The sequence below is a fragment of the Ranitomeya variabilis genome, chromosome 5 (genome assembly GCF_051348905.1).
Source record: "Ranitomeya variabilis isolate aRanVar5 chromosome 5, aRanVar5.hap1, whole genome shotgun sequence".
Classification (NCBI taxonomy): domain Eukaryota; kingdom Metazoa; phylum Chordata; class Amphibia; order Anura; family Dendrobatidae; genus Ranitomeya; species Ranitomeya variabilis.
The window spans coordinates 468,100,334-468,388,691 of NC_135236.1; the positions used below are offsets into that span (position 1 = coordinate 468,100,334).

The following is a 288,358-nucleotide window of genomic DNA, read 5'->3' on the forward strand; positions in this document are numbered from 1 at the left end:
GCAGACGTGCTTGGTTAAGGTGGCATCCGAGCATTTTCTGGTGCTAACCGAGTGACTTCGGCGTGCTCGAATAATATAATCCAGTCCCAGCAGCTGCATGTCTTGCGGTTGTTGGACAGCCACATCACATGCATGGATTCCCTGTTTGTTAGGCAATCCCTGCTGTGTTGTGGCTGTCGAACAGCCGGGAGACATGCAGGTGCGGGGACCCCACCGTATTATTCGAGCATGCCAAAAACACTCGGCTAGCACCCGAGCATGATTGGACAACCCCTTTCCCGAGTACGTTCGCTCCTCACTAATACTCACCCTTGCCAAGTCCAGCATCGGCTCACTACCTCGGCTCCAGTTTCAGTGCTTTGGCTGCAGTAGTGACAACACTTTGACAACTCATATCACTGCTATAGCCAACACACAAAAACCTTGCGATTGTGGCTCTGCAGCTCTGTCTTAAATGGGATGGAGGGGAGCATACTTCATCTCCACTCTATGGGGCTTCTGGAGAAAACAGACCACTGTACTGACCTTTCTCCAGCAGTCCCATAAACAATAAACGAAGAATAGATCGATCATGCCCACCTTTTTTCCACTGAAAAATTGGGATGCTTAGGGTTTCAGAGCCCCAATCTCGGGATTGAATTGTATAATCTACGGTGACAGTCAAACATTTTTTGTGCAAATTTTTAGGTCTCACCCCTGGGAATAATTTTCTTTGGTTTGATTGTACCATACGTACAATTTCTTAACTTTAATATTGTTTACTGGTGGCTCAATCATCACAAAACTAACAATTATTTGTAATAAATGTCTTGCAGCAAAGTAAAGTACAATTTACAGTAATTACAGTTTCACTTTTATTTTAATGAAACAGTCTTTATTTGGTTCTGGCGATGTTTCTCCACACACTAGAGAATAAACAGTTTCTGGTCTTCTTGAGTGTTCAGTGATGAATTGAATGTACTCGTGATGAGTGCAATGGAGCGTTCGGCGGCATCATTCACGATTTTCCATCTGGAGACTTTTGAGGATGTATTGGTGTGCCACAGACAAGGATCTTCATGAAGATAATTTTGGTTCATTTCCAGTGCAACAGTTTTTTTGTGTTGGACAACATGAAGTGATGAAGCTTCTTGTGCGACACAAGGTCTTCGGCAACCTGCAAATGAGTGGAGCAGACATTGTTGCCTTCCTTCTGCAGAGCTAGTACCATCTCAACCTTTCCTGTGGTCAGAAACTCACTGTAAAAAAAGCCAGACCCACTATAATCTCACTGAGGTACCACGGGTGTCTGTTTAAGGTTTTTATTTCTGCCTCAGCAACAAGTAAGTTGATTCCTTTCTATGCTACGAGTTCTTTCAGTAACGTAATTTCAAGACGATGTGGCTGAGATCTGACAGAGGTACCAAGCCTTCAAATATAAGCGGGCAGTAAAAGTGCAAAATTGACGGAGATTTTTTAATTCTGTCAAAGTTAAACAAAATTGGTGAACGAAACATGCAGAGCTTTAGAGTGTATATCACTTTGGCCATCCATTGGGCCCGATGGTAGGCAGCTGGAGTATTGATGTATTGATGTGTATGTCTGGGTTTGCCGGCATGACCTTGTAATTATCTCTTGGATGGCATTGTACAAGCTGTTGGTGCAAAATTCAACTGGATACTCCTTAAGTGGATCTAGCTCAGTTGAAACTATGTCATCTTCCATTCCGCACGAAAACTTGGTTTTATCCAGTTGATTCCAAGCAGCTGAAAATCTCTTGAAAAACGATACATTTAGACCTGTTGATGCGGGCCACAATTTATCAAACGCACTTGCAATAATTAGCTTGTGAACGTGGTGACTACATTTCAAACTCATTAGTTTTTTCAGTAGCTTCAGTCGCAAGAGGACGTATGCACCAGCCTTTGACTGAAATGCCCTTCGTTCTTGTCATTATCGCTGTCGGAAATGCTGCTGTCCCTGCGACTGCTACTTCTGCAAAGTTCAGCCGATGCTGTTGACTGTTGAACTCGCTCAGTTTCCTTTTTTCTTTGTTTCTCTGCCTGTAATTCTCTCATACTGGTACTTCTCACAAAATTAGAATATAAAAAAGTTAATTTATTTCAGTTCTTCAATACAAAAAGTGAGTCATAGAGTCATTACAAACAGAATGATCTATTTCAAGTGTTTATTTCTGTTAATGTTGATGATTATGGCTTACAGCCAATGAAAACCCCAAAGTCATCTTCTCAGTAAATTAGAATAGTTTATAACACCAGCTTGAAAAATGATTTTAAAATCGGAAATGTTGGCCTACTGAAATATGTTTAGTAAATCAAATCAATACTTGGTCGAGGCTCCTTTTGCATCAATTACTGCATCAATGCGACGTGGCATGCAGGCAATCAGCCTGTGGCACTGCTGAGGTGTAATGGAAGCCCAGGTTGCTTTGATAGCAGCTTTCAGCTCATCTGCATTGTTGGGTCTGGTGCCTCTCATCTTCCTCTCGACATGATGGCCAGCAAACTCGCTTGACCTTAACCCCATTAACCCCATAGAGAATCTATGGGGTTAATGGGGTTAAGGTCAAGAGAGTTTGCTGGCCAAACAAGCACAGTGATACTGGTGTTTTCAAACTAGGTATTGATACTTTTGGCAATGAGGACAGGTGCCAAGTCCTGCTGGAGAATTAAATTTTCATCTCCAAAAAGCTTGTCAGCAGAGGGAAGCATGAATTGCTCTAAAATTTCCTGGTAGATGGCTGTGCCGATTTAGGTCTTTATATAACACAGTGGACCAACACCAGCAGATGACATGTCTCCCCAAGCCATCACCGATTGTGGAAACTTCACACCTCAAGCAACTTAGATTGTGTGCCTCTCCACTCTTCCTCCAGACTCTGGGACCTTGATTTCCACATGAAATGCAAAATTTACTTACATCTGAAAACAACACCTTCGACCACTGAGCAAAAGTCCAGTTCTCTTTCTCCTTGACCAAGGTAAGACGCTTCTGGCGTTGTCTATTGGTCATGAGTGGCTTGACACAATGAATGCAACACTTGTAACCCATGTCTTGGATACGTCTGTGTGTGGTGGCTCTTGAAGCAACGACTCCAGCAGCAGTCCACTCCTTGTGAATCTCCCCAAAGTTTTTGAATGGCCTTTTCTTAACATTCCTTTCAAGGCTGCGGTCATCCCGGTTGCTTGTGCTCCTTTTTCTGCCACACTTTTTCCTTCCACTCAACTTTCCATTAATATGCTTGGATACAGCACTCTATGAACAGCCAGCTTCTTTAGCCAATTACCTTTTGTGGCTTACCCTCCTTGTGGAGTGTGTCAATGGCTGCCTTCTGGACATCTGTCAAGTCAGCAGTATTCCCCATGATTTTGGAGCCTTCTGAAACAGACTAAGGGATTTTTTTTAAAAGCTTAGGAAGCCTTTGCAGGTGTTTTTTTGCTAATTATTCTAATTAACTGAGATAATGACTTTTGTAATGACTCTATATGATATGAGTTTCACTTTTTGCATTGAAGAACAGAATTAAATTAACTTTTTGATGATATTCTAATTTTGTGAGAAGCACCTGTAAATCTTTTTTCCTCAACCTTTGCCAGCTTTCTGTCTAATAGTCATAGGTTTCCATGACGATGTTTTTCTCTTTGAGCAAGCAAAACATCATAGCTTTCCTGAAGTTTTATACATTTCATGGCATCAGCATGAGCGACATCAAACAAATCATCAAGTTTATTAACAAATTCCTTCTCCTTAGATTCTTGTGTTTTGGTTTGCCGTTTCACATTCTTCCTGAGATTCTTCCATTGACCAAACAGATTTGTTACCTTACTGATCATGTGAAATTGTTGACTTGTTGGGATTCTCACTTTTTCCCAGAACCGAAGTACTTTTTTGGCTATAGGTAGCACTGGTGCATGTTGGTTGCAATTCTATACCGTGCAGGAATTAAAACCTGGCCAACACCTGCCTATTCGACGGCAGCTTAGAACCGGTAATACTGCTGGTTGTTGCACCTTCTCATTGCAACCTATCCTAATGAATGAGGGAAGGGATACAGCTGCAAAATTTGTTAATTAGCTGCCCTGCACTTAGCCTTTCACCAAACTTTATTGTCCAAAATGGAAGACAGGACAGTGAATGGAGCGCGAGGGTGTGCTAATGCGCATGCAGGAAGAAAAAGATTTTTTCTACTACCAAAACAGTAACAAATGCAGTGACATGACCTGAATCTGCATAGCTAATCATATGCTAAATAGCGGCAAGTCAAATTTTTGTATGAGATAGCCAAGATGATTGTCTATACAGTGGCATGTAAAAGGTTGAGCACCCCTGGTCAAAATTACTGTTATTGTGAACAGATAAGCGAGTTGAAAATGAAATGATCTCTAAAAGACCTAAAAGTTAAAGATGACACATTTCCTTTCTCTTTTAGGCTATATATATATATAGCAAAGAGAAAGGGAACAGCACAGGTATACTTATCTTCGGGTGCAAGGCCCCCAGATAACCAGTCCACCGATCATCCAAGTTCATACAAATTCAAAAAAAGAGGCAGCACTCTATTGTTTAAAGTGGAAAAAATGTGCAGGATTTAATCACATCTTAGGGCGACGTTTCAGCTCGCAATGAGCTTTTCTCAAGCCTCAAGGCTTGAGAAAAGCTCATTGCGAGCTGAAACGTCGCCCTAAGATGTGATTAAATCCTGCACATTTTTTCCACTTTAAACAATGGAGTGCTGCCTCTTTTTTTTGAATTTTTATATATATATATATATATATATATATATATATATATATATATATACACTCACCGGCCACTTTATTAGGTACACCATGCTAGTAACGGGTTGGACCCCCTTTTGCCTTCAGAACTGCCTCAATTCTTCGTGGCATAGATTCAACAAGGTGCTGGAAGCATTCCTCAGAGATTTTGGTCCATATTGACATGATGGCATCACACAGTTGCCGCAGATTTGTCGGCTGCACATCCCAAAGATGCTCCATACAAGGCAGGATGGATCCATGCTTTCATGTTGTTTACGCCAAATTCTGACCCTACCATCCGAATGTCGCAGCAGAAATCGAGACTCATCAGACCAAGCAACGTTTTTCCAATCTTCTACTGTCCAATTTCGATGAGCTTGTACAAATTGTAGCCTCAGTTTCCTGTTCTTAGCTGAAAGGAGTGGTACCCGGTGTGGTCTTCTGCTGCTGTAGCCCATCTGCCTCAAAGTTCGACGCACTGTGCGTTCAGAGATGCTCTTAGGCCTACCTTGGTTGTAACGGGTGGCGATTTGAGTCACTGTTGCCTTTCTATCAGCTCGAACCAGTCTGCCCATTCTCCTCTGACCTCTGGCATCAACAAGGCATTTCCGCCCACAGAACTGCCGCTCACTGGATTTTTTTTCTTTTTCGGACCATTCTCTGTAAACCCTAGAGATGGTTGTGCGTGAAAATCCCAGTAGATCAGCAGTTTCTGAAATACTCAGACCAGCCCTTCTGGCACCAACAACCATGCCACGTTCAAAGGCACTCAAATCACCTTTCTTCCCCATACTGATGCTCGGTTTGAACTGCAGGAGATTGTCTTGACCATGTCTACATGCCTAAATGCACTGAGTTGCCGCCATGTGATTGGCTGATTAGAAATTAAGTGTTAACAAGAAGTTGGACAGGTGTACCTAATAAAGTGGCCGGTGAGTGTATATATATATATATATATACACACACACAGTACAGACCAAAAGTTTGGACACACCTCACTTAAAGATTTTTACGTATTTTCATGACTATGAAAATTGTGCATTCACACTGAAGGCACCAAAACTATGAATTAACACATGTGGAATTATATACTTAACATAAAAGTGTGAAACAACTGAAAATATGTCTTATATTCTAGGTTCTTCAAAGTAGCCACCTTTTGCTTTGATGACTGCTTTGCACATTCTTGGCATTCTCTTGATGAAATTCAAGAGGTAGTCACTGGAAATGGTCTTTCAACAATCTTGAAGGAGTTCCAGAAATCTTGAAGGAGTTCCCAGAGATGCTTAGCACTTGTTGGCCCTTTTGACTTCACTCTGCGGTCCAGCTCACCCCAAACCATCTCGATTGGATTCAGGTCTGGTGACTCTAGAGGCCAGGTCATCTGGCGTAGCACCCCATCATTCTCCTTCTTGGTCAAATAGCCTTTACACAGCCTAGAGGTGTGTTTGGGGTCATTGTCCTGTTGAAAAATAAACGATGGTCCAAGTAAACGCAAACCGGATGGAATAGCACGCCGCTGCAAGATGCTGTGGTAGCTATGCTGGTTCAGTATGCCTTCAATTTTGAATAAATCCCCAACAGTGTCACCAGCAAAGCACCCCCACACCATCACACCTCCTCCATGCTTCATGGTGGGAACCAGGCATGTAGAGTCCATCCGCTCACCTTTTCTGCGTCACACAAAGACACGGTGGTTGGAACCAAAGATCTCAAATTTGGGCTCATCAAACCAAAGCACAAATTTCCACTGGTCTAATGTCCATTCCTTCTGTTCTTTAGCCCAAACAAGTCTCTTCTGCTTGTTGCCTGTCCTTAGCAGTGGTTTCCTAGCAGCTATTTTACCATGAAGGCCTGCTGCACAGTCTCCTCTTAACAGTTGTTTGTAGAGATGTGTCTGCTGCTAGAACTGTGTGGCATTGACTTGGTCTCTAATCTGAGCTGCTGTTAACCTGCGATTTCTGAGGCTGGTGACTAGGATAAACTTATCCTCAGAAGCAGAGGTGACTCTTGGTCTTCCTTTCCTGGCTGTGAGCCAGTTTCTTTGTAGCGCTTGATGGTTTTTGCCACTGCACTTGGGGACACTTTCAAAGTTTTCCCAATTTTTCAGACTGCCTGACCTTCATTTCTTAAAGTAATGATGGCCACTCGTTTTTCTTTACTTAGAATTTGTATTATGGCAAGAAAAAAGCAGCTAACAGTCTATTCAGTAGGACTATCAGCTGTGTATCCATCAGACTTCTGCACAACACAACTGATGGTTCCAACCCCATTTATAAGGAAAGAAATCCCACTTATTAAACCTGACAGGGCACACCTGTGAAGTGAAAACCATTCCCGGTGACTACCTCTTGAAGCTCATCAAGAGAATGCCAAGAGTGTGCAAAGCAGTCATCAAAGCAAAAGGTGGCTACTTTGAAGAACCTAGAATATAAGACATAATTTCAGTTGTTTCACACTTTTTGTTAAGTATATAATTCCACATGTGTTAATTCATAGCTTTGATGCCTTCAGTGTGAATGTACAACTTTCATAGTCATGAAAATACAGAAAAATCTTTAAATGAGAAGGTGTGTCCAAACTTTTGGTCTGTACTGTATATACAGTAAATATATATATATATATATATATATATATATATATATACATACACACATGCACACACACACATCAATTCTATGTGTATATATCTATTTTAACTTGTCACTCAAAAATTAAGAGACCACCACGTCAAAACCCTGTCATGAGCAGCCCAATCTCCAGACCTGAACCCCATTGAAAACCTCTGGAATGTAATAAAGAGGATGATTGATAGTCACAAGCCATCAAACAAAGAAGAACTGCTTAAAATTTTTGTGCCAGAAGCAGTGTGAAAGACTGGTGGAAAGCATGCCAAGACGCATGAAAGCTGTGATTAAAAATCATGGTTATTCCACAAAATATTGATTTCTGAACTCTTCCATTAGTATTGTTGTTTCTAAATGATTATGAACTTGTTTTCCTTGCATTATTTGTGGTCTGAAAACACTTTTTTTTTTAAATTTTGACAATTTCTCCTATTCAGAAAAAAATAAAAAATGTATTGCTTGGAAATTCAGAGACAATGTTGTCAGAAGTTTATAGAGTAAATGAACAATTTACATTTTACTCAAAAATATACCTATAGAGAGAAAAATCAGACAAACTGAACATTTTGCAGTGGTCTCTTAATTTTTGCCAGAGCGATATATATATATATTTGTGTGTGTGTGTTTTGACTAATATTTCCTTTGAAAACGACGTGTAAATGACAGAGAATTGCTGTATGTAAAAGCTCATGCTAAAATCGCATTGCAATCGGATAGCAATCACACTGCATACGGATGTCATACGGATACATAGGTGCGAAAAAAATTACTTCATTGCATTGCAAATGGATTACACACGGATGACCATAAGGAGAACACTCTTGTGACTCTCGGCAGGGGGACTCGGACCGATTTTCATACGGTAAGTGTGACCCCGGCTTAAGTCTTTACATTTTCTGTATTATCTGATGTATTGATGCATTGTCTTTTTTCTTGCTTAGTTGAGTTGCTTAGCCATTTTGTGAACAATGAAGGAAAGAAACATCAAAATATGTTTATCTGACATAAAACTTTTCTTGCTGACACAGATGATGAGGTCTTAAGAAAGAATGAGGAAAGACATTGAAGAAACTGACTGTAATGTTAAGTGGGTTGTCCACCACTTGGCAAGCCCCTATTAAATGCTTTTACTCTGCGTAAAATAAAACAAAACCCTTAGGCTGGAATCACAGTAGCATATGGCACCCGATGTGAGGGCATCGGATGCAATATGCTAATTACCGTCGACCACTGCTCTGCTCCGAGCTTGAGCCGAGTGTCAGTGCTCTGTGCTCCAGTATTCTCTCATGACACTCTTGCAGCACAGGTGCGGAGGAGACAGAGAAAGTAATTTCTCCATCTCCTCTATGGCCTGACTCAGCATATATATCGGACTGTAATGGTATGACATCCGAGTGTAGTGCGATGTATCACAAGCACCCATAGACTTGTATGGGTGGGGTGTGCAGAGTCTCGCTGCTGAGTCTGTTGCAACATGCTGCAATTTGCGATTGCTCTTTCATGCCAAATCTGCACTGCCCCATAGTATAACATTGGGCTGAGTGCTATCCGAAAAAACATTGGCTATCTCTCGGCCGTGTTATACAGTATGCTCTTGTGACCCCCGCCTTATACTCACTTCACATTGCAGTGATGTCGCCACTGGGTCTCTTGGCACTCACAGGACATTGTTATGCGAACTCTGCAGCCAATCAGCAGCTGCTATTGGGCTCCAGTGCTCACACTTTCACTGGACATCTACATTTTGTTAGGGACCCAGTAACCCAGTGCCAGTTGACAGGCTGCAGTGCTTATGTGGTATAAAAACGTCATGCAAGTGCAAAGAGACCTGGGGCCAACATTGCCAACTAGTGCAAAGTGCGGGAGGTATATTTTTTTTATTTCAGTAGGGAACTACAGAATTTCAGATGGATGGCTGTGGGAAATCTCTATCTCATTATGTGTGTTTTAAAAAGACTAATAACTTGACATTTAAATGGTAACTAAACTTTTTGATTTAACTATCATCCAGGCATTTCAAAGTTTAGATTTTTTTTTACCTTATTTTTGTTTTTTCTCCCTAAAACATTATTCTGCAGCACTATTTTAATGCAGAGTTCATGCTTTAGAAGCTCCTTTCTACTGCTGCTGAGCACTTTCTGTACACTATATTCAAACTATATTTAACAGTTTGAGTCATCTTGCTCACCAGAGGAAATTCTTTTCAAGCAGAGGAATACACTTACTGTTTGAATATAAACGGAGCTTACTGAGCAGCAGTTAAAAGAAGCTTCTAAAAGAGCATGAAATTGGCATAGTAAGGACAATGCAGCATAATAGTTGGGGGAGAATGAAGCAAAATAAGGTAATGAAGTTTATTACAAAATTCATAACTTTAAATGCCTGAAGGATAATTAAATAAAAACAATTTAGTGGTAAGTCTTTAGTTATCACTCTTCAACGTTTTTCACATCTAAGTATCACTGAAGCTTAACAAGTGCATCTAAAAAAAAAAGCATATATTTTCTTAATAAAACTTAGTATTGATTCAAACATCAGCTAAAATATTTTTATGAAAAATCATATGCAAGCATTTGTGTGCTAGTCTTTAGATTAAAAAAAAAGGAATCTAAAGAATGCCACGTTCAGTTATTGTGTTCAAATTCTTTACTGGTACGATATATCATACAAAGTAAGGCACAATATTTATCACAACAATGTCATATATGCTATATTTTTATATTAAATAATATAGTTAATTGAAAAATCATTTAAAACAAGAGCTAAAAAAAATATGAATTTTACCATGTATATCACAATAGAAGAAAGAACTACTGGAAAATATCAGATAGTTTCCCAATTTTTTTTCTATTGAAAATATGGATCTATAGAAGGATAGTGTATATTTTGAATAATATTAAATATACTAAACAATTCATCTGTATATCTTTAAATAAAACTATATATTGGCTTTTCCTTTCTTTTTTCCTCCTCCCCAGCCACCACTGAATTGAACTGGATTGTCTCGAAATGATATGCGTTCTTTCCGCTGAGGTCCCGAATAAGTTTTCGCTGGTGCAAATAAATTTCTGTCTAAAGAACAAAAAAAATACAGCTTTATTAACATATTCAAATAAAAAGAGACCGATCTAACACATGGCACTTGATGAATTGTTGTTCATGATACCAATGTTGATCACTTCCAGATGATCCTAATCCAGATAACAGTTTCAGGCATTATAGCTAAAACATGTTCGCTAAATTGAATGTAGGTATCTACTAACAGGAAAGCAGAAGATATACTGTATGTTATATGTTGCCCCCTGTAATTGCTGGCCATGCCTCATAAATAAATGATCCAACAATCTAATACAGGGGACCAGTCCTGTAAAATAATGCTATTATCCTGCAGATATGGGGTTAACCTGGGGCACTCAGAGCCCCCCAGTCGGGAGGAAATGAACTTTATTCTCCCCAGCGGCATCTGACTTCCAGTCATAAGGGTGGCCCGGTTTCAGTCACTGCTTAGTGTATACAGACTGGCAGCTGTAACTGTGTCCCCGGCACTAACTGGCAGATGGCCCCCCCACACTGACTGACAGCAGCAACTCTGTTGGAGTGGAAAAAAGTTAATTTCCTCCCGGCAGCGGGGCTCGCAGTGCTGGCGCCGAACGGTGTCAGAATGCTATTAACCTGCAGATTAATCCCATATTGGCAGGTTAATAGTGTTATTTTACATGACATCATCATTAATCAAGTAAGTGACATATAAGCTCAAGTGCTACATGACTGAATTGATTGATGATGAGCTCAGAGTGCTGGAAATGCAGCAGAAACACTCGCTCCTGTGTTACCTCAGGCAGAGAAATGTGCTACCTCAGAAAGCAACAGCTACAAGCCTCTGCTGTTTCATCCGTATACTCACTTATCATAAGTGACTTATGTTTCTCCCTCCGGCCAAGAGCTGTGGTATGTTCAGGCCATGAACTGAAGCAGCTCTGTTTGGTCGGATACAGCCATTACAGAGTACATAGCAGGGGCACATTTATAAGGCTATCTCTGTACAGAAACATTTTTTTGTAGAACATATTTCAAGTTCTATAAATTAACATATACTTTGTTATTGGGAAAACCCTTTTAAAGCAGAAGAAAACAGTAGTTGGAAACTTCTGAATGAACAACATATAACTGACATACTCTAATGAGATTACATCAGAAGTTACTGTGAACACCCCCCACCCCACCCCACCCCTGAGCTGTTTTTTAAACATTTTTTTCTATAGATTGGACTTAAAATTTTTGAAAATCACCAGTTACAACAAATTTTTGTAGAGAAATTAGAAAATGCAGTTGTGATAAGAAATCTGATGAAAGAGCTGCAGAATGGCTCATTGCTCAGAATTCAGTCATAAACCAGCATCGCTTATAACCAAACTTTCTCCAAGTCTCTGGTCTAGAAGTCACTTAAACCCAAATAAAACAGTTTATCTACATGTATAAATCTGCATGACAGCTATAAGGGATATGAAATTGCCATTGTTAAAGAGAAATAACCTGTTAATAAGAGTTGGTGCAAACTGATTCACAGGACTGAGTCAAGCAGTCAGTCACCATAGCCATTATCACTGAGAACCTCCTCCTACCACCCGGCAGCTGCAGCTCTTCTTTTGATTAGCAGGATTAGCACAACAGCACATGTGCATCACACTGCAATGATGACGTTGCCCCAGGATGGCTAATCAAAAGAGCTGCAAACGCTGCGAGGGAGGAGTCTGTTCTCAGTGCTACTGTCCAGCGGTCACAGATTACTGACCTGACTGCTGGCCTGGGTCCTGTGAATTTGATTTGCATTTATTGCTCATAATATATCAAATAATTTAATTTAAGCAATTACCTAAAAGCTCCACAGTGGAACGTCCCTTTAAAGAAATGTGCAACCAAAATGATATGTTACTAAGAGTTCAGAATGTGCTCCACTTACAGTGGGTATGGAAAGCATTCAGACCCTTTAAATTTGCCACTCTTTGTTTCATTGCAGCCATTTGGTAAATTCAAAAAAGTTCATTTTTTTTCTCATTAATGTACACTTCGCACCCCATCTTGATTGAAAAAAACCCCACAAATGGAGAAATTATTGCCAATTTAATGAAAAAGAAAAACTGAAATATCACATGGTCATAAGTGTTCAGACCCTTTGCTCAGACAGTCATATTTAAGTCACATACTGTACATTTTCTTTTGATCCTCCTTGAGATGGTTATACTCCTTCATTGGAGGCCAGCTGTGTTTAATTAAACTGATAGGACTTGATTTGGAAAGGCACACACCTGTCTATAGCAGACCTTACAGCTCACAGTGCTTGTCAGACCAAATGAGAATCATGAGGTCAAAGGAACTGGCCAAGGAGCTCAGACGGAATTGTGGCAAGGCACAAATCTAGCCAAGGTTACAAAAGAATTTCTGCAGTACTCAAGGTTCCTAAGAGCACAGTGGCTTCAATAATCCTTAAATGGAAGAAGTTTAGGACCACCAGAAGTCTTCCTAGACTTGGCCTTCCAGCCAAACTGAGCAATCGCAGGAGAAGAGCCTTGGTGGGAGAGGTAAAGAAGTACCCCAAGATAACTGTGGCTGAGCTCCCGAGATGCAGTAGGAAGACTGGAGAAAGTTCCACAAATTCAACTATCATTTCAGCCCTCCACCAGTCGGGCCTTATGGCAGAGTGGCCCGATAGAAGCCTCCACCCAGGGCAAGACATGTGAAAGCCCGCGTAAAGTTTGCTAAAACACACAAAGGACTCCCAGACAATGAGAAATAAGATTCTCTGGTCTGATGAGATGAAGATAGACCTTTTTGGTGATAATTCTAGGTGGTATGTGTGGAGAAATCCAGGCACTGCTCATCACCTGCCCAATACAATTCCAACAGTGAAACATGGTGGCGGTAGCATCATGCTATTGGTTTTTTTTCAGCGGCAGGGACAAAATGACTGTTCCATTGAAGGAAACATGAATGAGGCCAAGTACAGAAATATACTGGATGAAAACCTCTTCCAGAGTGCTCTGGACCTCAGACTTGGCCAAAGGTTCACCTTCCAACAAGACAATGACCCTAAGCACACAGTTAAAATAACAAAGGAGTGGCTTAAGAACAACTCTGTGACCATTCTTGACTGGCCCAGCCAGAACCCTGAACTAAACCCAACTGAGCTTCTCTGGAGAGACCTGAAAATGGCTGTCCACCAATGTTCACCATCCAAAAAGAAGGAACTGGGGAGGATCTGCATGAAAGAATAGCAGAGGATCCCCAAATCCAGATGTGAAAAACTTGTTGCTTCATTCCTAAGAAGACTCATGGCTGTACTAGCTCAAAAGGGTGCTTCTACTCAATACTGAGCAAAGGGTCTGAATACTTATGACCATGTGATATTTCAGTTTTTCTTTTTTAATTAATTTGCAAAAATTACTTTACTAAATTTCTGTATTTTTTTAGTCAAGATGGGGTGCAGAGTGTACATTAATGAGAAAAAAATAACTTTTTTGAATTTACCAAATGGTTGCAATGAAACAAAGCGTGAAAAATTTAAAGGGGTCTGAAAACTTTCCATACCCACTGTACAAGCAAGGATACTTTAGCATGGTTTTTACGTCCTTTTGATAAGGTAGATAATTTTTAGCCTGTTTGCATCAACGGTAGAAACTTTTACTGTAATCTACAGCCTGCATCTGTAGTGCAGATCTTCTGACACGTTGGTTTTAGGTAATTCACCATAAAGTAATAATTCTTAAGCATCCTTTCATAAAATGATGCATTATGGCGTTCCTCCGTCATCTCTCGTGGAACAGTATTAATTAGTTGACAAATGAAAATTGGCATCCCCATATACACAGGGTGTGTCTTTACACAGTCTAACATTGGTCAGCACTGATTGGAAAGAGTGTAGGGACTCGCCCCCAAATGGTAACACCCAGGTGTCAATATATTCAGAAATTTCTAGGAAGAATAACCTAGGAATAGACAATACATCTTGACAAGATACTGAGTCATTCTTCCTTATGTCAAGAGAACCAACAGTTTCATAGTTTTTAAGGTTGAAGGTAGGCTTAAGTCCAAAGAGTTCAACCTATAGCCTGTTCGGTCCTTCTTAATATAAGGTCATTAGATTTCCAAATGCTTGCCAATTAAATATATACGGTAACTTACTAGAAGATGTCCCAGAACTTCTTTGAGTTTTCACTTTTTCTTCTCTGTTTTGAGATACTGAACTGCCAGATTTCACAGACAACAGATCTAAGTCATCAGCTTCTTTGCTTAGAGGAGCATTACTCTGAAAATTGTGACAAAACATGCATATCTTACTATCCCAAGAGCACAAAACATACCGGTGCCCAAAGTATATGAACGGTTATTGCTGGTCTCAAACTCTTCCTCATCTTCCAGAACGAACAGGCTTGATAATTAGAGAAGTCATCTGTCCGGTTGCACTGACTATTCTGTCTGCAATACTTTGCAATGGGTGAAATCTACGGTTGTCATTCATTATTATTATTTCTTTTTGGACAAGCAAAGCTAAGCATCACTGCTGCGGACCAGCGGTTAACCCCTTCCTATGGACATGCGAGAAGTCAATAGATTTTCACTTTTCCAGTGTATGGACAATATTTCACTTTCTCTTACGAGTTTTCAATGAAACATTTTTTACATTATTGGAAACGTAGAAAATAATAATATAACCTTGAGCCAAAACAGAATGTAATCTCTAACAATAATAAGGGAGGGATGAATAATCAGCATGCAAATTGTACCTCAGCGTTCTGGTTCTTGATGTAAACCATGCCAGCAACACCAGTAATGTACGCAGTGTATTAACCAACACCTTGATACAATTACACATCTATTATTTATGGTTTGCATCTAAAATCAGTACTATCAGTCACTTCTGTGGTATGCTTAGCACATGGCCATTTATTGTATGTAAATTCATGCAGAGTATTTATTCAGAATATTTAGCGGTTAAGATAGAATCAGATAATAATCCCTAAGGGAAATATACTGGATAATATCTTACCACAAGCTGGACACGTCTTCCATTCAGAACGTCATGGTTTAATTCAGGCAATAAACGCTTACTGAAATAAAAGGACATAGAATGATACAAACTATAGACCTAATTCTTTACCATGGGGCAGAAATCGGATGGTATTTTCTATATCTCCATATTCATCAATCACAGTAGTATCATATTTGGGGAAAAATATAGAATTGTGGTCTACACGTGACTTATGGAAACTAGGATCAACCATCCAAACTGTGCACATGCAGCAAATGACTAGATGGGGTAATGCATAAAATAAACCAATATGTATTTTTATTACCTAATTAAACCATTGTATTAATTTAACGTTGCATTTCTAGCAGCTGTAATGAGAAGAAATGAGCAAAGTGGTTGGAAAAGACTTCAACGGGAACCTGGCAGCTGCGCATGGGCAGGGAGGCAGTGGTGACGCAGGGAACGAGATTTGTAGAGCCGGCAGTAATGGCTAGCGGAGTACTAGATCACCACTGCCTCCCTGAGCATGTGCACTGATGAAGTTGGGGAGTATACACCTTGCATCACTATGAATTGGCAGGGATAACCATCTATTGGTAAACTGAAAAGTATAAGTGCAGATGTTAAATGCAGAAACACTGTGGATTCCAGATTACATATCCAACGTGTGAATTGACTGTACCTTAGATACTTTTATTTGGAACGCTTGAATTTTATAAGTGTATATGTGTCATGTACAGAAATTCCATGCACAGTTCTTTATTAAAAAACAAATAATATACGTGGCTGATAGTAAATGGCGACCTCCATCCTGTTTCAGTATGATAACTACATTCACTTTATTATGTCTACAACAGAGGCAGTCTATAATGGGCCACATATACAGGTGCATCTCATAAAATTAGAATATCAGCAAAAAGTAAATTTATTTCAGTTCTTCAATACAAAATGTGAAATTCATATATTAGATAGAGTCATAACAAACAGAGTGATCTATATCAAGTGTTTATTTCTGTTAATGTTGATGATTATGGCTTACACCCAATGAAAACCCAAAAGTCATTATCTCAGTAAATTAGAATATTTTATAACACCAGCTTGAAAAAATGATTTTAACATCCGAAATATTGGCCTACTCAAATGTATGTTCAGTAAATGCACTCAATACTTGGTCAGGACCCCTTTTGCATCAATTACTGCATCAATGGCACAGAGATGATCAGTCTGTGGCACTGCTGAGGTGTTATGGAAGCCCAAATTGCTTTGATAGCAGCCTTCAGCTTGTCTGTATTGTTGGGTCTGGCGACTCGCATCATCCTCTTGACAATACCCCATAGATTCTCTATGTGGTTAAGGTCAGGCAAGTTTGCTGGCCAATCAAGACCAGTGATACTATTGTTTTTCAACCGGGTATTGGTACTTTTGGCAGTGTGGACAGGTGCCAAGTCCTGCTGGGGAATGAAATTTCCATCTCCAAAAAGCTTGTCGGCAGAGGGAAGCATGAAGTACTCTAACATTTCCTGGTAGACTGGCTGTGCTGACTTTGTTCTTGATAAAACACAGTGTACCTACACCAGCAGATGACATGGCTGCCGAAAGTGGAGAGAAAAACAATCCAAGCTGCTTGAGGCCTAGTGTGAAGTTTCCACAATCAGTGATGGTTTGGAGAGGTATGTTATCTGCTGGTATAAGTACACTGTTTTATCAAGACCAAAGTCAGCACAGCTGTCTACCAGGAAATTTTAGAGCACTTCATGCTTCCCTCTGCCGACAAGCTTTCTGGAGATGGAAGTTTAATTCTCCAGCAGAACTTGGCACCTGTCCACACTGCCAAAAGTACCAATACCCGGTTGAAAAACAATAGTATCACTGGTCTTGATTGGCCAGCAAACTTGCCTGACCTTAACCACATAGAGAATCTATAGGGTATTGTCAAGAGGATGATGCGAGTCGCCAGACCCAACAATGCAGATGAGCTGAAGGCTGCTATCAAAGCAACCTGGGCTTCCATAACACCTCAGCAGTGCCACAGGCTGATCGCCTCCATGCCATGCTGCATTGATGCAGTAATTGATGCAATAGGAGCCCCGACCAAGTATTGAGTGCATTTACTGAACACACATTTCAGTAGGCCAACATTTTGGATGTTAAAATCATTTTTTCAAGCTGATGTTATAAAGTATTCTAATTTACTGAGATAATGACTTTTGGGATTTCATTGGCTGTAAATCATAATCATCAACATTAACAGAAATAAACGCTTGAAATACATCACTCTATTTGTTATGCCTAATATATGAGTTTCACTTTTTGTATTGAAGAACTGAAATAAATTAACTTTTGGCTGATATTCTAATTTTGTGAGATGCACCTTTATGCTAGAGGAGATGGTGTGCACATGACCTTATCTCTTTCTCACCCTATATGTATTGCATGAGGCACTATATTCTGTATTAGCAAATCATTTGTACAATAAGACCATTATACCACCTGGATGATGCAGAACGATTTGTATTTATGTCTCCACATTGTGTATGAAGCCATTGATAAGTAAGTTCTCTACTTCTTGCTAATGCTTCTAGAGGGAGTTCCGTTAACTGGCATGATTCTTCTTCTTTACCTAGGAAAAAGTTATAAAATCATTATATAAATGTATAAAAAAAAAACACAGGAAGGAACAAAAATAAGTATACCCACTTGGTCCACTTCCACAAAGTTGAAGAATGCAGAATGAAAAAAAAACTACATAACCAAACTTCAAAATCATGGTTTACTTGAGCGTGGGCTACGTCCATCAGCCATTTACTAATAATACAAGTGAAATCGCTACTGAAGGTCTTAAGCGCTTAAATATCTGGCTGTGCCACCCATTCCCTGCTATACAATCACAGCTTGGCAAAAGGGGCTCCCTAATAAAAATACCATTGGAAACTATTTTTAATTGAACTTTTATAAATACATAATTTTTCAAATTTTTTTTTTTTTTTGTTTTAGACCAATGAAAAGAAGAACCTTCGCTAAACACTCACAGAGTGAAAGTGTCCTTCATGCCACTTTACTTTCTGGTGCAATGCATTGGAAATACAGAATAAGGCCATGTTTACACGTTCAGTATTCGGTCAGTTTTTAACCTCAGTATGTGTAAGCCAAAACCAGGAGTGGAACAATCAGAGGAAAGTATAATAGAAACACGTCACCACTTCTGGATTTATCACCCACTCCTGGCTTTGGCTTACAAATACTGATGTAAAAAACTCACCAAATACTGAACGTGCGCACGTGGCTTAATCAGGAGTAAATCACTGAGCTTGAGGAAAGGGGTTTTTTTTAGGCTAAGCTCCCAAGTTGCGTATTTGGTGCACACAATATCCACAGCATTTTACAATATTATCAAAGTGCATGAGTTTTACGATAATTCCATCACATGCTTCCCTAGAGGAATTGGAAATTATGTTTTTTACATTTTTTACATTGGCAGCATTCAGCTTCTGTTGCAAAGACACAAGTTTATTTTACCCAATTCATTTCAACGGGGAACCCAAATCTGCAGGTGAAACTGCTGATCTAGAAAGAAATACAGGTAGAAACATAAATAAGTGCATAAAATACATGTGGATATTAAATGCTGAAATACTGTGGATTTTGAGTTTAGAAATCCGCACTAGTGAATCCATTGTACCATAGATACTTTTATTTGGAACAAATTCAGTATATATTTGTAGTGTACTGAAACCCCAAGCATACTTCTTTATTACAAAAAATAAATAATTTATGCTGCAGGTAAATGTTGATAATAAATGGCGCACTCCAGACTTAAATTTGGTTTAGATGTTTAAAATTGAAGGGCATGGTTCATGTTAGTGAACGGTCTCGTATTTCTGAACCGGAAATTTGCAGAAAACCTTTCTAAAGCACTGCTGAATTCCATTTTTTGACACTTTTGGCCTTCATATATAGAAACCGCCAATATTAGCGGCATCATAGTTACATAGTTACATAGTTATTAAGGTTGAAGGAAGACTGTAAGTCCATCTAGTTCAACCCATAGCCTAACCTAACATGCCCTAACATGTTGATCCAGGGGAAGGCAAAAAAAACCCATGTGGCAAAGAGTAACTCCACCATGGGGAAAAAAATTCCTTCCCGACTCCACATACGGCAATCAGACTAGTTCCCTGGATCAACGCCTTATCAAGGAATCTAGTGTATATACCCTGTAACATTATACTTTTCCAGAAAGGTATCCAGTCCCCTCTTAAATTTAATTAATGAATCACTCATTACAACATCATACGGCAGAGAGTTCCATAGTCTCACTGCTCTTACAGTAAAGAATCCGCGTCTGTTATTATGCTTAAACCTTCTTTCCTCCAGACGTAGAGGATGCCCCCTTGTCCCTGTCACCGGTCTATGATTAAAAAGATCATCAGAAAGGTCTTTGTACTGTCCCCTCATATATTTATACATTAACATAAGATCACCCCTTAGTCTTCGTTTTTCCAAACTAAATAGCCCCAAGTGTAATAACCTATCTTGGTATTGCAGACCCCCCAGTCCTCTAATAACCTTGGTCGCTCTTCTCTGCACCCGCTCCAGTTCAGCTATGTCTTTCTTATACACCGGAGACCAGAACTGTGCACAGTATTCTAAGTGTGGTCGAACTAGTGACAGTCTAAAGTGTATGGGGAAAATAAAGTCTGGCATTTTTTTCTTTCATAGCCCAGCCAAGCATTCCTGAGTAAGGGGAAGTTAGGAGACAGATGTTGGACAAAAAATATTTAGAATTGAGAGTCCTCAGTGGTTGATACCTTTTAATGGCTAACTGAAAAGATGGTAACAAATTGCAAGCTTTCGAGACTACTCAGGTCTCTTCATCAGGCACAGACGTTGGACAAACATTCTAATGTGTAATGGGACTTTCAGAGAGATTATAAACTTATGAAATATTGTGTCCATACTGTTATTTTTCTTAATGTAATCAGATCTAAAAAAAATGGACATCCTGCAAAAATAATTTTCTTGCATACAATGCATACGCCGTGGTGACTCCAAACCTATAGAAGTTTTTCAGAACTTCCCTTCTAAAATATAGTAACTGATTCTTTTACTTTTAAGTCATGGATGCTCATTGCTTTTCATTTCTATATATTAGGGGGGTCCCAGAGGTCAGACTCCCATTGATATTAAAGAAATGAGATATCCTAGCAATGCTCCAACAGTTTCTATGATGGGAATACCCTTTTAATGTATATTTATTAATCAAATCCATGAATGACGAACAATGATCGAGAATTATTCCAAAATGGTCTTTAAACCTTTATTCATTTAGAATTACTTACGGTTTCAAACCACGAAAAAATATATATTATTTTTACCATTTGGCCTCTATGTTTTTGAGCTGCCTTGGGAAAAACAATTTAACAACCATTGCCTCAGAAGCATTACCAATTGAGGAGCAACTAAGAAGCTGAACACTGAAATTTCAGAAATAGAAACCCACGTAGGAAAAAGCAAGTATTTGAGTAGCAATTACAGTAAACAAACGGTAAGATCCAAATCAAGTTATTTGAAAGGCCTAGTCGGAAAAACAAACTCCAGTAAGATGGAGAAACCGCTTCCCAAGATTTGTAAATGCATTTGTCCTGTGGGCAAGTAGCTACTCAAAACCAGCTGCCATGGCAAAATGTTTTATCCAGCGCAAAAAATAAGCTATTGTTTATTGATCAATCGGCAGATAAAGCAAAACAGAGAGATGGATATCTTGTGTGTGTTATAACCCAATGCCAATTGCTCCCAGAAATGTTGGTGAGCTTGAAAGTATATGCTAAAAACATACAAGTAGCCAGCAATTCGGTATGGTGGAACTCTCTAATAGCCAGTTCTTAGTAAACAAAATTATGTGCAAATATTAGAAACAAAGGCCTCAGCACCAATGTCCCAGGAAAAAAAACATGTCAGAGTACTCCTAAGCTATAACTCAATAATATATTTTACAATATATATATATTCTAGACAATGTTGTAAACTAAATTCTATTTTCTAATATATATTGTTGTATGTTGACTCGCTCGATTTCTCAAAGAGGTACACACAGATGGTTTATTGCAGTCCTCATAAACCACATCACCAGAAAAAGTAATTACAGTCTTTGTTCACCACAAGGCAAAACAAAAAAGTAACAAGTCCATACAATAGTGCTGGTTAGCCAACCTGGCAAATAGTCCAGCATCTTAGTCCTTTTAGCAAAGGCATTCAATCCAGCAAATTTGAAACCTCCACACACACAGTCCTGCGTGAGAGAAACCGCTCTCAATTTACCAAAGTGAACCACACTCAAGGGTGGAGATATGGCGAGTAGCAGTCTCTCCCAAATCATCAGCTGCTCACAATAAAACTGCCATGACCGGGCAACCCCTCTCAGCACTTAGTGTGCTGAAGCACTTTCCTATATGTACTGAAACATTACTTCAAGTTTATCTCCCAACCACTAGATGTCCGACAGCCACCTTACATACCCTCCTCTCTGCCTAAAGACGTGGGCTTGGCACCTTCTATCACTAGACATGGAATTCTCGGGAGGGCATTGGTATTATTACCCTGTAATTCCTGGCTCTATGTTCTACGTGGAAGCTGAAATTCTGCATAGCTGAATCCAGTGGGTAACACAAGCACTTCCTCCTTTTTTTCTGATCCACTTGAGTGGAGCATGGTCTGATACAAATTTACATTTTCACTCTAAGAGATAGTATCACAATGTGTCCACTGCCCACTTCAAGGCTAAACATTCCTTTTCTACCATGGAATAAATTTTTCTCACATGTCGACAGTGTCCTACTCAGGTAGAGAACATGTCGCTCCTCTCCATGTATCTCCTGAGAAAGGAAGGACTGCTCCTAATCTGACTTCTGAGCAGTTTGTACAAATTCCTTCTTAAAGGGCCACTGTCACCCCCCTCCAGCCGTTATAAACTAAAAGAGCCACCTTGTGCAGCAGTAATGCTGCATTCTAACAAGGTAGCTCTTTTAGTTTTTGGTTCAAGTATTCCGAAAATAAAGCGTTTTGTAACTTAGTCAAAATACCTGTCTTTAGACAGGTAGGCGGGTCCTCACTCCCCAGCTGCAACCGCTACTCTGCCGTCACTCCAATCTTCAGTCGCTTTCTGCGCCGCCCCCTCAGGGCTGTTTACGCTTCAAAACCGGCGCCTGTGCTGTGTACTACTGTGCTGCGCAGGCGCAGTAAGCTCTGGCCGTCTGACGTCCCAGCCAGGCTTGCAGACTGCGCCTGCGCGGGCAGTGCGGCCACCCACCTTTGGAATCCCAGCCCCGCACTGTGTGTTATGCATTATGCACAGTGCGGGGCTGGGATTCCAAAGGCAGAGTAGCGGTTGCAGCTGGGGAGTGAGGACTCGCCTACCTGTCTAAGGACAGGTTTTTTGACTAAGTTACAAAACGCTTTATTTTCGGAATACTTGAACCAAAAACTAAAAGAGCCACCTTGTTAGAATGCAGCATTACTGCTGCACAAGGTGGCTCTTTTAGTTTATAATGGCTGGAGGGGGGTGACAGTGGCCCTTTAAAGTCAGGGGCAATCAGGAGTGGCTGATTAAACAGAGCTACTTTTAGTTCTTGAAATGCCGTCTCCGCTACCGACGTCCATTTGGCCATAACCAATTTTGTCCTCTTAAGGAGGTCGGTCAGGGGGGTGGCAACCATGACAAAGTTTGTAATGAACATCCTGTAGTACTATAGTGCCAACATATTCCCAGTGCTTTACAGCATGACCCAGTTTTGTCCACCCCCAGATGGCCATAAAAAGGCTTGTGAATGGGCCATGACCAATACCCTCCATCTATAGGGTCCTGGTACCAACATTTGTTCCACTATCTCCTTCCTCACCTTAATAACCTGGTGCAGTAAGTCCCCACTCAACATGAATTTGGGAAATCTGGCGTTATCCCCCGATTCATGTGCTATGCCGTTTACATTGGTTACCTTATTAAAAAAAATGTTTTCAGTAAGGTCGCTATGTTGGGTGAATCCAAAATTTTCTCTGGTCACCCCAACCTCAGGAATGTCTGCCTCATGGAATACTAACTCCTCATCTTCCTCCCATTACACAGAAGCAAAACCTGTCAGACTCTTAGGTTGGTGATACTTTTTACTTTTTTTTTTTTTTTTTTTTAAGGGACGACTCGTTTCTTAGCTGTGCAATCGAGGTTCCGAGAGCAGTATGATGTAAGCAACGAGACCCTGAATCCAATGGTATACAACTTAGTTTACTGGGTGCAGCTGTTACAACACAATTAGAGTTCTCAAATTTAGCAATATAGCAGAGCTTAGAAAGCTAGCCCCACCCACATCAGGCTCTCAGTGTACATAGCTATAAGCAGTGAGCTGCTTATCACAGAAGCAGACTAAATTTGACTACACTCCAATAATGGATAATAAATACCATCAGGATATTTGGATAAATGGTGATTTTAATATTCCAGCTATATAAAAAACAGACTTTTTTTTTATTTTGTATAGTCATGTACACATTTATGTCAACAGCTACTCAGTCTTGAGACACTGATTTGGTGTACTCTGGTTTGCACTGTGAAGTCTTTGCTAGTGTACATTGACATGCAGTGGTAGTGGTACAGAAAAAAAGACCACATGGAAAGGAGAAAGCAATAGCTTCATCTATGGAATCTAATCCCAATTGCCTTAAAAAAAAACAAAAAAAAAACAAGAAGCATACCAACAAGTCACAAACCAGTTGCTGAGTTCTTCACACAAGTCCACATTGGTCTCTTATTGGATGACATCATGCTTCATCAAGAATGGTCACTAATCGGAAGTTATGCTGCTGATAGGTGAATGCTACTATTGATTGTACCTAAGGGTGTTACGTGCAGGTTGCTCCATGGCTAGAGGAAAAGGTTCTTCCAGAAATATAATTGCAAAAATGGCAGGTGGCACATTTATGCAAGCTGCACAGTGGTAAAGAAGAGCCTTGGGCTTCCAAAATGGTTTTTATTACCGTATTTTTCAGACTATAAGACGTACTCTTTTCCTCCCAAAATGTGGAGGAAAATGGGGGGTGCGTCTTATAGTCCGGATATATGGGCTCTGGCTGTGGTGTGGAGGTGGGGGAGCAGTTTCGGCAGAGCATCAGGTCACAGGAGGCTGGAGCCGGAAGCTTTGGCTAACTCCTTTGCCCGCTACTAAAGAGAAATGAATATGCACTGCATTACACGGCCATGGGCATGGAGTGCAATGAATATTCATTTCTTTCTGGCATCCTGGTATGATTGGCCCCAGCCTGTTGCTGGTATGATTGGTCCCATCAGAAAAGATTAAAAAAAGACAAAACATTACACTTACCTTCCTCCGCTCCCTCGCAGTGTCCTGCTCCGGTGCCAGCAGCTGCCGGAATACTCACCGGGACAGTTCATCGCAGACAGCGGTGAGTATCCATTCCTCATTCCTCAGTAGCGTGCAGTGTCAGCCGGAGCCTTCCTGCTGCTGCCGGTGGTCACATGTGCCAATACTAAGAGAAATTAATATTCTGAATATTCATTTCTCTTAAGTATCGGCACACGTGACCGCCGCAGCAACAGGAGGCCGCTGGCTGACACTGCGAGCTACTGAAGAGGAATGGATACTCACCGCTTTCTGCAATGAACGGTCCGGATACTCACCGCTCTCTGTGATGAACGGTCCTGGTGAGAATTCTGGCAGCTGTGCTCTGCTTGTGAGCAGCACATGGCATCCCTGCCATGTGCTGCTTGCAAGCATTAAGCAACCGCTAGCACCGGAGCAGGACGCTGCGACTGCGAGGAAGTGGAGGAAGGTACTGTAAGTGTAATGTTTTTATTAAATCTTTCCTGTTGGGGCCATGCATACCAGGAATGGGATGGCCAATTATAAAAGAAAAAGGATGGGACTAATTATACCAGAAACAGGATGGGGCCAATTATAAAAGAAAAAGGATGGGACCAATCATACCAGGAATGGGATGGGGCCAATTATAAAAGAAAAAGGATGGGACCAATCATAACAGGAACAGGATGGGGCCATTTATACCAGAAAAAGGATGGGACCAATCATACCAGGACCTTGATGGGGACAATCATACCAGAATAAGGATGGGGCCATGCATACCAGGAACAGGATGGGGCCAATTATACCAGAAAAAGGATGGGACCAATCATACCAGGAAATTGATGGGGTCAACCATACCAGAATAAGGATGGGGTCAATCATACCAGGACTGGGATGGTGCCAATCATACCAGGATAAGGATGGGGCCATGCATACCAGGATAGGGATGAGGGGGTCATGCATACCAGGATAGGGATGAGGGGGGCATGCATACCAGGATAGGGATGAGGGAGCCATGCATACCAGGATAGGGACGAGGGGCCATGTGTATCAGAATGGGGATGAGGGGACCATATATACTAGAATAGGGGATATTAAGCACAGAATTGACCATTTTGTTTGCTTCAATTTTTTCCCTAATTTCCTGCTCTAAAACCTAGGTGCGTCTTACAGTCTGAAAAATACGGTACTACCGACGCATTTCTGCATCGGTCGGCGCCTTTCTCAAGCTATAAAAACCAAGTGACTTCCTCCATTAATCATTGCCATGACACAGCAGAACAATTTTTAATGACTGTGACTTGCAGCTTGCCAACTTTCAAGACGGCTGGGAAAACCAATACTGTCAATGGGACATAAAGGGAATCAGTGGCCACACACAGATTATAATAGCTCTGATAGCATGTTGGGCAACTTGCAGACATCAACAGAGGAATGATTCCAAGTGAGCGAGCCAGAGTATTTAGAAAAATGCAAGATGACGATCTGAGCCAATAATAAATAGGAAAACGTAACTTTGAGGTGAGATCACATCTGCTTCATCCAGACGGGCATCAAAGTAAAACGTATGTTCATCTATTGTAAATACCGATATCTGATTGGCTGTGGAATGGTAAACCAAACTAAATATCCCTTCGACCTGTTGTTTCCCATCACATGTGTTCATTATTTAAGCATATAAACATACTTGTCAGAAGAAACCATCAAATGAATGTGTTAGTGTCCAAAATCATTACAGCGGAATATGTTCATCTTTACACCACAAACTGCAACTGACACGATACAAAACTTCTACATATACACCAGAAGCCTGCTGCTTAGAGCAGATCTCAGTTTCAGATAAAGAACAACACTAAAGGGGAAACTTTCATTAAAAGGAGCCTTCCCGTTTCAGAAAACCCAACTCCTGAGATGTAGTTTGCTTAAAAAAATAAAAAATAAATATTATAATATATCTAATTAACAGTGGGTTACTCACCCTCTCTAGTTTGACAAATAGTATGTTATTGTCTGCAGTACTGACATTATGTCAACAATAAGGCAGCCAATCAGTGAGCTCAGCGGCTCATGCCGTCTATTTTGAACCCCGGGATGGAGAGTAAAGAAACAATTTTGTTTGAAAAAAAAAACAAAAACGGCACCTGGGTATAGGGGCTTTCTGAAACTAGAAAATACTTTTGTGCTGACATTTTCTAAATGATATGCAATTATCAAGTGTTACTTGGCTATAGTGAAGATAACTGCTCACATAACTGGTATGCGAAAGGGGTAAAGGGGTTCTAGTCTTGGTGACAAAAAGAGGATAAGTAACTGGACAAAAGGTCATTAAACATGCATCTGGCCCTTCTAGGACGGGTAGCACAACCTATAGATATAAAGTGGGGCCCCTCTTCAGATTTCACAGTCTGTGCTACACATCAAACATTTTCCATTTTCGGTAACATAATTTATGCTATGTAGAAACACAGTGTAACATGCCTTCAATGTTGTTCAGGTACAGGTTAAATAATCCTATAGGACTAGGGTAAAAATATGATAAATGGTAGAAAACTCAAAGTGGCAATATAAAAATATAAAGGCTCAGGTATTAACGATCCTAGACCGGTAATAAGAAATGATCTAAAACCGATGGTATAAGAATTGTGACAACACTATGGGAACTTAACTAGTACAAATCTAGAGTGCAATTAGAAATAGCTCAGCCGGTTGACTGCGGTAGATAACACTACTACCCCAAGTGCTAAAGGCTGGTGTTCTTTTTCAACCATTGTCCCATTTCATTGAGTGTTGCTATGCAGGATACTATTCAGGATCCACCAGGACATTATATGAAGGGAATATCCTTTTCACGATAAAGGCAAACTAGATTTGTACAGTCTCAACCAAATTCCATCCATCATACACAACAGCATCAATAAGCACTGGCCTCAGTATTCCCATGGCTGCTGATAAAAGGAAAGTGGTTTATTACACAGTAAGTAGATCCCTACTTGCCAGTGTTTTCCTGCAGTAATTTAACATGCACTTTCACCCTCTAGACATGTTTCAACAACACTTTAATTGATGACTAAGTGTGTGGCTACCCAATATGTCTTGTTCTCTTACATAAGACCATCAATGAGATACGGTACAGAGCCTTCGAAAGGACAAGCTAAGGACCGATAGTAGTCACTCAAGCACACAATGCACTAAACATAGGGGTTGAAGAGCGCCTGTCAGGGGGAAGATAGAGGAAGCAATTTAATTACAAAAAGTCAATCGCTTGTCAATGACTTTTTCTAATGTACAAATAACCCATTACACGTCATTAATGTCGACCTGTGTGTACAACACCAACGACAATGTTCTATGGATATGCCGTGTTCTATAAACAGTAGATAGCACATAGATCCCCAGGATAATCTAGTCTGATGAGCCCAACCAACTCAGAAAAACTAACAGGTCTTTTTTCTTGCCGATACCAAAGCATAAAATATGACAAAATAAAGCTTTATGTAAAGCCTTATTTTATATTACAAAGAAAAGGTAGAAATTAGAAATAGTGCAGAAGGAAGTGCGGATCCACAGAAACTTCCATCCTCGGATGTGTTAACCGATATATGGTAAATTGGATTTTCCGATTGTGTTATGTGTTTTATTATCTAAAAATATTTTAATGAGAAAATGTCTAATAAAATAAATGCATTACTTCTAAGTTTATTTTTTTTCAATGAATGTTAACATCCCAATTAGTGATGAGAAAGTGTGCTTGGAGAAGGTGTTATCCGAGCACGCTCGTATCCTAATCGAGTATTTTCGGCGTGCTCGAAAAAAATGCTCGAGTCGTCGCGGCTGCATATCTAACGGCTGTTTGAGAGCCACAATACATGCTGGGATACATTTTTTTTGAGCATGATAAAAATACTCGATTAGGACACGAGCATACTTGCTCATCATTAATCCCAATATGTATTTAAAAAAAATAAAAAACTGTAGTGAGGTAGCTAAAGAGAGTGCAGAAGTAACCATCTCATCTAACCCCTTATGACTGAGGGGGCCAAGATGTCCCTTCTCTACATAAAAGTCACCTGTATTAAAAATTCTGCATTAAAGAGAGTTTGTCACCATAAAATGACTGGTCAAACCAAGCACACTTGGCATGACAAGACAATTCCGTGCACCTTGCCAGTTACTTATTTCGCATCTATCCCAACCCTCTTCCTTGATTGACAGCTCAGGCTTTATAGCATCGCAAAATGTACAGAGTAGTGAGAAATTTGCATAAAATCTGACATTTTTAAACATACTTTATTTTATGGCACTTTTCTTTGGCGCCATCAGCAAGATGCAAACCATTTCCAAAATCTAATTTTTCTCCTCATTGTCACATTATGCCATAAAACGTGCAAGTGTTTAAAGGTAGCAGGTGTGGAAAAAATTAATTTAGCTGCCGAAAAGATCCAATTTTTTGACACTCAAAATCAAGTAATTTGGAGAACAGGAGTCTATTAGTTTGGAGTATTAGTATATGAAGGGTCATTAAAAGTGACAATTTGCTTAAACAAAATATTTTGTGCAATAAATAGAACTTTTTATTTAAAAAAGGTAGAAAACCATGTAAGATTTTATTTAGCATAATATAAAAATAATAAGACTTTTCTATTATTTGGAACACCTACATGCATATTCAGAAGAGTTTAGTTTAAATGTTTAATGCTCCTTCCAATACCTTTGGAGGTAGAAAAGGAAACTTGGCTAAAAAGCAGGAGTCATGCCTATTATCTACAGCTCTCAGGGGTATCCTGTAATCGGAGGTCACAATCGAGGCAACAGAAGCAATGTCACAATATCAGAGAATAGGCCAATTCAGGCCTCCCCTGGACAGACTGAAAGGTCAGGTCCTATGGCACATAATTGTATTAAAAAACAGCTCGGTGCACACTTTTAGAAATGTCATCTGAACAAACAAGAGAGGGTCATTTCTAGGTTAAATTAGATCAAGCTATTGCATTGTAAAGGTTTCTAGCAATCCACTAAATGAAATAATAAAAATGTTAGGATCAGTTACTTTTACCAAAACATTGCAGAATCCCATTTGTTACTAGCTCAAATACTATATATATGGGGGTAAAATGGCTGAAAACAAGAACGACAGAAAAACAAATAGGAGATGATATTATTCTTGCATTTTTTTTTTATTTCCAAAATATATTTTATATTATACGTCCTAACATTTCTATAAAAACTGTTTCTAAAAACTATTTACCTATTTATTTGATTTTCCAGTTCATACAACTTGTTTGTTGAAACACTCTAAAATTCTAAGTCCCTTTAGGACTATTGATTCAGCATTGTTATCCTGCAGTGTACTCTTGTAGTGAAAAGTTTTAGGACTTTCACAAATATAGATTTTCACAAAAGTTTGTTGTTTCAGTTTTTTTTTTAGTGGAAAAACTCTAGATTGTTATGAAGAGTAATCGAATGAATGCAAAAAGTAGGAATTAGTCCTACCGGTAATGTTGTTTCCAGGAGTCCATCATGACAGCACCACCAGGAGGTGGTCCTTCGTATCCTTGATAGGGACAGGAACACAGAGGAGGTTAAATAGCCCCTTCCCACCACCACCCTTCAGTGTTTTCTCCAAGTACCACACCAGGATGGATGCAACGCTATTTTATTGAATTTCCCCTCTACACATTTACATCACATATCAGACAGGAAATCCAAGGGAAGGTATATAAGGGGTGCTGTCATGATGGACTCCTGGAAACAACATTACCGGTAGGACTAATTCCTACTTTCCAGGACGTCCCTCCTGCAGCACCACCACGAGAAAAACCAGATAACTTCTACTAGGGCGGGATTACTGCTTGGAGGACTTTCCTCCCAAAGGCCGTCTGTTGGTTTGACAGAACGTCCAATTTGTACTGCTTGCAAAAGGTATTTACTCTAGACCAGGTTGTGGCCCTGCAGATTTGGCCCATGGAAGCCCCTGCACTCTGTGCCCAAGAAGCCAAGATTGCTTTCAGCGAGTGAGCCCTGAAGCTTTCCGGGAGTCTTTCCTGCCGAAATATATGCTGCGCTAATAGTTGACTTTATCCTTTTGGCTAAGGTGGCTTTTGATGCTATCTTCCCCCTGTTCTTTCCTGCCATCTGGACGAAGAGATTTGAGTCCACTCTCCAGCTCTCCGTGAGCTTTAAATACTGTAGGACTGTCCTTTTAACATCCAAGGAGTGGAGAGAGCATTGTTTTTCATTGCTATGGTTCTGGCAGAAAGTGTGCAACACGATCTCCTGATTCCTATGGAAGTCAGTCAACACCTTGGGAAAAAAGCAGAATCCAATTTTAAGATGATACAGTCCTCCTGGATCTTTAAGTATGTGTCTCTTGTGGAAAGAGCCTGGATCTCACCTACACGCGTAGCTGAGGTTATTGCTACAAGAAAAAACGCTTTGAATGTTACTGACCTTAGGTCGGCTTGGTGTAGAGGTTCATAAAGGTCCTTTCGGAGATCATTTAGAACTAATTTGAGATCCCAGGGGGGCACAAAGCTATGTATTGTGGGCCTAATACGTTGAAGTCTAGAACCTGAGGAATATTAGGATCCTGACTGAGGGATACTGGACCTGCAGTGTGAACAGAGTATTTTCCAGACTTTAAGGTATATAGCTGAGGTAACAGGCTTTCTACTTTTTTGCAGGGTAGAGATGACTGACTGACAAGCCCCTCAGTCAGAGGATCTCCTTCACAGGATCCAAGCTGATAGTTGCAAGAACTCTAAATTCTGATGAACAAGAGGGCCCTGTGTCAGAAGATCCCATTGTGATGGTAGGAGAATTGGCTCTTCTAACGCCATCTGTTTCAATAGCGGGAACGAGCTCCTTTTGGGCCAGTAGAGAACTATTAGAATTACCGAAGTCTGACTTTCCTGGATCTTCCTTAGAACTCTTGGTATTAGAGCCAAGGGAGAGAAAGCGTAAGCTAGCTCCATATCCCAGTTCTGTGCTAAGGTGCCTACTGCAGTCGGATTGTCTCCCGGATTTAACGAGAAGAAATCTTTTGTCTTTGTATTTTTCTTTGAGAAGAACAAGTGTATTTCCGGGGAAGCCCAGAGCCTGGTTAGTTGAACAAACAATTCTTCGTTTAAGGACAACTCAGAGGGTTGTATTTTCTCCCTGCTAAGAAAATCTGCTACCTGGTTCTTTTCACCTTTCAGGTTTACTGCCGTAATGGACTTTAGACTGAGTTCTGCCCAGGAAAATATTGTCTCTGCTCAATTCTGCAAGTGACTGTCTTGGACCTCCCTGATGTAGTAGGTAGGATACTGAGGTTGAGTTGTCCAAGAACACTCTGACATGATGATTGTGTAGCAGTCTCTGGCATCTCCTATTCAAGCAGTGATACAGGAAAATGTTTGCGTCTTTCAAGAAATCCAAGATTTTTATGCAGCACAATGCTCCATTGCGTACATCAAAGTATTCCAACTACTTAGCTATACAGTAAAGGCCTTAAAGATGAAAGAATAATGACATGGCCCCTTCCTCACCTGCCCTAAACCCTATTGTGAACTTGTGGGCTCTTCTTAACCTCTTTCCATCATCGGGCATAATAGTATGCCGATGTCTGACTCCCTCCCTTTGATGTGGGCTCCGATGCTGAGCCCACATCTTTCCTAGCACATGTCAGCTGTTTTGAACAGCTTACATCTGCCTCTAACATCCATGGGTGGAATTGTGAACCACCTGCGGCTGTTAACCAGTTAAATGCCACTGTTAATCGCTGACAGCGGCATTTAACTCGCGCTTCAGGCAAGCACACCGGAAATCCGTCCCCTTGGTGACTCCGTCACGTGATTGTGAGTCACCGATTGGTTGGCATGGCAACCAGAGGACTTCAGCAGAAATCTATGGTTGTAATAGCCAGATTGCTATGAGCACTGCCCGGTGGTTGGCGCTTATAGCAAGTGAGCATTTCTGCTACATACAGGTGATCTGATCATTGCCTGTATGTAGCACAGCCGATCGGACAAGGGCAGCTTCTAGTTTCCCATGGAGACTATTGAAGCATGCAAAAAGTTAAAAAACGTTTATAAAAATATTAAAAAATAAAAAAATATAAAAGTTCAAGTAACCCCCCCTTTCGCTCCATTCAAAATAAAACAATTAAAAAAACAAACAAACATACACATATTTGGTATCGCCGTGTTCATAATCGCCTGATCTATCAATATAAAAAAAGAATTAACCAGATCGTTAAACAGTGTAGGGATAAAAAAAGTAAAAACGCCAGAATTACCTTTTTTTGGTCGCCGCAATACTGCATTAAAATGCAGTAACGGGAGATCTGCATCGCATCTGTGTCAAAATGGTATCATTAAAAACGTCAGCTCAGCTCGCAAAAAATTAGCCCTCAATCAACCCGAGATCGCAAAAACTGGAGACGCTATAGGTATCGGAAAATGGCACAATTTTTTTTTTTTAAACAAACTTTGGAATTTTTTTTCACCACTTAAATAAAAAAGAAACTAGACATGTTTGGTGTCTGTGAACTTGAAATGACCTGGAGAATAATAATGGCAGCCCAGTTTTAGCATTTAGTTAACATGGTAAAAAAATAAATAAATAAATAAATAACTGTGGGATTGCACTTTTTTTGCAATTTCACAGCACTTGGAATTTAATTCCCATTTTCTAGTACAAGATATGTTAAAACCAATGGAGTCATTAAAAAGTACAACTTGTCCAGCTAAGAACAAGCCCTCACATGGCCATTTTGACAAAAAAATAAAGTTATGGCACCGGGCAGAAGGGGAGCAAGAAATGAAAAATTTAAAATTACCTCTGGTTGTTAAGGGTTTAAATGTGAGATTTATGGTGAAAGAAAATAGTACACCTCTCTGAACAGTGTCTGGGATGCTCTCGTTGGTGATGCCCAAGAAGTTGATTGTCAATGGATTAAAAAACTAACAGACTCCATGAATGGAAGGCTTACTATTGCTATTAAAAAGAAAGGTGGCTATATTGGTTTCTGGTTTATTTTTATATCAGAAACGTATTTTTGTACATTTTAAGTTGTTTGGTTATTATTCTCACAATAACAGATTAAAATAAAAAAATAACATGGGGAAAATAAAGTTTTTTTATTTAGTTGCAAAATAATTCTGCATACTAAAAGCTGCTCAATAATTATGCACACATAGATATTCTCCTAAGAAAGACAAACTTCACTTTTACTTTCTTACAGGGGATATCTGGGACTTTGTGAAAACAAAAATGTGCCTAAACCCTAAGAGGCAGGTGGTTGCTACCTGCACTACCTGTTGGGCCCGGCGCTATTCTTTGCCGGCACAGAGGGGTCACAGACCGCTCATGCCGCCGATTCAGCAGCCTCTGCTGACCTCACATCGACAGAGCAACGGAGATTCAGCTGTCAATTAGAATGACAATAGCAGTCCGGCCCTGTAAACAGAGCAGAGCGGAAAAGAATCTGCCGCTGTCGACATGGTGTGAGCAGAGGCAACTGGATCGCCGCCAGGAGCGGTGTATGGCCACTCTGTGCCGGCAAAGGATGGCACCAGACAGATAGGTAGGTAGCAACTACATGCCTGTTAGTGCTTAGGCACCTTTTTTGAAGTCTACAAAGTGACAGATATCCCCTTTAAATATTCAGGATTGAGGTTTAACAACTGTTTGGATTGACCGACAACACTGTAGTTATTAAATAATAAAATAAATCATCATACATACAAATTGCCTAATAATTCTGCACACACTGTAAAGGGATGATATGGTGAGGAAATTACAAACTAACTTATCTCATGCAACATCTGTGCATGACTTCACAAATGGTATTTTAGATGAATGTACAAAACACCAAAATCTTCTAGAAAGCGGTCTCAGAACAGTGGGGATTTTTTTAGCTGCACAAGTGGACTAATTCCATATTAATATCTATGAATTTAAAATGGGAGGTCAAAAACTCCTGTTGGTGTCCCAATACTTTTGTACATATAATATAGATGCAAAAACAGTCTAATGAATAGTATTGAAAAATTGAAGGCAACTTAGCTGGTTTTTAGACCTAAAAATAACAATTTATGTGAAGGATCTGAAATGTTGGTTGAACGTCAATACTTTTGTGTTATAAGTCTATGCCTCCCTTTTATATTAATACATTGGCAAATGTTTATGGAAATGAGCTTGCAAGTGCAGGGGGCTCTTTCTGCACTTAAAGCTCCTCAGCTGCTATTCCACTTTCTCCTGCTGCCACTGGCCTTCTGTCTGTTACTGATAGACGTCACTGTTCTCTGTGACCTGCTCTCCCACCCAATGTCTCATGTAGGTGTCATAATTTCCAAAGGCAAAGCAAACTGGGAGAATATAGTCCGGTAAGATGAGACCAAAATTGAACTCTTTGGATGTCATAATTAGTGTTGAGCATTCCGATACTGCAAATATCGTGTATCGGCCGATATTCGCTGTATCGGAATTCTGATACCGAGTGCCGATACTTTTGCGATATCGGATACCGGAATCGGAAGTTCCCATAGTGCAATGATGCACTATAATGGAGTGTGGGCGGTGCGTAGGCTGAGACCGCGTGTGTGTGTGTGCGGGGTCTGTGGGTGACCGTGGGGGGTCTGTGCGGGCCTGCCGGGGGTCTGGATGGGCCTCTCGGGGGTCTGTGCGTGCCTGCCGGGGGTCTGTGCGGGCTGCCGGGGGTCTGTGCAGGCCTGCCAGGGGTCTGTGCGGGCCTGCCGGGGGTCTGTGTGGGCTGCCGGGGGTGGGTCTGTGCTGGCTGATGGGGGACTGTGCGTCTGTGCAGGCATCGTCTGATGGGACTACAAGTCCCATCGGACGATGCCTGCTACGGTGACAGTGATTGACACATTAGCCAATGATGGGACAGTGATAGTCCCATCATCCGACTAATGTATTTAATGTAAAAAAAAAACAAACAAACAAAAAAATACTACATACATACTACATACATACTGCATACATACTACATACATACAAAATACATACATACTACATACAATACATACATATAGACATACAGTACATTAAACATAGAGTACATACTCACCATTACTTGTCATTTTGATCCCCAAAGCCAGTTTCATCTGTAAAAAATATTAAAATAACAAACAACCAATATACTTCCTGATCCACAGAAATCCACGAGTGTCCCACGATGATCTCCCGTGGAGAACGAAAGCATCAGCTGATGCGACCGCTCTCTAGGGGCACCAGGAACACAATGACGGGAGGATGATATCCTTCCGCACTGTATTCCTCCGCCACTGTAAAAAAAATAGTCCCTAGTCTCACTTATGGCATTGCTGTGTGAGAAATTTTCCCACGCAGCAATTGCCATAAAGTGAGACTTTGAACTATAGTAACCTCAGTGATGCACTGCAGGAGCCATTGTCTCCTGTCAGTGTGTCACTGAAGGTCCTATAAAGCAGTGACATCACCCGATGTCACTGTTCTATAGGGGAGATCGTCGTGGGACACTCGTTATTAATTGGACTACGGCGGACAGGTAGTATACGGTTTATTTTACGTTTTTTGCAGGTGCTGAAGTATGGTAAGTATGGTTAAATGAAGAATATTAAAATACTTTTTTCCTAATGTGTGTGTGTTTTTTTTAACCCTTTACTAGTATTAGATTAATAATGGATAGGCGTCTTATTGACGCCTCTCTGTTATTAACCTGACTTAATGTCACCTTACAATAGCAAGGTGACATTAACCCCTTATTACCCCATATACCACCGCTACACGGGAGTGGGAAGAGAGGGGCTAAGTGACGGAATTGGCGCATCTAATAGATGCGCATTTTTGGGGCAGCTGCGGACTGGTATTTGTAGTTGGGGGGGCAATATCCATGGCCCCTCTCTAGGCTATGAATATCAGCCCGCTGCCTGCGTAGCCTTTCTGGCTATAAAATATAGGGGGACCCAATGTCATTTTTTTGGGGGGTCCCCCTATTTTAATAGCCAGTAAAGGCTACGCAAAAAGCTGCGGGCTGATATTCATAGCAGGCTACAAATATTGGCCCCCGGCCATCGGCTTTCCCCCTCTGGCGCAGAAAATTGTGCGGAAGCCCACACCGTTTTTTGTTTTTTTAAAAAAATTCAACGCTCATTAAGGCTTCTTTCACACTTGCATCGGTACGGGTCTGTCTCTATGCGTGGGGCCGACGTACCGACGCACGTTGTGAAATTTGTGCACGACGTAGGCAGCGGATGCAGTTTTTCAACGCATCCGCTGCCCATTCTGAAGTCCGGGGAGGAGGGGGCGGAGTTTCGGCAGTGCATGTGTGGTAGAAAATGGCGGATGCGACGGACAAAAAAACGTTCACTTTAACATTTTTTCGTGCCGACGGTCCGCCAAAACACCACGGATCCGTTGCACGACGGACGCGATGTGTGGCCATCCGTCGTGATCCGTCGCTAATACAAGTCTATGGGTAAGAAACGCATCCTGCAAGCTAATTTGCAGCATCCGTTTTTTCCGCCGGATCCATTTTTTTCAAAACTCGCCGGATTGTGCCTGATGGCAAAAACCTGATGTGTGAAAGCAGTCAGATATATGGATAGATACATCTATGTATCTATAGATATATCTATCTATAAATATATCTATAGATAGATATATCCATAGATATATAATAGAAAGGCCGATGTTCCTAAGGCTACTTTCACACTTGCGTTTTTAGCAATCCGTCGCAATCCGTCGTTTTGGGAAAAAAACGGATCCTGCAAATGTGCTCGCAGGATGCGTTTTTTACCCATAGACTTGTATTAGCGACAGATCACCACGCATCCTGTCTGTCATGCAATGGATCCGTCGTGTTTTGGCGGACCGTCAGCACGAAAAAACGTTCAAGTGAACGTTTTTTTTGGCCGTCGCGTCCACCATTTTCTACCGCGCATGTGCGGCCGAAACTCTGCCCCCTCCTCCCCGGACTTCAGAATAGGCAGCGGATGCGTTGAAAAACTGCATCCGCTGCCCACGTTGGGGCACAAATTTCATAACGTACGTCGGCCCGATGCATAGCGATGGACCCGTACCGACGCAAGTGTGAAAGAGGCCTTAATGAGCGTTGAATTAAAAAAAAAAAAAAATTCTGCGCCAGAGGGGGAAAGCCAATGGTCATGGGCCAATATTTGTAGCCTGCTATGAATATCTGCCAGCAGCTGTCTGCGTAGCCTTTACTGGCTATTAAAATAGGGGGACCCCCCCAAAAAATGACGTGGGGTCCCCTTATATTTTATAGCCAGAAAGGCTACGCAGACAGCTGTGGGCTGATATTCATAGCCTAGAGAGGGGCCATGGATATTGGCCCCCCTCGGCTACAAATACCAGTCTGCAGCAGCCCCAGAAATGGCGCATCTGTAAGATGCGCCAATTCTGGCACTTAGCCCCTCTCTTCCCACTCCCGTGTAGCGGTGGGATATGGGGTAATAAGGGGCTAATGTCACCTTGCTATTGTAAGGTGACATTAAGCCGGGTTAATAACGGAGAGGCGTCAATAAGACGCCTATCCATTATTAATCCAATACTAGTAAAGGGTTAATAAAACACACACATTAGGAAAAAAGTATTTTAATATTCTTCATTTAACCATACTTACGAGCCTGCAAAAAACGTTAAATAATAAACCGTATACTACATGTCCGCCGTAGTCCAATTAATAACGAGTGTCCCACGACGATCTCCCCTATAGAACAGTGACATCGGGTGATGTCACTGCTCTATAGGACCCTCAGTGACACACTGACAGGAGACAATGGCTCCTGCAGTGCATCACTGAGGTTACTATAGTTCAAAGTCTCACTTTATGGCAATTGCTGTGTGGGAAAATTTCTCACACAGCAATGCCATAAGTGAGACTAGGGACTATTTTTTTTACAGCAGCAGAGGAATACAGTGCGGAAGGATATCTTCCTCCCGTCATTGTGTTTCTCGTGCCCCTAGAGAGCGGTCGCATCAGCTGATGCTGCCATTCTCCACGGGAGATCATCGTGGGACACTCGTGGATTTCTGTGGATCAGGGAGTATATTGGTTGTTTGTTATTTTAATATTTTTTACAGATGACACTGGCTTCAGGGATCAAAATGACAAGTAATGGTGAGTATGTACTCTATGTTTAATGTACTGTATGTCTATATGTAGGAATTGTATGTAATGTATGAATGTACTGTATATAGTATGTATGTTGTATGTATGTATGTTTTTGGTTTTTTTTACATTTAACACATTAGCCGGATGATGGGATTACTACTGTCCCATCATTGGCTAATGTGTCAATCACTGTCACTGTAGCAGGCATCGTCCGATGGGACTTGTAGTCCCATCGGACGATGCCTGCACACCCGCAGACACCCGGCAGCCCGCACAGACCCCCGGCAGCCTGCACAGCACCCCAGCAGCCCGCACAGAGCCCTGGCAGGCCTTCAAAGGCACCCATAGGCCCACACAGACCCCCGGCAGGCCCGCACGGACCCCAGGCAGGCACGTATGGACCTCCGGCAGGCACACACAGACCCTCGGCAGCCCGCACAGACCCACGGCAGGCCCATACAGACCCCCGGCAGCCCGCACAGACCCCCGGCAGGCACGCAGACCCCCGAGAGGCCCGTACAGATCCCCGGCAGGCCCGCACAGACCCCGCCCGCACACACACATACGCACAGTGTCCGCCCACGCACCCCCCACACTCTTCCCCCCTCCGGAACAGGATGTAGAAGGACAGAAAGGGCTTATTTACATTCCAATATTTGTGTCCCATTGACTTGCATTGGTATCGGGTATCGGTATCGGCAATATCCGATATTGTTTGGATATCGGCCGATCCAATCCGATACCGATACTTCTGGATATCGGAAGGTATCGCTCAACATTAGTCATAAAACATACCATGTTTGGAGGCCAAAAGGCACAACATATGACCCCAAAAACACCATACCAACAGTAAAGTTTTGAGGTGGAAACATCATGGTGTGGGACAGTTTTTCAACACACAGCACTGGCGAACTTCATATAATTGAAGGATGAATGGACGAATGTACTGAAACATTCTTAATAAATATCTGCTGCCATCTGCCAGGATACTAAAGATGAAACGAGAGTTGTCATTTCAGCAAGACAATGATCCCAAGCACACAGCCATGGAAACACTCAATTGATTTCAGAGAAAGAAAATAAAGCTGCTAGAATGGCCCATCCAATCACCTTACCTGAGTCCAACAGAAAACTTATAAATAGGAACTAAAGCTCAGAGTTCATAGAAGGAGCCTACACAACCTTACTGATTTGAAGAGCATTTGTGAGGAAGAATGAGACAAAATCACACCTGAGCAATGCATGCGACTAGTTTCTCCATACAGGAGGCATCTTGAAGCAGTCATGACCAACAAAAGCTTTTGAGCGAAGTATTAAATAAACTTCAGTAACCATGTTCAATACTTTTTCCCCATACTATTTAACTTAATTTTTTGGCATCTATTGTTGGATTTCTTTGCCTGTATGGATTGGATGGGTTGTTACCGACATCTGGTGAGAATTTCATGTCAATAGCACCTTTACAAATATATTTTCTTAGAAAATTGGCGACGTGTTCAATACTTATTTCACCCACTCGTATGTCAATATTTTTATTGATTATTGCAGTGATATGTAAAAATTGGAAAGATCTACTAGATGTATTAGTTTTACACACTTCATGTCAAACGTATAGTAAAATTAAGTACCGTAAATAAATATGAAAATTTTCCTAGAAATGTATTTTAAAGGGTTTGGCTAAACTGGAGTAACAAGAGAAAGTGGCCAACCCTTTTAATGCATTGCATCTCTTTATATTTTTATTTTCAAACTGCTATGAAAGGTTGTGTTATGTTATAAAGTGTACAGATCTCTAATTGTGAAGACATTTTAACACTATCATATTCACAAAATTTCAAATTTAAGATTTCGCAATGGTAAAAAAAAATCATGAGAAATGACTGTCAGAGAGCCTGATTACACCATTTACCTTCAAGTTCAATTGTCTTATAATTTGTCATATGTGAAAGTGGCTGCTCATTCCCTCTGTGTTTATTATTACTGCATACAAGTGAAGCTGCCACCCTCAGTCAGAACAAAGATAAATTGCTGATTTTGCAAGTGTTTACATAATTAGAAAGCAAATGCTGTCAGATTTGTACCCCAAAAGCCAAGGAAGAAGGCTGATCTGATAGCCATCTGAAGGACAGTGTATTTTATTTCTTAGTCTGGCGGCCTTCCAAAAGACAAGCTTTCCCTATCAGATTAAAGGTAAATCTATTGCAATCGTGTATGACTGGATATTTATACAAAAAATAATTAAACTTCAGTAACAAAAATGTCACACATTTGGCTATCTTTATTTTCAGTATCATACGAAAACACTGTAAAGGTTAATACATCTACAGAAGATTATTCAAGTAATCCAAATGCTTATACACCAAAATGATAAGAGGAAGCCAAACAAACAACATAAATTAATACAAGTGTCGAGTACGGTTATACATCACACAACCACCTTGTATGGACCTTTTATGGTATCGCAGTCTCCAAGATTCAGTATTATGGACTACGTCATATAGTACCTGCTTCAAGGCACAATTTTATTTGCATCGATCAACCATATTAGAAAACCAAACCAAAAACCTACAACTGTTGGGTAGGTCTACCTTGTGCTACCAAAGCCCTAATCTATGGAGGCATGTGTTCTTCTAGAGTTATCATTCGCAAACGATGCCAACATGTTAGGACCTGATCCCTTATGTTCCATATAGCTGGCCAAACACATGAGATTGTTGTCAGCTGAACAAACACCCCCACGCACAACGCGCAGCCATGTCTTCATGTGTACTTCAGAAAGCCACTCCCATAAATTGGCCTGTCTCCCTTCAAAGTTAATGGATCAGTCATTAAAATTCCCATTGTGTGATTCTTCTATTCCCTAACAGATGATGCGAGAGCTGGAAGAAACTCATACATATTAGATGGTCGGTAAATTTCACCACAATCGGCGAGTGTGGCAAACATTCATCGAATGCGTATGGCAGCTTTTAATACAGTGGGGGAAATAAGTATTTGATCCCTTGCTGATTTTGTAAGTTTGCCCACTGACAAAAACATGAACAGTCTATAATTTTATGGGTAGGTTAATTTTAACATTGAGAGATAGAATATCAAAAAAAAAATCCAGAAAATCACATTATATAAATTATATAAAATGTATTTGCATTTTGCAGTGAGAAATAAATATTTGATTCCTATGGCAAACAAGACTTAATACTTGGTGGCAAAACTTTGGTTGGCAAGCCCAGCAGTCAGACATTTTTTGTAGTTGATGATGAGGTTTGCGCACATGTCAGGAAGAATTTTGTTCCACTCCTCTTTGCAGATCATCTCTAAATCATTAAGATTTTGAGGCTGTCGCATGGCAACTCGGAGCCTCAACTCCCTCCATAAGTTTTCTATGGGAATAAGGGCTGGAGACTGGCTAGGCCACTCCACGACCTTAATGTGCTTCTTTTTGAGCCACTCCTTTGTTGCCTTGGCTGTATGTTTTGGGTCATTGTCTTGCTGGAAGACCCAGCCACGACCCATTTTTAATGTCCTGGTGGAGGGAAAGAAGTTGTTACTCAGGATTTTATGGTACATGGCTCCATTCATTCTCCCATTGAAGTGAAGTAGTACTGTACCCTTAGCAGAAAAAACACCCTAAAAACATGTTTTCACCTCCATGCTTGACAGTGGGGATGGTGTTCTTTGGGTCATAGGCAGCATTTCTCTTCCTCCAAACACGGCGAGTTGAGTTAATGCCAAAGACCTCAATTTTTGTCTCATTTGACCACAGCACCTTCTCCCAATCACTCACAGAATCATCCAGGTGTTCATTGGCAAACTTCAGACAGGCCTGCACATGTGCCTTCTTGAACAAGGGGACCTTGCAGGCACTGCAGGATTTTAAACCTTTACGAAGTAATGTGTTACCAATAGTTTTCTTGGTTACTGTGGTCCCAGCTGCCTTGAAATCATTAACAAGTTCCCCCATGTAGTTTTAGGCTGATCTCTCACCTTCCTCATGATCAAGGATATCCCATGAGGTGAGATTTTGCATGGTGCCCCAGATCAAGGTCGATTCACAGTCATTTTGTATTTCTTTCAATTTCTTACTATTGAACCAACAGTTGTCTCCTTCTCACCCAGCGTCTTACTTATGGTTCTGTAGCCCATTCTAGCTTTGTGCAGGTCTATGATCATGTCGCTGACATCTTTATAAAGCTGTTTGGTCTTGCCCATGTTGTAGAGGTTAGAGTTTGACTAATTAATTGAGTCTGTGGACAGGAGTCTTTTATAAAAGTGATATGTAACACAGCTGCCTTTAATGCAGGTAACAAGTTGACTAGGAACGTCTAACTGGTCTGTAGGAGCCAGAACTCTTAATGGTTGGTAGGGGATCAAATACTTATATCACACTGTAAACTGCAAAAAAAATTATATAATTTATACAATGTGATTTTCAGAATTTTATTTTTTATATTCTATCTCTCAATGTTAAAATTAACCTACCCTTAAAATTATAGACATGTCTTTGCCAGTGGGCAAACTTACAAAATCAGCAAGGGATCAAATACTTCCCCCACTGTAGATACTCAACTGAATTTCGATCTTAAGAATTTGGAGTCCAAGCCAAGTCCTTGTCATGTACCTCAAACAACTACTGAACAATTTTTGCAGTGTGCCAAGACACATTATTTTGCTTACAGGGACCATTACCATTTAGGAATATAGGTATAATGTTACCATAAAGAGGTGTACTTGTCAGCAACATTTCAAGGTAGGTGGCACATGTCAAAGTAACATTCACATAAATGGCAAGACCCAAGGCTTCCCATCAGGATAACAGTGCGTCTGATACCTTGCTTTTGTATGGTACATTCTAGTGCCATTTCTTTTAGGTAAGCAATGTACATGCAGCCAGTTGTCCACAGGATGTAAAAAAGAACTACATTCATCAGATCAGTCTACTTTCTTTCATTGCTCTACAGTAAAATTCTTATGCTCATGTGCCTTCATTTGTGGAAATGGGTCAGCAAAGGTGATATAACTGCAGTCCCATACAGCATTGAGAGATGTCGTACCATGAATAACGTTTATCAGCTGTGTACAGGACAGATGACACATGAATGATTGCTGAGGTTTCAGCTGTTCAGTCCTCTACTGATCACTATGTAAATAAAAAAAATTGTCAGAATGTTCGACCATTAATGGTTTATACTATTTTCATGACTGGAAGGTGTCTCAGTGGTCATGCCCCCAGCAATCATACATTTATCACCGATCCCTAGGACAGGTGATACTGAGTACCATGTTTATGTGAAAACTTGTTAAACATTTTCAGCAATTTGCAGTACAGTAGGTCTTAACCGACTAAAATGTAGTTCCTACACAGCAGAAATTCTGCTATTGAGATTGTCCAAAGTTGCAGTAAAATGCACTTGTTATATGAGGACTTTGGAGTCAGATACAGATTCTTCTAAAGATGTCATCCTCTTATGTATGGCAAATCGGCGAGACATCGCCAACAGATATTACATTTTATGGATTCGAAAATCCAAAGAATGACCATGAAAAGGACCTGACACCAGGTCATCAGTGGCCATTTTTTGCTCTTATTTTATTCCCACTGCTCCCGAACATGCTTTTTTTTAATCCACCATAAAGTTCCAGAGATATGGGCCTTAATATTTAGTGCAATTTCTCTATGGCCTATACCAAGGGTACATTACTTACCGGGTAATTATGCAGAGCAGCCTAAAGACATGGCCCCAGAGAATCTTGTGAGTAAGGACTCTTGGGAAAGATCATAGAATGTTCAGAGGAGCAGCTGGAATAAAATAGGAGCACAAACTGGCCATGTTTGACCTGACGACAGGTCATTTTTAAATCTGCTAAATATATGCGGTGTGTGCCTGCAGATAAAAAGTTTATTAGCTTCTCAGTCACGCAACAATTTTTCTTTCAACTGCTTTTCATTGTGCCATTTTTTAGCTAATTTTTGCTTTACCGTATGTTTGGCATTTATGTTTATTTTTATAACTACATCTTGATGATGCATGCGAAAAATAAAAATTACCTACATTTTTGAAGATTGCCGTTTAAATGACCTACAAACTCATCTTTTCCGGACAAATAGGTTCCTCATCAGGATGTTTGAGCAGGAAAAGTCTCAACAAGCTGAATTAAACACATCTTTAAATCTGGCATTAATGGCATGGAGGGAAACACGGCTCTTCCATTTTTTGTTATTTTATTTAAAAAACAATGTCAACCTTATGAACTTCTGCACATGGCAACAGACACTGTGTTTATTTTTAACCGTTCCGATTAAATCCAAGTGTTGAAAACACTTGGTTCAATACGGAATTAATCCAGACTTTGTCTTCCCCCAATTTAAAAGAAAAAAAAATCATTTAGGTTTAAATGGATTCTAAAATTATCCGTATCTTGCTCTCCCAGACCCAGGTCATAACCTTGTTTAGGCTCAGGAAATAGTTATCAGGTCATACAATGGTCAGATGAAAAAGAATGTGAATAGACCTAACCTTGTCTTAGTGGGAGTATGTTCAAAAGAAGCTTTCTTAAGACGAATCAAATCAACAATAAAAAAAGAAAAAACTGTCAGAAGAGCTCAACAATTACTCACGTGGATTTTATTCATCTGGCCATTTTTCATTACATAGGCTTGTGTCAAGGCCTGTATGTAAGATTAATGGAATGTTTGGGTTGTAAGACAGTGAGCTTTAAAACGAATTTCAGGTTTCATCTCGCAATTTATTCCAAATTGCAAAACTGTGGCTATCACAACTAATGTCCATGTAGCCCAAGTGCACGCTGTAGAAGGTCAAAGTAGTATTTCTCATATAGCTGCTCTAGTGAACTGGGTTTGCACTCTGCCAGCAGAGCAAATCTGACCCATGGAGAGCACTCCTTCAGATCAACACTGCCTCGGGCCTTACTACTTTCTCCAAGAAGTCTAACGTTTCAGGCATCAAGTTGAAATTCTTCTGGAGATGATTAACCCAAACCCATGACAGATTTTTTCCAAGATATCCAACTCCTCATGTTTATTTTATCCTGGCTCTTTTTGGATGTATTGGACATAACTAACCTACTCATTTTACATGTTAAGGGGCTGGTAGAGAGCCATTTATGTCTTCAAATGAGAAAATATTTCAATGTGCAAGCCTCTATTGTTGTGTGAGCTCACACTAGATAATAAGAAACAAAGCTATACTTTGCTCTGATTCTCAAACGTCCTCTGTTTCATCACATCTTAAGATAAAGATCTTACATGTTTTTGGAAATGTATATGTTTAACTTTTATTCGCTACATAGAGAGTCAGAGCTGAACTGCTTTAATTAAAAGTTGATTGATCAAAACAAAAATTTCAGCCAAACCCACCCCCCCTCCTGCTGATTCTATTTTTAACCAGATACGTATGCTTCTTCACCCAGTGACATTCATTAGTAACCTAGACAAATAAGAGCTTCACTTTACAAAAAAGTAGTGGGATTTACAGTGATAAAGAGCAATCCGTGAATATTAGTTATGGTTCTACTGAAGTTAAACAGCCGTGACAAATGTACTTACACTAGAAAATGACATAACGGCAAACATTTAATTTGACAAAAATGTGTAGATCTAAAATTATGTTCTTATTTAAATGAACTAAGTTAGTAACTATATACCATTTTCATATTTTAAAACTCACAAGAAAAAAAATCATGCAAAAAAAAAGGCCCGCTGTCTTAAATTACAAAGACCGTGGGGGGAGGAACAGCACAAGATTCCTCAACCCAATAGATGACACAGATGTGTAAGGACAATATGTGGGCCCCTCTTTGAGTTTGCGACAAAAGCAGATTGTTACTGTGGAGGTGGAAGTGGCCCCCATTCCTCTTGGCCCCTGTCTCATTCACTTCCTAAATGCTTGGGCTAAGCATTCATACTCCGCTCTACCTTATCAATGGGTAAAATGTGTAGCCGTCTGTAGTCACACGGATTTCAATGGTCTGTATAGCCCATATCAGTTGTGTCTTCCATTTTCCCCGGCCTAGCAGTGCATGAAGTTCAGGTGTGGAGAGGTCCATAAGGGGCACTACTCCGCTAAGATGTAGAGTTGACATATCACAGCTTTGTCCTAGATTCAGTGACGGCATCACCTACACGCCAAGCCTTTCTTATCACCCACCCTCAGCCGAGATCACTGACTGCTATCTACATAGTAACCATTGCTGCATGGTCACCTTTACATTTACTAAAGCTTCTCTACATGAGACAGTATTACATTTGTGCAAATGATTTGCTTACTTTGGAGCTTTAATTTACTTTGCAAGTGCTGTATAATCAAAACTAAAACTTACATATATACAATTATTTTATTTGTAGGATTTTATTAGGTTGGCACCTACTCACACTAGCTTAGGTGTGCAGGTCGTTCTTTTCTATTTTTATTTCAATTATTTTATCAGTTTGATGCAAGGTTCTAAAGATCGGGTGTTTTTTAACAATTGTTTTCTTATATATTTCTATATATGGGACATTTTCCTTTGAATGCGTCTCTATGTACCTAAGGGAAACCATGTAGTTTACCTTTACTGTTGTGTAATATACCTATAAAGGAAAACTATCATCAGAAAATTACCCATCAGATTTTTGTATTATGACTCATGCACACGACCGATTATATTGAACGAGTGCTATCCATGGTTTTTACACGTAGCATTCATCTCAATGATTTTATATGGGGCCGTGCACCACTCGGGCTGAGGAAAAAGTTGACATGAGCGATTTTGATCCAAGAGTCAGATCAGAATTGACAATGCAAGTCTATGGGTCTGTGAAAAACATTGGACCACACTCAGATGACATCCGAGTGTGGTCTGACTAACAGAATGGAGAGGTACAGAAACTTTTTTCTTCTCCCCACCTCCGAGAGACACTGATGACAGTCTGATCAAACCCTTGATCAGAATATCTAGACTGTTTTTCGTGGATAGAGTGCCATTTTCACAGCGAAGAGTTTTCAGCGGGCTACTTATCATCAATGACAGGGTTACAATGACAGGTAACACTTCTACACACCTCTGATAACACAGGATCCACTAATTACAATAGGTAAGGTCAGATCTCTCGCTCACTTCACTAAGATCTTTCCATAGAAATTACTGGAAAAATTAGGAAGATAGTCTAAAAAACCCTAGGGGCCAGTGTGATCATTGCAAGATTTTTATTGTTAATACAGATTTTAATATGAGTTAAAAATTACCGGTACAGGTTTTGACTTAAAACAAAAAACTAATTTAAACTATTGGTCATTTTCTGATAATAGCTTTCTTTTAAAGTTTACACAAATGGACTTAAAATAGGAGGACGTGAACATCCTATTCTATCCTAAAACACCAAGGAGGCAGTACCCTAGAATGAAAAAAATAATGTCATTCACTCCCCCACTACTTTAGAACAGAGAGGAAGTTTTAATCACTATGTAACACTGTTTCTCCTAATTTTTCTTGTCTAAATTCAGGTCTATCCTATAGTCATCATCAATATAAGAATGGTAAAAAAAATATCTTGGTAAATGCATTAGTATATAGGAAGTAACGGTCCAGTCATCAACACTATCTACATTACTATGTGGTGGGGTATATAAACTTTTCATTTTATTTTAAAAATATGAAAAAAAATATCCTTAACAAGGGGCATAAAGGGGTATAGATTCATATTTTCACCCCCTGCATAAGTCAGTGAAAGAAGATTAAAAACAGATTACCAACAATTAAGTAGTTCAAGTCCCCTAGGGAAACAAATAAATAAATAAAGATAGCTCAAAAATACGATTGAAGAAAACCTCAAATACATGAGATATTTAAATCTCCCACCTTTTTCCATTCTGCAAATCAAAATATAAACACATTTGCTATCCCCACCGCATTAAAGGTCTGCACTTTCAAAAGGTTACATTATTTGTCCCAGACAGTGAACGACATCTATAAAATAAAAACAGAATTTCTCACCAAAAACAACACGATCAAAAAGTTGTAGGCATGTTAAAATGGAACCAATAGAAACGACAGCTTGTAACGCAAAAAATAAAGTATCAAAGAGAAAGCATAAAAAAAACAATAAAAAAACTATCATTTCAGTTTTCCGATTAATGACAATGAAGAATGGAAAGGCAGATCCACAGAAGATCCCCTTCTCCCCCCCACCCCGTAAAGCCAACAAAAGAAGATTAAAAACAGATTGTGAAATAGAATTTTGGGCATTGGTCGCCCAATCAATCTTTCTGCTGACCTCGATTCTCATAAAAAGAAAAGAAAAATGGATAAGTGAACATATTAATTGTTTTACTCAACTGAATAATGTAGCACTTTGGTTTCCTCATATCATTTGAAAGAGAAGTCTTGAAAAGACCAACGCAAACTGAAGCCAAAATGAATATACTGACATTAGTCTAAATTCCATAGAAATAAATGCAATCCTTCACCACATCGTTTATGTGTTTTAACAAAAGCTAGTGTGAACATAGTTGTCAAAGGGATTGTATCAGCTCTATTTTTAATAATTAAAACCAGAAAGTAAAATCTTGTCTCCTAATCTCTCAGTGGCAGCCCCATTGCCCCAGCTTCTGGTAGCAGCAGCCACATGGACCATAGGAATCTGTCTGGAGAGGACTCGCTGACTTCTATGAAAGATTGTCTTACGCATGTTCTGTGACCTGATGACCTGTGCAGGAGGGGAGAGGAGGTGAGCTGTGGCCATTACTTTTCGGAATCGTGTGTCATCTTATATATGTGTTATCCGTCATTGTAATCCTGCCTGTGTTGATAATGCGATGAGTACTGAAAAATGATCTCTACAGAACATGAATTATGAGCATATTATTAGGAAGGGTAGACAAAGGAAAAATTTCAGGATTTTTTTTCCCACTACACACTATATGGACAAAAGTATCCTAATCGCTAAATTCAGGGTTTTCCTTCAGCTCCATACCTGCATAATTAGCATATAACCCCTAACCATGCGTATGAAGAATGTACACACGCTTTTAAAAAAGAAAAATGGGTCACAGAAGTGGTGAATATTTTATAGTCAACTGTGAGTTGTATCATGGAAAAGTGGAAGCTTTTAGGAACCATAACAAAGTGGCAGATCATGTAAAGCTACTGTGTGAGGTTGCCAAGTGCTGAGGCATGTGCATAAAAGTCACCAAACTATGCTAAACTCAGTAACTGCACAGTTCTCAGCCTCCTCTAGCATTAAAATCAGCACATGAGCTATATTGGGAGCTTTATGGCTGGGTTTCATGGCCAAGCTGCTGTATACAAGTCTTAAATCCCCAAGCACAATACCAAACATCAGGTGGTGTGGTGTAACCCAAACTAACATGGGACTGAAAACATATTTTGTGGGGTAGCAAATTCTCTATCTGACTTCTCATGGATGAGTTTGGGTCTGGTACATGTCAGAAGAATGTTATCTGACTGACAGCATTATGCCACCTGTAAAGTATGGTGGAGGATGGATAATACAATAGGGCTGCTTTTCAGGGGTTCGTCTAGGCACCTAGCCACCAGTGAAGTGATTTTTCATGCTTCAGCATATCTAGACACATTGGGAAATTGTATGTTTCCAACTTTGTTTGAACAGTCTGTGGAAGGCCCTTTTCTACTGGTGTCCCAGTGCACAATGCATAATTCATAGAGGCATAGTTAGGGGTGTATGGTGTAAAAGAACTGAACTGGGCCCGTACAGATCCCTGACCTAATCCACATCGATCACTATGGAAACCAACTAGAATGTAGATTGTGAGCCAGATCCTTTTGTCAAACATCGGTGTCTAAAATCACAAATGTTCTTCTAGATATATGGCAACAATTCTCATACACACATTACAAAGGTGCAATGTCTAGGTGTCCTAATACCTTTGTCCATACAACATAAATAATTGTCTAAGGGTCACTTCCGTCTGTCCATCTGTCTGTCACAGATATTCATTGGTCACGGCCTCTGTCTGTAACGGAAATCCAAGTCGCTGATTGGTCACGGCAAAACAGCCATGACCAATTAGCGACGGGCACAGTCCGGCGGCAAATGGCCGCTCCTTCCTCCCCGCAGTCAGTGCCCGCTTCATAATCCCCTCCAGTCAGCCCTCACACAGGGTTAATGGCAGAGTTAACGGACCGTGTTATGTCGCGGTGTAACACACTCCGTTAACGCAGCTATTAACCCTGTGTGACCAACTTTTTACTATTGATGCTGCCTATGCCTGTCCTGCGCTCATACCAATCCTGGGACCAGAAGCTGCCGCATGCACCGCACACAGGCGCCAGGACTTCAAGGGGCCTTCGGAAGGTGAGTATGTGTTTATTTTTTATTTTAAGTCTTTTTTAACCACGCATATAGTGGCCACATTGCTATATACTATGTGGGCTGTGTTACAGACTGCGTGGGCTCTGTTATATACTACATCTCTGTGCTATACACTATGTAGCTGGGCAATATACAACGTGACTGTGCAATATACAACGTGACTGTCCAATATACTACGTGGCTGTGCAATATACTACGTGCTCTGTGTTATATACTACGTAGCTGTGTAATATACTATGTGGCTGTGTCGGTTCTGTTATATACTACGTCGACTGTGCAATATACTGCGTAGCTATGCAATATACTACGTGGCTCTACAATATACTACGTGGCTATGTTATATACTACGTGGCTCTGCTATATACTACGTGGCTGAACAATATACTACATACCTGTGCAATACACTATGTGGCTGTGTTATATACTACGTAACTCTGCTATATACTACGTACACTTTGTTACATACTACTCAGCTCTGTTATATACTACGTAGCTATGTTATATACTACGTTGGTTGTGTTATATACTAAGTCACTGTGCAATATAGTACGTAGCCTGTGCTATATACTACCTACATATTCTTGAATACCCGATACGTTAGAATCGGGCCACCATCTAGTACAACATAAATAGTTAGAACAGATCATTTTTCAATCACACATTCTGTTTAAAAGGAATCTGTTGGCAGGTTTTTGCTATGTAAACTGAGGACAGCTGATGTAGGGGTTAAAACACTAAACGAAGGATGTGACATGTCAGAGTGTGTGATGTTGCTTACTTAGGCTGAAGCATTAAACACCTTGTGATTAACATTGCTGTGAGAGCCAGCCATGTGCTTGCAAGTCAGACTCCACCCACTTTGGTTATAAGCAGCTCAATTTCTATAGACTGTGTACACTGTGGGCATGGTGTGGGCGGGGCTAGCTTTTTCAGCTCTGCTGCATTGCTTAATATAAAAACTCTAATTGTGTCACAACGGCTGCATCCAGTAAACTAAGTGATACAAAGCTGGATTCAGGGTCTCTTTGCCTACATCTGGCTGATCTCAGATGAAATTGCAAAAACCTGTTGACAGATTCCCTTCAAGTATGCAAAATTTGGCAAGATAACCATAGTATTAAAACGTCAGATAGAATGTACTAAAATACTGATTATTATAACATGATCTGACATTATACCATGCCATAATTCCACTAGCAGTTTTGTTACAGCTTATATACAGGTTACAGATTGCTGTAAGTCATGTACAGTATGTAGCCCATTCTCCATTAATAAGCAAAGCGCAAGTATAATTCTATAGCTATAGTGTTATGTTACTTCATTTTGTAGTTTTGAATTGATAAAAGGAGCAAGTATGTTAAGTGTGCAGATATCAGCGTGCCTGACTCAGAGATTTATTATAAAGAAAATATGACGCTTTATTAGGCATTTATAGATAACAGAAATTGTATTATAAATATTGCCTTTTACCTCTACTTAATTATGTGTTTTACTTTTTAACCATAAACTATTTCCTTTGTAGAATACATCAAGGGCAGAAACTGGTAAATTATACTATGTTTATAATGCACATGCATAAAAATTTTTCATTGACAAAAATATGTTCCTAAAAAACACATTCTGGTAGCAATTGCACTCTTACGGCCACTACTTCTCTCTTTAAGCCTAAAATTCCAGAAAAATCCACATTTTTCTTAAAGGGAATCTGACACCTGGTTTTTGCTATTTAATCTGACAGCAGTATAACATAGAGCACAAGAGCCTGATTCCAGGGATGTGTCACTTATTAGGCTTTATGTTGTAGATTCCATACTATCAGTATTTTATTAACAGGAAATTAACACTACAAGACAAGATCTTGTGAGCCCCCCACCCCCATCAGTGATTAACAGCTTACTGACAATTCACAGTGTACACAGGAAGCTGCTAGTGAGGGGTGTGAGCAGGGATAGACAGAGCCCAAAAGTCTTAGCTCTGTTATGTGTACAGTAGAAAAACAAGGACACTATCAAAACTATACCACACCACACAGTCCAGTAAGTGATACATCATCTACATTCATCTACATCTAGATCTAGCTTGTTTTTAATAAAAGGGGGTGTTATCAGTGTGAGACATGTATAGTAGACCTGAACTTTGTCTCATTACAAACACATTTGCAGCAGCAGCTCCCACAGCTCTGCAGTATGGTAACACTGGCTGCCTGTGACATGGAAGTTGAAGCACTGAGAGGCTACCTGCAGATGTGTGTAATGTTGCACTGTGTGAGTTATAATCATCCACAGCACTGCAATGAGGTCAGTCAGTCATTACATGTCTTACACTGGTAACTCCCGCTTTCATTTAAATAAGCTCTGGAGGCAGATTTTCATTCAGATAAGTGTCTGGCCCATAGATTTTATGGCTCATTCACATATAAGGACATATGAATTTCTTTTGAACATCAGATTACAGATAAGGTATCATTTTATTTAACTTTCTATGACCTGCATATTCATATAAATGGCTTAAGAGGGTTAATCCTGCTGATAGATTCTCTTCAGTAACAGTGTGCTTGTTTAAAGGATACCATCAATGAAACGAAGCTTCCCGACACCAGTAGCTCTCATGCAGCCCCACATAAGGACACTGCTACTATCATGTTTCACTGTAGACCCCATGCATTTTCTAAATGCATGATGCCTACAGCGATATATGGAGGTGTCAGTGTACTTATATGGGGCTTAATGAGAGCTACTGGTGTCGGGAAGCTACGTTTCATTGATGGTATCATGAATTCATAGACATTCTGCTCTACATTGAAGGAAGATGCTAAGATCACTTTGTTCCATTGGTAGATGTTCATTTTTCCAACATGAGTATGATAAAAGAAAACATCTGTTGCATTCCTGAACAACAGGGTGAAAGTGATTCATTGGCCAAGTATGTCTACTGATCTGAACCCCCATCGGACATCTATGGAGAATGCTCACCAGACAGGTTGAGAATCACTCTCCATTCAGGCTCTAAAAAAAGGTTGTTCTTGAAGAATGAAAAAAAGAGACATGTAATATATCACCAACTTGTTCATTCCAAGTGTAGAAGACTTGGTGCTGGCCTGAAAGATCACAGAGATCCTATAAAATACTAAATGTGGCACTTCGGATGTGGGGTCTATTCATTTTTACATGATCTAATTTCATGACAAAATGCTCAGTTTTGCTCAAAGTTATATTATTAACCTAGTATCTAGTAGTGTAGTAGTGTAACTAGATAATCAATGTTCTTCACTTCGGCTGTCAATGGTATTATTATAGCTGATTGGTGTGAGCAGCGTACACAGAAACTATGACACCCTATAGCACAAATCCGAACAGGAGTATCCTAAAAAAAAAAAAAGCAGAGTGTCTCTCAACTTTTAAAGATAGAGAGGGACATTTCTCCCCACACACATTATGAGGCCCCCAGTGACTCCCACACAGTATGATGGCTCTCCATAGTCCCAAAACACAATATGATGGCCGCTACAGTTCCACAACACAATATTATGGCCCCCAAATAAACAAAAAAGGATGATGACACCTACAGCAGCACAACAAAGTATGATGGCCCCCACAGACATCCATATAGCATAATGGGTACTACACAAACCTCCGCATGACATAATGGCCCCATACAGCCCTCCACACGGTATAATGGCCCACACACATCGCTCCATAGCACATAATGGCCCCCAAACAGCCCTCTAGAAAGAATAATGGCCCCACACAGCATAATGGCCCCCAAAAAGGCTTCCACACACTATAAGGGCAGATACATAGTCTTCCCCAAATACAGAATGATACGCCCAGAGAATTCTTTATGATGATCCCACAGTGCCCGCAACAGAGTGATAATCCCACTTTCCCCCCCCCACACACATTGTGATCCTCACTGTGATGGCCCCCACAGTTCCACAACATAACAACAAAGGATGATGGCCCAAATAGTCCCATAACATAGGATGATGGTCCCCACTGTCTCACAATACAGAATGATGGTCCCCACAGTCTCACAGAGTATGATGACCCCTGCAGTTCCACATAAGTATAATGGCCCCCACATAGCCATCCACACAGCATAATGGCCCCACAAAGCCCTCCACACAGTATAATGGTATCTGCATAGTGGTTCACACAGTATAAAGGCCCCCAGTCATCCACACAGTATAATGACCTCCGCACAGCAATCTATTCAGTACAATTGCCTTCACACAGCATAATGTCCCCCACACACCTGTCCACACAGCATAATGGACCCAACACAACCGTTCACACATTATAATGGCCTCCACACAGCTGTCCACACAACAAAATAGCCCCCTCACAGTATAATAATCCCCACACAGCCATCCACATAGTATAATGACCTCCACACAGTATAACGGCCCCATACACAGTATAATGGTCAATCACAGTCATCCACACCATATAATGACCCCATACAGCCCTTCACAAAGTATAATGGCCTCCTGACAGTATAATAGCCCGCAAAGCACCCATCAAAAAACAATAATGGTCTCCCAGAGTCTCTCCTCACACACAATTGATGGCCCCTAAAGCTTCCCACATTTTATGATGGCCATCTATTCCCTTACACACAATATGATGGTCCACACAGCATATCCCCCAGACACACAATAAAAGCACGATACAAGTACTCATTGATAAAATAAAAAAATAAAAAACTACTCACCTCAAGCTGTACCCCCAACTGCTCTGGTCTCTGTGTTCTGAAGCTCCACACTGCAAGCAAGATGCAGTGACATCATCAAACCCGCTGCTCAGATGCACAGAGCAAATGATGAAACCAGGGTACAGATTGCTCATTTTTCCATCATTGTATTCAACCCTATCTGCATCCAGAATGCAGATATCATTGAAAGTGGAATGCACAGCGTTCCACTTGGTTTCTTTCTGCCTGTATACTGTGGTGCACAGTGTAGCACCTCTGTGTTTCACTATTATTCCTTGATGAACCCCTGAAATGAAGAAAAAGGGGGGACATGCATTGTTACCTGTCTTCTTGGCATTATGAGATACGGTAAGTTGATAACCTTCCTTTTTCTGCAACATTTAAAAGTTGTTATGATACCCATATCAGGGATGTACTATACAGTTATCACAAAGAGGGGGCATTGAAACCCTTCTAGAGCTGCTACGACTATTATGGTTAAAATTATTTTGGTTATAAGGGGGACCAGAATGAGTCCCTAACTGATCCTTGCTGATATCCTAATTGGGGCCGGGGGGAGTGTATTTGCTCCCCTCGGGTCATGTTATCTTTTTGTTTTGTTAATTTATGTATTTAATAATTGGTTTGTTGACACTGGTGGTGTTTTAAGTGCATTATCCCCTTTCTCCAATACAATTATCTGATATGTATCCTGAGAAACAGGGTTACAAGGGTCTAACAGGGGGAGCCATATACATTAAAGTGTCATCCTCTGCTGACAGGTAGGGGGAGAACTAGGGATGTATGTAGGCCCCATGGAGATACCTCTATATTTTCCTCTACAAGAAGGTTGCCTAGAGGCTTCACCTGTAGCAAATAGATATTGTCCCACATCTTTGCCCATCTGAATCAACACCAGTGATAATTGATATATATTTTTTTGTCTAATTAGGACATAGGGCTGTATTGTTACTTAGAGGGTCAACCTAGGTGGTGTAAGGACGCCAAATTGGCAGCTTATTAGGGTGCCAACCTCCGTTGACAGGCAGGGGTAAGAATAGGGTTCCATTGAGGGACATTATAGAATTTCTAATAGATATTTATATGTTTGTCTGTGTTGGATCATTTCTGATTTTGATAAGTATTTAATAAAGTATATTTTTAAAGGGTTTTTGGTTTACCTATTTAACTATATCTGCATCTAGAGTGCAGATGCCATTGAAAGTGGGATGCCAACCCACAACATGGGATGTCAACAGTGGGAGAACGAGGGAGCAGCACCAGACACCTCCCAACTCATTTTTAAGCAATTGCCCTGTATTAGGGGTGCAGCACTGCATCAATTTTTGGTGTGGGAGACCACATTGTAAGGTTGGATTTATACATCAACATATATGATCCACTGATCTCATGTGATTGGCTTGGTTATTGCAGTCCGAGCACGGATTGCATATTAGGAGATGTCAATGCAGCCTTAGTTTGTACAACCTGAAGAGCATAAATAAAATATAAGAAACAGGCTAGAGTTACACTGTGATTTTGACTGCGACAGGACACCCAATATCTACCATGAACAACCATAACATTGAAAGAAAACCACGTGCCTATGCAAACCACTCGGAGCTGTCAATGCATGGACTCCACAAGACTTCTAAAGTTGTCCTGTAGTATGCGGCCCCAAATGTTAGTAACAGACTCATGACCTATAACCATTTCATCAGTTTACAATGTTGCTTTTCCATACAACAATTGGTAGGAAATTAACCACTGTATACTAAGAACAGTCCACTATTTTGGAAATGCGCCGATGCAGTGCTAAGGGTTTGGCCCTAGCCCAAGTTGCTACTATATCCTATCTGTAAACAATATATGCCATTGTAACAAAAGAACCATTGTACCAAATGTTAATAATAGCAATTATGTTGAATAATATGTTTGAGTCCCCACAGCTGCATGTCTCGTGGCTGTTAGCCCCAACACACGCAGGGATTGCTTAACAAACAATCAATCCATTCATGTGTTGCGGCTGTCAAACAGCCACAAAACATGCAGCGGGGGTAAATAGAGCATTTTTTCCGAGCACGTTGCCTCATCTCTAATAGCGATATTAACAATTCTTGTCAAGGATATGGGTGGTGCTGATCAAACAAAAAGGTTGCTATGCTTTACATGGTTCTGCTGTTTCTTTTGCCTTAGTCCCTGGAAATTCCACATCGAGGCATTAAAGGGAATCTGTAAGCAGGATTTAGGTATATAATCAGAGTAGAACGATGTAGGAACAGAAACCCTGATTTCAGTGTGTGTTTTGCTGTTTCAATAAAATCAGTGTTTTATCAGCAAGAGATTATCACTTGAGGACTAGATGTCTCCTGGTCCAACCATCCAGCTTTCTGTCAATATACATTGTACACAGAAAGCTGCCAATGAGTGATATTTGCAGAGTTCTACAGAGCTCATCATTCCGAGCTCTGCTACCTCAGCAGCAGAGAAAACTGTGATTCTATTAGAACTGCTGCATCCAGCAAACTAAGTGTTGCATCATCAAATCACGGTTTCTCTCCTTTCACCATGCTGCTGTGAGGTTACTTAGCAAAAACCTTCCATCAGATTCACTTTAATGGGGTTTTCCACTGTCAGTAAAGTTCAGGGCCGGCTCCAGGTTTTCGTGGGTCCCGGGCGAAAGAGTCTCAGTGCACCCGTTTAACACATACCACGATTCATAATGCACATACGGCAGAGAAATATAGGTATAGTACAGTATACAATAAATATGACCACCCATGCTGTGCCCTAAATAAGCCCTACACTGTGCTCCAGAATAAATAATTGCCCCTCACTGTGCTCTTTGCACAAAAATGGCCCCACATTGTCTTATATGCTACATCGTCTCCACACTGTCCCCTCCTTTAAAATATTCCCATCATACTGTTCCACTTTTTTTTTTTTTTTTACTATGACTACCACCATACTGTACACCCTGGTGAACTGCCACATTGTCCTCCATTATGAGATATACCCAAAACACCTTCCTTCTTTATGAACTATGACCTCCATGTTGTTTTCTCCCAATACTGACCCCCTCCACTCCATATTGAGCCACCTCTTCACACTGTCTCCCCACTCCTTACCGAGCCTTCTCTTTACACTGTCGTTCCAACACTGCCCTTCTCCATTCTGATCCCCACACTGCCCCTCCTTAGTCAGCCCCTCATACTGCCCCTCTTTCAGTCAGCCCCTCATACTGCCCCACCTACAGTCACAAACTGCCCATATTGATCCATCTGCACACAGAGTTCCCTCTATACTGCCCAATCTTTATAGCAAATAGTCACATACTGTCTCAACTTCACACAGAGCCGCCCCTCCATTCTGCCTAATCTCCATACTGAGCCCTGCATACGGTCTTTTTTCCACACAGTGACCCCCAACACTGCCTCATCTCCATATTCAGCCTCCAATGCTGACCCATCTCCATACAGAGTCCACGTACGCTGCCCCATCTCCAAACAGAGACCCCATCACTGACACATCTCTATATAGAGTCCCCTTATGCTGTCCAATCGCCATACTAAGCCCCCATACTGCCCCATCTCCACACAAAGTCCCCCTATACTTCTCCATCTCTATATAGAGCCCCTATCCTGCCCTACCTTGATACAGAAAGCCCGATATTACTCCATCTCGGTACAGAATCCTCTATACTGCCCCATTTCTATATAGGAGCAGCATGGTGGCTCAGTGGTTAGCACAGCAGCCTTGCAGCGCTGGAGTCCTGGGTTCAAATCCCACCAACGACAACATCTGCAAGGAGTTTGTATGTTCTCCCCATTTTTGCGTGGGTTTCCTCCGGGTACTCTGGTTTCCTCCCACATTCCAAAGACATAATGATAGGGAATTTAGATTGTGAGCCCCAATGGGGACAGCGATGATAATGTGTGCAATACTGTAAAGCGCTGCGGAATATGTTAGTGCTATATATATAAAAATAAATTTTATTATTATTATAGAGCTACCCTATACTGCCCCATCTTCATATTAAACTGCCCTATTCTGTCATATGCCCATATTCAGCCACTTATACGGCAGCATCTCCATAAAGACCCAGCTGTACTACCACATCCCCATACTGGCCCCTCTGCAAATTAAATGCCCATGTCTCCAGCTTTACGAGCACTTACAGTCTCCCGGCTGCTTCGCCCACACCGTCCGATCCTCCGGAGCACATTCTTGATGATTGCAGTGTGATGAGATGACCTCATCACGCTTCAAATCGGGCAGGGAGCAGATCCCGAAAGTGCCAGTGCTGGCATCTTCATTGGCATTCACGTCTGCATAGACGTGAATACAAATGAATGCTTGCAGAAAATGTACTTTCTCCCCCCAGCCCCGGACAGAGAGCGGGCCCCCCCGGTTGCCCAAGGGCCCGGCACTTGCCCGGGCTCGCTGGGTGGTGACGCCGGCCCTGACCACGAACAATCTAAAATAACAAGCAGGTACTCACCCTTCCTGAGTCCAGAACTGGCCATAGCCTCAGTGTTTTGGTTGCAGCGATGAAGTCACGTCGTCAACAACATCATTTCTGCATCAGTGCTGTAGCCAATCACTAACCTCAACAGATTGTGCCGTCTACCTAACAGCGTTGCTTGCGGCCGTGTTGTTATTATTTTGCACCAAAATTTATCACAGCATCACATGATGTTTGATAAATGACGACACCACTGAGAGTTCGTCAATCAAATCATTATAGTGAAAAGAAAATTATCACTTCAATGAACATTCTGCCAAGTCCAAAAGTAATTGGCTGACATTGTGATTTAAGGGTTAATTTTGACTCTGACAAGTGGCTAGCAAACATTTTATTTGCCAGAACTGCAGGCAGGTTTGTAGTGACTATGCAACCAAGGAAAAATAATATTCAGGCAGTTCGGGTCTCAGCATTAAGCGTGTTAGCTTGGCGGCTGACCAGACACTTCTGATTAAAAGTAATAGCACTTAAAGTTGACAGGATAGTTCTATCAAGGCAAATACATGACAAATTGACCAGGAAACGTGTTATTCTAGAACATGTCTACCAAGTCCTTTAGTACAACACATTGTTTAACTTGGCCACCAGGGCATTTTGCTCCATTTAACAAAATTAGTTAAGAAAATCCTCTTGCATTACTAAAAATAACTTTTAGAATTAAGGAGAGAAATCTGCAATATAATCTTTAATGAGGAAACGTTCATTTTACTAGAACATTTTGGTTATACACATTTAAAAGAACATATTGTATAAAGTATATCGTTTTTGAACTGTAACAAATAGCAGCAAAAATGGTCTTTGGAGATGTTGAGACCTTTACATTTTTGGAATAAATTCTAATAATCCCAGGCTTCTAGATAAAGCAGAGTTAAAATGAGTTTTTATGTAAGTAAAGCTAATTTCTGTACAATTTCTAACAATTTCCTAATGTAAATACATGGTTGCCTACTGTCCCAGATATCCTGGGACACCTAAATCAAAAGGAGACAAGGATTATTATAAACTGCACCCAAAATTAGGAATTCTGGAGCAGAACAGCGACGACTATATACCCTTTACTGTGTATTATCTCCTTTGTATATGGCTATTAAAGAGTAACTCATTTTAATTTTATTTTCAGAAATACACATGAAAATTAAAAACTTTGCAAAATATCTTATCAGAAAAGAATCTACTTACTTCTTTGATAAGATAAATAGTGTGTGATATAAGTATTGAACAAGTCACAAATTGTCTAAGTAAATATATCTCTAAAGGTGCTATTGACATGAAATTCTCACTAGATGTTGGTGACAACCCATCCAATCCACACAGGCAAAGAAATCAGACCATAGATGCCCATAAATTAAGTTATGCGTGACAATTTCATGTCAATAGCATTTTTAGAAAAATATTTGCTTAGACGAGAAATTGTTACATCACACAAATGTGCCCAATCATTGTCCTGTGAGAATATGTCCAGCAATTGCACGATCACTGAGAACTGACTTACATGTCATTCATCAAATCTTACATGTCTGCTTAAAAATTAGCCTTTGTCTGTGGTATATCCCTTCATAAACAGGGGAGCGCTAGTCATTACCAGAGGAGACAAGAGGAAAAACAAAATAAATCTCAAAGGGAATGGCATTATGAAAAGAAACTTGTGATTGTTATGCATAAATCCATGTCTTTAGAATGTTAAAAGGTGTCCTATGTAAAGTGAAAAGATTGCCTTGGAGACTGGATGTGTAAAAATTAAAAAAATCTCATTAATACTCGCCTATCAGCACCCACCTAGATCAAATGGATTCAACCCTGACTTCATTGTTTAATCGTCCACTAGACAGCTATGGTCTGTCATTGGCTGCAGTGGTCATGTGACCTTAAACAAAGCGTCATCAGTAAAATATATGCTGATCATAGAATGTAGATTTGGAAGGGACCTCAAGGGTCATAGTGTCAAAACCCCCTCTGCTCAATACAGCACAGGATTCACTAAACCATCTCAGACAAATGTCTGTCCAGCCTCTGTTTGAAGACTTCTATTGAAGGAGAACTCACCACCTCTCGTGGCAGCCTGTTCCACTCATTAATCACCTTCACTGTTCAAATTGTGTCTAATATCTACTGTAATCTGTATCTTCTCCCTTTCAGTTTCATTCCATTACTTCTCATGTATAAATGTGCAAATGAAAATAATGATATCGCTCTATACTCCCTGTCGGACATGCTTTGCAGTCCGCTCACCATCCTGGTAGTTCTTCTCTGAACTTGCTCCAGTTTTTCAATGTTTTTTTTTTTTAAATGTGGTGCCCAGAACTGGACTCAGTATTCCAGATGAGGTCTGACAAAGGAGGAGTAGAGAGGGATAATTACTTTACATGAACTAGATTCTATGCTACTCTTATTACATCCTAGAACTGTTTGCCTTTTTTTGCTGCTGCATCACACTGTTGACTCATGTGCGGTCTGTGAGCTGTTATTATACTCAAGTCTTTTTCACATGTGCTGTTGCTTCATTCTATTTCTTTCATTCTGTAGATGTCATTTTTGTTTTTCTTGCACAGATGTAGAATTTTGCATTTCTTCCTGTTAAATGCCATTCTATTAGTTGTTGCCCATTGTTCAATCTTATCTACACCGTTCTGAATCATTTCTCTGTCTTTTCTAGTGTTAGCTATTCCACCTAGCTTTGCATCGTCTGCAAATTTGATCAGGTTACCTACAGTTCCCTTATCTAGATCATTTATAAAAACGTTGAACAACACTGGGGTACAGCCTTGTGGTACCCCACTTGAAACATTCTTCCAATGGGATGTGCAGCCATTTATTACCAATGTTTGTGTACGATCACTTAGCCAGTTATAAATCCACCTAACCATTGCCTTGTCAATCCCATACTTTGTCATTTTTTTAATTAATTTAAATTAGCTAAGTGTTCCCTCACCATCTCTCTGTTTTTAGTTAGTGTGGATTCCTTTATTCCTTCGATGGCACAGTGATAGGCCCACGACGACCAATCCACTTTCCAGGAAACAGTTCATGTAGGAATGCTCGGACATGACACCCATAATGTGGTGATGCACATCCTGCTGGAAAACTCAGGGAACGTGCCATCTTCAGTGCATAAAGAGGGCAACACATCATCATGATGGTCGTCGTGGGCCAGTTGAATGGCCACCAAGGTCTCCCAATATGACTCCCTTAAACTTTTATCTTTGGGGTCATCTTAAGGCAATTAACTCAGTATGGAATGGACAAGGCAACTGTTAGGGTACTGTCACACAGTCACATTTTGATCGCTACGACGGTACGATTCGTGACGTTCTAGCGATATCGTTACGATATCGCAGTGTCTGACACGCAGCAGCGATCAGGGATCCTGCTGAGAATCGTACGTCGTAGCAGATCGTGTGGAACTTTCTTTCGTCGCTTGATCACCCGCTGACATCGCTGGATCGTTGTGTGTGACAGCGATCCAGCGATGTGTTCGCTTGTAACCAGGGTAAACATCGGGTAACTAAGCGCAGGGCCGCGCTTAGTAACCCGATGTTTACCGTGGTTACCAGCGTAAACGTAAAAAAACAAACAGTACATACTTACATTCCGGTGTCTGTCCTCCAGCGTCTCAGCTTCTCTGCACTGTGAGCGCCTGCCGGCCGGAAAGCGAGCACAGCGGTGACGTCTGACGTCACCGCTGTGCTTGCCGGCTATGGCGCTTACACAGTGGAGAGAAGCAGAACGCCGGGGACAGACACCGGAATGTAAGTATGTACTGTTTGTTTTTTTATTACTTTTACGCTGGTAACCACGGTAAACATCGGGTTACTAAGCGCGGCCCTGCGCTTAGTTACCCGATGTTTACCCTGGTTACCGGGGACTTCGGCATCGCTCCAGCGCCGTGATTGCAACGTGTGACCGCAGTCTACGACGCTGGAGCGATATTCATACGATCGCTGCGACGTCACGGATCGTGCCGTCGTAGCGATCAAAATGGTACTGTGTGACAGTACCCTTAGGTGGATTCATAACTGGCTTAGTGATCGGACCCAAAGAGTGGTTGTAAATGGATGCACATCCGGTTGGAAGAATGTCTCAAGTGGGGTACCACAGGGCTCTGTATTGTTCAACATCTTTATCAATGATTTAGATTTAGGAATTGAGGGTACACTGATTAAATTTGCTGATGACACCAAGCTAGGAGGGATAGCTAATACTAGAGAAGAGAGAGAGAGAGGATTAAAAAAGATATAAATAAGCTGGAGCAGTGTGCAGCAACTAACATAATGGTTTTTAACAGGGAAAAATGCAAAGTACTACATCTGGGTAATAAAAATGAATAATAAAGCATATACAGAATGGGAGGAATAGGGCTAAGTAACAGCACATGTGAAATGGTGACCGGTCTGCAAACTATGTCCTATGAGGAACTGTTACAGGATTTGGGAATGTTTAGCTTGCAAAAAAAAGACGAAGGAGACTTAATAGCTGTCTACAAATATCTCAAGGGCTGTCACATTGTAGAAGGATCATCTTTATTTTCATTTGCACGAGGAAAGACTAGAAGCACTGGGATGAAACTGATTAGGAGGAGACACAGATTAGATATTAGAAAAAACTTTTTGACAGGGTGATCAATGAGTGGAACAAGCTGCCAGGTGGTGAGTTCTCCGTCAATGGAAGTCTTCAAACAGAGGCGGGATAGACATCTGAGATGGTTTAGTGAATCCTTCTTTGAGCAGGGGATTGGACCAGATGACCCAGGAGGTCCCTTCCAACTCTACTGTTCTATGATTCTATAGGTTGTAGCCCTCATTACAACTGAATGACCAACCAGAGTTGACAATAAACCACTCACTGAGCAGGCTGTTCAGCTCATGTGACAACAAGCGAGCCAATTGGATTTTATTGCATCATCTCGACATATGCAGACTCGAGCTCCAGCTAGATTGGATGGGCTGTGAGCTGACATGCCTGCTATATGCTCGCATCTGACTAGTAAGTCTGAGCAATGATGCGCTCACTAGGTGTTATGATCTGGTAACCTTGGAGCCGCATGAAAGACTTTCTCAGGAGTAGGTGGTACCTGTACTGACCGCAACCCCTAAACTAACACCGCAACTAGAAGTAGCAGTGGGATGTACCTAACAAGTCCTAGACACCTCGACACAGCCGGAGAACTAAATACCCCTATAGATAGAAATGGGAATTCTATCTTGCCTCAGAGCAGAACCCCAAAGGATAGGCAGCCCCCCACAAATATTGACTGTGAGTATAAGAGGAAAGACACACGCAGGCAGAAAAACAGGATTTAGCAAAAGAGGCACTTCTAGCTAAATAGAAAAGGATAGGACAGAATTCTAAGCGGTCAGTATTAAAATCCTAAAAATATCCACAGCAGATAATACAAATATTCCACATCTAACTAAAGACATAGAAAGTATATCTGCATCTCCTGAGAATCCAGCATGACTGAAAAATCCAAACAAAGTCTAAGCTGGACAAAAAACACAATAAATTGCACTGAATTGCAAAGCACACTGCATGTGTGCACAGAGACAAAAAACAGACACTTATCTTATCTGAATTGGCAGCATGGCATGAGGAGCCAGAGAGAGATGCAATCCCTCCAAGTACAATGGACAACTGGCACTCACTCATGGAGCCTGCACACCTAAATACCTAATAGAGCTGCAATCAGCAGAAACACCTGCCCGGATTACAACCCCAAGACAACTGCACTACCATCAACAACCACCGGAGGGAGCCCAAGAGCAGAATTCACAACACTAGGATCACAAATGGTGAAGCGCTACGTCAGCATGCCAGAGAGCACCTATTCACCTATTGGAGTATTGAGAAGAGAGCATTCTCCGATTGGTTTGAACATTATTTTGACAATATGGAGATTTGATGTTTTCAGTTGCGATGTATCACTATGAACCTTTCACAAAGATGAATTTTCACCCCATTGGCCGGTTACTCTCATTGGCTATAGCGTAAGTGATACCATCTTTTTGTAAAATGTAAGACTTTGATCTATTGGTCCTCAAATTACACAGAGGCTATCTATAGATGGCTTGTTTGGCCGGCAGCCATTCAAGCCTGTGTCCATCCACTCATGGGGAATCCTTCCTGTATCTCTCCTACTCATTTGTTATTGCCTATATATGAAGTAGTTTGCAGATATCTGTTACAAATATTATCCATATAGTTAATAAAGAGATTAGCTCCATGCTACCATAACGGCGCTCCCAGACGTTAAGCCTCTTTTTCCAAACGCCTTTCTGAGATAACCTATAAAGACTATTAGAAACTTATATAGGATTTCACATTTCCTGGTGTTCGGGCCTGACTGTCTGTGTTCACTTTGATTTTCCCTTTCGTGAGGGCTTTACGTCTGTATTGCTTTCCTAACCCTGACATTGAAGAGTAATGGAATTATGTCTTTTTAACATAGGCCTTCCTGCCACCGGTCATCTGTGCTCAATTAATAATTGTTATTGTTTTGGCCCTTTGGAGCCTCATTGCTCTTAGGTGTAAATGATATTGGTCTTAGCTTCAGCTGTCAATTACAGAATCTCTTGTTTTGTTTTTTTTTAAACTTTTTCACTGTCATATTTATATAGCAATATCGCATTATTAGATTTATCTATGTATAGTTCTAAGCGATAATAATTTCTGTTAGATGATATGCAGCACAAATTATAATAGGCAAATTAATATATCAAAGATAACAACGCATTTATATAGAAGTGATATGGAGATTGCGTTTTATAGGACAAGCAATATCAATAGCATATGGGATTTTTTTTTTAAATCAAACACCACTTTAACTCTTTCCGAACATGTGCTGTATATGTACGTTCCTGCAAACTGCCATACATATACTTCTTCACGATCGCATTGTGCTCATGGTCTCCAAGGTGACCCCGGGCCGAAAGATGGCTGCAGGGTCACCCAGGGACGGTGGCCTCTGAGGTCCTGCATGTGATGCACTGTTCTAATTCCCTACAATGCAAAAACATTGCAGAGTATTAGATCAGCATTCAGGGCAGGAAACATTGATGTCCCAATGTAAAAAGTTAAAAAAGTTATTAACAATTGTAAAAATAAAAAAAAAATAAAAATAAAAAAAATCACAAAATAAAGAACAAAAGGATGAAAAAAAATATTAATCAAATAAATATATCTATTTATGTAAAAAGAAAAATAAACAAAAAAAATAAATATATTTGGTATTCCTGTATCCGGAACGACCCAAACTATAAAACTGTACCTCTAGTTAACCACTTCAGTTAACAAAGTAATGAATAAATAAAAAATGATCCAAAAAACTATGCTTTATCATCATATCGCTAAACAAAAAGTGGAATAAAATGCGATAAAAAAGATGAACGTAAATAAAAATTGTATCACTGAAAACGGAGAAAAAAAAAAAAACAACAGCCATACAGCTGTCAGCAGAAAAATTAAAACGTTATAGTTCTCAGAATAAAGCAATGCAAAATAATTATTTTTTCTATAAATTTGTTTTTATTGTGTAAAAGTACCAAAACATAAAAAAAATTGTAGAAATGTGGTATTGTTGTAATCATACGGACCTGAAGAATAAAGCTGCCTTATCAATTTTACCACACACGGAACGCCATTTAAAAAAAAAAAAAAACATTTCCTGAATTGCTGGTTTTTGTTCATTCTGCCTCCAAAAAATTGCAGTAGAAAGTTATAAAAAAATGTCATGTGCCCGAAAGTGGTACGGATAAAAACATCAACTCATCCTGGAAAAAACCAACCCTCACGTGACTTTGTCGGCAAAAATATGGACAAATCTAATATATAAAGCTGAATGTGTGTATGTGTGTATGTCCGGGATTGGCATCTGAACCGTCGCAGCTACAGCCACAAAATTTTGCACAGTCAAACGTCTGGACCCCGAGAGCGTCATAGGCTATGTTGTGAGGTGAAATTTTAACCCCGCGCTTTCCAATTCACCAAACAATTTTGCCCCTATCTACATAATGGGGAAAAAATGAAAGGAAAAGTGTTGGAGGCAAATTAACAGCTGCCAGATGTGAACAAGGGGGACTTAAAGAATGATAGCGATGGCGCCAAAGAGTATATACTGTACAGTTGCTACATGCATGTCGCCACACACAACTCAACACACACAACTTGACACACGAAACTCGCCCTAAAACACACACAAGTCTGGTATTATCCTTCAAAAATAAAAATCTGATTAATAAGCAGACAAACTACAAGAGCAACAAATGTACCATATAGGAATCCGGCAGCTGTCAGTCACATGACCTGTCTATTATGTGTATGTGTGAGCTAATATATACTGCCAGGGGGTGGGCTTACTGTTGGCTGGGGATTTATCAGGCTGCCAATTTAGCTTACAAATACTGAGGTAAAAATACTGACCAAATAAGGTGTGAACGAGGTCTAATACAGGAAGAGATGACATACAGATATATACTATTTACAGGGGAGATGACACACAGGTATATACTATATACAGGAGGAGATGACACACAGATATATACTATATACAGGAGAGATAACACACAGGTATATACTATATAGAGATGACATACAGGTACATACTACATACAGGAGGAGATGACATACAGGTATATACTATATACAGGAGGAGATGACACACAGGTATATACTATATAGAGGAGCAGATTACCGACAGGTATATAGTATATACAGGAGGAGATGACATACAGGTATATGCTATGTATAGGAGGAGATGACATACAGTTATATACTATATACAGGAGGAGATGACACACAGATATATACTATATATAGGTGAGATGACACACAGGTATATACTATATACAGGAGATTACATACAGGTATATACTATATATAGGAGGAGATGACATACAGGTATATACTATATACAGGGGAGATGACACACAGCAGGTATATACTATATACAGGGGAGATGACATACAGGTATATACTATATACAGGAGATGACATACAGGTGTATACTATATATAAGAGAGATGACAAACATGTATATACTGAGGTGAAAATGAGAGGTGTGAGGTGAAAATGAAAAGGTGTGAGTGCAAAATGAGAGGAGTGAGGGAAAATAGTGGAGTGATCGGAAAATGACAGATGTGAGGTCGAAATGACAAGTGTTAGGGGGAATGAGAGGAGTGAGGGGGAAAATAAGAGGAGTGAGGGGGAAAATGAGAGGTGTGAGGGAGAAAATGAGAGATGTGAGGGGGAAAATGAAAGATGTGATGGGAAAATGAGAGGCGTGATGGGAAAATAAGAGAAGTGAGGTGCTATAACTAACCACAGATATTTACTATGCCCAGGCAATGCCGGGCTCTTCAGCTAGTTATAGCTAAATATAGGGATGCCAAATCTGATATTGCTGTAATGGCACCAACCCAAAGAATAAAGTCGTCTAATCATTCAAATTGCACGAGGAACGGCAACAAAAATAAATAAAACCAATTCTTCACCTGCTGTTTATTTGTTCATTCTGCCTCCCAAAGATTGCAGTAGGAGTTTGTATGTTCTCCCTGTGTTTCTGTGGGTTTCCTCTGGGTACTCCAGTTTCCTCCCACACTCCAAAGACATACTAATAAGGAATTTAGATTGTGAGCCCCATCGGGGACAGAGATGATAATGCGTGCAAACTGTAAAGCGCTGCGGAATATGTTAGCACTATATAAAAATAAAGATTATTATCATCACAGAAAGGCTCAGCTCACATTTATCCTGTGCTCTACACTAAGCGCTTGCACCAGGGTTTCCGTATAAATCTCTGAAATACGTGATTCAGACAGAACCCCTGGCCGAAGATTCCCTATAATGAGGCAAATGGTCACTGTGGATGCCGTCTGACCTGTGATCTGGCGGTGTCCGTGCTTTTATGTATGCCTACAAAGGATTTTTGTGGAATTTGTCCATGCTGCTGAACAAATGAAAATCCGGACGTATTGATGAAAAAGTAATGGTGGTTTTATTCAAAGTGCTTCAAAGTCTATAAATTACTTCTTCCTCAGGAAATACCACACACATATTATGCACGCCTAAAAAGACGGACTACAGTTTTGTGCACTTCGGAAAAAAAGGAAGCCACAGAACAGAGGACAGATGGAGTGCAAAGTAACTCTGTTGCATCATTATAGTGAATGGATCCCTTGGGGGTTTCATCTGAATCACGTTACTCGGAGATGTAGGTGGAAGTGCTCAGCATAGAGCGCAGGATAAATGTGATCCCAAATGTTATGTAAAATGTTCCCAATAAAAGCTTCACCTCATTCCACAAAAAAAGCAAGCCCTCACACTCAGGTCCGTTATCTGTTAACGGGAATATAGGGCACCTCCACCTTACTGGTAACATAGTAACATAGTTTGTAAGGCCGAAAAAAGACATTTGTCCATCCAGTTCAGCCTATATTCCATCATAATAAATCCCCAGATCTACGTCCTTCTACAGAACCTAATAATTGTATGATACAATATTGTTCTGCTCCAGGAAGACATCCAGGCCTCTCTTGAACCCCTCGACTGAGTTCGCCATCACCACCTCCTCAGGCAAGCAATTCCATATTCTCACTGCCCTAACAGTAAAGAATCCTCTTCTATGTTGGTGGAAAAACCTTCTCTCCTCCAGACGCAAAGAATGCCCCCTTGTGCCCGTCACCTTCCTTGGTATAAACAGATCCTCAGCGAGATATTTGTATTGTCCCCTTATATACTTATACATGGTTATTAGATCGCCCCTCAGTCGTCTTTTTTCTAGACTAAATAATCCTAATTTCGCTAATCTATCTGGGTATTGTAGTTCTCCCATCCCCTGTATTAATTTTGTTGCCCTCCTTTGTACTCTAGTTCCATTATATCCTTCCTGAGCAAAGGTGCCCAAAACTGGACACAGTACTCCATGTGCGGTCTAACTAGGGATTTGTACAGAGGCAGTATAATGCTCTCATCATGTGTATCCAGACCTCTTTTAATGCACCCCATGATCCTGTTTGCCTTGGCAGCTGCTGCCTGGCACTGGCTGCTCCAGGTAAGTTTATCATTAACTAGGATCCCCAAGTCCTTCTCCCTGTCAGATTTACCCAGTGGTTTCCCGTTCAGTGTGTAATGGTGATATTGATTCCTTCTTCCCATGAGTATAACCTTACATTTATCATTGTTAAACCTCATCTGCCACCTTTCAGCCCAAGTTTCCAACTTATCCAGATCCATCTGTAGCAGAATACTATCTTCTCTTGTATTAACTGCTTTACATAGTTTTGTATCATCTGCAAATATCAATATTTTACTGTGTAAACCTTCTACCAGATCATTAATGAATATTTTGAAGAGAACAGGTCCCAATACCGACCCCTGCGGTACCCCACTGGTCACAGCGACCCAGTTAGAGACTATACCATTTATAACCACCCTCTGCTTTCTATCACTAAGCCAGTTACTAACCCATTTACACACATTTTCACCCAGACCAAGCATTCTCATTTTGTGTACCAACCTCTTGTGCGGCACGGTATCAAACGCTTTGGAAAAATCGAGATATACCACGTCCAATGACTCACCGTGGTCCAGTCTATAGCTTACCTCTTCATAAAAACTGATTAGATTGGTTTGACATGAGCGATTTCTCATAAACCCATGCTGATATGGAGTTAAACAGTTATTCTCATTGAGATAATCCAGAATAACATCCTTCAGAAACCCTTCAAATATTTTACCAACAGTAGAGGTTAGACTTACTGGCCTATAATTTCCAGGTTCACTTTTAGAGCCCTTTTTGAATATTGGCACCACATTTGCTATGCGCCAGTCCTGCGGAACAGACCCCGTCGCTATAGAGTCCCTAAAAATAAGGAATAATGGTTTATCTATTACATTACTTAGTTCTCTTAGTACTCGTGGGTGTATGCCATCCGGACCCGGAGATTTATCTATTTTAATCTTATTTAGCCGGTTTCGCACCTCTTCTTGGGTTAGATTGGTGACCCTTAATATAGGGTTTTCATTGTTTCTTGGGATTTCACCTAGCATTTCATTTTCCACCGTGAATACCGTGGAGAAGAAGGTGTTTAATATGTAAGCCTTTTCCTCGTCATCTACAACCATTCTTTCCTCACTATTTTTTAAGGGGCCTACATTTTCAGTTTTTGTTCTTTTACTATTGATATAGTTGAAGAACAGTTTGGGATTAGTTTTACTCTCCTTAGCAATGTGCTTCTCTGTTTCCTTTTTGGCAGCTTTAATTAGTTTTTTAGATAAAGTATTTTTCTCCCTATAGTTTTTTAGAGCTTCAATGGTGCCATCCTGCTTTAGTAGTGCAAATGCTTTCTTTTTACAGTTAATTGCCTGTCTTGGTAGTACACAGGCTCTGGAAAAGCGCTATGGCTCCCTGCCACCCAAAGAAATTCAGCAAATTCTGAGCTCCCAAATCCAAATGCCTCCTTCTTGCTGAGTCCCACAGTGTGCCTTAACCACATTTAGCTTCCACATTTTTGGCATTTCTGTAGAAATGACAGCCTGCCTAATTTATGGGTGTGTTTCTCCAGAAATATGAGCTAAGCTCTAAAACGTATTGGTAACTATCTTACTGGGCACTACAATGGCAGTTTGCAATTTTCACTCAACAAAATCTACTACTGCCTGTTTCTGGGAAACACGCATGGAGTCAAGATCCTCACTAAACCTATAGATAAATTTACGAAGGGGTATAATTTCCAAAATAAGGTCACTTGAGGTGGGGTTCTGCTCTTCTAGAACTTAGGGGCGATGTACATGGAATCTGAAAACTATTCTAGGAAATTCTGTGCTCCAGAAGAAAAATAGAGCTCCGTTCCTCCAGAGTCTCGCCATGTGGCTACGCAGTGCTGTACAGCCATATATGGGGTATTTCTAAATTCAGCAAAAATTGTGGGACAAATTTTGGTGTCATGTTTACCAATTTCCCAGTATGAAAAGGTAAAATATGAGGTTAAAACTACATTTTTATGATAAAAATTGACTTATTTTTTCTTCACTGCCCAATGGTATAAAATTCTCAGACTGACACCTGTGGTGTCAACATGATTACTGTACCATTAGAGGAATTCATTGAGAGGTGTAGTTTGTAAAACTGGGTCACTTATGTGTTTTTTTTGCTGTTCTGGCAACTCAGTGGCTTTACCATGTGACATGGCACCTTCAAACCAGTCCAGCAAAATCTGAACTGCAATATGGTGCTTCTTTCATTCTGAGCTTTGCTCTGTGCCTGAAAAGTAGTTTTCGACCACATATGGGGTATTGGTGTCCTCACATTGCACAACAAATTTTGGGGTCCATTTTTTACTGTTATCCTTGAGAAAATGAGAACATTTGGGGCTAAAACAACAATTTTGTTGGAAAAATATATTTTTTCATTTTCACAGATCAACATTGTAAACTTCTGTGAATCACTTGTGGGTTCAAGGTACTCATCAGATATCTAGATAAATTCCTTGAGGGGTCTAGTTTCCAAAATGGGGTCAATTGTGAGGAGTTTCTACTGTTAAGGCACATCAGGGGCTCTCCAAACGAGACATGACACCCGCAGAACATTCCATGAAAATCTGCGTTCCAAAAAGTCACTACATGCTTTCTGAACCCTGAGGTAAGTCAAACAGTAGATTTCACCCACATATGGACATATGGGGTATCTGAATATCCAGGATAAATAGTACAACATATTTTGGGTTCATTTTACCCTTGTGAAAATAACAAATTTGGGGCTAAAAACATTTTTGTGGGAAAAATGAGATTATTTATTTTTACTGTTCAATGTTATAAAAGTCTGTGAAGCACCTGGGGGTTCAATGTGTCACCACACATCAAGATAAGTTCATTGAGGGGTCTAGTTTCCAAAATGGGGTCACTTGTGGGGAGTCTCTACTGTTTCGGCAGATCAGGAACTCTCTAAACACGACATGGCGTCCAGTGATTCCAGCTAATATTGCATTCAAAGAATCAAATGGCGCGCTCCTTCCCTTTCAGGCCTGTCCTCCAAACAGTTCTTTTCCTCCACATATTGGCTATCGGCCTACTCAGGAGAATTACGCAACAAATTGTATGGTGCATTTTCTCCTGTCATCCTTGTAAAAATAACAAAAATTGGGTCTAAAGTTAAATTTTTGTGAAAAAAAGTAAAATGTTAATTTTTCCTTCCAAAGTGCTTCAGTTCCTGTAACGCATCTTAAGGGTGTTAGGGGTCGAGTTCCCACCTCTGCACAGGGGGAACCTCGGGCCATCTCCGCTGCAGTCTCCCATTCTTCTCCTGCTGCAGTGGAGCCTGCTCAGCGGAGACGTCGGTCCCAGCGTCTTACTCAGTCCCACTCTGTACAAAGAGTTACTGCTGCTTTTCCTGCTTCTGCCATTGAAGTCAGTGCTGGGCAGCGGCGAGCAGACGCTTCTGGGACTAAGTCCTGCTTTTCTCATTCTGACCATGCCCTGAGTAAGATCTCTCAGTGGAGATCGAGGGTCACATGGTCAGATACTGCAGCTAAGTCCATTGGTCCTTTCAGGAAGGTCCTGTAGGTGCTAGGACTAAGTCCTGCTTTGCACACACTGAGCATGCCCAGGGCAAGATCTCTCAGTGGAGATCTAGGGTCACATGCTCAGGTATGGCAGTCTCTCATTGGTCCTTCTAGGAAGGTCTTTTACTTGCTGCAGCTATATAAGGCTCGCATGGCCGCATGGCCATGCGCTAATATCAAATCTGTTATGTGCATGCGCCAGTGTGGTCACATTTGTGTGTGTTCAGGGACTCAGCTGAAATAAGCCCCTAGAATGCCGGCACCTCCGGCGAGGAGATTGTGTGCGTGGATTTAGGGCCCCGGCTGAAATAAGCCCCTAGAATACCGGCTCCTCTGGTGAGGAGATTGTATGTTTGCGTGACCACAGACTGCCTTCTGCTCGGCAGTTAGCTGTGAACTCCTGTGGGGTTAACAGGGCACAGCGTCTGGTTTCCGTGCGACTCTGTGAAGTAACAGAGTTCGCTTAAACCACCATATAGGGCCGTCATTTGCTAGCAGCAGGTTCCTCCTGCACGGTGGACCCTGGGCTGCGAACGCACAAATAATAACATCTATATTTAATCGGTGCGTTCCGCTACCCATAACAACGGGTTAACGAACTTCTTCAATGTGGTTTTGAGCACCTTGAGGGGTGCGGTTTTTAGAATGGTTTCACATTTCGATATTTTCTAGCACACAGACTCCTCAAAGTCACTTCACATGTGAGGTGGTCCCTAAAAAATGATTTTGTAAATTTTGTTGTAAAAATGAGAAATAGATGGTCAACTTTTAACCCTTCTAACTTCCTAACAGAGAAAAATTGTGTTTCATAAATTGTGCGGAGATTAAGTAGACATGTGGGAAATGTTTGTTATTAACCGTTTTGTGTTACATAATTCTCTGATTTAAGGGCATAAAAATAAAAAAATTGAAAATTTCAAAATTTTCGCCAAATTTCCAATTGTTTCACAAATAAACGTAAGTCATATCAAAGAAATGTTATCACTATCATGAAGTACAATAGGCCATGAAAAAAACTAATCTAAGAATCAGTGGGAACTGATGACAAGTTCCAGAGTGACACTGGTCAGAAATGCAAAATTTGCTTGGTCGTGAAGGTGAAAATAGGCTCGGGGGTGAAGGGGTTAAACTTTATGCTACATTCTTTCTGGATTTAATTTCAGAATATGACAAATATAAATAAAAAAAAAATTTTGGTTTCCATAAAAACGCTAAAGTGAAACCAGGCAATATAGCAGCTTTATTGGTAAGTGCTGCACATATTTTTATGCATTCATCTGTTCTCTGTACCTCCTAACGCATCATTCTTTAAGTCGCTATTTAACAGCCATTTTAACGCCACTGGGTGATGCCATCAAATCTCATGTTCTGGCAGTACTCACTACAGACAGACTGCTGGTATGTATTCAAAAGTGCACATCCATTGCCCTGCATTTAACAGGGGAGATGAAAGAAAGCCCCCCTTGATGGGGTGTAGATGGTCAGGCAAGTGAATATTTGCTTGTGGCTTTAAAAAGAAAACAAATGCAGACTCTTGTGCACAGTGGCTGAAAGGTGCCAACGGGCAGCGGAGTTGTAAGCTCTCGATGTGTCGGCATCTCAGTACAGCATTGTATTACGCAGGTGTTAAACCACCGAAAAAAAAGTTTGTAATATGGAACATTATATATATATATGAAACAGAAAGAAAATCTCTATAGAAACCTGGCACCAAACAGAGGCATATTAAGGTCCCACAGAGGTGTCGTGTTATGGCTCCACACGACGAGGAACGTGCTGCCAGAATAAGCAATGTATACCAGTCGGAGGGATTTTTTAATTATTACTCAGTGTTTGGGTAACATCTACAAAATGTGCTAACTATGGAGATCAAGCACCCGTCATATTCGGTTACTCACACAAGGGCCCATTTACAGCAATCTGTTTCTTGGTTCTGTATTTTGTCTGAACCTTGGTGTTCTGTTTTCTTTGTTTTAGGCATTTTTCCATATTTAATAACAATAAATACTACTACTAATAACAATAATAATAATAATAATATTAAACACATTTACGCTTAAAAGACGCTTACATTTTACCTATTTGTATATTTGCTAAAAAAAATGCAAATGAGCAAAAGGGTCTGAAATTCATTAAATAATATACGAGTTGTATGTATTGTGTTGCAATTCCTGTATGAAATGAATTAAATGTTAAATATGAATCCCCTTTTAGAGACATATCAGGGGAATGTAAACAGATTTTCCGTGACAGTTAGCAGAAAGCTGGTACTGGTGTTGAGATTTGCTTGGTTAAACAATGGTTTATTTGGCGTACCCAGCACAAATTAAGCAGACATGTTTTAAGCACATTACGGGAGAACAATGAGATCAAACAGAGTTAGCCGGCAAACCTCAATTTTATGAGGAACATCTTGCTGGAAGGGGCCGGTGTCAGGGTCAGGCTGAGAAACATGCAGATGATCTCGTGCTCGCATACAGCGTACTCCCTAACTACAAACCCCGCACTGCTACTACTCTTCACATTCCTGCAGATTGGAGACTAGAGATTGATCGTTAGATGATTACAGAAGATAAATGGCAAAAACAATTACATTTAAATCAGCAAATGTATGTGCCGCAACACACATCAGAAAAAAGAAGGCTTCACACACAAGTAGTGATATATATATATATATAGAGATATATATATATATATATATATATATATATATATATATATATATATATATATACACACACATACATACATACCACACAGCCCAGCTGTCTAATCTGCATATATAAACACAGAAGTATATATACATGTACTGTAAATATATACACGTAATGTGCATACACACACATATATACACATACAAACTAATCTATCTATACATGTATATATATATATATATATATATATATATATATATATATATATATATATATATATATATATGTGTGTTTATACATATGTGTATTTGTTTTTATGTGTGTGTAAATACATGTATGCTCATATTATTCATATATAAATGTATATTTGTAACTGTGTGTGTATGTATATACTATATATACATATATATATATACATACATACATACATACACACACACAGAACTGCAAATATATATTTATATATGAATATACATATATACATATAGAATCATACATATATATATATATACATACACACACATATATACACACGCATAGAAACAAATGTGTCTATACATGTATATATATATATGTGTATACATATATGTATTTATGTTTCAATGTGTAAATATATATATATGTGTGTATATTCATATATAAATATATATATATATATATATATATATATATATATACACACACAGAGCTACAAATATATATTTATATATGAATATACATATATATATATATGTATATATATATATACACACAGAAACAAATACATACATGTACACACACATATATACATACATACATACACATGTATAGATACATTTGTCTCTTTGCATGTGTATATATGTGTGTGTATGTACTGTATGTATGAGAAGCACTCTTTTCTTGCCGTAAATTACAGTGTATAAAATGGCTAACTAAATAAAATTATTTTCCTTATTTATCTTCTGCAATTATCTAACAATTAATTTAGAGTCACAGATTTGCAGGAATTTGGAGTATATATATATTTTATATTGAGGCTCATGATAAGGGATGAGCCAAAAGCTTAGTATAGAAAATATATGTCCATGTCAGCGTTTTTACTACAAATTGGCAAGGAGATAAGTACTGAAGCTTAGGTACTAACCTCGAAAGTACTCTATTTTTGTTGGCTGTGCCTTCTTTGGTGGCATTACAGGGGCATGTTTATTTTCATTATTTTTGAACAACGCCAGGCGCACAGCTGGGTCTAGATGAAAAGGTACATGTTAAAATTAAAAGGGTATGATTTGTTTTGCTCTTTCAAAGGTTAACTTACTCTTTCTAGGTCTAAAAGGCAACAAGGCTTCATGCAGTTCAGAACAAAACATGGTGCTTTCTAAAAAGCAAACCTCTTTGAAAGTAAGAACAAAAAAAAAATCAGGCTTAAATTCTACCACAAATTACATCATATATTATGGTTACGTTATACCAATCTATTTAAAATATGATAAGCAGCGCTCACATTTTCACTTACTGTAAAAATGAAATGACATTTTTTGTTTTATTTTCATGATCAATAAAAAAAGGTAGCGGACAAATATAGATATTAGGAATGATACTAGTTGTTTTAGTACAAATAATGAACTTTACACATAGGAAATATAGGAAGATGTAAAAACAGGAAATTTGACAATGGCTAACAGAAATGTCACCGAGTGAACTACAGCTCTACATCTCTAATCAAGAATTGACGACGTAGATGAAAATGTCTTGGACATAGAGGATTCTGAAACCTTGAATCAATTTTTCTAATACAGTTTCATCTTCAAAGCATGTCTGTGCTATGATGCTTCTCATTTGTTAGGGAAGAGCCTAATTTCTTAAAGACTCCATGTGAAAACCACTGGAATTTGAAGAGGAGACTAGATGCAATATACATAGTATATCCTAATATCAAAGTGCTCGGCAATGTAGCAATCATTCTGTGCTGGTAAATAAGCACAGCAAAAAAGGGAAATAGTCACTATACTTTGCCGTACAAAACTGTAAGCACTCATGCACAACCTAAACAGACAAAAAGAAGCAGAACTAGACGTCTCAGAAACTCGGAAACTCTTGTCTAATCTGCAGAAAAAAAAGAATGAACCTTAGCATTAATGACACTTCAAGATTTTGTACACTTCAATGATTTTTTTATACAATTTAAGATATACCAGTAATAAATAATAAAAAAAAACTGTTAAAAAGGCAAAAAGAAGAATGTAAAAAATTAGTAGCTTCTGGATTACCGTACAATAAAAAAAAAAAAAAGTTATATCTACACGTGTATATATATATATATATATATATATATATATATATATATATATATACACAAACACACACACATATATATATATATATATATATATATATATATATATATATATATATATATATATATATATACACACACACACACACACACGCACACATATATATATACACATACATATATAGAATAAAAGGAGCTGATGTAATAAATTAGGAGCTCACAGTCGAGGCCCTGGGCATCATTTTAGAAGCGACTGATATATATATATATATATATATATATATATATATATATATATATATATATGTATATATATGTATATATAAGTCTGATGCTTCTAAAACTATGCCCTGGGCCTCGACTGTGAGCTCCTACTTTATGACATTTCTGCTGCAATGACTAAGTTATTTGCAACCTACACCTCACTGCTAAATAGCATAAAAAACTAAACATATTTTTTATACATTGTGAGGATAGGGATATCAGCCATCGTGTAGTGCCCGAGTGAACGCGTGTGCCTCGGTGGACAAGGTGAATATATTTGGTTTGCTGGCCATCTGCAGGACAACTCATAGCCACTGCTGTATTTTTTGGTCTTTCATTGCAGAAACTCAATAGAAAGGAGAACTATTAGTTTCATAAAGATGGCATTCTTTTTAGTCAATGCTGTAGTTATTTGCGAAAGAGAAAATCAAATGTCTTTATTCGAGGCTGAAAAGGTGACGGAACCGTGGAGCTCAAGTGAGGTCATTTGTAAACTCTGATGTATTCCATGTGTCCTTAGAAATATTAAATACATCTTGACAGACCAAAGGCGAATATAATCATGATTTTATGCCCATTTTCCACTTTACGACATTTTCCTCCAGGATAAGTAAACCTTGGTGGCTACAAATTAGGCAAAGTTCTGGGGAATGTGATGGTACATCCTTGCATAGTTTTATGCTAATATTAATGCATTTCTGAGTCATAAATTATATCAATTAAGAAGTAAATTAGGCTTATTTACCCATTGATCACTATTACAAATGATTTGAAACCTATCAAGTCAACAGTCTATCAATTTATAGGGAAGCTACCTTTAAATAAAACACCTATTGTTTTAAACAGGTTTTTGTGCTAAATGTATATACTAAACATTTTTGGAAATTTTTTTTCCCCCATATCGCAATCTGTGTTAAAAGAAATAGAAATATTGCAACCTTCTTACTGGCCACATGGGCTTTTTTAGACTCATACTTCCTGTTGTTGCAGGAAACACTACATGTACATCACCTCAGTTAGCAGACGCTGACCCTATGTTTTGTACTGAATCATCTAATGCGTGAGTATGGGCATGGATTTTGTGTTAAATGTATTTTTTTAACCATTTTTGGTAATTTTTACCTATATTACTATGTGTTTTATACAATAAATAAATCTTGCAATTCTCATATTGGCCACCGAGTCATTTTTAGACTCATACATCCTGTTTCAGGAAACAACCCATGTGCATAGTCACAGTGAGCAGACTACTCTGATCCTATCTTTTGTATTGAAGCACCTAATGAGCATATGCAAAAATCATTGTGAGAGGATGAGGAGGGGCAAGGTCAACTGTGACATCATCTATTGAAATTGGTGAACCTTGTGTTATCAGGAGTTCATCTGCTGATAAGGAAGCTGCTGAAAAGTGTTCCTGAAAGCACAGAAAGTCGAAAAAAGTCCCCGTGATTACTTTGAAAATTGCAGAATTACTTATTTTGTTTTTCTTTACTCATAAAAATTGTGATATGAAAAAAAAATATTGCTAGATTTTTCGGTTAGAAATAGATGTAGCACAAAAAACATGATTTTAACAATAAGGCCATTTTCTGATGATGGCTTGTATTAAACATTATAAAAAAACCTTAATATTTCTAGAAGGGCGACAATATAAAACATTGCAATGCTTTAACAAATTTTATGAAACTCTGTGGTTCCCAATTACTTACCCAACATTTTTTTTTGTTTTGCTTGTTTAGACTTCATTTTCTGGGCTCTTTTCAGCATGAGTTGTGCTGTAGATGCCTCTTTAAACCCCCTACAAGAAAAGACATTTACATACTGTACATATACGATGAGCCTCATGATAACACATCAAGTTATAGTAAAAGGAAGTATTTTACATACCACTCCTGGGAAATTTTTTCCTCTTTCTCCGATTTGAAGGAAACGTCAGTATTGGACTTTATGCTATACACATGTGACAGATTTGGTTTCTCCGACCTGACGTTAGATGAAATTGTAGGCCAAATCAGTTAAAATTGTGATGTACTAAGGCTTTGTAGTCTAAAGCTGCTCCGGCTAACTGTTTATGCATTCCTAAATCTAAAATAAAATCTACGTGGAATTCTGGTGGAAAGCTTCATCGTGAAAGGTTCTAAAAGTCTCTTACATTCTGAAGTGTTTACATTTCAATTACTTAAAGAACATTTCAAAAATTACCGTCAGCACACAAATCCTGACCTGCACAGCAAAAACATCCATAGCTAGACACATAGACATGTTCTCCCACGACATACAAACACTGGACGAGCGAACGAACAGTCTACCATTATAATTCGGATACATGGATGACACAGTGATGGTAGTAACACACTTTAAAATAAACACTCCCCCTTAAATACCATTTTGAAATTAAATAGGAAGGTTGTAAATCTGTAAAAAAAATAAATAAAAGGTCAGAGTCGCCATTTCCGGTTTTATTTTTTTCCCCACACTTTTTGTTTTTATTGTGTCCATACAACACTTTGATGTAGTTTTTTGGGGGAATTGATGAGGCTAAATCTGGCGTTATATTTTTTGCCTGCTTCAGTGTCCATTTTATTAGTTGTATGGAATCGTAAAAAATGTATATATTATTACCCACCTAGTTTCCACCATTTACAGTGATCCAGTCCATCTATCACTTGACCGCTGCAGTCAATTACTGTACTCAGCGATGATATTGGCAGCCAGTGATTGGCTGCAGCAGTCAGGTCACCAATTCAATTTATAAATAAATGGGTGGGAATTACAATTTCTTTATTTTCTCATTCCCTACTTTAGGTAAGGTATTTTTTTAATCTTGGAAACTAAGTTAAAGTACAATGTAATGGAAAAGGTAGAAAATAATTTGTAAAAAACATTACAGTATAATAAAAATATTAGGTTTAATTTAGCCCTCACAGATATTTTTATCATTTTTTAGTTCAAGTTTTACCTTGCTTTGGGGTTGACCGGAAAAAGAGATGCTAAATCTGTCATCAAAGTGATTAGGCATATGAATAATGTAATTTCTGCTACGTATATTATTTTTAACATTAATAACAGTCTTAAAGTATAACTCCAGCTATTAAGAAAACGATTATATTACAGCCTCCTGCACAATAAATGTTTTACATTGTAACCGTAGGTTCACCGTCCAAACTTTTTTTCGCCGCTTCAGAAATCACACTTTCAAGCGCAGAGCAAGCCAAAAAGCTTGTCGGGAATGCAATAAAGTTCAATTTCTCTCCCAAAATGGAACTTTCTACTTATTAAATTAGTATTAGCTGTTTATTGGATTTAGTGGTCAGGTAACCTCTTTAAAAACGGAAATATGGAGAAGAGCTGTTGCTTCTCTCTTTGGCTCCCGGCACACATCATTGTGGTTTTGTTACCACTTTGTCAGGGTTTCACAAAAAAAGGCAACTTTTAAGCCTATCTGCAGGGGTTCTGAATCAGGTCCTGAATTTGTTAATCTTCGCATCCTTTGGGTTAAGGGTATGTGCACGCGTAAGAATTCCTGAAGAAAACCGGACATTTTCTGCAAGAAATCCACATGCGTTTTCTTTTTCGCATTTTTACCGCGTTTTTTCACGTTTTTTTCCCGGAGCTTTCCCAATGCGTTATATAGCGGGAAAAATGTGAAAAAAACGCTTAATTAATTAACATGCTGCGTTTTTACCACAATGAGCTTTTTTCGCGGAAAAAAATGCAACATATGCACAAAAAATTGCAGAATGCATTCTAAATGATAGGATGCATATGTATGCATTTTTATCGCGAAAAAAACGCAACGTGTGCACATAGCCTTAGAGTTATTATTTTTTAGTTTATTTTGGATAAAGAGGAGCTGCCACTATTTGACAAGTCTATTTTAGTAAATGGTTCAATATGTAATAGCAAATCAGGTGCCTCTTTTCTATTAAATCTGTGTTGCACCATTCTGCTTGTATTCTTAGAAAGATATATGAATAAACTGACAACAGGGCGTTACAATGTACTAGTCATAGAAGTATGCCCGAACGCAGTCTTGCACTGTTGGACACTGCCTGACTATGTAGTGACACACTCCCAACTAGTAACACCCAATTGTCATTTCATTCATATATTTCTAGTAGGGACTTCAGAGGAACAGCACAATTTAAAATGGCTGCAATATGAAGAGTACAAGTATTTATTTAAATTGATACAGTACAGACCAAAAGTTTAGACACACCTTCTCATTTAAAGATTTTTCTGTATTTTCATGACTATGAAAATTGTACATTCACACTGAAGGCATCAAAACTATGAATTAACACATGTGGAATTATATACTTAACAAAAAAGTGTGAAACAACTGAAATTGTCTTATATTCTAGGTTCTTCAAAGTAGCCACCTTTTGCTTTGATGACTGCTTTGCACACTCTTGGCATTCTCTTGATGAGCTTCAAGAGGTAGTCTCCGGGAATGGTCTTCCAACAATCTTGAAGGAGTTCCCAGAGATGCTTAGCACTTGTTGGCCCTTTTGCCTCCACTCTGCGGTCCAGCTCACCCCAAACCAGTTTTTTGTTAAGTATATAATTCCACATGTGTTAATTCATAGTTTTGATGCCTTCAGTGTGAATGTACAATTTTCATAGTCATGACAATACAGAAAGATCTTTAAATGAGAAGGTGTGTCTAAACTTTTGGTCTGTACTGTACGTCAGGAGAGATGACTGATGTTCTGTAAAACGTTAATATAAAAAATGAACAAACATTAAGGCCCCGATTCATCTAGATCGGCCCATGAAGGGTGTACAGAAGTCAGTCACCTGATTCACTAGGATGCACACACTTCTTAAAAAGAGCCTGACATTTGACACACGCTGCCCAATCTGTGGCTGTATGATCTCAGTCAGTTATGTATTCCTCTAAAATGCTGCTGAATTTCAGAGAACAACATACTTTAATAACCAAAGAGGACCAAGACTGCGCTGAGACTAGTCAGAAAGGCATGTCGCCGGTGGCTTCTTCCCGCCCGCTGCCCTGGAATGGCAGGTCTTGGCCTATTTGTGCACAATCCAGGTCATCGGCTAAGGAGAATCCACCGGAGACATGCCTATCTGACTAGCATCCAGAGCGGCTTGGTCCTTGACAGCTATTAACCGCTTAAAAACCGAGCCACTTTGTATACCAAGTGACCAAGCCTCATTTTTTTTTAAATCTTATCAGTGTCACTTCATCTACTATATAATTGTCTAAGGGTCACTTCCATCTGTCCTTCTGTCTGTCTGCCATGGATATTCATTGGTCGCGGCCTCTGTCTGTCATGGAAATCCAAGTTGCTGATTGGTCGCGGCAAAACAGCCACGACCAATCAGCGACAGGCACAGTCCGGCGGCAAAATTGCCGCTCCTTCCTCCCCACAGTCAGTGCCCGCTCCATAATCCCCTCCAGTCAGCGCTCACACAGGGTTAATGGCAGCGTTAACAGACCGCGTTATGCCGCGGTGTAACGCACTCCATTAACGCAGCTATTAACCCTGTGTGACCAACTTTTTTACTATTGATACTGCCTATGCAGCATCAATAGTAAAAAGATCTAATGTTACAAATAATAATAAAAAAAAAGGTTATTCTCACCTTCCGACGTGGCATGCTGTCCTCGGCAGTGCAAGCGGCAGGTTCTGGTGCTAAGGATGCTATGCGAGAAGGACCTGCCATGACATCACGGTCATGTGACCGCGGTGTCATCACAGGTCCTGCGCTCATACCAACCCTGGGCCCGGAAGCTGCCGCGTGCACCGCACACAGGCGCCAGGACTTCAAGGGGCCTTCGGAAGGTGAGTATATGTTTATTTTTTATTTTAAGTCTTTTTTAGCCACGCATATAGTGGCCACATTGCTATATACTACGTGGGCTGTGTTACATACTGCGTGGGCTCTGTTATATACTACATCTCTGTGCTATATACTATGCAGCTGGGCAATATGCAACGTGACTGAGCAATATACAACGTGACTGTCCAATATACTACGTGGCTGTGCAATATACTACGTGCTCTGTGTTATATACTACGTAGCTGTGCAATATACTATGTGGCTGTGTCGGTTCTGTTATATACGTCGACTGTGCAATATACTGCGTAGCTATGCAATATACTACGTGCCTCTACAATATACTACATGGCTATGTTATATACTACGTGGCTCTGCTATATACTACGTCGCTGACCAATATACTACATAGCTGTGCAATACACTACGTTGCTGTGCAATACGCTACGTGACTGTGTTATATACTACGTGTCTGTGCAATATACTACGTGCCTGTGCAATATACTACGTGGCTCTACAATATACTATGTGGCTATGTTATATACTACGTGGCTCTGCTATATACTACGTGGCTGACAAATATACTACATACCTGTGCAATACACTACGTTGCTATGTTATATACTACGTAACTCTGCTATATACTACGTACGCTGTGTTACATACTACGTAGCTGTTATATACTACGTAGCTATGTTATATACTACGTTGGTTGTGTTATATACTACGTCACTATGCACTATAGTACGTAGCCTGTGCTATATACTACCTACATATTCTAGAATACCCGATACGTTAGAATCGGGCTACCATCTAGTGAGGTAATAATAACTCTGAAACGCTTCAACAAATCCCACTGATTGTGAGATTGTTTTTTGTGACATATTGTACTTCATGATAGTAGTAAAATTTCTTCAATATGACTTGCGTTTATTTGTGATAAAAATTGGAAATTTGATGAAAATTTCACAATTTTCAAACTTTCAATTCATATGCCCTTAAACCAGAGAGTTATGTCACACAACATAGTTAATAAATAGCATTTACCACATTTCTACTTTACATCACCATAGTTTTAGAACAATATTTCTTTTTGTTACGAAGTTAAAAGGGTTAAAAGTTGATCAGCAATTTCATTTTTTCAACAAAATTCACTAAACCATTTTTTATGGACCACGTCACATTTGAAGTCCTCACCATTTAAGGTCCTCAAAACCACATTCAAGTAGTTTATTAACCCTTCAGGTGCTTCACAGGAAATAATGTATTGTGGGAAAAAAATGAACATTTTACTTTTTTTCACAAAAAAATTCAATTTAACCCCAATTTGTTTTTCTTTTTACAAGGGTAACAGGAAAAAATGGACTCCAAAATTTGTTGCTCAATTTCTCCAGAGTACGCTGATACTCCAATATGTGGGTGAAAACTACTTTTGAGGCAGTGCAAAGCTCAGAAGGGAAAAAGCGCCATATTGGGGTTCATATTTTACTGGAATGGTTTTAGGGTGCCATATCACATTGGTAGAGCCCCTGAGGTGCCAAAACAGCAGAAACCCCCCAAAAGTGACTTTTGAGATCTTTTCCTTGGATAGATGATAACTTGCTAATAGTTGACGGTCCAACTGCTGGTATTCTATTTGAAGCAGAGAACATGGTTCTGCAGAATACTGTCTGAATGGAGCAGTAGCCAGACATGCTCATCGCTGCACTATTCAATTTCCATGGGACTGCCAGAAAAAGCTGAGTGCTGTACACACTTATCTTTGGCACTCTCAGTTCCCTTTAAGTGTTGATGTAATATGTAAAATATTACCTGCTACCATCACTGTCTTTTTCATACTGTTGTCTTCTATCTAGTGCAGACACCTCAGAAACAGCCCAGGCTTCTTGTGGGAACCATGTCAAAGAGTATTCCCTGTCTTCTTTACAGACATATTTCTGTGGAAAGTTAAATAAAATTAAACCATTCTGAATACTTATATGATCTGCCCTACACTCTACACTCTTTTCCCGATGTGCTCTACACTCTTTTCCCGATGTGCTCTACACTCTTTTCCCGATGTGCTCTACACTCTTTTCCCGATGTGCTCTACACTCTTTTCCCGATGTGCTCTACACTCTTTTCTCGATGTGCTCTACACCAGAGGTGTCAAACTGCATTCCTCGAGGGCCGCCAACAGGTCATGTTTTCAGGATTTCCTTGTATTGCACAGGTGATAATTTAATCACTTGCACAGAATGATTCCAGCACCTTGCGGAATGTTAAGGAAATCCTGAAAACATGACCTGTTGGCGGCCCTCGAGGAATGCAGTTTGACACCTCTGCTCTACACTCTTTTTCCCAATGAGCTCTACACTCTTTTCCCGACGTGCTCTACACTCTTTTCCCAATGAGCTCTTCACTCTTTTCTCGATGTGCTCTACACTCTTTTCTCGATGTGCTCTACACTCTTTTCCCAATGTGCTCTATACTCCTTTCCCGATGTGCTCTATGCTCCTTTCCCTATGTGCTCTATACTCCTTTCCCTATGTTCTCTATACTCTGTTCCCAATGTTCTCTATACTTTTTTCGGAAGTGCTCTATACTCCTTTCCTGATGTTCTCTATACTCATTCTATATACACTGAAAACCTGCTTTCTACTTTAGAGTTCCCTCGAAGTTTGATCCATTTGTTAAGAGTCAATGGATAAATAAAACTTCAGGCAGTCTACCTGACTCAGTGAAAAAAAAACCATATATGAACATAGTCTGAACAGACCACAGCTACTGGCCAGGGGAGGACACATTACAGCAGGGGATCACGGCTGCTGCTTTCTGTGTGGTAAAATATTTCCCTTCCCATTTTTTAAATATGCTTTAGGGCGCCTTCACCCGAAAATTATGCATGGCAGAGTGCACATTCGCTCTACCGACAACATTATAGTCTATAGTTGCCGAACTCATCTGAATCTGAGTTTTGCAGGGGGAAGGGGTTCGGGCGCATACACCTCCTGGAGGCGGACACTCAGACATAGTACACGGCATCTGCGTGTCCACCTCTAGTAGGTGCATATGCCCGAAAATGATACACAACAGAGAGCACATTCACTCTGCCTGCTGTTGTGAATTCTGCTTTTGGGCTCCCTCCGGTGGTTGTAGGTGGTAATGCAGTTGCCCCTGAGTTGCAGTCCTGGTCAGGTGTATCTGCTGATTGCAGTTCTGACTGGAGTATTTAGGCGTGCAGGATTCATTAGTCTTGCCAGTTGTCCATGGTTGTTGGGAGGTTTTGGTCCTGGTTTGGTTCCTTCTGCCTTCTGCCAAATCAGCAAAGATAAGTGTCTGGTTTTGTTTCTTTGGCACACATGCTGTGTGCTTAATATTTCTGTGCTATTCAGTGTTTTTTTTGTCCAGCTTAGATTGTGTCAGTATTTTCTCAGTCTTGTTGGATTCTCTGGAGTGGCAGATATACATTCCATGTCTTTAGCTAGATTGTGGAACTTTTTGTATTATCTGCTGTGGATATTTTTGGAAGGGTTTTAATACTGACTGCTTAGTATTCTGTCCTATCTTTCCCTATTTAGCTAGAGTGGCCTCTTTTGCTGAATCCTGTTTTCTGCCTGTGTGTGTCTTTCCTCTCCTACTCACAGTCAATATTCGTGGGGGGCTGCCTATCCTTTGGGGTTCTGCTCTGAGGCAAGGTAGTATTCCTATTTCTATCTATAGGGGTATTTAGTCCTCCGGCTGTGTCGAGGTGTCTAGGGTTTGTTAGGCACACCCCACGGCTACATCTAGTTGCGGTGTTAGTTCAGGTTTTGCGGTCAGTACAGTTTCCACCTTCTCCAGAGAAAGTTCATACGGCTCCAAAGTCACCGGATCATAACAGTACAACTGGCCCACTATGAGTTAAATGCATCTCAGAAGAAGGGAAGAAAGGTGTTGAGTCATTTTTTTTTCTGCAGTTTGCTTTGCCTTTTCTTCCCTCTTTTTCTCTGGGTGGCTAAGGAGTCTTGTGTTAGCATGGATGTTCAGGAATTAGCTTCTCGTGTAGACCAGCTTGCTGCTAGGGTACAGGGAATTTCTGATTATATTGTTCAGACTCCTGTTTTAGAGCCGAAGATTCCTACTCCTGATTTGTTTTTTGGTGACAGGTCCAAATTTTTGAGTTTTAAAAACAACTGTAAACTGTTTTTTGCTTTGAGACCTCGATCCTCTGGGGATTCTATTCAGCAGGTTAAAATCGTCATTTCCCTGCTGCGCGGTGATCCACAGGATTGGGCATTTTCCCTGGAATCTGGGAATCCGGCTTTGCTTAATGTAGATTCCATTTTTCAGGCTTTAGGACTATTATATGATGAACCTAATTCTGTGGATCAAGCGGAGAAGACCTTGTTGGCCCTATCTCAGGGTCAAGAGGCGGCAGAATTGTATTGTCAGAAATTTAGAAAATGGTCTGTGTTGACTAAATGGAATGATGATGCTTTGGCTGCAATTTTCAGAAAGGGTCTTTTTGAATCCGTTAAAGATGTTATGGTGGAGTTTCCCACGCCTGTCGGTCAGAGTGATTCTATGTCTTTGGCCATTCAGATTGATCGGCGCTTGCGGGAGCGCAGAACTGTGCGCGCTGTGGCGTTGTCCTCAGAGCAGAGTCCTGAGCCAATGCAGTGTGATAGGATTCTGTCTAGGACAGAACGACAAGGACTCAGACGTCAGAATAGGTTGTGTTATTATTGTGGCGACGCTTCTCATGTTATTTCAGTCTGCCCTAAACGGACAAAGAGGATCGCTAGTTCATTTACCATCAGTACTGTACAACCTAAATTTCTGTTATCGGTGTCCTTGATCTGCTCATTGTCATCATTTTCTGTCTTGGTGTTTGTGGATTCAGGCGCCGCTTTGAACTTAATGGACCTTGAGTTTGCCAGGGGTTGTGGTTTCCCCTTGCAGCCTTTGCAGAACCTTATTCCTTTAAGGGGCATTGATGCTACACCTTTGGCTAAAAATAAGCCCCAGTTTTGGACACAGGTGACCATGCGCATGGCGCCAGCCCATCAGGAAGATTGTCGATTTCTGGTATTGCATAATTTACATGATGCTATCGTGTTGGGTTTTCCGTGGATGCAGGTACATAATCCTGTGTTGGATTGGAAGTCTATGTCTGTGACTAGTTGTGGTTGTCAGGGTGTTCATAATGATGTTCCTTTAATGTCCATCTCCTCTTCTTCCTCTTCCGAAATTCCAGAGTTTTTGTCTGATTTTCAGGATGTATTTGATGAGCCCAAGTCCAGTTCTCTTAAACCGCACAGGGATTGTGATTGTGCTATTGATTTGATTCCAGGCTGTAAGTTTCCTAAGGGCCGACTCTTCAACCTGTCTGTGCCTGAACATACCGCTATGCGGAGTTATGTTAAGGAGTCTTTGGAGAAAGGGCATATTCGGCCATCTTCTTCACCGATGGGAGCAGAATTTTTTTTTGTTGCTAAGAAAGATGGCTCCTTGAGACCCTGTATTGATTATCGCCTCTTGAATAAGATCACGGTCAAGTTTCAATACCCTTTACCTTTGCTTTCCGATCTGTTTGCTAGGATTAAGGGGGCTAGTTGGTTTACAAAGATTGACCTTCGGGGGGCGTATAATCTTGTTCGTATTAAGCAGGGTGATGAATGGAAAACTGCGTTCAATATGCCCGAAGGCCATTTTGAATACCTTGTGATGCCGTTCGGGCTCACTAATGCTCCATCTGTTTTTCAATCTTTCATGCATATCTTCCGGACTTATATTGATAAATTCTTGATTGTATATTTGGACGATATTTTGATTTTTTCTGATGATTGGGAGTCTCATGTGGAACAGGTCAGGATGGTATTTCAGATCCTTCGTGACAATGCTTTGTTTGTGAAGGGGTCTAAGTGTCTCTTTGGGGTGCAGAAGGTTTCTTTTTTGGGTTTTATTTTTTCTCCTTCATCTATTGAGATGGATCCGGTTAAGGTTCAGGCCATTCATGATTGGATTCAACCCACGTCCGTAAAGAGCCTTCAGAAATTTTTGGGTTTTGCAAATTTTTATCGCCGTTTCATTGCTAACTTTTCCAGCGTGGTTAAACCCTTGACCGATTTGACGAAAAAAGGCGCTGATGTGGCGAATTGGTCCTCTGTGGCTGTTTCTGCCTTTCAGGAGCTTAAACGTCGATTTACTTCTGCTGCGGTATTGCGCCAACCGGATGTTTCCCTTCCGTTTCAGGCTGAGATTGACGCTTCTGAGATTGGCGCAGGGGCCATTTTGTCCCAGAGGGATCATGTTGGTTCCTTGATGAAACCGTGTGCATTCTTTTCCCGAAAATTTTCGCCTGCTGAACGCAATTATGATGTTGGCAATCGGGAGTTGTTGGCTATGAAGTGGGCATTTGAGGAGTGGCAACATTGGCTTGAGGGAGCTAAGCACCGTATTGTGGTCTTGACCGATCATAAGAATTTGATTTACCTCGAGTCTGCCAAGCGGCTGAATCTTAGACAGGCTCGATGGTCCTTGTTTTTTTTCTCGTTTTGATTTTGTGGTCTCGTATCTTCCGGGTTCCAAGAATATTAAGGCTGATGCCCTTTCTAGGAGTTTTTTGCCTGATTCTCCTGAGGTCCTTGAACCGGTCGGCATTCTGAAAGAAGGGGTGGTTCTTTCTGCTATTTCCCCTGATTTACGAAAGGTTCTTCAGGAATTTCAGGCTGACAGACCTGATCGTTGTCCAGTGGGGAAACTGTTTGTTCCTGACAGATGGACTAGTAGAGTGATTTCTGAGGTTCACTGTTCTGTGTTGGCTGGTCATCCTGGTATTTTTGGTACCAGAGACTTGGTTGGTAGGTCCTTTTGGTGGCCTTCTTTATCATGTGATGTGCGTTCTTTTGTGCAGTCCTGTGGGACTTGTGCGCGGGCCAAGCCTTGTTGTTCCCGTGCTAGTGGGTTGCTTTTGCCATTGCCGGTCCCTGAGAGGCCCTGGACGCATATTTCTATGGATTTTATTTCTGATCTTCCGGTTTCCCAGAGGATGTCTGTTATCTGGGTTGTTTGTGACCGGTTTTCTAAGATGGTTCATTTGGTGCCTTTTCCTAAATTGCCTTCCTCTTCAGATTTAGTTTCGTTGTTTTTTCAGCATGTGGTTCGTTTGCATGGTATTCCGGAGAATATTGTGTCTGACAGAGGTTCCCAGTTTGTTTCTAGGTTTTGGCGGGCCTTTTGTGCTAGGCTGGGCATTGATTTATCTTTTTCCTCTGCATTTCATCCTCAGACAAATGGCCAAACCGACCGAACTAATCAGACCTTGGAGACTTATTTGAGATGCTTTGTGTCTGCTGATCAGGATGATTGGGTGGCCTTTTTGCCATTGGCCGAGTTTGCCCTTAATAATCGGGCTAGTTCGGCTACTTTGGTTTCACCTTTTTTTTGTAATTTTGGTTTTCATCCTCGTTTTTCTTCTGGGCAGGTTGAGCCTTCTGACTGTCCTGGTGTGGATTCGGTGGTTGACAGGTTGCAGCAGATTTGGGCTCATGTGGTGGACAATTTGGTGTTGTCTCAGGAGGAGGCTCAACGTTTTGCTAACCGTCGTTGGTGTGTTGGTTCCCGGCTTCAGGTTGGGGATCTGGTGTGGTTGTCTTCCCGTCATGTTCCTATGAAGGTTTCTTCTCCTAAGTTTAAGCCTCGGTTTATTGGTCCTTATAGGATTTCTGGGATTATTAATCCTGTGTCTTTTCGATTGGCGCTTCCGGCCTCTTTTGCTATCCATAATGCCTTCCATAGATCTTTATTGCAGAAATATGTGGTACCCGTTGTTCCCTCTGTTGATCCTCCGGCCCCTGTGTTGGTTGATGGGGAGTTGGAGTATGTGGTTGAGAAGATTTTGGATTCTCGTTTTTCGAGGCGGAAACTTCAGTATCTTGTCAAATGGAAGGGTTATGGCCAGGAGGATAATTCTTGGGTTTTTGCCTCTGATGTCCATGCTGCTGATTTGGTTCATGCTTTTCATCTGGCTCGTCCTGATCGGCCTGGGGGCTCTGGTGAGGGTTCGGTGACCCCTCCTCAAGGGGGGGTACTGTTGTGAATTCTGCTTTAGGGCTTCCTCCGGTGGTTGTAGGTGGTAATGCAGTTGCCCCTGAGTTGCAGTCCTGGTCAGGTGTATCTGCTGATTGCAGTTCTGACTGGAGTATTTAGGCGTGCAGGATTCATTAGTCCTTGCCAGTTGTCCATGGTTGTTGGGAGGTTTTGGTCCTGGTTTGGTTCCTTCTGCCTTCTGCCAAATCAGCAAAGATAAGTGTCTGGTTTTGTTTCTTTGGCACACATGCTGTGTGCTTAATATGTCTGTGCTATTCAGTGTTTTTTTTTGTCCAGCTTAGATTGTGTCAGTATTTTCTCAGTCTTGTTGGATTCTCTGGAGTGGCAGATATACATTCCATGTCTTTAGCTAGATTGTGGAACTTTTTGTATTATCTGCTGTGGATATTTTTGGAAGGGTTTTAATACTGACCGCTTAGTATTCTGTCCTATCTTTCCCTATTTAGCTAGAGTGGCCTCTTTTGCTGAATCCTGTTTTCTGCCTGTGTGTGTCTTTCCTCTCCTACTCACAGTCAATATTCGTGGGGGGCTGCCTTTCCTTTGGGGTTCTGCTCTGAGGCAAGGTAGTATTCCTATTTCTATCTATAGGGGTATTTAGTCCTCCGGCTGTGTCGAGGTGTCTAGGGTTTGTTAGGCACACCCCACGGCTACATCTAGTTGCGGTGTTAGTTCAGGTTTTGCGGTCAGTACAGTTTCCACCTTCTCCAGAGAAAGTTCATGCGGCTCCAAAGTCACCGGATCATAACAGCCTGCACCATTATAGTCTATGATCCTGTCAGGGCATATGTCTGAATCCAGTTTTGTGGGGCGGTGCAGACACGAACCCCGACGGGACACAAACATGAAGATAAGCGCAATGTGAAAGCACCTCAAAGAATCAGCTGCAATGCTTGTCTTGACTGTATATTCTTTTACTTCCTACCCTGACCAGAAGATGTGGTATGATCAGACCATGTTCCTGTACAGTCAGACACAGCCATTACACAGTACACAGCAGGGGCACATTTATAATAATAATAATAATTTTATTTATATAGCGCCAACATATTCCGCAGCGCTTTACAAATTATAGAGGGGACTTGTACTTGTATAAGATTATCTCAGCACAGGAACATTTTTTAACACATTCAATTGTGGAAATTATTATTATTCCAAGAGCTATTGATTAAAATGTACTTGGGGGAAAACCCCAATTAAAGGTAAAACAGAACATCGGAGATTACTAGCACTGACAGTGAGCATTTCTGTTTTCATTCTTTTAAGATCTCGGATTCCAAATTGAGCATTTAACATCAGGAGAACATTTGTTAGACGGGTATAAACATTTGTGCGGCAATTACAATTCTGAGAACTTTCAGTTTGAGAATTGGCCATGATCAAGAACAATACACAAAAGGGGAGATTTCTTAAGACGAGTATTTCATATGCCAATGTATACTGAAGCAGGATGTGTCAGATTCATTAAGTAGGTATACAAGTTATAAAATAAGAAATGAAATCTACGTCTGCTAGAAGCAACCTTGCATCATAATTTAAGCCAAATTTTTATTATAATTATTAGTAAAGACTGATGGGAACCCCAATCCTCTTGGATAAGATTGTCCGCTGTTTACACCACTTTTCAAAAGTGTCTGCAGGAGTTGGAGGTCAAGAATTTAATTGCGAATATGTTGTATAGCAAAATGTGCACCTCTTTTAGGCTATAAAGCTGTTAACTAATCTGCCCAATAAAGCATGGCTAAGCTGCCAGAGGTGTCTTATATCAACCTGTTGAGAAACTCAATTTGAAGAGCAATAGATGCAATTCTGCCCAAGAACTGGCACACAAAATATTCGTGAAATATTAAACATTAACATAATTTAGAAAGTTCTAGTAACCATGAAGATACTCATTTCTTAATAGAACATTTTTATATTATTTGTAATACCACATCCACTAGCGATTTCTCACACTGTGCCAGAAATGCAGCTGCCGCATATCAGAAATGTGTTTTTTTTCACATTCTTTCTTTTCTTAACATTAAGCTACTGTGAAAGAGTGTTGAAAAAAATCCAAAATAAAGACAGAGATATAAAATACAAGAGAAATAACAGCTGGGGAGAAACAGAGCCAATGGTGTCTTAAAACAGGCCAATAAATCACTACATTAATCACTCAGGCACAAAAAACCTCAGTGGATGATGAAAGGCTAAGACATCCCAATGACATGTTACCTTTGGTCGTTCGGGTTTACTGAAGATATGGAGCGCTCTAGAATGGGAAAGGGCAGGATCTACTACCCAGTCTTTTTCGAAAACATTCTATAAAAAAAAAAAAAAATTAAGTGAATACTTCTAGATCAAAAAATTTACAGCAATGAGGAAACAATGTTATAGTACAGTATAAAAGCAAATTAACAAGACTATCTATTCTTAGAGATCACAGCAATTTACCCAGTATTCACATAGATTTCTTAAAGGGTAACCACACTTTTAAGGATCTTTCAGGATAATCTATCCCGGATGTGTATATTACAAGTAAAATTATATCTGGCCATTATATGATTTGTGGCCCGTATTTTAACCAGTTTGTAGGATCCACCTCTTAATTTGCAATTGTCTCTGAGCTGGAGGGAGGAGCATAGCTGCTATGATCTCTATTATACATATCACAGCACACAGAGATTCATGCTCTTTATTTCCGTCTTGATAGTGGTTAGGCAAAAATAAGGGATTGCTAGTTGACGCCCAATCCACTGAAGTGATTTGGCTTAAATAACAATCCAAGATTCAAAATTGATGCTATTTTTGGGGCCAAAGATAACAGTAAAGCGGTCACCTAATACAAAACAGTTTATCCTAATAGGATCCTTCACGCGATATCAGCTCAATTTATTTCCTTAAATGTAGGAACTACACTGAGCCAACAGGCACTGCATAAATAATCAAGGTACACCTACATGCAGTCTTTGAAGGAACACAGGAGGGATGCTGTTCCAAACATCTTAGGCCGATTTCACATTTGTGGTTGTGTCCACAGCGTTTGTGCCGCAATTTTCCACATGCTGATAGATATAAAGTAATACACCAGCGCTCCCCACAAAGACACTGAGCCGCAAGAACACTGTACTCACTTATTGACAGCTAATTTTCCACATGCATCGTGTATTCCTATCTTTAACATTAGGGACGCATGTGTCTGCGATCGGTTGTGTTTTGCTGCGTTAGACTACGCATGCGTCGTTTCGTCATCTGCGGTTTGGCGCGGTAAACGCTACATGTAGTAATTTTAGAGGCGTCAATTTGCCGCCTAGAAACGCATGCAGTTATTAGCGGAAGAAATGCGGCAAAAAAAGCATTACGGTCTATGTGAACGTATGCGTTCGCAAGTACATGCATTTGCCTGAGTTTGTGAACGTATGCGTTGCACCACAGGAAAACATGTCTAGACACTGATTAGCCACCCCCCACATACAAACTGATAAAAGGAGGGAGTGGGCATTGGCAGATTACTACCCAGCAGACAGAGAAGCAGAGCAGACGCAGGCAAGAACCTTGGAGGAAACAAGACACTGAACAATGTGAGTATATCCTGGCCAATGTCTTTATTTTCTATTTTCTGTCTCTATATGTCCTAATTTCTGCCATTTTTTTTCTTTCTGCATGCATCAGCATGCCATCTTCTTCTTCTGAGGAGCAACGGCCTGGGCCTGCACAAGCCGAACATGTCAGTGAAGTGAGTACTCACCTCCTCAGATTAGTAAGAATTCACTGTCATATCTACACATATGACAATTTTTTTTTTCCTTTTTTTAGAGCACTTCTTCCACTTCGGCAGAGGCTGAGCAGGAGCAGCGGGTTCACGGTCGGGTGGTAAGGCGGCAGCGTGTACGTATATGTGTCTGACTGTTTATTGTATCCTCACTTTACTATTCTTGAATGTTCATTTCTTTACTTTCCTCTTTCTTTATCTTTTTCTTCTTGACTCCTGTTTTTCTTGACTTTCAATATTCATGTCAGTTTTCTGTCTCTGTTTTCTTTCTTTTCCTTATGTTAAAGGGCCACTGTCACCCCCCTCCAGCCGTTATAAACTAAAAGAGCCACCTTGTGCAGCAGTAATGCTGCATTCTAATAAGGTGGCTCTTTTAGTTTTAGGTTCAAGTATACCCCAAATAAAGTGTTTTTATACTTAGCCACAATTCCTGTCTCTTGCCAGGGAGGCGGGTCCTCACTCCCCAGCTTGACCAGCTCCTCTGCCGTCACTCCAATCTTCCTGCGCTTTCGGCGCCGCCCCCTCAGCGCTGTTATCTTTTCAAAACCGGCGCCTGCGCTGTGCACTGGTGTCCTGCGCAGACGCAGTAAGCTCTGGCCGTCTGACATCCAAGCCAGGCTTGCACACTGCGCCTGCGCGGGCATTGCGGCCACCCACCTTTGGAATCCCAGCCCCGCACTGTGCATAATGCATAACACATAGTGCGGGGCTGGGATTCCAAAGGTGGGTGGCTGCAATGCCCGCGCAGGCGCAGTGTGCAAGCCTGGCTGGGATGTCAGATGGCCAGAGCTTACTGCGTCTGCGCAGGACACCAGTACACAGCGCAGGCGCCGGTTTTGAAAAGATAACAGCGCTGAGGGGGCGGCGCTGAAAGCGCAGGAAGATTGGAGTGACGGCAGAGGAGCTGGTCAAGCTGGGGAGTGAGGACCCGCCTACCTGGCTAGAGACAGGAATTGTGGCTAAGTAAAAAAATGCTTTATTTGGGGTATACTTGAACCTAAAACTAAAAGAGCCACCTTGTTAGAATGCAGCATTACTGCTGCACAAGGTGGCTCTTTTAGTTTATAACGGCTGGAGGGGGGTGACAGTGGCCCTTTAATGTCTCCTACATTAATGTCTTTATTTATTTTTTAGGTTCCAGAACGGGATGAGGACTTCATTGAAAATTACCTCCTAAGTCCTGTTGTGGGACACCCGGGTTCCACAGCACTCAGAGAACGTGACGATCCGGTGGCTATGGAATGAGGTGGACAAAGCGATGTGGGATGGCTGGGACAACGCCCCTACTCAGGTCCGAAATGCATTTTGTAAGTATTGCAATGCGGTGTGCTGCAGCAGTGACCTTGGCTGGGATCACACAACTGTGTGTGATGGGAGAAACTCAGGAGTTTCTCTCATCATACACAGTTGTGTGATCAGGGTCAAAAGTGCATTGTCTAACCATTATTTATATTTTTCAACAGTGCTCAAAGTCAAAACACGTTGGCGTTCGATGAAGGATCGCTTCAACAAGGACCTTCGTCAAAAGAGCTGGCTTCCTAGTGGTTCTGGAGCAAGGATCCGCAAATACAAGTATCACCGCATCCTTGCATTTTTGAAACCGGTCCTTGCCCAGAGAACGTAAGTATTATTTGTGGTGTAATGGGTTGTGTTGGATTGCCTAATCTGTATTTTTCTATTCCACAGCCCCCCTGAGTTGGCGCTTTACTATTGTAAATGTTTGGTAGTAATGTGTTTTTTATTCTTTTTTCACAGCACATGGACCAGCACTCTTGACCCTGGTTCTGGAGCGGTCCTTCATCAAACAGCCACGGACCCGTCCCAGCCTTCCAGCAGCGCTGCAGCAAGTTGGCCTGCCACACAGACTGGAGACCAGGAAGTTGGTCCATCAGGTGTTCCCCTGTCCCAGTCCTCTGCCTCTTTTTTGGGGGGCTCTTCCCGGCAGCGGCAGAGGGCCTCAGACAGGTCACTCATGCCCGAGTTTTTGCACTTGAGCTCGGTCTTTCATGATGGACTCAAGGCGATGGGTGACCGACTGGAAAGTGCCATAAACAATATGAATACACGTATCCAGGAGGTCACCAAAAGCCTTGACCAAGTGAAAGCTGACCTCCAGAGGCCAGCACATCATTTTTTCAATCAAATTGAACAGGGCATGTCGGAACACCTTACTCCTGATCTCCAGCTTAGTGTCATGCAGGCCTGCAATGCTGCTTACATGCAGGTTATGCAGCAGAGTCGGTATTTTCAGCAGACAGTGGCGGCATATCCACCTGTGCCAACACTGTCACGCTTAACCTCAATGCCGAGCTCTGCTGCATACCACTGCACGGCCACCTCCATTCCAAGCACTGTCGGACACCACTGCAGCACCACCACCATGCCGAGTGCTGTTGGACAGCCCACCGCCACCACCATGACAACTGCTGCTCCTGCTTGGACCTCCTCCACTGCCACCACCATGCAACAGCAGGACCCTGGCATGGCCTTCCTCTCCAACACCACTATGCAGCAGGACCCTAGCATGGCCTTCCGCTCCACCACCACAATGTAGCAGGACCCTGGCATGGCCTTCCGCTCCTCCACCACCATGATGCAGCAGGACTCTGGCATGGCCTTCCGCTCCACCACCACCACGATGCAGCAGGACTCTGGCATGGCTGTCCGCTCTACGAGCACAATGCAGCTGCAGCAGCTGGACCCTGCCAGGTCGCCCATCATGACCAGGCCGGAACAAATGAGCCCACCGAGGCTCTCCAGACTATCTAGATCCCAAAAAGGGAAAAAAATAAAAAGCAGCAGACTATCACTATTCCTCCCCCTTCACCTCCCAATGTGTCTGTAATGTCAGGTTTGTCTCACCCTTCCAGGGTGTCTCAGCCCTCGCATGCGTCAAGCCCCATCCCCAAACTCCCAGATCCTACTACGTTGATTGCCCTTTCTCCTGCTACCCCTACATCGTCCACACTTAGCCAGGCCTCACAGCTACACACCCCCCAGTTCCGTCACTCTACCCCAAGCAGGCGCAGTTAATTTTTTTTTTTTGTTTAAAAATAAATAATAATGTTTTTTGCCTCCAATAATGTTTGCTTATTTGGGTATTTCGCCGCTGGCAACACACACCGTGCGCCTAATAGAACACTGCGCCACACACTATATTTTTTTGCCAAATCATAGCTCCAGTAGTTATTAAGTACAAGAGTGCTGCTTCGTGTGTTTGGTATACAGCTATGAGGTGGCAAAAAATAAATATAACTTGTATTTTCTTCATAATCTCTTCAGTCTGATTAATTCTGTGTCACAGACTGAAGAGAAAATGGCGGTAATACAAAGCAGAACTATACTCAAAGGGTCATGTGTCATAAATAGTGAGTTCATGATGCACAAAACTCTGCGTCATGAACTCATTATATATGACACCTGACCTGTTCAGTAGAGAACTGCCTTGTATAACCTCCATTTTTTCTTCAGTGTACGTATTCTATTTCACACAAACCGAAGAGATGATGGAGGTCATACAAGGCATATCTTTACTCACCTGGACAGGTGTCAGAAATAGTGAATTCATGAGGCTTTTATTTGTGCATCATGAATTCATTATTTATGACATCTGACTTGATGAGCGTAGATCTGCTTTGTATTATACCTCCATCGTATCTTCAGTCTGCGTCCAATAGATACTGAACAGAATCAGGATGTAATGACGTCAACTACCTTTCCACTAACAACATAAGTAGTTTTTAGAGGAAATACATAGGAGACTCGGTCAAGATATCAAAGCACAAATTTTATTAACAAAAAATATTATTAACATTTAAAACATAACTGGTACAGGGCCAAACCCAATAGGAAATTTTACACAATATTGTCTTGCCATGCCACATGTCTAATATCAGAATCAAAATAGGCAGCAAATTGGTCCTGCATGTGGCCAACTTCAACAGTTGACCGCAGCGGGTGATGCTGGTAATCTGGCAATGGGTTTGCAACTGGTTCATCCAGTTCAATGGTGGGTCGCTCCTTAGCCATTGTGTAATTGTGGAGAACCACACAGGCTTTGACCACCTCATCGACTGTCTCCATTTTTCGATTAATGGCTGTCGCAAGGATGCGCCATTTTGAGACTAGAATCCCAAAGGTACACTCTACTCTTCTTCGGGCCCTGATCAGTCTGTAGTTATAAATCCTTTTAGTGTGGTTCAAGTCCCGACTGGAATATGGCTTCAGTGGGTTTTCCCCACATCTGGAAGACCTCATCCCCAACCATAACAAATGGCATCGGTGGGCCTTGAGTGTTGAGGAGAGGTCGTGGCAGTGGAAAATTAAAATTTCTTCCATACACACGTCGGCCCATATCCGAGTTCTTGAAAGTCTGTGAGTCATTGCCACGGCCAAAAGCTCCAATGTCCACAGCGATGAAGCGACAGTCCGCATCTGCTATTGCCATGAGCACAACTGAAAAATATTTTTTGTAGTTGAAGTACTCTGATCCAGTTCTAGTGGGTTTGATAATGCGGATGTGCTTTCCATCCACCGCTCCCAAACAGTTGGGGAAATCACACACACTCCAGAAATTTTCTGCAATTTCAATCCGCATGTCCTCCGTGGGAACGGGTATAAACTCATCCCAGAGAACATTCCACAAAGCCCGGCAGGTGTCCGCAACTATTCCAGACAGGGTAGAAATTCCAAGCCGGTACTGAAAGTGGAGGGATGATAAGCTCTCTCTGGTTGCCAGAAATCTGAAATAAAAAAAAAAAAATAAAGTTACAATCAATTCCATTTATGGTGGTGTTTAGCTAAAGACATAAGGAAAATACAAATAATACATGGAAGACCAATAATAATTATGACTGGCATTTGTTTAGAATTATTACGTACCTTAATGTAACCAGGAGACGTTCCTCTGCTGGAATTGCTCTACGGAGCTGGGTGTCCTGTCTCCGGATGACTCCTTGGACACGACCAAGCAATTCCCGGAAAGAGTCTTGAGACATCCTGGTATATTCCGGGAATTTGTCTGGTTTGGCATTAAGCTCGCCATATAGCATGTGAAAGGCTCCACGGCTCTCCCGGGGTTCAATAATGGGGTGCCTCCAAAAACGCAGACGCCGTGTCCTTCTCTGTCGTTCTCTATTTGTTTGCTGCTCCCAAGCAAATGCACAGGCAAAAAACAGCTTGATGCTTAAATCCAGCTTGAAATAAAAGCTCTCCATGTGAAGATCCATCATGACACAGGATACAGTAGCAAACTGTGAAGATTTCAGCAGTCCAAGGGTCTATATATAGATATCCCATAATACACGCCCACTGTAGTCCCATTGGCGGTGTCTGTTTATCTAGATTTAGTTCCTGTTAAACTTTTCACCATGCGTACAGAAAACGCAAACGCATGCAAAACGCGTGGACAAGCGTGAAAACGCCGCGTTTTTTAACCCCTTCATGACCCAGCCTATTTTGACCTTAATGACCTGGCCATTTTTTGCAATTCTGACCAGTGTCCCTTTATGAGGTAATAACTCAGGAACGCTTCAACGGATCCTAGCGATTCTGAGATTGTTTTTTCGTGACATATTGGGCTTCATGTTAGTGGTAAATTTAGGTCGATAATTTCTCAGTTTATTTGTGAAAAAAAACGGAAATTTGGTGAAAATTTTGAAAATTTTGCAATTTTCACATTTTGAATTTTTATTCTGTTAAACCAGAGAGTTATGTGACACAAAATAGTTAATAAATAACATTTCCCACATGTCTACTTTACATCAGCACAATTTTGGAAACAAATTTTTTTTTTTGCTAGGAAGTTATAAGGGTTAAAATTTGACCAGTGATTTTTCATTTTTACAACAAAATTTACAAAACCATTTTTTTAGGGACCACCTCACATTTGAAGTCAGTTTGAGGGTTCTATATGGCTGAAAATACCCAAAAGTGACACCATTCTAAAAACTGCACCCCTCAAGGTGCTCAAAACCACATTCAAGAAGTTTATTAACCCTTCAGGTGTTTCACAGCAGCAGAAGCAACATGGAAGGAAAAAATTAACATTTAACTTTTTAGTCACAAAAATGATCTTTTCGCAACAATTTTTTTATTTTCCCAAGGGTAAAAGGAGAAACTGGACAACGAACGTTGTTGTCCAATTTGTCCTGAGTACACTGATACCTCATATGTGGGGATAAACCACTGTTTGGGCGCACGGCAGGGCTCGGAAGGGAAGGAGCGCCATTTGACTTTTTGAATGAAAAATTGGCTCCAATCTTTAGCGGACACCATGTCGCGTTTGGAGAGCCCCCGTGTGCCTAAACATTGGAGCTCCCCCACAAGTGACCCCATTTTGGAAACTAGACCCCCCAAGGAACTTATCTAGAAGCATAGTGAGCACTTTAAACCCCCAGGCGCTTCACAAATTGATCCGTAAAAATGAAAAAGTACTTTTTTTTCACAAAAAAATTATTTTAGCCTCAATTTTTTCATTTTCACATGGGCAACAGGATAAAATGGATCCTAAAATTTGTTGGGCAATTTCTCCTGAGTACGCCGATACCTCATATGTGGGGGTAAACCACTGTTTGGGTGCACGGCAAGGCTCGGAAGGGAAGGCGCGCCATTTGACTTTTTGAATGGAAAATTAGCTCCAATCGTTAGCGGACACCATGTCGCGTTTGGAGAGCCCCTGTGTGCCTAAACATTGGAGCTCCCCTACAAGTGACCCCATTTTGGAAACTAGACCCCCCAAGGAACTTATCTAGATGCATAGTGAGAACTTAAAACCCCCAGGTGCTTCACAGAAGTTTATAACGCAGAGCCATGAAAATAAAAAATTATTTTTCTTTCCTCAAAAATGATTTTTAGCCCGGAATTTTTTACTTTCCCAAGGGTAATAGGAGAAATTGGACCCCAAATGTTGTTGTCCAGTTTGTCCTGAGTACGATTATACCCCATATGTGGGGGTAAACCACTGTTTGGGCGCACGGCAGGGCTCGGAAGGGAAGGCACGCCCTTTGGCTTTTTGAATGGAAAATTAGCTTCAATCATTAGTGGACACCATGTCGCGTTTGGAGAGCCCCTGTGTGCCTAAACATTGGAGCTCCCGCACAAGTGACCCCATTTTGGAAACTAGACCTCCCAAGAACTTAATCTAGATGTGTTGAGCACTTTGAACCCCCAAGTGCTTCATAGAAGTTTATAACGCAGAGCCATGAAAATAAAAATTTTTCTTTTCTCAAAAATGATTTTTTAGCCCACAATTTTTTATTTTCCCAACGGTAACAGGAGAAATTGGACCCCAAAAGTTGTTGTCCAGTTTCTCCTGAGTACGCTGATACCCCATATGTGGGGGTAAATCACTGTTTTGGCACAAGTCGGGGTTCGGAAGGGAAGTAGTGACGTTTTGAAATGCAGACTTTGATGGAATGCTCTGCGTGCGTCACGTTGCGTTTGCAGAGCCTCTGATGTGCCTAAACAGTAGGAACTCCCCACAAGTGACCCCACTTTGGAAACTAGACCCCCAAGGGAACTTATCTAGATGTGTGGTGAGCACTTTGAACCCCCAAGTGCTTCACAGAAGTTTATAACACAGAGCCGTGAAAATAATGTGTTTTCTTTCCTCAAAAATATTTTTTTAGCCCAGAATTTTTTAATTTTCCCAAGGGGAACAGGAGAAATTTGACCCCAAAAGTTGTTGTCCAGTTTCTCCTGAGTACGCTGATACCCCATATGTGGGGGTAAACCACTGTTTGGGCACATGCCGGGGCTCGGAAGGGAAGTAGTGACGTTTTGGAATGCAGACTTTGATGGAATTTATCTAGATGTGTGGTGAGCACGTTCAACCCCCAAGTGCTTCACAGAAGTTTACAACGCAGAGCCGTGAAAATAAAAAATCATTTTTCTGTCCTCAAAAAAGATGTTTTAGCAAGCAATTTTTTATTTTCACAAGGGTAACAGGAGAAATTGGACCCCAATATTTGTTGCCCAGTTTGTTGTGAGTACACTGATACACCATATGTGGGGGTAAACCACTGTTTGGGTGCACGTCAGGGCTCGGAAGGGAAGTAGTGACATTTGAAATGCAGACTTTGATGGAATGGTCTGCGGGCATCACGTTGCATTTGCAGAGCCCGTGATGTGCCTAAACAGTAGAAACACCCCATAAGTGACCCCATTTTGGAAACTAGACCCCCCAAAGAACTTATCTAGATGTGTGGTGAGCACGTTCAACCCCCAAGTGCTTCACAAAAGTTTACAACGCAGAGCCGTGAAAATAAAAAATCATTTTTCTGTCCTCAAAAAAGATGTTTTAGCAAGCAATTTTTTATTTTCACAAGGGTAACAGGAGAAATTGGACACCAATATTTGTTGCTCAGTTTGTTGTGAGTACGCTGATACCCCATATGTGGGGGTAAACCACTGTTTGGGCGCACGTCAGGGCTCGGAAGGGAAGTAGTGACATTTGAAATGCAGACTTTGATGGAATGGTCTGCGGGCGTCACGTTGCATTTGCAGAGCCCGTGATGTGCCTAAACAGTAGAAACACCCCACAAGTGACCCCATTTTGGAAACTATACCCCCCAAGGAACTTATCTAGATGTGTGGTGAGCACTTTCAACCCCCAAGTGCTTCACATAAGTTTATAACGCAGAGCCGTGAAAATAAAAAATAATTGTTCTTTCCTCAAAAATTATGTTTTAGCAAGTAATTTATTTTCGCAAGGGTAACAGGAGAAATTGGACCCCAATGGTTGTTGCCCAGTTTGTCCTGAGTACGCTGGTACCCCATATGTGGGGGTAAACCACTGTTTGGGCGCACGTCGGGGCTTGGAAGGGAGGGAGCACCATTTGACTTTTTGAACGCAAGATTGGCTGGAATCAATGGTGGCGCCATGTTGCGTTTAGAGACCCCTGATGTGCCTAAACAGTGGAAACCCCTCAATTCTAACTTCAACACTAACCCTAATCCCAACTGTAGCCATAACCCTAATCACAACCCTGACCCCAACACACCCTTAACCACAACCCTAACCCCAACACACCCGTAACCCTAATCTCAACCCTAACCCTAATCCTAACCCTAATCCCAACCCTAACCACAACTGTAACCCCAAAACACCCCTAACCCTATCCTTAACCCTAACCACAAGCCTAATCTTAACCCTATTTCCAACCCTAGCCCTAATTCCAACCCTAACCCTAAGGTTATGTGCCCACTTTGCGGATTCGTGTGAGATTTTCCACACCATTTTTGAAAAATCCGCAGGTAAAAGGCACTGCGTTTTACCTGCGGATTTACAGCGGATTTCCAGTGTTTTTTTGTGCGGATTTCACCTGCGGATTCCTATTGAGGAACAGGTGTAAAACGCTGCGGAATCCGCACAAAATTAACATGCTGCGGAAAATACAACACAGCGTTTCCGCACGGTATTTTCCGCACCATGGGCACAGCGGATTTGGTTTTCCATAGGTGTACATGGTACTGTAAACCTGATGGAAAACTGCTACGAATTCGCAGCAGCCAATCCGTTGCGGATCCGCTGCGGATCCGCAGCCAAATAAGCACTGTGTGCACATGCCATAACCCTAACCCTACCCCTAACCCTACCCCTAACCCTAACCCTACCCCTAACCCTAGTTCTAACCCTAACCCTAGTAGAAAAAGAAAAAAAAATATTTTATTTATTTTTATTATTGTCCCTACATATGGGGGTGATAAAGGGGGGGTCATTTACTATTTTTTTTATTTTGATCACTGTGATAGGCTATATCGCAGTGATCAAAATATATCTGAAACGAATCTGCCGGCCGGCAGATTCGGCGGGCGCACTGCGCATGCGCCCGCCATGTTGGAAGATGGCGGCGCCCATGGAGAAGACGGACCGATACTGGGAGGCCCGGTAAGTATGAGGGGGGGTGATCGGATCACGGGGGGGGGACCGGAGCACAGGGGGAGCGGACAGGACGACGGGGGGAGCGGACAGGACGACTTAGGGGGGCGGACCACATAACGGGGGACTGGGGAGGAGATCGGTGGGTGTGGGGAGTACAGATTAGGTTTTCCAGCCATGGCCGATGATATTGCAGCATCGGCCATGGCTGGATTGTAATATTTCACCGTTTTTTTGGGTGAAATATTACAAATCGCTCTGATTGGCAGTTTCACTTTCAACAGCCAATCAGAGCGATCGTAGCCACGAGGGGGTGAAGCCACCCCCCCTGGGCTGAAGCACCACTCCCCCTGTCCCTGCAGATCGGGTGAAATTGGAGTTAACCCTTTCACCCGATCTGCAGGGACGCGATCCCTCCATGACGCATATGCTGCGTCACAGGTCGGATTGGCACCGACTTTCATGACGCAGCGTATGCGTCAAAGGTCGGGAAGGGGTTAAAAGCATGCGTTAACGTATGAGTCTAATAAACGCTGAGTTTGTACGCGTTTCAATGCGGTTTTTCCTGCATTTGCGGTTGCAGATTAAACGCTGCGGATTCTAACGCAAATGTGAAACTGGCCTTAGACAACTAACTACAGATAGTCTGTAGATGTAGGCTTGCACAAATCCTTCTGTTTCTTCATGTAATCACAGACAAACTCTATGATAGGTTCTATGAGAGCTTAATCATCGATTCCATGATTATTTATTCTTCTTTATTTGAAAGATAATTCTTAATAACATTGGCTGTATGTTTGGGATCGTTATTATGTTGCATAATAAATTTGCAGCTAATCAGATGTAACCCCGGTGGTATTGTATAATTGATATCCAACTGCCTGTATTGCTCAACATTGAGGACACAAATCATGACAAAATCCCCAACTGTTTGTTGAAATTCAACCCCAAACTTACAAGGAACCTCCACCATATGTCACTGTGCAGATACCCATTACTCAAGCACCCTAATACAGCCCTTTAGTGAACAAACTGCCTTCTGTTACAACCAAATATTTTGTTTTGACTCATCAGTCCAGATCACCCCTGCTGACATTTTATTGCACTTCAGTTCCTATGTTTACGTGCAAAGTTGAGTCACTTGGCCTTGTTTCCATGCCATGGGTATGGCTTTATATCAACAAGTCTTCCATTAAAGGGAACCTGTAACCCCCAAAATCGAAGGTGAGCTAAGCCCACCAGCATCAGGGGCTTATCTGTTGTGAACTGTGTTTCTGGGCTCCCTCTGGTGGTCACTAACGGTATTGTGTTAGGTATGTCTTGTTGCAGGCCTGAGCTCCAGCTGTGTCGTTAAGCAGCGGGTGTTTCCTATTTGAGTCTCCTCTGGACTCAGTCTCTTGCCTGGCATCGTTGTATCCAGACCTATTTGGTCTCCTCCGGATTCCTTTCAGTCTGCCTCATGCAAGAAAAGCTAAGTCTGTTTTGTACAATTTGGATCGTTTGCATTATTCAGTGTTTTTGTCCAGCTTGCTTTACATTTGATTTTTGACTCGCTGGAAGCTCTAGGGGGCTGATATTCTCCCTCCACACCGTCAGTCGGTGTGGGGGTTCTTGAATGTTCAGCGTGGATGTTTTGTAGGGTTTTCTGCTAACCGCATAGTCCACTATCTATTTTCTGCTATCTAGACTATTGGGCCTCACTTTGCTGAATCTAGTTCATCTCTACGTTTGTGTTTTCCTCTTGCCTCACCGTTATTATTTGTTGGGGGCTTTCTATATCTTTGGGGTTCAATTTCTCTGGAGGCAAGCGAGGTCTTATTTTTTCCCTCTAGGGGTAGTCAGTTCTCCGGCTGTCTCGAGATGTCTAGAACCAACGTAGGCACGTTCACCGGCTACTTTTAGTTGTTTGTGTCAGGATCAGGTATGCGGTTAGCCCAGTTTCCACCTCCCTAGAGCAGTATTTATATTTTTGCTATTTTGCCGGAATATCAGAGATCCTCTGCCATTGGGATCATAACACTTATCTACAGCATTCTGCAATGCTGTAGATAAGCCCCCGGATGTATCCTGAAAGATGAGAAAAAGCGATTATACTCACTCAGGGGCGGTCCCGGTATGATGGGCGTCGCGGTCCGGTCCAGGGCCTCCCATCTTCTTACGATGACGTCTTCTTCTTGTCTTCACGCTGCGGCTCCGGCGCAAGCGTACTTTGTCTGCCCTGTTGAGGGCAGAGCAAAGTACTGCAGTGCGCAGGCGCCAGGCATCTCTGACCTTTCTTGGCGCCTGAGCACTGCAGTACTTTGCTCTGCCCTCAACAGGGCAGACAAAGTACGCCTGCGCCGGAACCGCAGGGTGAAGACAAGAAGAGGACGTCAACATATGAAGAGGAGAAGCCCCGGACCGTGACGCCTATCGGACCGGACTGCCCCTGGGTGAGTATAACCTCTTTTTCTCATCTTTGAGGTTACATCGGGGGCTTATCTACAGCATTACAGAATGCTGTAGATAAGCCCCTGATGCCGGTGGGCTTAGCTCACCTTCGATTTTGGGGGTGACAGGTTCCCTTTAAGTTCACTTTTCACCTGACTTTTTCAGAACAATAAATGGGTGTAGCTGGGTCTCACTGTTTGCTGGCAGTTCTGAGCTGATGGCACTGCAGGACATCTTCCAATTTTGATGGGAAAAAAGCATGATGTGTCTTTCATCTGCTGCAGTAAGTTTCCTCAGCTGACTTTTGTTCTCTTTGTTGATATTTTCTGGTATCCTGAGTGCTAAGAAATACAGGCAGAAACATATCCATCATGCAAATACAATCAGGGAGGCACCTAACAGAAGGCACAAGAGCAGTGGTTAGTTCTCCAAGATGTTTGGGACAACCTCACTACCGAGTTCCTAGAAGAATTGTTGCTTTGATACTTTATTGAAGGGAAGAGTTGAATGGCCGTATATCTCAGATGAGGATCACAACACAATGCTTGGACTAGCCATCGGTTCTCCTGACCAGAGCGTGACAGCTGCATAGAAATACATGCTGACACGCTTGGTTCAGAAAAGCTGACAGTAAGTCATAAAATTAAAAAGCAGCCACACCAAATATTGATTTGACTTAAAATTTCTCTTTTGTTCACTCACTTTGCATTGTATTAATTGATAAAAATAACCTACCACTTCTATTTTTCAAAGCATTCTTACTTTCCACACGTGCCTAAAACTTGTGCACAGTACTGTATATTACTGATATTTTAAATTAGTTTAGTTTATTAACCTCTTTTTGACAACTTTTCTCCCGTTTTGGCCTCACTTTTGCTTTGTCAATACTGTTATTGTTATGTTATTTGACAATTATGTCTGCATAAAGTGATTATTTTTTTACTTGGCTTGCATTAACTTGATTATTGGTGTTCTTTGAGTGTTTGTATATACACAAATGTTTAGAATTGAGAGTCCTCAGTGGTTGATACCTTTTAATGGCTAACTGAAAAGATGGTAACAAATTGCAAGCTTTCGAGACTACACAGGTCTCTTCATCAGGCATAGACTAATACAAATTCTGAAGAATCACATATTTATGCACAACATAGCACAGAAAAAAAAACCAAAAAAAAAACAAACCATGGATAAGACAGGTGGCATTATCCATGTTTTTTTTTGTTTGTTTTTTTTTCTGTGCTATGTTGAGCATAAATATGTGATTCTTCAGAATTTGTATTAGTCTATGCCTGATGAAGAGACCTGTGTAGTCTCGAAAGCTTGCAATTTGTTACCATCTTTTCAGTTAGCCATTAAAAGGTATCAACCACTGAGGACTCTCAATTCTAAACATTTTTCTATCTACTGGCTAACACGGTACCAAGATATATATCTTTCCTGTATATACACACACACACATACACGGTCATGGCCGAAAGTGTGTTGGCACCCTTGAAATTGTTCCAGATAATGAAGTTTTTCTCCTAGACAATTATTGCAATTACACATGTTTTGTTATACACATGTTTATTTCCTTTATTTTCCTTGTGTGTATTGGAACAATACAAAAAAACAGAGAAATCATGCAAAAATTCAAATTGGACGTAACTTCACACAAAAACCCCAAAATGGCAAGATCAAAATTGTTGGCACCATCAGCTTAATATTTGGTTGATCACACTTTGGAATACATAACTGCAGTCAATCGCTTTCGATAACCATCAGCAAGCTTCTTACACCTATCAACTGGAATTTTGGACCACTCTTTTGCAAACTGCTCCAGGTCTCTCATATTTGAAGGGTGCCTTCTCCCAGCAACAATTTTAAGATCTCTCTGCAGGTGTTCAATGGGATTTAAATCTGGATTCAATGCTGGCTACTTCAGAGTTCTCCAGCGCTTTGTTTCCATCCATTTCTGGGTGCTTTTTGCGGGTCATTGTCCTGCCCACAGATCTGTGACCTAGGACGCAAACCCAGTTTTCTACACTGCAACCCAAAATCTTTTGTTAATCTTCAGATTTCATAACGCTTTGTGCATACAGTCAAGGTATCAAGTGCCAGAGGGTGCAAAACCCCAAAATATTTTTGATTCTCCACTATATTTGACTGTAGGTACTGTGCTTTTTTCTTTAAAGACTTCATTCCGTTTTTTTGTAAAAAGTTGAATCATGTGCTTTACCAAAAAGCCTATATTGGTCTCATTTGTCCACAAGAAGCTTTCCTAGAAGGATATAGGCTTATATACAAATTGTCAAACTGCTTTCTTATTCCTCTGTGTCAGCAGTGATGTTTAATTTCATGGTAGTTCACACTGACACTGATGCACCCTGAGCCTGCAGGACATCTTGAATTTCTTTGGAACTTGATTGATGCAGCTTATCCACCATCCAGACTATTCTGCGTTGCAATCTTTAATCGACTTTTATTTGATTAAAGGTTGCAATTGGTTGTAATAATCTTAATAATAATAATAATAACACTGGTCAACAGCATTTTTGGTGCCAAAGATATTTCATCGGATTTAGGGTATTTTTGGGGTGCTGATTCTGAATATGTCATCAGTTTTGCCAGATTGGCTCAAGTTTTTGAGATTTTTGGTATCTTATTTATAGCACTTGTTGGTAAATGCGACGCATCATCTCATTAATTTCTTTGGATTAGTACTTGAACTGAGCAGTTCTCAATATAGTTTTGTGTTAATTAGTGTTCTAAAAGTTTGTTCATAGCTTGATTTTTGCACTAACTTTATGTTGTTGTCTGTTTTCCAGTGAAAAGCATGAACTCATCAAGAAGAAGTTGTCTTAACGATCCAGACTCATTCTGTTACATTTGTGGTGAATACACACTGCCAAAACATAGAAGAAACATAACAGACTTCGTAAAAAAAAGTGTATTTTGCCTATTTTGGGGTTATGCTTGGGGACCAAGACAAGTTTTGGGCACCACACATAGTGTGCAAAGCATGTATCGAATTATTACGAAAATGGAGCAAAGGACAAAGAAAAAGCTTCAAATTTGGTGTTCCAATGGTGTGGAGAGAGCCAAAAAATCATCATGATGACTGTTATTTATGGTAAACACAGGTACAGGCACACCTTCACAATGAGGGACAGGCCTTCTTGCAGATTCCATGTTACTCCCATTTTCGTTTCTTATGCTTATTGAATCCTTGCACTTGCACTGCACAGAAATAACAGTCATCATGATGATTTTTTTGGCTCTCTCCACACCATTGGAACACCAAATAGAACACTAATTAACACAAAACTATATTGAGAACTGCTCAGTTCAAGTACTAATCCAAAGAAATTAATGAGATGATGCGTCGCATTTACCAACAAGTGCTATAAATAAGATACCAAAAATGTCAAAAACTTGAGCCAATCTGGCAAAACTGATAGCATATTCAGAATCAGCACCCCAAAAATACCCCAAATTCATTAAAATATTTTGGACACCAGAAAAAATTTTTTTTTTTGTTGACCTGTGTAATCTTTATTTTTGTATAGCGCAGCGCTTTACAGTTTACATACATTATCATCGCGTTCCCTGATGGGGCTCACAATCTAAGTTCCCTATCAGTAGGTCTTTGGAATGTGGAAGGAAACTGGAGTACCCAGAGGAAACCCACGGAAACATGGGGAGAACATACAAACTCCTTGCAGATGTCACCCTTGGTGGGATTTGAACCCAGGACCCCAGCGCTGCAAGGCTGCAGTGCTATCCACTGAGCCACTGTGCTGCCCCCATAAGTTGTAAACTTATTGCTTATATTTTGCACGGTGGACAAAGGAACATCAAGATCTCTAGGGACGCACTTTTAACCTTGAGATTGTTCATATTTTTCAACAATTTTGGTTCTCAAGTCCATCATACAGTTCTCTTCTCCTCTTTCTGTTCTTCATGCTTAGTGTGGCACATGCAGAAACATAATGCAAAGATTGAGTCAACTTCTTCCCTTTTTATCTGGTTTCAGGTGTGATCATCATATTGCCCACCCCTGTTACTTGCCACAGGTGAGTTTGAACAGGCTTGAAACAAAGTGGTTTACCTACAATTTTGGAAAGGTGCCAACAATTTTGACAAGCCCATTTTTGGGTTTTTCTGTGAAATTATGTCTAATCTGCCTCCTTTTTCTGTTTCTTTATGTTGTTGCAATATACAGAAATGGAATAAACATGTGTTCAATAAATACATATATATATATATTGCTATATAAATACAGCTTTATTTATACACATACTGTGTGTATGTATATATATATATATATATATATACACACACATATACATATATACACACATACAGTATACACATACACCAATACAGATATATAATAGATATATAATATAATAGGTACAGTGGCATGTAAAAGTTTGGGCACCCCTGGTCAAAATTACTGTTATTGTGAACAGTTAAGCAAGTTGAAGCTGAAATGATCTCTATAAGGCCACGTTCACACAGTCAGTATTTGGTCAGTATCTAACCTCAGTATTTGTAAGCCAAAATCAGGTGTGGAACAATCAGAGGAAAAATATAATAGAAACACGTCACCACTTCTGTATTTATCACCCACTCCTGGTTTTGGCTTACATATACACTGTGTTCCAAATTATTATGCAAATAATATTTCCTCATATTTTCTCTAAATTACCTATTTGAATTGCAGTCATTGTTATTTTCCAGTCACCTACTATTCTAGTATAATTGCAATGTTTGGGAAACCAACTGCCTATGAAATCAGTATCTTTTTAAAAAAAAATAAACACTCAAAACGCATGTTCCAAATTATTATGCACAGCAGAGTTTTCAACCTTTTTTTTTTATTTTGAACAAAAAATTGTCAATTGTGAAGTTATAAGAATTATCAGCTTATTACAAAATGAAATCAAACAGTTTTCAAGTGAAAACTTTATTCTAGGTGATGTTACGTTTGCAAATAGGACCCCTTGTTCGAAAGAAGCTTCTGAACTCTCTCATCCATTGAATTTGTCAGTTTTTGGATGGTTTCTGCTTCAATTGTTTGGCATGTGGACAGAATACCTTCCCAGAGCTGTTGCTTAGATGTGAACTGCCTCCCGCCATCATAGACCCTCCTTTTGATGATTCTCCAGAGGCTCTCAATGGGGTTGAGGTCAGGGGAAGATGGTGGCCACACCATAAGTTTGTCCTCTTTTATGCCCATAGCAGCCAGAGATGCAGATGTGTTTTTTGCAGCATGAGACGGTGCATTATCATGCATGAAAATGGTCTTGCTGCAGAAAGCACGGTTCTTCCTCTTGAACCATGGCAGGAAGTGTTGTTTTAGAAACTCCACATAGATTAGGGATCATAAACGGGCCAGCAATCTCTCTCCCCATGATTCCAGTCCAAAACATTACTCCACCTCCTCCTTGTTGGCGCCTTAGCCGTGTTTTCATGGGGTGTCCATCCTCCACTCCATCCATCTGGACCATCGAACGTTGCACGGCACTCATCGGTGAACAAAACAGTTTGGAAGTCAGTCTTCATGTATCGTTTGGCCCACTGGAGCCGTTTCTGCTTGTTGCAGTGGATAGAGGTGGTCGACAGGATGGCTTACGCACAGCTGCAAACCTCTGAAGGACCATGCACCTTGTTGTTCTGGGGACGTTGGAGGCACCAGCAGCTTCAAAAACTTGTCTGCTGCTATGACAAGGCATTTTTGCAGCTGCTCTTTTAACCTTACACAATTGCCTGTTGGAAAAAGTCCTCATTTTTTCCTTATCTGCACGCACACGTGTGTGCTGGGTATCAGCTACATACTTCTTGATTGTGCGATAATCACGATGAAGTGTCTTGGCAATGTTGATTGTAGTCATGCCTTGACCTAAATACTCCACAATTTGTTGCTTCTCAGCAGCCGACACATCCTTTTTCTTTCCCATTTTGGCAAAAAATGTAGGCTGCTTAATAATGTGGAACAGCCTTCTTAAGTAGTCTTGCCTTTATTTGGACACACCTGCCAAACTAATTTGCACAGGTATCTGTAATTGCTTTCAGTGATATAAAGAGCCCTGACACACATCACCATCAATGAGTTTAAATGACAAATAAAAAAATTCTAACCTTATCACTCCTAAACTCTATCTAATATATAATTGCCTAGAATACTACTTCCTGCAATTTGTGCCAACTTCCGTGGCTTTGTCCGGAGCTAATGTCCGGAGATAATGTCCGGAGCTAATGTCCAGAGATAATGTCCGGAGCTAATGTCCGGAGCTAATGTCCGGAAATAAGTGACGTCACCAGTGTCCTACACCCAGGCAGAGCACAGGGGCCCCAGGCAGCATATGGGGCCCCAGGCAGAGCACAGTGGCCCCAGGCAGAGCACAGGGGCCCCAGGCAGCATATGGGGCCCCAGGCAGAGCACAGGGGCCCCAGGCAGAGCACAGGGGCCCCAGGCAGCCTATGGGGCCCCAGGCAGAGCACAGTGGCCCCAGGCAGAGCACAGGGGCCCCAGGCAGCATATGAGGCCCCAGGCAGAGCACAGGGTCCCCAGGCAGCATATGGGGCCCCAGGCAGAGCACAGTGGCCCCAGGCAGAGCACAGGGGCCCCAGGCAGAACATGGGGCCCCAGGCAGAGCACAGGGGCCCCAGGCAGAGCACAGGGGCTCCAGGCAGCATATGGGGCCCCAGGCAGAGCACAGGGGCCCCAGGCAGAGCACAGGGGCCCCAGGCAGCATATGGGGCCCCAGGCAGAGCACAGGGGCCACAGGCAGCATATGGGGCCCCAGGCAGAGCACAGTGGCCCCAGGCAGCATATGGGGCCCCAGGCAGAGCACAGTGGCCCCAGGCAGAGCACAGGGGCCCCAGGCAGCATATGGGGCCCCAGGCAGAGCACAGTGGTCCCAGGCAGAGCACAGGGGCCCCAGGCAGCTTATGGGGCCCCAGTCAGAGCACAGTGGCCCCAGGCAGAACACAGGGGCCCCAGGCAGAGCACAGGGGCCCCAGGCAGAGCACAGGGGCCCCAGGCAGAACATGGGGCCCCAGGCAGAGCACAGGGGCCCCAGGCAGCATATGGGGCCCCAGGCAGAGCACAGTGGCCCCAGGCAGAGCACAGGGGCCCCAGGCAGCATATGGGGCCCCAGGAAGAGCACAGTGGTCCCAGGCAGAGCACAGGGGCCCCAGGCAGCCTATGGGGCCCAGGCAGAGCACAGTGGCCCCAGGCAGAACATGGGGCCCCAGGCAGAGCACAGGGGCCCCAGGCAGAGCATATGGGGCCCCAGGCAGAGCACAGTGGTCCCAGGTAGAGCACAGGGGCCCCAGACAGCATATGGGGCCCCAGGCAGAGCACAGGGGCCCCAGTCAGCATATGGGGCCCCAGGCAGAGCACAGGGGCCCCAGGCAGCATATGGGGCCCCAGGCAGAGCACAGGGGCCCCAGGCAGCATATGGGGCCCCAGGCAGAGCACAGCGATATTTTGGACCACTGTGCGGTGTTTCAGACCCCCTGTGTGATGTCTGGGGCCCTGTTCTTAAGTATATTAAAGATTAAAGTAACGTATATTAACCCCTTCCTGACATCAGACGTACTATCCCGTCGAGGTGGGGTGGGCCCCCATGACCGCCGACGGGATAGTACGTCATACGCGATCGGCCGCGCTCACGGGGGGAGCGCGGCCGATCGCGGCCGGGTGTCAGCTGCATATCGCAGCTGACATCCGGCACTATGTGCCAGGAGCGGTCACGGACCGCCCCCGGCACATTAACCCCCGGCACACCGCGATCAAACATGATCGCGATGTGCCGGCGGTGCAGGGAAGCATCGCGCAGGGAGGGGGCTCCCTGCGGGCTTCCCTGAGACCCCCGGAGCAACGCGATGTGATCGCGTTGCTGCGAGGGTCTTACCTCCCTCCCTGCCTGCTCCAGACCCGGATCCAAGATGGCCGCGGATCCGGGTCCTGCAGGGAGGGAGGTGGCTTCACAGAAGCCTGCTCAGAGCAGGCACTGTGAAGCAGCCTGCACTTCTCGCAGATCGGTGATCTGTCAGAGTGCTATGCAAACTGACAGATCACCGATCTGTATTGTCCCCCCCTGGGGCAAAGTAAAAAAGTAAAAAAAAAAATTTCCAAATGTGTAAAAAAAAATAAAAAAAAAAATTCCAAAATAATGAAAAAAAAAAAAAAATATTATTCCCATAAATACATTTCTTTATCTAAATATATAAAAAAAAACAATAAAAGTACACATATTTAGTATCGCCGCGTCCGTAACGACCCGACCTATAAAACTGGCCTACTAGTTAACCCCTTCAGTAAACACCGTAAGAAAAAAAAAAAAAAAACGAGGCAAAAAACAACACTTTATTATCATACCGCCGAACAAAAAGTGGAATAACACGCGATCAAAAAGACTGATATAAATAACCATGGTACCGCTGAAAGCGTCATCTTGTCCCGCAAATAACGAGCCACCATACAGCATGATCAGCAAAAAAATAAAAAAGTTATAGTCCTGAGAATAAAGCGATGCAAAAATAATTATTTTTTCTATAAAATAGTTTTTATCGTATAAAAGCGCCAAAACATAAAAAAATGATATAAATGAGGTATCGCTGTAATCGTACTGACCCGAAGAATAAAACTGCTTTATCAATTTTACCAAACGCGGAACGGTATAAACGCCTCCCCCAAAAGAAATTCATGAATAGCTGGTTTTTGGTCATTCTGCCTCACAAAAATCGGAATAAAAAGCGATCAAAAAATGTGACGTGCCCAAAAATGTTACCAATAAAAACGTCAACTCGTCCCGCAAAAAACAAGACCTCACATGACTGTGGACCAAAATATGGAAAATTTATAGCTCTCAAAATGTGGTAACGCAAAAAATATTTTTTGCAATAAAAAGCGTCTTTCAGTGTGTGACGGCTGCCAATCATAAAAATCCGCTAAAAAACCCGCTATAAAAGTAAATCAAACACCCCTTCATCACCCCCTTAGTTAGGGAAAAATAAAAAAAAAGTATTTATTTCCATTTTCCCATTAGGGCTAGGGTTGGGGCTAGGGTTAAGGCTACAGTTAGGGTTGGGGCTAAAGTTAGGGTTAGGGTTTGGATTACATTTACGGTTGGGAATAGGGTTGGGATTAGGGTTAGGGGTGTGTCAGGGTTAGAGGTGTGGTTAGGGTTACTGTTGGGATTAGGGTTAGGGGTGTGTTTGGATTAGGGTTTCAGTTATAATTGGGGGGTTTCCACTGTTTCGGCACATCAGGGGCTCTCCAAACGCAACATGGCGTCCGATCTCAATTCCAGCCAATTCTGCGTTGAAAAAGTAAAACAGTGCTCCTTCCCTTCTGAGCTCTCCCGTGTGCCCAAACAGGGGTTTACCCCAACATATGGGGTATCAGCGTACTCAGGACAAATAGGACAACAACCTTTGGGGTCCAATTTCTCCTGTTACCCCTGGGAAAATACAAAACTGGGGGCTAAAAAATAATTTTTGTGGGAAAAACAAAGATTTTTTATTTTCACGGCTCTGCGTTATAAACTGTAGTGAAACACTTGGGGGTTCAAAGTTCTTACAACACATCTAGATAAGTTCCTTGGGGGGTCTAGTTTCCAAAATGGGGTCACTTGTGTGGGGCTTCTACTGTTTAGGTACATTAGGGGCTCTGCAAACGCAATGTGACGCCTGCAGACCATTCCATCTAAGTCTGCATTCCAAATGGCGCTCCTTCCCTTCCGAGCCCTCCCATGCATCCAAACGGTGGTTCCCCCCACATATGGGGTATCAGCGCACTCAGGACAAATTGGACAACAACTTTTGGGGTCCAATTTCTCCTGTTACCCTCGGGAAAATACAAAACTGGGGGCTAAAAAATAATTTTTGTGGGAAAAAATTTTTGTTTTATTTTTACGGCTCTGCATTATTAACTTCTGTGAAGCCCTTGGTGGGTCAAAGTGCTCAAAACACATCTAGATAAGTTCCTTAGGGGGTCTACTTTCCAAAATGGTGTCACTTGTGGGGGGTTTCAATGTTTAGGCACATCAGTGGCTCTCCAAACGCAACATGGCGTCCCATCTCAATTCCTGTCAATTTTGCATTGAAAAGTCAAACGGTGCTACTTCCTTTCCGAGCTCTCCCATGCGCCCAAACAGTGGTTTACCCCCACATATGGGGTATCAGCGTACTCAGGACAAATTGTACAACAACTTTTGGGGTCCAATTTCTCCTGTTACCCTTGGAAAAATACAAAACTGGGGGCCAAAAAATAAGTTTTGTGGGAAAAAAAAGATTTTTTATTTTCACGGCTCTGCGTTGTAAACTGTAGTGAAACACTTGGGGGTTCAAAGTTCTCACAACACATCTAGATAAGTTCCTTGGGGGGTCTAGTTTCCGATATGGGGTCACTTGTGGGGGGTTTGTACTATTTGGGTACATCAGGGGCTCTGCAAATGCAACGTGACGCCTGCAGACCAATCCATTTAAGTCTGCATTCCAAATGGCGCTCCTTCCCTTCCGAGCTCTGTCATGCGCCCAAACAGTGGTTCCCCCCCACATATGGGGTATCAACATACTCAGGACAAATTGGACAACAACTTTTGGGGTCCAATTTATCCTGATACCCTTGCAAAAATACAAAACTGGGGGCTAAAAAATCATTTTTGTGAAAAAAAAAAAGAATTTTTATTTTCACGGCTCTGCGTTATAAACTGTAGTGAAACACTTGGGGGTTCAAAGTTCTCACAACACATCTAGATAAGTTCCTTGGGGGGTCTAGTTTCCAATATGGGGTCACTTGTGGGGGGTTTGTACTGTTTGGGTACATCAGGGGCTCTGCAAATGCAACGTGATGCCTGCAGACCAATCCATTTAAGTCTGCATTCCAAATGGCGCTCCTTCCCTTCTGAGCTCTGTCATGCGCCCAAACAGTGGTTCCCCCCCACATATGGGGTATCAGCATACTCAGGACAAATTGGACAACAACTTTTGAGGTCCAATTTATCCTGATACCCTTGTGAAAATACAAAACTGGGGGCTAAAAAATCATTTTTGTGAAAAAAAAAAGAATTTTTATTTTTACGGCTCTGCATTATAAACTTCTGTGAAGCACTTGTTGGGTCAAAGTGCTCACCACACATCTAGATAAGTTCCTTAGGGGGTCTACTTTCCAAAATGGTGTCACTTGTGGGGGGTTTCAATGTTTAGGCACATCAGGGGCTCTCCAAATGCAACATGGCGTCCCATCTCAATTCCAGTCAATTTTGCATTGAAAAGTCAAATGGCGCTCCTTCCCTTCCGAGCTCTGCCCTGCGCCCAAACAATGGTTTACACCCACATATGGGGTATCAGCGTACTCAGGACAAATTGCACAACAATTTTTGAGGTCCAATTTCTTCTCTTACCCTTGGGAAAATAAAAAATTGGGGGCGAAAAGATCATTTTTGTGAAAAAATATGATTTTTTATTTTTACCGCTCTGCATTATAAACTTCTGTGAAGCACTTGTTGGGTCAAAGTGCTCACCACACATCTAGATAAGTTCCTTAGGGGGTCTACTTTCCAAAATGGTGTCACTTGTGGGGGGTTTCAATGTTTAGGCACATCAGGGGCTCTCCAAATGCAACTTGGCGTCCCATCTCAATTCCAGTCAATTTTGCATTGAAAAGTCAAATGGCGCTCCTTTCCTTCCGAGCTCTGCCATGCGCCCAAACAGTGGATTACCCCCACATATGGGGTATCAGCGTACTCAGGACAAATTGTACAACAAATTTTGGGGTCTACTTTCTCCTGTTACCCTTGGTAAAATAAAACAAATTGGATCTGAAATAAATTTTGTGTGAAAAAAAGTTAAATGTTCATTTTTATTTAAACATTCCAAAAATTCCTGTGAAACACCTGAAGGGTTAATAAACTTCTTGAAAGTGGTTCTGAGTACCTTGAGGGGTGCAGTTTTTAGAATGGTGTCACACTTGGGTATTTTCTATCATATAGACCCCTCAAAATGACTTCAAATGAGATGTGGTCCCTAAAAAAAAATGGTGTTGTAAAAATGAGAAATTGGTGGTCAACTTTTAACCCTTATAACTCCGTCACAAAAAAAAATTTTGGTTCCAAAATTGTGCTGATGTAAAGTAGACATGTGGGAAATGTTACTTATTAAGTATTTTGCATGACATATGTCTGTGATTTAAGGGCATAAAAATTAAAAGTTGGAAAATTGCGAAATTTTCAAAATTTTCGCCAAATATTCGTATTTTTCACAAATAAACTCAAGTTATATCGAAGAAATTTTACCACTATCATGAAGTACAATATGTCACGAGAAAACAATGTCAGAATCGCCAAGATCCGTTGAAGCGTTACAGAGTTATAACCTCATAAAGGGACAGTGGTCAGAATTGTAAAAATTGGCCCGGTCATTAACGTGCAAACCACCCTTGGGGGTGAAGGGGTTAAAGTATATTATAGATCAAATTTGACACGTTTATGAGCACCATTGAGTGATATACTCAAGAATGACATAATTTTTCAACATTTTATGGTTTCAAACTGTAAACACTCAGAGTTTTTTTTACTTCAACCAGAAAACCTTAACGGTTCATAAAAAACTTGACTGTTCAGGATATGATAAAAGTCATAGTATTCTGAATCTTTAACTTATAAAGATACCTTTACATGGGGTGATTATTGGTTCCAGAGAGGCTTTCGGCCGATAATCGTACACATGGCTGGTGACAGGACAATACAATATAAACGTTCAAAGGTAAACGCTGATAACATTAAAATCTAATATATAATTGCCTAGAATACTACTTCCGGCAATTTGTGCCAACTTCCGTGGCTTTGTCCGGAGATAATGTCCGGAGGTAAGTGACGTCACCAGCGTCCTACACCCGCTCAGGGTGGACAAAGATATATGCCTTCGTGGTGCGCGGCACTTTTCTGATTGGTTGCCGCCTGCCGCGAGCGACCAATCAGAAATGTGCCGTACTGTCAAGAATTGTCAAGAGCTGGTGAGTGCAGCCATTTTTTGTTCTTTCTTACTATTATTTATTAATTGTATTATTCTTACATTTGAATAAATAAAGTATATATGGATTCTAGACTCCCGATTCTTTAGAATCGGGCTGCCATCTAGTGCATAATAATTTGGAACACAGTGTACTGAGGTAAAACACTGACCAAATAGTGAACGTGTGACCGTGGCCTAAGGCCTACATTTAAAGATGACACATTTCCCAAACTATATATATATATCTAATATATAATTGCCTAGAATACTACTTCCTGCAATTTGTGCCAACTTCCGTGGCTTTGTCCGGAGCTATTGTCCGGAGCTATTGTCCGGAGCTATTGTCCGTAGCTAATGTCCGGGGCTAATGTCCGGAGATAAGTGACGTCACCAGTGTCCTACACCCAGGCAGAGCACAGTGGCCCCAGGCAGAGCACAGGGGCCCCAGGCAGAACATGGGGCCCCAGGCAGAGCACAGGGGCCCCAGGCAGAGCACAGAAGCCCCAGGCAGCATATGGGGCCCCAGGCAGAGCACAGGGGCCCCAGGCAGCATATGGGGCCCCAGGCAGAGCACAGTGGCCCCAGGCAGAGCACACACCAAATTGGAGGCCGAGGGTCCCCGCCCACCAAATCGGAGGCCGAGGGTCCCCGCCCACCAAATCGGAGGCCGAGGGGCCCCGCCCACCAAATCGGAGGCCGAGGGGCTTCGCCAACCAAATCGGAGGCCGAGGAGACCCGCCCAACAAATCGAAGGCCGAGCGGCCCCGCCCACCAAAGCGGAGGCCGAGGGGCCTGGCCCCGCTCACAAAGCGGAGGCCGAGGGGCCCCGCCCACCACATCGGAGGCCGAGGGGCCCCGCCCACCAAATCGGAGGCCGAGGGTCCCCGCCCACCAAATCGGAGGCCGAGGGTCCCCGCCCACCAAATTGGAGGCCGAGGGTCCCCGCCCACCAAATTGGAGGCCGAGGGTCCCCGCCCACCAAATGGGAGGCCGAGGGTCCCCGCCCACCAAATCGGAGGCCGAGGGTCCCCGCCCACCAAATCGGAGGCCGAGGGGCCCCACTAACCAAATCGGAGGCCGAGGGGCCCCGCCCACCAAATCGGAGGCCGAGGGTCCCCGCCCACCAAATCGGAGGCCGAGGGTCCCCGCTCACCAAATCGGAGGCCGAGAGTCCCCGCCCACCAAATCGGAGGATAAGGGGCCTCGCCAACCAAATCGGAGGCCGAGGGGCCCCGCCAACCAAATCGGAGGCCGAGGAGCCCCGCCCAACAAATCGAAGGCCGAGCGGCCCCGCCCACCAAAGCAGAGGCCAAGGGGCCCGGCCCCGCCCACCAAAGCAGAGGCCGAGGGGCCCCGACCACCACATCGGAGGCCGAGGGTCCCCGCCCACCAAATCGGAGACCGAGGGGCCCCGCCAACCAAATCGGAGGCCGAGGGGCCCCGCCAACCAAATCGGAGGCCGAGGGGCCCCGCCAACCAAATCGGAGGCCGAGGGGCCCCGCCCACCAAATCGGAGGCCGAGAGTCCCCGCCCACCAAATCGGAGGATAAGGGGCCTCGCCAACCAAATCGGAGGCCGAGGGGCCCCGCCAACCAAATCGGAGGCCGAGGAGCCCCGCCCAACAAATCGAAGGCCGAGCGGCCCCGCCCACCAAAGCAGAGGCCAAGGGGCCCGGCCCCGCCCACCAAAGCAGAGGCCGAGGGGCCCCGCCCACCAAATCGGAGGCCGAGGGTCCCCGCCCACCAAATCGGAGACCGAGGGGCCCCGCCAACCAAATCGGAGGCCGAGGGGCCCCGCCAACCAAATCGGAGGCCGAGGGGCCCCGCCAACCAAATCGGAGGCCGAGGGGCCCCGCCCACCAAATCGAAGGCCGAGCGGCCCCGCCCACCAAAGCGGAGGCCAAGGGGACGGCCCCGCCCACCAAAGCAGAGGCCGAGGGGCCCCGACCACCACATCGGAGGCCGAGGGGCCCCGCCCACCAAATCGGAGGTCGAGGGGCCCCGCCCACCAAATCGGAGGCCGAGGGTCCCCGCCCACCAAATTGGAGGCCGAGGGTCCCCGCCCACCAAATCGGAGGCCGAGGGTCCCCGCCCACCAAATCGGAGACCGAGGGGCCCCGCCAACCAAATCGGAGGCCGAGGGGCCCCGCCAACCAAATCGGAGGCCGAGGGGCCCCGCCCACCAAATCGAAGGCCGAGCGGCCCCGTCCACCAAAGCGGAGGCTGAGGGGCCCGGCCCCGCCCACCAAAGCGGAGGCCGAGGGGCCCCGCCCACCACATCGGAGGCCGAGGGTCCCCACCCACCAAATCGGAGGCCGAGGGTCCCCGCCCACCAAATCGAAGGCCGAGCGGCCCCGTCCACCAAAGCGGAGGCTGAGGGGCCCGGCCCCGCCCACCAAAGCGGAGGCCGAGGGGCCCCGCCCACCACATCGGAGGCCGAGGGTCCCCACCCACCAAATCGGAGGCCGAGGGTCCCCGCCCACCAAATCGGAGGCCGAGGGTCCCCGCCCACCAAATCGGAGGCCGAGGGTCCCCGCCCACCACATCGGAGGCCGAGGGTCCCCACCCACCAAATCGGAGGCCGAGGGTCCCCGCCCACCAAATCGGAGGCCGAGGGTCCCCGCCCACTAAATCGGAGGCCGAGGGTCCCCGCCCACCAAATCGGAGGCCGAGGGTCCCCGCCCACCAAATCGGAGGCCGAGGGTCCCCGCCCACCAAATTGGAGGCCGAGGGTCCCCGCCCACCAAATTGGAGGCCGAGGGTCCCCACCCACCAAATCGGAGGCCGAGGGTCCCCGCCAACCAATTCGGAGGCCGAGGGGCCCCGCCCACCAAATCGGAGGCCGAGGGTCCCCGCCCACCAAATCGGAGGATAAGGGGCCCCGCCCACCAAATCGGAGGCCGAGGGGCCCCACCAACCAAATCGGAGGCCGAGGAGCCCCGCCCACCAAATCGAAGGCCGAGCGGCCCCGCCCACCAAAGCGGAGGCAGAGGGACCCCGCCCACCAAATCGGAGGCCGTGGGGCCCCGCCAACCAAAGCGGAGGCCGAGGGTCCCCGCCCACCAAATCGGAGGCAGAGGGACCCCGCCCACCAAATCGGAGGCCGAGGGGCCCCGCCCACCAAAGCGGAGGCCGAGGGTCCCCGCCCACCAAATCGGAGGTCGAGGGTCCCCGCCCACCAAATCGGAGGCCGAGGGTCCCCGCCCACCAAATCGGAGGCCGGTCCCCGCCCACCAAATCGGAGGACGAGGGGCCCCACCAACAAAATCGGAGGCCGAGGAGCCCCGCCCACCAAAAGTAAGTGCGGCCCCAAAAGTGCGCCCCCGGGTGCAAAAGTAAGTGCGCCCCCGGGTGCAAAAGTAAGTGCGTCCCCGGGTGCAAAAGTAAGTGCGCCCCCGGGTGCAAAAGTGCGCCCGGTCCCGTGTGTGAAAAGTGCTGCTGTAAAGCTGGTAGCGCTGTTCAAGCACCATGTATTTCCTTCAGGAAATGCCCATCTAATATATAATTGCCTAGAATACTACTTCCTGCAATTTGTGCCAACTTCCGTGGCTTTGTCCGGAGCTAATGTCCGGAGATAATGTCTGGAGCTAATGTCCGGAGATAATGTCCGGAGCTAATGTCCGGAGCTAAGTGACGTCACCAGTGTCCTACACCCAGGCAGAGCACAGGGGCCCCAGGCAGAATATGGGGCCCCAGGCAGAGCACAGTGGCCCCAGGCAGAGCACAGGGGCCCCAGGCAGCATATGGGGCCCCAGGCAGAGCACAGTGGTCCCAGGCAAAGCACAGGGGCCCCAGGCAGCCTATGGGGCCCCAGGCAGAGCACAGTGGCCCCAGGCAGAGCACAGGGGCCCCAGGCAGCATATGGGGCCCCAGGCAGAGCACAGGGGCCCCAGGCAGCATATGGGGCCCCAGGCAGGGCACAGTGGCCCCAGGCAGAGCACAGGGGCCCCAGGCAGAACATGGGGCCCCAGGCAGAGCACAGGGGCCCCAGGCAGAGCACAGGGGCCCCAGGCAGCATATGGGGCCCCAGGCAGAGCACAGGGGCCCCAGGCAGAGCACAGGGGCCCCAGGCAGTATATGGGGCCCAGGCAGAGCACAGGGGCCCCAGGCAGCATATGGGGCCCCAGGCAGAGCACAGTGGCCCCAGGCAGCATATGGGGCCCCAGGCAGAGCACAGTGGCCCCAGGCAGAGCACAGGGGCCCCAGGCAGCATATCGGGCCCCAGGCAGAGCACAGTGGTCCCAGGCAGAGCACAGGGGCCCCAGGCAGCTTATGGGGCCCCAGGCAGAGCACAGTGGCCCCAGGCAGAACATGGGGCCCCAGGCAGAGCACAGTGGCCCCAGGCAGAGCACAGGGGCCCCAGGCAGAGCACAGGGGCCCCAGGCAGCATATGGGGCCCCAGGCAGAGCACAGGGGCCCCAGGCAGCATATGGGGCCCCAGGCAGAGCACAGTGGCCCCAGGCAGAGCACAGGGGCCCCAGGCAGCATATGGGGCCCCAGGCAGAGCACAGTGGCCCCAGGCAGAGCACAGGGGCCCCAGGCAGAACATGGGGCCCCAGGCAGAGCACAGGGGCCCCAGGCAGAGCACAGGGGCCCCAGGCAGCATATGGGGCCCCAGGCAGAGCACAGGGGCCCCAGGCAGCATATGGGGCCCCAGGCAGAGCACAGTGGCCCCAGGCAGCATATGGGGCCCCAGGCAGAGCACAGTGGCCCCAGGCAGAGCACAGGGGCCCCAGGCAGCATATGGGGCCCCAGGCAGAGCACAGTGGTCCCAGGCAGAGCACAGGGGCCCCAGGCAGCTTATGGGGCCCCAGGCAGAGCACAGTGGCCCCAGGCAGAACATGGGGCCCCAGGCAGAGCACAGTGGCCCCAGGCAGAGCACAGGGGCCCCAGGCAGAACATGGGGCCCCAGGCAGAGCACAGGGGCCCCAGGCAGAGCACAGGGGCTCCAGGCAGCATATGGGGCCCCAGGCAGAGCACAGGGGCCCCAGGCAGCATATGGGGCCCCAGGCAGAGCACAGTGGCCCCAGGCAGAGCACAGGGGCCCCAGGCAGCATATGGGGCCCCAGGCAGAGCACAGTGGTCCCAGGTAGAGCACAGGGGCCCCAGGCAGCCTATGGGGCCCCAGACAGAGCACAGGGGCCCCAGGCAGCATATGGGGCCCCAGGCAGAGCACAGGGGCCCCAGGCAGCATATGGGGCACCAGGCAGAGCACAGTGGCCCCAGGCAGAGCACAGGGGCCCCAGGCAGAACATGGGGCCCCAGGCAGAGCACAGGGGCCCCAGGCAGCATATGGGGCCCCAGGCAGAGCACAGCGATATTTTGGACCACTGTGCGGTGTTTCAGACCCCCTGTGTGATGTCTGGGGCCGTGTTCTTAAGTATATTAAAGATTAAAGTAACGTATATTAAAGTATATTATAGATCAAATTTGACACGTTTATGAGCACCATTGAGTGATATACTCAAGAATGACATAATTTTTCAACATTTTATGGTTTCAAACTGTAAACACTCAGAGTTTTTTTTACTTCAACCAGAAAACCTTAACGGTTCATAAAAAACTTGACTGTTCAGGATATGATAAAAGTCATAGTATTCTGAATCTTTAACTTATAAAGATACCTTTACATGGGGTGATTATTGGTTCCAGAGAGGCTTTCGGCCGATAATCGTACACATGGCTGGTGACAGGACAATACAATATAAACGTTCAAAGGTAAACGCTGATAACATTAAAATCTAATATATAATTGCCTAGAATACTACTTCCGGCAATTTGTGCCAACTTCCGTGGCTTTGTCCGGAGATAATGTCTGGAGATAAGTGACGTCACCAGCGTCCTACACCCGCTCAGGGTGGACAAAGATATATGCCTTCGTGGTGCGCGGCACTTTTCTGATTGGTTGCCGCCTGCCGCGAGCGACCAATCAGAAATGTGCCGTACTGTCAAGAATTGTCAAGAGCTGGTGAGTGCAGCCATTTTTTGTTCTTTCTTACTATTATTTATTAATTGTATTATTCTTACATTTGAATAAATAAAGTATATATGGATTCTAGACTCCCGATTCTTTAGAATCGGGCTGCCATCTAGTATATATATATATATATATATATATATATATATATATATACACTCACCGGCCACTTTATTAGGGACACCATGCTAGTAACGGGTTGGACCCCCTTTTGCCTTCAGAACTGCCTCAATTCTTCGTGGCATAGATTCAACAAGGTGCTGGAAGCATTCCTCAGAGATTTTGGTCCATATTGACATGATGGCATCACACAGTTGCCGCAGATTTGTCGGCTGCACATCCCAAAGATGCTCCATACAAGGCAGGATGGATCCATGCTTTCATGTTGTTTACGCCAAATTCTGACCCTACCATCCGAATGTCGCAGCAGAAATCGAGACTCATCAGACCAAGCAACGTTTTTCCAATCTTCTACTGTCCAATTTCGATGAGCTTGTACAAATTGTAGCCTCAGTTTCCTGTTCTTAGCTGAAAGGAGTGGTACCCGGTGTGGTCTTCTGCTGCTGTAGCCCATCTGCCTCAAAGTTCGACGCACTGTGCGTTCAGAGATGCTCTTAGGCCTACCTTGGTTGTAACGGGTGGCGATTTGAGTCACTGTTGCCTTTCTATCAGCTCGAACCAGTCTGCCCATTCTCCTCTGACCTCTGGCATCAACAAGGCATTTCCGCCCACAGAACTGCCGCTCACTGGATTTTTTTTCTTTTTCGGACCATTCTCTGTAAACCCTAGAGATGGTTGTGCGTGAAAATCCCAGTAGATCAGCAGTTTCTGAAATACTCAGACCAGCCCTTCTGGCACCAACAACCATGCCACGTTCAAAGGCACTCAAATCACCTTTCTTCCCCATACTGATGCTCGGTTTGAACTGCAGGAGATTGTCTTGACCATGTCTACATGCCTAAATGCACTGAGTTGCCGCCATGTGATTGGCTGATTAGAAATTAAGTGTTAACAAGAAGTTGGACAGGTGTACCTAATAAAGTGGCCGGTGAGTGTATATATATATATATATATATATATATATATATATATATATATATATATATATATATATATATATATATATTTAGCTTTTACATTTTAAAAATTACAAAGAAAATGGGTCAATGCAAAAATTTGGGTACCCTGCATGGGTACTACCTAATAGCACCCTCTTTTGAAAGTATAACAGCTTGTAAATGCTTTTTGCAGCCAGAAAAGAGTTTTTCAATTCTTGTTTGAGGGATTTTCATACATTCCCCCTTGAAAAAAAGCTTCCACTTCTGCGAGATTCCTGAGTTTTTGCATGCACTGCTATTTTGAGATCTAGCCACAGATTTTCAATGATGTTCAAATCAGGGGACTGTGTGGGCCATTATAAACCTTCAGCTTGCGCTTTTTAAAGGTAGTCCATTGTGGATTTTGATGTATGTTTCGGATCATTATTCATTTGTAGAAGCCATCCTCTTTTCAACTTCAGGATTTTTACAGATGGCGTTATGTTTGCATCAAGAATTTGTTGAAATTTAATTGAATCCATTCTTCCTTCTACCTGTTAAATGCTCCCCGTGCCATTGGCTGCAACACAACCCCAAAGCATGATTGAGCCACCCCAATTTTTACTGGTTGGTGAGATGTTCTTTTCCTGAAATTATGTGCCCTTTTCTTTACACAAATACATTTGATCATTGTGGCAAAACAGTTGTATATTAACCTTATTGGTTCACAGGACTTGTTTCCAAAATGCATAAGGCTTGTTTAGATGTTCCTTTGCATACTTCAGGCATTGGCCGCACTAGGACCAGGGACTACGGGTTCCGGACTTGCCACACAAGGACCAAGGAATCACATTCAGGAAACTGGGCATACCAGGACCTAGGGACCTAACAACTTACTAGTTGCACCACTAACACGCTAATGAAATTCGTTGTTTCGGTCCCTCCTTTTTTGTGGAGGGTGCCTTTTATACAAGATGCTTCCCAGCTAAGGACTGAGGGTATCTTAGCAGGTGCGGGCTGGCCCTTTAAGAACAGGACAGCACAAGGCGTGCCGCCAAGAGACCAGAGAACCAGGAAGCATGCCGAAGGACACACTGCGTGCCAAAGGGGGATATGTCGGCGCCCCTGCATGGAGGGGGAAGGGGAACCATGCAGAGGTGTAGGGTGGCTGTGGTGGACATCATACTGTATGGCGTGGTTGTGGTGGACAGAATACTGTCTGGAGGTCTATTGGGTACATTATATTATGTTAGGGGCTGTGATGACCATTATACTGTATAGGATAGTTATGGGGGACATCACACTATATGGGGGCTGTGGGGTCCTCATAGCGTACAGTGGGTTATGGTGGACATCACAATTTATATAGGGGCCTGAGGTGGACATCATACTATGTGGGGGTCTGTAGAGCCTCTCATACTGTATATTGGGGCTGTGGTGGATACCATACTGTATGGGAGGCTGTGGTGACAATCTTACTGTGTGGGGTGCTGTGGGGCATCATACTTTGTGTAAGGTTTGTGGGGCAATCACACTGTGTGGGGTCAACATACTTTGTGGGGACATAATAGTCTACGGGGTGTCATGAAAGGGGTATCATAATGAGGGAGACCACTAAAGAGCTTCAGTAGGAGCAAAATAACTGTCTAAGTTATGCAATGTATTTCCTTCTCCATTTCTCAAAATGTTGGGAGATAGGACTTTTTGATGGGGTGCCTGTTATTTCTATGTACGCCCCTGCTCAGAAGCATTATTAAAATAAAGAGGCACTGAGGGTCATTATTATAAGGAGAAACAATGACGGGATAGTTATGATAGAGGTGGAAGCAAAAAGGCATTATTATTATTATTATTATTATTATTATTAAAGTAAGAAAGCACAGGGAATATTTTTATCATTATAAGGAGGTACAGGGTCATTATTATAAGAGGTCGAGGGGGAGCATTATTAAAGGAGGCACAAGGGAATTATTATAAGGTATCACGAGCTGTGGTTTGTGTAGAGGTAGTAGATTGCAAGGAGGTTCCTGGAAATTCAGTAAAGTGAAGATGTCTGTGTGTTACATTTTGCAGGGACGAGTTATGGTTGGAAGAAGAGGTCATGGTGATCTGGATAGAATGCTAAGGGAAAGGGAAAATGAATGAGAACAATCAGCGAGAACGTCACTGATGAGAACCTTACAATATGCTCAAGTTTGATCTGTAAAACCCTAGTGTAAAACGGACATCACAATTATATGGTCACTGTATGGTGGTAATATCAGTCTCAGTACAGTCTTTTTGGCTAAAGTATTTATCCAAGCTTGAAGTTAAAGTCTGCAGTAATTCTATGTGACTGCGGACTTTTGAATCCTCACAGAACATTGCACGCTATGAGGATTCTTCAGTGCCGGCGTTGGAAGTTGGACCGGACCACATTGGGACCGCCCCTGGGTGAGTATAATCTAACTTGTTTTTCTTATCTTTAAGGATACATCGGGGGCTTATCTACAGCATTACAGAATGCTGTAGATAAGCCCCTGATGGCGGTGGCCTTAGCTTATAGGTGAAAAATGGGGTGACAGATTCCCTTTAATAGCAATGTTTTATTATACAGGCCTAAGGGACTTTTGGGGCGCCCTAGGCTCCAGGTCCCAGGTGCAACTGCAACCATCGCACCTACTGTTGTTAAGCCCCTGATCATGTTACCGCAAGTATGTGATTTGCATACATGCAGTCACATGCTAACTAGACGTGCGCGACATCGCTCAATAAAAGAGAAATTAGCAAAGCTGAGGACAATTAGTCGGAATGTGGCCGGAGGTGTGAAAATGGCATTCTTTGTGGTCACAAGATGGCTGCTTCCAATGCTGGCACCGGAGAATCCTCACAGAGAAGTCTAAAGTTACACAGACTTTAAGCTCAGCCCTTTTAACGATCAGTATGGTGATATTATTAATATTTTAGATGCTGATAATATTTGGTTATGGTTTGTTGGTATTTGTCTATTTATCTGTCTGTTTATTATAATGATTTAATCTTATATAGCAATATTATAGTATTATTAGAAATATTGGTTTTGGAGAGTATCTTGGTTTTCTCCAGGCGGGATAATATTAGTAATATATCCCCACCTTGTGCTCAGGGGCGGGGACAGAATGGGCCTGTGTGATTTCAAATGCCACGGCTGAATTTCAGGCCCAGTCCGTCCCTGTTTAGAGGTTATTAAACGAGGTAAATTTATTAAAACACTGATGTCACAATTAATATATAATCATGCTAGATGTTTTTAAAAATACATATTTAGGACAAACATCTATTTTGATTACTTGACATTCCTTACTTCATCAAATGTAAACTCATCCAAATTCACTTCTTCAAAGTCGTCTTCCAACTCTTCTCTATCAATACCAGCAAAAGCAGCAGCTAATTTTTTTCGTAAAAAGAATCCTTTCCAAGCTGCCTGAAAAAAAAATCAACAGATGTCATAAAAGAATCGTAGATCATCTGCAAATACAGATTCACAATGTCATCCCATTAGGCAGATAAAACATTTCGGAGCTTTGTTTAATAGCTCAATGATCTGTTTTCTGAACTTTATGTGACATCTAAAACTACAAGACAAATTAAATGCCTGCATGTGTCTGAGGCTAAGAATACCCAAGAGGGTCTCTTCAAGTAAGCAGAAAGGAATTCTTGAACTCCCCTCGCTACATGCAGCTTGGGTCAACTAATTAATAATTTGACAATTCCTTTAGGGTGTTTAAGAGCCTCGGGGAAAAGATGATACAAAGAGAAAGCAAAGTGTGTACTTGCAACCTTTAACATCCAAATTAGTGCGACTCAAACAACCTCTTGTCTAAAACTTGGAGGGTTAGAGTGTCTGGCTATTAATAGAACTGAGCTACGGGCAGATTTCGGCTATTCGGCATACATTGGAGGCATCCTTTTTATATTTTAAAAATAAACCGTGAAAAAAGAAACGTGCCGCTTGTAAATAGGACCATTGTGGTGTTCATAAAAGAAATAAAAACACAGCATCTAACACAATTCCTGAAAAAATCCCAAGAATGGCAATGATCCATCGGTCAATATGCGGCCAAGAAAAGGGCAACTGTGTTCTCGTCTATCTCTTAGTTCAAGACGGTCAATTAAGTCTGTAGGTAAGTTAAAAAGGTTCAGATATGAAAAAAGTGATACAAATAAAAAGGGAAAAGAACAGATTTTAAACTCTTTAGCTTATATAAATTATCAGGGGTTAAATAGATATATGAACAGGGTATTATGACCATATAAATGTCTGATAGGTCTACCTACTGGTAGATCGGAGGTCCCTGTTGGGCATGACAAGTTGGCCACAAAAGAAAGAACAAGAACTAGCACTAACCATAACGCCTTGTCAACAGAATTATCTAATTCTAGAGGTCAGCCCAGTAGCCTACATTTTTTATTTTACTACACAAGTAGCAGCTTGATTAAATACATAAATTGTAGTATTTCTGGGAGACCATTCAGATAAAAATAACACATGGACAGGTCAAGTCCACTATAACTGGAACTGCTCTTACCAAGCAGCTTATGGCTCTAGTTCATAGATGGGAGGGCATTTATTTTAATTTTTTGCTTATGGTATCCTTGATAATGTTGAACACCAGCATCTTATACTGTGGTACTACATATTCAGTACCAGCACATATACATGATGTGGTATGATCTACTGCCAGGGGGCTAAAATAACAAAATAGCTGAAAAAGTCCTGCTAGCATTATATAAAACTATTCGTAATATAAGGTTCCATATTAAAGAAATGTTGGAAGTTGAAAAAGAATTTCTAATTTAAAATGAAAAAGGAAAGTTAACATTCATGCAACCATCTCCCTTTTCATTTATGGTCACTGAAGCAAAAGTAAAAAAAACCAAAGGGTTGAAAAGGTGAGTGCACTCTGCTTCTATCCCAGCCACCGAAGCTTCTAACTATGAAACAAGATGTCGTCAGGTGGCAGAGATAAAAGAAGTCAGTGACACCAGTGCTGCCCAACAGCTTATAGCATCACCCTGAAATAAATGGTCATCAATGGAAGGTAGTGGTGTCATGCTGCTATTATCAATGCCCCTGATTTGTTTGAGGGCAGTGCTAGAAGCTGTTGGGCAGTGTCAGTCACTTCTTCTATTTCCATCCCCTGATGATGTCGTTTTACAGTTAGAAGATGTGGCGGTGGGGAAAGAAACAAAGCCCAGAAGCTGCACTCACTTCTCCCACTGCTTCTATCACCATGGATGCAGTACAGCTTCAGAAGTGGATGATACAAGAAACTGTAGTAAATGATTGCACTGCCGCCCCGATGACATTCTGTACCAGGAGAAGCGATAGAGGCTGTAGAGAAGCGAGTGCAGCCCCAGCCTCCTGTGACAGCCTGTTTGAGATTCCTGTCAAACAAAACCTCACAAAAAAGTCAAGTAAATAAAACACATTTAGGGATTAGATAGATGGGGAGAAGTGTAGTTTATTGTATAATAGAGCTAATTACAAAAGTAGCTAGGGTGTAAAGATAGATATTTAGAAAGAACATTTTTGGTGCCGGACCACCCCTTAAATATTTTATATTATATTACCTATTATGTTTTATTGTAAAATATATTTATGATATTAAATTTACCTGTATTACTGTGGCAGCCTGTTGTTTGACCTCTGATGTCTTGGAATTTGCACATTTCTTATGCAATGATTTTTTCCTGTTGTAATAATGATGCCATGCAGTCTGTATAACAGAGGCAGCCTCGTGAAGCTTTGTATAGTAATGGATATCTCTCCGGATTACATACCCTCGCCAGTGAGACTGGATAAGAACTGCAGCACTTGTGTAAAAAGACAGGTCATGAATATGAATTCAGAAAACATTCAATACAAAATATATTTCATTAACACTTTTTTTTCTAATTTGGGAGTCAAAAGTGTAAGAAATGGTTTTACTGGATCCTTAGGATAGGCTATCAATATTAGATCAGTGGGTGTCTGACTCTTGTTACTGCAGTTGATCAGATGTATGATGTGGCTGCAGGGCTAGTAGAAATTGTGCTGGATAATGCAATATTGTTCCATTCACTAAGTATAGGCTATCAATATTGTGATCCCAGAAAACCTCTTTAAATAGACACATCTTATTGCTATTTTCAGCTTATCAAACTACAGAAATAAGATAGTTATTACTGAAAAAAATGCAGGGAGGAAAAAATAGCCTTGAGGTGGTAGTATTAACATTTTAATGCAAAATTACATATAGGTACTGATGGGTTGCCCATGTGAAAGGGGCTTTGGAGCTCAGCTCTCTCTACATGCAGTAGATGCATCTAACAGCAGTGGCTAGAGCTAAGCTCTAACTGCTGCTATTAACCACTATAATGCTGCTGTCCATTTAACCCCGTTCCGACATCGGGCGTAATAGTATGCCGATGTAGAACTCTGGCGGTGAGCCCATATCTTTCCGGAGACATGTCAGCTGTTTTGAACAGCTGACATGTGCCTGCAATAGCTGCAGGCGGAATTGCGTTCCCACCCGCGGCTATTAGCCAGTAAGCGCTTCCGGCAATCGCACTGGAAATACGCACACCGGTGACCCTCGTCTCGTGATCGCGGGTCACCGGTTTGTTGGCATGACAACCGGAGGTCTCCTGGAGACCTCTATGCTTGTCAGTGCCAGCTTGCTGTGAGCGCCAGCCAGTGGTCGGCGCTCATAACAAGTGACTAAATCGGCTATATAGCAGAGCCGATCGGGTTATGGCAGCTTCTAGTCTTCCATTGAAGCATGCCAAAAGACTATTGAAGCATGCCAACAGTAAGAAAAAAATGTTTTTAAAAATATAATATATATATATGTGTTTATGTTCAAAACACTCCCCTTTCGCCCCATTCAAAATAAAATAAAAATGAAAACAAACATACACATATTTGGTATTGCCACGTTCAGAATAGCCCGATCTATCAAATAAAAAAAAAGGATTAACCTGATCGCTGAATGGCATAGCGAGAAAAAAGTCAAAACACCAGAATTACGTTTTTTGGTCGCTGCAACATTGCATTAAAATGAAATAATGGGTGATCAAAAGATCGTATTTGCACCAAAAGGGTATCATTAAAAACATCAGCTCGGCATGCAAAAAATAAGCCCTCACCCAACCCGAGATCACGAAAAATGGAGACGCTACGGCTATCGGAAAATGGAACTTTTTTTTTTTCCAACAAAGTTTGAAATTTTTTTTTTAATTACTTGGATAAAAAGAGAACCTAGACATGTTTGGTGTCTATGAACCCACTATTAGGACAACCCCATCTTCATCAAAATGTTTGGCCCCCCCTAAAATAATAAAACCTAAACTCGCCTCCCGTGCCGGCGCTGTCCTGGGGCCCTCGTGCAGTGTTGTGAAACATGACATCAGCTCCCAATCAGCGATGGCGTCACTGTCCCAGCCTTCGGACAAATAGAACATGAAAAGGAAGTCAGGGCTGCAGCTGATCTCGGACTTCCTCTTCTTGCTCAATTCAACAGGAGGCGAGGACAGTGACGGGAGCGCTGATTGAGCACCGGTATCACGTGTCCCAATAACAATACAGGAACAATACAGGAGTATAAGCTTTATTATTTTTTGGGGCCAAGCGAGGAGTATGAGAAGAGGTTGTCCAAGTAGTGGACAACTTCTTTAATTGTAGTGCTTTGTATGAAATGTAGTATTACATGGGGCCATATTAAAGATCAATTGTTGAATAAAAGTCCTCTTGCTCATCAAGGGTCCTATGCAGAGAATCCCCACCTGTGACACCCACAATGCTGGAAGCATTGCCCAATTGGGCCAAAACCTCTATGTAACATTTTGTTAGATATATACTTTCTAATACTACCGGTAATCTAATTCGCGATACAACTACTACTACATGGCATACTGTCATCTATAGAGATCTTTAAACAAAACAAAAAAATGACATGGAAACAATGTACAGATTTCAGGGCCTGTCTGTTACATAAAAATGGAGGTCTTTAATTATCAATGACTGTTTACTGTAAAAATGAGTTGTTAGCTTTCATATTATTAACTATTTTCAAAAGGTGTTGATATTGAAAGAAATGGTTTAACAGTCCTTTCATTATTTTAAAGTATTTGACCACTACTTTTTTAATTCATGGCCTATTTTTGGGATAGATGAGATATACACCCAGATATAAACAACTTATTGTGGGATATAGGTTTGATGGGAAGAAAAGAATGTATCACTAAGCAGCCCTATTGTCTGCTACTGCCTTGCCGCAGAGGTTGGCACCCTAGAAGCAACGCAAGTTGTGGCACCCCCGCTCAATGTAGACTTTCCCTTGCTGTCCCCTACACAAAACTCACCCATCACTAGCCAAGATGGCATAAAGAATGATGAGGTGACACCAAAAAAAAAAAAATGGGTCAAATAACCAAACCCAGTTGTGATAAAGCAGGAAGAGCCCTACTCACAGCATACAAATCATTGTCCATATGTGTATAAATGCATAATTAGTAACCGGTCACAATGGACATACGCAATAGACACATTTAGTTAAAATGAGAAAACATCACTAGTTCACATAGGGTGATAAAAAAAAGCATACAGAGACCTCAACCAGCCCAAGATTCCAAAAAATTAAAATGTTACGGGTCTTGGAAAACAATGACAAAGGCAAAAACATTTTTTCATATAAATTTAGAAATTTTTTTATTGCCACTTGAATAATAAAAAAAAATAATACAAGTTTGGTATCTGCGTATTTGTACTGATCTGGAGAATATAATGCCAGGTCAGTTTTACCACATAGTGAACATGGTAAATAAAAATGCAAAAAACAAATTGTGGAATTGCACTTTTTAAAAACAAAAATTTACAGCACTTGCAAATTTTTTCCCATTTTCCTGTACAGTAGATGGTAAAATCAATGGTTTCATTGAACAGAATAACTAGTCCGGCAAGAGATAAGCCCTCATATGGCCATATTGATGCAAAAATAAAAAAAAGTGATGGCTCTTGGAAGAAAGGGAGGAAAAATGGAAAATTACCTGGGGTTGAAGAAGTTAGGCTAGCTGCACACTAGCGTTTTGCTGAGCTGCAGAGGGCTGCGGACTTCCTCTGTGAAGCCCCGCCCACGGCCGCACCTCCGCCGCTCAGCTCTGCCTACGTCCGCGTGCAGCCTGCGTACCTATCTTTAACATTAGGTACGCAGGTCGTGCGGATGTATGCGGATGCCTCCGCATGCGTCGTTTTGACGATGCAGAGAAAAAAAGAAATTCCAACCAGCTGCGTTCGACGCGGGTCGCCGCATCGTCAAAACGACGCATGCAGAGGCATCCGCATACATGCGCACGACCTGCGTACCTAATGTTAAAGATAGGTACGCAGGCTGCATGTGGACGTGGGCGGAGCTGAGCGGTGGAGGTGCAGCCGTGGGCGGGGCTTCACGGAGGAAGTTTGCAGTCCTCCGCAGCTCAGCAAAATGCTAGTGTGAAACTAGCCTTAAAGAGAGAAGCTCAGTAGAAAGTTTTAGTCAATGCTCCCTGGGTATAAAGTATGCGAGTAGCTTTCTAGTAGACACAAAACAAAAAAATAGGGAAAAATAACTCCACTATCTCACAAGTACCACCTAAGAGAGGTAGTGAACCTATAAGTCAATGTCAGACCCTTTAATGATCACTGCAGAGTAAGGGTAAATTCCAATACAAAAGCTAATTTACTGACAGCTTACTTTGTTCCTTATGTTCTGCAAGAGAGCTAATTTGCATACTTTTCTCCTATGAAGCATTGTCTCTATGAAGGCATACTCAGATGGTCTCGTAAAGGAGAATCAGTTCTTCCCCACAATGCCTCAAAGGCGTCTCGCTCAGCCACCAAGACTGTGCTCTATAGAAGAGGAGTAAACACCCCCAAAATATGCTGTCTGTAGAGGGATTTCTGGATTAGCATTTATCACTGGTCGTTTTGCCAGGCTCGGAAAAGACAGTAATTTATAAGGTAGCTAAATCTCCTAGGTGGTATTTTCAAAATAGTTTTATTCCACGAGTAGATACTGCACTAAATTAGTTTGCAATGTGAGAGCGCTCATAGTAAAAGGAATGATGGTGACCTTTCACGCAGTATGTGGACTGCCGTCATACAGGTTCGGACCACTGTACATCCTTTTCTTGATATGCTGTTAAATTGAGAGTCTATTTTGGTCAAATAACAATATTTTAAAATTAGTCAAACAATGCTTATAATTTGGAAATGTTACATAATGGTGGAATTTATGAAAGATAATTAAATTATCTCCAGTATTCACTTATGAAGATATAGTAAAGAGTATTAAACACTGCAGCGGTGGCGAAGGAGGACATTGTAAGATGAAAGATATGCTACTTACGCTTCTCTAGAATGTACTTTTTTAGTTGACACGTCCGATTGCCGAGGTGGATTTCTCATGCCTACTCTACTGTTGGCTTTCGTGGAGGAGCGCTCATGCACACACTGAGCTTGTTGGAAGGTGATCTGCTTTGTGTCTTTATTTTTATCTTCCCGAAGACCATTAATAATAGGACTACTAAGCTGCCTTCTCTCAAGCTCTAGTTGACATGCATTGTCTCTAAGTATCTCTGCATCTTCTCTTTCAGCAATGTCTGTATCGCCATACTCGTGTGCATATCTATATACATTACTGAATTGTAATATTTCTTTTAGTGAGCTACAGTATATTTCCAGTTTGTCTAAAGAGTACGATGGCCTGTAAAAAAAAGGAGACAAAAATGTTTAAAGATGATGGATACGCATGAATGATCACTAACATTTTTCCTTAAGCTCTTACTACATACCTCTCCTCACCATTTACTGCTTGCCAGAGTTTACCAATATTGGAAATTTGGTGTTGACATAGTGCCAAGAAGCTTCCTGGAGGTGCCTTGTGGCTTCTTTTATCTCCAGACTTTATTTCATCGTCATTTAGGAGTCTCAACGCAGGTAACGTTTTTTGTAAAGTTAAACTAACATAAATAAGACAAAACACAATGACGCGTTTCAAGTTTAAGATTTCAAAATACATATTCATTAATACTGTACTTTTAATTCTAGCTTTACTGTGACAATAAAAAAAAACACAGGAAAACCACTCCAAAGTCAAGCAGTACACTGAAAGTGCTATCTGCTGCATCTTCCCATATAGAAAGATATGTCACAATCTTCCGCTAGAGCAGTGTTCCCCAAACCCCGTCCTCAAGGCCCCCAACACATCATGTTTTCAGGATTTCCTTAGTGTTGCACAGGTGAGAACCTGTGAGTTTCTGATGCCTTGATAAGAATTCCATCACCTGTACAATACTATGGACATCCTGAAAACATGATCTGTTGGGGGCCGTGAGGACTGGAGTTTGGAAAACACGGAGCTAGAGTCATGTATCTGAAAATGCTCCCAAAATATTGTAAACTGATGAATTTTGGTTTATTGCACTAAATATAATTACTTAATTTATTTTCAGAGCTAACAGACACTTGATTTCTTTGGTCCTGACAACTACTCCTTTTTCTGCACTGGTTTTCCTACATGATGAAAGGCTTCCACATATGCTCGAAATGTCTTCATTCTTAGTTGAGGAACCTAGAAAGGTGACTACCATGTAGTTCAAAGTTGAAAACTTTTACCTCTTACCGCCGCAGCCGGTTTTGGCCTTTACGACATGGCACATTATTCAGTTTTTTCATTGTCCCCTTAGGAGAACCATAACTTTTTTTTAATCAACATTGCTGTAGGAGGTTTTATTACAAAATAGGTTGTATTTTTCAACAATTTATGACTAAACCATTTCATGGGGAAATAGTAAAAAGCTTTAACTATTTCAGCTTTGCAAGTGGAGTATGAACTCTGCATAACAGTTTTATTTTTCATCCACAAAGCACTAGGAGCACTTGCTTATTAAGAGATGGGTTAGAGGTTTTGGTACAATTTGGGGGTTCATAAGACTTTTTTGTTTTTTTTAAATCTTTTTTTGGAGAAAGATCAGCAAAGAAATCAATTACAGGTTTACTGTATTGGTTAAATAATGTGATAAGTTTATGATTCAGGTTGCTACAAGAGCATGTGTAGTACATTTTATATTACTTAATAAAGCAGTAAACATTTTTGGTTGTTTTCCGAAAAGAAATCAATCAGCAGGTTTTTGCTATGTAATCTGAGGACAGCATGAGATAGGGGCTAAGGCACTGATTTCAGCAATATCTTACTTATTAGGTTGTGTTCTGTTGTTTCCATGCAATGAAAGTTTTATTACCAGGAGACTATGACTGGTCAGCCTAGCTCCCTCATGCCAAGAGTCCTGACCACGCCCCCTCCTCTGATAATCAGCTTGCTGTCAATAGACTAGGTACACAAAAAGCTGTGAAATAGGTAGGGTTTGCTTTGTGAGTTCTGCTACAAGCTACATCTAAAAACTCTGATTGTGTCACAACTGCTGCATGTAGTAAACACATCATTGAAATCAGGGTCTCTGCATCTACTTTATGCTGCTTTCAGATGAGGTTGCAAAAACGTGGTGACAGATTCCCTTTAAACATTTTTAGCCTTGTTTCTATTATATCTTTACTTTTTTTTTTTCTTGGGTCCACTAGGGACTTCACAAGGCAATAGCTTAATTACAGCTCACAAAACTAAGCCAATTCCCTCTATAAACCACTTAGATGCTGCAATCAGCATGGACAGTGGCATCTAAAAGGTATAAATAAAGGTGGAGATAAGAGTTATCTGCAATCCTGGCCAATACAGAAGCCCAGATGTCATTCACAATTAGCTTCCTATGTTAATTATTCAAACCTAGGTCTTGTGTCTTTTCGATCGTCATGACGCATGTGTACAGAAAGTACAGAAAGTTGTGGGATGTACTTCCCGATCATGACACTTGTCTATATTTTATGAAGGAATTAAAGAGCTTTGAAACACAACTTGGTTATCAGACAAACTATCAATAAACAGCTCTACTTCAGTATGAAAAATACAAGGATTTTTTTTTAGATCTTTTTCCACAGCTTTTTCAAATGCAAGTATAACTTTTAAAGGGAACCTGTCACCCCCAAAATCGAAGGTGAGCTGCACTGGAGCCGGAAAAGGTCAGAGAGACCCGGCACCTGCACACTGCAGTACTTTGCTCTGCCCTCAACAGGGCAAAGTATGCCTGTGCCGGAAAAGGTCAGAGAGACTCAGGACCTGCGCACTGCAGTACTTTGCACTGCCCTCAGGGCAGACAAAGTACGCCTGCGCCGAAGCGTGAAGACAAGAAGAGGACGTCATCCTATGAAGATAGGAGGCCTCGGACCAGACTGCGATGACCATCGGATTGGACCGCCCCCCAGGTGAGTATAATCTAACCTCTTTTTCTCATCTTTCAGGATACATTACAGAATGCTGTAGATAAGCCCCTGATACCGGTGGGCTTAGCTCACCTTCCATTTTGGGGGTGACAGGTTCCCTTTAATCTATCTGTAATGTGTCAAAAAACAACAGTCCCTCAACAGTTTTTCCTATTTTTATATCAAGGGAATATTGTCGTAACTAGTTTTATCAGCAGAGCAGGATTTTATACTTGTAAAATGATCAAACAGATTTATATAATCAGGCACATTAAAGAGGAATCAAATTAAATCAAATTTTACTTTAAAGAAGATGTTGATGAGTGAGGCCAATCTATCCACAGAGAAAAAGACTGTACAAACCAGTGTTGAGTAGTTCTAAATAAAATAGGTGCCAAATCAAGTTGATAAATGTGTTAAGAAATATATCTGGGAGTTAGGGGATCACAACAGTAGTTTTTTCCAGCTGTTTCTCACATGTTGAATGCCTGAGTCAATATTTCATTTAGTGAAAACTTCCTAGTGAATATTTAGGCACTTAAGGGTATGCATTAATCATGGCTGCAGTGAAAAAGTCGTTCCCCTAGGAGCAAAAGAACTGATCCTTGGGTTTCATTTGTAAAACACAACCTCTTAGTTCTTGGGTTTGATGGTGTTATCGCTGGCTGCACATGAAAGTAGATAGTCGATCGGAAAATTTTACAGTTAATTCCTTAGCAGGTATCAAGGGGTTATTTCAAGTTCATTAGTAAGCACCGCATGAATAAAGTCTAAGCTGAATTCAACAACTTCATAATTTTTAATATCCCATTAGTCAAAAGTGTCTGAGGGAAATAATCCCGTGTCCAAGTAATAAAATATGAGGTTGTGAAATTGATCCATCCATGTCTACAACTGACAAAACATTAATATATAATTGCACACACGCACACACACATTATAGTGTGTATTCATCATTCCTCATCTGGAATACTGTGTCCAGTTCTGGGCACTACATTTTATAAAATACAGGGTGGGCCATTTATATGGATACACCTAAATAAAATGGGAATGGTTGGTGATATCAACTTCCTGTTTGTGGCACATTAGTATATGGGAGGGGGGAAACTTTTCAAGATGGGTGGTGACCATGGCGGCCATTTTGAAGTCGGCCATTTTGGATTCAACTTTATTTTTTTCAATAGGAAGAGGGTCATGTGACATCAAACTTATTGAGAATTTCACAAGAAAAACAATGGTGTGCTTGGTTTTAACGTAACTTTATTTTTTCATGAGTTATTTACAAGTTTCTCTTTGTTTACAGCCATTGACATGTCGCAGAGGTTAACACGAGAGGAGCGGATAGAAATTGAGTTGATGTCTGGTGAACGCAGTACCCGGTCATTGCAGCAGATTTAAATGCAAGACACCCTACGAGACCACCAATCTCCCATGCTACAGTTAGCAAACTGCTTGCCATATTTCATGAAACAGGTTCAGTGTTGGAGTTGTCAAAATGTGGACGCAAGGTAACTATCACTAATGAAGAAACATCAGTGGCTGTCCTAGCTTCATTCAGCAAGAGCCCACAGCGTAGCACTCGCCGCATGTCACTGGAGAATGGCATCAGTCGAATATCCCTTTGGCGGATATTAGCTACTCACAAATGGCACCCTTACAAAATCCAGCAGCTGCAGCATCTCAACGAGGATGAACTAGATCGGAGGGCTGAATTTGCAGAATGGGCAAAACAAAAATTGGAAGAGGACCCTCAGTTTACACAGAACATTATGTTCAGTGATGAGGCAAACTTTTTTGTGACTGCTGAAGTTAACAAACAAAATCACCGCTATTGGTCTGACACTAACCCACAATGGATAGATCCCATCAAGATTGTTGGAACACAAAAGTTGATGGTATGGTGTGGTATATGGGGTACAAAGATAGTGGGGCCATTCTTCATCAATGGAAACCTCAATGCCACTGGATATCTGAAATTGCTACATGATGATGTGTCGCCCTCTTTATGTACTGAAGATGGCACATTCCCTGAGTTTTTCCAGCAAGATGGTGCACCAGCACATGATGGATGTCAGGTCTGAGTATTCCTACATGAACAGTTTCCTGGAAAGTGGATTTGTCATCGTGGGCCAGTTGAATGGCCACTAAGGTCTCCCGATCTGACCCCCTTAGACTTTTATCTTTGGGGTCATCTGAAGGCAATGGTCTATGCTGGGAAGATATGAGATGTGCAGTATCTGAAAAAATGGATACTGGTAGCCTGTGCTAGCATTTCTTCTGCGGCGTTGCCATCAGTGTTTCAAGAGTGGGAGAAGAGGGTTGTATTGACAATCCAACACAATGGGCAGCACTTTGAACACATTTTATAAGTGGTCATAAACCTGTAAATAACTCATGAAAGAATAAAGCTATATTAACACCAAGCACACCATCTACCAGGATGGTGAGCAGAAGGCAAAGTGTGTCCTACAAGGAAAGGTTAAACAATCTGGAAATGTTTAGCTTGCAAAAAAGAAGGCTAAGAGGAGACTTAAGAGCTGTGTACAAACAGATCCTCCCAAGACCTCCTACTCTACTCCACACTTATTCGTTCCTCACTCAACCGCCTCCAAAATTTCTCCCGAATATCCCCCATCCTCTGGAACTCCACACCTCAACACGTCCGATTATCCACCACCCTCGGATCCTTCACACGAAACCTGAAAACCCATCTCTTCAGGAAAGCCTGCAGCCTGCAATAACCATTCTGCAACCTCACCACCACCCGAGCTGCCATGTCACCAACCGTTGGAGCTGCCGCCTCACCACCGCCAGAGCTGCCGCCTCACCACCGTCAGAGCTGCCGCTCCCCCGACCTGGTCTCCTCCCCGTTATCCCGTAGAATGTAAGTCTCCCCTTTGCACCAGTCTGTCATTGTAAATTTGTTTACTGTAAACCTTATCTATAACCCTGTACGTAACCCCTTTTCTCATGTACAGCACCATGGAATTAATGGTGCTATATAAATAAATAATAATAATAATAATATCTGAAGAGATCTTACAGTATAGAGGGATCATCATTATTCTCATTTGCACATGGAAACAAGTGAAGCAATAGAATGATATTAGAAAAAACTTGACAGTGAGGGTGATCAATGAGTGGAACAGGCTTCCACGAGAGGTGGTGAGTTCTCCTTCAATGGAAGTCTTCAAACAGAGGCTGGACAGACATCTGTCTGAGTTGGTTTAGTGAATCCTGCATTGAGAAGGGGGTTGGACACGATGACCCTGGAGGTCCCTTCCAACTCTAACATTCTATGAAATCTATGATGTAGTGGACTTTCAGGATACAAAATGCAAATAACACTAAACAAGTAATAAACAGTAGTTAACTCTCCATAGTGCTAAACCTGTTGATTGCCCACCACCTAGCCACTACTGATTTCACGTATTGTTATAAAAGACACTGTATGGAGTGTATATATACTCTGCAGCAACCTTTTCTAGTCTGAGGGCAACACTGTAATCTACTATATAATTGTCTAAGGCTCACTTCCGTCTTTCTGTCTGTCCTTCTGTCTGTCTGTCACGGATATTCATTGGTCGCGGCCTCTGTCTGTCATGGAAATCCAAGTCGCTGATTGGTCGTGGCAAAACGTCCACGACCGATCAGCGACAGGCACAGTCCGGCGGCAAAATGGCCGCTCCTTCCTCCCCGCAGTTAGTGCCCGCTCCATACTCCCCTCCAGTCAGCGCTCACACAGGGTTAATGGCAGCGGTAACGGACCGCGTTATGCCGCGGTTAACGCACTCCGTTACCACTGCTATTAACCCTGTGTGACCAACTTTTTACTATTGATGCTGCCTATGCAGCATCAATAGTTAAAAGATCTAATGTTAAAAATAATTAAAAAAATAAAAAATCATTATATACTCACCGTCCGTCGGCCCCTCGGATCCAGAACCGGACTTTCCCGCTCCTGCGACGCTCCGGTGACAGCTCCATGTATTGCGGTCGCTACGTCATCATCTCGCGAGACCGCAATGCACTCTTGGGACCGGAGCACACGAGGAGCGTCGGTAACCGCATCGCCTGGATCCGGGGCCAACGGAAGGTGAGTATATAACTATTTTTTATTTGAATTCTTTTCTTTAACAGGGATATGATGCCCACATTGCTATATACTGCGTGGGCTGTGCAATATACTACGTGGGCTGTGCAATATACTACGTGGGCTGTGCAATATACTACGTGGGCTGTGCAATATACTACGTGGGCTGTGCAATATACTACGTGGGCTGTGCAATGTACTGCGTGGGCTGTGCAATGTACTGCGTGGGCTGTGCAATATACTACGTGGGCTGTGTTATACACTTCTACGTGGGCTGTTATAACCTATGTGGCTGTGTTATATGCTATGTGGGCTGTTATACACTCCATGGGCTGTGCTATATACTACGTGGCTGTGCTATATACTCCGTGGGCTGTGTTATACTACGTGGGCCGTGCTATATACTACCTGGCTGTGCTATATACTCCGTGGGCTGTGCTATATACTCCGTGGGCTGTGCTATATACTCCGTGGCTGTGCTATATACTCTGTGGCTGTGCTATATACTCCGTGGGCTGTGCTATATACTACCTGGCTGTGCTATATACTCCGTGGGCTGTGCTATATACTCCATGGGCTGTGCTATATACTACGTGGCTGTGCTATTTACTACGTGGGCTGTTATATACTACATGGCCGGCCGCAAACAATCAGCGACAGGCGCAGTCCGGCTGCGAATTGGCGCGGGATTTCAACCACGCTTCGCTAATTGGTCGCGGCCGGTCGAATCCTGTGTATTCAATGTATTATTCTAAAATCTTCATAAATAAACTACATACATATTCTAGAATACCCGATGCGTTAGAATCGGGCCACCATCTAGTGTTGCATAACTTCCAAGGTCAGTAAGAAAGCTTATAAGGATATTTCCATCTGAGATTTATCCAGAATATCAAAATTATATGTCTTAAATACCTGATAGATAGAAGCACAGAAAATGAGACCCATACCTATGGGAATAACAGAGCTACTCTTATCTCCAGTTAGCACTCAGAAGAGGGGAAACGTCATGCGTGAATATGGCTCTCCCCACAGTAAACCTAAATGCCATAAACTACAATATTGAGAGCAGCAAACATAGATGATTGTCATGATATGTACTTTTGCCCTGTCCTGTATTTGAAAATATGCCATTTGATGTTTGTAACTGTTCTCTGGTTTCTATTAGCTGTAATTTATGTATTTTCTTGTGCTGGGAGTCACCTGTAACAATGTCTCCTTCCCCCAATACTTGCAGCCCTAAGCTTTAATGTAATTAAGCTTTGTCAACTAGTGAAGGAATAGCCATTCTTCCTCACAGCAGGTGGCTAGTCAAATGTACATACTACGTAGACTAAGCGGAGCCGACCAGAATAGAATCTTCTGATGGACCCAACCATTGAATAGGTGTGACCCCTACCCCCTTCATGGGCGGATCCCAGGAGCTCAGACAAGCCATTCTTATTTTTGAGATCAGATGTGAGTTGATCCTTGAAGGAGGAGTGGGGATTCTTAGCTGAGGCAAGACCCCATGTCCATCTGTGACTGCGGAAGCGAACGGGGCGAGACTTGAGCTGAGGACATATCTCGTCGTTCGTGGGATTGTTTTGGGATCCCTTGGACTCGTGTGGACTATTGTTTTGTTAGCTGGCACAAGGATTATCGGGAAGTGCCCCCGAACCGGTTCCGGTGGACTAATTGTGGACTCTGTAGATCTACCTGCATGTGTTGTTCCAGCGTTCTGGATAATAAATCTGTGGAATTATCCCTTGGCCTGTTGTCCCTTCTTGCTCTGCCGTACACCCCGTCACAATGGTCACCTGAAAAACTCATTCACATCTTTCTGGAGTAACAAAGAGGGGTAAAGGGACCACATTCTCAAAATTTTGGGGGGACACAAAGATGACTGTGTGCCATCCCTCTTTTCTTTAAAGGGAATCCTTCAGCAGGATCAACCCTACTAAGCTGCCTATATGGTTATATAGGCAGTAGAAATCGGAATAAAATGATACCTTTATATCTGCAATCCAATGGCTAATTCCATAGAAATCTGGAATTTCTTAATATGTACAGTACAGACCAAAGGTTTGGACACACCTTCTCATTTAAAGATTTTTCTGCATTTTCATGACTATGAAAATTGTACATTCACACTGAAGGTATGAAAACTATGAATTAACACATGTGGAATTATATACTTAACAAAAAAGTGTGAAACAACTGAAATTATGTCTTATATTCTAGGTTCTTCAAAGTAGCCACCTTCTGCTTTGATGACTGCTTTGCACACTCTTGGCATTCTCTTGATGAGCTTCAAGAGGTAGTCACCGGGAATGGTCTTCCAACAATCTTGAAGGAGTTCCCAGAGATGCTTAGCACTTGTTGGCCCTTTTGCCTTCACTCTGCGGTCCAGCTCACCCCAAACCATCTCGATTGGGTTCAGGTCTGGTAACTGTGGAGGCCAGGTCATCTGGCGTAGCACCCCATCACTCTCTTTCTTGGTCAAATAGCCCTTACACAGCCTGGAGGTGTGTTTGGGGTCATTGTCCTGTTGAAAAATAAATGATGGTCCAACTAAACGCAAACTGGATGGAATAGCATGCCGCTGCAAGATGCTGTGGTAGCCATGCTGGTCCAGTATGCCTTCAATTTTGAATAAATCTCCAACAGTGTCCCCAGCAAAGCACCCCCACACCATCACACCTCCTCCTCCATGCTTCACGGTGGGAACCAGGCATGTAGAGTACATCCGTTCACTTTTTCTGCATCGAACAAAGACACAGTGGCTGGAAACAAATATTTAAAATTTGGAGTCATCAGACCAAAGCACAGATTTCCACGGGTCTAATGTCCATTCCTTGTGTTCTTTAGCCCAAACAAGTCTTTTCTGCTTTTTGCCTGTACTTAGCAGTGGTTTCCTAGCAGCTATTTTACCATGAAGGCCTGCTGCACAAAGTCTCCTCTTAACAGTTTTTGTAGAGATGTGTCTGCTGCTAGAACTCTGTGTGGCATTGACCTGGTCTCTAATCTGAGCTGCTGTTAACCTGCGATTTCTGAGGCTGGTGACTCGGATAAACTTATCCTCAGAAGCAGAGATGACTCTTGGTCTTCCTTTCCTGGGGCGGTCCTCATGTGAGCCAGTTTCTTTGTAGCGCTTGATGGTTTTTGCCACTGCACTTGGGGACACTTTCAAAGTTTTCCCAATTTTTCGGACTGACTGACCTTCATTTCTTAAAGTTATGATGGCCACTCATTTTTCTTTACTTAGCTGCTTTTTTATGCCATAATACAAATTCTAACAGTCTATTCAGTTGGACTATCAGCTGTGTATCCACCAGACTTCTGCTCAACACAACTGATGGTCCCAACCCCATTTATAAGGCAAGAAATCCCACTTATTAAACCTGAGAGGGCACACCTGTAAAGCGAAAACGATTCCCGGTGACTACCTCTTGAAGCTCATCAAGAGAATGCCAAGAGTGTGCAAAGCAGTCATCAAAGCAAAAGGTGGCTACTTTGAAAAACCTAGAATATAAGACATCATTTCAGATGTTTCTCACTTTTTGTTAAGTATATAATTCCACATGTGTTAATTCATAGTTTTGATGCCTTCAGTGTGAATGTACAATTTTCATAGTCATGAAAATACAGAAAAATCTTTAAATGAGAAGGTGTCCAAACTTTTGGTCTGTACTGTAAATGAGCTGTTAAAATTAAGATCTATGGGTCAGACTCCGATCTCCCAGAAAATCTGCCTCCAGAGCTTATTTTAAGTAAAAGGAGATTTACGAGTGTGAGACATGTAGTGAAAAATGGTCTGCTCTCCTGGTATACATGCTTCACACTGGTAATGAACCCTTTCATTTAACATAAGCTCTGGAGGCAGAATCTCACGCAGACCAGTGTCCGGCCCATAGATCTGAGCAGCTCATTTACATATAAGAAAAACATGGATATCTCTATGATAAGACATCAAGTCACATAACAATGTATCATTTTATTCAGCTTTATATGACCTGCATACCCATATAGACCCTTTAGGAAGGTTGATACTTCTGACAAATTGCCTATACAACTACATGCAAACAACAACACACAGGCATCTATTTCTATGACCAGATGGTTGGGGGCCACACAGTACTGTATAGCAGTAAAGAAAAGAATGTCCAGCTTCACCGAGTCCGTAAAAAAGAGTTTTCTTTATTCACAAACTTTAAACATGGAGGATACAGACTTCAGCACAACCATATGGGTAAGAATCTCAACGCGTTTCTGGAGACTAAGCTCCCTTAATCATGATGTCATGATTAAGGGAGCTTAGTCTCCAGAAACGCGTTGAGATTCTTACCCATATGGTTGTGCTGAAGTCTGTATCCTCCATGTTTAAAGTTTGTGAATAAAGAAAACTCCTTTTTACGGACTCGGTGAAGCTGGACATTCTTTTCTTTTTTGGACTTTATACGCCTTGACACAGCAGGTCCGTGCTCCCGAGGTTTGGTTCTTGCATCACGGGTGAGCTGGTTTATATTCCTTCTTTCACTGTCTAGCAGTCCAAATATGGCCACCGAGGCACAGATTACGCACCCTACTTAAGAGTATCTATTTAACCCCTTTCTGACATCTGACGTACTATCCCGTCGAGGTGGGCCCGTATGACCACCGACGGGATAGTACGTCATACGCGATCGGCCGCGCTCACGGGGGGAGCGCGGCCGAGTGTCAGCTGCATATCGCAGCTGACATCCGGCACTATGTGCCAGGAGTGGTCACGGACCGCCCCCGGCACATTAACCACCGGCACACCGCGATCAAACATGATCGCGGTGTACCGGCGGTATAGGGAAGCATCGCGCAGGGAGGGGGCTCCCTGCGGGCTTCCCTGGGACCCCCGGAGCAACGCGATGTGATCGCGTTGCTCCGAGGGTCTCCTACCTCCCTCCTCGCCGCAGGTCCCGGATCCAAGATGGCCGCGGCATCCGGGTCCTGCGGGGAGGGAGGTGGCTTACCGAGTGCCTGCTCAGAGCAGGCGCTGGTAACCCTGCTGCACTCTAGTGAGATCGGTGATCTGACAGAGTGCTGTGCACACTGTCAGATCACCGATCTGTAATGTCCCCCCCTGGGACAAAGTAAAAAAGTAAAAAAAAAATGTTTCCACATGTGTAAAAAAATAAATAAAAAATAAATTCCTAAATAAAAAAAAAAAAAATATATTATTCCCATAAATACATTTCTTTATCTAAATAAGAAAAACAAAACAATAAAAGTACACATATTTAGTATCGCCGTGTCCGTAACGACCCAACCTATAAAACTGCCCCTTCAGTAAACACCGTAAGAAAAAAAAAAAAAACGAGGCAAAAAACGCTTTATTGCCATACCGCCGAACAAAAAGTGGAATAACACGCGATCAAAAAGACAGATATAAATAACCATGGTACCGCTGAAAACGACATCTTGTCCCGCAAAAAACAAGCCGCCATACACCATCATCAGCAAAAAAATAAAAAAGTTATAGTCCTCAGAATAAAGCGATGCCAAAATAATTATTTTTTCTATAAAATAGCTTTCATCGTATAAAAGCGCCAAAACATAAAAAAATGATATAAATGAGGTATCGCTGTAATCGTACTGACCCGAAGAATAAAACTGCTTTATCAATTTTACCAAACGCGGAACGGTATAAACGCCTCCCCCAAAAGAAATTCATGAATAGCTGGTTTTTGATCATTCTGCCTCACAAAAATCGGAATAAAAAGCGATCAAAAAATGTCATGTGCCCGAAAATGTTACCAATAAAAACGTCAACTCGTCCCGCAAAAAACAAGACCTCACATGACTCTGTGGACTCAAATATGGAAAAATTATAGCTCTCAAAATGTGGTAACGCAAAAAATATTTTTTGCAATAAAAAGCGTCTTTCAGTGTGTGACGGCTGCCAATCATAAAAATCCGCTAAATAACCCGCTATAAAAGTAAATCAAACCCCCCTTCATCACCCCCTTAGTTAGGGAAAAAAAAAAAAAAGTATTTATTTCCATTTTCCCATTAGGGCTAGGGTTAGGGCTAGGGTTAGGGTTATTGCTAGGGTTATTGCTAGGGTTAGGGTTAGGGCTAGGGTTATTGTTAGGGTTATTGCTAGGGTTAGGGCTAGGGTTAGGGCTACGGTTGGGGCTAGGGTTAAGGCTACAGTTAGGGTTGGGGCTAAAGTTAGGGTTAGGGTTGGATTACATTTACGGTTGGGAATAGGGTTGGGATTAGGGTTAGGTGTGTGTCAGGGTTAGGGGTGTGGTTAGGGTTACCGTTGGGATTAGGGTAAGGGGTGTGTTTGGATTAGGGTTTCAGTTATAATTGGGGGGTTTCCACTGTTTAGGCACATCGGGGGCTCTAAAAACGGGACATGGCATCCGATCTCAATTCCAGACAATTCTGCATTGAAAAAGTAAAACAGTGCTCCTTCTCTTCAGAGCTCTCCCGTGTGCCCAAACAGGGGTTTACCCCAACATATGGGGTATCGGCGTACTCAGGACAAATTGGACAACATCTTTTGGGGTCCAATTTCTCCTGTTACCCTTGGGAAAATACAAAACTGGGGGCTTAAACATAAGTTTTGTGGGAAAAAAAAAAGATTTTTTATTTTAACGGCTCTGCGTTGTAAACTGTAGTGAAACACTTGGGGGTTCAAAGTTTTCACAACACATCTAGATAAGTTCCTTGGGGGGTCTAATTTCCAATATGGGGTCACTTGTGGGGGGTTTCTACTGTTTAGGTACATCAGGGGCTCTGCAAATGCAACGTGACGCCTGCAGACCAATCCATCTAAGTCTGCATTCCAAACGGCGCTCCTTCCCTTCCGAGCTCTGCCATGCGCCCAAACAGTGGTTTACCCCCACATATGGGGTATCAGCGTACACAGGACAAATTGGACAACAACTTTTGGGGTCCAATTTCTCCTGTTACCTTTGGGAAAATACAAAACTGGGGGCTAAAATATCATTTCTGGGAAAAAAAAGAGGAATTTTTATTTTCACGGCTCTGCGTTATAAACTGTAGTGAAACACTTAGGGGTTCAAAGCTCTCAAAACACATCTAGATAAGTTCCTTAGGGGGTCTACTTTCTAAAATGGTGTCACTTGTGGGGTTTTTTAATGTTTAGGCACATCAGGGGCTCTCCAAACGCAACATGGCATCCCATCTTAATTCCAGTCAATTTTGCATTGAAAAGTAAAATAGCGCTCCTTCCCTTCCGAGCTCTGCTATGCGCCCAAACAGTGGTTTACCCCCACATATGGAGTATCGTCGTACTCAGGACAAATTTCACAACAACTTTTGTGGTCTAATTTCTTCTCTTACCCTTGGGAAAATAAAAAAATGGGGGCGAAAAGATCATTTTTGTGAAAAAATATGATTTTTTATTTTTACGGCTCTGCATTATAAACTTCTGTGAAACACTTGTTGGGTCAAAGTGCTCACCACACATCTAGATAAGTTCCTTAGGGGGTCTACTTTCCAAAATGGTGTTACTTGTGGGGGGTTTCAATGTTTAGGCACATCAGGGGCTCTCCAAATGCAACATGGCGTCCCATGTCAATTCCAGTCAATTTTGCATTGAAAAGTCAAATGGCGCTCCTTTCCTTCCGAGCTCTGCCATGCGCCCAAACAGTGGTTTACCCCCACATATGGGGTATCAGCGTACTTAGGACAAATTGTACAACAACTTTTGGGGTCCATTTTCTCCTGTTACCCTTGGTAAAATAAAACAAATTGGAGCTGAAATACATTTTGTGTGATAAAAAGTTAAATGTTCATTTTTATTTAAACATTCCAAAAATTCCTGTGAAACACCTGAAGGGTTAATAAATTTCTTGAATGTGGTTTTGAGCACCTTGAGGGGTGCAGTTTTTAGAATGGTGTCACACGTGGGTATTTTCTGTCATACAGACCCCTCAAAATGACTTCAAATGAGATGTGGTCCCTAAAAAAAATGGTGTAAAAATGAGAAATTTCTGGTCAACTTTTAACCCTTATAACTCCCTAACAAAAAAAAATTTGGTTCCAAAATTGTGCTGATGTAAAGTAGACATGTGGGAAATGTTATTTATTAAGTATTTTGTGTGACATATGTCTGTGATTTAAGGGCATAAAAATTCAAAGTTGGAAAATTGCAAAATTTTCAAAATTTTCGCCAAATATCCGTTTTTTTCACAAATAAACGCAAGTTATATCGAAGAAATTTTACCACTATCATGAAGTACAATATGTCACGAGAAAAAAATGTCAGAATCGCCAAGATCCGTTGAAGCGTTCCAGAGTTATAACCTCATAAAGGGACAGTGGTCAGAATTGTAAAAATTGGCCTGGTCATTAACGTGCAAACCACCCTTGGGGGTAAAGGGGTTAAAGGGAATCGGTCAGCAGTTTTTGCTATGTAATCTGAAGACAGCATGCTGTAGGGGTTAAAACACAGATTTCAGTGATACCTGTCTTATCAAACGCTTTGGTTTTGTTTACTTGCAATGATAGTTTTAGCACCAGGAGATTATCATTGCTGGGACACAGCAGTTCAGACATGCAAGTTAGGCTATTTTCACACTTCCGTCTTCTGTGGTCCGTCGCAATCCGTCGTTATGGCAAAAAAACGGATCCTGCAAATTTGCCCGCAAGATCTGTTTTTTTGCCATACACTTCAATGTACGACGGATTGCGACGGATGTACTCACGTCGGATGCGTCGTGTTTTTGCGGTCCGTCGGGACAAAAAAGCGTTCCATGCAACTTTTTTTGTCCGTCGGTTCCGCTTTTTCTGACCGCGCGGCCGGAACTCCGCCCCCTCCTCCCTGCTCATCACACTGGGCAGTGGATGCGTCGTAAGACTGCATCCGCTGCCCATGTTGTGCTAAATTTAGCACAACGTCCGTCGGTACGTCGGGCCGACGGTTTGCAACGGCCCCGTACCGACGGAAGTGTGAAAGCAGCCTTAGACACACCCCCTCCTGTGAATGGCACCTTACTGTCTATAGACATTGCATATGGAAAGCTTGGTGTGGGCAGGGTTAACTTCCTCAGCTGTGCTCTATTGCTAAATGTAAAAGCTCTGATTGTGTGAGAAGGGATGCACCTAATAAACTAAGTGATACATCCTTGGATTCAACTTCTCTTTGCCTACATCAGGCTGCTCTCGGATGAGGCAGCAAAAACCTGCTAACAGATTCCTTTTAAGTAATAAACATTGTCGAATTTTACCCAAATAGTTACAATACATACAAGATAAAAGGATGAAGCCACATGTGTAACTTTTTGAAGCTCATCTTCTCTGCTAGTCACAATGGACTCTACATTATTTACTATGTCCCCTACCATTTCAAAGAATGAACACAAAAATGACTGACAGAGAGTAGGCTAAGTAGAAAAAAACAGGGTGGTTTAACTATTTCACGTCAGGTTAAAAGTAATTCAGCAGCACCTAACCTGACATGGTCATGTTCTCACAGACAGTGAGGGGTTGGGAGGTGCAAGGATCAGCTTTGTCGTATTCGATTCAAAAAGCAATTGCAAATGTGGAGATCTATTCCATCAACAAAAATCATACATGGTTTAGTGTAGACATGGAGTAAAACAGGATCTGAAGATGATGCCACAAAAAATAGGCAACCAAGTAATTGGGGTAATCTTCGACACTCATCTCTCCTTCAAACCGCATATCCAAGCCCTTTCCAGTTCCTGCCGCCTTCAACTCAAAAATATTTAACGGATCCGTACATTCCTAAACCAAGAATCTGCAAAAACCCTAGTCCATGCCCTCATCATCTCCCGCCTTGACTACTGCAACCTCCTGCTCTGTGGCCTCCCCTCTATCACCCCTCCAATCTATTCTAAACACAGCTGCCCGACTAATCCACCTGTCCCCCCGTTATTCCCCGGCCTCTCCCCTCTGTCAATCCCTTCACTGGCTCCCCATTGCCCAGAGACTCCAGTACAAAACCCTAACCGTGACGTACAAAGCCATCCACAACCTGTCTCCTCCATACATCTGTGACCTCGTCTCCCAGTACTTTCCTGCACGCAACCTCCGATCCTCACAAGATCTCCTTCTCTACTCCCCTCTTATCTCCTCTTCCCACAATCGTATACAAGATTTCTCTCGTGCGTCACCCACGTTCACGTGGTGGAACTCTCTACCACAACATATCAGACTTTCACCTACCATCGAAACCTTCAAAAAGAACCTGAAGACCTACCTTTTCCGGCAAGCCTACAACCTGCAGTAACCACCGATCAACCAAACCACTGCACGACCAGCTCTACCCTCGCCTACTGTATATTCACCCATCCCTTGCAGATTGTGAGCCTTCGCGGGCAGGGTCCTCTCTCCTTCTGTACCAGTTGTGACCTCTATTGTTCAAGATTATTGTACCTGTTTTTATTATGTATCCCCCTCCTCACATGTAAAGCACGATGGAATAAATGGCGCTATAATAAATAATAATAATAATATTGGTGCAGGATTATACGGTGGGTTCACAGATTATAAACCCAATATCCTTTGATGAAACTGTGAACATAGCTGTGAACATCATTGTTCATCAACTCCAACACTCAATGCTGAGCAACAGAACGTTTTCAGGATTTCCTTAGTACTGCACAGGTGACGGAAAACTGGGATTTATCAAAGCATAAAAATTCTTCATCCTATACAATAAAAATCTAAAATTGTCGTTTTGTTTTTTAGTCACTGCACTAAGCAACAAGCAATAACAAGAGGTTAAAATGTAGTTTGTACACCGAAAAAAGTTACAACTCTAGGTACCCGATACTCGAGTATAAGCAGAGAATTTCAGCCCATTTTTTTTAGGCTGAAATTGCCCCTCTCGGCTTATACTCGAGTCATAACCAGGGGTCGGCAGGGGAGGGGGAGCGGCAGCTGTCTAATAATACTCACCTGCTCCTGGTGTGGTCCCTGCACATCCCTGGTTCTCCGGGCGCTGAAAGCTTCTTCCTGTAGTGAGCGGTCACATGGTACCGCTCACTGTAGTAATGAATATGGACTCCACTCCCATAGGGGTGGAGCCGCATATTTATTACTGTAATGAGCGGTACCATGTGAAAGCTCACTACAGGAAGAAGCTGCCGGCGCTGGGGAAGAGAAGTGCAGGGACCGCGGCAGGAGCAGGTGAGTATAACGCAGTGCGCGATATTCACCTGCTCCCCATTCCACCGTCGGCGCCGCTGCGTCTTCCCCGTCCTCTGCAGTGACACTCAGGTCAGAGGGCGCGATGATGCAATTAGTGCGTGCCGCCCTCTGACTGAGCGTCAGTGTGGAGGATGTGGAAGACACAGCGGCGCTGTCGGTGGAAAGGGAAAGGTGAGTATAGCAAGTGCCGGGGGCCAGAGAGGTGAGTATGTGATTTTTTATTTTTTTAATCGCAGCAACAGCATATGGGTCAAATATCTGTATGGAGCATCTTATGGGGCCATGTGCACCATTATATGGGGCAAATATCTGTATGGAGCATCTTATGGGGCCATGTGCAGCATTATATGGGGGAAATATCTATATGGAGCATCTTATGGGGCAATGTGCACCATTATATGGGGCAAATATCTGTATGGAGCATCTTATGGGGCCATGTGCAGCATTATATGGGGCAAATATCTGTATGAAGCCATGTGCAGCATTATATGGGGAAAATATCTCTATGGAGCATCTTATGGGGCCATAATCCGCATTTGTGGAGCATTATACGGGGCAAATGTGTCTATGGAGCATCGTATAGGGACATAATCAACATTTGTGCAGCATTATATGGGGCATATTTTAATATGGAGCATCTTATGGGGCCCATCAAACTTTATGGAGCATTATATGGGGCTCCTGATTCAATATGGATATTCAAAAACACTTAACCTACTGATGTCTCAATTCATTTTACTTTTATTGGTATCTATTTTTATGTTTGAAATTTACCAGTAGCTGCTGCATTTTCCACCCTAGGCTTATACTCGAGTCATTAAGTTTTCCCAGTTTTTAAAAATTAGGGGGGTCGGCTTATACTCAGGTTGGCTTATACTCAGGTATATATGGTAAGTAACGATCCAGAGTTCAGAATTTTTTTAACCCACTGAATTAGGTAAAATACTAAGCATCTTTGGCATTGCCGTAATTTTACTGACCTGGAGAATCAAACTGCAAGGTCATTTTTACCGCAAAATTAACAACAGAAAAACAAAAACAAAAAACAATGGTAGAATTCAATTTTTTAATATTATTTTTTCCCAGTACAATATATGGTAAAATTTATCGTGTCTTCCCATGTCGACAAGAAGATAAAAAAAGTTACGGCTCTTTAAAAAAAACGGCAATAAATAGAAAAAGCACAAAATCAAAATTGGCATCCTTAAAGGGAATCTGTCACCAGGTTTTTGCCATCTAGCCTGAGAGCAGCATGATGCTGGGCCAGAGACCCTTATTCCAGTGATTTGACACTTACTAGGCTGTGTTTTGCTTTTTCTATAAAATCAGTTATGGTTGTGTTGGGGTTATGGTTGGGGTGTTGGGGTTAGGGTGGTGTTGGAGTTGGGGTTAGGGTTGGGATTAGGGTTATGATTGGAAATAGGGACAGGGGTAGGGCTGTGTTAGTTTTAGAGATAGAATTGGGGGGTTTCCACTGTTTAGGTACATCAGGGGGTCTCCAAACGCGACATGGTCCCGCCACTGATCCCAGCCAATTTTAGGTTCAAAAAGTCAAATGGTGCTCCCTCCCTTCTGAGCTCTGCCATACGTCCAAACAGTGGCTTTCTCCCCCAAGTGCGAGGGTATCGGTGTACTGAACTTGCACAACAAATTCTGTGGTCCATTTTCTCTTGTTACCCTTGTGAAAATAAAACAAGTTTGGGTCTAAAGTACATTTTTTGTGAAAAAGTAAAATGTTAATTTTTACCGTCCACATTGCTTTCGTTCTCATGAAGAACCTGAAAGGTTAATAAACTTATTGAATGTGGTTTGAGCACCTTGAGGGGAGCAATTTTTAGAATGCTGACACTTTTGGGTATTTTCTGTCATATTGAAACCCCCAAACTCACTTCAAATCTGATGTGGTCCCTAAAAAAAAGATTTTGTAAATTTTGTTGGAAAAATTAGAAATCGCTGGTCAACTTTTGCTCTTATAACGTCCTAACAACAAAAAATTATGTTTCTAAAATTGTGCTGATGACACGACTATCTGATTTAAGGCCATAAACTTAAAAGTTTGAAAATTGCAAAATTTTCAACATTTTGGCCAAATTTCAGTTTTTTTCATAAATAAACGCAAGTTATGTCAAAGAAATTTTACCACTATCAAGAAGTACAAAATGTCACGAGAAAACAATGTCAGAATCAGTGGGATCCGTTGAAGCGTTCCAGAGTTATAACCTCATAAAGGGACAGTGGTAAGAATTGTAAAAATTGGCCTGGTCATTAAGGGCAAAATTGGTTCTGTCACTAAGGGGTTAGTGAACTGGAAACCATTGCTCATCTGCAAAGATTCCACAAATACCATTACCTCAAACTTTTAACCCCTTTACGACCTATGACGCATAGGTACATCAGAGGTCATGTCCAAGCATTTAATGTTGCTTCCCGCGCTGAGTCCACATTTTTTCCGGGACATTAAAGCTGATTTGGTCACCCGCTCACGTGCCCCTAATCGCAACGGGTGGAATTGTGATCTACCTGCGGCTGTTAACATGTTAAATGCCACTGTCTATCTCTGACAGCAGCATTCAACTCACGCTTACAAAAAAAAGCGTCACAAACCTTGCCCATCAGCTCCCCTGTCACATGATTGTGGGGCACCAGTAGTTGGCATGACAACTGGGGGTCTGAATACAATGCAAATTGGACTAACAGGTGCACATGTGCTGAGTTTGACAGTGGGGAGCTGGTTGTCAATCAACATGATGTTGTCAATGACATCCTGTAAACAAAACAGAGTGGAAGAGAAGGAAATGCTCTGTCAGAATGAAGTCACAGGAAGAGGGAGAATGACCGCCCTGAGCAGGAAGCGCTTGGTAAATGTCAAAGCAAGCAGGTAGTTAGCAACTACCGACCGATAAGTGCTTTGACCCCATAGAAAAAAAAGCCCTGGCTAAAACCTTTTAAAGTTTCTTGTTTAATAGGATTATTAAAACCGGCAGAAAGTTTGTAAATGTTACAAATAAAACTAATTTGCAATTGGGGTAAAAAGTATTTGATTGCAAATGTATCTATAACATCATGTGGCCATTGCAGGAGATTGTCAACAAGCATGAATATGCGCTCCACGCCTATGGGAGTGGAGACGCGTGCATATTCATTACCTTAATGAGCGGTACCACGTGATCGCTGAGCACAGGAAGAGCTGCCGCATCGGGACAACAGAGATGCAGGGACGTGCCGCGACCGCGCGAGAAGGGTGAGTATGATATCACAGCCGCCGGCTCCTGCCACTGCTCTGCCGCTCCCCCCTCCCCCTCTGGCTTTCTGGACAATGACTTGTGTATATTTCGAAGGGGGGGGGCATTTCAGCACAAAAAAATGTGCGGAAAATCTCGGCTTAGACACGAGTATATACAGTATTTTCAATGGAAAAGCACTGAGGTTTAAGGCACATGACGGACTGTGATGTCAGCCTCTAAGAGTCACATTTTATAATTACAAGCCCTGTACATTAACCGCACAGGAGCATTTTCCTTCAATCTTCTGGAAATTGGCTGTTAAGTCAAATTATTGCTCCCTAGAGAACGACGCGAGATGAAGGAAGGAAATTAACAGCATTTTACATATGGGTACTAATAAGCACATTTATATACCCAACCTATTAAAGCAGCTTAAGAAAATGCTGTAATATTTCACTTTTATTACCAGACATCAGAATTAATCTGTATAAATATTTTTTATGAAACGATTGTAAAATCACAGCATTAATGCTACATACTGTAAAGTCTAAAGATTACTCTTTACACAAAGACTAGGTTTAGACTAGGCCATTCTGGCCACACTTATTCTGAATGGTGAATGCGAATTTACTGAACACAGTGAAGCTGGAAACTTTATAACTGAAGTTATATGTGCCTACTGGTGTCACCGAGGTATAGGAGCTCTATCTGGGCAATCACTGCAAATAAATAGTATCAGCCAGTAGTAATAGCCGGGATAAATGCGGACCTGGTAATACATGGCGAGACGGACATCTGTAAGTACTTAAAGTGAATGTTAGGAACACATTGTTGTCAGCTATTATATGCTTTTTGGTAATGCAGTCCTTTTTAGATTGCGAATAAAGTATTCATGACCAATACATGTCTAACCATTACATGACTATGTGTAGTGGGTAAACACGGTGTATAGTAAAGAAGGAGTATGTTCTCATGCCTGCAAATGGGGCACAAATCAATGGTTTGGTTTGTGCTTGAGGTTATCCGGAGTATAAAAAAAAAAAAAAAAAAAATCAATTTTAAAGTGGCGCCGCCTGCGCAGTAGCCGCTATCGATGTATATAGAGGTGATCCGATAGCGGCTACTGCGCAGGTGGCGCCTTCTTGCTAGAAAAGAAAAAAAAAATGTCCTCCTCCAAGATGGCGCCGCCGGCACATGCGCTCAATTAACAGCTATCGGATCACCTCTATATACGCTGATAGCTGCTACTGTGCAGGCGGCGCCACTTTACAATTGATTTTTTTTTTATACAGTCAGGATAACCTCAAGCACATTTATTAATAACACACTAAACATACGATTATGCTGTAGCGCAGGTGTCACGGCCGGCACCCGATTGCAGAAGGTTTTTTTTGGGCAATATGTACAAATATTCATTATGTAAACTAGGGGGCAGGTCATGAATACCTAATCAGAGCACCACATGAAGACCCCCTCACAGGCCGCCCTGGGGCACGAACATATCATTAACTCAAAACTGAAAATAAAGATTAAACAACAACCACAAGACGGATTTCATCACCCAGGTATCATTGTAATCAGTATAACGGCGCCAACCTGACACTGTCTGTAGGTTACTGTGCACAATCCAGCTGACAGGTTCCCTTTAAAAAGCAGGACCTGGTGAATCAAGAACTGGTTTATTTAAAACAAACTGTATCCAGGGTACAGGGGTTTTCTGAATAAATCACCACTGGAAAACTAAAAATAATTCCTTATAAGCCTCAAGGATGTAGACTGGTGTGCTGAACAATAAATCATGAATTAACGAATATAATGAGACACGTGAAACTGTATCAGTCGAAGTGTAAAATATATATCCATGTACATGATAACCAACGAAGGTAAAAAGACCAAAATGATTAAGGTAATAAGCTCCAATCATGTGTAGTGTTACTGTCGGACATTATTGTCACATTTTAGAACTATAACCAGGGTGTAATGTCTAAAGCCAGGCACATACATCTCTATTCGCTGGGCTTTTATTCTTTTACATTTCATCTTTTCAATTGAAATCCACTTTGCACATGAATTCCGTTTGATCCTCAAAACAAAACAGGCATAACAAAAGTATGATTGAAGCCTACCATATATAATTTGATGGTAGACTAAATTGGCCTTTACTCATATTTGGGGAGATCAATTGAGGAAAAAAACCAAAAAACAAGGGAATAGTAATAGGAAAAAAATACAATAAGCACAGAAGATATCTATAGATATCTATAGACATGTAAACATGGCACCATCTGCTGGTGAAAAGGTAGTATTGCAAGCAAGGGAAAAGCCAGCTTTGGCTGATGACTTGAAAAGAAAGGATTAGGGGGACATCTGCTGTTCAAGCAAATGGTACTAAAGCCATAAATGGAGAGGCTTGTTCTGGTGACACCTGCTGGTCAAATTGTGAAATACATAATGCACAATATTCTTAGCAAATGTCTATGAATGATGTACTAACATGAAATATACTCTTTGAGTTTATATAATATATCCTTCAAGTGTAAAAATATACAATAATAGATTTAAATAAAACCTGACATTTTCTATTTAACATCCTAAGTTTAGCGTTGACTAACACAGAATATTGATTATCTCACCCCCAGTTATGTTCTTGTAGAAATGGATTCTTGCTAATCAAGAGTTTTCTTAAATGTGTGCATCCTTCCAGCCATTGGGATACAGCGGCTAACTCTGGGAAAGAAAAAGATCATATAAATAGTAGTGATCCAGTAATGGTGTCCTGCAGTACCGAGGTTCTCAGGGCAAATACTAATGGAAATCATTTCCAGGGAATGTATTCACCCTGCCCTTTCATGGGCCCACGACCCATCACGACCTCGTACTTAGAAATGTGAGAGATCAATGATGACCTTAGTCTAATATAGGGAAAAATAAACAATATAATAGATATGTAATAAAGGGAATTAAAAAACACATACCTGATAAACAGTTGCCACTTAGGTTCAGCTCCTCAAGTGAGATAAAGGTATTAAATGGTGCAAGGTGATTTATGCTACAATAAAGAAGACACGGCCATTTAATTGTGAGAGGACAGAACATTCCGAGTGTAATAATGTGAAGCCTCCCCTCATTACATGTCCTACAGTACGGCATCCACTAAACAGGTCTATAGTAGAATATTTAGGTAGCCTTACTAAAGGTAATGTCATTATAAACAATAACTACATACAATTAAAGGGAACCGGTCACGTCCTTTTCTGCTATTAAACTGCCCCCAATGTATTGCACGCTGATCAGCAATATCAAAATACAGCAATAAAAATATTGGGGGATATTCAGGATTGCATCTTTGGCCAATATTTTGCAACAGTTCCATGTCGTAAACTATGATGCAAAAATTGATCAACGTTTGACGACAAAAGGGGGCGTGTTTAACCGTTTGTTGTAACGTACAATTAATAAATGTATTTCTATGTAAAAGTCTCAAAAAAGCTGCATATTCTAGTCTTTAAAAGGTAACATCTGACAAACTGGCCCTCAAAAAAAGTGCATCAATTATCACGCATCAAAGTCGTAATTTGGGGTAAAGATAAATTGGCATTGAGTTGCAACATGTGACACAGTGGTCTCAGACTCTAAAAAGGGAATCTGTCTTAAAGGGGTTGTCCGGTCAAAACCGATAAGTCTGTAGTCACTATGTGTGACTGCAGACTTACAAACCCCCCCAGAAAATGCACTGTGTGATACAGGGATTCGCTGGTTTCAGACCCGGTAACGCAGGGTATTTATGAGTTATACATATGCACAGACAGTGGGCGCAGCCTCGCTCCACACACTTGTATTGAGCTGAGGCCACACCCGACCAGTGACAAATGTATGGAGAGCGAGGCCGCGACCACTGGACGGGGGTATGAATAACTCATAAATACCCTGCGGGTCTTGGAAAATGACGCCATTGTTTTTTTGTTTTTTAACAAACTTTGGATTTTTTTTCACCATTTAAATAAAAAACAAACAAACAATCTATACATATTTGGTATCTACAAATTCGTAATGACCTGGAGCATTATAATGGCAGGTTAGTTTTAGCATTTGGTGAACACGGTAAAAAAAAACAAAAAACAGTTATGGAATTGCACTTTTATTGGATTTTGCTTCCCGTTTTCGAGTACATGACATGGTAAAACCAATAGTGTTGTTCAAAAGTACAACTCGTCCTGCAAAAAACGGGCCATCACATGGCCATATTGATAGAAGACTAAAAAAGTTATGGCTCCGGGAAGAAGGGGAGGAAAAAACAGAAATGAAAAAAAGCTGCGGTGTGAAGGGGTTAAGCAACATTGGGAAGTGTGCTATCAAACTTTTAAAAAGTTGCTCTGGTTTAATTCACACCAAATGTATGATTAAGATGAAACATTTAATAAATATGAATTGGCAGAGTTGAAGTGATTAGTAAAGACTTGGCAGAAATTAGTCCATTTATCATGATTGTGTCACGACAAAGTTGTCGGGTGACCGGGGGGCTCCTTCCCTGTCCCTAACATTAGGGAGTGCCCTAGCTCACCCTGCTTCATGGAACACTTCAGATGGCGAAGATGCTGGGGCCTCCACCCTTCCCTTATCTACCGAGTTAGCCCTCCGTCTTCCCACACCCAGGGAAGAGGGGGCGCTACTGTGCACCGTAGTACACCAACCCGACAAACAAGGCAGCACAGACAAGGGTTAACAGAAAACTCAAGGCATACAAAATATTCACTCACATATAACAGAGGAATGCACCGTGGTGTAAAGGTAGGGGAATAAACCAAAACAGAGAAGGATAAGGAATGACCACGCATAAAAACCAAGCATAATTCCTTCAACTCTCCTTCTCATACGCACTACTCTCCCTCTGTTAGCTCTGCAGCAGTAAAGCTAGCTCTGACAAGGATTAGTATCATAGCCCAGATTATAATGGGAAAAGGAGTGGCTAACCAAGCACAGCTGTGAACACAGGGATTTCCAACATGGCCGATTAACCCCTGTTCTGCCAGAAGAGTAAACATTTAAAATGAAGGAGAATGCTTCTTCTCAGCGCTGGAGTAGGAGCAATCAGACGCTGCAGTCTTCTGACTCCATACTGTCGCGGTAACCCTGTGACAGTAACCCATCTTCTATGAGGGACCTTCAGAACCTCACGACCAGGCTTATCAGGGTGTGCCGCGTGAAAATCCCAGACCAGTCTGGCCGCATGAACATCAGATGCTGGTACCCACATCCTGTCCTCAGGACTGTACCCCCTCCAATGTACCAAATACTGAAGCGACCGACGAACGAGACGAGAATCCCAAATCTTTGCAATCTGAAATTCTAAATTATCATCGACAATGACAGGAGATGTGGGAGAGGTGATGGTACAGAAGATACAATGTATTTTTTGAGGAGAGAACGATTAAAGGGAAGCTGTCACCCCCCCCCCCCCCCAGGCGTTTGTAACTAAAAGAGCCACCTTGTGCAGCAGTAATGCTGCATTCTGACAAGGTGGCTCTTTTCGTTATTGGTGCTGTAACTGCAGAAATAATAATAATAAACAAACATAATTTGTCCCAAATACCTTTCTTCAGTCCTGGAGGCAGGCCTTTCCCCCCTGCTGCAGACGCCACACAGCTGTCACTCAAGTCTTCTTGGCGCCGGGCGCCGCCTCCTCACTGCTGTTTTGAAATCAGCCAGCGCCAGCTCTCTTTTCTCCTGCCTGGTGCAGGCGCAGTGAGCGCTGCCCGTCTGTCTTCATATGCAGTCTCGGTGACTGCGCCTGTGCGGCCGCCCTGCCTGTGAATCTCAGCCCCGCAGTGTCTTCTGATTTATTCACATTGCAGGGCTGAGATTCACAGGCAGGGCGGCCGCACAGGCGCAGTCACCGAGACTGCATATGAGGACAGAGGACGGGCAGCGCTCACTGCGCCTGCCCAAGGCATGACAAAAGAGCGCAGGCGCCGGCTGATTTCAAAACAGCGCTGAGGAGGCGGCGCCCGGCGCCTAGAAGACTTGAGTGACGGCTGTGTGGCGTCTCCAGCAGGGGGGAAAGGCCTGCCTCCAGGACTGAAGAAAGGTATTTAGGACAAATTACAAAACGGATTATTTCTGCAGTTACAGCACCAGTAACTAAAAGAGCCACCTTGTCAGAATGCAGCATTACTGCTGCACAATGTGGCTCTTTTAGTTTCAAACGCCAGGGGGGGGGTGACAGGTTCCCTTTAAATATATTCTAAAGGTAGGTGGTAAAGCAAGGCAAAACAATACGGGATTGACGATGGCTATGCTATTATAAGGACCGATAAACCTAGGACCCAGTTTCCAACACAGAACCTTCAGCTTAATGTTCCTAGAGGACAGCCACACCAAGTCATCAACACACAGGTCCGGACCCACAAACATCTCCAATCAGCCACACTCTTATTTGGATGCCATCTTCCTCAAATTATTCGTAACCACCTGCCCTATGGTAGAAATGGAAGATGAAAACCTTTCTTCCTCTGGTAATCCAGAAGGGCGATTACCACTAAAAGAACTAAACTGAGGATGGAACCCATATTCATGTAAAACTGGGACTTAACAGTCAATTCCTGACAACGGTTATTTACAGCGAATTAAGCTTACGGTAAATAGGTAACCTAGTCCTCCTGCTTTTCAAAAATGAAACACCTGAGATACGTCTCTAGATTCTGGTTAACCGATTCAGTCTGCCCATTAAACTGCGAGTGAAAAGCAGAAGAGAATGACAAATGAATACCCAGACAGGTGCAAAATGCCCTCCTGAAGTTGGAGACAACCTGCACCCCTGATCAGAAACAATATTGGTCGGGATCCCATGTAATCTAATTATTTCCATGAAGAAAACTTGCGCCAAGGATTTGGCCTTTGGTAAACTATAAAATTAGACATTTTACTGAATCTATCTACCACCACAAGAATTGCAGTATTACCCGCTGACACGGGTAGATCTGTGATAAAAATGACTGACAACTGAGTCCAAGGTCTGCTGGGAATTTTCAATGGTTGGAGAGCCCCCGATGGACGAGTATGAGAGGTCTTAGAACGCTACAGACGCTGCAGGCGGCTGCATACTCACGGACATCCTGATGAGCACCTGGCCACCAAAAACGCCGAGTAAGCAGATCAGCGGTGGCTTTATTACCAAGATGTCTAGCCAACACTGAACAGGAACAAACAGTTTACCAAGTGGACAGGCAGCATTGGCGTCCCCCTGAGCGTCAGCAACCTCTTTTTCCAGATTGGAGCATATAGGCGCCATAACCACCCCTTTTTGAAGAATAGGTACAGGTTCACACTTATTTCCACCCCCCAGGATAGCAACGGAATAAGGCATCTGCCTTAATGTTTTTGTTACTCAGCCTATATGTGACAAAAAAAATTAAACCAGATTTAATTTTAATTTACTCCAGATTCTTATGATCCGTGATTACTATTACTGGGTGAACCACTTCCTCCAAAAAATGACGCCACTCCTCAAAAGCCCATTTGATAGCTAAGAGTTCCCTGCTACCAATGTCATAATTTTTCTCAGCCAGTGAGTATCTAGAAAAATAAACACATGGTTGCCATTTACCAGGAGACACACCCTGCGACAATACAGCCCCCACTCCCACCTCAGACGCATCGACCTCAACGATAAAAGGCTGAGAGATGTCAGGCTGAATAAGAATCGGTGCAGAAGAGAAACACCTTTTCAACGTATCAAATGCCTCCCTGGCAGGACTAGACCACTTGGAGAAGTCCGTCCCCTTTCTGGTCATAAACTTAAGAGGTTTGGTTACTGCTGAAAAGATTTTATGAACTTATGGTAGTAGTTGTCAAAACCTAAAAATCTTTGTAACGCCTTCAAAACCTCTGGAAGATCCCAATCCAATACCGTTCGGACTTTCGCCGGATCCATGCGAAAACCGAAGGAAGACAACACATACCTAGGAAAGGGATCTCCTCAACTGAGAACATACACTTCTCGGGCTTGACATACAATTTATTGTCTTGGAGTATATGTAAGACCTGCCTAACATGTACCTGGTGTGACTCAAGGTGAGGTGAATAAATTAGTATGTCGTCCAGATAGATAACAACGAATCTGCCTACCAGGTGACTAAAGATGTCATTTATAAAGTGTTGAAAGACAGCAAGTGCGTTCGTCAACCCAAAAGGCATCACCAGATTCTCATAGTGTCCCTCAAGCTTATTGACCACAGTTTTCCACTCATCCCCCTCTTTAATGTGGATAATATTATATGCACCCCTGATGTCCATCTTAGAAAACAATTTTGCCCCTATAATTTGACTAAAGAGGTCAGGAATGAGAGGGAGCGGATACGAATCACGAACAGTGATCGTATTGAGTTCCCGGAAATCCAGGCAAGCATGTAAGCCCCAATCTTTTTTCTTTAAAAAAAAGAACCCCATGGCAATGGGGGATGAGGATGGTCTGATATGACCCTTAGCAAGGCTTTCTGTGATGTAGTCCTTCATGGCCTGTCTGTCTGGAGCAGAGATATTATAGAGTCTGCTCTTGGGCAGCTTGGTACCAGGAACAAGATTAATCACGCAATCATAAGGACGATGAGGAGGGAGTTCTTGGCTCCCCTTCTTAGAGAACACATCCCCAAAATCTGACAGGTAACTAGGCACAGACTGGTCATCCACCCTAGCCAACTGGATACCCAAGCAGTGTCCTTGACAATACACACTCCATTTAACTACTTCCTGAGTCTGCCAATCTATTACAGGATTGTGCAGAGTGAGCCAAGGAAGTCCCAATACCACAGGTGAGGGTCGTCTCTGTAGTACATAACAGTCCAACACCTCAGTGTGCATGGCCCCCACCTCAAGTCTCAGTCGACTTGAGTAAAGTGCCCCTGTCTCAAGGGGGCGGAGTGGATGGCAATTATGGATATGGGTCTGGACAGAGTATGTGGTATCAGGCCTTGGACCTGGACGAACCTAGCGTCGATCAAATGAAACCCTGCCCCACTGTCCAGAAATGCAGACATGTTCACCTTAATTCCACCCACGTGGATTACAGCTGGTATAAAAAACTGTGTCTTATCCACAGAGGCGATAAGTACACCCGGGTTGCTAATCTCTCCATAACCCGGACCATCTAATTTTCTGGCGGTTGTTTACTATGTAGTCGGAAGGACACATGCCCACAAAATGGCGTTTACCACAAAAGAAACACTCTCCCCCTTACGCCGGACTACAGACAATTTACCAGAATGTGATGCCGTACGCACCTGCATGGGTTCCTCAGTAGGTGTAGGCTCAGTGCTGACCTCCCTTGACCCCGGACCTCCCGCACCGAGAGGTGACTCCCTATGTCTATGGCGAAGATGGCGATCAACCCGGATCGCCAGAGACATGGCTGCCTCAAAGGAGTCAGGAGTCACATACAGAGCTAAGGCATCCTTCACCCTTAGTGTAAGCCCCTCACAGAACTGACTACGGAGTGCGGGGTCATTCCACTTGGTATCCGTGGCCCACCTCCTGAACTCAGAGCAATATTCCTCCACTGGTCAGTCTCCTTGCTGAAATTGGTGCAGTGTGGACTCAGCTAAGGAGACGCAATCGGGGTCATAATATATAAGGCCCAGAGCCGGAAAAAAATCACTCTACCATCTGAAGCGACAGAGTCAGAAGGGAGAGAAAACGTCTATGCTTGGGAGTCCCCCTGAAAGATCGAGATTACTATCCCCACACGTTGCTCCTCTGTACCTGAGGAATCCGTACGCAACTTGAAATACAGTTTACAGGCCCCTCTGAAAACAACAATCTTGTCACGCCCTCCAGAGAACATGTCAGGCAATGCGACTTTGGGCTTCACTGTGGTTTGCCTGAGAGACGAGATTCCCACACCAGATATATTAGGGTGCTGCAAAACCACAGTGCGTAAATCCGCCACCTCCAGACTGAGCTGCTGCAATGGCCCCGTCAGAGCAGAGATTGGATCCATCATGGATCAGAGAAAATGGTAGCGGTCAGAGATAATGTCATGACACAGCTGTCGGGTGACCCAGGACTAGGGGCTCCTTCCCTGTCCCTAATACTAGGAGGCGCCCTAGCTCACCCTGCTTCCCGGGATACTTCAGATGGCGAAGATGCCGGGGCTTCCGCCCTTGCCTTAACTCCTAAGTTTCCCCTCCGTCTGTTCTCCTCCCCCACCCAGGGAACAGGGGGGCGCTACTGTGCACCATAGTACACCAACCTAACAAACAAGGCAACACAGACAATTGTTAACAGAAAAATACAGACATACAAAATATTCACTCACATATAACAGAGAAATGCACCGGGGTGTGAAGGTAGGGCAATACAACAAATACAAGGATAGGGAATTACAACACATACAAACCAAGCAACAGTCACCAATAACTCCTTCAACTCTCCTTCTCATACGAACTCCTCTCCTTCCGTTAGCTATGCAGCAATAAAGTTAGCTCTGAGAAGGATTAGTATCATAGCCCAGATTATAAAGGGAAAAGGAGTGGCTAACTAAGCACAGCTGTGAGCATAGGGATTTCCAAAACGGCCGATTAACCACTGTTCTGCCAGAAGAAATAAACACATTTAAAATGAAGGAGAAGTGATTCTTCTCAGCGCTGAAGTAGGAGCAATCAGATGCAGCGGTCTTCTGGCTCCCCATGACAATTGTGGGCCAATATTTTTACTATTATGATAGTCAAGTTGTTTACAAACCCAGTTAGAAAGCTAAATTTCCATATACCGATATGATTTATGTCTGGATTATCATATATGTGCAGAAAATATATAGGCATGTATTAAAACAAAATCAATTTACCTGTTTTGCGATAAAGAGAAAACCTGCAGTAATGGTAACCAATATGACGACAGGTCTGACAGAGTGGTTAAGTTATTATCATCCAGATATAACTCTCTCATCAAAACATGATTAACCAGTCTAGGAATCTGGAAGCAAAGAAAAAGTTTTGTTTGACAAGTACATTTAAAGACGAAGTACACCTTCACCACCAAATTTGTTTCACTGGACCAATGCATCTGAAATGAAAACAATTACCATATATACTTGAGAATAAGCCAAGATTTTCAGCCTTTTTTTGGCTGAAAGTGCCCCTCTCAGCTTATACTCGAGTCATGGTTCCAGGGGGTCGGCGGGGGAGGGGGAGCGGCAGGAGTGGCGGCTGTCACATCATACTCACCCCCTCCTGGCGCTGTCTCTGCACTTCCCTGCTTCTCAGATGGTCACCGGTGCCGGCTGCTCTTCCAGTGTTCAGCAGTCATGTGGTACTGCGCATTAAAGTAATGAATATGGACGCGTCTCCGCTCCCATAGGCGTGGAGCGCATATTCATTACTTTAATGAGCGGTACCATGTGACCACTGAACACAGGAAGATCTGCCGGCACCGGAGACCATCTGAGAAGCAGGAAGTGCAGAGACCGCGCCAGGAGGGTGAGTATGACGGGGGAGGGTGAGCCCTGCGATACTCACCTGTCCCCGTTTCACCGCCGGGCTGTGTCTTCCGCGTCCTCTGGCTATGACATTCAGGTTAGAGGGTGTGATCATGTCAGTGTGCGACCTCTGCCTGAACAGTCACTGCAGAGAGACGAAAGAGACAGTGGCGCGCGGCGGTGGAATGGGGACAGGTGAATATCGCAAGTGCCAGGGGCCTGAGCCAGCGGCGACACTGGCACCTGGCTCCCATAGCATGTCGGTGTCCCGAGTATGTCATTTTAAAAAAAAATCTCAGCAGCAGCAGCATATGGGGCATCTTATGGGGCCATCATATGGAGCACTATATGGGGCATATTATTCTATGAAGCATCTTATGGGGCCATCAATCTTTATGTTACATTATATGGGGCATATTATTCTATGAAGTATCTTATGGGGCTATCATTAACCTTTGTGCAGCATTATATGGGGCATATTTTAATATGGAGCATCTTATGGGGCCCATCATGAACTTTATGGAGCATTATATAGGACGTATTTTATATGGAGCATCTTATGGGGCCCATCATAAACTGTATGGAGCATTATATGGGGCGACTAATTCAATATGGATATTCAAAAACATTTAACCTACTGATGTCTCAATCAATTTTACCTTTAATGGAATCTATTTTTATTTTTGAAATTTACCAGTAGCTGCTGAAAATCTGAAATCTCATCTCTCGAGATCTTGATCCCGAGATCACCATCAGCACATGCGCAGCCCCCGGCAGCGGCCATATTCCCGGGACCAGCGAACATGAAACCCTGGAAGTGCCGGGGCTCTGGCCTGTCGCAAAATGTCGGCAGAGCCTCGGGCAGCCCCGGACACTCACGCAGCACCGCTGGGAACTGGAGACACCAGCAGCAACGGCCAGCAACCACTGGGCACCCGGAGACACCCAGCAGCAGCAGCACAGAAGTGCAAGATCCCAGCAGCAGCGCGCCACACATCGGAACCCCCACTCATCCCTGTCTGCGGCTTAGAGCATCACCCCACTCCTGCCTCCTCCAGCAGCGACCCTCAGACCCCGCTTCACTGCAGCCACCACCCCCGGTAAGCAATAAGATGCAAGGATTATAAGAAGCACCACCAATTTATTAAAAAATATTTTTTTCTTATTTTTCTCCTCAAAATTTGGGGTGTGTCTTATAATCCGGAGCGTCTTATAATAAAATTCGGTATACAGTGGCTTGCAATTTTTTGTGTTTTGCTACCTTACAACCTGAAATTTCACGGTTTTTTTTTTTGTTTTTTTTTAGAGGGTTTGAATTTGTTCATGTAATGAACATACCTAGAACTGTGAAGAGTTAGTTTTCCTTTTCTTGTGCAGCAAACAACAAATAGGACTAATTAACTGAACATTTCAGTGTGCATAGCAATTCATCCCCCTCACTCCCAAAGTCAGTACTTTGTAGTCGCTTTGGATAGGTCTCTATGAGCTTTCCACATCTTGCGAATTCCTCGAAGCAAATCTCCTCCATCTCCTTCAAGTTAGATGATTTCCTCTGGTGAACAACAATCTTCAAGTCTGACTACAGATTTTCAATTGGATTACAGTCTGGGCTTTGACTAGGCCACTCCAAAACATTTACACATTTCCTCTTAAACCACTCAAATGTTGTTTTAGCAGTATGCTTTGAGTCATTGTCTTGTTGGAAGGTTAACCTCTGTCCCAGTCTCAATTCAGGGACAGACAAACGGGTTTTGACTTGGACCCTGTCTCTGCTGCCGAAAAACATTCCCATAGCGTGGTGATGCTGCCACCACCACCATGTTTCAGTGTGGGAATGGTGTTCTTGAGGTGTTGGTTTGGTGCCAGACATAGCGTTTAAGTCAGTGGCCAAAAAGTTCAATTTTGGTCTCATCTGACCACAGCATCTTCCTGCATACATTTTGAGAGTCTCCCACATGTCTTTTGGCAAAATCGAAACAAGCCTTACAATTTTTGTGTAAGTAAAGGCTTTTTTCTGCCCACTCTTCCATAAAGGCCTCCTCTATGGAGTGTACGGCTTATTGTGGTCGTATGGACAGATACTCCAGTCTCTGCTTGAGAACTCTGCAGCTCTTTCAGGGTTACACTTGGTATCTGTGCTGCCTCCCTGATACTCATGTGGTATCATGTTCTGCCCATTTGATGAAAATGAATTTGATGAAGCTCTGGGGGATCATAAGAGATTGGGATGTTTTCGTCTGTTTTGTTTTTTTAAAACCCAACCCTGACTTCTCAACAACTTTGTCCTTGAGTTGTTTGGAGATCTCCTTGGTGTTCAAGGTGTTGTTTTTTAGTGGTGCCTATTGCTTAATAGTGTTGCAGCCTCTTTGGCTTTTCAGAAAAGGTGTGTATATACTGACAGACCATGTGGCAATTTTTAGTTATTTAAATCACATACATTTAATTTATGCCTATATTTTTCTCACTTCACCAACTTAGACTATTTAGAGCTGATGCACCACACACAAATCAGATTACAAAAATATTAAATCACAGTGTGAAATCTAGTAAACCAGATAAAAGCTAAGGGGGTGAATACTTTTGCAAGTCATTGTATACATGATTTGAACCATGTATCCCTTAAAGGGAAACTGCCACCAGGTTTTTCCCATATAAAGTAGAGCCAGCACCTGTAAGCCCTCATATACAGCATTCTAGAATGCGGTCTATATGTCGCCAATGGGTTCTGCGTAACACAAAAAAGAGCTTATATTATACTCACCTACGGGGCGGTCTGGTCCAATGGGTGTTGTTGGTCTTGATCTTGATGCCTCTCTCCTTGCTTTATGTGGATGAGTGCAGACACACATGCATTACACTACTTTGCTCTGCCCTCGGCAGGGCAGACTGAAGTGCGCCTGCACAGGAGAGCGATGGAGGAGACTGTATGGCGCACGTCATCCACATGAAGGAAGAAGGAAGATGGCGATCGTAAGAACAGACGAGGTGCCAGATCAAGAACAGCGATGCCCATTGGACCCAACCGCCCTGTAGGTGAAAATAATAAAAGCTACTTTTTGCGTTCTGCAGAGTGCATTGGGGACATATAGACAGCATTCTAGACTGACGTAATGGTGGGGGGGGGGGGGGTTGCAGGTGGTCACCTGGCTTTATATGGGAAAAGCCTGGTGACTACATTTTTTTATAGCGCCATTTATTCCATGACTCTTTACATGTGAAAAAGGGGGCAAATATAGACAAATACAATAAACATGAGCAAAAACCAAGGCACTAACAGGTACAGAAGGAGGCAGGACCCTGCCCGCAGGGGCTCAAAGTCTGCAGGGGATGGGTGAGGATACTCTAGGAGAGGGTAGAGCTGGTTGTGTGGAGGTTCAGTAGGTTGAGAACCACTGCAGGCTGTAGGCTTGTTGGAAGAGGTGAGTCTTCAGGTTCTTTTTGAAGGTTTTTGTGGTAGGCGAGAGTCTGATGTGTTGGGGGTAGAGAATTCCAGAGTATGGGGGAAGCACGGGAAGTCTTGGATGCGGTTTCGGGAAGAAGAGATAAAAGGGGAGTAGAGAAGGAGATCTTGTGAGGATCGAAGGTTGCATGTAGGTAGGTACCGGGAGACAATGTCACAGATGTATGGAGGAGACTGGTTGTGGATGGCTTTGTATGTCATAGTAAGGGTTTTGAACTGGAGTCTCTGGACAATAGGAAGCCAGTGAAGGGCTTAGCATAGGGGAATAGCGGGGAGACAGGTAGATTAGTCGGGCAGCAGAGTGTAGGATGGATTGGAGTGGTGCCAGAGTGCTAGAGGGTACTCCAGAGAGTAGGAGGTTGCAGTAGTTAAAGCGGGAGATGATAAGGGCATGCACTAGTGTTTTTGTGGTTTCGTGGTCAAAGAATACACGGATCTGGGAAATATTTTTTGAGTTTGAGACGGCAAGAGGAGGCAAGGGCTTAGATATGTGGCTTGAAAGAGAGGGCAGAGTCGAGGATCACCCCGAGGCACCGAGCATGCGGGACTGGGGAAGGTGAGCAGCCATTGACATTGATGGATAGGACTGGTGGAGGGGTAGTGTGAGATGGGGGAAAGATGATGAATTCTGTTTTGTCCATGTTCAGTTTTAGAAAGCGATCAGAAAAGAAGGCTGAGATAGCAGACAGACAGTGTGGTATTTAGGTGAGTAAGGAGGTGAGGTCAGGTCCGGATAGGTAGATCTGCGTGTCATCGGCGTAGAGATGATACTGCAAACCGTGGGATTCTATGAGCTGTCCCAGACCGAAGGTGTAGATGGAGAAGAGTAGGGGTTCTAGAACTGAGCCTTGAGGAACACCGACAGACAAGGGGCAAGGTGAGAAGGTGGTGTGGGAGAGGGAGACACTGAGTGTTCTGTCTGTTAGATATGACGAGATCCAGGAAATGGCCACGTCTGTGATTCCAAGAGATGATAGAATCTGTAGCAGGAGGGAGTGGTCCACAGTGTCAAAGGCAGAAGACAGGTCTATGAGAAGGAGGACAGAGTAGTATCGCTTGTTCTTGGCGGTTAGTAGGTCATTGGTGATTTTAGTTAGGGAAGTTTCAGTTGAATGATGGGGTCGGAAGTCAGATTGTAACCGGTCAAAGAGGGACATGCTGTTGCAGTAGTTTTGAGGCATAAGGGAGAAGAGATATCGGGCAATAGCTAGACACAGAGGATGGGTCGAGGGAAGGCTTTTTGAGGATGGGTGTGATCTTGGCATGTGGGAAGGATGAGGGGAAGACACCAGTTGTGAGTGAGAGGTTGAAGAGGTGTGTTAGGGTTGGGAAGAAGATTATGGCGAGGTTAGGGATGAGGTGATACGGGAGCGGACCAAGCGTGCAAGTGGTGAGGTGTGATCTTGACAGGAGTGTGGAGAGCTGATCTTCTGTCATGGTGGAGAAGCTGGTTTTGGAGGAACAGGGTTGAGCAGCTAAGAGGGGCATTGGGTGCTGTGGGTCAAAGCTTTCTCTGATTGTATCGATCTTATGTTTAAAGAAAGAGGCAAAGTCTTCAGCAGAAATGAAAGGGGAGGGAGGAGGTGCTGGGGCGGAGTAGCGAATTGAAAGTGTTGAAAAGCTGTTTAGGGTTATGAGACAGGGAGGATATGGGAGATGAGAAGTAAGTTTGTTTTGCGGCAGTGTGGATTTGAAGCTGGCGAGGGTCTGGTTGTATGCGATGAAGTGCTCGGCAGAGTGGGATCTCTTCCACCTCCGCTCAGCGACCCTGGAAGCCCATCTCAGTTCTTTGGTCAGGCTGGTCAGCCAGGGCTGTCGGCTGTCTGTTTATTGTATGAGTTTTGCTATGCATTGGGGGGGCGGCCGAATTGAGTGTCGTTGTTATTGTGGTGTTATAAAAAGTGGCAGCAGCATCTGTGTCATGAAGGGAAGCTATGTCTGTAAGAGGGAGAAGGGACTCAGAGAGTGATTGTAAATTGAGGTGTTTGAGATTTCTGCGAGGGTGAATGAGTTTGTGGAGTGGGGGTTGCGCACTAGGAGAGGAGATGGAAGAGAATGTCAGCAGGTTGTGGTCAGACAGAGGGAGGGGTGAGTTAGGGAAATTAGTAAGGGAACAGAAGCGGGTAAGGATGAGGTCTGGTGTGTGACCATCTTTGTGAGTGGCCGCAGAAGACCATTGAGTGAGGCCGAAGGAGGCAGTGAGCGATAAAAGTTTAAAAGTTTAGAGGCAGCTGAGGTGGAAGTGTGAATGGGGATATTGAAGTCACCCATGATGATAGTGGGGATGTCAGCAGAGAGGAAATGAAGAAGCCAGGTGGTGAAGTGGTGGAGAAAGGTGGAGATGGCTAGTTTTGGGGGGGCGGTAGTTGACAGCCAGCTGGAGGTTGGAGGGTGGTAGCGGGATTGGAGTAAAGGAGTAGGTGTTGGACAGGAGCAAGCCAACTCCTCCACAACGTTTGGTGCTGGGGCAAGGGGTATGAGAGGTGGAATCCGCCATAGGAAAGTGCAGCTGGAGAGGCTGAGTCAGAGGGGGTGAGCCAGGTTTCAGTGATGCCGAGGAAGGAGAGAGGTCATGGATAATGGCAGTTTGTTGCAGATGGAGCGTGCGTTCCATAGTGCTCCAGGTAGGGGGACTGGGGGCTGGATGAATGGGTATGAGGCTATCATGGTTGGGGGAAAAAAAATTATGATATACAAAAAATGATACAGTATATATATATATATATATATATATATATATATATATATATATATATATATATATATGTGTGTGTGTGTGTGTGTGTGTGTGTGTGTGTGTGTGTGTGTGTGTGTGTGTGTGTGTGTGTGTGTGTGTATGTATTGGTCTGTCTCTATAAGGATGTCGCTAAAAGGATAATAACAAATATTATAGCAGAAATATGCCAGAAAAATAACCCCCTGCTATAGATGCTTCATTTTTATTTTTGCTATGCTTTGTTACTGCTATCAATCTGACAACCTATCTGCTTCATCCCCAGGTATGTCCGCTGGCTGCTACCCCAATCCCATCACCATCACCCCACTTTCCTGATCTTCCTCACCCTGATATTTCTTCCTGGTATGTCCGCTGGCTGCTACCCCAATCCCATCACCATCACCCCACTTTCCTGATCTTCCTCACCCTGATATTTCTTCCTGGTATGTCTGCTGGCTGCTACCCCAATCCCATCACCATCACCCCACTTTCCTGATCTTCCTCACCCTGATATTTCTTCCTGGTATGTCCGCTGGCTGCTACCCCAATCCCATCACCATCACCCCACTTTCCTGATCTTCCTCACCCTGATATTTCTTCCTGGTATGTCCGCTGGCTGCTACCCCAATCCCATCACCATCACCCCACTTTCCTGATCTTCCTCACCCCGATATTTCTTCCTGGTATGTCCGCTGGCTGCTACCCCAATCCCATCACGATCACCCCACTTTCCTGATCTTCCTCACCCTGATATTTCTTCCCGGTATGTCCGCTGGCTGCTATGACTGTTTTTTTTTTTTTTGTTTGTTTGTTTTTTCCCCCTTCCCATGCATGTTTTCTCATTGTAATTCCTTGATGCCAATACACAGTTTGGCTTTATCTTTCCATTTGGGTCTATTTCCCCTTGCATTTTCCCTTCTGACTTCTAATTAATCCCCTCCTGTGTCTGTGACCAGTCTCCCTGCTGCCCCTCCCTCCTGATCACACCTGGCCTATTTCATGAGCCCTTAGCCTGTTATAAATTCAGAGTCACAGGTCTGTCTGGACCTTGGTCTGTCTCTATAAGGATGTCGCTAAAAGGATAATAACAAATATTATAGCAGAAATATGCCAGAAGTGAACAGAAGGTAAGACTAACCCCTGTTAATAACTGTACTCAATTTCATTAACTTTCTGCCACACTATGCTGACATACGCTATAACAGTTTTGGCTCCCTTACTCCTCACTCTCCTTCGCTATCCTCAAACACCAGCACCCCCTAACCAAGTAATAATCTCTCCTTCCCTCCTGCCTCCCCACCTGACCTCCTCCACTGACCTTCTCCTCAACCTCAGATCTCTCCTAATAAAACACAAAACAAGTCGCCCACTCTCCTTCTCTCACCTGCTCTGTCTCTCTCTGCTTCTCCTCACTGCTGGTGACATATCTCCCAATCCTGGACCCCCACAGCTCATACCAACCATTACTACCCCCTCCTATCGCTCCCAACCCACTATAAATACCCGTAATCTTGCCAACCTCAAATCCGTGCCCATGACACCCACCCCCCTGCAACCTCTCTCTGGATCACTATGGAATGCCCGCTCCATCTGCAATAAACTCCATGTGATTCACGACCTCTTTACCTCTCGTAATCTTTTCTTTCTGGGCATCACTGAAACATGGCTGACACCCTCTGACACAGCCTCCCCTGCTGCACTATGTTACGGTGGCCTCCACTTCACCCACACTCCTCGCCCTGGCAACAAACATGGTGGAGGAGTGGGCCTTCTCCTTTCTTCCAACTGTACCTTTAACGCAATCCCACCTCTACCCTCCCTTATCCTCCCCTCTTTTGAAGTCCACTCTGTCCGCATCTACTCCCCCTACAACCTCCAAATGGCCATCATATACCGACCTCCGGGCCCGGCCACTGCCTTTATTGACCAATTCTCCACCTGGCTCCTTCACTTTCTCTCTGCTGACATTCCCACCATCATCATGGGTGACTTCAATATCCCCATTGACACCCACCAGTCAGCAGCCTCCAAACTCCTGTCCCTTACTTCATCCTTTGGACTTACTCAGTGGTCCTCCTCAGCCACCCACACAGATGGACACACATTAGACCTGGTCTTCACCCGTTTATGCCCCCTATCTAACGTCACAACCTCCCCTCTTCCTCTATCCGACCACCATCTACTCACTTTCTCATCCCTGCCCTCCTCACCTGTCACCCATGTCCAGCACCATGCGCACCCACGCAGGAACCTCGCACACCTAGACACCCACACACTCTCTGACTCTATCCTACCACTGTCCTCTATATCCTCACTACAAGACACAGACACTGCCACTGCTTTCTACAATGCCACTCTTGCATCAGCTATTGACACGGTTGCCCCTGTCATGCATAGCAGAGCGCGACGAACCAATAGACAACCCTGGCACAATAACATCACTAAAAAGCTTCGGCAAGTGTCCAGAATTGCAGAACGGCGTTGGAAGAAAACGCATTCACAAGATGATTTCACTGCACTCAAACAAGCAACACTGGCATTCAAATCAGCTCTCACCTCTGCTAAACAGGCCTATTTCACAACCCTCGTATCTTCCTTATCCCACAACCCCAAACAGTTGTTCAACACTTTTAACTCCCTCCTCCGCCCACCACTGCCCCCTCCAACTTCCCTAATCGTTGCCGAGGACTTTGCCACGCACTTCAAAAATAAGATAGACCAAACAAGGCAAGTCTTTGTTGTCCAACCACCACTACCCCTTTGTATGAGAGATCAATGCCCAAACCCCATAACTTCACTCTCCAAAATCTCTGAAGGGGAGCTTGCTCATCTTCTCTCCAAATCACACCTCACCACTTGTGCACTTGACCCCATCCCATCCCACCTCCTCCCCAACCTCACCACCACACTAATCCCATCCCTAACCCATCTCTTCAACCTTTCACTAACTTCTGGTACCTTCCCCTCTGCCTTCAAACATGCCACAATCACACCTATCCTCAAAAAGCCATCCCTTGACCCAAGCGCCATGTCCAGCTATCGCCCCATATCTTTGCTCCCATTTGCATCCAAACTCCTTGAGCAGCACGTCCATGCTGAACTTTCCTCTCACTTTGCATCTAACTCTCTCTTCGACAACCTACAATCTGGCTTCCGTCCCCACCATTCCACTGAGACTGCCCTGACCAAAATTACTAACGACTTACTTACAGCCAAAGCTAACAGACAGTTCTCTATTCTCCTCCTCCTAGACCTGTCCTCTGCCTTTGACACAGTTGACCACTGCCTCCTACTACAGATCCTCTCTTCCTTTGGGGTCAAAGACCTCGCCCTATCTTGGATCTCCTCATACCTTGCCAACCGCACATTTAGCGTTTCCTACTCCCATACTACCTCTTCATCTCGCCCCCTCTCTGTTGATGTCCCTCAAGGCTCTGTCCTAGGACCCTTACTCTTCTCAATCTATACACTCGGCCTGGGACAACTCATAAAGTCCTATGGCTTCCAGTACCATTTATATGCCGATGACACTCAGATCTACCTCTCTGGTCCAGATGTCACCTCCCTGCTCTCCAGAATCCCAAAGTGTCTATCAGCCATATCCTCCTTCTTCTCCTCTCGCTTCCTCAAGCTCAATGTGGACAAATCTGAACTAATTATCTTTCCTCACTCTCGCATATCTTGCCTACCTGATCTATCGATCAAAATAAATGAAATCACACTTTCCCCTGTCCCCAAAATCCGCTGCCTCGGAGTAACCCTTGACTCTGCCCTGTCCTTCAAACCGCACATCCAAGCTCTCGCCACCTCCTGTCGCCTCCAGCTCAAAAATATTTCCAGAATCCGTCCTTTCCTCAACCCACACTCTACCAAAATGCTCGTGCATGCCCTAATCATCTCCCGCCTCGACTACTGCAACATACTCCTCTGTGGCCTACCTTCTAACACTCTCGCACCCCTCCAGTCCATCCTTAACTCTGCTGCCCGTCTAATTAATCTCTCTCCTCGCTACACTCCTGCTTCCCCTCTTTGCAAATCCCTTCACTGGCTCCCAATTTCTCAGCGTATCCAGTTTAAATTACTAACACTGACCTACAAAGCCATCCATAATCTTTCTCCTCCGTATATTTCCACACTAATCTCTCAATATCTTCCCTCACGTAATCTCCGGTCCTCCCAAGACCTCCTCCTTTCCTCCACGCTTATTCGCTCCTCACCCAATCGCATCCAAGACTTCTCCCGAATATCACCCATCCTCTGGAATTCAGTGCCCCAACACATCCGGTTATCCACTACTTTTGGATCCTTCAAAAGAAACCTGAAAACCCATCTCTTCAAAGAAGCTTACAGCCTGTAAAGACTACACGGCCACCTCAACACCACTGGAGCTACTGCAACCCTTGACCTACTGTCTCCTTCCCCACAATCCTGTAGATTGTAAGCCCGCAAGGGCAGGGTCCTCTTCCCGCTGTACCAGTCTGTCATTGTTAGTTTTGTTTACTGTAAGTGATATTTGTATTTTGATGTAACCCCTTCTCATGTACAGCACCATGGAATTAATGGTGCTATATAAATAAACAATAATAATAATAAAATATGTATGTATGTATGTATTTTATATAGCGCTAACATATTCCGCAGCGCTTTACAATTTTGCACACATTATCATCGCTGTCCCCGATGGGGCTCACAATCTAAATTCCCTATCGGTATGTCTTTTTGAATGTGGGAGGAAACCGGAGAACCCGGAGGAAACCCACGCAAACACGGAGCGCCCCAGAGTCTGGTCGTTGCAAACATACAAACTCTTTGCAGATGTTGTCCTGAGTGCTAACCACTGCGCCACCGTGCTGCGTATATATATATATATATATATATATATATATATATATATATATATATATATAGCGCCCCAGAGTCTGGTCGTTTCAGTGGCGTCGCTCTTCCACCAGGGGGAGTGATGGTACGTCTGACTGCACTAAAAGAGTTCACCTTGCCAGGTGTCACAGTCACACATTACACTTCACACTCCGGCTGCCAGGGGGAGCAAAAGGTCCTATTTACTAGGCCACTCCTCACACATGGGTAAAACTGGGGGTTGGATAGGAAGTTAGAGAGAAAGCAGCCCAGGAGAGTTCGGGAGAGGACCTGTGAGGGGTGGGATCCTGACAGCAGCCTAGCACAGACAGATCGTCACGGGGCCGTGCCTGTACCTTATAGCGGCAGTCCCCTAAGAAAGGACACGAAGCAAAGTATATTGTGGAGAAGTGAGAAACGAGATCACAGCACAAAGGCGATAGAACCAGAAGGAGTCGTGCCCCAAGATCGGCAACGTCCTTCGGAGGCGCGTAGGCGGTGGCCGGAGCACCGAGGAAGTAATAGGCTCTACGCATTACTTGGAACTACGGCAGGGCAGTTAACTCTAGGTTGGCTGTCTCACTTTTTACACCTAATGAAGACAACGGAGGCAATTGTGGGAGAGGGGCGTCTCTAGGGTCCCTATAAAATAACTCCAGGCCTACCCTGTCATACGGGTCATCCTATCCATATCATCTGGGGGACGGAGAGAGAACATCAGAAATATACACGAGTTGTGAGGACTATCCCGTGGTGCTCAGCAGGGAGGTACTACAACACACAGGTGCTAGTAGGAAGGCTACTGATTTCCACCTGCAAAGGGAACTCTGGATGTGCCTTCGGACCGGCCGGTCTCAGCCAGCCCTGTTAGCAGTGCTCTGGATTGCGGATGCTGAAGCCTTCAGTAAAAAGGTAAAGAGACTGCAACCCTGTGTCCTCGTTATTTACTGCGACCTACACCATCACAAACACCCTTTTATTGGGCGCCCCTTAGCAGGGCCACAGACCGGGTCAGGCCACCGTGACATCCCCAGAACAGAGAGACCCGGTACCGAGTACCCCGCTGTCCTGCGTTTTGGGGCCGCTCCACATTTTATATATATATATATATATATATATATATATATATATATATATATATATATATACATACATTGTAGGGATTGTACTCGCTCAGGTGCGGCGGGTGACACTCAGAAGACACGTTCCATTAAAAGTTCACAGGGTTTATCGCTCCATAAACCACATAGCAACAGGAACAACAGGTAAACAGTCTTACATCAGACATATGAATCCTCAATGTCCATAGTAGAGCTCCGCTCTCTCAGGTCTGTGGGCACACAGACTGTGCTATGTCCAGCACGTAGGCTCTCCAGCCTAAATATGGTCTCTGTGTGTTGTTCGGGACGTCTGTCCCCACGTGGAACCGTCCAACACACAGGCCACTCTGCAGTGTCCAGCCAGGACACATGGAAGTGTGTCCACCCTGACAGACTCCCACACACTCACACCATGTGCTACACACACCTCCTTTACATAGGTGTAACCACACCCAGGTACCTGTCACATGGCCAGTCAGGTGAGCGTGACATCACCACAGGTCCTTCAACACAAAACCATCTTAGGTGTTCAAACACGCCTCTTTGGGTGGGTTTGTAGGTGACTGGACCCACCCATCTCTCCAATCACCTGGAAGCCTTCCCAATGTAAACAAATCCCTCAGCAGCAGATCTGCTTGAGCAAAACATACCCAGACTTCCATAACAGAACCACCCACCTCTGCGATACATACCGCCCATTAATCACATGACCAGTCGCTATGCCACAATATATATATATATATACACACACACACACACACACACACACACACACACACACACACACACACACACACACACACACACACACACACTGCTCAAAAAAATAAATGGTACACTTAGACACAGAATATAACTCCAAGTAGATCAAACTTCTGTGAAATCAAACTGTCCACTAAGGACGCAATGCAGTTTGACAATCAATTTCACATGCTGTTGTGCAAATGGAATAGACAACAGATGGAAATTATTGGCAATTATCAAGACACACTCAATAAAGGAGTAGTTCTGCAGGTGGGGACCACAGACCACATCTCAGTACCAATGCTTTCTGACAGATGATTTGATCACTTTTGAATGCTGGTTGTGCTTTTACACTCGTGGTAGCATGAGACGGACTCTACAACCCACAAAAGTGGCTCAGGTAGTGCAGCTCATCCAGGATGGCACATCATTGTGAGCTGTGGCAAGGTTTGCGGTGTCTGTCAGAGTAGAGTTCAGAGGCTGGAGGCGCTACCAGGAGACAGGACAGTACACCAGGAGACGTGAAGGGGGTCATAGGAGGGCAACAATCCAGCAGCAGGACCGCTACCTCAGCCTTTGTGCAAGGAGGAACTGGAGGAGCACTGCCAGAGCCCTGCAAAATGACCTCCAGCAGGCCACAAATGTGCATGTGTCTGCACAAATGGTTAGAAACCGACTCCATGAGGATTGTCTGAGTGCCCTACGTCCACCGATAGGGGTTGTGCTCACAGCCCAACACGGTGCAGAACGCTTGGCATTTGCCACAGAACACCAGGATTGGCAAATTCGCCACTGGCACCCTGTGCTCTTCACAGATGTAAGCAGGTTCACACTGAGCACGTGACAGACGTGACAGAGTCTGTAGATGCCGTGGAGAGCGATCTGCTGCCTGCAACATCATTAAGCATGACCGGTTTGGCAGTGGGTCAGTAATGGTGTGGGGTGGCATTTCTTTGGAGGGCCGCACAGCCCTCCATGTGCTCGCCAGAGGTAGCCTGACTGCCATTAGGTACCGAGATGAGATCATCAGACCCCTTGTAAGACCATATGCTGGTGCGGTTGGCCCTGGGTTCCTCCTAATGCAGGACAAAACCACACCTCATGTGGCTGGAGTGTATCAGAAGTTCCAGCAAGATGAATTCATTGAAGCTATGGACTGGCCCGCCCGTTTGCCAGACCTGAATCCGATTGAACACATCTGGAACATCATGTCTCACACAATCCACCAACGTCACGTTGAACCACAGACTGTCCGGGAGTTGGCTGATGCTTTAGTCCAGGTCTGGGAAGAGATCCCTCATGAGATCATCCACCGCCTCATCAGGAGCATGCCCAGGCATTGTAGGGAGGTCATACAGGCACGTGGAGGCCACAAACACTACTGAGCATCATTTTCTTGTCTTGAGGCATTTCCACTGAAGTTGGATCAGCCTGTAACTTCATTTTCCACTTTGATTTTGAGCATCATTCCAACCCCAGATCTCTGTGGCACATTAGTTGTGATGTACGTTGATCATTTTTAGGTTTTATTGTTCTCAACACATTCCACTATGTAATGAATAAAGATTTACAACTGGAATATTTCATTCAGTGATATCTAGGATGTGGGATTTTAGTGTTCTCTTTATATCTTTTTGCAGTATATATACACAGCAAACCTTCATGCCACAGCTCACATTGCTCACATTTATGTGCCATCCTGGATAAGCTGCACTACCAGAGCCACTTGTGTGGGTTGTAGAGTCCGTCTCTTGTCACCACGAGTGTGAAAGCACAACCAACATTCAAAAGTGACCAAAACATCAGCTAGAAAGCATTGGTATTGAGATGTGGTCTGTGGTTCCCACCTGCAGAACCACTCCTTTATTGAATGTGTCTTGATAATTGCCAATAATTTCCAATTTCCATCTCTTTTCTATTCCATTTGCACAACAGCATGGTTGTGCAAATATAACTTGGAGTTATATTCTGTTGCTTAAGTGTTTTTTTTTATTTTTTTGAGATATATATATATCTCCACAGTACAGACCAAAGTTTGGACACACCTTCTCATTTAAAGATTCTTCTGTATTTTCATGGCTATGAAATTTGTACATTCACATTGAAGGCATCAAAACTATGAATTAACACATGTGGAATTATATACTTAACAAAAAAAGTGTGAAACAACTGAAATTATGTCTTATATTCTAGGTTCTTCAAAGTAGCCGCCTTTTGCTTTGATGACTGCTTTGCACACTCTTGGCATTCTCTTGATGAGCTTCAAGAGGTAGTCACTGGGAATGGTTTTCACTTCACAGGTGTGCCCTGTCAGGTTTAATAAGTGGGATTTCTTGCCTTATAAATGGGGTTGGGACCCTCAGTTGTGTTGTGCAGAAGTCTGGTGGATACACAGCTGATAGTCCTACTAAATAGACTGTAAGAATTTGTATTATGGCAAGAAAAAAGCAGCTAAGTAAAGAAAAACAAGTGGCCGTCATTACTTTCAGAAATGAAGGTCAGTCAGTCAGAAAAATTGGGAAAACTTTGAAAGTGTTCCCAAGTGCAGTGGCAAAAACCATCAAGCGCTACAAAGAAACTGGCTCACATGAGGACAGCCCCAGGAAAGGAAGACCAAGAGTCACCTCTGCTTCTGAGGAGAAGTTTATCCGACTCACCAGCCTCAGAAATCGCAGGTTAAGAGCAGCTCAGATTAGAGACCAGGTCAATGCCACACAGAGTTCTAGCAGCAGACACATCTCTACAACAACTGTTAAGAGGAGACTTTGTGTAGCAGGTCTTCATGGTAAAATAGCTGCTAGGAAACCAATGCTAAGGACAGGCAACAAGCAGAAGAGACTTGTTTGGGCTAAAGAATACAAGGAATGGACATTAGACCAGTGGAAATCTGTGCTTTGGTCTGATGAGTCCAAATTTGAGATCTTTGGTTCCAACCGTGTCTTTGTGCGACGCAGAAAAGGTGAACGGATAGACTCTACATGCCTGGTTCCCACCGTGAAGCATGGAGGAGGTGTGATGGTGTGGGGGTGCTTTGCTGGTGACACTGTTGGAGATTTATTCAAAATTGAAGGCATACTGAACCAGCATGGCTACCACAGCATCTTGCAGCGGCATGCTATTCCATCCGGTTTGCGTTTAGTTGGACCATCATTTATTTTTCAACAGGACAATGACCCCAAACACACCTCCAGGCTGTGTAAGGGCTATTTGACCAAGAAGGAGAGTGATGGGGTGCCACGCCAGATGACCTGGCCTCCACAGTCACCAGACCTGAACCCAATTGAGATGGTTTGGGGTGAGATGGACTGCAGAGTGAAGGCAAAATGGCCAACAAGTGCTAAGCATCTCTGGGAACTCCTTAAAAATTGTTGGAAGACCATTCCCGGTGACTACCTCTCGAAGCTCATCAAGAGAATTCCAAGAGTGTGCAAAGCAGTCATCAGAGCAAAAGGTGGCTACTTTGAAGAACCTAGAATATAAGACATATTTTCAGTTGTTTCAACACTTTTCTGTTAAGTATATAATTCCACATGTGTTAATTCATGTTAATTCATACTCTTGATGCCTTCAGTGTGAATGTACAATTTTCATAGTCATGAAAATACAGAAGAATCTTTACGGTCTGTACTATATATATATATATATATATATATATATATATATATATATATATATATATATATATATATATATATATATATATATATATATACACACACACATACTAGATGGTGGCCCGATTCTAATGCATCGGGTATTCTAGAATATGCATGTCCACGTAGCATATTGCACAGCCACGTAGTATATTGCCCAGACACGTAGTATATTGCCCAGTGACGTAGTATATTGCCCAGTGACGTAGTATACAGAACAGAGCCACGTAGAATATTGCACAGCGACGTAGTATATTGCCCAGACACGTAGTATATTGCCCAGTGACCTAGTATATTGCCCAGCCACGTAGTATATTGCCCAGTGATGTAATATACAGCACAGAGCCATGTAGTATATTGCCCAGTGATGTAGTATATTGCCCAGTGATGTAGTATATTGCACAGCGACGTAGTATACAGCACAGAGCCACGTAGTATATTGCCCAGCTACGTAGTATATTGCCCAGCCACGAATGTCACAGGTTAAAAAATAAAAAAATAACATACTCACCTTCCGATCCGAGGGCCCCTTGTAGTTCTAACATACTCACCTTCTGATTCGAGGGCGCCTTGTAGTTCTGTCGCCTGTAAGCGGTGCAGGCGGCAGCTTCCGGTCCAAGGGTGTGATGACGTCGAGGTCACATGACCGTGACGTCATGGCAGGTCCTTCTCCTGTACCATCGTTGGCACCAGAACCTGCCGCTTGCATGGAGCGGGAAAGGTGAGTATATAATAATTTTTTATTATTTTTATTATTTTTAACATTAGATCCTTTTACTATTGACGCTGCATAGGCAGTGTCAATAGTAAAAACTTGGTCACACAGGGTTAATAGCGGCGGTAACGGAGTGAGTTACCCGCGGCATAACGCGGTCTGTTACCGCTGGTATTAACCCTGTGTGAGTGGTGACTGCGGGGAGTATGGAGCGGGCACTGACTGCGGGGAGTAGGGAGGGACTAATCGGACTGTGGCCGTCGCTGATTGGTCGCGGCAGCCATGACAGGCAGCTGCCGAGACCAATCAGTGAATGAATATCCGTGACAGAAAGAAGGACAGACAGAAGGACAGACAGAAAGACGGAAGTGACCCTTACACAATTATATAGTATATATATATATCACTATCATGTATTCGGAATGCTTTACCTCTGACAAATTATTTCCTTGTAACTTTAGAATCTGCAGGAGGCCACAGTTCTGAATTCCTTCCAGTTCCGTGAGATAATTGTATGAACAGTCCAAATAAGTCAACAAAGGTGTTGTCTCAAGGGCCTTAGTGGATATCAACTGGTTATGATCCAAGACAAGCCGCTGAAGGTTTCTCAGATGCTCTAGTCCAGCTAAAAAAAAGTTACGCATATCAGTCAGTAGAATTCGGTGATAATGGACACAATGTAAATGTAGATTTATACTTATAGCATCTAACCACTCACAAAAATGTATTTTTTGACAAGTCTGTAAATACTGAATGTATAATCATCACAACCTGACAACTATTCACTGAAAAGAGCGAGCAGTGCTGTCTGTACTCTGCAGTCACTGGCGTGAGACAGTCTACTAGAAGGTGCTCGTGCAGCAGGAGAGTCTCCATAGATTCCTGCACTTAGGGCTCATACTCACTTGCGAGCAAAATGGCCGAGTGCAATCCGACCAATGTTATTCAATAAGTGACATCTCATTTGCGATTTTTCTTCTCAGCTGAAATCGGACTGAGAAAAAAATCGCAGCATGCTGCGATTTGCTGCAAGTCAATGGGTGCGAGAAAAAAAAACGGACGGAATACGGACCATCAGTTTTCTGTCCGTTTTTTACAGATATCTTACCATTCTGTGGCATAGAACACTGTAAATGGTCCTGTAAATGATTGTATAAAAATTGTTGCAGAGAAAAAAAACACATTGCATACGGATGTCACATGGACGGTGCGATTAAAAATCGCATTGAACTTGCATGACAATCGCATAGTTTGCATCCAATTTTTTCGGTCCAGATTACGGACCGCTTTTTTTCTAGCAAGTGAGTATGAGCCCTTAGTGTGAACATGGGGTGGAGAAAACAGTCCGTACACGTCACTTTGTACTCAATATCCGTTCCCTCAATAAGGGAGTCAATATGGGAGCATTTACACTCCACGATTACCATAAACAAATGTTCATAGTAAACAGGCTGCCGATCACCCACATGACAATGAGCATTGCACAAATGTTCCAAACACTTCATCGCTGTGCAAAATTTAATTTTGATTGGTTTAAAAAATAAAAAACAAATCTTCATTCTCAGCAGCGCATCATCATGTGTAAATGGTAGCTGTGCTGGGGAGAACAATTCCAGCCTGTGCACACCGGACAACAATATTATTGATTGATCTGTGCGCGTCATAACCATAGTCAGCCTGTTTAACCCTTCCATGACCTTGCGACTTTCCGTTTTTTCCTCACCTTCTTCCAAAAGCCATAACTTTTTTATCCCATCAATAAAGCCCTATGAGCGCTTGTTTTTGTGGGACGAGTTGTTCTTTTGAATGACACCATACACTTTATCGTGTGATGCACTGGAAAGCAGAAAAAAAATCCAAGTGCATTGAAATTGCAAAAAAAGTGCAATTCCAATATTTTTTTTTTTTATTTTTATTTACCATATTCACTACGTGGTAAAACTCACCGACTCAACTTGGGCTCACAACCTGGTGAAAATAAAGGCCTAAAAGGTGATTCCATTACCATATGCAAGAAGATGAGTGAACAGCACAAGAATTTTCCAATTATATTTTAATACCTGAACTGCAACGGTCATAGGGGCCATACTCTATATCTAGAGCAGTGTTTCCCAAACTCCAGTCCTCACGGACCCCACGGGTCATGTTTTCAGGATTTCTTTAGTATTGCGCAAGTAGTGGAAGTATCATCAAGGCATCAGAAATAGTCTCACCTGTGCAACACTATGGAAATCCTGAAAATATGACCCATGGGGTCCGTGAGGACTGGAGTTTGGGAAACACTGATAGAGGAACAAGGTTTCTTCCAATTACAGAGCAATTATCTACTGTGAGGGCAGTGGGACTATGGATTATTCCTTGTAAGAGCCGTGAGACTGTGGGTTTTCCTTTGTACCTCTCTGCCACAAAAGTACAAGGAGGCCTGAATGTCTTCCTTGGTAAATATATTACAGATTATGGCATTAAAATCTGACAGGATGTTAATCAAGGGAACTAGTTTGAGAACCGTTGTGGAATCAGGAGGAACCCCCCCATTCACCTGAGGAAATTAGCATCTACCTCATGGGATTTTACTCCTGGTTCAGTAGTATGTCGTGTTATAGGACAAACTCGATAGACATATGTCTCTCTTCAACCATAACTATGAAGAGTCCCGACTTTAGTAAAAAAGGACCAAGTCTGAATACTTCTGACTAGACAAAGCATGGGTTGAATTGAGAATCCTGTTCTGAAACAGAAGAAACAATAGGCCAATCCGAGCATAGTTGAATGAGATGAAGAAAGATGGACCTGGGTCAAGAGACATGAAGTCTCTCTAACTGGAGTAGAGGCCCGAGACACAAGAGGCATCCTCCTCAAATCCTCCAGACAGACTTTGCAAAGTAAGGTTCCTGGTACTACGCCAGCCTGGCATATGGCTCCAGTGAGACGGACCTTTTCATTTAGTTTGAATAGAAGAGGGCGATCACATCTGCTCACCAGATCCAGCTACTGAATTAATCTCTTGGGGAGTAATGCATGGAAGTAACCATAGGTTGTCTCCCAGACAAGAACAAATTGTGAGGGAGAGGTTATTCAGCAACCGCAAAAAATAGAATGATAAAAACATCACTTACTCGATATGCTGTTAAAGAGGGGAAGGTGCCGACATTTTTAATTATGTATAAATAATTGTTGCTTATATAATTATTTTTAATATAAAATTAAATGTATCTCTTTATTAGTTTTTTATTTATTAATTTCTACTTCAACCACTAGGGCTGTCATTTTCTTTTGCAGTGGGGTGTAAACTGTCTGGCGGTGAGCCCACATCAAAGTCGCGACATGTCAATTGTTTTGTACAGCTGACATGTGCACGCAATAGCGGCAGGTGGAATCGCGATCCACCCGCCGCTATTAACTAGTTAAATGCCGCTGTCAAACGCCATCGGGCCGGAAATGTGTGCATCGCCGACCCCCGTCATGTGATCGTGGGTCAGCGATGCGTTGGCATAACAACCAGAGGTCTCCTTGAGACCTCTATGGTTGTTGATGCCGGCTTGCTGTGAGTGCCACCCTGTGGTCGACGCTCATAGCAAGCCTGTAATTCAGCTGCATAGGAGCGATCTGATGATCGCTCCTATGTAGCAGAGCCGATCCAGTTGTGCCAGCTTCTAGCCTCCCATGGAGGCTATTGAAGCATGGCAAAAGTTAAAAAAAATGTTTTAAAAAATATGAAAAAAAAAAATATATATAAAAGTTTAAATCACCCACCTTTCGCCCCATTCAAAATAAAAAAAAAATAAAACATACATAGTAACATAGTAACATAGTTAGTAAGGCCGAAAAAAGACATTTGTCCATCCAGTTCAGCCTATATTCCATCATAATAAATCCCCAGATCTACGTCCTTCTACAGAACCTAATAATTGTATGATACAATATTGTTCTATTCCAGGAAGACATTCAGGCCTCTCTTGAACCCCTCGACTGAGTTCGCCATCACCACCTCCTCAGGCAAGCAATTCCAGATTCTCACTGCCCTAACAGTAAAGAATCCTCTTCTATGTTGGTGGAAAAACCTTCTCTCCTCCAGACGCAAAGAATGCCCCCTTGTGCCCGTCACCTTCCTTGGTATAAACAGATCCTCAGCGAGATAACATACACATATTTGGTATCGCTGTGTTCAGAATCGCCCGATCTATCAATTAAAAAAAAAAGGATTAACCTGATCGCTAAACGGCATAGCGAGAAAAAAATTCAAAACGCCAGAGTGACGTTTTTTTGGTCGCCGTGACATTGCATTAAAATGCAATAACGGGCGATCAAAAAAACGTATCTGCACAAAAGTGGTAGCATTAAAAACATCAGCTCAGCACGCAAAAAATAAGTCCCCAACCGACCCGAGAGCCCAAAAAATGGAGACGTAATGGGTATCGGAAAATGGCGCAATTTTTATTTTTTTTTAATTTTTTTATTTTTTTTAAGCAAAGTTTGGAATTTTTTTTTACAACTTAGATAAAAAATAGCCTAGACATGTTTGGTGTCTATGAACTCGTAATGACCTGGAGAATCATACTGGTAGGTCAGTTTTAGCATTTAGTGAACCTAGCAAAAAAGCCAAACAAAAAACCAGTGTGGGATTGCACTATTTTTGCAATTTCACCACACTTGGAACTTTTTTCCTGTTTTCTAGTACAAGACATGTTCAAACGTACAACTCATCCCGCAAAAAATTAGCCCTCACATGGCCATATTGACGGAAAAATAATAAAGTTATGGCTCTGGGAAGGAGGGAAGTAAAAAACAAAAACGCAAAAACGAAAAAGGGCTGTGTCTTGAAGGGGTTAATATGGAGCATCTTATGGGGCCATCATTAACCTTTGTGCAGCATTATATGGAGCATCTTATGGGGCCATCATTAACCTTTATGCAGCATTATATGGGGCATATTTTTGTATGGGCATCTTATGGGGCCATCATGAACTTTATGGAGCATTATATGGGGTGTATTTTGTATGGAGCATCTTATGGGGCTCCTGATTCAATATGGATATTCAAAAACATTTAACCTACTGATGTCTCAATTAAAAATAAATACCAATAAAAGTAAAATTATTTTTTAAATTTACCAGTAGCTGCTGCATTTCCCACCCTAGGCTTATACTCGAGTCAATAAGTTTTCCCAAATTTTCATGGCAGAATTATGTGCCTCGGTTTATACTCGGGTCAGCTTATACTCGAGTATATACGGTATATTTGCACAAACCATATAATGTAAATTCACATTTTTGGCATTACAAGCAAAACATAAATATACATGCTTACCAATTCGGGTTATTAGGTTGAATGATAGTTCTAAATCCATAAGTTTTTCACAATCTTCTAGTCCATGAATTGATGTGACCTGGTTCCTATTTAACACTAGCACACACAGGTTCTCCAATCCTTCACAATTGATTATACTGATGCTATTTTCCTGTGAGAAAAGTTTTAATAATTTGTAATAAGTGGTCTTACTGCAGTAACCAAATGTGAATATGTCTCTATGCATTAGGGCTTTATAGTTATCACACAGAACAATGTATTCATCTCACCAATTATTCATCTGAAACCAACAGTTTATGATAGTTTTAGAAATTCAGGGAAATGTCATTCAATTAAATGTTAGGTGTAACTTTTTAAATCAGAGAAAGAATCCTGTGCCTGAGCCACTAGGAGATAGTTAAGGTAGAATGTAGGCATCATGGAACATGAATAGCGACCATACTCATCTGGGATGTGGCCCACTGACAATGCTGGATTGGGGGGACTAGAACATTTTGGAAGGCCAAGAGAAATCATTTTACCAATTGAGCAGAATGGAAGTGTCTTGGAATAACTATCTAGATGAAGCGTGCTACTCGCCACAGAATGGTAAAGGTAGCCTAAAATGACCCGTTAATAGCCCACATTCGATCGATTACAACTGCTCCTCCATGATATTCCTGTAACGTAAATGGGTTAAGAGACCAAACGATAAGCTTCTGATAAGTGATCTGTACAAGCAATAGAAAGCCTCCTACTGAGCAGGACACAACACTAAGGCTACTTTCACGCTAGCGTTTTTTTGCATATGTCGCAATGCGTCGTTTTGGCGAAAAAAAGCATCCTGCAAAGTCGTCTGCAGGATGCGTTTTTTCCCCATAGACTAACATTAGCGACGCATTGCGACGTATTGCCACACCTGCGACGGTTGCGTCATGTTGTGGCGGACCGCCGGCAGCAAAAAACGTTACATGTAACGTTTTTTGGTGCCGACGGTCCGCCATTTCCGACCGCGCATGAGCGTCCGGAACTCCGCCCCCACCTCCCCGCACCTCACAATGGGGCAGCGGATGCGTGGAAAAACAGCATCCGCTGCCCCCGTTGTGCGGCGCTTGCACAGTATGCATTGGTACGTCGGGCCGACGCAGCGCGACGGCCCCGTACCGACGCTAGTGTGAAAGTAGCCTAAGTAAAGGGGATGTCAACATTTTTTTTTACTTGTCCCGAAGCTTTTCTTCCACAAGGTAGACAAACTTGTAAAAAGGAGATTTTTGTTTACTTACCGTAAAATCTTTTTCTCCGAGCCACTCATTGGGGGACACAGGACCATGGGTGTTATGCTGCTGCCATGTTATGCTGCTGCCACTAGGAGGACACTAAGTAGACAGAAAGATTAACTCCTCCTCTGCAGTATACACCCCTTCACTGGATACAATTTCAACCAGTTCGGTAGTAAAGCAGTAGGAGCATGAACAAAGACAACTATGTCAAAACCAAAGAAGTAACAACAAGCCAAAACAGGCTAACAGGGTGGGTGCTGTGTCCCCCAATGAGTGGCTCGGAGAAAAAGATTTTACGGTAAGTAAACAAAAATCTCCTTTTCTCCTACGCCTCATTGGGGGACACAGGACCATGGGACGTACAAAAGCAGTCCCTGGGCGGGGAGCAATATGCTAAAACCCCATGTACCACTGGCTTACGGCTTAAGGAACTGCCGCTTGCAGAATGCGCCTGCCAAGGGCGGCGTCTGCAGAAGAGATAGAATGAATGTGGTAATGCTTGGTAAAAGTGTGCAAACTGGACCACGTCGCAGCCTTGCAGACCTGCTGTGCTGACGCCTGGTGCCGAATGGCCCACGAGGCGCCCACTGACCGAGTAGAATGAGCCTTGATCCCAGCTGGGATAGGAACACCTTTGACACGATAGGATTCTTGAATGGCTGACCGAATCCATTTTGCCAGAGTGGCTTTTGAAGCAGGAGAGCCCCTCCTGGGCCCCTCTGGAAGTACGAACAGGGCGTCTGACGTGCGGAAGGGAGCCGTCCTTGAGACGTACCGACGAAGAGCCCTCACCACATCAAGAGTGTGTAGAGCCTTTTCGATGCGATGGACAGGAGCCGGGCAGAACGAAGGCAGAACAATCTCCTCATTGAGGTGGAAAGAGGAGACGACCTTGGGCAAAAATGTGGGAGAGGTCCTCAATACCGCCTTGTCCGGATGAAAAATGAGAAAGGGAGGGCGGCAGGAGAGCACAGCCAACTCCGAGACCCTTCTGATGGATGTGACGGCTACTAGGAAGACTACCTTCCAAGAAAGGAAGGTCAAGGAAACGTCCTGTAGCGGTTCGAAGGGAGTCTCCTGAAGAGCTCCGAGAACTAAGTTGAGATCCCACGGATCCAAAGGTGACTTGTAGGGAGGCGCCACACGGGAAACTCCCTGGAAAAAGGTTTTCACCGGCAACCTGTTGGCAATCTTCCGCTGGAAAAGGACTGACAATGCCGAAACCTGACCCTTCAGGGAGCTAAGAGCAAGTCCCGACTCTAGTCCGGACTGAAGAAACTCCAGTATGGAAGGAATAGAAAAGACTAGAGGAGATCGACCCTGTGCATCGCACCATGAGAAAAAAATTCGCCAGGTACGGTGGTAACTACGCATGGAAACAGGTTTCCTAGCTCTGATCATGGTGGAGGACACCCTGGGAGAGAAACCCGCTTGGCCTAGAATCCAGGACTCAACGGCCAGGCCGTCAAAGACAGGGCCCTTGAGTTCTGGTGGTAAATCGGGCCCTGCGAAAGGAGATCCGCGCGATCTGGAAGACGCCAGGGGACGTCGGCCACCAGCTGAACCAGTTCGGCGTACCATGCCCGACGCGGCCAGTCTGGCGCGACGAGAATCACTGGTACCCCCTCTGCCCTGATCTTTTTGATGACCCTCGGTAGTAGGGGGAGAGGAGGAAAAATGTACGGGAGGCGGAATTGGCGCCAAGGCAGGACCAGGGCGTCTACTCCGAGGGCCCGTGGGTCGAGGGACCGAGCAAGGAACTGAGGAACCTTGTTGTTCATCCTGGAAGCCATGAGATCCACATCCGGGGTCCCCCAGCGATGGCAAATCTGCTGGAAGACCTCCGGGTGGAGGGACCACTCTCCGGGGGCGATGCCCTGGCGGCTGAGGAAGTCCGCCGCCCAATTTTCCACACCTGGAATGTGGATCGCCGAGATGGGCGAATGGTTCGACTCCGCCCAATGGAGGATGTGAGACACCTCGAGCATGGCCGTCTTGCTGCGAGTTCCGCCCTGACGGTTGATGTATGCCACAGCCGTGGCGTTGTCGGACTGGATTCTGACTGGATGACCTGCCAGAAGTCGGTGAAAGTGAAACAATGCTAGCCTGATAGCTCGAATCTCGAGGATATTGATGGCGAGGCGAGACTCTTGAATGGACCACCGCCCCTGGGCTGTGTGATGGTTGAAGACCGCTCCCCAGCCTATGAGACTGGCGTCGGTGGTCACCACCAGCCACCGTACTGGGAGAAAGGACCTTCCCTGGGTTAGGGAGGACTTCAGCGTCCACCACCTGAGGGTCTTCCTGACCCGAGGGGACAGGATGAATCGGCGGTCGAGGGAGGAAGGGTTGCCGTCCCAAGCCGACAGTAGCGCATGCTGCAGGGGACGGAGGTGAAACTGCGCAAATGGAACCGCTTCCATGGTCGCTACCATCTGTCCGAGAACTCGCATGCTGGCGCGAATGGAGTGGGATACTGGACGAGAAAGACGCTGGGCTCCCTGCTGCAAGGCCAAAGCCTTGTCTTGAGGGAGTATGACCAGACCGCGGGAAGTGTCCAGTATCATCCCCAGGAAGGAAATTTGTTGAGCCGGAATTGGAGATTTTTCGAAGTTTATCTTCCATCCCAGGCGAGAAAGAGTATCCATCGTGAGAACGACGGACTCTTCGCACGCTGGGTAGGAAGGACCCTTTATCAGTAGGTCGTCCAAGTACGGAATTACCACCACTCCCCTGGAGTGAAGAATGGCCATGGCAGCCGCCATGACCTTCGTGAAAACTCTGGGAGCGGTGGCGAGACCGAAGGGCAAGGCCACAAATTGGAAGTGTTCCCCGCAAAAGGCGAAGCGAAGGAACTGCTGATGCGGAGGGAAGATCGGTATGTGTAGGTAGGCATCCTTGATGTCTATGGATGCCAGGAATTCTCCCTTTTCCATAGACGCGACCACAGAACGGAGGGATTCCATCCTGAAGTGTCGGATCTTTATGAATCTGTTTAGTAGCTTCAGGTCTAGGATCGGACGTAGTGATCCGTCCTTCTTTGGGACCACGAACAGATTCGAATAGAAACCCTTGAATCTTTGTTCTAGGGGGACCGGAATGATGACTCCGTCCCTTTGTAGTGCCCGTATTGCCTGGAGAAACGCTGTGGCCTTTGACCTTTGAGGGCAAGACTGGAAGAAGCGTGTAGGGGGGAGGGAGGAAAATTCTATTTTGTATCCGGTGGACACCAGTTCTCTGACCCACTCGTCGGAAACGACTGAGAGCCAGGCTTGACGGAACAAGAGTAGACGTCCGCCTACTTTGTTGGAGTCCACCGGATGATGCAAGGAGTCATTGGGCGGAGGATCCATGGGATGCGGATCCCTTAGGCCCGGGAGGTTTGGGCCTGGGTCTCCAGTTACGATTAGGTCTGTAAGAGACCTGGGTGCCTCGGCCACCGCGCGAACCTCGTCCCGCTGCGGGGGTAGAGGATGTAGAAGACCAGTTGGTATTGGATCGAAAAGGCCGAAATGGAGGTTGCTGCTGGTACCGAAAGGACCGGGTGGGCTTTTGCTGGGGGAGAAATTTACTTTTCCCTCGGTAGCATCCGAGATCATTTGGTCCAATTTTTCTCCAAATAGCCGACCAGCCTGGTAAGGCAGGGCTGTTAGAGAACGTTTAGAAGCCGAATCTGCTCACCAATCCCTGAGCCACAGGGCTCTCCTGATGGAAATTGCATTGGCGGCTGCCTGAGCAGCGCAATTGGCTGCGTCCATAGAGGCGTTGACTATGAAGTCTCCGGCCTGCGCTAACTGGTTAACCAGGATGCTGGCTTCTGGAGGTAAATCACTGGCTTGGATGTTAGAGGAAAGAGTCTCGGTCCAAGAGACCATAGCCTTAGCCACCCAAGAGGCGGCGAAGGATGGGAAGAGAGACGCTCCTGTGGCCTCGAAGGTGGAGCGAGCCAGATAATCAATCTGGCGATCGGAGGGATTCTTAACGGAGGAACCGTCCGAAAGAGACAGGATGGTCTTGGACGCGAGGTGTGACACAGCAGGGTCCACCGAGGGAGACTGCAGCCAGTCCTTGACTAATTCCCGAGAAAAAGAGTATTTGGCCTCGATGGACTTTTGTCCTATGAAGCGTTTATCTGGGCGATCCCTATGTTTTTGTACGACCTCCTTAAAGTGAGGGTGAGTGACAAAAACATTTTTAACACGTTTAGTCTTTTTGAAAGACACCACATGTTCGGGTTCCGAAGCGGAGTCCTCAGTCACCTTCAGGGTCTGGTTTACCGCCTCAATGAGAGAGTCGAGAGACTCTTGGGAGGAGGGGGGGTCCTGAACGTAGGAAATGTCGGACTCATATTCAGAGTCATCCGAGTTTGGGGAAGGGGACCTGGAAGCAGAGCCTGCAGGCACTGAGGGGCCCGGTAGCTCATGGTCAGGGGATGAAACGTGAACACGTTTTCTGGAGCCCCGGGTAGAAAGTGACCGGGTACGCCCCCTGCTGGTAGAAGAATCCATACCGTCGTCTGAATCCTCCACGGTCCGACCTAGAGGGGGGCCCCGGAGGGAGTCAATTGCCCTGGCTAGGGAAGCCACAGATCGTGACAGAGAGGTTGCCCACTCAGGGGGGCTAGGCTCTACCGGGTCGACGGCTGCGGCATCGGAGACGGTACCGGCGTCGGCAAGGGGCGGCTGCACAGAGGGCGAGACGCAATCTGCACACAAATGGCTAGTGTGAGCTCGGGGCAGAGCCGCATTGCAAGTGGCACATACAGTGAAAAACACTGTGTGCTTCTTGTTACCCTTTTTTGTCTCCTTGGATTGAGACATAGTGCCTTAGGGACAGAGCGGGCAGTATACAGCAGAGAAAGGGTTAAGCTTTCTTGAAGCAGCTTACCCACGGTCCTGTCTGTGTCCCCAGAGAGAGATATGGCGGTTCTGTGTCCAGGAGTTCTCCTTGGAGCGCTGTAGAAGCGTGGGCTCCGTGCAGGGAGAGAGGAAATATGGCCCCCGAGATTTGGAGGGCGCCTCTCGTCCCAGACGAGAAGCGCCGATGTAGGGGGCGGAGCTACGGCCGTGGGAGGAGATTTTTCCCCTGCGGCCTACTCCGGGTGAAGAAGCCGGGGACTAAATTTTTGAGGCCTGCCGACGACGTGCGGCGGCGGCCGCGACGGAGCGCCGCCGAGCACCGCCGACCCCCGGTCGGCGGTGCCTCTCCCTGGGGACCCGGACCGCATTGCTGCCGCTGAGGAGGACTGCACAGAGGGCGAGACGCGCAGGGGGGAGTCCCCCGAAGGTACTTACAGCCACTGTCCCGGTTCTCACAGGTCTGCGCTTCTGTGAGGATGTGACTCAATCCATGCATCCTGGATGGGGATGGAGAGGCCCCTGATGCATCATGCTGCTATAGCAGAGGGGGGCTGCGGCACAACATCCCCTCCGGACTGCATTCTTCTCCAGTTACATTGCTGTAATGCAGGGTCCTGGAGGGGGTTGGGGGAAATCGGGACCAAGAGGAACCGTTGCCCTGGCGCAAACTTTCCGTGCGCCATACGTCGCAGGAGAGGAACGGGGAGGTATACTCGCCGTGCTCGCCTGTTGTTGGTTCGGGGGAGAGCGGACCTTATGAAAAAAAGGACCCGTCGCCCCCTTCACTCCGTTAAATAAAAAATTAAAAATTTACATAAAATTAAAAAATCAAAAATTAAAATCAAGTTGGGGTCTGGGAAAAAAGACCCAAGTGCCTCCTAAGACACTAAGCAAGAACTGGTTGAAATTGTATCCAGTGAAGGGGTGTATACTGCAGAGGAGGAGTTAATCTTTCTGTCTACTTAGTGTCCTCCTAGTGGCAGCAGCATAACATGGCAGCAGCATAACACCCATGGTCCTGTGTCCCCCAATGAGGCGTAGGAGAAATACTTATATTCAAAATTCTATCCCTGTCTATAGTTATGTGGCTGTTCATGTGAGCAGTGATATCACTCTGGTTAAGAGACGTATAATGGCTAGCTTTTTTTGAGCCCAAACTGCACTGCGCAGTGTAGGTAACATCACTGATGACATAAGTATATAGGTCGTGCTAAAGTTGTAGGATAGTGCATGCTCCGAAGAAATTGGATGACACAGACGCGATTGCCGCTGTCTCCCCGCTCGACACAGGTCATGATGCTGGGATCGCACATGAATTAGTAAAGAACATCATTTCCACTCATTCTTCTGCTGTAAACGTGACACCTGATTATCTCTGTCCATCAGGAGTATAAGCAGTCCCATGTACAGCAGTAACGCTTACTTTGCCATATGGTGCTGTGTATTGAGGATGCCAAGAGGAGATAGTGAGCTGCAGGGGGTTGAGAGGAAAGCTGTACTGCAGAAGATGACTGTAAAAAGGACCTGAAAAAGGACCTGAGGAGCGATGTACTGCAGTAGGAAGCTATAAAGAAAGGGTCTGAACGGTGATGGTACACTGCAAGAAGAAGCTGTATGTGGAGTGGCTGAAGAGTAATGTACTACAGGAGGAGGCTGTATATACAGGGGACTGAGGAGCGATGTACTGCAGGATGAGGCGGTATATAAAAGAGGCTGATGAATGGTGTTTTGCAGAAGAGGTGGTATATGGAAGGGCGGTGGTGCAATGTACTGCAGGAGAGGGAAGTATATAGAGGGGCCGAGGAGTGATGTATTGCAGAAGAGGCTGAATTTCAAAAGACTTGAGGAGTGATGTACAGCAGTAGGAAGCTATAAAGAAAGGGTCTGAATAGTGATGGTGTATTGTAGGAAGAAGCTGTATGTGGAGTGGCTAAAGAGTAATGTACTGCAGGAGGAGGCTGTATATACAGAGGACTGAGGAGCGATGCACGGAAGAAAAAGGCTGTATATAGAAGACGCTGAAGAGTAAAGCACTGCAGGAGGAGGCTTTATATGGAGAGGCTGAAGAGATCATGTGTCAGGGGAGCGTCGGGAAGTCCCCATATACATTAGGTTGTTGGGCAATCCGGCCGATATCAGCGGGTCTGGCCAACTTTAGGCTACTGTGTATGGAAGTCAGACTTTAGAATAAGATTTATATTACGTCCTGGGATGACCCTAGTTTCACACAGTCACAGTAGAGGTATCAGTGTACTCAGTTGTTTTACTCAGCACCATCCATTAATACATGGTGTCATTTCTTATTATATATAGTGGCATCCTTTCTTATATTACACAATAGAAAAGAGCAAAAACATTTGAACCGCCCCGGTCCAGCATCCACTTCTGTTACTGGCATTGTGGGTGCGGAGTGGATAGAAGTGGCAAGCAACAGGCAACCTAGCAAGGGAGACAATAACTGTATTGGAACCACTATCTAAGATGGAAAAACAAAGTTACAGATCCTCACAGACCATGAGCAGAGACAAGGTGAAGTCAGGGCTGCACTGGTTCGAAAATAGAAAGCACAAAGGAGGGTTTCAAAAAACAAAACAGAGGGGAAGCGCAACTTGTGATGACAAAAGAACACCCATCACCAGGCTGGGAGCAAATAAAAGTGAGAACTGGATTTACCTGCGCAAAATGATTTTCTAGATATATAAATGATCAAAGCTGAACTAGTTATGAATATTACAAGCATTTTCAAGTTTTTGGATTTTGACATGGATCTCATCCATTACCATAGACTGATGTGTAGAGTGGATATCCAGATTGGAACCTTAAATGGACAATGTTCTGGATTTTATTTGAAAAAGAGCACTCTGTTAGATTGGGATGAGAATTTGGTGGGCAAGTCTGAATTTGACTCTCCCCCGACTGATGATGTCCTTCTGAAGAGAAGGATCAGTCTTGAAATTCAACACCTTATCGTGTAACTCACGTGGACCCACTGCACCATGGACTGGGGAGAGCCTGGAGGGGTGTAACTAGGCGACAGCCTGGGTTTTCACTAGAACCTGTAAAGGTGGGGTCACAGGTAGATGCCAGGTGCTACTTCTAGGACAGATGCAGGTACCGTGGAAGCTGACCCCAAGAGTCAGGACTGTAGACACAGACTCGGAGTTCAAGGTGGGGCCGGATGCTGGTAGAACAGATAAGTGTCATTACAGACGGGACAGGGTAGTAAGCACAGGTACCAGTTCACATGCCGCCAGAGTGGTTTCAGGCTCTGGCACTGCAGATGAGGGTTCAGGTACTACTGGAGCGATTTCAGGTTCAGGTACTACCGAAGCAGTTTCAGGTTCAGGTACTACCGAAGCAGTTTCAGGTTCAGGTACTACCGGAGCCGTTTCAGGTTCAGGTACTACTGAAGCAGTTTCAGGTTCAGGTACTACCGGAGCAGTTTCAGGTTCAGGTACTACCGGAGCCATTTCAGGTTCAGGTACTACCGGAGACGTTTTAGGTTCAGGTGCTACCGGAGCCGTTTCAGGTTCAGGTACTATTGGAGCAGTGGCAGGTTCAGGTATCGTTAGAACGGTTTTGGGATTAGGTGCCGCCAAAGTAGTTTTTGGTTCGAAGTACAGATACAGATCAGACTGGAACAGGTACTAGAACAGATGCAGGCTCAGGGACTCAGGGCTACTGGCGAGAGAGACATAGAATTGTGCACTGGGGCGCTGTAGCTGGAGCAGGGGACACAACAGGGCGGTGAGTAAGTTGGTGACCCTGCCGAGAGGGAGGAGCGAAGGCATGCAGGGAAACCAGCATTACCTATCTTTTCATTCTTTCAAGAATTATGCAAGGATCGGAAGTGTCTGGCAGTGACTTACTTTACTCTCACAACTAAATTCATTTGCATGATCGGCTTAATTGACTGCGCATTTGTATGGGGGTATCTATGAATAACCAGGACACTAACATGTATACTTTGAAGTTTTAGTAGAGTGGTTTCTGAAAAAGAAGTATTAACCATTACCTGGACATCTATGTATTGCAAAGCTTTGCAGTTACTTAATCCATCAAGTGAAATTAATCCACAGCGTCTTAAAGACAGAAATTTCAGTTTGACACATTTTGACAATGTTGAAAGACTGCAGCCTGGCAGGTCATGAAGAGTCACCGTTGTAACCTAGAAATTAAAGAAATGATCTCAATGTTTGTACAGACATTACATATGACTGGGAGATGGGACATATGACCATTACAATAAGTGAATCGAAAGGAAGACATTCCTGAAACTGAGTAGCAGTAAAATAAAAGGTTTACACAGGATTCTCCTTCATTTATACAGAAGTGAAACGAGAGTGGAAGAACCTATTATGCCTGCAATGATTCATCAACAGAGTAAATGGTGACAAATCTGGAACTCAAATTTGGAGAGATTTTCACCAGAAACAGAAGCAAATGTATTTTATAGTGTGCTTTGACAGCAATGTGGTAAAGTGTATGGTGGGCCATAGACTATTATATTCAGTGTCATGGCGGTAACTCTCAAGTCTCCTCAACGCTCTTCGATTCATTGTGCGGTTTCTCCCGACATCAAGCCACCCCACTAGTCTGCTTCTTGCAGCATCTGCATTGCATCCATTTAGCTTAGGCGGGCATGTCCAGTCTCTGCAGAAATTTAACCCTGCTGGGTGCTGCAGAGACGAGATTCCCCAGCTTATCCCATGCTAGCAGGGCTTTTATTAGGCAACTCCTCCTACCAATTCCCACCCAGTCAGACAATCAGCTGCATTACGCTACCTGTTAACAACCTGTCCCGCCTGACCCCTCTTCTCCTGACCTCGGCTACTTTTACAAATTCTGTGCGGCCTGCTCCGACGTTGGACCATCTGACTACGCCTCTGTCTCATCCCTCAGTACCTCGTACATGTGCCTTTGACCTTCCGGTCAGCTGCTGTAGACCCAGAGACTGCCCAGGAGTGGTACCTGGTGACTACCGGTGGCAAAGCCTATCTAGTGAATACTCGGTGGTCACTTAGTTATGCCCCTCCAGGGTAAGCCCGACCCGTAGCGCAGTGGATCGACATCCACCAGCGATATGTTTGATTTATGCATTGGTTGTGTTTTCTGTGAGGACACAGAAAGTTTGACATGGCTAATTAAAATAAAGAAACAACTAAAGTGAACAAGTGGCATCGTAGTCACCTGCCATATGTAATGTGCAAGAGAAGAAATTGTACAAAATGGATGGGCAGGTAAAGCATAGCAGATAGCAATCATACAGTAAAAAGGATTTAATAAACATATATATATGGTAACTCAAAAGCACATTCAACATACAATGCCACAGACAAGGTAGATCAGCTCAGCGTGCAGTTGCCACGCAATAAAGAGATTATAAAGCTTTCTTCTTTTCCATATGTTGTGCAGTTCCCTTCTAATATGTTCATTCTAATGGGAGCCAATGGTAAATAGCACCCACCATAACCTACATGATAATCTAGGGGAGTGCTGCCAAAACCGATCTCAAGGCGTTCCTGACAACACCACAGAAAGTGATTTACAGCTATCCGCAGCCTTCTCTGACTGTGATATGTAAGGATTTTCTTTTTATCTTCATTACTTCATTAGTTTATTATATGACTACTGGTATATACTATCTTATTATACTTCCTTCCTTTTTTATGCCTTTTTCCGATGTCTATGAGGTTTCCTACATTTATCTAATAGGCTATTTGTATGGAAGTCTATTATGTACTATTATGTTATTTAGTCATTATACCCATTACGAGCACCTTTTGTCATTTGGTTTCCCTCCATTCTTTATGTATTTTTATGGTCTTTTATATTTTAATATTATGACTTAATAAAATTATATATTTTATATACTTTTTTTTTTATTTGGTTTATTCACTGTTTTGGAGTATATCAATTGTTCGAACCAGCCTGATGAAGGAGCCTGTGTTCACCGAAAACTTGCATTTTTTTTTAATTTAATCTTTCCCACAAAAAAGCATCTCGCTCACAAACAGATTTAGGGCCCGATTCACTAAGCCTTGCATTGCATATGCCAGTCTTAATAAAGAGGCATTTCGGAGTTGGAAGTGCACATCACCAAAAGGGGTGTCATCAAGTTTATATGTTATTCCCTATCCATAGGTTAGGGAATAACTATCTGATCGCGGGGGTCTGAACGGAGAGGTCCATACTGACCCCAAGAACAAGAAGAGCCCCAGCTGAATGGAGCGGAGGTCGATCATGGGCACTTCTTCAGCACTATTAGAATGGAGAGGATCAGCTGAGAGTTGCACTTGGCAATAACTGGTGCTTCCCTTAAAGAGGTCGTCCACTACTTTTACACTGATCTATCCTTAGGATAGGTCATCAATGTCTAATCGGCCAAGGTCCGACAATAGACGAAGCTTCTGCCAGATTCTAGTGGTGGCCCATCTTCTTACGAAACAAAACGATCTGGTGTGTAAAATCCTCCTCTTACCTGACCTTGTCTAGCGGAGAAAGTCTGGAGATGGTCACCCAGTTATAGAAGGATCAACAGCTTTGGACAACATGGCGGTAATGCGTATGGCGCCTTTACTTTAGCACATCTTCACGGTACATACTAGAAGTTTCATTTTTTTTCTATATATTGTACTTCTCCAACCTACGACCTCCCAATTGTTCTTCAGCCAATGTTCTCCCTGACCTTAGTAGCACATACTGTGCTATACAAAGCAAGACTGAACTCCAGGTATTTTTAATCAAAAGCAAGTTTCCTCGAACGCCTCGCTTCTAAGTTCAATTTAAAAGCGCTATAAATCCAAGAAGATATTAATTTTTTTGTTGTTCGAGCATCAATAAGATGTTGCTAGTTAAAGTGTCATATGGCAATGCAGGCTTGGGTAAGCTTGTTTAGAAAGATTCCAGCTATGATCATTTTCTTCAAATGAAGAAACGTAACCACACACATCACGACATATTGGAATCATTTCTTTTATTACTGAGGCTGAAAGCCGTGTCTGTTTTTCTACACAACATGAAATGGTTCGCTTTTGATATGCAAAACTAAATCTTATATGCTATGGAAAATGCTCAAATGAAACCTGACACATGGAAAAGCACTGACAGGAGGACTATTTTTTTTTTAATAAATTTATACAAGTATCTAGAAAAGTGATCTAAAGTGTTTGTGTTGTTTTTTTCAAAACCGTATTACACCCTTTAAGCAATGCTTTATCCAATTGTAAGGTGCAAACAGCCCACATTCATTGCCACAGAAACATTAAACATCTGCTCTTTTCCCTCATTTATCCATTGAAGTTGTTTCTAAATTTGTAGTGGGTGTAATAATAATACTATTAGCAAATATCCCCAATTAGAAATGTAGTATAGTTCCTCTGATTCGCTATGTCGCCTACCCCATGTGCAGGACATTGCAGTAGCTTAGGTATCCATGATTACGATCACTCATATAGTGACAGTTGGCTATTAGCTGTAGTAACCATGGATTCCTAAACTATTGCAATGCCCTGCACAGCTTATCGGAAGAACTATACTACATTTCTAATTGGAGGTATTTGTTAATATTATTATACCTACTACAAATTTAGATTTGTAGTAGGTCTCTATTGTTGTCTATACACAAGGATGAAATATATATGTTAAACCAATATTCCTAAGAGGAGTCCACCACCCAATTAGAAAACGAAGCCAGCAAAACATAAATCATGGCAATATCATTGATGTCACTGGCCAAAAGTACATTAATGGGCAGCGTTATTATTACAATTGTTACAGTCAGCTGCATTGATCAATTAAAGTAATTTGACAACACCGCAGTACTCTGAAAACCAGCCCTTTCAAACAGCGAATTGGCCGGTATGCTAAGAGTCGAACCCCAACGATCCGATATTGATCGCTTATATGAAGAATAGGCCATAAATATTCTGAACCTAGAAAACCCGTTTAAATCTCCGGCTGTTGCTTTATTGATTTGCAGTGATAATATTGTGTACGTGGATCATGTAATAGCTGCAGCCAATCATTAGCGTCAGTGTGCAAGTGTCATACCTGCAAGTGAGATAAGAGATTGGTTGCAGTGGTCATCTGACTGATGTGTATGTCAATGTTACAGGTACAGCAGAGATCATTGGAGTAACAGTACCAGAACTGGGAAATTTAACAGGTAAGTAACGTATCTTTTTTTTGGGGGGGCTCTTTATGTTTTGGTTTTTTTTGTTTTTTTTTATAACAATTGCTGCTGTTGCCATTTTTTTTTAAGTCCTGTACAATGTCTTTAATATTATCTTCTTCTTCGGTCTCATACATCCCTATGACAACATTGAGCTGAAATAGCATAGATGGTGGAAGTTGTGTGTGGACGAAGGTTCAGAAGTAGACCGTCCAACCATCCAAGATCTAGCAGAAGATTCCCAGGTTTGGGACAGTCCTAGGATCTTGTAGGCATGTCCAGACTTCAAGCGTATCAGTTTCTTAAAGACACAGATGAAGTTGAATATAATGGTGGAGTAGGGATCCCTTAGCTCCCTGCTCCACCGTCCATATCGACTCTGCAGGTGGCATTAGTGTTTGTACGTGGGGGGACATTTGTGGGGTACACTGTAGGATCATACTGTGTAGGGGAGGAATCATGGAGTGTCCTTCTGCATACTGTTTTATGGCTATGAAAGGGGCAACCTACCGTACGGGAACACTAAGGCGTTTTACTAAGGACATTATTTCTGTGGTCGTACAGAAAAAATGTCTGCGGTTAACGGGGGTAGCCAAGTGTAAAAAAAAAAAATTGCTATAGGTCACATATTGCCACTCTCTCCTACAACACTGATAATTCGGTACAGGAATAAAATATTCATTTTCTTTCAACTAAAGGAGCCAGAATATCGAAGTTTTGGGAGTTTCCCTCCAAATGCAGTCAGTGAGCTAGCTGATCTGTGTCCCGGCTAGATCATAAAGCGATGGATACTTATGTAATCACACCTGTCACCTTGTTATGGAGCAAAACACATTTTCATTTCACTGCGCAAGCCGCATATCACTGTAAGGGCACAGTGCACAGAACTGGAAACAATTTTGAAGATTCATTTGAACACGAGCTAAAGTGCCAATTGGTCCTTTTACAATGTGTCTCCATATGTGTTTTTCATACAATATGTAGCTAAATTATACGCACTTAGGATATTACTTGCTGCATAACCACAAAACTTTCAATTTCCTGTGCTTTCTATTTCGTGGAACAAAGCATAAAAACATGTTCTGGACAATACAGCCTCTAATTATTTTCAGGCTAAAATCAGTAAACATTTAGTATTTCATCTAAGCAAATACACAGTGTAATAAATACAGCGCAGTTACAGTAAATGGCCGGCCAGCAAGAGTGGAAACACCATGATCAGGTCATAACTGCATGCATGTGTCATCCCACAGAAGAAGGCCACCACCAGAAGCTCGGAAGCGTGGTCAACTTCTGCTCCACAAAAACAGGTCACAGAGTGCAAGAAAACAGAAATTTCATTGAGTATTTCATACCTGAAAGCCCTTTTACATAAGAATGCTTGTTCGCAATCACAGCCGCTGTACAGACACCACCGATCAGCCATCGAATGAGGAAGGAACTTGTTTATCAGATGTAGGTCCTACAGTCATTGCTGCAGGCAACACATCTTTGGCCGTGAAAAGGTGGACAGCATGTAAACTGTATGGGGGACTGAGAAGTCTTATTAATGATTAGTTGGTCCATAAGCCTACATAAAATGTCTAAAAGAGTAACAATCTGTCCATGTAAACGCAGCTTAAAGGGATTGTAAGATGTTCTTATATAATCCTCTACTTATAGGACAGGGGATACCTTACTGACTACTGGTGGTCCTACTGCTGCGACTAAAAGAAAACGGGGCTCTGCAGGGTCCGATCTGAATGGAGTGAAAGTTGGGCATGTTCACCTCCAATGCAATCTAAAGATCTGCTGACGATAGCTGCGTACAAGGCTGTAAATTATCGTATACATTTCAGCTACTATTCCTATGTAGTCTAAAAGAGGTTCTTCAGAAGCTGCAGTGTAGAAAATGCAGTTCTGGGTGGCAAAACGTCATAATTTAGATGCTATGTACAGATCATTTCCTTTTTAACTGGATTAAGGGGAGTTTTATACTAGTCAGTGTGTTTTTCGTAAGTCCAGGTTCAGAGGAATATTAGCCCCAGATCTGCATTCTCCCGAAGACTCACAGTAGATTTACAGAAACCATAATTTGCAAAATATATGTCAAAGGATGACTAGTAGGATGCTAATCAAACAAATTTGATAACTTTGGGTCATCGGACTAAAGACTTCAATAAACCAGCCACTTGACATAATAATTGCTATCACCACAAGGATACCTATACAAACATTAGTATATTCTTTGCCAAGTGAAAAGTTGACGCTACCTGCTCCAAGTGCTGGCATGGAGTGCTGTGAAGAATGAGGGCTTCCTTTATTGGAGGTAACCGTTTGGCAGCAGAGCTTTTCCTTTTTCTTGCTTTCATAATCACAACCCTTTGGTTATCCCTCAAAATCTTGGACCAAGGCTTGCAGGATTTCATCCATGCTAGTCTCTTCACCTCAGCTTGATCAGACAAAATCCCATCATTTAGGGCTTCAGAAATAGTTGAAGTTTCCTCTTTTGAGCTTCTTGCAATCTGGCCTTTGTCTTGTTCTTCTAAGTGGACTGTGGCAGGCATTGCACTTGGATCGTGTTCCCTAGTGGAAGGAATGGACATACAAGTCAACATAGGAGAAGGGCTTTCCCTTTCTATATTCTTCTGAACATCCTTGGAAATTGTATCGTGTACTAATGGTGAACTATCAGTGTCTATTTCCAACTTCCTGTTGACATCTCCAGGCTCCTTGTTAGATATTCTTACAGCATTAGTATTTCTTTCACTGTCCGTCCCCTTCACTCTGACATCTATTTCTTGTTGGATCTTGCTGTGCATTTCTTGATTTTCCTCCTCCGCAGACCTCTTTACTACTTTCTCGGCCCTGTTAAGGCTGTGATTCAGTTCCTTCGGTTGACCTTCTTCAGCTTGGCTTTGATTCTTCAAAGAATATGTGGGACTGTTCATTTCCGTTTTTCTTTTTTCTTCCAGTTTCATTACTTTAGCTTTCTCCAGTCTAATTTTTTCTTCATTTTTCTTCTTCTCATATTCTTGCTGCCTCATTTCCTGTTCCAAAAACTCGTTCCTTTTGGCTTCTTCCGTTTTCCTTTTTGCAATTTCCTCATTTTGTTTCTTTACTTCATCTTTTCGTCTTTTCTCCTCAAGCTTCATCTTGATTTTCTCCTCCAGCTCTTTCTTTTCCATTTCCATTCTGTGCTGTAGTTCTTTCTTTCTTTTCCTATCCTCTTTTTTCTGCATTAATATAGGGGCGTACATTTTGTGTACCCGGTGGGCTCTGAACACTGCCTGAATTTTCACAGCTGACATAGATTGCAGCTCTTCCAAATGCCTTTTGGCTTTGGCCTTTTGTTCTTCAAAGGCATTTCTTTCGATGATCAAATCGGCTTCAATTTTGTTAATTCGATTCTAAAAGAAATAAATTTACCAAATATAAATAAATCCAGTTCAATAAGCAAAACAAAAATATTGCAGATGTACTTAAGCATAACCAGCATTTACTTGCACTGTATACACAGCAGAAGACGTCACTACTATTATGCTTATAGTAGAGCTCTTAGATCAATGTGCACAAGAAAAAGACAAATGGACCCTACACATGCAAATGATTTGCCTATGTGTGTGGGGACATTAGCTCCACGCCTTCAGAAACAGGAGAATTGAATACTAATTTTGGGCATAGCACTGGTTGCCCACCATGACATGACCTGCTGCCATTTACAGATGTTATCCTGGCTGGAGGATGTTAAAGGGAATAGAACACCAGGTTTTTGCTTCTTAATCTGAGGACAGGAGGAGATACTTAATATTACCCCTTTATAAATCACTGGTGAGGCCACATCTAGACTATGGGATCCAGTTTTGGGCCTAACACTTTAAAAAGGATATTCAGAAGTTAGAATCAGTTCAAAGACTGGCAACTAGATTATTACAAGGGATGGAAGTCCTCTCATATGATAAAAGGCTGGAAAAGTTGGGCTTGTTTAGCTTAGAAAAAAAAGAGGAGATCTCATTTACATATTTAAATATATGTGTGGTCAGTACAGAGGACTGGTGCATGACTTATTGTTTCCAAAGACCATACTAAGGACTTGGGGGCACTCATTACGAGAGGAAGAAAGGCGATTCTGGCAGCTAAATAGGGTTCTTTACAGTTAGAGCAGTCAATGCCGACCACAAGAGGTAGTAATGGCAGATACTATAACAGCTTTTAAAAAAGGGCTGGATGATCTCCTCTATACAAATAACATTGCGGTTTATAGTTAAACTAGTGATACAATGTACAGTTGTTGGAGAAAAGTTTAAGTTGATGGACATAGGTCTTTTTTCAAGCTATATAACAGCATGAAATAGGGGCAAGGACCCCAATTCCAGTCCTTGGTCACTTATTGGGCTTCTTATTGCACTTCTGATGACATCACAGATTTATCTATTGCAGCTCTGCTAGTCCTCTCAATGATGACATCCTACTATGCAGTGCTCGATATTGATGAGCGCCCCCTATCACCACAACCCACCATTGAGTGGGAGCTTCCAGCTTATGAACAGCGAAGAATAACACTGTCCATCAATAGCCCACGTGGGGTTAGCCAGAGCTCATCAATGACATCATTGAAAGGATTACACAGAAGATCATCAATGAGAAGACCAGCAGAGCTGCAGCATAGTGCTTTATCAAAAGTACAGATCCCAAAAAATGACCCAAAGTTAAAATCAGGGGGTTTTGCCCCTACTTTATGCTACTCTCAGATAGGACAGCATATGATCAGACATGGTGCTTTCTCTGCCCGCCATAGAATGCCCCTTGCATCAAGTAGTAGTGCACAACTTCACCTGTAGATTCAACACCTGTGTGTTATGTGATGTCACCTTACCAGATCAGAGGAAGCGCTCCAATGTTACATCGCTTGGTTATCACCCCTGATTTAGCTTCCTAACTTTTACCTGTAGGTATTTCTGTGATTCACTGGGTTTGAGCAGACTCGCCTCACTTTGCTTGACCTAACTAACTATTGGTGTACTAAGCAAGCTGGCCAGCAGACAAGGCAGGTCCCAACTAACCAACTTCACAAAAAAGTCTTGATTAATTGCGATCCAATATATAGAAAATAGAATAACATGTGAACATATATTCCTCTTAAAAAACTTAACAGATAATTTTAAAATAACACTTACCCATTGAAAAAACTAGGGTTAGATACCTAAATAATTGACCAAAATTCACAAATTTACCTATAGATACCCTACAGTAGACCTAAAATTGCCCCTGCCTGGCAGTGGAGGTTATAAGAAAGGGATTTTAGCAGGCACTCAGTAATAAATAACTATGAGGTGCTGGTGTAACAGACCAGAAGGTCAATATATAGATTAATTAAAGTTCACCGCACACGCTTGTGGATTATCTTTCACAATAGCATAAATTTTATTATGTGAACAATCATAAGGAGCATAACAGAAATATGCAGTGGAAGCGATCATTATAGAATCTATAATGATCGCTTCCACTGCATATTTCTGTTATGCTCCTTATGATTGTTCACATAATAAACTTTATACTATTGTGGTTGTGGAGGTTGGCACCCTAAGAAACTATTTTTTGGCGCCCCCACTCAACATGGGCTATCCCTCACTTCCCTATCACAGCCCTATAAATATAGGTTGGAAAACAATATAATATAGAATAGAACCTCCACAGCCAGGCAGGGGCAATTTTAGGTCTACTGTAGGGTATCTATAGGTACATTTGTCAATTTTGGTCAATTATTTGGGTATCTAACCCTAGTTTTTTCACTGGGTAGGTGTTATTTTAAAATTATCCGTTAAGTTTTTTTAAGGGGAATATATGTTCACATCTTGATTAATTGCAGTCTCGGCAGTGAGCGGTATTGTTCATGTCTAGCAGCTGATTTTATCACTAATTGGTAAAAACAATTAGAGACAAGGTCTACTAATGTTTCACCCCATCAAAGAAAGGAAAGATCATTCTCAGTATCATAGAAATTACAATTCATTACATTTTTTTGTCCTGCTAAAATGATTTACCTGATAATTTTCCAAATCTGCTTCAAGGGCTTCATTGTTTCTCTTCAGATGTGATTCAAGTTGCTCTTGTTGCTCCTTCAAAAGACATTATACAAAAGTCAGATTATTTAAAACCAGTGATGGTTGCTTTCTATGATATTCTAAAATAAATGAAAAATAAACTGGAAAGTCCGACCCTGCCAACCTCAATAAGTTTATTAAACGTTCAGGTGACCCATGTTTGGGAGATACCAAAGAAAAAAAAATGATAATAAATTTCAACATTCCAGTTCCTTCACTGGAGAAAAAATGCCACCCAAGGTGTCAGCAACTTCTCTATATTGAGAACACATGCTCTGAAGGTGCTTGGTCAAGTTTGGATTCTAGGGCTTTAAGGATCTGTGTCAAGTAGCTCCAATTTGGGTTTAAAGACCATAAATGGGGACATTACTTTAAGCTCTTGATGTCTATTTCCTGACCTGTGATATAGGAGAACAGCCTCCCCCGAAGGGTGGAAATGCAGCAGCTTTAAGCTGTAAACTGTAGCCGACACCTTCCTGCATCAGCTATGATCGGTATTTAGTGATGAGCGAGTGTACTTGTTGCTCGGGTGGTCTCCGAGTATTTATTAGTGCTCGGAGATTTAGTTTCATCTTGGCAGCTGAATGATTTACAGCTACTAGCCAGGCTGAGTACATGTGGGGGTTGCCTGGTTGCTAGGGAATCCCCACATGTACTTATGCTGGCTAGTAGCTGCAAATCATTCAGCTGCCGCAATGAAAATTAAATCTCCGAGCACTAACAAATACTCGGGAGACCACGAGTACACTCGCTCATCACTATCGACATTGGCAGTGATCATGGCCGTTTAACTCCCTTGTTGCTGCTGTCAGTACTGACTGGCATCTAGATGGTTAACAGAGACTAAAGGCTCCTTCTTTAACCACATTGGCACCCAGAGATCCCAATTGTGTGGTCTTCTGATAACGGAGAGTTGTCTGACGCTGGTGCTGCCAGTACACGCCACTAGTCATCTGCAACATAGGAGGAACACAGGGGGGCCGAAGCTAACTAGATCCATTGCATTGTAGAGTTACAGAGCAATGTGTACAAGCTCTAAAGTAGAGAGCTTACAAGCGCTGTGATCCTTGCCTAGAAACCTGGCCACGTCTGATACACTGCAGAGGTGGGCGGTAATCTAGGCAATAAGCAATCAAATTACCGTAAAAATCTCTCAGTTCTGAGGAAATTTTAAAAATTTTCATTAGAGGTAAAACTGCAAACTTGCTTGTTCTTAGAAGAACTTTGCAATTTGTACCAACTTTTGAAACCACTTCAAGCTTTGGAAAAAAACAAAAAAAAAAGCATAAAACATTTCAAGCTTTGGTAAAAAAAAAATGCATAAAAATGCCCTAAAACTGCAAGTGTAATTATGGCCAAAATACTGCCAGGATGGAGAAAGCCTCTTGGAGATCAGCTTTTTTAGCCCATAGAAAATGATAGACACGTTTGTTTTTTTCTGCAGGAGTATATTTCCAAAAAGAATGGTCAGTCATTCTGCGTAAGACTAGGGTCACACAACAGTTTTCTCTCCATCTGAGAAAAAAGGTCCCATCATGCTAATCTGACTCTGATCAGAGTGGAAACTTATTTTCTTGGAGGTGGGCAAAAAAAAATGTTTTTCCACCTTCTCCATAATGCAAGGAAGGAGTAAGTGGGTCCTCTGCGCTGCTGATGGAGATCCAAAAGAAAATCTCAGGAAACAAGATGAATTATTGCAGTTTATTATCTACGCGTTTTGATGTCACCTGACTTCATCAGGAAAAATCACACATATGCGAGTGCGTGCGTTTTCCTGATTAAGAAGTCGGATGTGCATAGCCCCATAGAATAAAAATGAGTACAAGTGCCATCTGTTAAAACCATGGATAGCACTCATTTGCTTTAAAACGTTGTGTGAGCGAGCCCTAAAGGCAAGTGGAAGGACTCGGGGTATAGAATTTACAAGGAAATAATAAATGAATGAATATAAACCTTTATATTATTTTTTTCTCCCACTATCTTATATCAGCTATAAGGGAGATCTCTATTAACTTTCCTAATGTTGTATATGAAAACGATTTTCTAAGCACAATAGCTAGACGTGTCCTCAGTTCAGCATCTTCACCTCTAGGCTAGAGTAGAGAGTGACAACAAAGAGCACTTCTTTCTCCAAGGACCTGTTCTGTCTTGTCCTGAATTACACAGGAAAACGATTATTTGAAAGGACACGGTATAATTCTTATTTTTCCTTAGGTTGGCTCTGCAGAGAAATTGAAACGTAAAAGGGGTTGTTCTATAAACAACATTTTTCACCTATCAAGAGGAGGAATGTATTATCGATATATGTCTGGCTGTTGAGCTCCTTCTCCCAACTAGTCCAGATAAAGGAGGACCAAATGTCACCTCTGTGTGCTAAACATTACTGAGCATGTGCTCCACTAACTGTCTAGGACTCCTATACACAGTTATTGGACAATTAATAGAAAAAGTGGTTGCACTTGCTCAGTAACACTTTATTCACACAGGGGACATTGGGACCCAAGTTCTGAAAGTGGTGGAGCCCAAGCAGTCAAACTTCCAGCTATCATATATTTACCACCTATCCTGTGGATAGCTAACATATGCTGTTTATAGGACAACCCCCTTAAGGTTCCCATACAATTTTGATGTAACAACTGACCATGCACACGTGTAATTGCTTGTCCCAACTCTCCCCACACAGCAGATGTTAAGAATGATGGATATCAATGTGGCCAATCCTTTGGAGATAAGCCACTGCTAGAAGTGCCTGCCAGTGATTTCTTATAAAGGTCGTCAATCTCTGGAGAAATTTTCGGAAAACAGTGCAGCTTCTCGAATGCTAACCATGTGTATACTATACATAGCTAGTGTTCGGCGTTGCTTGCCGGTTGGAATTGTTGTCATATTACAGCAACTATGCAATTTGTGGTAAAGTGGTGTTTAACTTCTCATCCCCTTCACTCAATAGGACATTACACAATAACTTGTATTAGGAACTAGCAACCTTGAATGTTCGCAGAAAGTTCCCCAGGGCTGGACACCCCTTTGGGGACTCATGCAAACTCAGATGAACACCACTATCTAAAGTGTATGCCACCATGTTTTACCAAAGATTACAGCTGATCGCTGGGGGTCCCAGCATGGGACGATTTGTGGTTGTCTTATTGTCAAGAGAACTTCCTATCAAGTAAGGACTGACTAAAGGGTTTCCATCTAAGCATGCAACACATCTCTACATAACAGATAAATACATTTTATAGTCAAAGAATTACACAACATTATAAAAATACAAGGAATCCCCCTATGGCAGTTTAGCGTGTTCTCTAAGACTTCAGGCCATTTTCTGAACATTAATACCATCTTGTTCTGACTCACTTGCTGAAGGTTATGAAGCCTTAACAGCTCTTTCTCAAACTCCTTCTTCCAATGTTCTCGCTTTTCATCTTGTTCTTCGATTTCTTTCTCTAGAACAGCTTTGTGAGCGCTGAGTGCCGCTCTATTCACTTCTTTATGCTTCTCCTGCTCTTTTTCCCAAAGCTGCAGCTTCTGTCTACAGCTTTCTTCAACCTCAATGTAACAAAGGTTTATAACCTCATCAGTGCCATCTGCAGTGAAACATGGAGGGAGAGGTCAACACCCACTAACATCTCCGCTACAGGCTACGTTCTACCACCAGCAAGTAAAATATAGAAGATAATCTAAATCTGAACAGATCATACGACATCTCTTGTGAAAATTGCTCACTAAAATGAGAGCTTTTTACACACGAGAATGTTGAAGGGGGTTGCACTGGCTTGAGAAATGGTTTTTACTCTTTTACTCCCAAATGTACTGCTCACCTTAGGCAAATGAGCCAGGACCAGTTTGGAAAGGCGTCGTTTCCTCCAAGCTAGTCCTGCCCCAGGTCCTCCATTCACATCATCCTAGGCATGACTGATGTCCTCCTTTACAATCCATGTCATGAAAATCTCATCAGTGTGGGACACCTTGTCCGTCTGTACATGTGTAGTACAATGATGAAGCCAGAGAGGATACAGCAAGCTTCACCGCAAATACCAAGAGGCAGGAAAAACATATGCACATCATGACATGAACTGCATGGAGGACATCAACAAGGCCCACAGCAATGTCAGCCATCGTCCAGCACACTACTCTACATCACTGCACGTCGTGTCCAAATTCCGGATGGCCCGAAACATTCACATTGGTCACTTTTTAGACATTTGGAATAACTTGAATGTCATATGCTGACCTACCAATAAAGCCACCATCTTCACTGCTTCCTAACCTACTGCCATAATTCTCTGTATTCTACTAATAAAGCCAAGGGGGTATGACTAAAATAATTGCTGTGGGGATAGAGGCGTCCCGCCAGACTAGTCGTGACTCATTTCTATAAGGCCAGCGCTGCATTTAAAGAAGTTCTCAACTTTTTAAAGTGAAAAATGTTCAAGAGACAGATACCACAGAACACAGGCATATTTAACATTATGGCAGCTGTTTGGGAAGGCTAGGAGACATGACAAGTTCCTTTTAAGTGAATGATGAGGTGTGGCAATACGACACATAACCCATGCATAGCAGAGGCTCTGTTTTTAAATAAGACAGCCGTGTTTTTGTCAGCTATTCCCTTATCATACATAAAGGATCATATTCATTATTTCCAGGGTTTTAGTCTTGAGGTATTCGTTGGTGTTTTTTGGTGCCAAATTCTTCAAATGGCACACACGCTCAAAGTAAAGAAAAAAAAACGTTACTTTTGTCTTCAACCGTTTTGGCGACTTTTAGAGCAAAAACTTATACAAATTTGAGCAGATATTGCACCAGATTAAGTGGTCTACATAAAATCACTCCGTCGGGGAAATGGTGGAGGATCTAAGTACATTTGTAACAAATTTTGCAACTTTTCGCAAAGTTGCGAATGATGAATCAAGCAAAAACATCTGGAACCTAAAAAGGGTAAATAATAGGGATGAGCGAATATACTCGTTGCTCGGGTTTTCCGGAGCACGCTCGGGTGGTCTCCGAGTATTTGTTAGTGCTCGGAGATTTAGTTTTCCTTGCCGCAGATGGATGATTTACAGCTACTAGACAGCTTGATTACAAGTGGGGATTGCCTTGTTGCTGGGGAATCCCCACATGTGTTCAAACTTTCTAGTAGCCGCAAATCATGCTGCTGAGGCGATGAAAACTTAATCTCCGAGCAGTAACAAATACTTAGAGACCACCGATGCAATGAGTACACTCGCTCATCACTAGTTATGAACCAAAATACTGCACATGTGATATTGGCTAACAGAGCCGTAGGATATGTTCACACAGTGTTTATTTTTAGCACTGATTGGATTTACCACTTCAAAATCCGCAAAAAAAAGTGCTTCATATCTTTGAATATTCTTCAATGTGAATTTTGAAGCAGATCATCTTCAAAAAAACTATGTGTGAACATACCCTTACGCAAAAAAACAAAAAACAAAAACCCACAGACTGTCATATACGGTGAGGCTATGTGCACACGTTCAGGATTTCTTGCAGAAATTTCCTGAGCAAAACCGGACATTTTCTGGAAGAAATCCGCATGTGTTTTTTGACGCGGTTTTTGCGCGTTTTTTCCGGAGCTTCCCAATGCATTAAATAGGGGGCAAAACGCGAAAAATCCGCAAAATTAATGAACATGCTGCGTTTTTTACCGCGATGCGTTTTTTTTTGCGGAAAAAAATGCATCATGTGCACAAAAATTGCGGATTGCATTCTAAATGATGGGATGCATAATGTATGCATTTTTTTATGCATTTTTATAACGTTTTTATAGCAAAAAAACGTGAAAAAAAATGCAACGTGTGCACACAGCCTAAGGCTTCTTTCACACTAGCGTCGGGCTCGGCCCGTCGCTGTGCGTCGGGCCGACGTTCCCGACGCTAGCGTTGTCTCCGCCGCACAACGGGGGCAGCGGATGCATTTTTCCAGCGCATCCGCTGCCCCATTGTGAGGTGCGGGGAAGCGCGGGGAGGTGGGGGCGGAGTTCCGGCCGCGCATGCGCGGTCGGAAAAAGCGGACCGTCGTGAGCAAAAAACGTTACATGTAGCGTTTTTTGCTCCCGACGGTCCGCCACTGTACGACGCATCCGTCGCACGACAGGTACGACGTGTGGCAATCCGTCACAATGCGTCGCTTAATGTTAATGAATGGCGAAAAAAAGCATCCTGCAAACACTTTTGCAGGATGCGTTTTTTCGGCAAAACGACGCATTGTGACGGAATGCAGTTAACGCTAGTGTGAAAGTAGCCAAAGTCATTACCAAAAGGCTTAGAAATTCTATTAACTTCAAGTGACAAAAATAGCCAGGATCCAGTACCCAATTTATCAGTATGCTCTGCATCTCGTTTTCTGACAGTTGTGTTTTCAATTTCATGATCATTCCCACTAAGTAGATCTTGTCTGTCATTATATTCTATCTCAGCCAAAACCTAAAAATGAAAAAAAAAATGAAATTTAGAAATAAGACTATATACACACACGACAATTTTGCAGCAGAGATGAGAGGACGCACCTAGAGAGCTTCGTGCTGAACACAGTTTACTTCTGATAATCCACCTGGGTGAGAATAGCATCCAGAAATGCCCTATAACGTTAGCTACCTACTGTATGATACTATGAACAGGTAAGGCAATCTGTGGTCGAGGAGAAGCTCCGGGAGTTGACAGGCCCTCGTCACAGAATGGCTCCGGCCCCTTAGTACAACAGGGTGAGGAGAAGACGACGTGGAAAAACACAGAAGGAGACACCACATGAGGAGCCTGAACTCATGATGAAACAGGTCTCCATTCTGCTACTAACCGCCATTTAAGTTTCCACTTTGTCTCTTACAGCCAAAATAGTTGAGGTAAAAATAGACGTGGAGCTACTAAAGCTCAATCTGCAAACTTTTAGGCAGCGTGTGAAGGAGGCTGAGACCAGGGTGTCAGCACTTGAGGATTCATCAAAGTAATGTCTTTAGCGTGCCCTAAAAACGCATTTGTTCAGACTAGCCTACCGCCTCAACGCATTAACCTAACTATCCCTGTCTGGCCCATTCATATGTTAAACCAAAACCAGGTTCCTTGAATCATGTTCTCACACACTTTGTGCAGTTAATAGCCCTCTGTTACAGATTTAGGCAGTTAACTGGTTCATGCAGCTTTACATGAACACCCGATCCTTACACTATGGCTGGTCCGAACAACGAAAGCAATTGTTACCACCCACCTCTCGTGTCTCCCCTTTTCCTCATAGTTTGTAAGCTTATGAGCAGGGCCCTCACTTCTCTTGGTATCTATTTTGAACTGTGATTTCTGTTACGCTGTAATGTCTATTATCTGTACAAATCCCCTCTATAATTTGTAAAGCGCTGCGGAATATGTTGGCGCTATATAAATAAAATTAGTATTATTTTTTATGCTAGAAAATGACTTAAGTGAGGATCACTTCTCTTTATGAGATGCATTTAAATGTTATTTGAATGGTTGCTGTCAATCCGCTATCTCTTTTATTAAAAGAGAATCAGCTAAGAAGGAATCTGACATTGCAATATTTTTTATAAGAATTTGTGAAAGTTATGAAATGTCATACTAATGTCTGTTCTACTCTTGATCTAAGGATCTAGGCTTTTAAGTTGAGAAGAATCATCTGATTGTTCAAGACAAAAGTGTTTTTTGCACTTTTGCCAACCTACAAGCTAGCTATGGGGAGTCTGGCAATTTATTCTTGTACTGATGGTGGTTCTTGCGATGTATTCCAGTACTGATGATGGTTCTCATGAATTTCTTTATTGTTTATGGTTCTGTTGATGTATTGTTATACTAATGGTTGGTCTGGTACTGTACTCTGTACAAATAGTAGTTCAGGCAATGTATTCCTGTACTGATGTTTGTTCTGGCAAAATATTCCTGTACTTATGGTGATTATTGCAAAGTTCTCCTGTACAGATGGCGGTTTTGGCGATTTTTTTTTTTCTTGTACGGATGGTGGTTCATCATCTTTTATAGTGCTATGGTAATCAGTTCTTCCAGGCTCCGGGCATGCGGTGCTTGCAAGAAAACTTGGCCTCATGTCTTCATTTGCATCCCTCTCCCATCAGCGTCACAGTGTATTGCTGGCCCCGGAATCTCGCGCTTGTGCCCTGCAATAGTGCAATTATACTTACCTTTTCCGCCATGCTATGGGCATTGACATCATTGTTAAAACATCCCGGGGAGTAACAGATTCCCTTTAACCCCTTCACGACATGCGCCGTACTAGTACAAAATTTGGAATATTTTTTCATCACTTAAATAAAAAAAAAAAGTAGAAATGTTTGGTGTCTATGAACTTGTAATAGGTAATTGGCATAGGTGGCTTTCCTTTCTTGGATGCTGCCCTTCCCGTGGTTGTTCCTTCCCGGTGGAAGACCTGGCTATTCATTGCTTGCGTTGAGAAACACGTGATGGTGTCTCCGTGGCTTTTCTACATGCATATGAACTTGTAATGACCTGGAGAATCATAGTGGTCAGTTTTAGCATTTGGCGAACATGGTAAAAGAAAAAACAAAAAACATTTGTGGAATTCCACTTCTTTGCAGTTTCACCGCACTTGGAATTGTTTTTCTGTTTTTGAGTACACAATATAGTAAAACCAAATGGTGTTGTTCAAAAGTACTACTTGTCCCGCAAAAAACAAGCCCTCACATGACCATATTGACGGAAAAATAAAAAAGTCATGGCTCTGGGAAGAAGGTGGGGCAAAAAACAGAAACACAAAAATGAAAAAGGGCTCTGTCACGAAGGGGTTAAGGATTACATCTGTATTTATGTTAATAGCATTAATTATTATGTTATAAGCATTAATTATGAAACGAAGTACTGTAGCATGCCAAATCCTTTTGATAGTTCACATTAGGAGTTTTTTCAACTCTTTTTTTTCCTGCGGCAAAACCTGATCTCTTGGCAGGAAAGAAGCTGTAGAAAAAAATGCATGTTTTCCTTGCATTTTTTGCTGCGGTTTTGGCATGCTTAATGTTGAAAAAAAAAAGTCTAAGGCTAGTTTCACATTTGCGTTACAATCCGCAGCGTTTAATCTGCAACCTCAAACGCACGAAAAACCAAATGCAAACGCGTACAAACGTAGAGTTTATTAGACGCATAAGGTAATGCATGCAGTTAAAGAAACGCGGCGTTTTCACGCTTTTTCATGCATTTTGCATGCGTTTGCGTTTTCTGTACGCATGGTGGAAAATTTAACAGGAGAAAAATCTAGATAAACAGACACCGCCAATGGGACTACAGAGGGCGTGTATTATGGGATATCTATATATAGACCCTTGAACTGCTGAAATCTTCACAGTTTGCTACTGTATCCTGTGTCATGATGGATCTTCGCATGGAGAGCTTTTATTTCAACCTGGATTTAAGCATCAAGCTGTTTCTTGTCTGTGCGTTTGCTTGGGAGCAACAAAGAAATAGAGAACGACAGAGAAGGACACGGCATAGGCGTTTTTGGAGACACCCCATTATTGAACTCCGGGAGAGCCATGGAGCCTATCACATGGTATATGGCGAGCTTAATGCCAACCCGGACAAATTCCCGGAATATACCGGGATGTGTCAAGACTCTTTTCGGAGATTTGCTTGGTCGTGTCCAAGGAGCCATCCGGAGACAGGACACCCAGCTCCGTAGAGCGATTCCAGCAGAGGAACGTCTCCTGGTTACATTAAGGTACGTAATAGTTCTAAACAAATGGCTGGCATAATTATTATTGGTCTGCCATGTATTATTTGTATTTTCCTTTATGTCTTTAGCTAAACACCACCATAAATGGAATTGATTGTAATTTTATTTTTTTATTTTATTTCAGATTTCTGGCAACCGGAGAGAGCTTATGATCCCTCCACTTTCATTACCGGCTTGGAATTTCCACCCTGTCTGGAATAGTTGCAGACACCTGCCGGGCTTTGTGGAACGTTCTCCGGGATGAATTTATACCCCTACCCACGGAGGACATGTGGATTGAAATTGCAGAACAATTCTGGAGTGTGTGTGATTTCCCCAACTGTTTGGGAGCGGTGAATGGAAAACACATACGCATTATCAAACCCGCCAGAACTGGATCAGAGTACTTCAACTACAAAAAATATTTTTCAGTTGTGCTCATGGCAATAGCAGATGCGGACTGTCGCTTCATCGCCGTGGACATTGGAGCTTTTGGCCGTGGCAATGACTCACAGACTTTCAAGAACTCGGATATGGGCCGACGTGTGTATGGCAAAAATTTTAATTTTTCACTGCCACGACAGTCAAGGCCCACCGATACCATTTGTTATGGTTGGGGATGAGGCCTTTCAGATGTGTGAAAACCTACTGAAGCCATATTCCAGTTATTTATAACTACTGACTGACCAGCGCCCGAAGAACAGTAGAGTGTACCTTTGGGATTCTAGTCTCAAAATGGCGCATTCTTGGGACAGCCATTAATCTAAAAATGGAGACAGTGGATGAGGTGGTCAAAGCCTTTGTGGTCCTCCACAATTACATAATGGCCAAGGAGCGACCCAACATCAAACTGGATGAACCAGTTGCAAACCCATTGCCAGATTACCAGCATCACCCGCTGCGGTCAACTGTTGAAGTTGGACACATGCGGAACCAATTTGCTGCCTATTTTGATTCTGATATTGGACGTGTGGCATGGCAAGAGAATATTGTGTAAATGTCCCGTTGGGTTTGTGTCTGTACCACTTATGTTTTAAATGTTACTAATATTTTTTGTTAATAAACAACGTGTTTTGATATCTGTACTGAGTCTCCCATGTATTTCCTCTAAAAACCACTTAGGTTGCTAGCGGTAAGGTAGTTGACGTTATTACGTTCTGATTCTGTTCTGTAGTATCTATTGGACGCAGAATGAAGAGACGATGGAGATTTAATACAAAACCGATCTATACTCATCAAGTCAGGTGTTAGAAATAATGAATTCATGATGCACAAATAACAGCCTCATGAATTCACTATTTCTGACACATGTGCAGGTGAGTATAGATATGCCTTTCATGACCTCCATCGTCTCTTCACTTTGTGTGAAAGAGATTACGTACATAGAAGAGAAAATGGAGGTTATACAAGGCAGTTCTATACTCACCAGGTCAGGTGTCATAAATAATGAGTTCAAGACGCAGAGTTTTGTGCATCATGAACTCATATTTATGACACATGACCTGTTGAGTATAGTTCTGCTTTGTATTACCGCCATTTTCTCTTCAGTCTGCGACACAGATTAATCAGACTAAAGAGATTATGGAGAAAATACAAGTTTGGTTTTTTTTGCCACCTCATAGCTCTATACCAAACACACAAAGCTGCAGTGTTATGCTTAATAACTACTGGAGCTATGAGTTGGCAAAAAAGTATAGTGTGCGGCGCAGTGTTTTATTAGGGGCACGGTGTGTGCTGCCGGCGGCGAAATATACAAATAACCAAACATTATCGGGGGCAAAAATCATTATTTATTTTTTGACAAAAAAAAAATTAACTGCGCCTGCTTGTGGTAGAGTGGCGGAACTGGAGGGTGTGTAGCTGTGAGGCCTGGCTAAGTGTGGATGACGCAGGGGTGGTAGGAGAAGGGGCAATCAACGTAGTGGGGTCTGGGAGTTCGGGGATGGGGCTTGACACATGAGAGGCCCAAAATACACTGGAAGGGTGAGATAAACCTGACATTACAGAAACATTGGGAGGTGATGGGGGAGGAATACAGATAGTACGCTGCTTTTTATTTTTTTTCACTTTTTGGAATCTACGTGGTCTGGGGAGCCTTGGTGGGCTCATTTGTTGCGGCCTGGTCGTGGTGGGCGACCTGTCAGGGTCCGGCTGCTGCATTGTGCTCATAGAGCGGACAGCCGTGCCAGAGTCCATTGTGCTCGTAGAGCGGAAGGCCATGCCAGGGTCCTGCTGCATCGTGGTGGTGGTGGAGCGGAAGGCCATGCCAGGGTCCTGCTGCTGCATCGTGATGGGGAAGGCCATGCCTGGGTCCTGCTGCATCGTGTTGGTGGTGGAGTGGAAGGCCATGCCAGGGTCCTGCTGCTGCATGGTGGTGGCAGTGGAGGAGGTCCAAGCAGGAGCAGCAGTTGTCATGTTGGTGGCGGTGGGCAGTCCAACAACACTCGGCATGGTGTTGGTGCTGTAGTGGTGTCCTGCAGTGCTTAGAATGGAGTGGGATGCAGCAGAGCACGGCATTGAGGTCAAGTGTGACAGTGTTGGCATACGTGGATATGCCGCCACTGTCTGCTGAAAATACCGACTCTGCTGCATAGCCTGCACGTAAGCAGCATTGCAGGCCTGCATGACACTAAGCTGGAGATCAGGAGTAAGGCTTTCCAACATGCCCTTGATTGAAAAAATGATGTGCTGGCCTCTGGAGGTCGGCTTTCACTTGGTCAAGGCTTTTGGTGACATCCTGGATAAGTGTATTCATATGGTTTATGGCACTATCCAGTCGGTCACCCATCACCTTGAGTCCATCATGAAAGACCGAGCTCAATTGCAAAAACTCGGGCATGAGTGACCTGTCCGAGGCCCTCTGCCGGGAAGAGCCCCCCCCAAAAAAAAGAGGCAGAGGCAGAGGACTGGGACAGGGGAACACCTGATGGACCAGCTTCCTTGTCTCCAATCTGTGTGGCAGGCCCACTTGCTGCAGCGCTGCTGGATGGCTGGGACGGGTCCGTGGCTGTTTGATGAAGGACCGCTCCAGAACCAGGGTCAAGAGTGCTGCTCCATGTGCTGTGAAAAAAGAAGAAAAAAAATACATTAATACAAACCTACAAAACATTTACAATAGTAAAGCGCCAACTCCTGTGGAATAGAAAAATACAGATTAGGCACCACAAAAAATACTTACGTTCTCTGGGCAAGGACCGGTCTCAAAAATGCTGGTGATATTTGTATTTGCGGATGCTTGCTCCAGAACCACTAGGAACCCGGCTCTCTTGACGAAGGTCCTTGTTGAAGCGATCCTTCATCGAACGCCAACGTGTTTTGACTTTGAGCACTGTTGAAAAATATAAATTATGGTTAGACAATGGACTTTTGGTCGTGATCACACAACTGTGTGTGATGAGAGAAACTGCTGAGAGTTTCTCTCATCACACACAGTTGTGTGATCCCGGCCAAGGTCACTGCTGCAGCACACCGCATTGCAATACTTACAAAATGCATTTCGGACCCGAGTCGGGGCGTTGTCCCAGCCATCCCACATCGCTTTGGCCACCTCATTCCATAGCCGCCGGATCGTCACGTTGTCCGAGTGCTGCGGAACCCGGGTGTTCCACAACGGGACTCGCTCATGTACCAGGGAGATTAGGAGGTCATTTTCAATGATGTCCTCATCCCGTTTTGGAACCTAAAAAATAAATAAAGACATTAATGTTGGAGAGATTAACATAAGGAAAACTGGCATGAATATTGAAAGTCAAGAAAAAAAAGGAGTCAAGAAGAAAAGGTAAAGAAAGAGGAAAGTAAAGAAATGAACAGTCAATAATTGTAAAGTCAGGATACAATAAATAGTCAGCCAGGTATACTTACACGCTGCCGCCTTGCCACCCGACCGTGAACCCGCTCGCTGCTCCTGCTCAGCCTCTGCCGCAGTGGGAGAAGTGCTCTTAAAAAAGGAAAAAAAATTGTCATATGTGTAGATGTGACAGTGAATACTTACCAATCTGAGGAGGTGAGTACTCACTTCACTGACATGTTCGGCTTGTGCAGGCCCAGGCCGTTGCTCCTCCTCAGAAGAAGAAGACATTGTGATGCATGCAGAAAGAAAAAAATGCCAGAAATTAGGACAAATAGAGACAGAAAATAGAAAATAAAGACATTGGCTAGGATATGCTCACATTGTTCAGAGTCTTGCTTCCTCCAAGGTTCTTGCCTGCGTCTGCTCTGCTTCTCTGTCTGCTGGGTAGTAATCTGCAAATGCCCACTCCCTCCTTTTATCAGTTTGTATGTGGGGGGTGGCTAATCAGTGTCTAGACATGTTTTCCTGTGGTGCAACGCATACGTTCACAAACGCAAGCAAAAGCATGTGCTTGCGAACGCATGTGTTCACATAGACTGTAATGCGTTTTTTTGCCGCATTGCTTCCGCTAACAACCGCATATGTCTCTAGGCGGCAAATTGACGCCTCTGAAATTACTACATGTAGCGTTTACCGCGCCAAACCGCAGATGACGAAACAATGCATGTGTCGTCAAACGCGGCAAAACGCAACCAATCACAGACACATGCGTCCCTAATGTTAAAGATAGGAATACACAACGCATGTGGAAAATTGCAGCACAAACGCTGCGGACACAACCGCAAATGTGAAACCAGCCTTAGTGAAGCAGGGGATGTAGTTTTTAAATGAACGCTGAATCAGGAAGAGAAGCTACTTGGCACGTGACTACAAATATGCAAATCACATATGCGTGATCACATGTCACTGATTACACCACTTAGGCTGTGAATAGGTGCAAGTGCCAAGCTTAGTTTTTGCCCTGGGTGCAGGCAAAACCTAGATTCGCTTCTGCCTAGCCAAATCATACCTCTTACTTTGCACTGATGAAGGGCAAAAACCCCGAAACACGTGTCTGCAAAGTGTTTGTTGTAGCAGTTTATACACATGCAAAGCTGGTTAAAAATCAATGTTGACTTTTAAATCCAACTGGTGGCGCTAAAGTTAAAGTACTCTTCCTCTAGGCATACAAAACTATATGACACTTACATGTATATCATTATTACTCGTACTCCATAAGAAATATAAAAGAACATCAAAACGGTGGTCTTGAAAAACCTAAGTATCTTCAGAAGAAATCTGTGTATAACATACCCGTCTCCTAAAAGTCTCGGGTTCTTCACTGTGCTCAGACGCCAATTGAGCTAAATATTCAATATCATCACTGGGTTGATGTTTGGATTGTACTGTGCCAAAGAAAAGGGATAACACAACATGGCAAATATTCATAAAGCCAAAATTGCAAACTTATAATATACAAAAATATGCATAAATTATACTGTAAATGTACAGTATATGTGGTTCAATAGTATTCAGTAAAATATCTTTACTCCAGCTTCAATTGCCCATATTCTGGACTATTGGATGACCATAGTTAAGTATAGAATAGATCAAAGTCACTTCAAAAATCAGCATATCCAATAGAAACATGTAGTATGTAGTCGCTGAGATCTTAGATGAGGGTCTGACTTACAACAAATAGACCATGCTAATCAGAGCAAGGAGGTATGCCCAAATATTATAATGCCCCTGGTCAATTTGGTCATAAATCACTGGGAATCATTCATTTAAAGAATAATCAGCAGCTATGTAATGCATTTTATCAGAGAGCTGCTTCTTTCTCATTCATTCTCAAAATTTTCAGTTCTCATGTAAAATGTGCCTTCAGCGATTACAGACTTTCCCATTACTGGATAGGACAGTTAGTGCTCATAACGTTCTATGGAGGACTGGAACTGTCATGTCAGTAGGGTATGCAGCAGCAGAACTTAAACTACTTGTGAATCCTCAGATTGCAAGGGAAGCTTCTCCAGTGCCAGTGGCGATATGCATATTCCCGGCCACATTCCGACTCGACTGTTTCTGGCCTTGCGCAACACACTTGTGGCCAGGAGTATGCATATGACATGCTTGTAATTCCATGACCGCCCTTCCCAGTGCCGGAGAAACCTCACAGCGCGCAGTATGTGAAATGTCAGGATTCAAAAGCATGCAGTGACATAGCATGCCTGCTTTAAGACCAGATAATCCCTTTAAAAAGAATAATTATGAGATTCTGATATATTTTGGAAACCCCACTACTAAGATGGTAATAGGACAATATACTCACTGTTTAAAACGTGGCCCGCCACATACACAGAGTGTAGGTCCTCCTAATGATGTGGCGCTCATGATGACATCACAGTTTTGAGACAGCCAATCCCATCATGCCAACCACAGTCTTTTTAAAAAGGCTCAGTGCCCACATGGGCCTATAGGAGTGCTGGTTACTAATGGCCCTCATACAGTGTCAGTTATAGACCCCAATATGTGGAATTATCCCCACACTTTACATGGAAAGATACCCCTCACACATGTGAGTGACTGGCCTACAGCCAGGACTACGAGAAGAAAGGAACACACGTCATCCGGACAATACCTAGAAAATATTCGCCTGGCCAGGGGTCTGTACAATCCAAGTCTTGGAGAATCACTTTCTCAGCATCTTTACTTCTTTGTTTGACAAACTGTAGAAATGAAAGAACAGATTGCGGAAATTCCTCTTCAGGCTGCAAAGAAAAAAAACACTCTGTGACTGCAGATACAAGCAAACAGCCTCATGATGAAAGGGTTATTCCCGTGTTCCTTTATGGGTCAAGTTGAAAAAAAATGCCAGTTAACAAAAAGCAACTTTATAATTTACAGGTGCTTCTCACAAAATTAGAATATAATCAAACAGTTAATTTATTTCAGTTCTTCAATACAAAAAGTGAAACTCGTATATTCTATAGAGTCATTACAAACAGAGTGATCTATTTCAAGTGTTTATTTCTGTTAATGTTGATGATTATGGCTTACAGCCAATGAAAACCCAAAAGTCAATATCTCAGTAAATTAGTAAACTTTATAACACCAGCTTGAAAAATTATTTTAAAATCTGAAATGTTGGCCTACTGAAATGTATGTTCAGTAAATGCACTCAATATTTTGTCGGGGGCTCCTTTTGCATCAATTACTGCATCAATGTGGTGTGACATGGAGGCGATCAGCCTGTGGCACTCCTGAGGTGTTATGGAAGCCCAGGTTGCAGTGATAGCAGCCTTCAGCTCGTCTGCATTGTTGGGTCTGGTGTCTCTCATCTTCCTCTTGACAATATCCCACAGATTCTCTATGGGGTTAAGGTGAGGCGAGTTTGCTGGCCAATCAAGCAAAGTGATACTGATGTTTTTAAAACCAGGTATTGGTACTTTTGGCAGTGTGGACAGGTGCCAAGTCCTGCTGGGGAATGAAATTTCCATATCCAAAAAGCTTGTCGGCAGAGGGAAGCATGAAGTGCTCTAAAATGTCCTGGTAGACGGCTGCGCTAGCAGGACTTGCCAACACACTGCCAAAAGTACCAATACCTGGTTTAAAAACAACAGTATCACTGTGCTTGATTGGCCAGAAAACTCGTCTGACCTTAACCCCATGGAGAATCTATGGGATATTGTCAAGAGGATGATGAGAGACACCAGACCCAGCAATGCAGACGAGCTGAAGGCTGCTATCAAAGCAATCTGGGCTTCCATAACACCTCAGCAGTGTCACAGGCTGATCGCCTCCATGCCACGCTGCATTGATGCAGTAATTGATGCCAAAGGAACCCCGGCCAAGTATTGAGTGCATTTACTGAGCATACATTTCAGTAGGCCAACATTTTGGATTTTAAAATCATTTTCAAGCTGGTGTTATAAAGTATTCTAATTTACTGAGATAATGACTTTTGGGTTTTCATTGGCTATAAGCCATAATCATCATCATTAACAGAAATAAACTCTTGAAATAGATCGCTCTGGTTGTATTGACTCTAATATATGAGTTTCACTTTTTGTATTGATGAACTGAAATAAATTAACTTTTTGATGATATTCTAATTTTGTGAGATGCACCTGTACTTCTCAAGAATGGAGGAATAGTCTGCAGCTGCAGTCTATCAGAGGAGGCAGGAGATGCACAGTAGGTATGAGACGTGTCCACTCCTGACCCTGGCCACCGTCACTGCCATTAGTGTACTGATACTGAAGAGACAAAGCTGCCTCATGTGGTCAAGAAGGAGTACAGCGAGCAGAAAGCCAGGAGGTTATGGAGTGTACGGTCCGTGTTCCATTTTACCATCAGTATATCATCAGCGTATGGTCCGTGTGTCCGTTTTACCATCAGTGTGTCATCAGTGTACGGTCCGTGTGTCCGTTTTACCATCAGTGTGTCATCAGTGTACGGTCCGTGTGTCCGTTTTACCATCAGTGTGTCATCAGCGTATGGTCCGTGTGTCCGTTTTACCATCAGTGTGTCATCAGCGTATGGTCCGTGTGTCCGTTTTACCATCAGTGTGTCATCAGTGTACGGTCCGTGTGTCCGTTTTACCATCAGTGTGTCATCAGTGTACGGTCCGTGTGTCCGTTTTACCATCAGTGTGTCATCAGCGTATGGTCCGTGTGTCCGTTTTACCATCAGTGTGTCATCAGCGTATGGTCCGTGTGTCCGTTTTACCATCAGTGTGTCATCAGTGTACGGTCTGTGTGTCCGTTTTTACCATCAGTGTGTCATCAGTATAGTGATGCTTTTGGATGGTGCAGCTCGTTGGCAGGGGGTAGAGGTTCCCCGTAATATCTGTTTCACCATCAGTGTGTCATCAGTGTACAGTCTGTGTTTCCGTTTTTTACTATCAGTGTATGGTCCGTATGTCCGCTTTCACCATTAGTGTGTCATGAGTGTAATCTGCAGTACAGGGATGACACCATTGTAAAAGCTATAGAAGCTATAGCAGCGGGGTCACAATCTCCCTGGCGCAACCTAAGAACAAAACCAAGCTGGATCTGGTATTGCTTTCTATCATCTTTGCTCGCAGCAGGCTAATGCCTTAAGCCGGATTCACAATAGCGAGGAATATGGACGAGCGCTCTGTGAGAAAATAATCAGTGACACACACATTATATATTTTATATATGTCTTTATATTTCATAGAGAGATACGGTAAGTAGCAGAATAGCCGGTAATTCATTTGTCGGCTTCTGTAAAATCACTGCAGGAGCCGACTAGATGGAAGACATGGTTTACATACAGTAAAAAAGATGCAGACTAGGTAGATAGATATATAGATGTGTGTGACCAATACAATTAGTAGCGTGCGTGTGCAAATTAGGGGACATGTATTTAATAAATGATTCTTTTGGGGGAAGAAAAATGGTGTGGGCTTCTGTGCAATTTTCCAAACCAGAGAGGGAAAGCCAGCGACTGGGGGCAGATGTTTATAGCCTGGGAATAGGGTAACACCCATGGATCTTCCTAGGCTATTAATATCAGCTCACTGCTGTATATTTAGCCTTTACGGGCTTTTAAAATAGGGAGAACACCCCCAAAAAATGACATGGGGTCCCCCTATAACAATAACCAGAAAAGGCTAAGCAGACATCTGCGGGCTGATATTCATAGCCTAGAAAGGGACCATGGATATTGGCCCCCCTGGCTACAAACACCAGATCTCAGTCGCCCCAGAAATTCCGGCACTTAGTCTCTCTCTTCCCACTTGCCCTGTAGCGGTTGCAAGTGGGGTAATAGTTGTGGGTTTGATGTCACCTTTGTTTTGTCTGGTGACATCAAGTCCATGGCTTAGGAATGGAGAGGTGTCAATATCAGTGATATCAGCGATAGTCACTGATGCTGCCAACGGCAGCATCTCATTCATGCACCAGTGGTTTACAGCCAGGGCGGTCGCATCTTAGCATCGTCCTGGTTGTAAACTGTATATACCCCAGATATAGATTACGACATGTGACACAATGACGGACAGGTATGGTATATTGTTGTTTTTATTATTTTATTTTTATTCAAGGAGAAGGAGGGCGTCGCAGGAATTAGGAGTATAATAAAGATGGGAAACTGTGTAGTGTTTTATTTCATTAAAATACTTTATTCTGGCTGTGTCTTTATTTAACCTGTAACAGCAACAGGATTAGTAATGGATAGGTGTCTTAGAGAGTGGCTAAAGTGCCAGAATTGGCGCATCTTAGAGATGTGCCATTTCTGGGGTGGCTATCCATAAATCCATGGCCCTTTCCTAGACTATGAATATCAGTTCACAGATGTCTGCATAGCCTTTTTTGGTTATAAATTATAGGGGGACCCCATGTCATTTCTGGGGGGTTCCCCCTATTTTAATAGCCAGTAAAGGTTAAATATACAGCTGTGAGCTGATATTAATAGCCTGGGAAGCTCCATGGGTATTACCCCCTTCCCAGGTTATAAACATCTGCCCACAGTCGCTGGCTTTCCCTCTCCGGTTGGAAAATTGCGCGGGATCCCACATCATTTTTTCCCAAAAAGAATAATTTATTAATTAAATATATGTCCCCTAATTTGCACACACACACAAACACACACACTACTAATTGTATTGGTCACACACATATCTATATATCTACCTATTCCTCATCTATTTACTGTATGTAAACCTTGTATTCTATCCTTTTGGCTCCTGCAGTGATTTTACAGAAGCCGAAATATGAATTACCGGCTAATATTCTGTCAATCTCTCTATGAAATATAAAGACATATACATATGTGTGTCACTGGTATATACAGTGTGTATATATATTTATATAAATTGAAGAATATTTTGTTTTAAATATTGTGTCAATGACAGAACTGCTGTATGTAAAAGCTCATGTTAAAAATCACATTGCTTACAGATGTCATACGGATACTAGATGCGAGGAAGTCGCATCATCGCATTGCAAACGGATTACACACGGATGACCATACGGAGAACACTGGTGCGATTTTCGGCCATATTGTTATATGTTAAGTGTGACCCGGCCTTAGGCTACGTTCCCACAATGAGCTTTTTGATGATTTTTACAGCTGAGTATTTTTGATAAAAGTTACCTGTTCGAGTTAATGGGTGCAGAAAATCTGCAACATCAGAAACTCACCAAAAGCTCATTGTGGCACTGTCGCCTTAGTGGCGATTTTTTAGGTGTATTATAGTTTACCATTTTTAAATACCTAAACTTAAAAATTTATAAACAAAATCAACGACAAGTTGTAATTCTGTGTGACTTGTGCTGGCAGTTATTAGAGAGTTTGGTGGAGTCGATCATGAAGGAAGGACATGGATGACGGAAGGAAGCACGTGATGGACATGGTCACACAGACGATGGGAGGAAGCATGTGATGGAGGGACACAGCCACACGGACAGTGGGAGGAAGCACGTGATGGACATGGTCACACAGACGATGGGAGGAAGCACGTGATGGAGGGACACAGCCACACGGACGATGGCAGGGAAGCACGTGATGGAGGGACACAGCCACACGGATGACGGGAGGAAGCACGTGATGGAGGGAAACAGCCACACAGATGGCAGGAGGAAGCACGTGATGGAGGGACACTGTCACACGGATGACGGGAGGAAGCACATGATGGAAAGACACTGTCACACGGATGACGGGAGGAAGCACGTGATAGAGGGACACGGTCACACTGATGACGGGAGGGAGCACATGATGGAGGGAAACAGCCACACGGATGGCAGGAGGAAGCACGTGATGGAGGGAAACAGCCACTGATGGTGGGAGGACGCATGTGATGGAGGGACATGGTCACACAGATGACAGGAGGACACACGTGATGGAGGGACATGGTCACACGGATGACAGGAGGAAGCACGTGATGGAGGGACATGGTCACATGGATGGCGGGAGGAAGCACGTGATGGAGGGACATGGTCACACGGATGACGGGAGGAAGCACGTGATGGAGGGACACTCACACGGATGAGGGGAGGAAGCACGTGATGGATGGACACTCACACGGATGACGGGAGGACACACGTGATGGAGGGACACTCACACGGATGAGGGGAGGAAGCACGTGATGGATGGACACTCACACGGATGACGGGACACTCACACGGATGAGGGGAGGAAGCACATGATGGAAAGACACTGTCACACAGATGGCGGGAGGACGCACGTGATGGAGGGACATGGTCACATGGATGGAGGGAGGACGCATGTGGTGGAGGGACATGGTCACACGGATGACGGGAGGACGCACGTGATGGAGGGACACAGCCACACGGATGGCGGGAGGACGCACGTGATGGAGGGACACAGCCACACGGATGGCGGGAGGACGCACGTGATGGAGGGACACAGCCACACAGATGGCGGGAGGACGCACGTGGTGGAGGGACATGGTCACACAGATGACAGGAGGAAACATGTGATGGAGGGACACCGTCACACGGATGAGGGGAGAAAGCACATGATGGAAAGACACTGTCACACGGATGACGGGAGGAAGCACGTGGTGGAGGGACATGGTCACACGGATGGCGGGAGGACGCATGTGATGGAGGGACATGGTCACACGGATGACAGGAGGACGCATGTGATGGAGGGACATGGTCACACGGATGGCGGGAGGACGCACGTGATGGAGGGACACAGCCACACGGATGGCGGGAGGACACATGTGATGGAGGGACATGGTCACACGGATAACAGGAGGGAGCAAGTGATAGAAGGACCTGGTCACACACATACATTAACAAGCCGCAGGCGTAAAGAAAAAGCACATAAAACATGATGCTCTGCCTAAATAAGAATAAAACAGCTTTATTAATGATGTACGCCATTTTCCAGCTCGCCTTTTGCACATGACGCAGATCCAGCACGGTCAGTCACCTACACTGCTGTAGTCCCCATAACAACCAGGGCTCAGCGCTGTATAGAGCAGAGGAATGAAAGCTGACCTCTGATTGGTGGAACACTTGACATATGACAGGCATGGCAGCTGTGCGGCCCACGGTCTCCTAGCAACGGATGAAACAAAATCTCCTGCCTCGGTGTAACCGGCTTCCTTCCCTCCCGCCGCCGTCCGCGCATTCTCACCTCTTCCTCGCCACATTCTGTAACGCTGCCGTAGTCTTCCTCGGGGTCCTCCTCCGGTGAATCGCGCTCCGCAGTCTCCGACAAGACTAGCCGACTCAGTTCGAGCTCGATCTCATCCTCCATGTTAGCCCGCTCACGTGATCACTGTTCAGGGAGGGACCGTGCTGACGTCATGGCCGAACTGTCAGGGCCAGTGAGCGGCCGGTTCCCTTGCAGGTGGGAGCGTGTGCTAAGCGCTCTGTCAGTAGTGTGGCCATAGCGAAGAGCCCCCATACACAGGAAGGAGCACGGCCGGGGTGTCCCCCAATAAAGAGGAGCTTCTCAGGGAAAAGGTGCCCCTGTACTCGGAGCCCCAGGAGTCAGTGACCACACTGGTCCCATGAGTTAGCCCCCATACCCAGAGCGTTAGGAGTCCGCCCCCAGGAGTCCGCATCCATGAGCATAGAAATAAGACTGACTGGCACATCCAGACAGGTGTGAATAGGGGCATACCAGGAGCAGGCCCGATTTTAGGCAAAGTGGGGCCCTAAATGCTAACATATTGCACATCACACAGAAGCATTTCTGTTGTATTTACATGCGCTGATCTCAGGCCGCTAAACGAGTGTGATCGACAATACTGAAGTCGTTGGACGCTTGTTTCCCGGCCTCTTTCCACCATCTGAGAAAGAATGATGGGAACAGAACGATCACTAACAGATCACTAGCCGATCCCCATACAGTATCATGTTATCAGCAGCACATCTACAGTTTACAGCGGCGATGTGCTGCTGAGAACAAGGATTTTTATTCCGGCATAAACAATCCAATCACCCAATGAATATGCAGCATTTTGCTTGTTTAGTATAATACACCCCATAGTCCTCCATATATTATAATGTGCACCATAGTTCTCCATATTGTAAAATGCACACCCCATAGTTCTCCATATAATATAATGTGCCCCATAGTCCTCCATATAGTATAATACACTCCTCATAGTCCTCCATATAGTATTATACACTTCCCATAGTCCTCCATATAGTATAATACACGCATCATAGTCCTCCATATATTAAAATATACTCCTCAGTCCTCCATATAGCATAATACACTCCTCACAGTGCTCCATATAGTATAATGCACCGCCATAGTCATCCATGTAGTACAATTCACTTCCCATAGTATAATGCACCCCATAGTTCTTCATATAGTATAATGTATTCCCCATAGTCCTCGGTACAGTATAATTCAGCCCACATATAGTATAATGCAGCCACCACCCCACAGAGTATAATGCAGCCACCCCAGAGTATAATGTAACCCCCCCACAGAGTATAATGTAACCTCCCCATAGAATATAATGCAGCCCCCCATATAGTATAATGTAGCCCCCTCATAGAGTATGATGCAATCACCCCTCATAGAATATAAATATAATACAGCCCCCCCCCCATAGAATATAATGTAGCCCCAAACAGGATATAATACAGCCCACCTCCCCATAGAATATAATGTAGCCCCATCAAAGGGTATGATGCAATCATCCCTCATAAAATCTAATAAAGCCCCCCACAGAATATAATGCAGCCCCCTCCATAGAATATAATGTACCCCCCAAATATGTAACACAGCCACATAGTATATAACACAGCCTCCCCCATAGAATATAATATACCCCCATAGTATATAGCACAGCCCACATAGTAGTATATAGAACAGCCACGTAGTTTATAGCACAGCCCACACAGTAGTATACAGCACTGCCCACAGTAGTATACAGCACAGCCCACAGTAGTATACAGCACTGCCCACAGTAGTATACAGCACAGCCCAGAGTAGTATACAGCACAGCCCACAGTAGTATACAGCACTGCCCACAGTAGTATACAGCACAGCCCACAGTAGTATACAGCACTGCTCACAGTAGTATACAGCACAGCCCACAGTAGTATACAGCACAGCCCACAGTAGTATACAGCACTGCCCACAGTAGTATACAGCACAGCCCAAAGTAGTATACAGCACAGCCCACAGTAGTATACAGCACTGCCCACAGTAGTATACAGCACAGCCCACAGTAGTATACAGCACAGCTCACAGTAGTATACAGCACAGCCCACAGTAGTATACAGCACAGCCCACAGTAGTAGACAGCACTGCCCACAGTAGTATACAGCACAGCCCACAGTAGTATACAGCAGAGCCCACAGTAGTATACAGCACAGCCCACAGCAGTATACAGCACAGCCCAAAGTAGTATACAGCACAGCCCACAGTAGTATACAGCAGAGCCCACAGTAGTATACAGCACAGCTCACATCCCCCCTTCCCTCCCCGCCTCTCTCCTCCCGAGAATGGCTGCACAGTCCAGTAAAAAAAAAACAAAAAAACCACAAGCTCCTCACCTCTCCCCGAGCCCGCGCTGCTCCCTGCTCCTGTGTCGGCGGCTGCCGCCGCACTGCCTGGCTCACAGTGAGTACGCGATGTCGCACACCCGCTGTGTGAGAGGCAGAGCAGGGAATGATGGGAGAGGGAGCGTCAGGTGACGCTCTCTCCATCATTGCTTTGAACTGTACCAGCAGACACCGGTATAGTTCAATGCGGCGGGGGAGTCGGCGCTGGTGGCAGGCGGACCCCCCTGCCTCACAGGGGCCCCATAGCGGCTGCGTGACTTGCCGCTAGCTGGGGGAGCGGGGGCCCCAGGCAGCTGCCTGGTCTGCCTGCCCCTAACGCCGGCCCTGACCAGGAGCAGCTACCTCCATATACAAAAAAAGGTTGCGCTCTATTATGCTAAAGCATGTCAATGTGAAATACATGAAATATGAATAGTTAATTTATACGGCTTTTGAATACTAGGAAAGAAAAGAGGCGCTTTGCACATTATTTGGCCAAATCATGTCTGCCCATCAACCAACATCAAGGTGGTCTAAAAAAAGTGATGGGTTCCTATGTGAATGAATACCTCTCTTAGGCTGATGGCTGAATTCCTGGGTGAATGTGGACACCTCTCTCACTAAGGCCGGGATCACACATGCGAGATATACGGCCGATTCTCACATGTTAATACCTGGCATTGCCGCCATCACTCAGGAGCGGTGCGTGCGACAACATGTATTGCTATACGGCCGCACGCTCCGCTCCTGAGTGACGGCGACAATGCCGGGTATTAACATGTGAGACTCGGCCGTATATCTCGCATGTGTGATCTCGGCCTAAAGCTGCATTTATGGGTAGGTAGGAACCTGCTGTAGTTAAAATCACCACATGGTGAAGGGCGGAGTGCTCTGTCAGTAAGCTAACATACAAATGGCAAAAGACTGGCACATCCAAGATAATATGAATAGGTGCATACCTGGAGCAGCTGCCTCCATACACAATGTACAAAAAAAGGTTGCACTCTATCATGCTAAAGTATGTCAATGAAATATCAGTTTTTTGAGACCACTGTGACGTTGGTTGATGGGCAGACATGATTTGGCCAAATAATGTGCAAAAGCATCTCATTTTTTTCCCTAGTATTCAGAAGCCGTATTGCTATTCATATTTCGGATGTTTCACATTGACATGCTTTAGCACGATACAATGCAACTTTTTTTGTACATAGCCCCCATAAGCAGAGTCCAAGGAGTCAGCGTCCATATGCAAATAATTTTCTTAACCAGCAGAGAGAAAGCATTTGGCTGGGGGCTGTTGTTACTAATCTGGGAAAGCGGACAATGTCCCAAAAAGTTCCCAGAATATTAATAAAAGCTCACAGCTGTTTGCTTAGCCTTACTGGTGAATTTACTGGTGAATTTACGGGTGACCCCAGAAAAAAATGACATAGGGTCCCCCTATAAATTCAAACCAGCAAAGGCTAAACACACAGCTGTGGGTTGATATTAATAACCTGGGAAGGGGCCAGAGATATTGCCCCCTCCATCCTAGGCTACCAATATCAGCCCTTAAAATGCCCCAAATCTGGAGCTTAGCCTCGCTTTTCCTACTTGCTCTGTGGCAGTGGTAAGTGGGGTAATAGGGTCTTGGTTCATGTCAGCTTTGTATTGTCAGCTGACATCAAGCCCAGGGGTTAGTAATGGAAAGGCGTCTATAAGACACCCCCATTACTAACCCCATAGTAAGTTTGGAAATAAACACACAGCAATAATAAAATCTTTTATTTGAAATAAAACTCAGCACCCTATTTTACACATTTAATGAAAGATAAAAAAACAAAGTTATACTCACCTTTACGCCAAAAATCCATTCAAACCCCTGCAAAAAAGCAAAAATAATAACCATATCCCTCACTTGTCCGTCGTGAAGTTAATCCTTCCTGCCCCATGCTATAATCCATCTCTACTACATCTGGTTTTCAAACTGGACGGTGGCATGATGCGACCATTCAGGCTGAAAAGCAGGAGACACTTGGCTGCTGAGAACGCTGCCTCAGTGACGAGCAGTGACGTCATAAAGAGTACCGCTGGTCACTGAAGGTGCGTTCCCACGCTCATTTCACTGCGAGCCTGGACGATGAACTGCGGTGACCTCAATGAGATTACCGCTAGCACCGTGAGAAAATTCGGATGGCACACAGGCCACGGATCTCACCAGTACTGGTTTTTCCTGTACAGGAATCACCAGGACGTGTGAAGGAGGCTTAAAGCAGAGAGTCCCAAGAGTCAGCACCTACTGTATACTCAGAGATTCTCAGGAGTCAGTGCCCATACTCAATGAGTCCTAGGAGTCAGCGCATGTATGCAGAGAATCCCAGAAGTCAGCACCTATACTCAAAAAGTTCTAGGAGTCAGAGTCCATAGATCGGGGTCCCACTAGCAAATCAGATCCGATGCGAAATATTAACGACACTTGGCTCCTGCTCTGCTGTGAGCGGGAGCCGAGGGTCAGTACTCTGTGCTCCGGTCCTCTCTCATGAGAGGATAGCAGCACAATTGCGGAGAAGATAGAGAATTTAATTTCTCCATCTCCTCTGCTGCTTGCATCGGTGGGAATCGCACTGTAGTCGGATGATATCTGAGTGCAGTGGGATGTTTCACATTCACTCATAGACTTATGTGGGTGCGTGCGATCCAAATTCAGCATGCTGTGATTTTTTTCCTGTACAATCGCGATCCGATAGGAGCAAGGAAAAAAAACGCAATTGAGAACAGAACCATAGAATTAAATTGGTACGAATGCAATCCGATTTTTTGTCTGATTTAATCACAAGTGGGAGTGAGTCCGTATGCAAAGAGTCCCAGGAGTCAGAGCCCATATGCAAACAGTCCCAGGAGTCAGCGCCCATACTCAGGGAGTCCCAGGAGTCAGCACTTATAAGAAGGATTCTTAGCCCCAGGGTTCAGTGCCCCATAAGCAGTGTACCAAGCAGTCAATGCCCATAAACAGAACCACCATGCACCTTCTTTTCCAAGAAGTTCTCCCAGGCGGAGAGAAATTATGACGTGGGTAATCTGGAACTTCTTGCGGTTAAGTTGGCCTTTGAGGAATGGAGGCATTTTTTGGAGAGGGCAGTTCATCCCATTACTGTAATGACAGACCACAACAATCTGCTGTATATTGATTGAGTCTGCTAAAAGGTTGACCCCAGGCAAGCCAGATGGTCACTTTTTTCCCGGTTCCAATTCTCGATCTCTTTTCGTCCAGGATCCAAAAATATGAATACTGATGCCTTGTCTCGAAGTCTGGACCCAGTTTCTCCCCCCGAGCCTGCAGCCTCCATTCTTCAACCCGGGGTGGTCATGGCTGATGTGTCTGCAGGTTTGGAATGGTGGATTCGGGAAGCCCAGTCCTGGGCTCCCCCATCCAAGTCGGTGGGAAAATTGTTTGTTCCTATTCAACTTTGACTGAAAGTCCTCCAGGAGTTCCATGATTTGGCCCTGAGTGGACATCCGGGGATTTCGGCCACTTGTGGGGCCATCGCGAGGGGTTTTTGGTGGGCCTCACTTACATCTGATGTGGGGAAGTTTGTGTCTGCCTGTGAAGTATGTGCCCACGCTAAGAGCTCTCATGGTCAGCCGGCCGGGAATTGGTGCCATTGCCAGTTCCTGATAGACCATGGACACATCTTCCTCCTTCCAAAGGTAATACTGTAATCTGGGTGGTGGTGGACAGGTTTATGAAACAAGCACACTTTGTACCCTTAGTGGCTCTACCCTCTGCTGAGACCTTGTCTAGGTTGTTCGTTCAACATGTTATTCGTTTGCATTGTATGCCCTTGAATGTGGTGTCTGACCGTGGTGTGCAGTTTGTGTCCATGTTCTGGAGGGCGTTCTGTAAAAGGATGGGTATTCAGTTGTCCTTTTCATCTGCTTACCATCCGGAGACCAGTGGTCAGACCAAACGGACCAGTCAGTCGTTGGAACAAATTTTGCGTTGCCTTTCCACTTCCAGTCAAGAGAACTAATCTGACGCCTTGCCTTTAGCAGAATTTGCATTTAATAACCGTGTTAACCACTCTACAGGTACCTCCCCTTTCTTCTGTAATTATGGGTTTAATCCACACTTTTGGGAGTTTTCTCTCCTGGAATCCGGTTGCCCAGGGGCTGATATTGCTGTATAGCAGTTGGGGAATTTATGGCAGGAGGTCCAAAAGAACATTGGGGAGGATCAGAGGAAGTATAAGCTTTTTGCTGACAGGAAACGGACTATAGGACCCACCCTTCGAGTTGGGGATAAAGTGTGGCTATCCACCAGGAATATTAAACTTAAGCTTCCTTCAGCTAAATTAGGACCTAAGTTTATTGGTCCTTATGAGATCACGGAGGTGGTTAACCCAGTGGCGTTTTCTTTGCGTCTTCCAACATCTTTTAAGATCCCCAATGTCTTCCATAGGGCCCTGCTGAAACCTTTGGGGGTTGTAGAAGAAGCGTCATTGCATACCTCGCCGCCTGTGTTGGTAGATAATCAGGAGGAGTTTGAGGTGGAGTGCATTATGGATTGCCAGTTGGTCCGCCATTCCCTCCAGTATCTTGTGCACTTTAAGGGGTATGGTCCTGAGGACTGATCCTGGGTTCCTGCCCAATCAGTTCATAACGATCGTCTTGTGCTCTCCTTTCATGCCCGGTTTCCTGGGAAACCTGGGGGTCCGGTTGCTCCCCGTTAAGAGGGGGGTACTGTCATGACTTTGGACAGGATGGTGCCGCCTCCATCCTGGTCAGGTCAGGGTTAATTTTAGTCCACCTTTCTTTGGTTTTGGGGTGGCTATTTAATGTTGGCAGTTCCTGGATTGTGTGTCGGTGATACTTCTGTATACTTGGCTTGTGGTTGCTGACCCAGGTTTACTCTTCCGTAAACTTTGTGCCTCTGTGCTTTTGTGCCTTGCTGTGTATGACTCGGTTCTGTTCCCTGACTTCTGCCTTTGCATTCTGCTTTGTACTGTTCTGTCTCTCCCAGTAATCAGACCCGTGGCTTGTCCCTGTTTACTCTTTGTCTTATTTTTAGGTACTTCACTCCCTCCTAGCTTTGACCTTCAGCTATCCTTGACTGCGTTTTCTGTCTGTGCCCTGCTCTCTGTGTCTTCCGTGCATTCAAGTGCGATGGCTCCACCCCCTGGTCTCGTGACTGCTCAGTGCCAGGTCCTGCTCACTGCAATAGTTTAAAGTTCTTGAGCTCGGTGTCCTTTGTTTCTGCACTACCTACGTTTATTCATGTGCCCCCGTCAGCTCCCCCTAGGCAGCGCCAATGACACCTAGGGTGTCACAACAGCCAGTCAAGACAAAATTAAATTTTCCCCATCTCTTGCAAACATACTGATGGCAGTTTGGAATGAAATTGAAACCAATCCATGTAGAGATCAAAGACAATGGTTTGGTTGTTTCATAGATGACCTCTTTTTTGTCTGGACTGGCACTTGGCTCCTCTTAAGTCTGCCAGCTAGTCTTGCGGCAACTTTCATGGTGAGCTGACTCTCCACCTTCCCCTCCCTCCTTAATGAACAACTTACAAGATATTTTCCCCGCCAAAGGTCCCAGGCATTAGATATTGACGTCATATTTTCTATTGTGATTTTTACCTTTACATAGAGACCAAATATGACCCAGATGGCATCATCTATTGGACTGATATTAAGTTGGAGAGTTTCTAGTGGCCAACGGTGATATGAGTCAATGCGTCACGTCCAACTCTTCGCTATGACACTGAAAATCTATATCCCATAAATACGGTACGGAGTGTCTACGAAAGATGCTTTGTTGAGAACAAAAGTTACATCTGTGTAAACAGATTTCATTTTGGTATCTGCTTCCCAGAAAAGATGTTTCCTGTTTAATTACCTGGACACCGCAGGGGCCACTGCTTCAAAAGGAACTTGAAGCTTGAGTTTCCTATGTATTAATTTGTTTTTCTCACTTCCCAATATGTTCAATGTGGAGGCCTAGTTCCAAAAGGAGTTTGCATTGTCATCTCTTATGGATTTTAATTTTTCTATGACACACCACAGCAAGGTATACTCAATCAGGACAGTTCTAGCATGTCTTTAGTAGGGTTGAGCGAAACGGGTCGATCATTTTCAAAAGTCGCCGACTTTTGGCTAAGTCGGCGTCTCATGAAACCCGATCCGACCCCTGTGCTTGTCGGCCATGCGGTACGCGACTTTCGCGCCAAAGTCGCGTTTCAATGACGCGAAAAGCGCCATTTCTCAGCCAATGAAGGTGAACGCAGAGTGTGGGCAGCGTGATGACATAGATCCTGGTCCCCACCATCTTAGAGAAGGGCATTGCAGTGATTGGCTTGCTGTCTGCGGCGTCACAGGGGCTATAAAGGGGCGTTCCCGCCGACCGCCATCTTACTGCTGCTGATCTGAGCTTAGGGACAGGTTGCTGCCGCTTCGTCAGAAGCAGGGAGAGCGTTAGGCAGGGTCCACTAACCACCAAACCGCTTGTGCTGCAGCGATTTCCACTGTCCAACACCACCTTCGGTGTGCAGGGACTGTGGAAGCTATTTTTTTTTTTTTTTCCCCTCAGCGCTGTAGCTCATTGGGCTGCCCTAGAAGGCTCCGTGATAGCTGTATTGCTGTGTGTACGCCACTGTGGAAACCAACTGCTTTTTTCAAAGCACAAATCCTCTTGTTCCTTCCTTTCTGCACAGCTATCTTTTTTGTTTGTCCACACTTTTTATTTAATTTGTGCATCAGTCCACTCCTATTGCTGCCTGCCATACCTGGCTTAGATTACTGCAGGGAGATAGTAATTGTAGGACAGTCCCTGTTTTTTTTTTGTTTTTTTTGTGGGAGATTAAGATTTGCATTTCTGCTACAGTGCCATCCCTGTGTGTGCCATCTCTCACTGAGTGGGCCATAGAAAGCCTATTTATTTTTTCCGTGATTTGTGTTCTAAATTCTACCTCAACACAAAAACACTACATCAATCAGTGGGAGAAAAATATTGGCCTCAGTCAGGGCTTGTGTGCCACTGCTGTGTGTGCTATCTCTCATTCAGTGGGCTATAGAAAGCCTATTTTTTTTTTTTTTTTTTTTAATATTATTTGGTTTCTAAAGTCTCCCTGAAAAAAAAAAAAATACCTAAAAAAACAGTGGGAGAGTAATATTGCCCTTTCAGCTTGTGTGCCAGTCTTGACTCCTGGGTGTGCCACCTCTCTCCCTCTCATTCAGTGGGCCATAGAAAGCCTATTTATTTATTTTTTTAAATATTATTGGGTTTCTAAAGTCTCCCTTAAAAAACAAAAAATACATAAAAAAACAGTGGGAGAGTAATATTGCCCTTTCAGCTTGTGTGCCAGGCTTGACTCCTGGGTGTGCCACCTCTCTCCCTCTCATTCAGTGGGCCATAGAAAGCCTATTTATTTATTTTTTTAAATATTATTGGGTTTCTAAAGTCTCCCTTAAAAAACAAAAAATACATAAAAAAACAGTGGGAGAGTAATATTGCCCTTTCATCTTGTGTGCCAGTCTTGACTCCTGGGTGTGCCACCTCTCTCCCTCTCATTCAGTGGGCCATAGAAAGCCTATTTATTTTATTTTTTAAATATTATTGGGTTTCTAAAGTCTCCCTTAAAAAACAAAAAATACATAAAAAAACAGTGGGAGAGTAATATTGCCCTTTCAGCTTGTGTGCCAGTCTTGACTCCTGGGTGTGCCACCTCTCTCTCTCATTCAGTGGGCCATAGAAAGGCTATTTTTTTTTTTTGGTTTTTTTAATATTATTTGGTTTCTAAAGTCTCCCTGAAAAAAAAAAAAAAACATAAAAAAACAGTGGGAGAGTAATATTGCCCTTTCAGCTTGTGTGCCAGTCTTGACTCCTGGGTGTGCCACCTCTCTCCCTCTCATTCAGTGGGCCATAGAAAGCCTATTTATTTTTTTTTTAAATATTATTGGGTTTCTAAAGTCTCCCTTAAAAAACAAAAAATACATAAAAAAACAGTGGGAGAGTAATATTGCCCTTTCAGCTTGTGTGCCAGGCTTGACTCCTGGGTGTGCCACCTCTCTCCCTCTCATTCAGTGGGCCATAGAAAGCCTATTTATTTTTTTTTTTAAATATTATTGGGTTTCTAAAGTCTCCCTTAAAAAACAAAAAATACATAAAAAAACAGTGGGAGAGTAATATTGCCCTTTCAGCTTGTGTGCCAGGCTTGACTCCTGGGTGTGCCACCTCTCTCCCTCTCATTCAGTGGGCCATAGAAAGCCTATTTATTTTTTTTTTTAAATATTATTGGGTTTCTAAAGTCTCCCTTAAAAAACAAAAAATACATAAAAAAACAGTGGGAGAGTAATATTGCCCTTTCAGCTTGTGTGCCAGTCTTGACTCCTGGGTGTGCCACCTCTCTCTCTCATTCAGTGGGCCATAGAAAGGCTATTTTTTTTTTTGGTTTTTTTAATATTATTTGGTTTCTAAAGTCTCCCTGAAAAAAAAAAAAAAAACATAAAAAAACAGTGGGAGAGTAATATTGCCCTTTCAGCTTGTGTGCCAGTCTTGACTCCTGGGTGTGCCACCTCTCTCCCTCTCATTCAGTGGGCCATAGAAAGCCTATTTATTTTTTTTTTAAATATTATTTGGTTTCTAAAGTCTCCCTTAAAAAACAAAAAATACATAAAAAAACAGTGGGAGAGTAATATTGCCCTTTCAGCTTGTGTGCCAGTCTTGACTCCTGGGTGTGCCACCTCTCTCTCTCATTCAGTGGGCTATAGAAAGCCTATTTTTTTTTTTTTTTTTTTTTAATATTATTTGGTTTCTAAAGTCTCCCTGAAATAAAAAAAAAACTTAAAAAAACAGTGGGAGAGTAATATTGCCCTTTCAGCTTGTGCGCCAGTCTTGACTCCTGGGTGTGCCACCTCTCTCTCTCTAATTGTGGGCCATAGAAAGCCTTTTTTTTTTTTTTTTTTTTTTAATATTATTTGGTTTCTAAAGTCTCCCTGAGAAAAAAAAATAAATAAATTAGGTGGGAGATTAATATTGACATTAGTGCTTGAGTGACAGTCCTGCGTGTGTGTCATCTCTGTGATTTTGTGCCACAGAAAACAGAGTGTGTAACATTGTGCCTGATTTTCCTTGTGGTCTCACCAACCTGTTAAGGGATATTGAAATCATACTGAAGTTATAGCTCACCGTGTAAGTTGTTTGACAGCAACAAATAAAGTTACTTTGGTTAAGATTTTAAAACAATGAGGAAGTCTGGTGCAAGAGGTCGTCGTGGGCGTTCATTGTCAGCTGGTAATGATGGTAGTGGTAGTGGAGCATCAGGTGGTCGTGGGGATAAAAATATTCCACCTAAGTCTGGAGCTGTGGAGCCAGTTTCGTCGTCAGGCTACACAAGGCCTCGAACGCTCTCTTTTCTGGGAGTAGGAAAACCGCTTTTAAAGGCGGAGCAGCAACAGCAAGTTTTGGCTTACATTGCAGACTCAGCCTCTAGCTCTTTTGCCTCCTCTTCCGAAACTGGTAAATGTAAAAGCAGCGCGTCGCTTGTGGATGTTCACGGTCAGGGACAAGTCGCTTCCTTGTCCTCCTCAGCAAAAACTACAACAAGAGAGAAGGATGCAGCAGGCGACACAACGGGTCACTCCATGGAGCTCTTTACACATACCGTCCCTGGCTTAGAAAGTGAAACATTTAACAGGCCATGCCCATTACAAGTATATTCTGACATGGAGTGCACTGATGCACAGCCACAGCCAGAGTACTATGCTGCTCCTTTGACTCAGACCACCACATTGCCCTCTCAGGGTACAGATCCACAATCAGACCCTGATGAGACTATGTTGCCCCGCCACGAACGCTATACCACCGACCGACACAGTGACACAGACGAAGTTGCACACGAGCTCGAAGAGGAGGTAATAGATGACCCAGTTATTGACCCCGATTGGCAGCCATTGGGGGAACAGGGTGCAGGCGGCAGTAGTTCAGAAGCGGAGGTGGAGGAGGGGCCGCAGCAGGCATCAACATCGCAACAGGTTCCATCTGCCGGGCCCGTATCTGGCCCAAAACGCGTGTCAAAGCCAAAACCTGTTGGAGCACAGCGTTGCCATCCGGTTAAAGCTCAGTCTGCAATCCCTGAAAAGGGATCCGAGTCTAGGAAGAGTGCAGTCTGGCATTTTTTTAAACAACATCCAACTGATCAGCGCAAAGTCATCTGTCAAAAATGTTCAACTAGCTTAAGCAGAGGTCAGAATCTGAAAAGTCTAAATACTAGTTGCATGCATAGACACTTAACCACCATGCATTTTCAAGCCTGGACTAACTACCAAACGTCCCTCAAGGTTGTAGCACCCTCGGCCAATGAAGCTAGTCAGCAACGCAACATCCCTTCCGTCACTGTAAGGCCACCATTTTCCGCACCACCGGCAGTATCTGTGCAGGTTTCTTTGCCAGCCAAAAGCAGTCAGGGTCAGGGAATCACCAGTTTTGTAGGAGGAAATATTGCATCTAGGGCACCGGCGGAAACAATACCGTCTCCAACCGTCTCTCAGTCTGCCATGTACACCGGCACACCCGAAAGTTCCACGATCTCCAGCTCTCCAGTCCAGCTCACCCTACATGAGACTCTGGTTAGAAAAAGGAAGTACTTATCCTCGCATCCGCGTACACAGTGTTTTAACGCCCACATAGCTAGACTAATCTCGTTAGAGATGATGCCCTACCGGTTAGTTGAAAGCGAAGCTTTCAAAGCCCTGATGGAGTACGCTGAACCACGATACGAGCTACCCAGTCGACACTTTTTTTCCAGAAAAGCCATCCCAGCCCTGCACCAGCATGTTAAACAGCGCATCGTCCATGCACTCAGGCAATCTGTGAGTACAAAGGTGCACCTGACTACAGATGCATGGACCAGTAGGCATGGCCAGGGACGTTATGTGTCCATCACGGCACACTGGGTGAATGTGGTGGATGCAGGGTCCACAGGCGACATCAATTTAGGGACAGTTGTGCCTAGCCCACGGTCTAGGAAACAGTTGGCTGTAGGCGTTCGCACCCCCTCCTCCTCCTCCTCCTCGTCCTCCTGCAGAAGCTACAGCTCTTCCACAGAACGCAGTCTGCCAACCACTCCATCGGCAGATGACACTGTTGCACACCAGTTGTCCCATTATGGGCCAGCTACTGCCAAGCGTCAGCAGGCTGTATTGGCTATGAAGTGCTTGGGCGACAACAGACACACCGCGGAAGTTCTGTCCGAGTTCTTGCAACAAGAAACGCAGTCGTGGCTGGGCACAGTAGATCTTGAGGCAGGCAAGGTAGTGAGTGATAACGGAAGGAATTTCATGGCTGCCATCTCCCTTTCCCAACTGAAACACATTCCTTGCCTGGCTCACACCTTAAACCTGGTGGTGCAGTGCTTATTGAAAACTTATCCTGGGTTCTCCGACCTGCTCCTCAAAGTGCGTGCACTTTGCTCACATATCCGACGTTCGCCTGTACACGCCAGCCGTATGCAGACCTATCAGCGGTCTTTGAACCTTCCCCAGCATCGCCTAATCATAGACGTTGCAACAAGGTGGAACTCAACACTGCACATGCTTCAGAGACTGTGCGAACAGAGGCGTGCTGTTATTTATTTGTGGGAGGATACACGGGCAGGCAGTAGGATGGCAGACATGGAGTTGTCAGGTGTGCAGTGGTCTAAGATACAAGACATGTGTCAAGTCCTTCAGTGTTTTGAGGAATGCACACGGCTGGTTAGTGCAGACAACGCCGTAATAAGCATGAGCATCCCCCTAATGCGTCTGCTGATGCAAAGTTTGACGCACATAAAGGAGCAGGCGTCTGCACCAGAGGAAGAGGAAAGCCTTGATGACAGTCAGCCATTGTCTGGTCAGGGCAGTGTACAGGACGAGGTAGCGGGCGAAGAGGAGGTGGAGGACGAGGAGGATGATGGGGATGAGTATATTTTTAATGCCGAACCTTTCCCGGGGGCACAGGAAATTGGTTGCGTGTCACGGCCGGGTTCTGGTTTTTTGAGGGACACAAGTGACGTAGATTTGCCTGCAACTGCCCCTCAACCAATCACAACCGGAGATTTGACAACTGGAACTTTGGCCCACATGGCGGATTATGCCTTACGTATCCTAAAAAGGGACACACGCATTACGAAAATGATGAACGATGACGATTACTGGTTGGCCTGCCTCCTTGATCCACGCTATAAAGGCAAATTGCAAAATATTATGCCACATGAGAACTTGGAACTAATATTAGCAACCAAACAATCAACTCTTGTTGACCGTTTGCTTCAGGCATTCCCAGCACACAGCGCACGTGATCGTTCTCACACGAGCTCCAGGGGGCAGCAGACTAGGAGTGTTAGGGGTGCACACATCAGAAGTGGCGTTGGACAGAGGGGTTTTCTGACCAGGTTGTGGAGTGATTTTGCTATGACCGCAGACAGGACAGGTACTGCTGCATCAATTGAAAGTGACAGGAGACAACATTTGTCCAGTATGGTTACTAACTATTTTTCATCCCTTATCGATGTTCTCCCTCAACCGTCATTCCCATTTGATTACTGGGCCTCCAAATTAGACACCTGGCCAGAATTGGCAGAATATGCATTGCAGGAGCTTGCTTGCCCGGCAGCAAGTGTCCTATCAGAAAGAGTATTCAGTGCTGCAGGTTCAATATTAACCGAAAAAAGGACTCGTCTGGCTACCCAAAATGTTGACGATCTAACATTCATTAAAATGAACCACAACTGGATTTCGAAATCTTTTGCCCCACCTTGCCCGGCCGACACCTAGCTTTCCTATGAAAGGCTCTTGCCTGTGAATTACTTTTCTAATGTCTAATTTGCTGCAGCTGATTGTACAGCATACGACATGTTTACACCTCCCTAAATGGCCAAACTCCCCACACGGGGCCGTGGTATCGCGACTTGGCGCAAGCACCCGTGAGACTGCTGTTTGTCTGAAGAGGTGGGTGTGCTCGCTTTTGGTTGACGGCATTGCTACTGGGTCCCTCATAGTACAATGTAGTGTCTCTGGCGGTGGTGGTGCGCACCCAACGTCAGACACACCGTTGTAACATGAGGGGCCCTGGGGCGGTCCCGCCGGCCTCTAGAGAGTTCCCCCCTACCCCAGCTCAAAATGTGCTCTACCACATGCAAAATTATGTCGCACAGCTCCACCAATCTTTAGTCTATTCGCTGACATCATTCAATGTCTGGCACTGACAATACAAATTTGTAGACATCTATGATGCAACTTAAAGTAGTCTGTGTCTGTGTCCTATATTGGCACCATTAAATAGTTACTGCCAAATTACTATGTCAGAAACTCAGCAGATGAGCCCACCCCTGTACCTAAGTATGCCACCTTTTTTTTTGTTTTGGTTGTTTTGCGAGACATTAACATCTATTTATATTTTGGGAGTACTGGGACAGACACTCCTTGCACTACTCCTCCACTCACCACCAAGCTGCCCGTGTATCCATGTAACCGCTGTAAAACTGCCATGAGCCTATTGTTTGTTATTTTAGGCCTTTGAAGCCTGTCTGCGGTCCCTCCTTCCACTAGTCCTCCACTGACCAGACCACTGCTGCCCGTGTACCCCTGGAACCAATTATAAAGTGCCTACAGCCAGCCCATTTTTTTATGTTAGGCCTTTGAAGCCTGTCTGCGGTCCCTCCTTCCACTAGTCCTCCACTGGCCAGACCACTGCTGCCCGTGTACCCCTGGAACCAATTATAAAGTGCCTACAGCCAGCCCATTTTTTTATGTTAGGCCTTTGAAGCCTGTCTGCGGTCCCTCCTTCCACTAGTCCTCCACTGGCCAGACCACTGCTGCCCGTGTACCCCTGGAACCAATTATAAAGTGCCTACAGCCAGCCCATTTTTTTATGTTAGGCCTTTGAAGCCTGTCTGCGGTCCCTCCTTCCACTAGTCCTCCACTGGCCAGACCACTGCTGCCCGTGTACCCCTGGAACCAATTATAAAGTGCCTACAGCCAGCCCATTTTTTTATGTTAGGCCTTTGAAGCCTGTCTGCGGTCCCTCCTTCCACTAGTCCTCCACTGGCCAGACCACTGCTGCCCGTGTACCCCTGGAACCAATTATAAAGTGCCTACAGCCAGCCCATTTTCTTATGTTAGGCCTTTGAAGCCTGTCTGCGGTCCCTACTTTAAATACTCCTCCACTGACCACCAAGCTGCCTGCCCGTGTATCCATGTAACCGCTGTAAAACTGCCATGAGCCTATTGTTTGTTATTTTAGGCCTTTGAAGCCTGTCTGCGGTCCCTCCTTCCACTAGTCCTCCACTGACCAGACCACTGCTGCCCGTGTACCCCTGGAACCAATTATAAAGTGCCTACAGCCAGCCCATTTTTTTATGTTAGGCCTTTGAAGCCTGTCTGCGGTCCCTCCTTCCACTAGTCCTCCACTGACCAGACCACTGCTGCCCGTGTACCCCTGGAACCAATTATAAAGTGCCTACAGCCAGCCCATTTTTTTATGTTAGGCCTTTGAAGCCTGTCTGCGGTCCCTCCTTCCACTAGTCCTCCACTGGCCAGACCACTGCTGCCCGTGTACCCCTGGAACCAATTATAAAGTGCCTACAGCCAGCCCATTTTTTTATGTTAGGCCTTTGAAGCCTGTCTGCGGTCCCTCCTTCCACTAGTCCTCCACTGGCCAGACCACTGCTGCCCGTGTACCCCTGGAACCAATTATAAAGTGCCTACAGCCAGCCCATTTTCTTATGTTAGGCCTTTGAAGCCTGTCTGCGGTCCCTACTTTAAATACTCCTCCACTGACCACCAAGCTGCCTGCCCGTGTATCCATGTAACCGCTGTAAAACTGCCATGAGCCTATTGTTTGTTATTTTAGGCCTTTGAAGCCTGTCTGCGGTCCCTCCTTCCACTAGTCCTCCACTGACCAGACCACTGCTGCCCGTGTACCCCTGGAACCAATTATAAAGTGCCTACAGCCAGCCCATTTTTTTATGTTAGGCCTTTGAAGCCTGTCTGCGGTCCCTCCTTCCACTAGTCCTCCACTGACCAGACCACTGCTGCCCGTGTACCCCTGGAACCAATTATAAAGTGCCTACAGCCAGCCCATTTTTTTATGTTAGGCCTTTGAAGCCTGTCTGCGGTCCCTCCTTCCACTAGTCCTCCACTGGCCAGACCACTGCTGCCCGTGTACCCCTGGAACCAATTATAAAGTGCCTACAGCCAGCCCATTTTTTTATGTTAGGCCTTTGAAGCCTGTCTGCGGTCCCTCCTTCCACTAGTCCTCCACTGGCCAGACCACTGCTGCCCGTGTACCCCTGGAACCAATTATATAGTGCCTACAGCCAGCCCATTTTCTTATGTTAGGCCTTTGAAGCCTGTCTGCGGTCCCTACTTTAAATACTCCTCCACTGACCACCAAGCTGCCTGCCCGTGTATCCATGTAACCGCTGTAAAACTGCCATGAGCCTATTGTTTGTTATTTTAGGCCTTTGAAGCCTGTCTGCGGTCCCTCCTTCCACTAGTCCTCCACTGACCAGACCACTGCTGCCCGTGTACCCCTGGAACCAATTATAAAGTGCCTACAGCCAGCCCATTTTTTTATGTTAGGCCTTTGAAGCCTGTCTGCGGTCCCTCCTTCCACTAGTCCTCCACTGACCAGACCACTGCTGCCCGTGTACCCCTGGAACCAATTATAAAGTGCCTACAGCCAGCCCATTTTTTTATGTTAGGCCTTTGAAGCCTGTCTGCGGTCCCTCCTTCCACTAGTCCTCCACTGGCCAGACCACTGCTGCCCGTGTACCCCTGGAACCAATTATAAAGTGCCTACAGCCAGCCCATTTTTTTATGTTAGGCCTTTGAAGCCTGTCTGCGGTCCCTCCTTCCACTAGTCCTCCACTGGCCAGACCACTGCTGCCCGTGTACCCCTGGAACCAATTATAAAGTGCCTACAGCCAGCCCATTTTCTTATGTTAGGCCTTTGAAGCCTGTCTGCGGTCCCTACTTTAAATACTCCTCCACTGACCACCAAGCTGCCTGCCCGTGTATCCATGTAACCGCTGTAAAACTGCCATGAGCCTATTGTTTGTTATTTTAGGCCTTTGAAGCCTGTCTGCGGTCCCTCCTTCCACTAGTCCTCCACTGACCAGACCACTGCTGCCCGTGTACCCCTGGAACCAATTATAAAGTGCCTACAGCCAGCCCATTTTTTTATGTTAGGCCTTTGAAGCCTGTCTGCGGTCCCTCCTTCCACTAGTCCTCCACTGACCAGACCACTGCTGCCCGTGTACCCCTGGAACCAATTATAAAGTGCCTACAGCCAGCCCATTTTTTTATGTTAGGCCTTTGAAGCCTGTCTGCGGTCCCTCCTTCCACTAGTCCTCCACTGGCCAGACCACTGCTGCCCGTGTACCCCTGGAACCAATTATAAAGTGCCTACAGCCAGCCCATTTTTTTATGTTAGGCCTTTGAAGCCTGTCTGCGGTCCCTCCTTCCACTAGTCCTCCACTGGCCAGACCACTGCTGCCCGTGTACCCCTGGAACCAATTATAAAGTGCCTACAGCCAGCCCATTTTCTTATGTTAGGCCTTTGAAGCCTGTCTGCGGTCCCTACTTTAAATACTCCTCCACTGACCACCAAGCTGCCTGCCCGTGTATCCATGTAACCGCTGTAAAACTGCCATGAGCCTATTGTTTGTTATTTTAGGCCTTTGAAGCCTGTCTGCGGTCCCTCCTTCCACTAGTCCTCCACTGACCAGACCACTGCTGCCCGTGTACCCCTGGAACCAATTATAAAGTGCCTACAGCCAGCCCATTTTTTTATGTTAGGCCTTTGAAGCCTGTCTGCGGTCCCTCCTTCCACTAGTCCTCCACTGACCAGACCACTGCTGCCCGTGTACCCCTGGAACCAATTATAAAGTGCCTACAGCCAGCCCATTTTTTTATGTTAGGCCTTTGAAGCCTGTCTGCGGTCCCTCCTTCCACTAGTCCTCCACTGGCCAGACCACTGCTGCCCGTGTACCCCTGGAACCAATTATAAAGTGCCTACAGCCAGCCCATTTTTTTATGTTAGGCCTTTGAAGCCTGTCTGCGGTCCCTCCTTCCACTAGTCCTCCACTGGCCAGACCACTGCTGCCCGTGTACCCCTGGAACCAATTATAAAGTGCCTACAGCCAGCCCATTTTTTTATGTTAGGCCTTTGAAGCCTGTCTGCGGTCCCTCCTTCCACTAGTCCTCCACTGGCCAGACCACTGCTGCCCGTGTACCCCTGGAACCAATTATAAAGTGCCTACAGCCAGCCCATTTTCTTATGTTAGGCCTTTGAAGCCTGTCTGCGGTCCCTACTTTAAATACTCCTCCACTGACCACCAAGCTGCCTGCCCGTGTATCCATGTAACCGCTGTAAAACTGCCATGAGCCTATTGTTTGTTATGTTAGGCCTTTGATAGCCTGTCTGCGGTCCCTACTTTAAATACTCCTCCACTCACCACCAAGCTGCCTGCCCGTCTATCCATGTAACCGCTGTAAAACTGCAATGAGCCTATTGTTTGTTATTTTAGGCCTTTGATAGCCTGTCTGCGGCCCCTACTTGCAATACTCCTCCACTGACCACAATGCTGCCTGGAGTGCCTGCCTGTGTATCCATGTAACCGATGTAAAACTGCCATGACTGCCTACTGTTTGTTATTTTAGGCCTTTGATAGCCTGTCTGCAGCCCCTACTTGCAATACTCCTCCACTGACCACACCAATGCTGCCCGTGTACCCCTGGAACCTATTTAAAATTCATAGAGCCTAGTTATATATTTTATTTACTATTAATAAGGCCATGATGGACTACGCTGTACCACGCTACAAGCTAACCAGTCGACACTTCTTTTGCGAGAAAAGCCATCCCAACCCTCCACCAGCATGTAGAAGACCGCATTGTCCATGCACTCTGGCAATCTGTGAGTACAAAGGTGCACCTGACAACAGACGCATGGACCTGTAGGCATGGCCACGGAAGATTACGTGTCCATTACGGCGCAATGGGTTAATGTGGTGGATGCATGGTCCACAGGGGACAGCCTACTAAGTCTGTCTGCAGTCCCTAATTCAAATTGTCCTCCACTGTCTAAATCGGAGCTTCCACCTTCTGGCTTTCGGCCTATAGTATCAGAAATTAAACTGCATTTGGCCTTCAACTTTGGTTAGGGCCTACTAACGGCTTCTGCCCCTCCCTGGTGTTGCCCTCAACTAAATAAAGCTGAGCTTCAACCTTCTGCTCCAAATTACCATTTTAAAAAATGCAATAGGCTTTTCCGGCCTACTAAAGGTGTGTGTCTGTGTGCCCCTGCCTGGTGTTGTCCTCAACTAAATAAAGCTGAGCTTCAACCTTCTGCTCCAAATTACCATTTTAAAAAATGCAATAGGCTTTTCCGGCCTACTAAAGGTGTCTGTCTGTGTGCCCCTGCCTGGTGTTGTCCTCAACTAAATAAAGCTGAGCTTCAACCTTCTGCTCCAAATTACCATTTTAAAAAATGCAATAGGCTTTTCCGGCCTACTAAAGGTGTCTGTCTGTGTGCCCCTGCCTGGTGTTGTCCTCAACTAAATAAAGCTGAGCTTCAACCTTCTGCTCCAAATTACCATTTTAAAAAATGCAATAGGCTTTTCCGGCCTACTAAAGGTGTCTGTCTGTGTGCCCCTGCCTGGTGTTGTCCTCAACTAAATAAAGCTGAGCTTCAACCTTCTGCTCCAAATTACCATTTTAAAAAATGCAATAGGCTTTTCCGGCCTACTAAAGGTGTCTGTCTGTGTGCCCCTGCCTGGTGTTGTCCTCAACTAAATAAAGCTGAGCTTCAACCTTCCGGCTCTCATTAAGTGGTTTTAAAAAAAAAAAAATGGTGGTTAGGGCCTACTAACGGCTTCTGCCCCTCCCTGGTGTTGTCCTCAACTAAATAAAGCTGAGCTTCAACCTTCTGCTCCAAATTACCATTTTAAAAAATGCAATAGGCTTTTCCGGCCTACTAAAGGTGTCTGTCTGTGTGCCCCTGCCTGGTGTTGTCCTCAACTAAATAAAGCTGAGCTTCAACCTTCCGGCTCTCATTATGTGGTTTTAAAAAAAAAAAATGGTGGTTAGGGCCTACTAACGGCTTCTGCCCCTCCCTGGTGTTGCCCTCAACTAAATAAAGCTGAGCTTCAACCTTCTGCTCCAAATTACCATTTTAAAAAATGCAATAGGCTTTTCCGGCCTACTAAAGGTGTCTGTCTGTGTGCCCCTGCCTGGTGTTGTCCTCAACTAAATAAAGCTGAGCTTCAACCTTCTGCTCCAAATTACCATTTTAAAAAATGCAATAGGCTTTTCCGGCCTACTAAAGGTGTCTGTCTGTGTGCCCCTGCCTGGTGTTGTCCTCAACTAAATAAAGCTGAGCTTCAACCTTCTGCTCCAAATTACCATTTTAAAAAATGCAATAGGCTTTTCCGGCCCACTAAAGGTGTCTGTCTGTGTGCCCCTGCCTGGTGTTGTCCTCAACTAAATAAAGCTGAGCTTCAACCTTCTGCTCCAAATTACCATTTTAAAAAATGCAATAGGCTTTTCCGGCCTACTAAAGGTGTCTGTCTGTGTGCCCCTGCCTGGTGTTGTCCTCAACTAAATAAAGCTGAGCTTCAACCTTCTGCTCCAAATTACCATTTTAAAAAATGCAATAGGCTTTTCCGGCCTACTAAAGGTGTCTGTCTGTGTGCCCCTGCCTGGTGTTGTCCTCAACTAAATAAAGCTGAGCTTCAACCTTCTGCTCCAAATTACCATTTTAAAAAATGCAATAGGCTTTTCCGGCCTACTAAAGGTGTCTGTCTGTGTGCCCCTGCCTGGTGTTGTCCTCAACTAAATAAAGCTGAGCTTCAACCTTCTGCTCCAAATTACCATTTTAAAAAATGCAATAGGCTTTTCCGGCCTACTAAAGGTGTCTGTCTGTGTGCCCCTGCCTGGTGTTGTCCTCAACTAAATAAAGCTGAGCTTCAACCTTCCGGCTCTCATTAAGTGGTTTTAAAAAAAAAAAATGGTGGTTAGGGCCTACTAACGGCTTCTGCCCCTCCCTGGTGTTGTCCTCAACTAAATAAAGCTGAGCTTCAACCTTCTGCTCCAAATTACCATTTAAAAAAATGCAATAGGCTTTTCCGGCCTACTAAAGGTGTCTGTCTGTGTGCCCCTGCCTGGTGTTGTCCTCAACTAAATAAAGCTGAGCTTCAACCTTCCGGCTCTCATTAAGTGGTTTTAAAAAAAAAAAATGGTGGTTAGGGCCTACTAACGGCTTCTGCCCCTCCCTGGTGTTGCCCTCAACTAAATAAAGCTGAGCTTCAACCTTCTGCTCCAAATTACCATTTTAAAAAATGCAATAGGCTTTTCCGGCCTACTAAAGGTGTCTGTCTGTGTGCCCCTGCCTGGTGTTGTCCTCAACTAAATAAAGCTGAGCTTCAACCTTCTGCTCCAAATTACCATTTTAAAAAATGCAATAGGCTTTTCCGGCCTACTAAAGGTGTCTGTCTGTGTGCCCCTGCCTGGTGTTGTCCTCAACTAAATAAAGCTGAGCTTCAACCTTCTGCTCCAAATTACCATTTTAAAAAATGCAATAGGCTTTTCCGGCCTACTAAAGGTGTCTGTCTGTGTGCCCCTGCCTGGTGTTGTCCTCAACTAAATAAAGCTGAGCTTCAACCTTCTGCTCCAAATTACCATTTTAAAAAATGCAATAGGCTTTTCCGGCCTACTAAAGGTGTCTGTCTGTGTGCCCCTGCCTGGTGTTGTCCTCAACTAAATAAAGCTGAGCTTCAACCTTCTGCTCCAAATTACCATTTTAAAAAATGCAATAGGCTTTTCCGGCCTACTAAAGGTGTCTGTCTGTGTGCCCCTGCCTGGTGTTGTCCTCAACTAAATAAAGCTGAGCTTCAACCTTCTGCTCCAAATTACCATTTTAAAAAATGCAATAGGCTTTTCCGGCCTACTAAAGGTGTCTGTCTGTGTGCCCCTGCCTGGTGTTGTCCTCAACTAAATAAAGCTGAGCTTCAACCTTCCGGCTCTCATTAAGTGGTTTTAAAAAAAAAAAATGGTGGTTAGGGCCTACTAACGGCTTCTGCCCCTCCCTGGTGTTGTCCTCAACTAAATAAAGCTGAGCTTCAACCTTCTGCTCCAAATTACCATTTTAAAAAATGCAATAGGCTTTTCCGGCCTACTAAAGGTGTCTGTCTGTGTGCCCCTGCCTGGTGTTGTCCTCAACTAAATAAAGCTGAGCTTCAACCTTCCGGCTCTCATTAAGTGGTTTTAAAAAAAAAAAATGGTGGTTAGGGCCTACTAACGGCTTCTGCCCCTCCCTGGTGTTGCCCTCAACTAAATAAAGCTGAGCTTCAACCTTCTGCTCCAAATTACCATTTTAAAAAATGCAATAGGCTTTTCCGGCCTACTAAAGGTGTCTGTCTGTGTGCCCCTGCCTGGTGTTGTCCTCAACTAAATAAAGCTGAGCTTCAACCTTCTGCTCCAAATTACCATTTTAAAAAATGCAATAGGCTTTTCCGGCCTACTAAAGGTGTCTGTCTGTGTGCCCCTGCCTGGTGTTGTCCTCAACTAAATAAAGCTGAGCTTCAACCTTCTGCTCCAAATTACCATTTTAAAAAATGCAATAGGCTTTTCCGGCCTACTAAAGGTGTCTGTCTGTGTGCCCCTGCCTGGTGTTGTCCTCAACTAAATAAAGCTGAGCTTCAACCTTCTGCTCCAAATTACCATTTTAAAAAATGCAATAGGCTTTTCCGGCCTACTAAAGGTGTCTGTCTGTGTGCCCCTGCCTGGTGTTGTCCTCAACTAAATAAAGCTGAGCTTCAACCTTCCGGCTCTCATTAAGTGGTTTTAAAAAAAAAAAAATGGTGGTTAGGGCCTACTAACGGCTTCTGCCCCTCCCTGGTGTTGCCCTCAACTAAATAAAGCTGAGCTTCAACCTTCTGCTCCAAATTACCATTTTAAAAAATGCAATAGGCTTTTCCGGCCTACTAAAGGTGTCTGTCTGTGTGCCCCTGCCTGGTGTTGTCCTCAACTAAATAAAGCTGAGCTTCAACCTTCTGCTCCAAATTACCATTTTAAAAAATGCAATAGGCTTTTCCGGCCTACTAAAGGTGTCTGTCTGTGTGCCCCTGCCTGGTGTTGTCCTCAACTAAATAAAGCTGAGCTTCAACCTTCCGGCTCTCATTAAGTGGTTTTAAAAAAAAAAAATGGTGGTTAGGGCCTACTAACGGCTTCTGCCCCTCCCTGGTGTTGTCCTCAACTAAATAAAGCTGAGCTTCAACCTTCTGCTCCAAATTACCATTTTAAAAAATGCAATAGGCTTTTCCGGCCTACTAAAGGTGTCTGTCTGTGTGCCCCTGCCTGGTGTTGTCCTCAACTAAATAAAGCTGAGCTTCAACCTTCCGGCTCTCATTAAGTGGTTTTAAAAAAAAAAAATGGTGGTTAGGGCCTACTAACGGCTTCTGCCCCTCCCTGGTGTTGTCCTCAACTAAATAAAGCTGAGCTTCAACCTTCTGCTCCAAATTACCATTTTAAAAAATGCAATAGGCTTTTCCGGCCTACTAAAGGTGTCTGTCTGTGTGCCCCTGCCTGGTGTTGTCCTCAACTAAATAAAGCTGAGCTTCAACCTTCCGGCTCTCATTAAGTGGTTTTAAAAAAAAAAAATGGTGGTTAGGGCCTACTAACGGCTTCTGCCCCTCCCTGGTGTTGCCCTCAACTAAATAAAGCTGAGCTTCAACCTTCTGCTCCAAATTACCATTTTAAAAAATGCAATAGGCTTTTCCGGCCTACTAAAGGTGTCTGTCTGTGTGCCCCTGCCTGGTGTTGCCCTCAACTAAATAAAGCTGAGCTTCAACCTTCTGCTCCAAATTACCATTTTAAAAAATGCAATAGGCTTTTCCGGCCTACTAAAGGTGTCTGTCTGTGTGCCCCTGCCTGATGTTGTCCTCAACTAAATAAAGCTGAGCTTCAACCTTCTGCTCCAAATTACCATTTTAAAAAATGCAATAGGCTTTTCCGGCCTACTAAAGGTGTCTGCCCCTCCCTGGTGTTGTCCTCAACTGAACAAAGCTGAGCTTCCACATTCTGGCTTTCGCCCTATACTATCAGATATTAAACTGCATTTGGCCTACTAGTGTGGTTAGGCCCTTGAAACAGTGTCTGCTGCTCTTGGGTTTGCTACTCCACTGAACAAAGCAATGCCGCCTGTTTAGTCCTGTTACCAATTTTGAACTGCATGTAGCCTACTTTATTCTTTGGCCCTATATCTGTTTCCTCCTCATCCTGCCCATTGCCCAGCCACTGCTAAATGAGTCTGCTGGTACATTGACCTAGACCACTACATTCCCCTTGTACTCTACACAGCCAGAATCTGACCCTGCTGAAAGTAAGGTTCCCCTTCCCGCATGTTATACCACCTTACACAGGGACAAAGAGGAAGGTGCAGATGAAAGTGCAGGTTCCTTCATCAGGTGGGGGGGCATACTCGTTGGCGACGTCACTGGCACAGGGCCCCTCAGAGTACGCAAAAGTGTCGCTGCTGGTGGGAGGCGCCCCCGCCATGCAAACACACCGCCGTACTTTGAGGGGCCCTGTGCCAGTGGCAATGCGAACGAGTGGGCCCCCCCCCTGCTTGCTCAGGATCACAGCACTTGCAACGTTTAAATACTTACCTTTCCCTGCAACACCGCCGTGACGTAGTCCGCATTTCCTGGGCCCACGAAAAACTTGAGCCAGCCCTACTCCCCCCACAACTTTCCCCCAATTCCCTATGCCCAACTATTATTATACAGTTAATTAAGATTGGCAAGCTTCAGAAACAAGAATGGATGTTTTTGGCATTAAAATGGGCACTGTAGGTGTTTTCCTGGCCTCCACTCACTGCCGACTATGCTTCCCCATTGACTTGCATTGGGTTTCGTGTTTCGGTCGATCCCCGACTTTTAGCGATAATCGGCCGACTGCACTCGACTCGACTCTGGACAAAATCGGGTTTCCCAAAACCCTACTCGATCTTAAAAAAATGAAAGTCGCTCAACCCTAGTCTTTAGTATTAAAACCATACTTTGTGTTAGCCAACCTCAATGTGAAAAAGGGCAGGACAGGGGCCCCAACTAATCAGCTCTTATTCGCCTTCAGATCAGTTGATACAAGGTAAGAATTTAATACTAAAAATGGGCTTGGACTGTCCTAATAGGGAATATCTTGTTGCAGTGGGATGGCTTTCATGCTTTTTTGGTCAAAATAGTGTCAACTAAGCACCCTATATTTACATATGCTATTACTGTTTACTTATTTACTTGCTATAGAGTATATGCTCAATTTGTTTTTTCTTGGGTTTTGCCTATGAAATGGCAACAGTGTGAATGTACTCTTATACCAACTAATCCATGTGCTTGATGTCACTTGACAATACAAAGGTGACAACAACTCCACAAATATGAACCCCACTTGCCACTGCTACAGGGCAAGTGGGAAGAGCCAGGCAAAGGTCTAGAATTGGCGCATCTAATAGATTCTCCTTTCCTGGGCAGCTGTGGGATGTGATTTTTAGGTTGGGGGGGCCAATATCCTTGGCCTCTTACCAGCCTGAGAATACCAACCCCCCAGATGTCTGCTTTGGCTTGGCTGGTTGTCAAAAAATGGGGGGACCCCACTGCGTTTTCTTTAAATTATTTAAATAATTTAAAAAAATCAGAGTGGTCACCCCTCTATTCTTAATAAGCAGACTTACTAAAGCTGAGGGTTGCAGCCCCCAGCCTTGCGTTTTCCCAGCTAGTTATCAAAAATACAGGGGAACCCACGCCGTTTTTTTTCTATTATTTGTAGCGAAGGCGTCGGCTGATGAATACTCCCATCAGCCGAACCTGCTCTCACTGTTATTAGTGGAAGAAGGCGTTGACTGATGGGAGCAGTAGTCCAATCAGACGACACCAATGACCAGAGTAAACTCCAGGCTCACGCTTCATTTGACAGCGTGGAAACCGCAGCTGTCTGACCGGCGGTGATGATTTTACCACCAATCAGAAGCTGTGTTTGCCTCGCTGACATGCACATGACCGCACGACAAACACTCGGTGTTCAGGGGGGGCCGAACCCGAACTGTAACATGGACTTACTGTCCGTGTGCGGTGTCCATGCCCAAACAGTAGGTGTTCAGTATGGACGCCGAACTTTACTGTTGGGTTCACCCATTTCTGCTTCTTACCCTTTGCTTTCCAGTGAGGTGATTGTCAATGACAAGGGTAGGCTTTTCTCTTTGCTGAAATAATTTTCATACCACAGTCAATGACAGAGGCATTCAAGGGTGGAGTTTGTGGTTAGTGCTGCAGAGGACCCTTCTGTGTCTTTGCATCTAGCATGACGGAGAAAGAAGCTTCGCTACTGAACTTAGAAAAGCCAGTCACCTTCATCATGTGTCGACATACCAAGAGGAAAGTTCTCTGAAGGTTTCAGAACAAATCCAGAAGTGAAGAGTCCAGAATCAGGAGAGTGAATATGAAATAAGATTTAATGAAGCCTAGAAGTAAAGTAGTAGCTCCTACGGTAAAAAATGTTGATGCCACATATGTGTTAAACAGTTTTGCTTTGAATAGATGCCACATAATACTTTTTAGGACATACAAGTGCTTCTCACTAAATTAGAATATCATGAAAGTTTAGTCATTCCAAGCAGAGTGATCTATTTCAAGTGTTTATTTCTGTTAATGTTGATGACTATGGCTTACAACAGCAAATGAAAACCCAAAAGTCATTATCTCAGTAAATTAGAATATAACACCAGCTTGAAAAATGATTTTAAAGTCCGAAATGTTGGCCTACTGAAATATTTTTCAGTAAATGCAAATCATACTTGGTCGGGGCTTCTTTTGAATCAATTACTGCATCAATGCAGCGTGGGATGGAGGCAATCAGCCTGTGGCTATAGAAGGCCAGGTTGCTTTGATAGCAGCCTTCAGCTCGTCTGCATTTTTGGGTCTGGTGTCTCTCATCTTCCTTTTGACAATACCCCATAGATTCTCTATGGGGATAAGGTCAGTCGAGTTTGCTGGCCAATCAAGCACAGTGATGCTGATTTTTTAAACCAGGTATACCACTAGATCTCAAGCAGCTTGGATTCTGTGCCTCTTCACTCTTCCTCCAGACTCTAGGACCTTGATTTCCAAATGAAATGGAAAATTTACTTTCATCTGAAAGCAACACCTTGGACCACTGAGCAACAGTCCAGTTGTTTTTCTTCTTGGCCTAGGTAAGACGTTTCTGGCATTGTCTATTGGTCATGAGTGGCTTGACGCAAGGAATGCAACACTTGTAGCCCATGTCCTGGATACGTGTGTGTGTGTGTGTGTGTGTGTGTGTGTGTGTGGTGGCTCTTGAAGCAATGACTCCAGCAGCAGGCCACTCCTTGTGAATCTCCCCCAAATTTTTGAATGGCTTTTTCTTAACCCTTTCAAGGCTGCGGTTATCCCAGTTGCTTGTGCACCTTTTTCTACCACACTCTTTCCTTCCACTCAACTTTCCAGTAATATGCTTGGATACAGCACTCTGTGAACAGCCAGCTTCTTTAGCAATGACCTTTTGTGTCTTACCCTCCTTGTGGAGTGTGTCAGTGACTGCCTTCTGGACATCTGTCAAGTCAGCAGTCTTCCCCATTATTGTGGAGCCTACTGAAACAGACTAAAGGTACCTTCACATTAAGCGACACTGCAGCGATAGCGACAACAATGCCGATCGCTGCAGCGTCGCTGTTTGATCGCTGGAGAGCTGTCACACAGACCGCTCTCCAGCGACCAACGATGCCGAGGTCCCCGGGTAACCAGGGTAAACATCGGGTTACTAAGCGCAGGGCCGCGCTTAGTAACCCGATGTTTACCCTGGTTACCAGCGTAAAATGTAAAAAAAACAAACAGTACATACTTACATTCGCGTCCCCCGGCGTCCGCTTCCTGCACTGACTGAGCGCCGGCCCTAACAGCAGAGCGGTGACGTCACCGCTGTGCTGTACTTTCACTTTCACTTTACGGCGCTCAGTCAGTGTAGGAAGCGGACGCCGGGGGACGCGAAGGTGAGTATGTAGTTTGGTTTTTTTACATTTTACACTGGTAACCAGGGTAAACATCGGGTTACTAAGCGCGGCCCTGCGCTTAGTAACCCGATGTTTACCCTGGTTACCAGTGTAAAACATCGCTGGTATCGTTGCTTTTGGTGTCAAACACGACGATACACGCCGGTCTGACGACCAAATAAAGTTCTGAACTTTGTTCAACGACCAGCGATATCACAGCAGGATCCTGATCGCTGCTGCGTGTCAAACTAAACGATATCCCTAGCCAGGACGCTGCAACGTCACGGATCGCTAGCGATATCGTTTAGTGTGAAGGTACCTTTAGGGACCTTTTATACCCTTAGGAATCCTTTGCAGATTTTTTTTTGATAATTATTCTAATTTACTGAGATAATGACTTTTGGGTTTTTATTGACTGTAAGCCATAGTGATCAATATTAACAGAAATAAACACTTGAAATAGATCACCCTGTTTGTAATAACACTATATAATATATGAGTTTCACTTTTTTTTTAAGAACTGAAATAAATTCACTTTTTAATGATATTCTAATTTAGTGAGAATCAATTGTACTTGTTAAATACTACTCAGTTATCGGCAGTAGAAAAGTGGCAAATAAACAAGTAGCAAGACACGTGGAGATTCTTCAAGAAATGCATTTTTTGTTGAAGCACTTTTAATGAATCTAACGAACTATTTTTGGTGATACATTTTCATACTTTTGTACCTAAATCATCTGCCACCAGGCGGCGGTATTGCGATTCACTGATTTACAAAAGCTATGTCCATGTGCAAAACTTGTTACATAGGTTGAAAAAAGACGTAGTCCATCAAGTTCAACTATTCTTCACCAATTGTTCATTTTGTCACTACATTAACTGTAATCCGCAATGTTATGATAACCGCAATGTTACTACAGTGTTAACAGTAGCTATTTCTGAAACTATGAATTTGTGTCCAGTAGATTATGGCCTGCACCCCAGGTCAAAGGATAATCAGTGCGGAGTTCCCAACTACTAAACCGTGACACTTGTAGTGAAATCTCTTTATTCATAAGTCATTAGTTATTCCTCCGATATGCGTTCTTGTATTGAGTGAATTATTACAGAAGCAAAATCAGACAGAGTACTGGAAAATGCCAAGGTTAACGTTTCTTCCTCCTGGGCCTTGATCACTATTATCCTATGATAATGAGATAAGATACACCAATCAGTATGGAACTGGGTGGATCTAAAATAATCAATAGTTAAATAACACAAAGTTGAATGAAAGTAGAAACTAGAGACAGCCGCCAATGCCTTGTGTAAAGACTAGCCACAGAGATGTATTGTCTGTAAAATATATCATCAGTTCTCATCTTCATCTCACCGTACTGTTGGGCCTCATTCAGATGTTCGTGTTTGATCACGACAATAATAATTTTTATTATCATTTACATACTTACAGTCTCATATATCCAGTATATATCAGACAGATGTTGCTAAGTTTGGGATACTTATTACCTTTTATCTCTTTACCTTTCCCCTCACAAACACACACACACGTTTTATGTCCTATACAGTATATGTTACATTATTTCATTTTTTTAATTAATACTTTTAACCCCTTCATGACATATAATGTACAGGTACGTCATGTGTTGTGTCCATGAAATGCCGAGCTTGCATGTTACCCGGCAGGTGATGGCTGATATAATCAGCCATCATCTGCCTCTAATAGTCGCGGGTTGAGCGGAGCTTCCTCCTCTATTGTAGACTTGTTAAATGCTACTGTCAATCTCACAGTGACATTTGGTACGCATCGACAGAGGGGGGTTGCTTTATTCCACGCTCCCATCTGCGAGTCCATGTCATGATCGCAGGGCACTGACGGGTTGTCATGACTGCTGAAGACCCCGTGCCTGTCATTATGAACCTCCTGTGAAAACCATCCTGTAGCTGGCATTTATAGGAGATCGAGATTTTTGCTAAACATAACAGTACTGAAGCTCTGCAATGTATAGTACAGGCGATCAGACAATCGCAGCTTCAAGTCCCCTAACAGGACTATTAATTAACCTCTTAATGTCCAATGACGGACATAGTCCATCATTGGATGCCTCCCCATGTTGGGTGTGGGCTTTGGCAATGAGCCCACACCTTTTCCGGGACATGACAGCTGATCTGATCAGCTGACATGTGCCCAGAACAGCCGCGGGTGAAATCGCGATTCACCCGCTGCTGTTAACATGTTAAATGCCGCTGTCATACAGCGGCATTTAACATGCACACGCAGGAAGCGCGTTATTCCCTCCTCCCATCGGCACCTGTGTCACATGACCGCAGGTCACCGATGGGTTGGCATCACAACCCAGGGTCAGGAGAAGACCCCTGTGGTTGTCATTGCTGGATCACTATGAGCACCGCCTAGTGGTCAGCGCTTATAGCAAGTGAGCATTTCTGCTACATAGAGCAGGACTGCAGCTCTGCTCTATGTAGCAGAGGTGATTGGACAAGTGCAATTTCAATTTCCAAACTTTTAATTTTTATGCCCTTAAAGGGAACCTGTCACCCCCAAAATCAACGGTGAGCTAAGCCCACTGGCATCAGGGACTTATCTACAGCATTCTGTAATGCTGTAGATAAGCCCTCGATGTATCCTAAAAGATGAGAAAAAAAGGTTAGATTATACTCACCCAGGGGCGGTCCGATCCGATGGGCGTGGCGCTCCGGTCCGGGGCCTCCCATCTTCATAGGATGACGTCTTCTTCTGGTCTTCACGCTGCGGCTCCGGCACAGGCGTACTTTGGCCTGTTGAGGGCAGAGCAAAGTACTGCAGTGCGCAGGCATCGGGAAAGGTCAGAGAGGCCCGGCACCTGCGCACTGCAGTACTTTGCTCTGCAAAGTAAGCAGGCTCCAGACCAGACCACGACACCCATCGGACCAGACCAGCAGTGGGACCGCCCCTGGGTGAGTATAATATAATCTCTTTTTCTCATCTTTTAGGATACAGCGGGGGCTTATCTACAGCATTACAGAATGCTGTAGATAAGCCCCTGATGCCAGTGGCCTTACCTCACCCTCGATTTTGGGGTGACAGGTTCCCTTTAAATGAGAAAGTTATGTTACACAGAATAGTTAATAAATAACATTTCCCACAAGTCTACTTTACATTTGCATTTTTTTAAAAACCTATTTCTTGTTTGTTAGGAATTTAGAAGGGTTAAAAGTTCTAATTTTTCCAACAAAATTTACAAAACAATTTTTTTAGGGACCACATCACATTTGAAGTGACTTTGGGGCCTATATGACAGAAAATACCCAAATGTAACACCATTCTAAAAACTGCACCCCTCAAAGTACTCAAAACCACATTCAAGAAGTTTATTAACCCTTCAGATGCTTCAGAAACTGAAGCAATGTATAAGGAAAAAATGAACACTTAATTTTTTTCACAAAAATTTTTCTTTAGCTCCAAAATTGTTATTTTCACAAGAATAAGAGGAGAAAATGTATTGTTGTGCAATTTCTCCTGAGTATGCCGATACCCTGTATTTGGGGGAAATCCACTGTTAGGGCGTACGACAATGGACCCCAAAATTTGCTGTGAAATTTCTCCTTAGTACACGATACCCCAAATGCGATGGAAAAGTACTGTAGACCCATCTGTTCGTCGGGTCGGTATGATTACAGCAATACCAAGTTGATATAGTATTTTTATCATTTGCTATTTTTACACACTTAAAACAATATTTTACAAAAATTAATTTGTTTTTGTATTGTCATATTCTGAGAGCTGTAACTTTTTTTATTTTTTTTGCCAAATGAGCCATATTAGGGCTTGTTTTGTGGGATGGTTTGGTGTTTTCATTTCTCATCGCGAGGGTCCGATGGTTACTAAGGGGGTCTTGTGACCCTATGGCAACAACTTAAATTCCGCTGTCGCAATTGACAGCGGTATTGAAGGGGTTAATCGGCCTCGATTGGTCGCACAGACTCTTTACTGTAAAAGCCGTGAGACTATGGAACGCACTGCCACATAATGTATTGGTTGATTCACTTGATAAGTTCATGGGAGACCTGGAGACTTTTTTGATTCATGTAATATTATACGCTATGGGAACTATAATTTTTGATGGATCTGATTATTATATATGGAATCAGAAAGGAAAATCCCCGCTGATATTGGGCAATTAGCATCTGCCTCGTGGTTTTTTTTCCTTCCTCTCTATCAACCGATTCTAGGTTGAACGCAAAGGATCTGTGTTATTTTTCAGCCACTAAACATCACTGAATTAGCTGTTTCATCAGCTCTAATTCAGGCATTAATTCGAAGCCTGGGTGGAAATGCAATTTTATATTTCTCATTTGCAACTTTTTTTTTTATCACAGATAACGCTCTAATTTGGAGTATAATACGTCAATAAAAAGCTCCAATAATGAATGAGTTTTATTTTGACAAATCACCCCATGTACTTTCTCATATTACAAGATCAAGCAATATTTTTTATTATCAACGGCTTAAAACCATGCCATCAGCAAGCTGTGTCTATTCAGATTAGCCACAACGCGTGCATCTAGACTGGTGTCAGTGAGAAAGGTGTTAATATCTTTTGTTAAATCCAGACAAAGTCCAGACACATTCAACAAGCAGAGTTATATCAAAGCTTAAGTGCTGAATGGCAAATCCATTCTCAAATAACAGATATTTGGATAGCATCTCTGTTTATATTACCAGTCTCTCCCACTTATCTCTGTGTGGGTGCTGCAAACATGACTTTCCGCATATACAGTGATAATGTATCAAGCAAAATAATGGCAGACCAACCAGATAATTTGGTTCTGAAAATAATGACTAAATACAATTACTATAACAAGCAATCATTATAGTAAATTGACATATTATAATGCTCTACTGTTCAAATAGTCAATGAAACCGTTCACAGGGAATATATCCAGTATGAAAGTTTAGATTTTTCCATAATTAAAAAGCCTAATTCTAATTAACAAGAATTCAACCACAGGTAATTCTAATTATTCATTAACCCCTTTATCCCAAGTGGTTTGCACATTAATAACCAGGCCAATTTTTACAATTCTGACCACTGTCACTTTATGTGGTTATAACTCTGGAACGCTTCAATGGATCCCACTGATTGTGAGACTGTTTTTTTTGGGGGGGGGATATTGTACTTCATGATAGTGATGAAATTTCTTCAATATAACTTGAGTTTATTTGTGAAAAAAAAACAAAAATTTGGCAAAAATGTAGAAAATTTTGCAATTTTCAAGCTTTGAATTTTCATGCCCTTTAGTGATGTGCGAGTGTACTCAGTACTTGGGTTTTCTGAGCATGCTCGGGTGTTCTCCAAGTACTTTGGGCGTTCCCGGAGATTATGTTTGAGTCCCCGCAGCTGCATGATTTGCGGCTGCTAGACCCCCTGAATACATGTGGGGATTCCCTAACAAACAGGCAACCCCCACATGTATTCAGACTGTCTAGCAGCCGCAAATCATGTAGCTACAGCGACTCAAACATAATCTCCGAGCACGCCCAAAATACTCGAAGAACACCCGAGCATGCTCAGAAAACCCTAGTACTGAGTACACTCGCTCATCACTAATGCCCTTAAATAACAGAGATATGTCTCACAAAATAGTTAATAAATAACATTTCATATGTGTGTACTTTACATCAGCACAATTTTGGAACCCAATTTTTTTTTGTTAGGAAGTTTTAAGGGTTAAAAGTTGACCAGCGATTTTTCATTTTTCCAACAAAATTTCCAAAACAATTTTTTTAGGGACCTCTTCACATTTGAAGTCACTTTGAGCAGTCTATATGACAGAAAATACCGAAAAATTGCACCATTTTAAAAACTGCATCTTTCAAGGTGCTCAAAACCACATTCAAGAAGTTTATTAACCCTTCAGGTGCTTCACAGGAATTTTTTTCTCAAAAAATGTACTTCAGATCCAATTTTTATTTTGACAAGGGTAACAGGAAAAAATTTGTTGTGTAAATTCTCCTGAGCACACCGATACCCCATATGAGGGAGAAAACCACTGTTTGGGCGCACAGCAGAACTCGGAAGGGAAAGAGCGCCATCTGACTTTTTGAATGCAAAATTTGCTGGAATAATTGGCGGATACCATGTTGAGCTTGGAGAGCCTCTGATGATCCTAAACAGTGAAAATCCCCCACAAGTGCCCCTATTTTGGAAACTAGACCCCTCAAGGAATGTATTTAGATGTGTCGTGAGCACTTTGAACCCCCAAGTGCTTCACAGAAGTTTATAACATTGAACCGTGAAAATAACAAAATCACATTTTCTCCACAAAAGTTTTATTTTAGCCCCAAATTTTGCATTTTCTTAATGGTAACAGGAGAAATTGCACCATACAATTTATAGTGCAATTTCTCCAGAGTATTGCCATACCTTATATGAGGGGGAATACTACTTTTGAGGCACCATGCAAACCTCAGAAGGCAAGAGACGCCATACTCGAGTTCAGATTTTGCCGGGATGGTTTTAGGGTGCCATGTCAAATTGGCAGAGCCCCTGAGGTGCCATAACAACAAAACCTCTTATATGTGAACTCATTTTACAAACTACACTCCCCAATTAATTCATTTAGGAGTGCAGTGATCATATTGACACCACTTGTTCCTCACAGTATTTATTGATTTATATTCACCACTGAGTGCTGAAGAAAGAATAAATTACATTTTTTACCACTAAAATGTTGTTTTAGACCCAAGTTTTTTTTAATTTTTTTTAAAAAGACTAATGGGATTTTTTTTTTACAACAAACTGAGGTACTATTTTTTCTGAATGCGCCAATACCCTAAATATAATGGGGAAATATTTTTCAGGTACATTGCAAAGCTCAGAAGGCAAGGAGTGCCAAATTTTACTGTTATGGTTTGCAGGTGCCATGACTCACTGGGAGATCTCATGAAGTGCCAGAACATCAGAACCCCCCCCATAAGTGACCCCATTTTGCAAACTACATCTCTCAATGAATTCATCTAGAGGTGCAGTGATCATATTGACACCATGGGTGTTTCACAGAATTTTATACCATGGGGCAGTGAAGACAAAAAAACTAAATTTTTATTACCACAAAATCTTTAGCGCCAGATTTTACATTTTCACTCAAGAAGTGGATAAAAATGGCACCATAGTTTTTCTCACAATTTCTACTGAACATGGCAATACCCCTACGTGGCTGTACAGTACTACTTAGCCATACGGAGAGACTCGGGAGGAACGGAGCGCTATTAGCCTCCTGGAGCGCAGATTTTCCTAGAACAGTTTGTGGACTCTATATACAGAGCCCTTAATTTCTCGAAGAGCAGAATCCCCCTTAAGTGACCCCGTTTTGGCAATTATACCCCTTTGGGAATTTATCTACTTGTGTAGTTCCAATTTTCACTCCATGGGTATTTTCCAGAAACAAGCAGCAATGAATGTTGCCAAGTGAAAATTGCAAACTGCCGTTGTAGTGAACAGTATGCTGTAGTGACCAGTACCCGTGCTTCTGGAGATATTTGGAGAAATGCCAAACATGTAGACGCTACATGTGGTTTAGGTACACTGTGGGGCTCAGAAGGGAGGGGGAATTTGCTGAATTTCTTTTGGAGGGTGAGGAGCCATTTCGCTATTCCAGAGCCTTTGTACTACCAGTAACCTGGAAGCCCCCTATATTTCCGTTAACAGATGACAGACCTGAGTGGGAACTTTTTTTTTTCTGGATTGAGTTGAAGCTTTTATTGGGAACATTTTAGATAAGGTTTGGGATCACATTTATCCGGCGCTTTACGCTGAGCACTTACTTTGGTGTTTCTATCTATATATCCAAATTACGTGACACATGAAATCCCTGATGGATCCATTCACTATAATGAGGCAGATTTACTCTGGACTCCGTCTGGCCTCTATTCAGTGGTGTACTTTTCAGAAGTGCACAAATCTGTGGCCGACAGCACTTTTATGAAATCCTAAAATGACGGACACCACCGGATCACAGGTCAGACGGCGTCCACAATGCCTCCATCTGCCTCATTATAGGGGATCTTCCGTCTAGGGTTCCTTCTGAATCACGTGTTTCAGAGATTTACATGGAAACCCCGGTGTAAACGCAGAGCACAGGATGGGAAATTATGATGAGACAACTTAAGCATCACTCGCCATCCAGCATCTAGGCTCTAAAATAAGTCATTCTTGAAGAAAAGTAAAAGATGTCGCAATATGTTGTCAACTTGTTCATTTCATACATAGAAGACATTCTGCTGTCCTTAAAAAACATGGAGATCATAAAAAATACTTTACATAGTTGTTTTTTTTGTTAGTTGTATTCATTTTTGCATAAAGTAATTTAAGTAAAACTGAAGATTTTTAAATAAAAGTTATAGTATTAATCTTACGTTCATGTTATGGGTTAAAAATTGTTCTATGAAACTCAGTCTTGACAAAGTTTGGGAAACTGTACTTGTGTTTAGTGAGATATTGATTCAAATCTTACTTTCCAATGGGGATGTAAATATTGTAGATTGTGAGCCCTCGCGGGCAGGGTCCTCACTCCTCCTGTACCAGTTATGACTTGTATTGTTCAAGATTATTGTACTTGTTTTTATTATGTATACCCCTCCTCACTTGTAAAGCGCCATGGAATAAATGGCGCTATAACAATAAATAATAATAATAATAATAATAATAATATTTATGATGAGTGCTGTATTTATCGGAAGCCTTCGACAAATGTCATCTGGCGGTGTCGGTCATTCTTAGGATTCTTAGGATTCTTAGCATTGTAAAAAAAAAAGTATATAGTTCAATAGATATTTTTCTACTGGATGCCAGTATATGAAATTTCATACAGCAGAAAGGACAGAAAGCCTGCTGTTTTATGCTTGAATGGTGGCCAAAGTGAATCATTGGCGATCTATGGATTCATTTAAAGAGGTTGTTCACTCCTACGATATTGTTGACATATACCTAAGATTGCTCATCTATATTATATCGGTTGTTGTTTCCTTAGGATAGGTCATTAATAACAAGGGTTCAGTTGTAGCCACCTTAGGATATGTCATTTATATCCAATCGTTTGAGGACTCAGCTGTTACCAGCTTTGTTGGTGACTCAATATAAGGAGTCAGAACAACACTCTCCATATAGTTTATTAGCTGTTAATGAATACTGCAGCTCAACTGATTTTGAATAGAATATGAGCTGAGCTGCAGTACTCATGAAGTACAGAAAAATAGCTCTTATGGGTCCTTATGCTGTTTAAAAAAACCCACTCAGTTTGAAAATGGCGCCCGCCACGCCTGCGCAGCAGCTGCTATCGGTGTAGCTGTGATGTGAGAGCTGCTACTGCGCATGCACTGGCAGCGCCATCTTACTGGAGAAGAAAAAAAATATCTCCAAGATGGCACCGCCCGCGCCTGCGCAGTAGCAGCTCACGGCTATCTCCGAGAGCTGCTACTGCGCATACACCGCCTGCACCATCTTGGAGGAGAACATATTTTTCTTCTCCAGTAAGATGGCTGATGTTTTGAGATGTTGCTTCAGTATTTCCACATAGTCTTCTTTTCACATGATGCCATCTGTTTTGTGAAGTGCACCAGTCCCTCCTACAGCAAAACAACCCCACAACATGATGCTGCCATCCCTGTGTGTCACAGTTGGGATGGTGTTCTTAGGCTTCCAAGCTTCTCCCTTTTTCCTCCAAAAGTAACAATGGTCATTAAGCCCAAAAGGTTCAATTTTAGTTTCAACAGATAGCAGGACATGTCTCCAAAAAATAAGGTCTTTGTTCCTATGTGCATTTGCAAACATTAATCTGGCTTTTTTATGTTACTTTTGAAGTAATGGTAGCCCTCTCCCGAATCCAATGTAGGGGGGGTCTCATGGGAACACAGACCCTGACTTTGAAATTTTTATTTAGATGGTGGTGGTGTTTTATTAAAAAAAATATATATTTTTTTTCTTTGAATTTCTATCTGTGGTTTTTAGGGTTAAAATTAACTCTTGGTTAAGCTGTGAGGTTCACGAGCTGGTGGATACTGGTTTTATCCAGTTGTTTTGGCGCCTTTTGCCAGGAAGGTGATTGGCTGTTTTGAAAAAGATCGGGAAAAGTGTTGCTATTTATAGCCCTGTGGTGCGTCAGTCCTGTCAGTTATAAAGAAGAAAGAAGATGGACAGTTTGCTGCAGCAGGTTGTGTTATGGGCTGGTGAGGAGGATGGAGCAGAGTTGTTGCGTAACTGCCTTGCTTTGAAACCTGCCCTGTCAGCGGGCAAAGCTTCTGCTCCAGTCCCCTCTGCAATACCCAGCCAGCCGGAAGGGGTGGTATCACAGGCGAGTCAGGCGAGCGTTGGAGCCAAGAGGAGCCAGCACCCGAGGATGCCCTACTCACCACCTCATGTGACGGAGAGGTCCAGCAGCCACACACAGTCCGTGCGCACGAAGACATCGGAGCCGAAGACCCAGAAGTCCCGCAGTCCGGTTCGTGAATCTCGTCGACGTCATATGTCGGCATCGCACCTGTCATCAGGCCCCGCCAGCGATGATCCTAGACGCCGCAGCCGTAAAAGCGCTGCGGAGTCCATGGATGTCGCTTCTGAGGGTCATGGTAGTGGCCCCCGTGTATGGCAGCAGGATCCCCAGGTGACCGAAACTCCTGAATGAGCCTAGAGATCGTCGGACTCGGAGATAGAGGAAGAGGAGATCCCAGCAAGGCAAGTTCCAGTCCATCTCAGCTCGCCCCCCGCTGCGGGCGTGAGCGGAAGCACTATAGAAGATCAAGATGTGACACGCTCCAGAAGGGGTGAGAATTTTCTTATGCCCGTCTGTGTCTCATGTAGAGTTGAAGTCTTTAATTAGTTCTATGATGGCTGAAACCTTAAAAGAATCTGCTAATACGGGCTCTAATAAGGTTATTCAGCCTGCATGTAGCTTTAACCCTGTTCACCCTGGTGTACCCCAATCTTTGTTTAAGGAGGCTATTACTTGTGAATTGTCTTCCCTGGGGTTTCACCTGAGTGCATCAGTTAAGGAACTGATTTGGAGTAAAGGCTATGTGGAGTTATTTTCGTTATAACCTGCTCAAAAAGAACAGCAGAATAGATTTGAAAGAAAAGATGACAAATCATTAAATGAAGAAAAAAAGCCAGGTATCTCTAAATCTTTTAATAATTGGCTTCAGGCGTTTGCAATCTATTCTGCTGTTCTCGGGGAAAAATTCCCTCAACTATGTAGTGGTCTTTTCCATTATGTGGACATAATACTCGAGGCTTATCATAATTTTGGCGGTATGGCATGGCTTAGTTATGATGAAGCCTTTCGTCAGAAACTAGCTGTCTGTCCGAATGTATCATGGGGGGTTAAGGATGTAGGCCTTTGGTTGAATTTGATGCTCCCACAGAGACAATCTTTCACAAAGCAGCAAACCACCTTACCAGCTAAGAAGGGGATTTGCTTTGCTTTTAACGAATCTAATTGCAAATGGTTACACAATTGTCATTTTAAGCACGAATGCTCTTTGTGTGGTGGGTCGCATCCTCTAACCAAATGCTTTAAGAAGCAATCCCTTGCTTTTCAACAACACCCCAACAAGGAGAATTTTCTAAAAAGCCCCGACACCAGTGATACTGGAAAAAATGTTACCTTGGCTAGGCAATTACCCAGATCTAGTGAGTAGAGAATTATTAATTCAAGGTTTTTCTTCAGGATTTTTTTTATAACTTCTTTTAAAGGTAAGGGTTGCTTTATAGTTAATAATCTTAGTTCTTTAAACAAGTTCCTGGATGTCGCCAGGTCTAAGATTTTGAAGGAAGTGCAGTTAGGCCGGGTCGCGGGGCCATTCAATGAACCCCCTTTTCAGAATTTTCGAATATCCCCATTGGGTATAGTACCTAAGAAGGAACCTGGTGCTTTCAGACTTATCCACCACTTATCATACCCTCACGGGTTTTCGTTAAATGATGAAGTGGATAAGTCTTTAAGCTCAGTTCACTACGCTTCATTTGACTCAGCGGTAGATATCCTCAAAAAATTTGGTAAAGACTCTTTTTTAGCTAAATCAGATATTCAATCCGCTTTTCGGTTACTTCCTGTGAACCCATCTGGTTTAAATTCCCTAGGTTTTTGCTTTGGCAATAAATTTTTTTTTGATAAATGCTTACCGATGGGGTTTTCACTTTCATGTTTTTATTTTGAAGCTTTTTCCTCTTTTTTACAGTGGGTTGTTCAGTCTAAATTTGAAGAAGGGGGTATCCTTCATTATCTGGACGATTTTTTGTTTGTAGGTCCCCCTAATTCTGGCATCTGCCAATACCTTCTTAATAAGTTCATCGCAGTTTGTTCTCATTTCGGTGTCCCTATAGCGATGGAAAAAAAAAATTCAGCCTACTAACACTTTGGAATTTTTGGGTATTGGATTGGATTCATCCAGAATGGAGTGCAGGCTACCTAGGGAGAAAGTTTCAAAACTTCAGGGTGCTCTTATTAATGTCCTTGCAAAGAAAAAAATTACCTTAAAAGAGCTCCAATCTGTTTTGGGTTTGTTGAATTTCGCGTTAAGGGTTCTCCCAATGGGGTGGGTTTTTTCTAGACGTCTTTACGATGCTACAAAAGGGATTAATGCTGCCCATTGTCATATTAGGATCGACTCTGAAATTAGGGAGGATATTAAGATTTGGCTGGAGTTTCTTGCTAATTATAATGGCATTTCTTACTGGCAGAGCTCGTTGGTCGTTTGGTTTTGGAATTTTGTGTGATCGCCATTGGATGAGACATAGTTGGCCCGAGTCGTGGAGTACTGTTACATTGAAGGAGAATCAAATGGTTTTCGACATTTTCGCGCTATTTGTCTGTATTTCTACATGGGGTTTTTTATTAGAAAACAAAAGGCTTTTAATTTTCTCTGGCAGCCAGAGTGTGGTTTTTTGTATCAATAGTTTATCCTCAAAGAATGTTTTGGCTGCTAGAATATTGAGGGCATTATTTTATGTTGTCTGAAGTTTAATATTTGGCTAAAATCCAAGATAGGTGTTACGGATGATTTATTAATCTGTGATTCTATTTGTCATCATCAGTGGTCAATGTTTCGTCGTTTGGCTCCGGACGCAGACAAGGAACCAACTCGTGTTTGGGACATTATACAGGTTTAATCCCAAAATTTATTGAAAACTCATTGGCACCAAAAACGTGGGCTGATTATTCAGTCGCATGGAAACAATGGGCTAATTTTTGCCTTACAAATGACTTTAGTTATGTATAATCATCCTCAATTTCAGCCCTTAGATTTGCAGAGTTTTTAGTATCAAAGGGGTTATCTTATTCTGCGGTATATGAATCCCTCACTGGGGTTTCTTTGTTTTTAAAGTTGACTGGGAAAACTCCGTTATCCGAATTTTTTCCAGTGAAGCAGTTTTTGAAAGGCTTTAAGAAGGGCACTTTTAAAGAGGATGGGAGGAGGCCTATATCTTTTGAACTATTAAAGGATTTATGTTTAATTTCGCCAGCAGTTTGTACTGATAGTTTTGAGTCATGCTTGTTTAGCACTGCTTTTTGTCTTGCGTTTTTTGGGGCAATGAGAGTAGGGGAAATAGTGTCTCATAAAAAATCTGAGCCTTCAGGTTTGATGTTATCTGATCTATTACTAAAAGATTCTTTTTTAGTTCTATTTATAAGAAAGTCCAAAGCGGATCAGTTAGGTAGAGGGGCTAGTACACAGCTAAACGCTATTCCCGACTCTCCTATTTGCCCAGTAGCGAACACAAAACGTTGGCTTTTATTGAGATCAACTAGGCCCGGTCCGCTCTTTGTTCATGCAAATGGCGAACCGGCCACTATTTTTCAATTTAACGCAGTTCTTAAGAAATGTTTGGGTAAGTTAGGTAAAGAGCATATGAGAATCACCTCGCATTCCTTTAGGATTGGACCTGCAACCGAAGTGGCAAGATCTGGTCTTCAGGATGATAGAATTATGTAGCTGGGGAGATGGATCTCTAGACCTTTTAAGATTTATGTTCGTCCAGGACTTTACTTTTACTAAATGTCAATATTGTCTTTCAGATCCGTTCTCAATTTGGATTATTGGGCACTCTTTTGTGTTTTGGGTGCAGAATAGAGCATTCCGAAGGTCATATTCAGAAAACTTATCTTTCAGCTGTTACCATGTCAGAATTTTCTGGCATAGTGTCAGAGGCATGAAATGGAGGGACCTAATTGAAGAATTGCTTAAGCTAATTGCGTTATTCACGTTGCCTGATGTAATTATAGGTCATTTAGGGGGCAATGATCTTGGAAAAAGTAAAACTTTGGACCTGTTGGTCAAAATGAAGAATGATTTATCTTACTTGAAGTGCAAATTTCCCAGCACATGTTTTGTTTTTTCAGAGATCGTCCCCAGGTTTATCTGGTCAAATCCAAATCTCAGTTTTCTTAATAAGATTCGTAAAAGAGTCAATAGAGCTATGGAGCGTTATATGTATTTGATAGCTGGTTTTTCTTTTAGGCATAGGGAGTTGGAAGATTTTACTCCTGGTTTATACAGAAATGATCTAGTTCATTTATCGGATGTGGGGTTGGACATTTTCAACCTGGATCTTCAATCCATGGTTGAACAATGGTTGCGGTGTTTTGGGGGGCCATGCCTCTTTGAGGCTGGCGTGTGGAAAATCGCCCAGCTGTCTGGGTGGATTTGGTTGGTATGGTTTATAATTTATTCGTAATTGATTATTTATTTATTTAAATTAAAGTGATTTATTTTAGTAACCCTAAATAAACACCTTGGCCATTATATTCCAATATCTTGTGTCTGTGTTTTTATTTTATTCAAGTGTGGGTTTGTGTTCCCATGGCTTCTTCCTGACAGAGTGGCCTTTCAGCCCATGTTGATACAGTACACGTTCCACTGTGGATATTGACACAAATTTACCAGCTTCCGCCATCATCTTCACAAGGTCTTTTGCTTTTGTCCTTATGTTGATATGCACATGTAGGACCAAGCACGTTCATCTCTGGGACACAGAACCCATCTCCTTCCTGAGTGGTATAATGGCTGGGTATTCCCATCTTGTTTCTATAATTGTTTGTACAGATGAACGAAGCACCTTCAGGCATCTTGAAATTATACCCAAGATTGAGCCAGACTTGTGCAAGACCACAATTCTCTTCCTGATATCTTGGATGCTTTCTTGAAACTTTCCCATGATGCTACACAAAGAAGCAATGTTTCAAGTGTGCATCCACAGAAGCTTCCAAGCTCATGACGTCATCATATGGTCAGTCCAAAATTGTTTAAAGGCATAGTAATCTTAGTGTATGTAAACTGTTGACTTTGCAGTAAGTAATAAACATGTCTTAAAACATTCTCTCTCGCTCATTATTCTGGCATTTGGAAAATAATAATAATTACAGTAATCCTAAATGACCTAAAACAGGAAAGATTTTGATTTCATGTCAGATATTGAGAAAAACATGCATATGTGTCTTTTTACATAGTGTATGTAAACTTCTGGCTTCAACTGTATGTCTCAGCTGAGAGAGTTGTATTGTAAGAACTCATACCGTACATACAATCTCTAAGTCTGTACATTCGCTCTCACCCAGTGTTGTTTGGACCCCTAGATTTATTCTTGAACCTACAGACAGCTCGGTGCACACAGCCCATGCAGGAGCTGCAGACTCCAGAGCAGTGTTTTGACTGATCAGTGTGGGTCTCAGGACCTGGACCCCACCAATCAGTAGCACTGTGCGGCAACTGTCATATATGAAACGTTTTATAAAGCGACAGATACAATTTAGGTTTCTCTATAGAAGATCTGAAAGCTGGCAAAAGAAAAATTAAAAACACTTGAAATGTATATTTTTACATGCATTTTAACATGCTGGGAAAAAAAAGTGAGTGTAAAGGGCCTCTTAAACAATCCTATAGTCTGGTAACCGTTGGCGTTCACATAACCAGTTTTGTGTTCCGGAAGTGCAATCAATTATTTACACCATATAGTTTCAAGAAGTGAGAAAAGCAATCCTGATTTAACATTCACACCAAGAATAAACTAAAATTCATTCTTACATGTATTCACACGGGACTGTAATCATGTTTGTAATTGTTTTCAAGGCCATCTGTGCTTTATCTGTATAATTTATGAAGCTTACTGTCTTTTAAGTAAAGACAAAAATGATCACCTTGAGCAGGATATTGTAAGAATCAAGGACGCTGAATTATGTAAGGTACATTTTTAATCATGGATAGGAAGGTGATGGTTAGGAAGACAGCAGATATACATTCTTGGAGGCAAGTCATTCATAATTCTTAGAATGAGTAATTCATAAAATGAGTAACGGATGACGAAATAGTTAATCTTCCTGTATTATTTACAGTGTTTGATATTTTGTCTTAATCTTTGTTCAGGCGACAATCGCATGTTGCTATAGTAGTGCATGTATATTCTTATTCGCGGCTTTAAATGAGAAATGTTGACATTTGCAGATTTAATGCTTCTTAGATGTTTGTTTTTATTAATTTCATTACAAGCTTTTTTTCCCTCTTTTTCTTTCTACAAATGTACATTCAAAGTTTAGACATAGCAAGACAAAACCTGTAGGAAGAGACAGTGTAAGTAATTTACTGCTACAGACGCCGACAATCATGTGAGGATTACAATTGTAAAACATTGCACTAGGTTACTTGAGGCAACAAACACACATCGAGCGCAGTTCATTTTATTTCCAAGTATTTTATGGATGACTGAATATTCAACAGTTAATCGAGAGTCTATGAGGAAAGAAAATGGGTTCTTTATTTGGGATATTTCAAGTGTTGTAGACTAAATTTTCTATAGCATAGCTATGGAGGGATCATTTTTTATGGATTTTTATGAAATGTTGGAGACAAGAACAAAAAGATTTATCATGATTCACATTAACAAAATAATTTCACTCTTCCTTTTTACTTAATAAATTGTATTTATGTCTCGGCCTAGAAAATTACCAAACTGCATCAGGTGAGTGCCATGACAGCTGACAGGATATGAAATGAAATCTGTCCATCCATTTAAAAGTCATGAGGTGGACATCCAGGTACAATACTGTATCTGAGTCAACAAGTCGGCTCATCACTAGGTCTAGTTGTTCTGTTTCAAGAAACATGACAGTGGAGGTGGCTCGTATGCTCTGCAATAGTAAGATTATAGACATCCATGCAAGCACTGTGCTACGCACATTGCACAAGTCTGGAATGGTGGCTCAAAGAAGGGGAAGAAGCCTCAAGTTCAATATCGTCATGAGAAGCATCACCTCGAATTTGCAATAAAATACAAAAAGTGGACAAAAGAAGATTGGAAACGGGTGTTTTCGAGCGAACTTGATGGACCTAGGTCTTTTTTTCAACTTATGTAACTATCTCTCTGATTCATGTATATAAGGTGGGACAGTGGACTCAGAACCCCCTTTACAATGGTCTTTGTGGCTCCGAGCAGTGGGGCATCCAGAGAGAATAAATGTGTCATTTATACTGTGTATTGGAGATGAATAGATAAATGTATATAGAAAGAAAATACACATTTCAAATCAGTGGGGAAAATTAACTGCACTGGTATTTCATCCAAAAAGGCCCCCCATACAAGCCCTCTGAAACCATAACCAATTTAAATCATATGTTTATATTGACAAAAAAATTGCTAAAATGTAAATGAGGTCTTTACATTTTTTTTCAAGATAATTAAAAAAAAAAAGTAAGTCATTTATCGGAATAGTTAATACAACCTCATTTGTATCACACTTTTTTGCTATAATGTCACAGTTAACTTCTAGTATCTGAAATGGATAATCCCTATTAATCATTTTACCTACAACCTACCATATGGAAACTGTAGTTGTAAATGGAGTATTAAAGGTTAATCCTCATAATCAGTCGACGCTATCCGTATAAAGAGTTTGCTGAGTGTGCATTACTTACCAATAATCCATCTCAAATATGAAGAGAATCCTTCGATGTATGTACGTTTCTCCATAGGGGTTAGGCAATAGCGCATATATGAGAGAGGTGAATTTCTGTATTTTCCTTATAATGAAATTTAGTGAAATGGTCTTCTATGGTGTCATAAATTAGAAATAGAACTGGTAATACCTTATTAGAGGTGTTTAAAAGGACTGCCGTCCACTACCTTACACCCTGCCTTCTTCTGCCCTAGCAGCTGCAGACAAGTTTATTTCTAATTGTTTTTTTATTACATGTCTCTGAGCCGGCATCTCAATATCAATCATATATGTCTGTGAGAAGCCACAGGCTCAAAAAGGCTATCTCAGACAGACTTGGCACAAGCCATTACATCTGGAAGATTCCAGATCTTCACCCTTTAATCGCTGTACAGGGATCTGATCTTACAATGAAATACACTGTATTGCTTCCAAGGAAGTCTGCTGGCCGGAGGTGCGAACAGATGCAAGAGGGGGTCGTCATGTGGGGTCAAAACCAAGAAGTCACATCTGGGATAACATCAGAAGACAAGTGGATGGTCAAAATACAAGATGAAGCCATACAACTGGATATACAAAATAGTACACAGGAGCAAAGGACCAGAGTGACCAGGTCTAGCGGAGCTAGCTATATAACAGTCAACTAGAGACTGTCTGCTGGTGCTATATATAACTTATGGCTCCCAGCAGTGAGCTAATTACTCACCATCTCACTGCAGTAAAGCAGGTGCACATGAAAAGGACAACTAGTCTCCGCAATCTATAAGCTAAACTACCAGAGGCTTCCAACATCCATCAGTAAGCATGATATTGGAGTGGCGCCACCTATAGACTAAGACAGGGGTTGTAGCAATATGTTCAGGAAGAGGTACCGTGCGCACAACTATATAGAAAGGTGCCTGGGTAGGTTCCCACACCGTAAGCATTTATTAAATAAACCCAGCACTCATCTTATGTGATCAAACTGAATTTAATATGATTCACTGTAGTGCAAAACGTTTCGGTCTTGACCTCAGACCTTCATCAGTTACTAAAAAATAATAACAAGTATGGTAGAAAAGTGTAAAGACAAAGCAAAAAATAAAAATGAAAGATAAATAAGGTATATACAAGGGATCAGCAAATGCAAGGTCATTATATATGAGACAATACATATAGTGGACTGAAAGGGCTGAAACAAGGAGAACATCTCACATAGGCGATCATATCAGAAATATTGTTATGGCATAAATGTCCATAGGGAGGAGAGACACTGGCCTATAAGTGGGGTATAAAAACATGAAAATGCAGATATAGCATAAGTGCCTATAGGGAGGAGAGGCAATGGCCTATAAGCAGGGCAGAGAGAAATAAAGAAATAAAACGAAAATGCACATACCAGTGTATATGGGTACAGACTCGCTTGTGGGAGTCAGTAGATCACAAAACTATAGCTACCTCTATTATGAAAAGAAAAAATGGTATGATCACAGGTAGAAGTATGTGATGGTGAGGAAAATGAATAATGAGAGCACACATACCGTAGCTGCTATTAGGAACGGAGTAGAATGACGTAGAAAAGGTCTATGAAATAAATGTATATATATCGGTATACTGATTTCCAATATAGTCCAAAACGTAGGCAGCACGTGGAGTGGTGTACCAAGTTACTTACTGGCCTCTGTGCAGGAAAACGTGCAGCATGCCGCTATGGCAGTCATGGACGCGGTGTCCGCTGCTAGTCCAATGAGGAGGGGGGTGGCATGCCGGTAAAAGAAGGGAAGAGGCGGGACTAAGGATAAAGGCTGCCAATCAGGTGAACACGTCCGGGATATGCCGGAAGTATATGGCCATGCATTCCATAGTGGGGTCCGGTGCGTTCCAAGGCGGGAGTG

The 288,358-nt window shown here is 43.1% G+C and overlaps 1 protein-coding gene across 2 annotated transcripts; it reads right to left on the bottom strand.

Moving 5' to 3' along the window:
• Positions 1 to 10,020: 10,020 nt before the first annotated feature.
• On the bottom strand, positions 10,021 to 239,302 carry LRRIQ1 (leucine rich repeats and IQ motif containing 1). 2 transcript variants are annotated; one of them, XM_077265459.1, is made up of 26 exons: positions 239,062 to 239,302; positions 232,565 to 232,652; positions 231,241 to 231,332; positions 222,730 to 222,841; positions 219,750 to 219,979; positions 216,333 to 216,407; positions 212,562 to 213,698; positions 206,152 to 206,304; positions 196,019 to 196,169; positions 191,143 to 191,336; positions 172,837 to 172,964; positions 164,975 to 165,048; positions 164,633 to 164,726; positions 140,996 to 141,163; positions 140,551 to 140,907; positions 135,802 to 136,000; positions 133,488 to 133,607; positions 96,295 to 96,381; positions 87,820 to 87,944; positions 82,090 to 82,185; positions 81,912 to 82,000; positions 78,790 to 78,891; positions 17,904 to 18,033; positions 15,432 to 15,492; positions 14,567 to 14,690; positions 10,021 to 10,459 (listed from the first exon to the last, which is right to left on the bottom strand). In XM_077265459.1, the coding sequence occupies exons 1-26, from the start codon at positions 239,182 to 239,184 to the stop codon at positions 10,326 to 10,328; spliced, it is 4,443 nt and encodes a 1,480-aa protein (XP_077121574.1). In that variant the 5' UTR covers positions 239,185 to 239,302; the 3' UTR covers positions 10,021 to 10,325. The 2 variants fall into 2 exon arrangements, with proteins under 2 accessions (XP_077121574.1, XP_077121573.1); XM_077265458.1 differs by having other exon boundaries at positions 232,565 to 232,694; positions 239,062 to 239,301.
• Between the last annotated feature and the right edge of the window lie 49,056 nt (positions 239,303 to 288,358).

Coding starts and splice junctions, on each gene's coding strand:
- LRRIQ1 (XM_077265458.1), bottom strand. CDS start 239,184: ATGGAGGATGAGATCGAGCTCGAACTGAGTCGGCTAGTCTTGTCGGAG. Junction 172,965..191,142: donor AAGGAAATAATTTGTCAGAG/GTAAAGCATTCC, acceptor CTTTGCTTCCAG/ATTCCTAGACTGGTTAATCA. Junction 15,493..17,903: donor AATCGTTCTGCATCATCCAG/GTGGTATAATGG, acceptor CTTTTATTTCAG/TAAGCGTTTATTGCCTGAAT.